The sequence below is a fragment of the Coregonus lavaretus genome, assembly GCF_964263955.1.
Source record: "Coregonus lavaretus genome assembly, chromosome: 4".
Lineage (NCBI taxonomy): Eukaryota > Metazoa > Chordata > Actinopteri > Salmoniformes > Salmonidae > Coregonus > Coregonus lavaretus.
Window position 1 is genome coordinate 18890785 of NC_139991.1, and position 288358 is coordinate 19179142.

The following is a 288358-nucleotide window of genomic DNA, read 5'->3' on the forward strand; positions in this document are numbered from 1 at the left end:
TCCTGAGTGCTCTGGAGCAGGTTTTCATCAAGGATCTCTCTGTAATTTGCTCTGTTCATCTTTCCCTCGATCCTGAGTAGTCGCCCAGTCCCTGCCGCTGAAAAACATCTCCACAGCATGATGCTGCCACCACCATGCTTCACCGCAGGGATGGTGCCAGGTTTCCTCCAGACGTGACGCTTGGCATTCAGGCCAAAGAGTTCAATCTTGGTTTCATCAGACCAGAGAATCTTGTTTCTCATGGTCTGAGAGTCCTTTAGGTGCCTTTTGGCAAACTCCAAGCAGGCTGTAATGTGCCTTTTACTGAGGAGTGGCTTCAGTCTGGCCACTCTACCATAAAGACTTGATTGGTGGAGTGCTACAGAGATGGTTGTCCTTCTGGAAGGTTCTCCCATCTCCACAGAGGTACTCTGGAGCTCTGTCAGAGTGACCATCGGGTTCTTGGTCACCTTCCTAACCAAGGCCCTTCTCCCCCGATTGCTCAGTTTGGCAGAGTCTTGGTGGAGTCTTGGTGGTTCCAAACATCTTCCATTTAAGAATAATGGAGGCCACTGTGTTCTTGGGATCCTTCAATTCTGCAGAAATGTTTTGGTACCCTTCCCCAGATCTGTGCCTCGACACAATCCTGTCTCGGAGCTCTACGGACAATTCCTTCGACCTCATGGCTTTGCTTTTGCTCTGACATGCACTGTCAACTGTGGGACCTTATATAGACAGGTGTGTGCCTTTCCAAATCATGTCCAATCAATTGAATTTACCACAGATGGACTCCAATCAAGTTGTAGAAACATATCAAGGAAATTCAATGGAAACAGGATGCACCTGAGCTCAATTTCGAGTCTCATAGCAAAGGGTCTGAATACTTATGTAAATAAGGTATTTTTTGCTTTGTCATTATGGGGGTATTGTGTGTAGATTGATGAGGGGAAAAAATAATGTAATCAATTTTAGAATAAGGCTGTAATGTCAGAACATTTTGAAAAAGTCCAGGGGTCTGAATACTTTCCGAATGCACTGTATATGTGTATTAAAGTAGTCCAAAGTTTAGTATTTGGTCCCATATTCCTAGCACGCAATGATTATATCAAGCTTGTGACTCTACAAACTTGTTGGATGCATTTGCTGTTTGTTTGGGTTGTTTTGGTTGTGAAACAATTAATGTACAAGAATTGGTGGGAGAGCTGAGTACATTCTGGAGAGCTGAGTACATTCTGGAGAGAGATGTGTCTATATCTTCACCACCCACCCATCCCCTTCTTCATGTCTCAACAATTCAAGACACATTATCTTCACACATATTTTAGATGCTTTTCACTGACATAATCAGCTAGGCCTATTGCCACATCAGCTAGGCCTATTGCCACAAAAAATTAAGAAGCTAATAATCCTCTGTGGCTGTCATGCTTTCTGTTTAAGTATTTTGAAGTATTTTATTTATTTCTGTAAAGACATAAGTAATTATATAATTTTGGCAAATGTATTTCAATTTACATTAGGGACAGATCGAAACTTACTGGGGGAGGGGTAGTCCAAAATAGGGGAGGGTTGTCAAACTTTTTTGTGTGCTTTGGGAAGGGTTGCATGGGTTTTTGGGGGGCACAGAGGAGGGTAGTGTTGTTTTTCCCTGGTTTACATTTGCTATTCTGCTTGTATTTTCCCTATAAACAATGGCTGGACTTACTTTTGATATTACCATAATAAAGTTTAGAAACGTTTGTGAAGGTTTGGTATGGTGTGGCTATTATTTAGCTACTGCAGGCCTATGATATGAAGACAGTGCACCCTGGTGCTCCAACTGACTCTGACAGTTGAACTTGAGGTGAGGAAGACTGTTTCAGGCCTACCAGAGTTACTCCTATAATCTAACACTATAATGCTTATCTTTATACAAAATATTCGGATCGAAAATTAATGAATGACCCTCCTTCTGTACGTCTATATTTGTATAGCAGACGCAGTAGCCATCTGACATAAAGAAATGCATGTCGGTGTCATAGAAAGCCACCGGCATATCTCTATCTCTCTGGGGTTAGGCCTAAGCTTCTTTTCCTTTATATTTATGTATATACAGTTGAAGTCGGAAGTTTACATACACTTAGGTTGGAGTCATTAAAATCGATTTTCAACCACTCCACAAATGTATTGTTAACAAACTATAGTTTTGGCAAGTCGGTTATGACACAAGTAATTTTTCCAACAATTGTTTACAGACAGATTATTTCACTTATAATTCACTGTATCACAATTCCAGTGGGTCAGAAGTTTACATACACTAAGTTGACTGTGCCTTTAAACAGCTTGGAAAATTCCAGAAAATGATGTCATGGCTTTAGAAGATTCTGATAGGCTAATTGACATAATTTGAGTCAATTGGAGGTGTACCTGTGGATGTATTTCAAGGCCTACCTTCAAACTCAGTGCCTCTTTGCTTGACATCATAGGAAAATCAAAAGAAATCAGCCAAGACCTCAGAAAAAAAATTGTAGACCTTCACAAGTCTGGTTCATCCTTGGGAGCAATTTCCAAACGCCTGAAGGTACAAACAATAGTACGCAAGTATAAACACCATGGGACCACGCAGCCGTCATACCGCTCAGGAAGGAGACGCGTTCTGTCTCCTAGAGATGAACGTACTTTGGTGCGAAAAGTGCAAATCAATCCCAGAACAAAAGCAAAGGACCTTGTGAAGATGCTGGAGGAAACAGGTACAAAAGTATCTATATCCACAGTAAAACGAGTCCTATATCGACATAACCTGAAAGGCTGCTCAGCAAGGAAGAAGCCACTGCTCCAAAACCGCCATAAAAAAGCCATACTACGGTTTGCAACTGCACATGGGGACAACGATCATACTTTTGGAACGCTGACTGCGTCCATTCAGCTACAAGATGCATTAGTGAGGTCGGGCACTGATGTTGGGCGATTAGGCCTGGCTCGCAGTCAGCGTTCCAAATCATCCCAAAGGTGTTCGATGGGGTTGAGGTCAGGGCTCTGTGCAGGCCAGTCAAGTTCTTCCACACCGATCTCGACAAACCATTTCTGTATGGGCCTCGCTTTGTGCACGGGGGAATTGTCATGCTGAAACAGGAAAGGTCCTTCCACAAACTGTTGCCACAAAGTTGGAAGCACAGAATAATCTAGAATCTGATTGTATGCTGTAGCATTAAGATTTCCCTTCACTGGAACTAAGGGGTCTAGCCCGACCCATTATTCCTCCTCCACCAAACTTTACAGTTGGCACTATGCATTCGGGCAGGTACCGGTCTCCTCCTATCAGCCAAAGCCAGATTCCTTCTTCGGACTGCCAGATGGTAAAGCGTGATTCATCACTCCAGAGAATGCGTTTCCACTGCTCCAGAGTCCAATGGCGGCGAGCTATACACCACTCCAGCCAACGCTTGGCAATGTACGATATTAATATTTGTATATACTGAACAAAAATATAAACGCAACATGCAACAGTTTCAACTATTTTACTGAGTTACAGTTCATATAAGAAAATCAGTAAATTGAAATAAATTCATTAGGCCCTAATCTATAGATTTCACATGACTGGGCAGGGGCACAGGGCCCACCCAATGGGGAGCCAGGCACAGCCAATCAGAATGAGTTTTCCCCACAAAAGGGCTTTATTACAGACAGAAATACTCCTCAGTTTCATCAGCTGTCCGGGTGGTTGGCCTCAGACGATTCCGAAGGTAAAAAAGTCAGATGTGGAGGTCCTGGGCTGGCGTGGTTACACGTGGTCTGCGGTTGTGAGGTCGATTGGACGTACTGACAAATTCTCTAAAACAACGTTGGAGGCGGCTTATGGTAGAGAAATTAACATAAAATTCTCTGGCAACAGCTCTGGTGGAAATTCCTGCAGTCAGCATGCCAATTGCACGCTCCCTCAAAACTTGAGACATCTGTGGCATTGTGTTGTGTGACAAAACTGCTCATTTTAGAGTGGCTGTTTTTTGTCCCCAGCACAAGGTGCACCTGTGTAATGATCATGCTGTTTAATCAGCTTCTTAATATGCCACACCTGTCAGGTGGATGGATTATCTTGGCAAAGGAGAAATAAATGCTCACTAACAGGGATGTAAACAAATTTGTGCACACATTTGAGAGAAATAAGCTTTTTGTGCGTATGGAAAATTTCTGGGATCTTTTATTTCAGCTGATGAAACATGGGACCAACACTTGATATTTTTGTTCAGTGTAATTGGCCAATTGATGAATGGAAAGAAACATCTGTTACAAAACATCAAAAAGTTTAATGACATTCTGAGATTGTCTAGCCAAGCCTTTGATACTGGGTAAGCCTACAAGGTAGGGAGGGATTTATTTTCTGTTTGTTGAGATTACATAGTCAATTTTTTGTTGTTGTTGAAAATGCAAACCATGATATTAAGTGCCCGAAGTTGATATGCTTTGTTTATTGTTTGTGTGGTGCATTGGCACAGAAACCTGTTGGTGGAATATTCATTGCAAATACTATTTAAAAAAAAAACTATAAATATGGCATCAAAATGTTGAAAATCTGATTTCCCCCTAGCTGATCATTGTCTGCAGCCGGCTCCATTTATGTTTTGACATTGGACTTTAGCACATATAGCTCGTTAGCATGTAGGGCGCACCGATTGGTGTCACCTTGTTAGTCAGTATGTGTTACACCTATGCTGGTTGCCATCTCGTTAGTGGGAAGGCGTTTCACCTGTGCTGGCCCAGAATCTATTTAAGAGTGGCTGGCCCATTGCTCCAGTTGTCTTGATAGATGCAAAGGGTTAACACTTTTAGTTGGTTCTGCCTATTTTGATTTCTAGACAAACAATCCTTAATCTGACTTCCCTGATTTTGTTTTGCTCTACCTTTTTTGGTTTTCTTCCTGTCTTTAAGTTCGGTGTGTTTTTTTTATTTTGTTTGCCTTTTAGTGGGCGCTCATGGTGTGTCTTTTAGGTCCCAGTTGTTGTTGCTATGCAACATTCAGTGGACAACCCCGTTAGTGTCTTTAGAACCCCTCCTAAAACCCTACCTGTTTCGTTTTGGTTGTTGTCAGGGACTCTTTCTTAGTTCCCCCTTCTGTTTGAGCAACATTTTTGGTTTTCTTGCTGGGGAACGTAAGTCAGCGAACCCTCAACCTTCTGGCCTGTAGCCCTGTGTGGCATTGACTGTGCCACAAAAGCATATTTATGATCATAAACATTATTTTGAGTCAAGTCTATGATGGGGGAGGGTGTTGTGAAAATATTTAGAAAGTTGGGGGGGGGCACTCTAAAATGTGCAGTTTTGTCACAGATGTCTCAAGTTCTGAGGGAGTGTGCAATTGGCATGCTGACTGCTGGAATGTCCAAAAGAGCTGTTGCCAGAGAATTGAATGTTCATTTCTCTACCATAAGCTGCCTCCAACGTCATTTTAGAGAATTTGGCAGTACATCCTACCGGCCTCACAACCGCAGACCACGTGTAACTACGCCAGCCCAGGATCTCCACGTCCGGCTTCTTCACCTGCGGGATCGTCTGAGGGGGGGTGCTGAGGAGTATTTCTGTCTGTAATAAATCCCTTTTGTAGGGAAAAACTGATTCCGATTGGGTGTGCCTGGCTCCCCGGTGGGTGGGCCTATGCCCACCCATGGCGGCGCCCCAGCCTAGTCATGAAATCCATAGATTAGGGTCCTAATGAATTTATTTCAAATGACTGATTTCCTTCTATGAACTGTAACTCAGTAAAATCTTTGAAATTGTTGCATGTTGCATTTTATTTTTGTTCAGTATAATTAGTCTAAAGTCTGTCAGGTATCAGGACTATAAAGCCAATGCAACTGCCTGTTTTACAAAAGTAGGCTACCACATGGATAGGCATTCATTAAAGTGCATTGTGGGCCGAGACTGTATTCTACTTTGTGGGGATAGGAGGGCAGATTTTTTTTGTCTTGTCTAGGCTTCATATCGGCCAGGACCGGGCCTGCAGTCAATTGAAACTGCGCTTCCTTTTAAGTGACGGAGCTGGGATGTAATTTGAGAGTTGAGAGGGGGTAGGCTATCATTAGTCAAAACCAAGCGCGGTGCTTGAGAAATCCAGATGTTGAACTTAAAATTGAGGCACAAAGCTACGTCAGGCACTTTCACATTTCTCTCAGTTGGATGCGTTTGGTAGGCTACTCCTGCGTGAAATCTTTGTGGTTTCTATGTGTAAAGCTAACGGAAAGTATTTCAAACTTTCACGTGACTGTCTGTGGCTGAACCAACAGCTACTTTCCTTTAATAGTTGGCAACACTTGCTGCATAGGCTACACGAGGGGTGACCTGAAAGAAGGCTTACAAATATCACACAGCCTGCTGGACACCTAGCTACTTTCGGTATTTTAGCTCGTGGATACCACATGCATTGCAAGTTTGGAAATGTTTGTGATTGGTGAGCGAATTAAATAATATTTTTTGCGCTCTAAAGGAAAGTCTATTCTATTGCTCACCCATTGCAAAGAAGTGGATAGGATGGCTTTTCTCCACTTACTCGCTATTGGGATGTTTTCATTGCCGCTCTGCGGTGCGTTTTTTAATGGACCTCTGTATCCCGAGATGTCTAACGGCACGTTCCATCACTACTTTGTGCCAGACGGCGCCTATGAGAATAACGATGATCCGGAAAAATGTCAAATGCTTTTTAAAATGACAGACGACCGAAAATGCAGTCTTGACGAGGACCAAGATTCGGTAATCCGAGATGATTTCACGATCATCAAGAGACTCATCGAAGACTCGGCCAGAGTGCTAGAGGGGATCGGGAAAAGCATTTCTTTTGATTTGGACGGAGAGGACAGCTATGGAAAATATTTGAGAAGGGAGACGACTCAGATTGGCGAGGCTTTTACAAACTCTGAAAAGTCTCTGTTAGAACTGGAGGTGAAATTCAAACAGAGTCAGGAGAACGAGTTGAAAGAGGAGCACCGCATAAACGACGACTTTCTGAACATGGTTGTCCACACAAGGGACGTGCTAAAGGATACACTGTACATATCTGTGGGGTTGAAGGATAAACACGAGCTTCTCTCTCTCATAATTCGAAGTCACGGGACCAGATTGAGCCGATTGAAAAATGAATACATGAAGGTTAAACTTGGGTAAATAGTTTAAGCCTAGTTATAAAAGTAGGCTATGAGGTAAATAATATAGGCGAAATCTTATCGTATTTCATTGCATATTTATATTAACGGAGAGATAAAACATGCAGAGACAGAAATTATACCAGTATTTTATTTATTCTAAAAATACTATAGGCTGTGGGGTTTCGCATGTCAGGGGTGAAATGTAATTCATTGACAATGTTGTCGTTTTTTTGGGGGGGGGGGGTAGGCCTATGCGTTTACTTGTGGCAACATTATTTGGGCATTTGCAATATGGCGTTGCGTTAAAATGTCTTTGCAATTGATAATTGTCTATGCCTTGCTCTGACGGGAGATTTCAAAGATGACTATTCATTCATAGCGATGACGTTGTCTAACAGTTGCAACAGGTGTTATTTATAAAGTATGTGACGTAGGCCTACAGAATCCACTTGGCAGCATGTATCTCTGAGATCTTGCCTTCAGTTGAGTGAATTTGGCTGGAAATTACTGAAATGTTTACAATGCATCACAATTTGCATTTTTCTTTTTACAGTAAGACCAATTAACAAGAGTTTAAAAATAATACTTTGAACAATTCTTTACTTTGTTAAACGTATAAGGTTGAGACTTATGATTTGTATATTCCTTTGCCATTTTGTGGATGCAATATAATTTGGGGGAATGTTCAGAGCATGTTATTGGAATAAATTCTGTGCGTGTCAATATCTATGTGACAGAAGAGCTTAATTGTACTCGTTATTTTTGTATAGGCTAATATGTTTCAATATCTGCTATATCTGTTGTTTTTCTTTTCGAAATGATATATGGCAACAAGTATGATAAATACTTAAGACTGCAGGCAGCACTCATGGACTTCAAACACTGATGTCTGTGGCAACATTCCTAAAAGGTTTTGTGTGTTCCGTTTTTAAATAAAGATTTTGTGTTTGACGTTCTACTCAGATGTTGGGACACCTCGTTATTATAGACAAGACTGAACTACAGCTGGTGAAACCAGTGATTTGCACAGCTTTCTAGGACAAATGGTAGTTAGCAACTTTACAAAGATTCTAAGGGCTTACTTCAAAGTGCCCCTACATGCCCACCAATAAGTGTTTTCTTACAAGGCTTTGAGTACTGCTGTGAGTAAACTGCACATGCACACACACCACTGTGTTTTCCCATGAGGAAGTAGTCTGTGTGCATTTGCAAGGAGAGCCAGGCAAGAGGGAGGAATAGCCTAGAATTGCTGGAAATGATCCCTCATAATTGTGACCTGAAGACTTGTGTTAGCTCCCAGATCAAATGCCTAGGCTTTTGCTCAGTGGACTAAAGCAGTCTTGGTCACAGACAGTCATGTGCCTTGGATTACATAGTTTGTCTGCTGTTGCATTGAGGAGTAGGTTGTTAGAGGGGAGACGAGTTAACATGTTCTCTCGCAGAACTTACACTACTCATGTGGTAACAGTATATCATCTAGCACTTTCATAAAATAATTCAACACAAATGGAAACTACCCGGCTACAAATAGTATCGGAAGATAATTAGTATTCTATTACAATGTAGTTACTATTGTTTAAAGTATTTTCTAAGTCAATACCAGGTAAGTAGCAGACAGTAACTCAGCTACTTTTAGACCAGGGGTTCCCAAACTCTTTCACTCGGCCACCCTTCTAGCATTGCAACCCCGCCATTGACACATTGTTCACATCCCTCTTGGTGGAGATAATTTTGCAGGTTTGAAGCTTAGTTCTTGCAATTCTACACATTTTGTCATGTGGTGCGAAGAAATGTATTCATTTTTAAAGCAAAATTTCTTGCAATTCTATACATTTTGCCATGTCTAATGTGTATTCATGTGATATTTGAGTGACAAAAAAATTACAACAATCTATGGGCTAAAAAACCTACAGTGCATTCGGAAAGTATTCAGACCCCTTGACTTTTTCCACATTTTGTTACAGCCTTATTCTAAAATGGATTAAATTGTATTTTTTCCTCAGTCTACACACAATACACCACAATGACAAAGCAAAACCTGTTTATTTTTAATTTTTGCAAATGTATATAAAAAAATATATCACATAAGTATTCAGACCCTTTACTCAGTACTTTATTGAAGCACATTTGGCAGTGATTACAGCCTAGAGTCTTCTTCGGTATGACGCTACATGCTTGCCACACCTGTATTTGGGGAGTTTCTCTCATTCGTCTCTGCAGATCCTCTAAGCTCTGTCAGGTTGGATGGGAGTGTTGCTGCACAGCTATTCAGTTCTCTCCAGAGATGTTAGACTGGGTTCAAGTCCGGGCTCTGGCTGGGCCACTCAAGGACATTCAGAGACTTGTCTCGAAGCCCCTCCTGTGTTGTCTTGGCTGTGTGCTTAGGGTCATTATCCTGTTGGAAGGTGAACCTTCGCCCGAGTCTGATGTCCTGAGCGCTCTGGAGCAGGTTTTCATCAAGGATCTCTCTGTACTTTGCTCTGTTCATCTTTACCTCCATCCTGACTAGTCTCCCAGTCCCTGCCGCTGAAAAACATCCCCACAGCATGATGCTGCCACCACCTTGTTTCACCATAGGGATGGTGCCAGGTTTCCTCCAGACGTGACGCCAAAGAGTTCAATCTTGGTTTCATCAGACCAGAGAATCTTGTTTCTCATGGTCTGAGAGTCTTTAGGTGCCTTTCGGCAAACTCCAAGTGGGCTGTCATGTGCCTTTTACTGAGGAGTGGCTTCCGTCTGGCCACTCTACTCTAGAGCTCTGTCAGAGTGACCATCGGGTTCTTGGTCACCTCCCTGACCAAGGCCCTTGTCCCCTGATTGCTCAGTTTGGCTGGGCGGCCAGCTCTAGGAAGAGTCTTGGTGGTTCCAAACTCCTTCGATTTAAGAATGATGGAGACCACTGTGATCTTGGGGACCTTCAATGTTGCAGACATTTTTTGGTACCCTTCCCCAAATCTGTGCCTCAATACAATCTTGTCTCTGAGCTCTACGGACAATTCCTTCGACCTCATGGCTTGGTTTTTGCTCTGACATGCACTGTCCACTGTGGGACCTTATATAGACAGGTGTGTGCGCCTTTCCAAATCATGTCCAATCAATTGAATTTACCACAGGTGGACTCCAATCAAGTTGTAGAAACATCTCAGGGATGATCAATGGAAACAGGATGCACCTGAGCTCAATTTCTATTCTCATCGCAAAGGGTTTGAATACTTATGTAAATAAGGTATTTCTGATTTTTATTTTTAATACATTTGCTAAAATGTCTAAACTGTTTTCACTTCGTCATTATGGGGTATTGTGTGTAGATTGAGGATTTGTATTTATTTTATCCATTTTAGAAGAAGGCTAACGTAACTGCCGACCCCTCGCCCCACAGTTTGGGAACCACTGCTCTAGACCTATGGTGACACAAAAAGTAGATCTGTAATGCTCAATGTGTACATACAGTAGGCTACATATAGACATCTAAATGTCACATGTCTTGATTGACAAGATTTGAAATACCCTGATTCATGGCTTGATGTGTAATAATGCGGTTGATTTTCAACTCAATACATTGCATTTTTAATTTCCTGAAATTACTGAGTTGAAATGGAATTGATCCCAACCCTGGTGGTAGCCTGACAGAAGTCTCAGGCTCTGTGCATGCAAAAGCGATATGAGCAATTGGGCCAGTGAGAACACAATGTTCATAGGTTTACTCTTGGCATTGCTCTAGTTGATTTATTAGAAACATTATGTACTTTATTGTATATTATCCTGGTATTTATAATCCCTTGGTATTCATGATCATGGAAACAGAATAAAAATATCTTGCCTACTGCTGTTTTTCCACCTTGGAAGATTCCAATGCATGGACTTCAGATGCAGGCCAGTATCCTGTAATAGGAAGGATACATTTACATTCTAGTCATTTAGCAGATGCTCTTATCCAGAGCGACTTACAGTTAGTGAGTGCATACATTTTTCATACTGGCCCCCCATGGGAATCGAACCCACAACCTTGGCATTGCAAGCACCATGCTCTACCAGCTGAGCTACAGGAGGACTTTTCAGTCATTTTCCAGTAAGGTATCTTTACTTTTACTCAAGTATGGCTTTTGGGTACTTTTTCCACCACTGCTTAATATAAGGAATTTGATGTATAACATTTACTTTTTACTTTTACTCAAGTATGACGATTGAGTACTTTTTCCACCACTGTCATAGACCAGGGTTTTTCGTTAGCCGGTAATATTTTCTCTTGTGAAAAACAAGAAATAAGACAAAAAAACTGAAAACTTAAGCGTGCATAACTATTCACCCTCCCCCAAAGTCAATACTTTGTAGAGCCACCTTTTGCAGCAATTACAGCTGCAAGTCTCTTGGGGTATGTCTCTATAAGCTTGGCAGATCTAGCCACTGGGATTTTTGCCCATTCTTCAAGGCAAAACTGCTCCAGTTCCTTCAAGTTGGATGGGTTCCGCTGGTGAACAGCAATCTTTAAGTAATTCCACAGACTCTCAATTGGATTGAGGTCTGGGCTTTGACTAGGCCATTCCAAGACATTTAAATGTTTCCCCATAAACCACTCGAGCGTTGCTTTAGCAGTATGCTTAGGGTCATTGTCCTGCTGGAAGATGAACCTCTGTCCCAGTCTCAAATCTCTGGAAGACTGAAACAGGTTCCCCCTCAAGAATTTCCCTGTATTTAGCGCCATCCATCATTCCTTCAATTCTGACCAGTCTCCCAGTCCTTGCCGATGGAAAAACATCCCCACTGCATGATGCTGCCACCCCCATGCTTCACTGTGGGGATGGTGTTCTCGGGGTGATGAGAGGTGTTGGGTTTGCGCCAGACATAGCGTTTTCCTTGATGGCCAAAAAGCTCAATTTTAGTCTCATCTGACCAGAGTACCTTCTTCCATATGTTTGGAGAGTCTCCCACATGCCTTTTGGCGAAAACCAAACGTGTTTGCTTATTTTTTTTCTTTAAGTAATGCCTTTTTTCTACATGTTATAACAGAGCAAAGACAACTTGTTTGTCATATGATTTAAAGTCTCTGATAAAGTGAATTGTTCAACATCCTGGGATTACTTACTTTCAACAATGGAACTGCACAACATTAAAACAATATTGTGGAGTTCATGTAGGCTACTGTTTATGCAGGCTCCATTAAATTGTTTGTACCTTATTAGGATATAATTTGAATACTGTAACTCTCCACTAACAGGGTTCTGAGTGGTGTGAATATAATTTTAAGCACCAAGTTCCAACCCACAGGCTAGTTTAATTCAACCTGTTACTGACCAACTACACTGGACAAGTCCAAACTGTCTCACTGACACAACTGAAGAGCTGAGAGGTAAAGGATTGCTCTGCCATATTCTGTAATATGCAATAGGAGTGGGAGAATGATGTGGAGTGTTTCTTGAAAGATTAATTAAAAGCTATTCTAATTGTGATCGACTTCCTAAATTCCCAACCTTGATATTGGGGGACTATAACCCTGGTCTGTTGGTGTCATGTCAGCAAAGTTCACTGACTCACCATCTCTGATGCCCCCACAATGACAGTGGTTATGTCATTCACCCACGTGCTAACCTAACCTTTCCCCTAGTTTGAAAGTCGGCACTGCATTTTGGATAGACGCTTCCTTGACAAAGCACATTCAAACGTTCAGAAGCCTACCAAAATAATACAGGTACATCCATTTTTCATAATACTTTTTTAGATACTACATATTGTAATGTTGCCGGTAAATATAGCATGTGTTGTCACTGGAATGTCTGGTTGCGTAGTGAAAGTTAGGTAAAGGAGTTATGTTAGCTCGCTGTCTCCACATACATGGAGTCTCCATGTATGTGGAGACAGCGATACTAGCTAGCTCGCTACAAACACGGGCTTTTCGTTAATCATTCAATTAATGTCAGAAAGCGAGTGTCTAATGTCTACTATTTTGTCATTGGAGGCTATATTAAATAGTAATAGTAGCTAACAAGGTAGCTAGTAGTAGAAAGAGAGCTAGCCTGGGCAGATAGCTACAGTATACCTAGCCTAGCAGTTCAGACTTGCACAAGTACAAATGTAAAAAATATATAGTTTGTAAGGTTTGTCAAAGTAGGGAATAACAAAATAAGGCAATCTAATATATATAAGCCTTTTTTGTAAATCTGGCGCGAGCTGCTTCCGGGACGCTTGCCCATGTCTTGACCTTTCACCTAGATTCCAAAGCGGAAACATACAATGTAATTGTATCACAGATAGAACAGTAACGTTACTATAAAAAATATTTTATTGTATCGCACAATGTTGTGGTTTCCACTAGATAGCACAGCCACAACGTCAAAATGGTCTATATCGTAAAAAAATGCATGTTTTTTTTGTTGCTTTTTGCTTAATTTAAGATTAGGGTTAGCATTGTGTTTTAAGGTTAGGGTAATGTTTAAAATCACATTTAAGAAGATCAGTGGTAGAAATAGGCGGGGTTTAGGACTTTGTGGCTGTGGTAACTAGTGACGACCCAACGTTGTCACGCTTGTAATAACAAATGAAAGTAATTTTGGATACAAAAAGTTGCAAGGTCCTATTCTCCTCGTCAGTGTGGTAGCAAGGTGCATTTAGTATTATTACACCTTTTGCCTCAAACTAGCCTATTTAAATCAAACGATTTAAATTAATTCCATTTATGGTGAAATATGCCTAGGAAATACAATACATTAAAACAATAATTCAAAATAAATTCAAAATAAAAGTAAGAAAAAACAAGTAATACAGGCCTACATGTGTCCTGACCTGTACCCTTATTAACCTTTGGAATATTTATGTTGGCTTGGAACCCAGAATGTACTGTCCTGGTGTGTGTTGTGGCATAAAAATATCCACAAAGTCTTTAGTCTTCGGAACATCAGAAAAACCTAATGATGTGTCTTAGTTTCCTTGACTGTGACTGTGTTAAGGCCCACTGGCACTTGCATGGCTGTGTTTTTTCCTCTTGTTTTATTAGGCCATTTATAAGAAGAGGTGACGCAAGGTATAATAAACCAATAATCACCTATTGACATTTTAAACCCTTATGTAACCATATTTATTTTTATTCCCCTTCCAGCTTTCCGACAACCCTTCTGCTCTGGAGACGCAGCTCATCCGGAGGTCCCGGTTCGAGGATGTGGACGACCACTATAGCACGATGCACCCTGCCGACCATGCTCAAGCGAAGCTCCGTCTTGGCCTGCCATGCCTTGACGGCTGGGGGTAGGCCTGGATGGGCAGCCGCCATCTCTCTATCTCCTTCTCTTCACCTGACCTGGAGGCAGCTCCGTGGGCACGGGACCCAGGCACCTGCCCCTCTCCCCTCCACCGCCCTGGGGGACAGCCCTGGGGTGAGGCAGGTCCGGGCCCTGGAGCAGGAAAGGCTGCTGGAGGTGGAGTGGGAGGACAGCGGGCAGAGCCTGTACCCGTACACATGGCTTAGGGACAACTGTCAATGCCCGCTGTGTACCCTGCAGTCGGCCCAGGCCCGCAGCCTGCTGCTCTCTCAGCTGGACATCCACACTGGGGTCGACCGGGTCCAGGTCACTGACAACAACAAGGTAAAATATCTTGGATGAACTTATCTTTCCCCAATTCTAAATGTAACCATAAGGAATAAAATTTAGAACTGGCCATATATCAGTGCCAATCCTTCTTGGTCAAATAGCCCTTACACAGCCTGGAGGTGTATTGGGTCATTGTCCTGTTGAAAAACAAATGATAGTCCCACTAAGCGCAAACCAGATGGGATGGCATATCACTGCAGAATTCTGTGGTAGCCATGCTGGTTAAGTGTGCCTTGAATTCTAAATAAATCACCAACAGTGTCACCAGCAAAGCACCCCCACACCATCACACCTCCTCCTCCATGCTTCACGGTGGAAACGACACATGCAGAGATCATCCGTCCACCTACTCTGCGTCTCACAAAGACACGGCGGTTGTAACCAAAAACTCTAAATTTTGGACTCCAGACCAAAGGACACATTACCTCCGGTCTAATGTCCATTGCTCGTGTTTCTTGGCCCAAGCAAGTCTCTTCTTATTATTGGTGTCCTTTAGTAGTGGTTTCTTTGCAGCAATTCAACCATGAAGGCCTGATTCATGCAGTCTCCTCTGAACAGTTGATGTTGAGATGTGTCTGTTACTTGAACTCTGTGAAGCATTTATTTGGGCTGCAATTTCTGAGGCTGGTAACTCTAATGAACTTATCCTCTGCAGCAGAGGTAATTCTGGGTCTTCCTTTCCTGTGGTGGTCCTCATGAGAGCCAGTTTCATCATAGCGCTTGATGAGTTTTGCGACTGCACTTGAAGAAACTTTCAAAGTTCTTGATATTTTCCGGATTGACTGAGCTTCATGTCTTAAAGTAATGATGGACTGTCGTTTCTCTTTGCTTATTTGAGCTGTTCTTGCCATAATATGGACTTGATCTTTTACCAAATAGGGCTATCTTCTGTATACCACCCCTACCTTGTCACAACACAACTGATTGGCTCAAACGCATTAAGAAGGAAATAAATTCCACAAATTAACTTTTAACAAGGCACACCTGTTAATTGAAATGCATTCCAGGTGACTACCTCATGAACCTGGTTGAGAGAATGACAAGAGTGTGCAAAGCTGTCATCAAGGCAAAGGGTGGTTACTTTGAAGAATCTCAAATATAAAATATATTTGTTTAACACTTTTTTGGGTACTACATGATCCCATGTGTGTTATTTCATAGTTTTGATGTCTTCACTATTATTCTACAATGTAGAAAATAGTAAAAATAAAGAAAAACCCTTGAATGAGTAGGTGTGTCCAAACTATGAACTGGTACCGTAGATATGCATCTGTTGGTGACCCGCCATCCAGAGCATCCCAAACATGTTCAATGGGTGACATGTCTGGTGAGTATGCAGGCCATGGAAGAACTGGGACATTTTCAGCTTCCAGGAATTGTGTACAGATCCTTGTGACATGGGGCTGTGTATTATCATGCTGAAACATGAGGTAATGGCAGCGGATGAATGGCACGACAATGGGCATCAGGATCTCGTCACCGTATCTCTGTGCATTCAAATAGATAAAGTGTTCGTTGTCCGTAGCTTATGCCTGCCCATACCATAACCCCACTGCCACCATGGGGCACTAGGTTCACAATGTTGACATCAGCAAACCGCTCACCCACACAGCGCCATACATCTGCGGTTGTTTGGCTGGTTGGACGTACTGCCAAATTCTGTAAAACGATGTTGGAGGTGGCTTATGATAGAGAAATTAACATTATATTCTCTGGCAACAGTTCTGGTGGACATTCCTGCAGTCAGCATGCCAATTGCACATTCCCTCAAAACATGAGAAATCTGTGGCATTGTGTTGTGTGACAAAACTGCACATTTTAGAGTGGCCTTTTTTTGTCCCCAGCACAAGCTGCACCTGTGTAATGATCATGCTGTTTAATCAGCTTCTTAATATGCCACACCTGTCAGGTGGATGGATTATCTTGGCAAAGGAGAAATGCTCACTAACAGGGATGTAAACTAATTTGTCCACAACATTTGAGAGAAATAAGATTTTTGTGCGTATGGAAAAATGTTGGGCTCTTTTTTATTTCAGCTCATGAAACGTGGGACCAACACTTTACATGTTGCATTTATATTTTTGTTCAGTGTAGATGGCAATATTGTTGCTAGTGTAAAGGCCATCACGCTGGTTGCTTAGCGAGTACCACTTTCTCCCGATTCGGCCCATACCTGGCGCGAACTCTGAACCTCTGCTCTGCTAGCACATGTGACCACCTTCCTGAAGCGTCTCATCAGTCGCCGCCACATGAAAAGCTAGCTATTCGCTGGCGCAAGTGGAGACACTTCAGGCTGAGGAGCAAGTTTCACACATCCCCATGTGCTACACTAGTGTGAGCTGCCTTTCTCACGCAAACCCTTAAACAACCTCTGTGGTTGTCCTCAGGTGTCCATAGTGTGGCCGGACCAGCACACCAGCGAGTTCGACCCAGAATGGCTGAGGAAACGGTGTTTCTCTCCTGCTGCCAGACAAGCCCTACAAGAGGAGCTCTTCCTAAACGGTAAGATTATTACGCTGAGGACTGCTATATGGCAATTTCACCACTATCGCTGAAAGTAAATATTCTGGAATAAATGAGGATAAATCCTTTATTATTGTGTTGAGCATGTGTCTCTGTTTACAGTACACACACACACACACACACACACACACACAATGCCAATTCAGTCATGCTGACAGTGTCCATTTTCTATTTTTGGCTAGTCTAGTCTAACAGTAGCTGACTGCTACAGTGCTCTGAAGACCCATGAGATAAATGCTTTTCGTAGGAAGAATTTATCTGAAAACAATGAAGGGTCTGTGCCCTCATACAGGACTTAAACCAAGCATCCTGTTGTGAAAATTCCAATGTTACTTTTTGATTGACATTTTCTTTGTGCCATACATTTTCAGTTGTTTAAAAAAACATATGCTACAGGCCACAAGAAAACTTTAGAAAAACATTATTGATATTAATAAGCGTATTTACTGTATATCAGTATTTGCTTGTTACAAGTTTTCTAAATGGTCAGCTGGGAAGCTAAGGGTTGAGCACAGACTGTGTAACAAGAATAACATCCAAGAATACATTTCATGCACCACACGCCGTGTCGTAATTGTATCAAGGCTTAAAAGTCCTTAATTAAACTGTCTCCTCCCCTTCATCTACATTGATTGAAGTGGATTTAACAAGTGACATCAATAATGGATCATAGCTTTCACCTGGTCAGTCTACTGTATGTCATGGAAAGAGCAGTGTACAAGGCTGTAGTAAAAGTGAAATGAAAGCTGTAGCTGCATTTCAACTGAGGAGAGACTAGATGGTGTTTCCACACGTGGCCCTGAAGGACCCACAGGTTTGAGTGGCTGCTGCTTTGTCTCCACTCTAGAGTGACTAAAGGCAGTGTGTTTGGATTGCAAACTCCTCACCCCCCTCCCTTCTCTCCTTTAGTACAGGTGTAAGAGGTCCCCCCCACACCCACGCACACACTTACACACATACACTTTGTCAGTGCAGGGTTTCTGTTCTTCAACTGTTGCTAGCTCAGCACCAGGAGTGCTCCTACTAGACAGTTTAGCTCATGTTCTGTCTGGCTCTGTGCACTTTTTCTCTTTCTTTCTGTCTCTCTCTCACACACACACACACACACACCAGCCCCCCTGTCTCTGTGTTTAATTATATCCTCTTGAGGTCTGGTCAGAAATTCCTCCTGCCGGAAAACCCTGGAAAAGTTTTAATTTTTAGATGGATGGATAGTGAATAATGTTCACATCTGGAAGTTTTGTTACTCAAGTTTTTTTCACATCCCTACCTAGCTCCCTATAGGCCTCTCTCTCTCTCTCTCCCCCCTCTCTCTCTCTCACTCACTCACTCACTCACTCACTCACCCACTCACCCACTCAACTCCACTCCACTCACAGACATGGGCCTAGTTTGGAATATCTGTACTTTTTCCTCTTTTCCTAAAAGACCGGGAAGATTGTGAAAGTGTAGCACACGCGGGAGATGCCGAGGTCAATATGATATGAGTTGTGGGGGTGTTACTGACGGAATCACAACTCACTTGTTTTTTGTCCTTTGGTGTTTGTAGGAATTAGGAGTTTCCCCCTAACCATTTACTTTTATTTCATGTATTTACACAGTATGGAAATGAGTGGAAGAATGGAGAGTATGTTGTAGGGGGGCACGTGTAGTCCGGAAGGCTGTGTTGACCATTAGATCAACCTCCGGGACCACATGCCCCCAATCATTTCTAATTATATGGTGTTCCCCAGACACTGCTGCTGCTGTCAAAGTGTGCAGCCTGTCAATCTCTAGCCCAGAGGATGTCGCTTTCACACATGTAGACCAGACTACATCGCTGAGGTATGCAGCGGCTGTATGTGAAATAGCTTAATAACTTGAGACCTTGGGCAAGGGGTGAAGTCTGTGTGCAGTCCTGTTTAACTCCCCTCCTCTGCCTCCACCATATGGAATACTGATTAAAGGGAACCTGAGTGGAAGTGGATGCTTAGAGACACTATTTTAAAGCCAAACTTCTGACCTCACTCAATCGGCTAGGCTTTAGGCCATAGTGTGAATAGTATACAAACAAACACAAAGACTTGTTTTTGCACAGGGAGATTGGAATCTACAAGCAGTGTTTGTCATTATATTCATCATTATATTTGTTAGTGTTTACACTTCCTGTTAATCTTACTGAGGGCCTTAGCAACCGCGAGTTGTTTTGCCTTCTTATTCCAAGGGCATTCTAGGAATTGTACTATAGTCATTTTCGGATTCCGAAACAATCTGTTTCAATCACCCCTCCAATTGAAATACCGGATAGTACTTGTTATATTGAAGTAGTTCCAACAGTAGTGTAGTTATTATTACCATTATTATTAGGCATTATCTATCTAGGCCTACATTATTAACATTATCAGTACACTTAGAAAAAAGGGTTCCAAAAGGGTTCTTCGGCTGTCCCCATAAAATAACCCGTTTTGGTTCCAGGGTGAACCCTTTTTGGTTCCACGTAGAAGCCTTTTGGGTGCCATATAAAAACCTCTGGGGAAAGGGTCCTACATGTAACCCAAAAGGATTCGACCTGGAACCTAAAATTATTATTCAAAGGGTTCTCCTATGGGGACAGCCGAATTACCCTTTTAGGTTCTAGGAAGCACCTTTTTATTCTAAGGGTGTAGTAGTCATTATCTTCTGTATGTTTATCAAATGTTCCAACTCGCCTCCTCCTGTGAACAGTAATAAAGCCTGTAAACTGGTACTATCATGTCCTTCAGCTCTCTTTGAATGCTTGAGGAGGTTAAGGATTACCCTCGGTGAGTGACGTGGTGTTTTCTCGCTTTCTGGCTCGCATACTTTTAGCCTTTTACCTACCGTGAGGTGACGAAGCAGCGTTGGCTGGCTTACTCAAGAAGCCACAGTCTTTTCTCACACATCTTCCTCTGGACTCTTCTCCACCAACTGCTGCCAGTAAATGTGTCAATGTGTCAACACCTTTACTCACTGTCTGCTTGGTCACTACCATAGTGCCTACTGAGTCACTCTCTTCCCTGCAGATTTTGGATCAGCTCACCTTGCATCAGTTTAAAGCATCCCTTCATGAGATGAACAGGCCTAATCTGACTCTTGGACAGTTGTTAGTGGGATAATGAGATAGATCCTTAAGACTGTCCTTAAAAAAAACTCCTTGTTTGGCCACCAAGGAATTGAACATTCTGCTCTGGTGTAGAGATCCAAGATGGCATAGCAGTGCGGTCGTGTTTTCTGTAGTGTCCTCATGTAAATAGCCTGTATTTAGTTTGTTTTGTCTTTTTCGTATATATTTCTCAATCTCACTTTCCATTCTTTAACTAAATATACTCTCCTGCAACCCGCCTCACCCAATGTGGAGCGGATTCTATTATTTCTTCATACATTTTTATCCAGAACCTCTGGCTGAAACTAGCCAGCTAACTATCTACTTGCTATTAGCCACCGTTAGCGGTCTTCACCATTGTCCGTGGCCGTGGCCTGCACTACCTACCAGCCAGCTCTAGTCTGGACAATTATCGGCCAGTCTGCACAGTCTGCACATCGCGCTATCGAGCCAGAGCATATAGGATTTTCTGCCGTAATCACTAAATCACTGGACCTTAACACCTGATCATCGCAACTAGCTGTTGTCGTTGTTGGCTAATCTCCACTAATCACCACTGTCCTGAAGCAAACCCCAGTTAGCCGTGAGCTAGCCTCGAGCCAGGCCCATCTCCCGGCTACCTACCTCTCTGTCACCTCTCTACCTCTCTGACGGGACCTCCTAGTGTTGACACGGAGCCCTGCCGATCCATCACGACTGGTCTGCCGACGTAATCGTCTGATGTGGTTTCAACAGGCTTCCCGTTGCGACGACCACGAAGATCCATCTGCTAGCCCCGGCCCGCTAGCACACGCAATCAACAGCCGTGCCTGTAGCGTAGCAGCCACTGAACTGCTCCCGGACTTACTTATTGCTGTTCACTGGACCTTATGATCACTCAGCTACACAGCTGATGCCTGCTGGACTGTTCCTTTATACGGTACCCCATCCTGTTGATCTGTTTAGCCTCAGCTCAAACTTTCGTCACCATTACCAGCTGTTGTCTTAGCTCTCTCGAATAACACCTGTGACTGCTTTATGCCTATCTCCCATGTCAATCTGCCTTGCCTGTTGCTGTTTCGGTTAGTTGTAACTGTACTTTTTCAATGTAGAGCCCCCAGTCCTTCTCAACCTGTCTCAGATAGATCCTTTGTCCCACCCCCCACACACGCGGAGACCGGCTCAATCGGTGCCTCCAGTGATGCTATCTCTTTCATCTTTACCCAACACTTAGGTTTACCTCCACTGTACTCATATCTTTCCATATGCTTGTCTGTACATAATGCCCTGAATCTATTCTACAATGCCCGGAAATCGGCCCCTTCTCTGTACCCAACACACTAGAAGACCAGTTCTTAAAGCCTTTAGCCGTATCCTTATTCTACTCCTCCTCTGTTCCTCTGGTGATGTAGAGGTTAACCCAGGCCCTGTATCCCCCAGTATCACTCCTGCTCCCCAGGCGCTATCATTTGTTGACTTCTGTAATCGCAAAAGCCTTGGTTTCTTGCATGTTAACATCAGAAGCCTCCTCCCTAAGTTTGAGTTATTAACTGCGTTAGCACACTCAGCCAACCCTGATGTTCTAGCAGTGTCTGAATCCTGGCTTAGGAAGGCCACCAAAGATTCTGACATTTCCATTCCCAACTACAACATTTTCCGTCTAGATAGAACTGCCAAAGGGGGCGGAGTTGCAATCTACTGTAGAGATAGCCTGCAGAGCTCTATCATACTATCCAGGTCTGTGCCCAAACATTTTGAGCTTCTACTTCTAAAAATCCACCTTTCCAGAAATAAGTCTCTCACTGTTGCTGCTTGCTACAGACCCCCCTCAGCCCCCAGCTGTGCCCTGAACACCATATGTAAATTGATTGCCCCCCATCTATCCTCAGAGTTCATATTGCTTGGTGACCTAAACTGGGATATGCTTAACACCCTGGCCGTCCTACAATCTAAACTAGATGCCCTCAATCTCACACAAATGATCAAGGAACCTACCCGGTACAACCCTAAATCCGTTAACATGGGCACCCTCATAGATATCATCCTGACTAATTTACCCTCTAAATACACCTCCGCTGTCTTCAACCAGGATCTCAGCGATCACTGCCTCATTGCCTGCGTCCGTAATGGGTCCGCGGTCAAACGACCACCCCTCATCACTGTCAAACGCTCCCTAAAACACTTCAGCAAGCAGGCCTTTCTAATTGACCTGGCCCGGGTATCCTGGATGGATATTGACCTCATTCCGTCAGTAGAGGATGCCTGGTTGTTCTTTAAAAGTGCTTTCCTCTCCATCTTAAATAAGCATGCCCCATAAAAAAAATTCAGAACTAAGAACAGATATAGCCCCTGGTTCACCCCAGACTTGACTGCCCTTGACCAGCACAAAAACATCCTGTGTCGTACGGCATTAGCATCGAACAGCCCCCGCGATATGCAACTTTTCAGGGAAGTCAGGAACCAATATACACAATCAGTTAGGAAAGCAAAGGCTAACTTTTTCAAACAGAAATTTGCATCCTGTAGCACTAACCCCAAAAAGTTTTATTTCACTGTAAAGTCCATGGAGAATAAGAGCACCTCCTCCCAGCTGCCCACTGCACTGAGGCTAGGAAACACTGTCACTACCGATAAATCTACGATAATCGAAAATTTCAACAAGCATTTTGCTACGGCTGGCCATGCTTTCCACCTGGCTACCCCTACCCCAGCCACCAGCTCTGCACCCTCCCCATGCCCCCCCCCCCACACTTCTCCTTCACCCAAATTCAGATAGCTGATGTTCTGAAAGAGCTGCAAAATCTGGACCCCTACAAATCAGCTGGGCTAGACAATCTGGACCCTTTCTTTCTAAAATTAGCCGCCGAAATTGTCGTAACCCCTATCACCAGCCTGTTCAACCTCTCTTTCGTATCGTCTGAGATCCCTAGAGATTGGAAAGCTGCCGCGGTCATCCCCCTCTTCAAAGGGGGTGACATTCTAGATCCAAAGTGTTACAGACCTATATCCATCCTGCCCTGCCTTTCGAAAGTATTTGAAAGCCAAGTTAACAAACAGATCACCGACCATTTATAATCCCACCGTACCTTCTCCGCTATGCAATCTAGTTTCCGAGCTGGTCATGGGTGTACCTCAGCCACGCTCAAGGTCCTAAACAATATAATAACCGCGATCGATAAAAGACAGTACCGTGCAGCCGTCTTCATTGACCTGGCCAAGGCTTTTGACTCTGTCAATCACCGCATTCTTATTGGCAGACTAAATAGCCTTGGTTTCTCAAATGACTGCCTCGCCTGGTTCACCAACTACTTCTCAGATAGAGTTCAATGTGTCAAATCGGAAGGCCTGTTGTCTGGACCTCTGGCAGTCTCTATGGGGGTGCCACAGGGTTCAATTCTCGGGCCGACTCTATTCTCTGTGTATATCAATGATGTCGCTCTTGCTGCTGGTGACCCTCAGATCCACCTTTACGCAGACGACACCATTTTGTATACATCTGGCCTTTCATTGGACACTGTGTTAACAAACCTCCAAACAAGCTTCAATGCCATACAACACTCCTTCCGTGGCCTCCAACTGCTCTTAAACGGTAGTAAAACTAAATGCATGCTCTTCAATCGAACGCTGCTTGCACCCGCCTGCCCGACTAGAATCACTACTCTCGGCGGCTCTGACTTAGAATATGTGGACAACTACAAATACCTAGGTGTCTGGTTAGACTGTAAACTCTCCTTCTAGACTCACCTTAAGCATCTCCAATCCAAAGTTAAATCTAGAATCGGCTTCCTATTTCGCTACAAAGCCTCCTTTACTCATGCTGCTAAACATGCCCTCGTAAAACTGACTATCCTACCGATCCTTGACTTCGGCGATGTCATTTACAAAATAGCTTCCAACACTCTACTCAGCAAATTGGATGTAGGCTATCACAGTGCCATGCATTTTGTCACCAAAGCCCCATATACTACCCACCATTGTGACCTGTACGCTCTCGTTGGCTGGCCCTCACTACATATTCTTCGCCAAACCCACTGGCTCCAGGTCATCTATAAATCCCTTCTAGGCAAATCCCCCCTTTTCTTAGCTCATTGGTCACCATAGCAACACCAACCCGTAGTATGCGTTCCAGCAGATATATCTCACTGGTCATCCCCAAAGCCAACACCTCCTTTGGTTGACATTCCTTCCAGTTCTCTGCTGCAAATGACTGGAACGAACTGCAAAAATATCTGAAGCTGGAGACACTTATCTCCCTCACTATCTTTAAGCATCAGTTGTCAGAGTAGCTTACCGATCACTGCACCTGTACACAGCCCATCTGTAATTAGCCCGCCCATCTGTAATTAGCCCACCCAACTACCTCATCCCCATATTGTTATTTACATTGTTATTTATTTTGCTCATTTGCACCCCAGTATCTCTATTTGCACATAATCTTCTGCACATCTATCACTCCAGTGTTAATACTAAATTATAATTGTAATTATTTTGCACTATGGCCTATTTATTGCCTTACCTCCATAACTTACTACATTTGCACACACTGTATATAGATTTTCTATTGTGTTATTGACTGTACGTTTTGTTTATTCCATATGTAACTCTGTGTTGTTGTTGCTTTTATCGCACTGCTTTGCTTTATCTTGGCCAGGTCGCAGTTGTAAATGAGAACTTGTTCTCAACTGGCTTACCTGGTTAAATAAAGGTGAAAATAAAATAAAATGTTTGTAAATGGTAATAAAATAGGATAGAATTGTTTATCACTTTTTAATTGATAACTAGCTTGGCTTAGAGATGAACACAAGTATTAATATTTTTTTTAATAGTTACTTAACGGCATATTGCATTCACTGGGTTCGCTGTCTAAAATACTCTCATCAGCTCAAATAGCAAACTGTGTGAATGTTATGATAATCTGCCTGACTTGGCCTCAGTTAGGCCTAATGGGACTTGATTGGTTCCTGCTCATCCATGCAGCAGCTAATGTCTTTCCTCTGACTTAGTGGGAGTCTGTGTCTTCCTTGACTCATCTGGTCTGAATTTAGACTCCCTCTGGACCTACGTGCTCTTGTGGCGATGTGTGAGAAGTCATCAATTTAAAAAAACAAGGCTCCTGAAAACATAGCTGTAGTGGTGCATCAATGGAAAAACACACGTCTTTCCCCAAACTTCACCATTTCCATGTACGCACACACTGATTATCTATCAAGAAGATGAATCTCCCCCGCTGAGCAGATGCACACACAGCCGGCACACACGCACGGACATACACAGACACACACACACACACTTGGATGCGTATGGCATGCTTCGGTGGATGTGTAACCAGGCCAGCACAGTACAGCTCATTTCAGCTTTACTGCTCAGTAGAGTGAAAAGGATATTAAAGATCTGAAAGGACTGAATAGGTGTAAGCAACATAGGAAAATTCCATCCAGCCCGTCTGAGGGCTAGGTCAAGCTATAACCAGAGGGGCAAGCTATTATTGCTGACTCCTATCCAAGTCTTCCAGATCTATAAAATGTACCATGGGGTAGAGGTAGGGATTAGGGGTCGGTTTGGAATTGGTCACCCGAGTCCTTGAGCGTTCCATTAAGAACACTGTACACACTGTCTTATTAAAGCTGAGAAGGCAGAGGTGGCTCTGTGGTGCAAGTTTCTCCATTAAACAGAGAAAGGTTTGTTGTATTGGACGGAGGGTCGGCAGCGTTCTCCAGAGAAGGACTAGCTGTGCCACGTCAGTTTGTTAAGACACAGGCTCTTTGTAAATAGGAGTACAACAGCTACAATGTGATACACCACAGGCGACGTGTGTGTGTGTCTGTAATTGTGTGTTTATGTGACTTCACTTCTCACATGATTGGATACAGGATTGTAGTTGTTTTGTGGAAACCTCCGTATTCATCTAGTTGTTAACATTCCACTGGCCGATAGAACACCCAATTCCATTCATAAAAAATGTCAGTACAGCTGCAAGCTTGTCCTGATAATTGTAGTGGGCACACTCACTGGCATCAGCCCCCTTTGCAATGAAAGCACTGATGAATGCCACCATGTTTGTGAAGGCCTTTACAACAAATACAATACGGCGCCTAATACCTCCAGTCGAAACAGAGGGGCGTCAAAAGAGCTGAACTCCACAATTGACCCTGTGAGGAAGTTGACCTAGTGGATTAAAATTGTGAAAGACCCTGCTGACACAGAGCAGCTTTTTGGAGAACTCCACGACTCAAGTAGAGTACTGGGAGTTTCCATCTCCAGAGGGGAGCAGACTGAGAGAGAGGGGGAGGGTGTGGTGGGGGGGAAGAGAGCAGGGGGGTGGGGGAGAGAGAGCGAGAGAGAGGGGGTGGGGGAGAGAGCAAGGTAAAGAGAGAGAGAGGGGGGTAGAGAGAGAGACTGCCGTCAGCTGCCTGCCAGCAACAGGAGCCGCAGCTTCAGGTTTCCTCGTCTGGAAAAGCCACAGCAGCAGACCAAGACCAACGGAAGGGAGGAAAGGGATTATGCACACACGAATACACTCACATACACGTGTGAGCATACACGCGCTTCCATCAAACAGACAGATAACGCGTACATACACAAGCATAATAGTGTCACATAAAAACTCCTGCGTTCTTCTACACATACATACTAGGACAGACACAGGCACTAGTTCTCTCAAACACACACACACACACACAGCCTGTATCTCAGTTAACCCCAGCTGGAAACTATGTAGGAGTCAGGGAGACTAATCGCTGATTGGCTTGGTGGACCAACGCTACACGTTCCAGGAAATCAGAGCAGTGATTTTGCGCTTGGTGAGAATTTGAGTGTCGAGCATTACACGCCAATAACCAAGCAGAACGTTCTGGTTCCTGCACCATCTGAACCCTCCCAGCCCGGGCCCACTGCCCAGCCAGCCGCTCTCTTACCCCATCTATCACCCACTAAAGGGTCTACCCAGGTTTAGCTGTCTCTGCTCGGACTCTCTCTATGCTCCTTTCCACTCCACTTTCTCTCATTCTCTCCTCTCTAATCGCTCTCTCCATTTGTCTCTCCCTTCCTCTCTCCTTATTCTCTCGCTCTTCATTTTTCTTGGCCCTCAAGGATTGAAATCGGTTTGTTGAGTCAATCAGGTGATAACCAGTGATGTTAGCCGAACATGACAAGTTTACCAGACAAGAAAATGTCAATTTACACGGGGGAAGGCAAGTTCAGCCAAAACACCTAATTCGATACGACATGCTCTGCTGTTATGGCTTACTCCATCATGTGTGATATCCAAAACCTCAGGGCTCTGTCCCTGAAGCACTGTTCTGCCTCTAGCCAAGAACTTTATGTCCCCCTTTGTGTGCGGATACATACCGGCTGGTCAAATGGTGTCTATGGGCTAGTCTGATTTCATGGGAGTACTTTATACTAGAATATTAGAAGGAACTAGCCTTTATTCTAGAAGTTCCTCATACTTCAACCTTCTCTTCGTCGGTGACCCTCAAGATCAGCCTGCCTTTAATAAAGATCTTATTTCCCTTCCAAAAAATTTTCAACCCTCTTCATTTACAGAGTTTGAATTGGGGGGGGGGGGACGGTTCTTCTTGACTTTTTTGACCTATCCTGACAGAGGGAGTTGTTTTGGAGATGACAGCGTGAAGGGAGATGTAAAAACCTGCTGTGGGTTAAGTCATCAGTATCAGTATCATATTAAGGGTATCATTGTATCTCGATGACTCATGTTGCAGCTGAAAAGGGTCAGGATCATTCCCCAGAGTGAAAATCAAGCTGCAGCATCTTCCTGCATAAGCCCCTAGACACACAGAGACTCCATGTGTTACCATAGATGTACTCACAGAGAAAAATCCATTGATTACGCCACACAAATAATTACGTCAACTGAGTTAATGCAAAGTCAAGCTTTCTGACATGGATTTTCTCTCCACTTAATCCTGATGAATTGCCACTGAAGAGGTTTGTTTGACCCCCTCAGTTTGTTTTTGATAATTCATTAGTACTAGCTTTGTACCTACACACACCCACACACACTAAATGTGCTTGGCAGCTGTGTCTGCAATGCAGGAGACACTGGAGAGAGCCTCTATGGAAAAAGGGCTGAAGCCAGCTGGATGCGAAGCAAAGCAGTGGAAAGCTTTTTCCACTGCTGTCAGTCGAAAAATGCAGACTCTTCTCACCCCTCTCTCTCCCTCCCCCTTCCTCCTCACAGAGTATTCCAACCATAGCGAGCTGGCCTCCCTCTTATCCCTTGGAGGAAACGTTTCATGGACACACTGACATATTATGTACAGACAGTACAGACTGTGTCCGGGAGCATTACACATATTGCTGTTAGAGTCCATTGTCCACTGACAGGCTGTGGTGTCTGTCCATGTGTCCAAACAAGCCAGGACATTCTATTCTGTCCCTGACCTGCACCCCAGGCAGTTCAATCACTGCACAGAGCAGAAACTGTCAGTTGTCAATATTGGTAGAAAATGGCCTGAAATGTGTATCTCTATAGTTAAGTCACACTCTCTATGCATTGCAAAATTCTGACGTTGCAAAATTCCGGAAATTTACCAGGTTTTTCAAAAATCCTGCTTCAAGGATTTTCAGTTGAAGGATTCCCTCCCAGCTTATTCCCTCCTGATTCTGGGGAACCTCCAACTGGAATTTCTGAAAAACCTGGGAACTTTGACAAACAATGATACGATACAGGACGGTATGATAGACTATACAGGATGATACAATACTTTAATGAAGTGCATCTATCTCCTTGGCTCTCTCAGAGCGTGTGTACTGGAACTCAGAGCTGCGGATCCCCACGGCCAGCTTCGAGGAGGTCCTTCACGACGACAAGGCCGCCCTAGCCTGGCTGCTGGCTCTACGCCGCGTGGGCATCGTCTACCTGAAGGGGGCGCCGGTGGAGCAGGGTCAGGTGGCCCGCCTCAGCCAGAGGATCGGATACCTCCGACTGACGTTCTATGGGTGAGAAACCATGCCCTCTGACTGTATTAGCGTCATACACTCTTAAGCCAAACCACAGTGATATAATTTCATATGAATCTATAAGCTCTGCATTTCCCACACAGCTTTATATTCCCACCGCAGTAGATTCACTAGGGTGCGTTTGTTGAACTTTGCCGTCATGTCCGATTTTCCTAAATATGATAATTATAGAAACCATTGCTACTCTCAACTATCCGCTCCTTTGTATACTGAGGATAACATGGACAGCCTGGTTAAACCAGACTGAATGCTACACTCACTATTATTGCCTGGATTAACCAGAAGTTTAATGGACATGCAACCGAATTGAGTTTTGGTAGGTAGGCCTCAGTCCATCTTAACTCGGACTGATCTAGTTCAGTAATGCTTGCACAGGGACAAAGACTGGGAGGCCAGTCCAAAATGTATCCAGGGGACGTTAAGCCAGAGGTATTACCCGATACACTCAATCAAAGCTGAGGTTGGAACAACAAGCATCCCACAGCCAGCAGTTTAGCCCAGGTCGGTGGAAGCTAACAGCTGCGAACCAAAGTAAGAGAAATGTCATTCAAGAAGCTGCAGTTTTTGTTTATTGTAAAAAATAAAACAAAAAGACAAAAAGAAGCTGCAGTATTTGTCTTCCACAATCAACAACCCAAGAGACAACAAAATACCAGGGCACATATTTGCATATATTTGAGCACAGAGACTCCATGCCAAGAGCAAAGAAGACACCTAGTATAATTGACATACTATTTAATCAGCATCCATTTAACAAACGCTATAAATGTAGGACGATGAGTAACTTTTTCCATGTCCTGTTGCTCTTGAACCTTTTTAATCTTTCCAAAGACAATGCCTTGGTCATTAGTGCTCAACACCTTTGTGATTACATAATTTGTCAATAATCATTAATAATGGACCTTTCTCAACTTTTCTCATTCCTTCCTCAGGCACACATGGCAGGTGCAGGACAAACCCCAGGCTAACAACGTGGCCTACACCTCTGGCAAACTCTGTCTCCACACTGACTATCCAGCACTGCACTACCCACCTGGAGTGAGTAGACAGGATCCACCGTCATCTTCATGAAATCTACATTAATCCTCTCCTTTCCCACTATCAGTCAGACACCTGAGTCACATCTGGATAAAACACTCTTTCACACACACACACACACAAACATACAGTGAGGGGAAAAAAGTATTTGATCCCCTGCTGATTTTGTATGTTTGCCCACTGACAAAGACATGATCAGTCTATAATTTGAATTGTAGGTTTATTTGAACAGTGAGGGACAGAATAACAACAAAAAAATCCAGAAAAACGCATGTCAAAAATGTTATAAATTGATTTGCATTTTAATGAGGGAAATAAGTATTTGACCCCTCTGCAAAACATGACTTAGTACTTGGTGGCAAAACCCTTGTTGGCAATCACAGAGGTCAGACGTTTCTTGTAGTTGGCCACCAGGTTTGCACACATCTCAGGAGGGATTTTGTTCCACTCCTCTTTGCAGATCTTCTCCAAGTCATTAAGGTTTTGAGGCTAACGTTTGGCAACTAGAACCTTCAGCTCCCTCCACAGATTTTCTATGGGATTAATGTCTGGAGACTGGCTAGGCCACTCCAGGACCTTAATGTGCTTCTTCTTGAGCCTCTCCTTTGTTGCCTTGGCCGTGTGTTTTGGGTCATTGTCATGCTGGAATACCCATCCACGACCCATTTTCAATGCCCTGGCTGAGGGAAGGAGGTTCTCACCCAAGATTTGACGGTACATGGCCCCGTCCATCATCCCTTTGATGCGGTGAAGTTGCCCTGTCCCCTTAGCAGAAAAACACCCCCAAAGCATAATGTTTCCACCTCCATGGTTGACGGTGGGGATGGTGTTCTTGGGGTCATAGGCAGCATTCCTCCTCCTCCAAACACAGCGAGTTGAGTTGAGTCCACAACACTTTCACCCAGTTCTTCTCTGAATCATTCAGATGTTCATTGGCAAACTTCAGACGGCCCTGTATATGTGCTTTCTTGAGCAGGGGGACCTTGCGGGCGCTGCAGGATTTCAGTCCTTCACGGCGTAGTGTGTTACCAATTGTTTTCTTGGCGACTATGGTCCCAGCTGCCTTGAGATCATTGACAAGATCCTCCTGTGTAGTTCTGGGCTGATTCCTCACCGTTCTCATGATCATTGCAACTCCACGAGGTGAGATCTTACATGGAGCCCCAGGCCGAGGGAGATTGACAGTTATTTTGTGTTTCTTCCATTTGCAAATAATCGCACCAACTGTTGTCACCTTCTCACCAAGCTGCTTGGCGATGGTCTTGTAGCCCATTCCAGCCTTGTGTAGGTCTACAATCTTGTCCCTGACATCCTTGGAGAGCTCTTTGGTCTTGGCCATGGTGGAGAGTTTGGAATCTGATTGATTGATTGCTTCTGTGGACAGGTGTCTTTTATACAGGTAACAAACTGTGATTAGGAGCACTCCCTTTAAGAGTGTGCTCCTAATCTCAGCTCATTACCTGTATAAAAACCACCTGAGAGCCAGAAATCTTTCTGATTGAGAGGGGGTCAAATACTTATTTCCCTCATTAAAATGCAAATCAATTTATAACATTTTTGACATGCGTTTTTCTGGATTTTTTTGTTGTTATTCTGTCTCTCACTGTTCAAATAAACCTACCATTAAAATTATAGACTGATCATTTCTTTGTCAGTGGGCAAACGTACAAAATCAGCAGGGGATCAAATACTTTTTTCCCTCACTGTACATACACACATACATACACAAACACTACCAGTCAAAGGTTTGGATACACCTACTCAAGGGTTTTTCTTTATTTTTACAGTTCTTTACATTGTAGAATAATAGTGAAGACATCAAAACTATGAAATAACACATATGGAATCATGTAGTAACCAAAAAAGTGTTAAACAAATGTATTTTATATTTGAGATTCTTCAAATAGCCACCCTTTGCCTTGATGACAGCTTTGCACACTCTTGGCATTCTCTCAACCGGCTTCATGAGGTAGTCACATTTAACAGGTGTGCCTTCTTAAAAGTTAATTTGTGGAATTTCTTTCCTTCTGAAAGTGTTTGAGCCAATCAGTTGTGTTGTGACAAGGTATGTTGGGTAAACAGAAGATAGCCCTATTTGGTAAAATACCAAGTCCATTTTATGGCAAGAACAGCTCAAATAAGCAAAGAGAAACAACAGTCCATCATTACTTTAAGAGATGAAGGTCAATACGGAAAATTTCAAGAACTTTTAAAGTTTCTTCAAGTGCAGTTGCAAAAACCATCAAGCGCTATGATGAAACTGCCTCTCATGAGGACCGCCACAGGAATGGAAGACCCAGAGTTACCTCTGCTGCAGAGGATAAGTTCATTAGAGTTACCAGCCTCAGAAATTGCAGCCCAAATAAATGCTTCACATCAACCGTTCAGAGGGGACTGTGTGAATCAGGCCTTCATGGTCGATTGCTGCAAAGAAACCACTATAAAGGACACAAATAATAAGAAGAGACCTGCTTGGGCCAAGAAACACGAGCAATGGACATTAGACCGGTGGAAATTTGTCTGGATTGGAGATTTTTGGTTCCAACCGCTGTGTCTTTGTGAGATGCGGTGTGGGTGAACGGATGATCTCCGCATGTGTAGTTCCCACCCTAAAGCATGGAGGAGGAGGTGATATTGTGTGGGGGTGCTTTGCTGGTGACACTGTCTGTGATTTATTTAGAATTCAAGGCACTCTTAACCAGCATGGCTACCACAGCATTCTGCAGCGATATGCCATCCCATCTAGGGACTATCATTTGTTTTTCAACAGGACTATGACCCAACACACCTCCAGGCTGTGTAAGGGCTATTTGACCAAGAAGGAGAGTGATGGAGTGCTGCATCAGATAACCTGGCCTCCACAATCCCCCGACCTCAACCCAATTGAGATAGTTTGGGATGAGTCGGACGGCAGAGTGAAGGAAAAGCAGCCAACAAGTGCTCAGCATATGTGGGAACTCCTTCAAGACTGTTGGAAAAGCATTCCAGGTGAAGCTGGTTTGGAGAATGCCAAGAGTGTGCAAAGCTGTCATCAAGACAAAGGGTGGCTACTTTGAAGAATCTCAAATCTATTTGTTTAACACTTTTTTGGTTACTACAATGAACTTTTTTGGTTACTACAATGAACTTATCCTCTGCAGGGAGGTAACTCTGGGTATTCATTTCCTGTGGCGGTCCTCATGAGAGCAAGTTTCATGTTTTGCGACTTCACTTGAAGAAACTTTCGAATTTCTTGAAATGTTCTACATTGACTGACCTTCATGTCTTAAAGTAATGATGGACTGGCATTTATCTTTGCTTATTTGAGCTGTTCTTGCCATAATATGGACTTGATCTTCTGTATACCTGCCCTACCTTGTCACAACACAACTGATTGGCTCAAACGCATTAAGGAAGGAAATTCCACAAATTAACTTTTAAGAAGGCACACCTGTTAATTGAAATGCATTCCAGGTGACTACCTCATTAAGCTGATTGAGAGAATGCCAAGAGTGTGCAAAGCTGTCATCAAGGCAAAGGGTGGCTACTTTGAAGAATCTCAAATATAAAATATATTTAGATTTGTTTAACACTTTTTTGGTTACTACATGATTCCATATGTGTTATTTCATAGTTTTGATGTCTTCACTATTATTCTACAATGTAGAAAATAGTAAAACTAAAGAAAAACCCTGGAATTAGTAGGTGTCCAGACTTTTGACAGGTACTGTGTATATATCTATATATACACTGCTCAAAAAAATAAAGGGAACACTTAAACAACACAATGTAACTCCAAGTCAATCACACTTCTGTGAAATCAAACTGTCCACTTAGGAAGCAACACTGATTGACAATAGATTTCACATGCTGTTGTGCAAATGGAATAGACAACAGGTGGAAATTATAGGCAATTAGCAAGACACCCTCAATAAAGAAGTGGTTCTGCAGGTGGTGACCACAGACCACTTCTCAGTTCCTATGCTTCCTGGCTGATGTTTTGGTCACTTTTGAATGCTGGCGGTGCTTTCACTCTAGTGGTAGCATGAGACAGAGTCTACAACCCACACAAGTGGCTCAGGTAGTGCAGCTCATCCAGGATGGCACATCAATGCGAGCTGTGGCAAGAAGGTTTGCTGTGTCTGTCAGCGTAGTGTCCAGAGCATGGAGGCGCTACCAGGAGACAGGCCAGTACATCAGGAGATGTGGAGGAGGCCGTAGGAGGGCAACAACCCAGCAGCAGGACCGCTACCTCCGCCTTTGTGCAAGGAGGAGCAGGAGGAGCACTGCCAGATCCCTGCAAAATGACCTCCAGCAGGCCACAAATGTGCATGTGTCTGCTCAAACGGTCAGAAACAGACTCCATGAGGGTGGTATGAGGGCCCGACGTCCACAGGTGGGGGTTGTGCTTACAGCCCAACACCGTGCAGGACATTTGGCATTTGCCAGAGAACACCAAGATTGGCAAATTCGCCACTGGCGCCCTGTGCTCTTCACAGATGAAAGCAGGTTCACACTGAGCACATGTGACAGACGTGACAGAGTCTGGAGACGCCGTGGAGAACGTTCTGCTGCCTGCAACATCCTCCAGCATGACCGGTTTGGCGGTGGGTCAGTCATGGTGTGGGGTGGCATTTCTTTGGGGGGCCGCACAGCCCTCCATGTGCTCGCCAGAGGTAGCCTGACTGCCATTAGGTACCGAGATGAGATCCTCAGACCCCTTGTGAGACCATATGCTGGTGCGTTTGGCCCTGGGTTCCTCCTAATGCAAGACAATGCTAGACCTCATGTGGCTGGAGTGTGTCAGCAGTTCCTGCAAGAGGAAGGCATTGATGCTATGGACTGGCCCGCCCGTTCCCCAGACCTGAATCCAATTGAGCACATCTGGGACATCATGTCTCGCTCCATCCACCAACGCCACGTTGCACCATAGACTGTCCAGGAGTTGGCGGATGCTTTAGTCCAGGTCTGGGAGGAGATCATCAGGAGCATGCCCAGGCGTTGTAGGGAGGTCATACAGGCACGTGGAGGCCACACACACTACTGAGCCTCATTTTGACTTGTTTTAAGGACATTACATCAAAGTTGGATCAGCCTGTAGTGTGGTTTTCCACTTTAATTTTGAGGGTGACTCCAAATCCAGACCTCCATGGGTTGATAAATTTGATTTCCATTGATAATCTTTGTGTGATTTTGTTGTCAGCACATTCAACTATGTAAAGAAAAAAGTATTTAATAAGATTATTTCATTCATTCAGATCTAGGATGTGTTGTTTAAGTGTTCCCTTTATTTTTTTGAGCAGTGTATATAAGCAGTTTACTGCACAAAGTCCCCACCCCCTACGTATTGTAAGACGTATGTATCCTGTATGGGATGGCTGTTAGCAACAGTACTAATATCCTGTATGGCTGTTTGCAGGTGCAGTTCCTGCATTGCCTGTGCCAGGCTGGCGAGGGCAAACCAGATGGGATGGCGTATCGCTGCAGAATGCTGTGGTAGCCATGCTGGTTAAGTGTGCCTTGAATTCTACATAAATCACAGACAGTGTCACCAGCAAAGCACCATCACACCACCTGCTCCATGCTTCACTGTGGGAACCACACTTGTGGAGATCATCCGTTCACCTACTCTGCATCTGACAAAGACACGACGGCTGGAACCAAAAATCTCAAGTTTGGACTCATCAGACCAAAGGACAGATTTCCATCGGCCTAATGTCCATTGCTCGTGTTTCTTGGCCCAAGCAAGTCTCTTCTTCTTATTGGTGTCCTTTAGTAGTGGTTTCTTTGCAGCAATTTGACCATGAAGGCCTGATTCACGCAGTCTCCTCTGAACAGTTGATGTTGAGATGTCTGTTACTTGAACTCTGTGAAGCATTTATTTGGGCTGCAATTTCTGAGGCTGGTAACTCTAATGAACTTATCCTCTGCAGGGAGGTAACTCTGGGTATTCATTTCCTGTGGCGGTCCTCATGAGAGCAAGTTTCATGTTTTGCGACTTCACTTGAAGAAACTTTCGAAGTTCTTGAAATGTTCTACATTGACTGACCTTCATGTCTTAAAGTAATGATGGACTGGCATTTATCTTTGCTTATTTGAGCTGTTCTTGCCATAATATGGACTTGATCTTCTGTATACCTGCCCTACCTTGTCACAACACAACTGATTGGCTCAAACGCATTAAGGAAGGAAATTCCACAAATTAACTTTTAAGAAGGCACACCTGTTAATTGAAATGCATTCCAGGTGACTACCTCATTAAGCTGATTGAGAGAATGCCAAGAGTGTGCAAAGCTGTCATCAAGGCAAAGGGTGGCTACTTTGAAGAATCTCAAATATAAAATATATTTAGATTTGTTTAACACTTTTTTGGTTACTACATGATTCCATATGTGTTATTTCATAGTTTTGATGTCTTCACTATTATTCTACAATGTAGAAAATAGTAAAACTAAAGAAAAACCCTGGAATTAGTAGGTGTCCAGACTTTTGACAGGTACTGTGTATATATCTATATATACACTGCTCAAAAAAATAAAGGGAACACTTAAACAACACAATGTAACTCCAAGTCAATCACACTTCTGTGAAATCAAACTGTCCACTTAGGAAGCAACACTGATTGACAATAGATTTCACATGCTGTTGTGCAAATGGAATAGACAACAGGTGGAAATTATAGGCAATTAGCAAGACACCCTCAATAAAGAAGTGGTTCTGCAGGTGGTGACCACAGACCACTTCTCAGTTCCTATGCTTCCTGGCTGATGTTTTGGTCACTTTTGAATGCTGGCGGTGCTTTCACTCTAGTGGTAGCATGAGACAGAGTCTACAACCCACACAAGTGGCTCAGGTAGTGCAGCTCATCCAGGATGGCACATCAATGCGAGCTGTGGCAAGAAGGTTTGCTGTGTCTGTCAGCGTAGTGTCCAGAGCATGGAGGCGCTACCAGGAGACAGGCCAGTACATCAGGAGATGTGGAGGAGGCCGTAGGAGGGCAACAACCCAGCAGCAGGACCGCTACCTCCGCCTTTGTGCAAGGAGGAGCAGGAGGAGCACTGCCAGATCCCTGCAAAATGACCTCCAGCAGGCCACAAATGTGCATGTGTCTGCTCAAACGGTCAGAAACAGACTCCATGAGGGTGGTATGAGGGCCCGACGTCCACAGGTGGGGGTTGTGCTTACAGCCCAACACCGTGCAGGACATTTGGCATTTGCCAGAGAACACCAAGATTGGCAAATTCGCCACTGGCGCCCTGTGCTCTTCACAGATGAAAGCAGGTTCACACTGAGCACATGTGACAGACGTGACAGAGTCTGGAGACGCCGTGGAGAACGTTCTGCTGCCTGCAACATCCTCCAGCATGACCGGTTTGGCGGTGGGTCAGTCATGGTGTGGGGTGGCATTTCTTTGGGGGGCCGCACAGCCCTCCATGTGCTCGCCAGAGGTAGCCTGACTGCCATTAGGTACCGAGATGAGATCCTCAGACCCCTTGTGAGACCATATGCTGGTGCGTTTGGCCCTGGGTTCCTCCTAATGCAAGACAATGCTAGACCTCATGTGGCTGGAGTGTGTCAGCAGTTCCTGCAAGAGGAAGGCATTGATGCTATGGACTGGCCCGCCCGTTCCCCAGACCTGAATCCAATTGAGCACATCTGGGACATCATGTCTCGCTCCATCCACCAACGCCACGTTGCACCACAGACTGTCCAGGAGTTGGCGGATGCTTTAGTCCAGGTCTGGGAGGAGATCATCAGGAGCATGCCCAGGCGTTGTAGGGAGGTCATACAGGCACGTGGAGGCCACACACACTACTGAGCCTCATTTTGACTTGTTTTAAGGACATTACATCAAAGTTGGATCAGCCTGTAGTGTGGTTTTCCACTTTAATTTTGAGGGTGACTCCAAATCCAGACCTCCATGGGTTGATAAATTTGATTTCCATTGATAATCTTTGTGTGATTTTGTTGTCAGCACATTCAACTATGTAAAGAAAAAAGTATTTAATAAGATTATTTCATTCATTCAGATCTAGGATGTGTTGTTTAAGTGTTCCCTTTATTTTTTTGAGCAGTGTATATAAGCAGTTTACTGCACAAAGTCCCCACCCCCTACGTATTGTAAGACGTATGTATCCTGTATGGGATGGCTGTTAGCAACAGTACTAATATCCTGTATGGCTGTTTGCAGGTGCAGTTCCTGCATTGCCTGTGCCAGGCTGGCGAGGGCGGGGAGAGTGAAGCGGTGGATGGCTTCCACATGGCAGATCAACTGAGGAGAGAAGACCCCGAGGCCTTCAGGACCCTCACCTCCCTGCGGGTGGACTTCACAGACACAGGGTCCGACTACTGCGACTTCATAGTGCAGTCCAAGAACCACATCATAGAGTGAGTGAGTGCCGCACCATTAAAATACATAAGACATGGATGCATTAGTCTGTTTTTCGCACACATAAGAGCCATCACTCAGCTTACATATTAATATGACCTGACAGGAGGTCAGTCTAGAACTGCTCCAGGTAGCACATGGACCAAAATACACACACACACACACACACACACACGGACACACACTCACTCACACTTACATTCTCAGGATGATCTTAAAGCTACATGGATGTGATTTAGGAGCTTGATGGATATGTGTCGCCATCTGCTGCTCAGAATGTAAACCGCAGTATCAATGTATAATACACAACCTGCAACCAATGTTCCCTCTAAGCTGTGTGCAGGCGCGCAGATCCCATCGGACTGCTGCGCACAATAAATATCAGCCCGCGCAGAGAAGCACGAGATTGAACTTCACACAACTTTCTAGAGTTTTCCCCTTTAGTTAACACACAATGTAACATACAGAAACAAAACAAACTATGCAAGACTTTAGTATGCAAAACTAACTGTACAAGAGGATTTTCTTGTAGGAAGAGCGCATTGGTGTAGGATTCAATTGCGTTGACAGGCACGACTCAGGACAATACTCTACACCAGGGTTCTTCAATTCCGGTCCTGGAGGGCCGAAACACCTCTGTTTTTCATCCTCTCCTTCTAATCAGGGGCTAATTCAGACCTGGGACACCAGGTGAGTGCAATTAACTACCAGGTAGAAATAAAAAACAGAAGTGTTTCGGCCCTCTAGGACCGGAATTGAAGAACCCTGCTCTACACAGACCGGTGCGCCATGAACAATCAGAGCTGCAGTAGGCCTATATGCAAATAGCCATTGCCATATATGGATCTGTGCCATTCACTTTGAACTGGACTGTGTTTACAGCATGAGCGGTCGTGAGTAGATGCGCTTGTTTTGAGATCAAAGCGAGAGCTGCATGTAGCCACCTGTGCACATTTGTTCATACTCTTTGCTAGTTAGTGAGTTATTAGCCCAGTTATAGCAATTTTTTGGTCAACAGTGCTTCCTACAAGAGCACAAAATGTGTGCATTTCTAGCCATCTTTGAAAAGCTAGTCAGGTAAAGAGCTATTTTTTTATGTCTTAAAGGGGCAGTGTTGTATTTTGAGACGGTCTTGAATAAGCTAAGTAGCCAATAGGCAGAGGGTAACATAATTTGTCTGGTACTCTGTAATAATGGTATGGGAATAATAATGCATTTATTTGGTGGTTTCTTGCATCAAACCACACAACATTTTCAATCACCTCCTTGTCTGAAGGACAAGTGGATAAACAGGTTAATGTCAAGCTCTGCATGTTTTTTTCAAAAGTCTCATGGAATGTAGACCTACTTTGTACACCACACATTTGCTGCTACTGTAGGCTGAATGATAGAACAGCTATTTCCATGTTAAAATGTTATGGGATGCATTTTTCTCCATGGTTTTGATGGTAGGCCACTCTAGTAGGCCTACATTATGATCAAGTAGCCTACTTGGCCATTGTTAAAACTGTAACTTAAAGCGGGAACAGCCTCAGTGTTCACAGTAAACACGTCCCGGAAGTTGCACAGAATGTTGCTCAGTGAAATTTGGTCAGTGCCCAGAAAATGTTGATGGAACATTGCCTGCAACTGATGGTTGAGAAGATTATTTTAAGTGAGCAAGCAAGGTCACTGTGGGAATTTCTATTTACTGATCTTATACGATTGTACCAGATATGAGCATCGGACACTTGACAACTGCTGAGTCTTATTATGCAACAAGACCTAGATGTCCATCATGCAGTCATTTTCATAGTTTCTAAAGGTTGACACACACACACTCACTAACAGTGGCACCCCTCCTCTCTCTGTGCAGTGTTGACAGTGATGGGCGGGTGGTCCGGATCAACTACAACAATGCCACCAGGGACTCTGTGCTGGACCTCCCCCTGCACCAGGTCCAGGCCTTCTACAGCTCCCTCAAGGCCTATGTCCAGCTGATGACGCGACCAGAAAACGTGCTCACCTACAAGATGGAGCCTGGTTAGTGTGTGTGCGTGAGTGTGCCCCTTCAAGATTAGCAGTTAAAGTGACGCTTCCCTGGATAAAAGTTGGCAATATGAGTAGGATTGCATTGTAAAATATTGCATTCATTGTAGTTACAAATGTTGTAGAGGTGGTAGACTTACCTACCGTCTATGACTATTGGTTATCTTTTATGTGTCAAACTGTAGTAGCACATGAGAGGTAGCCTATACGTTTGAACTTTCATCTTGAAATATCTGTATAACATGGGTGAGTACTGAGTCGGCATATCCCTCCACCACCTCCTGCAGGCGACCTGGTTACCTTTGACAACTGGCGCCTGCTCCATGGGCGGAAGAGCTATCTGAGCCACCCAGACCGGGTGAGACACCTGGAGGGAGCCTACCTGGACTGGGACGAAGTCATGTCTCGCCTGCGGATACTCTGCAAGTCTGTCAATGGAGAGAGCTAGGCCCGCCAAGCCCCCAGATCGAAGCCTCCTCCAACTATATAGAACAGCATCTATCAATAGCAGGGCTTCTCCAACCCTGTTCCTGGAGGTTTTCACTCCAACCCTAATCTAGTGCACCTGATTCTAATAATTAGTTTAGTTACAACTGGGGTTGGAGTGAAAACCTACAGGAGGGTATCTCTCCAGGAACAGGGTTGGAGAGTCCTGATCTACAGAATTTCGGAGCGGGGAAAAGAGGCAGAGGCTAATTGTCTAGTGGGCTACAGCTACCCCTGTGTGGGTCAAGATGGCTGCCGGTCTTTTGAACAGAGTGACAAGTGGGCAAAGTGCAAGAAGATGTGGGAAAATTTGATGGAAAAGGGTTGAGCACTTCCCTAAATGATAAACACCCCTTCATAAGTGCTAACAGAGGCATATAAACTGTATATGAGAAGCATAACCTATGAAGAATCTGTCATTTACTGTATGAAGCAGGAAGACTATAGTGCCTTTGTTCCTAGGGTTGTGTAAGCGAAAATATTGAGCTATCTTTCGCTTTGCTCTAATCTATTTTTCTATTAGCCTGTGTTCTACTGGTCAAAATTTGGTAGCACTTTACTACATCTACTTCTCAATGTCTTAAGGGTGTCACATCAATAAGAGGTGATGAAGTTTGTGACATATTTTCTACCTCTGTCATATTGAATCCAGTAGTATAGTTCAGTTTCAGCCATCTAGTGTATAGCACTAGTATCGGCCCCCCCAAATCAAAACTTTTTTAATAACTCTCATTACAATAACTCTCCATATGTAAAATGTATGCACATGCAAGTTTGGATAAAAGCATCTGCTAAGGGATTAATTGAAATTTACATAATGGTTACCTGGGGGTAATTGGGGGAGGGTCATGCTTTTTCAATTTCAGTCAAGGAGAGGGTTTAGTATATATATATTTTTTATCTAGTCCAGGGGAGGGTCATGTAATTTGTCAGTTGATGACATTTCAATATTTATCAATGTTAGTTGCTTATTAGGCTATATATCGATGTGTGCCCGATGCCACCCCTCATCTCTGATTCTCCGCTGGGTGCGCAAATAGACTATTTAGTGTGGTCTCAATCAATTGATCCATAGCCTATAGGCTACGAAGTGCATGCTCGGAAAAGCACAGAGCAAAGTTATATTTCTAAGATAGCTGCTGATGGTGTAAAAACATCTAGGCTGCATTACACATTGCAATGGATATTCCAACCCTGAGCCCCGGCCTGCTCTGCTCTTGCGGATCAAAAACGTTTTTGTGTGCTGCCTAACCAATGGCTGTGCTGTGTAGGCCTACAGTGGCAGTTCAGGAGGAGAGTCAAAGGCTTCTACAATTTTATTTATTTATTAAGCCTAGTCCAAAAAATATTGCGCATGGACTAGCCTATGTTCTGTTCAGTTTGAGAAGGAGAGCGCGACGACGATGAGGAGGACCTGAGGTAAACTTTGATAGCTTGCTACTGATATAATTTATTTTATTAAAAACAATATGTTTCTTGCCCATTTATGTATTTATCAGAGTTATTGACCTCACAAGAAGCCAGATTCGAGTAACTTGCATTGTGTTGCTGAAACTTGAAGCAGCAGTCCGCGGCACAATCAATCGGAAATGGACAGCTCATGGTGCTGAAAGTAGGCATTATTCATTTCAAGTCTTCATTTGAATGAGACTTTGCTAACAACAAGAGGGCTTTGTGTTGGAACCTATTTCTTCCTATTTAAGAAATAAGAGATAGGCCTACCTGTTTGTCAGATGAAATTAGGCTATAGAATGCTATTTCCATAGACTTGTCGCTCATTTCCTCCACCCGCTCTTTAAATAGCCTACCTCCATGTCAATGAAGGGCTGTTAAGTTAAAACCAAGACTTGAATTGAGGGGGTGTGAAAGGGGATGCCTAGATTCCTAATGACGTCTCAGATTTAATTATTTGCAAACAGGGACAGTTTCGTTGCAAATAAGACACTGGTTTGGCATTGGAGAAATATAAGATGAACACATAGGCAAACTCTGTCAATGTTTAGAATGTAATTTTGGTCATTTGTGTGGTATTCAAAAATATTAATATGTGAAATGACGTAGAATTTAATGACATTTTTATAAAAGGCTTTTTTGGGGGGGGACCTGCAAATACGATGATAGATTAATGCAATGCTTTAACAATAAAGGAGATATTTCCACCCCTAGGCTACTCTTGTCCATGGTGGTCTGCAAACCTACAAGCTTCTGGCCCGCAGCCCAGTGCGATATCAAAATTCTGGCGTTGCCATGTAATGCATAGATCTGCCGTTTGTTTTCAATGGAGAACAACTTGTCCTCTACAGTACATGGGCATGTTGAAAGCCACAAATATAGTGCAACTTGGCATTTAGTTCCAGGACAAACAAATATTTGCTATTGTTCGGTTACAATCGTAGATGTCAATTGTCTATTCTATATTACATATATAGTTCATGCTAACAGCGCTCATTGTAATAATTTGTGGTGATATGTGAATCAGTGCCTTGACAAATGTGTTCATCTAAGGGTATTGTCTTAAACCATGCTAGTATTGCATTAAATCTTCACAAATGTTACTCTAGATTTCATTCTTGATATGTTTTCCAAATATATGTATGCACATTGGATATGTGCTAAATCATTTTGGTATTCATCCAAACTTTGTGGCAAAATAATGACTTGAGACAAAATGGAGGGCTTCAGTTTTGACAACTTTAATTTTGATATTGCCAAAGCTGTACATGTTCTATAAATACTTTTTTCAAACACTGAAATATTTACACCCATTTCAATTATTCCATCACTTTCTCTCTCAGCAGCAGGCTAGCTAGCACAATAATAGGGTTGGTTGGTTTCAAATACTCCTGTTTCTTAATGTTCTCATATGTAACTAGTCTAACAAACTATACCTTATGTTCTGTTACCGTCTTCAAACTGTTTTGAGGCACTCCTCATCCAATTACTCTCATATTTACACCAGTGTTTTTATTGTCAAGAATGAAATTCCTTAAATAATTGCCTGATGGAAGTTGTAACAATATGTTCCTTACACACGCATTTCATCTCTAAAAAATAAAAGCCACATAAACATTAAAAACTATATCCTGATCATATAGCTGAATTATTCATATATTGCTGATCTGGCAAAACAATACACTGCATGTATACACACACTCAAACTGTGGGACTTACAGTTGGGCTGAAATGGGGCTAGATAGGATTTATTTATCTTACTACAATACAGACACAACATGAAGACTTAACACACCTCCCTAACGGACAAAACCATAACAGCAGGGCTCGACAGCACAGCAGTAGGTTTACACATCTCTAGAATCTCCAAATACTGATTTCAGACTTATAAACAATAGATCATCATATTTATTTACTTCAATAAATATGTAAGACAATGAAGTCCTTTTTTTTTTTTTTTACATTCTTTGCTCTTTGAAAGCCAGAATAGCCAAGATTTTTTATCAGAACAATGATCTGGCTCTGGCTAACTACGTAAAGTATTGCACATCTAGTGAATAAACCACACTTTGTAAAACATTTTCTTATGGTCAAATAAATGTACAGCATTCTGCTTCTCTTAAAATATTTTGCAATATTTGTAACATGCAATTCAATAAAGAGGACCACAGACAAAAAAATTGACAGAACTACTACAGTAGTTTAGCCTCACAGGGGAAGCTAAAGAGATACAAGCATCTTGGACCACACAAGCTATTTTGGGATCAAAGGGAATGAAACCTTTAAAAAGCTTTTACATGCAGTGTTTGATGCACCATACAGTACTAGCATTTAACAAAGTGACACCCGTCAGTACTAGAGTGCTTTTTAAAAGTTTCACCGGTTTGGACTTGGACAGACTGGAGTTTTACAGTAGTACCACGTAGCACATAGAATATTCATCACACAGTCATAGGGAGTGGAGCAGAGAGTGGACAGGGAGGTTGGTTGCTTTCTTATCGACTTGCAGGGCTGTGCCTCACATATCCCTCCCCGTCGCTGTCTCCATCCCATTAAAAACAACCAATGAGACCTTGGCAGCAGGCCAGGATGAGAGAAGGACAGTCACAAAGAGGGGACAGAGAAGGGGGACGGACGGACCCAGTCTCCCCTTGAAGAACAAGCAAGCTTACGGCCAAGGCCTCAGGCTGGGCCTGTATGGGAGGAGCTTAGAGGACGTGACCAAGGTTGAAGGGTGTACGCACGATGCCACAGACCAGGGTTCACGTGTGTGTGTGTGTGTATATATCTATATCATAGGGATTTTACTTACAAGGCAGGGCGCAAAGAGTAGAGGGTATTTCTTGGGAATGTACTTATAGGGCGCAAAGAGGTGTGTGCTTAAGTAGGTCAGGGATTGTCAGAACTCAATGTCATAGTAGGACCGAGATTCCACGTTGTTGCAGAGTGAGAGGCACAGAGGAGGTTTTCTTTTTTTTTGGGGGGGGGGGGGGGGGTGTAGATTGGAGGGGTCGTAGACTAGCTGGGCAGGGATCTTGGAGATAGGAGCTTGGGCTTGCCTTCTGCTTCCTTCCCCTTCACCGCAGCCACGTAAGAGAAAAGGCAGAGGACGGAGTAACAGATCTGGTGTGCCTGTTTGAGAGAGAAAAAAAATTAAGAGAACATGAGGGAAGTGTAGCTCTGACCAAGCTACTTGTGGCGTAGTCATACTACTTCTGCTGCCTCTCACTTTATTATTTGGTGTCATGGCTCTGTAGAACTTACACTAATCATGTTATGAATAAAAAGGGGATTACATTATTTGAAAATACTTAAGAGAGATTAAGTAAAAAGGCTACTTGAAAAAAACAAATTACATGCATTTTAGCAGTTATGTCAAAGGGATTACTCTTCAAAATCGTGTCAGGATATATATGCAATGCAGCACTGTTAAAACAGATCTGGTGGCTATTGAATGCCAAGAGCATGGCGTTCACTACAAGAGCGGAAGAGTTCAACTCACCATGGGTGTCTTGTACTTGTGGATCACCACTTCTTTAGTTTCAGGAACTACAAGTGCAGGTGCAAGAGACAAAACAAAGGATTCAAGAGGTTGAAACCCCCCTTTAAGAAAGAGTGTGAGAGCTGGGGGTTGCAGGGGGTGTAGCATGTGATCAGAGTTTTCAGACTATGAGAGGGTGCACAAAAGAGGCTGTGGGCTGAGAGAGTCCACACAAGTACTGACCTGGTTCAGAGCTCACACTTGTCTCGAAAATGATGCTACCTGATTTGCTTTGGGCATATGAATCAAAACACTGACATGCTTTACTTGGGCATGATGAAAACCTGAAGTCTAAGATGGTGGATACTCTCATATACTATCTGAAGAAATTGTGGCATTTTCAACATTACATTTCTGCCACTGCTAGGTCTAGCAAATATATTTGATATTTAAGGGGGAGGGACAGTAGAATCTAAGTGCAACTTTGGGTGGTTCTTGCAGACATAAAATACGTTATTCGTAAACCCTCTCGAATTATAGTCTTTGCGAAGCGAAGTTAAGTAATGCGCTAAGAAAGCTACTGTAGGTTGCTAGCCAGCTAATAAGCTAGCTGAAGAATCCCCTTCTCCCTCAGTCACGAGCAGGGTTGGGTAGGTTACTTTCTCAATGTAATCCGTTAGTTACTACCTGTCCAAAATTACCCAAACTCAGTTACTTTTGGATTACTTACCCCTTATGAGGCATTAGAAGCAGTGGTGTGTATTCATGGATGCCAAGGGAAGCCAGACTTCCCCGAAAAATTGATATATTTAGTCTCTTTGTGTTTTCATAATTTCCTTTCAATTCACAAGAGGCTGAATGCATCTCATGGAGAAAGCATCCGAGAGAGCAACACAGCTCCCCTCTGTCTCTGTATGTGTAGGCCATCTATCTGATGCTGTCGGTCTTAAAGAGTATGACATTGTTGCCAACCATAGCATTGAATGAAAGGAAGGCAAGTGAGCATTTGGCCTCCCTTGATAAAAAAAAAAGCATAAAATAATAGCCAATCAGCATTGAGCTGAACTGAGTGAGCTCAACTGTGAATGGTCCTTGCACACAAAAAAAAACTGTCAAGAAAGCCAGTTTGTATTTGGCTTCACTCCTTTCACATCGCTTCAAGAAAAATAAGTAATTGACAGAAACGACTTGAATTGTTGCATCTCGTGTTGTTGGCCTCCGGTGGTTAGCTAGCTACCTAAAATTCGCCCTTTCCTTGTCATGGATGGAGATAGGGATTTGGATTTATGGGTTTTACTTAATTCTCTGTACTGGCCAATGATTATAACAGCGATTCTGATCCAACCCTAAATTCATACATTGTGCCCCTGGACTGAGAGGATGGAAGTTCAATAACTATGTAGCTACATGTAGAAGGATAATGTTAACTAGCTAATGTTGCCCACGAAAGGAAGTTAGGCTAGCGAGCAAGCATTTTAGCCAGGTAGCCTAGGACAACAAAAAAATTAAAGCGTATATTGTATGACAGTCATATACCGTTTCGTCAACATGAAAGAGAAGAGGATGGCATTGCCGTTATTTTACAAGTCAAATCAAATCTTAATTGGTCACATAAACATATTTAGCAGATGTTATTGCGGGTGTAGCGAAATGCTTGTAGTAGGGTGAGTCAACATGTTTTTTTTCTGCATGCACACACACACCAGAACCATGGACAGCCACATCATATTTAGCTTACGTTGATTGGACTAAACTGTTTTTGGTATCTTTTAGTTGTCACTGTATTAGACTAAGCATAGATGATTTGATGATGTTGAAATGTTGAAGTTGAAATGGTGCTGGAATAGTGGAGGCAGCTCCTGTTTTCTTTGCGACTTGCGGTAACTCTCTGTGGTTCAAAATCAATAGTTGTTTAGTAGTCCGAAAATGTCATAAACATTAACTTGCTTGACCATGCTGTAGGTCATGTAACGGTTTGTTACATGCAATATGCTTTGTGGACTTCAACTGACAGCGGTTGCTCTCTGGTTTTGTGATGAAACAAAGGTGTGGTTGAATTCAGGGGCGCAACTTTGGTTTTAGAAGTAGGTGGGACACTTTTTTTTATCCAGTCGGATAAACACTCCAAACAGCCTACCCGACTGCTCGGAGGCGTCCGCATGGTCCTAAAGCACACCGTTGCCCTGTTTTGTATGCAAAAATGCAATGTCAGAATTACACCCCCCCCCACCCCCCCCCCCCCAGTGAAAGTTGCACCCCTGGTTGAATTTATTCTGCCACTGTCTTTTTATTTTCTCGGCCTTAGTTCATTTGCCTTGCAACCGTGATATATAGGCCTAACAGGTTATAGAGCAAACAATGCAATTATTTACATTTTACATTTTAGTCATTTAGCAGACGCTCTTATCCAGAACGACTTACAGTTACACAAAGGTTGTAATATGGCTTTTTCTCTGGCTTGGCTTCCCAAGTGATTTTACCCATGCACCGCTACTGAGTAGAAGACAAAAAGTATCCAAACACATTTGGTGCATCATCATAGTGGTCTCTGATTTGTGGTCAGACTCACTCAGGTGGAAGAAACTTAAACGTGTCTTTTTTCCAATGCTGAATTGAATTGAGAAAACAGAAAGTGGTGTCATTATTCAAAAATAAAAATAATAATCCTTACAAGTAATCCAAGAAGTAATCATCTAAAGTATCTAATCTGATTACAATATTTTTGCTATGCCTGTTGTATATCGCCACAGATAAACCAAGTTATAGCTCCTGTAACTTTCTACTGCGTCATTGCTATCTTGCCTTGCTAACTTATCCCGGTTAGCCTATGCTAGTTCCCAGTTAATGTAGCCTTATATATAGTATATTACAAATTAATATATCAGTATTGGGTTACAACATATAGTTCACGTTCCTTGTTTAGCTGCATATTATGTAGGCTTCCATTATTGTTCCTCTGACTGGTCTATTCACTGTTGCGGTAAGCCGTGGTCAGAACAGTATTTTGTAATATCCATTACAGCCATGTACAGGTTTATATTCCATATAATCTTACTTCTATCCCTTTTTTTTTTTACTTCTATCCCTTTTGTTACCATGTATGCTTACACCCTGCATGTTATATGGCCTTTACATTCCTATTCTACAGTGTTGTATGTAACTGTAGGCCATTTAGGCAGTTCGGCATTTATGCCTGTTATTCTCTATGGGGAAATACGGCACCCACTAGGCTGCAGTCCAAACACATTATTTTTACCCCCTCCGCCCTTGGTCTAGCAACTTTCCCTCGGGGGAATCTCAGTTGAAACCGGATGCAGTTTGATGCCATCTTAAGTGGAGGTCCAATTTACAAACGTTGCCCCCTCGGCCCTCGTTTTAGCTCGACAGAGCGAGTGAAGAACTTTGGTCACTTGCAGGGTTGATATGACCCACAATTCAATGCAAACTGTAGTCACGTCAAACTCTGGTGGCCACAAAGTTTTACATTTAATTAATAAGGCTGCATTTTCGGCATGTCAGAAAAAAATATGAAGCTAGCTTGCTAAAAAAATATATAGACATTGATTTTAGCTTTAGAAAATTGGCTTAGTCTCGTAGTGAGGAGCCTATAAAACGCAGCTAGATTCATAAAACATATTTTTGGGAATTCTGAAATGTATTGGAATAAACTACCAAACAATAAACTAGATACAGTGAGGGGAAAAAGTATTTGATCCCCTGCTGATTTTGTACGTTTGCCCACTGACAAAGAAATTATCAGTCTATAATTTTAATGGTAGGTTTATTTGAACAGTGAGAGACAGAATAACAACAAAAAAATCCAGAAAAACGCATGTCAAAAATGTTATAAATTGATTTCATTTTAATGAGGGAAATAAGTATTTGACCCCCTCTCAATCAGAAAGATTTCTGGCTCCCAGGTGTCTTTTATACAGGTAACGAGCTGAGATTAGGAGCACACTCTTAAAGGGAGTGCTCCTAATCTCAGCTTGTTACCTGTATAAAAGACACCTGTCCACAGAAGCAATCAATCAATCAGATTCCAAACTCTCCACCATGGCCAAGACCAAAGAGCTCTCCAAGGATGTCAGGGACAAGATTGTAGACCTACACAAGGCTGGAATGGGCTACAAGACCATCGCCAAGCAGCTTGGTGAGAAGGTGACAGTAGTTGGTGCGATTATTCGCAAATGGAAGAAACACAAAAGAACTGTCACTCTCCCTCGGCCTGGGGCTCCATGCAAGATCTCACCTCGTGGAGTTGCAATGATCATGAGAACGGTGAGGAATCAGCCCAGAACTACACGGGAGGATCTTGTCAATGATCTCAAGGCAGCTGGGACCATAGTCACCAAGAAAACAATTGGTAACACACTACGCCGTGAAGGACTGAAATCCTGCAGCGCCCGCAAGGTCCCCCTGCTCAAGAAAGCACATATACAGGCCCGTCTGAAGTATGCCAATGAACATCTGAATGATTCAGAGGAGAACTGGGTTAAAGTGTTGTGGTCAGATGAGACCAGAATCGAGCTCTTTGGCATCAACTCAACTCGCTGTGTTTGGAGGAGGAGGAATGCTGCCTATGACCCCAAGAACACCATACCCACCGTCAAACATGGAGGTGGAAACATTATGCTTTGGAGACAGGACATCTTCACCGCATCAAAGGGACGAAGGACGGGGCAAGGCAACAAAGGAGTGGCTCAAGAAGAAGCACATTAAGGTCCTGGAGTGGCCTAGCCAGTCTCCAGACCTTAATCCCATTGAAAATCTGTGGAGGGAGCTGAAGGTTAGAGTTGCCAAACGTCAGGCTCGAAACCTTAATGACTTGGAGAAGATCTGCAAAGAGGAGTGGGACAAAATCCCTCCTGAGATGTGTGCAAACCTGGTGGCCAACTACAAGAAACGTCTGACCTCTGTGATTGCCAACAAGGGTTTTGCCACCAAGTACTAAGTCATGTTTTGCAGAGGGGTCAAATACTTATTTCCCTCATTAAAATGCTAATCAATTTATAAAATTTTTGACATGCGTTTTTCTAGATTTTTTTATTTTGTTATTCTGTCTCTCACTGTTCAAATAAACCTACCATTAAAATTATAGACTGATCATGTCTTTGTCAATGGGCAAACGTACAAAATCAGCAGGGGATCAAATACTTTTTTCCCTCACTGTATATTTAAAAAATTTACAGGGCTCGCCTGCAGCCAAGTGGCACAGTTTATTATTGCAACCAATATATGCATATTGTTTACATGTGTAACACCTATTAGGTATATATCCCAGCCACGTATTATGTATGCATATTCTTAGGTATTCTTGCCATTATGTTTATGTATACATTCCTTATTACTATTTATGCATATTATTTTCTGTATGTTTATGCATATTTCCCCTGCTTATTTACTATTGTATACCTATGTCATAATATTTTATCTAGTGAATCCTTATATATTACTAATATTGTATTATCATTCCCTTTCTCTAGTAGAAACCACACACACATCTTTAGTACTACATATACACCATTATTCTGGTTACTGTGGAATTAAAGTGTTCAGTGAATCAACGGGCTTGCATTGTCTTTTTGACCGAAGACACATGGCTAGGGTCGCACTCCCAGCGCATTATGCATAGTATTCTACAAGCTATGCTGACTGGCAAACATCCACAGCTAAGTTAGTTAGCTATCAATCATCTTTCAAGCTAACTATGGAAAACTGCTCATGCGAATATAAATCGGGGACAGTTTGGTTGTTTCCACCATGTCTGCATACCGGACTACCATCTTGATGACTGTCTGCATAGTTCACCAGAGATGAGTTCGCAAAGTTAAAGAATTACATCTGCCCAGTCCACAGCGAGCGGCCAACTGCGAACAGCTCTGACAAACAGCTGGCTAGTTCGTTTATTTTGCGAGAACCACCCAAACTTCGACCTCGCTTCTAGCTTGCCGCCAGCTTTATCCTTGTGGTACATGTTAAACAGTATACCTGTATGAGCTGGCTCAATTTCTCACCTGATAAAAAATACATAGTTCTGTTGTTTCCTAAAAAGTGCTTTTTCCTGCCCCCATTACTTACTGTTCCTAGATTTGTTTTGGTGAATAGATTCAACTGTTTGTAGCCGTGGCCCACGGAAAAGGAAAGCACTCACACGAATGGCTTGAAAATACAAAAAATCTGAGACTGTGCATGAGTCACACAGTGCGAGCAAATGTGTACAGCAACAACAATTACAATGTAAAACAATGTGGAGAATGGGAAAGAAACGAAGCAGGACATTATAGGGAAAAAACAAAGTGTGTTAACCAAGAAACTGAACGCTTAAAGACATCACAAATACATAAGCTGTTAAAGGGATACTTCGGGGTTTTGGCATTGAGGCCCTTTATCTACTCCCCCATGGATACCATTTTTATGTCTCTGCGTGCAATTTGAATGAAGAACTGCCAACTAGCGTTGGAGCAATGACTGGAAATGTATGGGCTCACGAAACTACCTCTAACTTCCTTCATACTGGACACAGAGACATAAACATGGTATCCACAAATTAATCTGACTCTGGGGAAGTAGATTGCCAAAATCCCTAAGTGTCCTTTTAATGAGGCCTAACTCCCTAGACCAAGTTCAAAGCCAGTGTCGGAGGACAGACTTTTCATTAGTAACTGTGAACCTACAAAAGAGGGGACAGAGATAGGTAGGGGTCGGAAAGAAGGGGGAGGGGATGGGGGCAGTTCAAAACCCTCTGCTCCCCACATTGTCAAGTCAAGTAGCCACGTTTCTTGGTCTCAAAACCCCAAAGCAAAACCAACGCTAGAGGGGTTTGCTTTTTTGAAGTGATGGAGAGGAGCAGAAAGTTTCAGTTTTCATAAACGGTCAGGACAGGCAGAAACTCAGCCAAGGGTACAAGAAAGGAACGAGGGGGATTCTGCATAAAGAATGAGGGGCATGAGAGAAGGTGGGAACGGAGAGGAGGAATGCTCTTAAGTGAGGAAAGGAGAAGAGAAAGGTGACAGCACTTTACCTGCTGGAGAATGAAGGTTTTCATAGCGGCAAGGATGAGGGTAACGTATTACAAAAGCAGCACAGAGACACGGCAGTAACCCAGTCCAGCGCTGATATAGATGGGGCTATCCCCTCACAGATCTAGGCCTCTCCTAACAATCTCATTAGTCACTGGTTATCTGTTTCAAATATGGCCGTATATTAAGCCATGATAAACCATCTACTGTACACATCTTTAAGGAAATGCTCTAAATATCTAAATACTAGCTCTGGTCTCAGGAAAGGAATCACTAATCGCATTTAGTAGGCACCATTGAGCGAAAACGTTTTGAAATGGCTGAGATACTACCTGAACGTGCCTACTCAACACAACCCAGATGTGGCCATTTCCAACAAGTTAGCATCCTTCTATCCTGAGGATCGAGCAAGTAGATGAAGTCCCCTCTAGGAATCTAAATTGAAACAATTTTTCAAGATAATTCAGCTTCAACTGAGAGCTGAGAACATAATCAACGTATGTGTCCTTTATTCTTAATGAGCGTTGAAAACAGTTAAAATAAGATCTGTGGCTCCGCTTCCCTCTGCTCTGGGCTTTGATGAATTTCCCTCTCATGCACATACCATCTTATTTGGTCGAGTGAACCCTAAAACAATTTCCTACTCTAAAGCTCTAATTTCCAACATTTGATCCTTACGAAAGTCTGAAACAGAAACAAGCTGTGCATCAAGTCTTCTATCATAACACGGCAGATCTGACTCCTAAGACCACATGGTTAAAAACTAAAAACACTTTTGGACAAAATGAAATGACAGCAAATAAAGACAGAAATCTCACAAATAGGACTGTTTTGTCTTATTTTATAAATCAGCAATAAATATGAAATTAAACAAACATTCATATTTGTGAGGGCTGGACTTCTCAATTGCCAAATGAAACTAGCTAACTCAAGCACTGACTATATTTGCCCCGAGGTAAGCAAGAGCTGTTGTGAATCCACTGAACCCCAAGTCGTTACAGTTGCTATTTCTGTGTGTCAGCGTTGCGTTTGTCGTGAAGCTGAGTTACTGCCGTGTCGAGTACAGACCTAGAATCAATAGATGGGGTAATTACCAAATTCCTCCAGGACAAAGACTCCCTTCACAGTATTGCACTTTTTAATGTGATTCAGCTCTATGAAAACCTAAAACAAAAAAACAAACAAAAACAACAAGACAGAACATTAGCAACTCAATGACAGGCTGAAATTAAACATTTCAGATAGAAAATGAACAACATTAAATTCTCATCTAGTCAATACTAAAAGGGAAAAAGACAGAAGATGGTATGCAAGCTTTTAAACGCTACCAAAAATAAATATGAAGAAAAACAGAAGTTTCCATGTTTGAATGCTTACATGGGCTGGGGTTTGGTGAGTAGAACTGCATTGTGGAAAGGTCTATGATGAAGTGAGTGCTATTAATGATTACTTGCTGAATGAAACTATAATATGGCAATTTGTTCGCACTATAGTGGCTTAACTAGTGTGCATCAGCAAAGCTATTGTGGCCATTTGTTGTCAACAGTGAAGCAATGGTGACTGCTAATTAATTTCTGTTTTCCCTACTAATGCAAATGCACTGTGGCCCATGTAATGCTTAGCATACATGGAAATTCCATATGAAAACAGAGATGAGGACACATAAAATAAAGTTTGCCACACACAGCTAATAGAATTGAGGAAAAAGAACCCAACCAAAAAATGTCATAATCGCTAACAAGCAAACACAGCAGAGGTTGTATACCTTCCGCTCCTTGCAGGTGGAGAGAGCATGGAAGAGAAACGGTTTGGATTATTATCGGACAGAACAGCACAAACACTGGACGGCGCTCAAAGAGGGCGCTGCACTATCCCCCTAAAACGATCAACCTAATGGACCGGACTTGACGTATTAACAGCTATCAATGCCAATACAATATCCCCATCACAGAAAATTCTACTGGAAGTGCTAAACTAAACTACGAAAGGTGGAAAGATAACTACTGAAAGTTGGTCTAGTCTATACTTTTAACAGCTGGACTTGTTTTGGTTTGATCCTGGGCCTAACCCAGAAAATGACATAATTACTACCAGTTTACCAAGAGTATGGTTGTAATTACATAATGTCAACCAGTTTTGACCGCTGGGAACCCACTCCCGCCCCCAATGCCCTCCATGCCCCTTCCTCCTGCAACGAGGGCTGGCACCAACAGCTCAGTAGTACAGGTACAAGAGGGCAGTCCGCCACATCGCCTCCCCAACAAAACAGGCTGCCACCTATAACAACCTCACCACTCTAACATCTAACATGCCCACGTATTTAACCCTACGGTGACCCATGTCTGACACTGGAAGCATGGGTGGGCCTGCACTGGCAAAATGTAATGGGTTGGCATTAACTATTATATGAAAAAGTTATTTACAACAAGACAGTTAAGTGTTTTTTATTTTTATTGCATGAATGAAGTCTATGAATATGACATCTACTACTGGTGCATACGCTCCTGTAGAGCTGACGGTGGAAAACTAGGTGGTTTGAATTTGCCAAGCAGCATCTCAATGAGAGCTATGACCATTATCGTACAAACGTATGTGTTGTTCCTAAAAGGTAAGTTAGGCTAAGTGTCTGTAGTAGGGAAAGGGTTTTACAACCTTATGACTCTTGTACCCTTGTTCAATTCTATATGATGATGATGATGATGATGTAACTGTTCTTCAACCATAGCAATGTGTTCTAACCTGTTAGGTGGCTCAAATTAGACCAATGTGTTGAGGTATTGCATCAAAAAGAAGGCACAATCAAATACACTCTCGATTGGCCACTGCAACGTCTAGCCTTAATTCCTTTCAACTAGGTGCGCTGTGTGATCTATAGAAATCAAGAAAGCAGTTCAAAGAGCTAGGACCTTTCATAAAGAATGTAGTGGTCAAAAACATTGTTTTCAATTCTACTACAATTTAGTATTACCTTATGAGTAGGCATTCCGCTGTGTTGATTCAATGCGTTTTTGCCCCAATCCTACAGTGTGATATGTCCAGTGTGTTTCTTCACTTTGCTTATATTAAATGAGTGCCACTCCTATGACCCTCAATCATTGGCGGAGCAATTGTATACTATTTATTTCAGATCCAAGCATTTCCTTTGGGTCCAAAAATATCTACTTGTGACAGTGGTAAGGACTGAGGTCAATTATATTCTTACTCAAGTTGATTCAGGAAATGGAATTGCCCCAACCCCAAAAGTTGTGAATACTTGAAGAGGTATTTTTCATCTAACTTTAATATGCAGGAAAAAGGGATTTTAAGGGGACAAAAATTTAAAGAACTGTAAAATAAAATGACAATTATTAATGAAAAGTCTTTGCAAAAGGTAATCTGTCTTACCTCAGATGCACAAATCTCTCTTACACAAACAGAACATTCACCTTCCCCCACACACACACAAACAGACGACAAGGTTTGGGCAACACAATTAAGAATGCTAAGTATTAACAGAAATATTTAAGTGGATATGTGTTTTCATCTTGAAACACACATCTTAGTGACTGCACAAATAAAACATAACATCTTCTAAATCATAGAAAGACAAAGCACAAAAATGTGTTCTTCCTCTAGGGTCCTGATCAAAACAGTGACTGAAGTAACTTCAAAATGTACTCTGCTTTTGCACTCAATTCAGTAGGCTATAAAATATTTATCAATGTCAAAGATAAACAACCCTAAATGCCTTCGATTCTCTTTTTTTTAAAGGGACCTTAGAGGAAGTCAGCCACAGTTGTGTGAGAGAGAAAGAAAACAGAAGAAGAATTGAGGTGGGTGGAACGAGGTTAAGAGGTTTTGCGTGTGTGTGTGTGTATATACAGTGAGGGAAAAAAGTATTTGATCCCCTGCTGATTTTGTACGTTTGCCCACTGACAAAGACATGATCAGTCTATAATTTTAATGGTAGGTTTATTTGAACAGTGAGAGACAGAATAACAACAAAAAAATCCATAAAAACACATGTCAAAAATGTTATAAATTGATTTGCATTTTAATGAGGAAAATAAGTATTTGACCCCTCTGCAAAACATGACTTAGTACTTGGTGGCAAAACCCTTGCTGGCAATCACAGAGGTCAGACGTTTCTTGTAGTTGGCCACCAGGTTTACACACATCTCAGGAGGGATTTTGTTCCACTCCTCTATGCAGATCTTCTCCAAGTCATTAAGGTTTCGAGGCTGACGTTTGGCAACTCGAACCTTCAGCTCCCTCCACAGATTTTCTATGGGATTAAGGTCTGGAGACTGGCTAGGCCACTCCAGGACCTTAATGTGCTTCTTCTTGAGCCACTCCTTTGTTGCCTTGGCCGTGTGTTTTGGGTCATTGTCATGCTGGAATACCCATCCATGACCCATTTTCAATGCCCTGGCTGAGGGAAGGAGGTTCTCACCCAAGATTTGACAGTACATGGCCCCGTCCATCGTCCCTTTGGAGCGGTGAAGTTGTCCTGTCCCCTTAGCAGAAAAACACCCCCAAAGCATAATGTTTCCAACTCCATGTTTGACGGTGGGGATGGTGTTCTTGGGGTCATAGGCAGCATTCCTCCTCCTCCAAACACAGCAAGTTGAGTTGATGGCAAAAAGCTCCATTTTGGTCTCATCTGACCACAACACTTTCACCCAGTTATCCTCTGAATCATTCAGATGTTCATTGGCAAACTTCAGACGGGCCTGTATATGTGCTTTCTTGAGCAGGGGGACCTTGCGGGCGCTGCAGGATTTCAGTCCTTCACAACGTAGTGGGTTACCAATTGTTTTCTTGGTGACTAAGGTCCCAGCTGCCTTGAGATAATTGACAAGATCCTCCTGTGTAGTTCTGGGCTGATTCCTCACCGTTCTCATGATCATTGCAACTCCACAAGGTGAGATCTTGCATGGAGCCCCAGGCCGAGGGAGATTGACAGTGTTTTTGTGTTTCTTCCATTTGCGAATAATCGCACCAACTGTTTTCACCTTCTCACCAAGCTGCTTGGCGATGGTCTTGTAGCCCATTCCAGCCTTGTGTAGGTCTACAATCTTGTCCCTGACATCCTTGGAGAGCTCTTTGGTCTTGGCCATGGTGAAGAGTTTGGAATCTGATTGATTGGTTGCTTCTGTGGACAGGTGTCTTTTATACAGGTAACAAACTGAGATTAGGAGCACTCCCTTTAAGAGTGTGCTCCTAATCTCAGCTCATTACCTGTATAAAAGACACCTGGGAGCCAGAAATCTTTCTGATTGAGAGGGGGTCAAATACTTATTTCCCTCATTAAAATGCAAATCAATTTATAACATTTTTGACATGCGTTTTTCTGGATTTTGTTGTTGTTATTCTGTCTCTCATTGTTCAAATAAACCTACCATTAAAATTATAGACCGATCATTTCTTTGTCAGTGGGCAAACATACAAAATCAGCAGGGGATCAAATACTTTTTTCCCTCACTGTATATATATATGTATATGTATATGTATATGTGTGTATATGGTAATACAGGCCTCCTACCTGGCTGTGCATGAATTTGAGGTTGATGCCTTCCAGGGTAACTTGCAGCAGTCCTCCCTCGCCTGTCTTCATGTCCTGCACAGGGAACTCTCCACCCAGCTCTGGACCTATGGAGAGAGGGGCAGATCACTTAAACCAAAGGATCCCTCTCCTATCCATTCCGCTGTACATCTCTTTCGAAAAGTGTTAGTAATGACAGATAGAAAAGTCTTTACTTGGCCAACTGAGCTGATTGACTCAAATGGTTAAAGAATTTATTGGACAATAAAGCAGTAGTCTAGAGCTCACCTTCACTCAGTTATTCCAACACCCAAAAGTTATACTTTTCCATAGACTATGAACTATTACTAACTGCTATTAGCCCCTAGGGCAGTGGTATTCAAACTTCTTCATCGGGGACCCCATTTTTTTTGCCAAATGTGACGACGCAACCTTAAAATCGGTACATTTCCATTTTCACATGAACAAATAACCTTCAATTCATTACATTTTCATTTATCTTATCAAAATGAAAAGAAACCAATAAATACATTTACACAATAACATTTATTTTCCAAATTATCTTTCTCAAAAACGTTTGTATATTGTCCCATACAATAATCTGTACTCTTAATTTTTTATATTTGTATTTGTTTTATTTTTTGCCAACACCCCTGCAATTCCTCCACACCCCCACTAGGGGTCAGGACCCAGAATACCACTGCCCTAGGGCTATACATTTTCAAAAAAGCAGGGCAAGAATACATTGGTGCTGCCTCAAAGAAAGAGAGTCCAGCCAATGTGCACACACACATACCTGGTTTAATGCTCTGCTGTCGTGCAGCAGCCCTTTCCATGCTGTCCTTCACACAGTAATACAATTCGCGACACTAGACAACAAAACATTTGAATTCAGATTATGGACTATGGAATACGAAAAGTGGCTATAGAAAGTCTGACACGAAAGTCACAACACGGATATCATGGTGTTCATAATTGCTAGTCGCATTCCAGTACTCAAAGCGTGGACGATAGCGGCTCACCTTCTTGGTGTAGAACTTGTTGAGTTGGGTCTCCTGGCCATTGCGTCTCCACAGACACAGCACCTTGGTCTTGGGGCAATAGGTCATGTTAATGAGCTTCTCGTACCACCAGCGCTCATACACTGTGCCGATGTTGCTGCGCAGGACTATGCAGTCGTCACACACCTGAATGGGGTTTATGGACAGAGGCAAAAGATGTAATTACTTGACATCCACATCTACTGAAACTACAAATTGCAGAGTTTTGACAGTTCTTGACAATGATCAGCAAATGTAATCTATTCAGATACTATTGTCAGGCCTTCATACATCTCTGGGGCACAATAAAACAAATATGAACAAGGCCTATGTACAAGGAAGGTCCGGGAAAGTGAATGCTGAAAGTGTCTTTCTCATACCTCCATGAAGAAGATGTCCCCTGTGGTATCTGTCCCAGCATGCACCACGAAGGTCTGCTTCTTGATGTGACGGCTTCCGCTAGGTCTGATGGACAGCTCGCGGCCATTCTGAAATTTAAGTGAACAAGACTTTAACCCTTCTCCTACAATTTCTGCGTCCCCATGGAAATCTAATTAACATAATAAATACATCCCCATCAAAATGCGTCTGTTTAAGCTAGAGTTTTTTTTTGCATGGGCTGCGTCTCAATCCACCACATCCACGAGATCACTCTTCCACATCTGTGGTGAAAGGTGGCAGAATTAGAAGAACGGTGTTTGTCAGACCATGAGACATCTCGAAAATCGGTCTGGCCTATAAAACTATTATGACTCCTCTGGGGAAAGAAGACTCTCACGATGGTGTTCTCCGTTTTGCTCTACGAAGTTGGTACAGCCTCTTCTGCCAACTTCTGTCTGTAGCCTCCGAACAGTTTTGGCTACACAGTAATATGACCCCTCTGTGGAAATCTCTCACGAACACGTACATGTCGGTTGTTTTGCTCTAGGATGCCCACAAGCCTCACAACACTCATCTGAAGGTCCCCGGTACCAGTTTAAAAAATCAATGGAAGTATATATGGAGACTGTTTAGTGCCTAAAATAAGGGGTTAAATACATGTAAAAAACTTTTTAAAAAAGATCTTTCTTATATCTCTCAGATATAGGACAGAACTTCATTTTGATTTTTTGGGGGGGATTGTTGTTCCATGTAAATAATAAAAAATAATAATATGCCATTTAGCAGACGCTTTTATCCAAAGCGACTTACAGTCATGCGTGCATACATTTTTGTGTATGGGTGGTCCCGGGGATCGAACCCACTACCTTGGCGTTACAAGCGCCGTGCTCTACCAGCTGTTATTCAGTGCTTTTCTATGGGCTAAAAGCAGTAATGCCAAATCAAATGTTTCATCCCTGGCTTAGACTCTAGATGGTTAAACAGAGATACTGTATCAGCAACACTGATATTCTCACACACACTAAAAACATGTGTTGCATAAAAGGATCTGGCTCGAAGGACCACATAAAACGTTGCCTCTTTATGCCACTTGGTAGAACAGTTGACCGCCTTAGTGGCTCCTATTTTATTGAAGAGAGAGAATCCTTGGTTCTTTCTTACCAAATTAGCCAGTTTGTCCAGACACTCGTTGATCTCCTGGCTGTGGCTGAGGCCGATGTGGGACTTCCCCATCAGACGCCTCACCTTCTTCCTGATGTCATTCTTGTTCAACTGGACAGACAGAGACAGACAGAGACAGACAGACAATCTTAGCAAGAGACATTGGAAGATATGCAATGCCTACTTATCTGAACATTTGTAGTTGCTGCAGTTGACATACAGGGGTTACGGAGTGAAACGTGCGTGTGTGTGTGTGCTTGTGTGATAGGCCCACCTTAACCATTAGCATGTAGGCGATCATATTGTGCAGTAGAGTAGCTAGCAGCCTGTCCTCATCGTCCTCCAGGCGCTTACGGTCGTGGTCCCCGAGTGACAGGTATCTGTGTAAACAGTGGTAACCATCAGCCTCTAAACAGGAAACACAGCTATACAAGGATGGCTGTCAATGGGCATTTCAAAATACAGATCCACTCTAATAGGCAACCAGTACCTGTCAATCATCTCCTGAGGTCCCTGGTCCATGCCCATCCCCTCCCTCTCCAACATGACAGCATCCAAGTAAGCATCCTCCCAGAACTGGACCTGGTCCCACAGTGTAGAGCGCTCCTTACCTACACAAATACAACACACACTGCTTATCTGTGTCCAAAGGACACACACTTACACAAACACATCATGACCACAATCACAAGGGCACACAAAAACACAAAACTAGTGTTCAAAATCCTCAATAGGTCAAAATCACCTTCACACTGACAACTACATGTCACCCCACATTCACCAGTAACTATGCATAAACATACAAACACATGATCCCACAGAACCTTACATAACTGCACACACACAAACACCCACAAACGAACGAACACACATCTATACGAACACACACAAACACACCCACACACCTGACCATATGATTGTTGAAACATATTTTGTAAACCAAGAACCAAGAGACATGTTCTCTTGTTAACTTGAAGATAGGAGTGTTGCTACATTGTTTACAATACAAACCACTCAGTGAGATGGGAAATCCAGTGGCGGTAAAGATCAAAGCAGCACATCAAAAGCACCAGACAATACACAAGTGAGCAACAGAGCCCAGGTCTGCATTGCATCCAAGCACAAACATAGAAGGTCAAAAGGTGAAAGAGGTCAGCCCTACTCAGAGAGAAGGTTTCCATGGCAGCATCCTCCAGCTGGTCCCACATGGAGCTCTTGTCGCGCCCTGCATGGCGTTCCCGGGACACGCAGCAGGGAGGAAGAGGAGCAGCAGAGCAAAGAGGGTTAAGCTCAGAGCTGAGTGGGTTAATGGCAAGCCAAGAGCAGAGAGAGAGAGAGAGAGAGAGAGAGAGAGACCACAGGAAGCGTGAAAGGACAAATAAAATCGACCCAACCTCACTCACTTCAGACCTACCTTCACGCTTTATACTACAGTTCATGCAGTGTTAGTTAGTCAAATAGTGAAAAAGAGTTTTAGAGAAAGAGTTTGACGAATGAGAGAGATATATACACTGGGAAGGGAACACTTAAACAACACATCCTAGATCTGAATGAATGAAATAATCTTATTAAATACTTTTTTCTTTACATAGTTGAATGTGCTGACAACAAAATCACACAAAAATTATCAATGGAAATCAAATTTATCAACCCATGGAGGTCTGGATTTGGAGTCACCCTCAAAATTAAAGTGGAAAACCACACTACAGGCTGATCCAACTTTGATGTAATGTCCTTAAAACAAGTCAAAATGAGGCTCAGTAGTGTGTGTGTGGCCTGCACGTGCCTGTATGTCCTCCCTACAACGCCTGGGCATGCTCCTGATGAGGTAGCGGATGGTCTCCTGAGGGATCTCCTCCCAGACCTGGACTAAAGCATCCGCCAACTCCTGGACAGTCTGTGGTGCAACGTGGTGTTGGTGGATGGAGCGAGACATGATGTCCCAGATGTGCTCAATTGGATTCAGGTCTGGGGAACAGGCGGGCCAGTCCATAGCATCAATGCCTTCCTCTTGCAGGAACTGCTGACACACTCCAGCCACATGAGGTCTAGCATTGTCTTGCATTAGGAGGAACCCAGGGCCAACCGCACCAGCATATGGTCTCACAAGGGGTCTGAGGATCTCATCTCGGTACCTAATGGCAGTCAGGCTACCTCTGGCGAGCACATGGAGGGCTGTGCGGCCCCCCAAATAAATGCCACCCCACACCATGACTGACCCACGCCAAACCGGTCATGCTGGAGGATGTTGCAGGCAGCAGAACGTTCTCCACGGCGTCTCCAGACTCTGTCACGTCTGTCACATGTGCTCAGTGTGAACATGCTTTCATCTGTGAAGAGCACAGGGCGCCAGTGGCGAATTTGCCAATCTTGGTGTTCTCTGGCAAATGCCAAACGTCCTGCACGGTGTTGGGCTGTAAGCACAACCCCCACCTGTGGACGTCGGGCCCTCATACCACCCTCATGGAGTCTGTTTCTGACCGTTTGAGCAGACACATGCACATTTGTGGCCTGCTGGAGGTCATTTTGCAGGGCTCTGGCAGTGCTCCTCCTGCTCCTCCTTGCACAAAGGCGGAGGTAGCGGTCCTGCTGCTGGGTTGTTGCCCTCCTATGGCCTCCTCCACGTCTCCTGATGTACTGGCCTGTCTCCTGGTAGCGCCTCCATGCACTGGACACTACGCTGACAGACACAGCAAACCTTCTTGCAACAGCTCGCATTGATGTGCCATCCTGGATGAGCTGCACTATCTGAGCCACTTGTGTCGGTTGTAGACTCCGTCTCATGCTACCACTAGAGTGAAAGCACCGCCAGCATTCAAAAGTGACCAAAACATCAGCCAGGAAGCATAGGAACTGAGAAGTGGTCTGTGGTCACCACCTGCAGAACCACTTCTTTATTGGGGGTGTCTTGCTACTTGCCTATAATTTCCACCTGTTGTCTATTCCATTTGCACAACAGCATGTGAAATTTATTGTCAATCAGTGTTGCTTCTTAAGTGGACAGTTTGATTTCACAGAAGTGTGATTGACTTGGAGTTACATTGTGTTGTTTAAGTGTTCCCTTTATTTTTTTGAGCAGTGTATATATAGATATATACACAGTACCTGTCAAAAGTCTGGACACCTACTAATTCCAGGGTTTTTCTTTAGTTTTACTATTTTCTACATTGTAGAATAATAGTGAAGACATCAAAACTATGAAATAACACATATGGAATCATGTAGTAACCAAAAAAGTGTTAAACAAATCTAAATATATTTTATATTTGAGATTCTTCAAAGTAGCCACCCTTTGCCTTGATGACAGCTTTGCACACTCTTGGCATTCTCTCAATCAGCTTAATGAGGTAGTCACCTGGAATGCATTTCAATTAACAGGTGTGCCTTCTTAAAAGTTAATTTGTGGAATTTCCTTCCTTAATGCGTTTGAGCCAATCAGTTGTGTTGTGACAAGGTAGGGCAGGTATACAGAAGATCAAGTCCATATTATGGCAAGAACAGCTCAAATAAGCAAAGATAAATGCCAGTCCATCATTACTTTAAGACATGAAGGTCAGTCAATGTAGAACATTTCAAGAACTTCGAAAGTTTCTTCAAGTGAAGTCGCAAAACATGAAACTTGCTCTCATGAGGACCGCCACAGGAAATGAATACCCAGAGTTACCTCCCTGCAGAGGATAAGTTCATTAGAGTTACCAGCCTCAGAAATTGCAGCCCAAATAAATGCTTCACAGAGTTCAAGTAACAGACATCTCAACATCAACTGTTCAGAGGAGACTGCGTGAATCAGGCCTTCATGGTCAAATTGCTGCAAAGAAACCACTACTAAAGGACACCAATAAGAAGAAGAGACTTGCTTGGGCCAAGAAACACGAGCAATGGACATTAGACCGATGGAAATCTGTCCTTTGGTGTGATGAGTCCAAACTTGAGATTTTTGGTTCCAACCGTCGTGTCTTTGTCAGATGCAGAGTAGGTGAACGGATGATCTCCACAAGTGTGGTTCCCACAGTGAAGCATGGAGCAGGAGGTGTGATGGTGCTTTGCTGGTGACACTGTCTGTGATTTATGTAGAATTCAAGGCACACTTAACCAGCATGGCTACCACAGCATTCTGCAGCGATACGCCATCCCATCTGGTTTGCGCTTAGTGGAACTGTCATTTGTTTTTCAACAGGACAATGACCCAACACACCTACAGGCTGTGTAAGGGCTATTTGACCAAGAAGGAGAGTGATGGAGTTCTGTATCCACAGTCAACCCAATTGAGATGGTTTGGGATGAGTTGGACCGCAGAGTGAAGGAAAAGCAGCCAACAAGTGCTCAGCATATGTGGGAACTCTTTCAAGACTGTTGGAAAAGCATTCCAGGTAAAGCTGATTGAGAGAATGCCAAGAGTGTGCAAAGCTGTCATCAAGGCAAAGGGTGGCAACTTTGAAGAATTTGTTTAACACTTTTTTGGTTACTACATGATTCCATATGTGTTATTTCATAGTTTTGATGTCTTCACTATTATTCTACAATGTAGAAAATTGTAAAAATAAAGAAAAGCCCTTGAATGAGTAGGTGTGTCCAAACTTTTGACTGGTACTGTATATCTGTGTTTTGCCTTATAAGAAGGATTCACTTTAAAGGTAGACTCAGCGAGACAACGTTACAACGAGCAGCATCGCAGATATGAGATGAGCACGATGCAAGACAGCGGAGACGTTTAGCCTCGCACTTCAACGCTCTTAGATGTTGCTGAAATTTACCTGATATTGTGTTTACTTTGTGCATGCAACATCTCGCTGAGTCTGCTAGATATTTACTGTTGCTTTTTACCACAAAGTTGAACAGAGGGAGACTAAAGAAGACACTGTAGAAGATATTAAACCACAGCCTTTCTAAAACATCAGTCATCTGGAACGTACCCAGCAGGCCATCACATAGGTAAATCCTCATGCTGATGTCCTCCAAGGGCTGGGCGGGAGGCCCCTTAGCCACGACAGGCACAAGTTTAGACTTCGTCTCCTTCACACCAGGCTTCATCTTTTGGGTCTTACCCTGGGCAAACACAACAAAACATTAATCATGGGGTAATTTCATCTTGCCAAAGATTTTCGAAAATTGGATTCGTCCCTGCATTTACAAGATTGACATCCATGGGCAGACTTCATGTCCCGCAGGGAATGCATTTGTGCATCTAGAAAACGCCCCAAAAAAATCAAGCAGTGTGATCAGCCAGGCAGGATTTTCTACTCACAAACACTGAGCTGGTGGCCGGGTTGGTCTCAATCTCGCTGTCGGACAGTGTTCCCCTGGAGAGGTTGAGGTGGGGGGCTTGCCTGCCACCCAAGCCCTCCCCAGCGGTGCTACTCAAGTCACTGTCAGCTCCCAGCGTCTCCCCTGAGCTGTTACTTATCTGGAGGGGTCAGGGGTCAAAGTGTCAGGAGACTAGTGAATATCAGGCATACTAAGACACAGAGAACTCACACTAAAAGACACACAGGATGCATTAGACCAAGGCCAAAAGAGACGAGTTAGATCAGTAATCCTCAACCCTGCCCTTGGAGAGCTGCCACACTACAGGTTGTTTTGAGGATCACTGAGTTACACTAAGGCTAAGAGACACTGGGGATGAGGTAGATTAGTATGACACGTACGGTTTTGGCAAGAGCCATTGTGCCAGGCTGAGACAAAGCAAGACAAGAGATGAGTAGGACTAGTTAGCAAATACTAGAAATTAATCAAGCTCGGAATATAGTAAGATTGGGAAGCAACCTGGTTTGGGATAAGTGTTACTGGGGATGTATGGCTTGAGCTTAAGTGAGTCTGTGGAACCTTGAGTGTAAACCTTGTAAGACTAGACTAAGGATAAAAATTGCGCTTTGGGAGTAGGCGGGCCTTGGGATGAGCCACACTGAGGTAAGGTTGAGAAGGGTTTAGGATTGGGGTGAGATTGTTTCTCTGTGTTGGCCGTGCCCTACCACTGTGCTGGCCTCTGAGTCCTGGCTGGTGCTTCTGGTAAGGACTGGCGGTTCAGTGCTGGTCACGGACTCGGTGTCACTCTTCTGCAAAGCAAGACCGAGAAAGACTGAGAAAGAGAAAGGTGAGCAGACAGAGGCATATAGAAACAGTGGAAATGAACTTCTTCTCAAGGGCCGTAGTGACTCCAGTGTTTTGTAATCTCCTTAATACTAACTCACAAGTCCATGCCATCAATATCCAAACACTCAGTCTACAACCCTGGTTTCCCAGGTCTATATCAGACTCAGATTAAAATGCAAGAATGAGAACCAGCAGACATTGTGACTCTCAAGCGCCAGAGTTGGGGGATAACCGATGTGAAACAAGTGTCAGATTCCACGTGTGCATTCTTTGCTTAGTTACAAGAGCTGGCTTTGGAAAAGAACAGACCTGGGATCCGGAGTTGACGCCGAGGCCACTGTCAGCACTGATCTGGGACTTCTTCTCCTCCGTGTCAGTCAGCTCAGGGTGCTGTTTCTTAGCCCCCTCCGCTCCTGCAGGATACATGTTGTTGTCAGCACGGGTGCCATGCGCACTTCCACACTGCCCCCTTACTGAGTGTCACATGATTGGCAACTGGCAGAGAGGGGGGGTGGGGGGGTGGTGACCTAACTTGAAAGGCTTGCACACGTCGCACTGAATGTGGATTTAGCATTCTTTTTCCGATCTGACTGACGACACTTTTCACACGATTCTCCATGTAAAATTGGTGCGCACTCGGTTCGCAAATTACGTTCAGAGGTGCAAGGTACTCTAGGCCAGCAAACACTATTGGTGTGTTTGACCTCTAACACCATAACTTTGGGATTGACCGGAAATACTGGCCCTACAACAGGGACACTTCCATTCAGCCGGAGGATCTTGTTTTTTTATATTCAGGAAGCAAAAAATAATAATCAGTCATGTTCAGTAGGCCAAAACAGAAGAAAATGGCCCAAAACAGAGAGATACTATCTCAATTGTTTTCTGTTGCAAAACATTGCTACTTGTGCCCTAATGAACATGACCCAGCTGTCAGCTTTCAAAAGACCAAGCATGTGACTATTTAGAGGCCACTGGAGAGTGCAAAATCAGTAGGAATATTGATGGATGTAGATCAAACTGTAATTGACAAAGGCAGATACCAATATAAAAGAGGTCAAAGTTACAAAAATTGACACACAGACTCAGGCAGTTAGGCATGCAGACAAACTGAGGGACAGTCAAAATAGGAGACCATTTTCTGCACAAGTTTGCTTTTAGACAAGAATTGACCAACAGCGCTGTTGTTAATATACCAGTCAGTTGTTGCAGAAACACCTTGTTATGACTCACATAATGCACCTCTAGGAAAGTGTAACTACAATTAAACAAATGCTGGCCTGCAATCTGTACATTTTGAAGAGTCCGGGATATCAAACCTTTACATCGGAAGAAAGTACAGTCAATTATAATGGTTAAATTTGCATTTAACTAAGACTTCTGTGATACATTTGGTGATGCAGCCAACAAACCTGCAATGGATGTTTGTACTCATACTATTGTGTATTCATTCATGGCTCAGGTATCTTTATTTTTTTTATTTTTTTTGGGTACTATGTACAATTTACCTTCTTGCCATGTAGTGATTTTCCAGAAACGCACATTTGCTAAATGAAATGCCACAACTGTAACCTTGATAGAACCTCAAGAGCCCAGGAAAAAAGGGAACGTTTGGGATTGGGTAAGGGCCTGACAGACTACGGTTCCAATGACTATTTCACAACTTAGGGAATAGGAATGGAACAAGTTGACAGCAAACATAATGTCAGAGTATCTATATGGAGAATAAGAGGAACTCACTATGTTATGACTCCTGATTTGAGATATGCAAGCATAACTCAGTTACTCAGAACGTTACGCACACACCTCAAATCAAGATTATGGATCTATAGTCCTAGAATAATTATCCATGTCAACATGATCACTTATATTAACTTTTTAAATCATTAGTGACTAATAAACATAGGTAGGTTGGGGAAAGGTGGAGAGAAGGGCGTGGAAATGTTAAGAGCTGGCAGTTATGCAATACCCCAGTCTTTTTTTGTGTGTGAGAAATATCTTACTCTGTTGTTTTTCCATAGCTTTTTGCTTATCCTTTTCATGGTGCCTGCTCCACAATTCTACCCAAGATGCATTGCAAGCAAGGAGAGAAAGACAGAGAGAGTGTCAGAGAGCTGGTTGAGTAGGCAGGTATGGAGGATGAGCATTAGATAAACCATAACATAAAACAAAATTAAGCATTAAAAAAATCTGTTATTTTAACAATTGAGGATGTTTTGTAACGTCTGAGAGTAGTCACATGTCAGCTTGGCAATATGGAACACTATGACATAAATTCTCTGTACGCAGAGTTCCATTGCCATTTACTGCTACTGAGGTGTAACATTACAACACACCCAACACTCCTGGACCATGGTCCTGGAGAACCACACAAGGGGGAATACTGGGGTTCCTTTAAAAATGTATGTGACCGAGAAGTTAAGTTATTGGCTAGCAGTGTGTGGCTCTCCAGAACCAGGGTGACAGAGGCAGCAGGGCTTGGTGAAGGGCATGGAATGGGGGTGGAGTGGCCAGCCAGCTAGCCAGCAGGTGGAATGGAGCTGTTGCAGAAGCAGGGGTGCAAGTCTCAAAAAGACATTCCGTAGAATTGAAGCTGCATCTTCCCAAAGAGAGAAAAGGGGCTGGTGAAGTGAGGGTAGGTTGGTAGGTAGGGAGATTGAGGGAGTTGGGTGAATCTGTCCCCTGTATACAGACCCAAAGTAACATTTGAGATAGTAGAATGGTGGTCGAAAGGAGAAGCAATGCTTCGCTCCTTTTCCACAATGTTCAGTGTTAATTAACCCTATCCCCAAGCTAAACGGCAACCGTGGCTTGCTAACAGTGAGCATGAAATTTGTCTCTTCCTTGGGCCTGTTTACTGGGGAGTGACGCTCCACCCTCCATGCTAGAGTTGAGAGAGTTGCTACTTGTACAGCACGCTTTAAGGAAACCTGCAGTAAAGGCAGAGACAGGTCTTCAGACTCCTTAGCACAATACTGCAGATTTGGAGTTTCGAGAAGACAACGGAAAACGAAGACATGCACAGTCAAGGTGCTAGAAGGCAAACAAAGGAGGACTCCACAAGAGGTGGCAAACAGGGGCGCTCAACATTCAGAGAAGGGTGGGGAGGGATACAACACATCCAGGCTGGTGGGGGTGGGCTCAATGCAATATTTCACACACGCCTACACCGCTCAAGGCCAGATCTGGAATTCAAATGTGGTCATTTGTCAAATTTGGTTGGAGTTGCATGATGTGCAAATATTATGGCAAACCAACATAATGTATTTTCTAAATATATTTCAGAGTTTTACAGCTTTAAATGCTGACCATTGGCATCACTGGTGTGGGTCAAAGTGAATGGAATATCATAAGGGGGTCTTTTTCTAAGGAAGGGGAAAGCACTCCCCTTGTTGCCTGGTTGGAAAGAGGTGGGTCAAGGGGTAGGGCAGGGTTTAGACTGGTGAGCAAGGGGGGCAAGGGGTGCTCTCAGAGCGCATGCAAGGGGGGATGGGGTGGGGTACACACCAATGGAGGCAATAAAATTCTCCTCGTTCAGACTCCGGGTGTCAAAGTGGCGGGTGCCTTTGCCCCCCGAGGTGGGGTGCGGCAGTTGGAGACGGGGCACCAGGAGGAGCCCCGGGGGCCTGGTGCCCTCCATGCGGGCAGACGGGCTCTCCTTGCTGCCCGGGCTGCTTGCAGCGTCACTGGGGCTCCGCTTGCGCTTCTCTGGGTCTACTGGGGCCACCAAGGAGGAAAAAGGGAGAAGAATAGGGAAGAAGGGAAAGAGATGGTAGCGAGAGAAGAAAGAAACAGTGTAGAGTTGCAGTGGGAGGTTTGAAAGTTAGAATAGATGGTTGTTTGTAGGGGTGTGAACGTTTAAAATGCTAAAACGAAATCGGGATCCTTAACATTAAGAAAAATCCCAACCTGAAAAAAACATGTTTTGATGTTTTCCCCCCCACAAAATTAAAATAGCGGTGCAGTTATCACAAAACATACTATTTTCCGTGTTATAGCCTAACTAGAAAAATTATGTAATTTAATTTAAATAGAACTTTAGGCTACTTTGGTGAATTTGCGAGGCATGCAAGACAGATTACTAAGACATATAGATGGGTTAGCTGACAATGTCACAAAAACGATGCGCATACGTCAGAAGTCCGTGAGTTGTGATTCTGGATAGCCAGATAGCTACCAACACTGACAAGAAACTGCCATGTGGGGAATCGTAAGTGACTCATTTCAGCTAGTTTAATCTTGTTCTTGATACCATGTCTTGTTTTGAGTTATTTTGACTGATTTCATGTCAATGCTAATATGGCAAAAATTCACTAGCTAGCTAATCAACAACTGTAAAGATGTATTTGAGAGACAACAAGTGCTCGTTGTGCAAATGTACTTATGTTTTCAATAAACATTGGAGACGAAATATAGTTTACATGTCAACAATGTAAGCCAACCCAGTCTGTTTTGCCCCATAGTTGCACACGCATCGGTGTTGTTGCTAAACAACCAATCCGTCTATGCACACGTTTTTTTCTGCCTGCCCCCTCCTCGCTCTCCATCACGCTGGCTCGCCTGGGGTGTATTCATTACGTCGATTCTGTTGCAAAACTGTTCTTAAACGGAACGAAACAGGGAGGGAACTACTTGCATTTGTCCAATAGAAACTTGTTTTAGTTGCAAAAAGTTTTACAACTATTTGGACTAATTAGTACACACACCCCTGCTCTTTCTCTTCGCTAATGATGCGAGTGTGTGTTCAGTCTTCGGTCTGTTGTGTGTAGAATATCCTAGCTTATTCATTGATGATAGGCCCTGCTTTACTGAAGTTGCGAGACATTGTAAGCCAAGACATTTGGAGATACAGCTTTTGATTGCCGATAGATAGGCCTAGTGCACGGTTCTGACTGTCTGCCTGGTGACAGACCTGTCTATACTATGACCCTCCCCTCTCTCTCCGTCTCTCGCTAGCTAGCTATGAAAGATGCGAGTGTTTGTATTCTCAGAAGTAGGGTAACCAGAAGTGGTCTAGTGCTAATTGTTTGTGTTTCTGTTGGGCAGAGGGAGAAGGCGCTCAGAGTTAAACAAACGGGGGAAAGAATTGTGAATTGTTTCGCTCTCAAGAAAAGGGCGCCATTGAAAGGAGTGATTACTGGGGTAGCGGTAAATGTGAAAGCTGACCAACTGAAGGGGAAGATTCCCGGTGTTTGTGATGCTCGTCGTTTGGTGCGATGTAAACAGGGTGGCGAGAGTGGGGAAACAGAAGAGTCATTGTCTGTTCTTTTGAGTTTTGATGTTGAGTCTTTGCCTGACAAAGTGAAGTTAGGATATATAAATTATCCTGTACGAACTTATGTGCCGAATACATTACGATGTTACAGGTGTCAAACTTATGGGCATGTGGCAGCAGTATGTAGGAGGGAGGTTCCAAGGTGTGAGAAGTGTGCAGAAGGGCATGAAACAAAGGAATGTAGCATTGGGGAAAGTAGTGGTATGTGCTAATTGTAGGGGTGGCCATGGGGCTGGGGATCAGAAATGTCCCGTGCGAGAGAAGCAGGTTGAGGCTTCCAGGGTAAAAGTAGTGAAGAAGTTGTCATATGCTGAGGCAGTGAAGAAAGTAGAGAAAGAGGAGTTAAGGGGGGGGGGAGTGGTGAGAGTAGTAGATTTGTACCAGTACCGAGGGATAGGCCAACAAGTGATATATGTTTCAGTAAGATTGGATTTTTAGCATTTATAGCAATGGTTATTAATTGTACTGCAGGGATGGAACGTAAGTCGAAGAAAATTGAGGTTGTGGTGGCAGCTGCAGAGAGGTATTTGGGTGTGCAAGACTTGACATCAGAAGAGTTACAGGGAGTGTTAAGTGGTGATGTCCCATCATTTCAGGTTGAGGGCATGAGGTAGGAATGAATATATTTAAATAGTGGAGTAGGGTGGTGTTCATTATTAATAATAATTTTGAATTTGTGAGTGTAGTGTTAGTAGATGGTAGGGTATTTCTTTATTTTATTTTTCAAGCAAAATATAAGGGAGTTGTACTCCAGTCTAGTAGGTGGCGGTAATGCAACAAATTGGATGCCAACCGCCGTTAAACCTCATTGAAGAAGATGATTATTCTCGGAAGTACGGCAACTAATCAGTCTCTTCCGTTCCAAAAATACTGAATCTTAGGAGTCGATTCCTAGCGGAATTTAATCTTAACATTTAGAAATGGGAGTCGACATGCAAGGAGTCGAGGAATCAATTATTTTGGAGTCGACTCTCCACCACTACGACATCGTCGTTAACAGTTGGAAAAATGGCAGAAAAAGGCAAGCAACAGCAGCAAAGTCCTGTATTGCAATACTTTAAGAAGTTAAATGAGAAGGAAATGTAAACTTTGCAAGGTGGAATTGAGGTACAGTAATGGTAGTAGAGGCGCAATGCTTAAAGATCTGAAAGGGACGCACCGAGACCCAACCCGTTGCTGGCAGCAGCGAAACTGCATTGTGAATTTGAGTGGAATTGTTTTAAATGTTCTTATCGTTTGTCACATCCCTAGTTGTTTCTCTTCTGCTCTTATGACCCAAATTCGCTCGGTGAATGCTTAATTAAACTGCAAAGTTACCTAAAAATGAGGCATGCGTTGGTGGTACTGACTCAGAGATTGAACCAGAACTCACTGCTGTAAAAACATATTGCTTACTTTTCAAATGAGTTGATAAAAATAAAAGTGACCCAGAAATTATCCAGATTGCACTCCTTTTCCTATCCAATACTTATGTTGCCTTTAAATAAGTGGAGTATATGAAACGCTGTTAAGCACTTCTTTGTTTTCAAACAAGAATCAAGCATCAGTACCTTTCATTTTTTCAGAGGAAATAGTTAAGTCATAGTTTTGGGAGGGGGCATGACATGCTGAATTGAATGTGTCCTTTGAGAGAAAATGTTGACACTTTCAGTGGAGTATAGGTTTTCTGAACGTTACCTTTGGTTTGGTAGTGGGTGCGTGCTATTTCCAGCAGAACGAAGACGCTGGCCATGCCTCCAAGCCCGGCATTGGTGTACGAGTGTTCCAGACTAGAAACGGTGCACTTCAGTATGTCTAACATGCCCTTGTACACCTTCCTGCTAATCTCCTGAAGAGTACACCACACACACACACAGTTTAATTGTAAGCTGTTATTCAGCTTTAATTCAAAACCAAGGTTAAAAACGCATAATTAAATGTTATTTCTCCCCCTCGCTTGCCCCGTTCCTTTCTCCCCACCTGGGTGGGTGGAGCCACTCACCACATCACGGATGACCTCCTGCCTGATATCCTCCTCTGACTGGACGGTCCGGTTCAGCTTGCTCAGCACGAAGACGCGCAGCTGCTCGTTCTCCAGCAGGCGGCGCACCTTCTTCATGTTGAGCCAGCCCACGCCTTGGCCCTCCAGCACACTCTGCACCACCTCCTTCAGGAACTGCTGGTTCTCACTGGGACAGACACAGCTCTGGTTCAGTCACTCCGATCACACTCCCCTTTTTGTATATGTCACCATTGGCTCTTAAGTTAGACAACCCTTCTCCTAAAGGGGATTGATATATCACCTATCCAGGTCTGTCATTTGACATTATATTGGCAAGAAAGTTTATGACAACCAGCTTTTGTTTTTGATGGCCAACATTATACCATGAAGACATTATGCCATGAAGGTGGTAAACTAATTCAAATATGTCAGTCAGCATGAGTTGTCAAAGAATGCCATGACAGCAATGTCCTGGTAATACAGTCTCATAGGGGTCTGTTACCTGGTGTTGTTGGCACGACCCTGGGGCGAGGGGGACTCTCTCTTGACCGTGGGACTGTGCTTAATGACTGACGACTTCTGGTCAACGAGGGCCCTGGGGGGACCGCGGGCTCCTCCTGCAGGAGCCATATAGAACAGTGAGGTCTCTACAGTAAATACCATGGAAACACAGAAAGCCATAACCAACGACAAGTCAGAGACATACAAACAGAAATACCAGTTGACTTGATACAGGAGGAGCTTATACATTTCACTACAAAGCCACCAATTAACATAGTCTACGATGTACTAATTAGATAACTACATCAAAGACCAATAGACAAAGAAGATGGCACACATCCTGCATACATGAAAAGACACACACACACATCAATTTTCGGTGGCAGGGACACTAGCTAATGAACTAGCTGAGCTACAGGTTTCATATTCAGACACTAAAAGGTGAGGGACAGATCAAATGGGACGTCACACAGAAGGAGTCAACATGGCGCTGTGTTTTTGGCATCACACATTAGCAGAGAACAGAGGTGAGGTCAGATTGGAGCGGGATCTGCATGGCAACAAGACAGACAAGTTATGTGTCATGCAGAAAAAGAACGAAAAATTAAGATGGGTCGACAATCACACACACACGGCTAACGGAAAGATACACACTGTAGTGTTCATACTGTTAGTCACCTTGTACAGTTAGACAGACACTCATAAACACACAGTGCAATGGAATACAAAAGTGTGGTGGATCACTTGCAGGGTTTGGGCCTGTGAACAATATTATTATCAAACTGATTATAATATTGTTGCGCCTACATAGCTTACCCACTGGGCAGACCTCTCAGTTCAACATCTATTTTTGATTTACATTTGGTTTAGTTGTCAACTAACGTGAATTAAACGTGAAATCAACAGAACATTTTGATTCCCTTACGTTGATGACTTTTTGCAAATCCAATCAGTTTTCCACATCACACCTTTTAATGACGTGGAAACAATGTTGATTCAACCAGTTTTTGCCCAGTGGGTAGCCAGTGGGTAGCCTGTTTGACACTTTGAACATTTAGGCTAAAGGTAATGTCTTGAAAGTGAGGATACAAATAAATACATCCACCAAAAATGTATTGGGTCCTTGTCATAAACAAATCGGCTGTTACCGGTATATCCGATTTTGTCATGGCATTGCGTAGGCTCTATGACCGCATGTTACCAAAGACCTCACCTGACAACGATGCCATTTTACCCCACATTTTCCAAAATATCATCCATTAGTTGTACAACATGCATCACAGCACTTCAAATAATTCCCTTCCATTCGATCACTGTGGTACTGGTACATATGCTCAGTAACCACAAAGCCAACTAAGTGTCCAATGACAACTCCAATCAAAACCGGTGACTATGAGTTTAGGAATTAAGACAGAACAGCACTCTTGGTGCTGCGAGACTGCTCTCCTTAATTCAATTATCAATGAAACAGTGTTTAAAACTCTAACTCACAGCACTGGAAGAATGATGTCATGCCTTACCTACAGGGTAGCAGTTTTGATTGGCTAAGGCATGCCTCCACTGGCAAGGTGATGGGAGGTCTAGGTGTGTATGTGTGAGACCAAAGAGGTGGCCAAACAAGCAAATATAGCTTCTTGCTTGGCTTGGACAATAATGGGAAAGCTGATGTTGACCAACTCGAATCAACATCTTGTCAGGTCCCATACAATACTGTGGAATGCAGAGACTTAGGTTCGCACCAAAAAAAATGAATGGCATCACCTTGGCAATTGTTAATATGGGTTGCACAGCTTCTAACAAGCTAAGCTTGTGAGGGCCCAACCCAAACTAATACAAAGATGTGTGGATGGGTGGAGTGACTCTGCAAAGGTTAGTGAATGGGGCAACAGTCACTGTGGATGGTGAAAGACAACAGGACAGACTCGATGTATGACGATGAATGATCTCTCGATGGTGCATGTCAGGTGACAGAGGAGGGTGAGCGAGGAGGATCCTGGGAGATGTAGTTGACTGGCTAGGAGAAGCATGCAGCCCACACAGTTTAAAAGGGCGGAACCCACCTTCTCCGCTCCCCGGGCCGGCCTCTGTAATTATCTCCATTAGAGAATTTAGTCCAAATACTGGACACAAAACCCAGAATTAGTGCAGAGAAGTGGAAAGAGGGACAGAGAGGGACACCGGCCCAGACCGAACCAGTCTGAACATCAACCCACAACACACATGCACAGCAACACACTGACCGAGTGCACAAAGAGAGCAGAAAATAGAGAGCGGGAGAAAAGGAAAGAGTGAGGGAGACAGACCAAGGAAGGGGGCAGCACATTTTTGTTGTGACTTAACCTCAAAAGGTTATAGCCATGAAATGTCATGACCAATCTTACATGTGGTGATTTAGGCTACTTTTGTTAGGATCCCAATATATTTTAATACCATCTAGGGGTGGGAGAAAGCATTTGCCAATTTTAAGTGTCTATGTCCAGAAGAGCACAAGTTTATGGGCCCTCTGACCACAGAGACCTCAGCCGGAGAACACACAAAAACGATGGAGAGCCACCGAACAAGCGAGCAAGCAAGGCAACAGACTGCACAGAGCAAGGAGATCAGGTGTCATGTCAGTTTCATTTAAATTCCAGTTCACTTGGGTAATCAATTGTACTTCAATCGATAAAATGAAAAATCCTCATAGAAAGCGATGGGTAATTTGCCATTCAGGAACTGAAAGTCAATTCATCCTCAAATATTGAGTGGAATTGAAAACGGACTTGACCCCAACTCTGCCGGGAAACCATGAGAAAAACACCAAATTCCTGTGAAAATGCCACATAAAAAGGGGATAATATGTATGCAAATTAAGAGATCTGTCGTCTATAAATGTGTGCATCATAGCGCATCACTCCCACCAAACAGAGCAGAATAACAAGGAAACAAAGGGAAGGATATGGATATACATGAATGAAAATACAGATATATCTCCTAGTATGCAACCTGAGTAATATGGACTCAGATAGGTAGGGTCGAATAGGAGTCAAAGATGGAGCTAGTTGTAGGGTAAAACAAACTACCACACCAGACAATAACATACCCGGACTGTCTGGACCCGGGCTACCCGGACTAGCCGGGCTGTCATCTGAACAGTCAAGACAAAACAAATCATCATCAAAGGAAAAAAGAAACAAACGTTGGTTTGCTATGGCAGCTGTCCCAAACAGCGTGGGGCTATTGAGTTTAACACATGCATTTCTTATTTTCTCTCACAAATGTTCCCATAACATTCAGGCAACCATGTGGGATTGGGAACATTGAAAACAGGGTACTTGAGAGAAAATGCTAACTTTTGTCAGGTCCTCAATATCCACCTAATGCCATACATCAACATGGCAGTCCAGAGGGGGACAAATACAACATTTAGAATGAAAGTCTATTCATTCTAAAAAATATTATAAAAATAAAGAATTCTACAAACCTTCCTCAATTTCCTCCTCTACGTCAAAATTAAAATATTCTATATTTTTGTAAAATAAAAATAAAATAATTAAGAGGGGAAAAGGCAAAAGGAAAGAAGGTAAAAATATACAATATAAAGTTGAATAAATGCTATACTGTGTAGCCTAAACTGGCTTGCCAGACATTTCAGCATGACATACCGTCAATACTACTCCTGGCTACTCTACTTAGTGCAAACAAAGCAACAGCCTCTGAGGAAGAAATATGCTGACGTTAAAGAAGTTCAACATGTCAGTCAGAGTCACACATCATTATGTCATCTACTCTCCTTCCTTCTCCACATCAGGTTAAAGTAGGCCTAACTTTCCAGTGAAAATCTTACTTTTAAAAGTAAATATTCTGTTAACTCATACCCAAATAATGTTGTTAACAAAGCATAAATTGGAGAAAAAACACTTCAAAAACCCCACCTCAAAGTCAAACATTTTCATAAATGCTTGCCGTTTCAAATAATGCTTTCTATTTCCTCATAGAACATGACATGTTGGCTCATTGGCTGAGCTGGCCAATCAGCGGTCTAAAGCGGTTTTAATGACTGGTATACACCGACACCATTCTGTTGTTGGGGTATGCCCACATAATTCAAACATAGAAAAGCTGCTTTTGAACATACTTAAAAAAAAAAAATGGAATTAAAGCTATTTCACTCATATTGTAATTAATTATAGGTCATATTTAAAATAAATCTGCAAACACTGGACAGTTACTTTAAATGATTAAGATGACTTCATATGGGAATAGCTTATGCTCAATGTGTCTTATCAAGATAAATAGCATAGTCATGATACGGTGTATAAAATATTGTAGAAATTTGCACTCTGGTGATTTTTGCACACGAAATATTATAATTGTTTATGCCCATGACAAAACAAAAACATGTATACTTTATAACCACTGCAAGAGCTGTATGACAACCCTTTGTACTTTGAAAGGGCATTGTTTTAGTAGACAGCCTGCCCCTACTGCCTTCAACTGACAAACCTGACTGCAATCTGCTGTAGGGCACAAAAATTGAATACAGCCACAGCGAGTGAAATGGAGAAGGAGATGAGATGGATAAAGGTCAGAGAAAAAAAGAGAAATGAAGGATGAGTGAAGATAACGTGAAAGGTGGACAAAACAGGGCAAAGGGCTGCATTAGTACTGTACCTTTTAGATTGGGGAAGGGCCCAGTCCCAGCGGCCTTCTCCCTCAGGCCACCCTTGTTGGGTACAGACAGGTTGGAGAGGCTGAAGCTGGTGCCGTGGTTCTTGTATAGATTGCCTGCAGTGATTGTGAGAGAGTCGCTGATGACCGATGAAGTCTCGCAAAGAAACCAACATTTGACCATCCTATAGTATACCCATGATGATTTGCAGCCCAACGTCAACTTCCATTTCAATCTGTACATAGCTGGCAAATATTGTCAATTTCTGGTTGTAAACTGTACATTTCTGGTTGTCTTCCTGATTGAGAAGACCAGCAACTAGTATTGCCTGCTGGGTAACCCTTTCACATTCCCCCTTCAGTGTTCAAAGATCTCGTAGGACAGGATAGATGAACAGAAGGGCAAAAAAGCTCAGCTTTGGAGGACAAGGTGTAACTGTCACCTATCCAGCCCTTTCAGATCTGTGATTATCATACAACTGAAATAGACCCTGGTTGAGAAGACTCACTAGCAAAGGACATGAGGCCCCCAAAGCCATCGCTGCTGTTGTTGGAGATTGGAGAACTGTTGCGGGAGTCGCCCTCTCCGTCCGACTCTCCAGGCAGCTTTAGGCTGCTGGGCCTCAGGGGGCGTTGGGCTCTGTGGAGCAGAAAAGGTGTTAGAGGTCTGGGGGAGTGTCACGTTCTGTTAGCGTAGTTTTCTGACTGCTACACCAGAGGCATATCACAGATGCAGAATTCAGAAGCTGAGAGACTTAATTGGGTGTGTATGTTTAAGAGATGTACAGTGAGGGAAAAAAGTATTTGATCCCCTGCTGATTTTGTACGTTTGCCCACTGACAAAGACATGATCAGTCTATAATTTTTATGGTAGGTTTATTTGAACAGTGAGAGACAGAATAACAACAACAAAATCTAGAAAAACGCATATCAAAAATGTTATAAATTGATTTGCATTTTAATGAGGGAAATAAGTATTTGACCCCTCTGCAAAACATGACGTAGTACTTGGTGGCAAAACCCTTGTTGGCAATCACAGAGGTCAGACGTTTCTTGTAGTTGGCCACCAGGTTTGCACACATCTCAGGAGGGAGTTTGTCCCACTCCTCTTTGCAGATCTTCTCCAAGTCATTAAGGTTTCGAGGCTGACGTTTGGCAACTCGAACCTTCAGATCCCTCCACAGATTTTCTATGGGATTAAGGTCTGGAGACTGGCTAGGCCACTCCAGGACCTTAATGTGCTTCTTCTTGAGCCACTCCTTTGTTGCCTTGGCCATGTGTTTTGGGTCATTGTCATGCTGGAATACCCATCCATGACCCATTTTCAATGCCCTGGCTGAGGGAAGGAGGTTCTCACCCAAGCTTTGATGGTACATGGCCCCGTCCATCGTCCCTTTGATGCCGTGAAGTTGTCCTGTCCCCTTAGCAGAAAAACACCCCCAAAGCATAATGTTTCCACCTCCATGTTTGACGGTGGGGATGGTGTTCTTGGGGTCATAGGCAACACGGCGAGTTGAGTTGATGCCAAAGAGCTTGATTTTGGTCTCATCTGACCACAACACTTTCACCCAGTTCTCCTCTGAATCATTCAGATGTTCATTGGCAAACTTCAGACGGGCCTGTATATGTGCTTTCTTGAGCAGGGGGACCTTGCGGGCGCTGCAGGATTTCAGTCCTTCACGGCGTAGTGTGTTACCAATTGTTTTCTTGGTGACTATGTTCCCAGCTGCCTTGAGATCATTGACAAGATCCTCCTGTGTAGTTCTGGGCTGATTCCTCACCGTTCTCATGATCATTGCAACTCCACAAGGTGAGATCTTGTATGGAGCCCCAGGCCGAGGGAGATTGACAGTCTTTTGTGTTTCTTCCATTTGCGAATAATCGCACCAACTGTTGTCACCTTCTCACCAAGCTGCTTGGCGATGGTCTTGTAGCCCATTCCAGCCTTGTGTAGGTCTACAATCTTGTCCCTGACATCCTTGGAGAGCTCTTTGGTCTTGGCCATGGTGGAGAGTTTGGAATCTGATTGATTGATTGCTTCTGTGGACAGGTGTCTTTTATACAGGTAACAAACTGAGATTAGGAGCACTCCCTTTAAGAGTGTGCTCCTAATCTCAGCTCGTTACCTGTATAAAAGACCTGGGAGCCAGAAATCTTTCTGAATGAGAGGGGGTCAAATACTTATTTCCCTCATTAAAATGCAAATCAATTTATACAATTTTTGACATGCGTTTTTCTGGATTTTGTTGTTGTTATTCTGTCTCTCATTGTTCAAATAAACCTACCATTAAAATTATAGACTGATAATTTCTTTGTCAGTGGCCAAACGTACAAAATCAGCAGGGGATCAAATACTTTTTTCCCTCACTGTATACATCACTTTTTTTTGTACGACGTTTTCAGAATGTGTGGTTTATGATGCTTGTTTGTGTGTACAATGTTATGGCGTAGGTGTGTTGTAACATACTTCTTGCCATTGAGGTTCTGGTTGAACCGGGGCGTGTACGTCTCCTCTTGGTCTTCTGCCTCAGTGTCCTCCTCAGCAGGGAAGCCATACTGAGGCTCAAAGTAGGGGTTGTCGTACTCGCCCTTCTTATTGGCTTGTCCCACCGGGTCGGCGTCTGGGGGAAGTCTGGAGAAGGGCGGCGCACCCAATCCCGGGACAGAGTTCTGTAGAGCTGCACTGGCCAACGCCTCCATTTCCACTGGTTCTGCCTGCTCCTGGACACAATTAACATCAATCAGTGGTCACTAATGGTTGATACTAAATACACAAGATTGCCACTTTATGAGGAGGAAGAAGAAAGGAAAATCTCAAGCAAATATATAATTATTGCCATTATGTTCTCATGGTTAAGAGTTATGAACAAATTCAAACGTCAGTTGCCAAAAATGTCAGTTGCTAACTTGTGTTAACTGCATAATTTTATACTCGTGTAAAATGAGCAGTTCACTGACATTGTTGACTCCCTGGATGATTGTGCTTGGGCTGGAGCTGGCGGTTGTGCTGGAGCTCGAGCGAAGGGCTTGTCCATCAAGAGGTTCAGGAGCTCCGTCGCCCCCCTCGGGCAGTGCCTTCTCTTCGGGGAGGGGACCCTCTCCTCCCTTGAACTCCTGGAAGTCCTGGAACTCCACCTCGCTGGCGTCTCCCAGTGCAGCGTGGGTAGGGGGATCCAGGTCTACAACACCAGAAGACAGATATTAGTTGGTATTGATGACCAAAGGGTCACAAAACAAAATGTTTAGCTAGTGGCTGTTTCTGAAAGGAATTGGTCATTTTTTGTTACCATTTGACAAGATAAACAATTGTCAGTTATTATAATACGGGGGAACTGACAGTTTTTTGTCATAACAATAAGTATGTGTAAGCTGGGTGGTTCTTGGGTTGCAATTACACAGGCAGCCCAATTAGTTTGTGTTTTTTTTTTGCAAATTGGTCAAATCAGCTCTTTTGCCAATAATTGGGCAACATATTATAATTGGTTTCCTGTGTAAATGCAGCCCTGGTGAAATGGCACAGATACTTACTTGGCGTGTCCCCTTGGATGTCACATTTGATCATTTCGCTCACCAAGTCTCCAAGTGACGAGTAGGATGAGCTGGAGTCATCGTAGCCAGCCTCGCTGTCACTGCCACAGAGACAAAACAGAGTGGCATTACCCTGGACGCCATCTTGGTGACACCTTACACGTCTACAGAAGGCTAACTGAAAAAAGCTAAGTAAACCTTTATCTCAGACTCAAATTAACCTCAACTGATACATCATTTCTAGCAAGACTAGCAAGCTAACTATTGAGCTAACTAGCAAATATACTAGTTAATGTTTAGAGTTCGCCATCTAGTGGCTAATGTGTTGTCTATCTACATTCTATAGCCTACCATGCTGCTGCTTCTGCTGCAATGTCTCCGTCGGCCGCACTTGCACACACACAAACACACATGATGCACACATACACAGAGAACTCACAGATCAGACACTGGAAAGGACCTCCCTTCAGATCTAGTTTTTATATGCAGCTAAATGGCGCACTAACATGTTTTCAACATTGCAAAAGTGCTTTTAGACGTTTGACAGTACCTGGCACTGAAAAAAATCTTTAACTTAACATTTTGCCAATTATGTTATAGCAGTAGTATCAAAGAACCGTTATACCTTCCAACTGTGGAAGGGTCTGTGTTTTTTACCTGTCGTCTGTGGGGTCCGAGTCGTTGGCCTCATCCTCTAGGGGTCCGCTCATAGCCTCGGCCAGCTGGGAGCTGCCGTCATACACGCGGTAGAACACTGGCTGCAGCTGGTGGGCGTACCACTTGCCCTTGTCTCCGATCAAAGATGGGTCATACACGTCTGCAGAACACAGAGGTACGCTCAGAAACACAACAAAACCTTCAAACTGCCTGTATCGCTCATAGAAATATACCAGCGTGCACAAAACATTAGGAACACCTGTTCTTTCCATGACAGGCTGACCAGTTGAATCCAGGTGAAAGCTATGATCCCTTATTGATGTCACCTGTTAAATCCACTTCAAGTCAGTGTAGATGAAGGGAAGGATAAAGGTTAAAGAAGGATTTTTAAGCCTTGAGACAATTGAGACAATTGAGACATGGATTGTGTATGTGTGCCATTCAGAGAGTGAATGGGCAAGACAAAATATTTAAGTGCCTTTGAACGGGGTATGGTAGTAGGTGCCAGGCACACCGGTTTGTGTCAAGAACTGCAACGCTGCTGGATTTTCCACACTCAATAGTTTGCTGTGTGTATCAAGAATGGTCCACCACCCAAAGGACATCCAGCCAACTGTGGGGAGCATTTGAATCAACATGGGCCAGCATCCCTGTGGAACTCTTTGAATACTTTGTAGAGTCCATGCCCCGACGAATTGAGGCTGTTCTGAGGGCAAAAGGGGGTGCAACTCAATATTAGGAAGGTGTTCCTAATGTTTTGTACACTGAGTGTATATTCACATTTGACCTAAAGAAAGTGCATTAATTGATAGCATAAATCACTTTTTACTTATCCCTTTACACACGTGGAAATTGGCCTATATGGATAGGGATAAATTGAAATGTTTCTCACAGAACAAATTGAAAAGCATATACGTAACAATGGTAGCAATTGAAAGAGAACAGTTTGGAGATAATTGGAAGATTATTAGACCAAAGGTGATTACACAACAGTTCACCTGACACAAGACTGAATCCAAACACTACACTGTTGATTTCATGTGCATTTTACATTTACTGTACTTTTGCCGCATTTGTAAATACTCTGGATACATTCAATAACATGATAAGACTATTCCTGGAAAATGTGGGGTGGGTGCAACATAACACAAAACATTACAAGGGTTTGAGTGAGAGGACACCTTTCTAAAGTTTGCACAGTTCCTAAGCAATTTCAATGCACTTTTATGACTCAAAAGAAGAGTCTTCAACTATAAAGGTACTTTTGAGCTCTCCTGCTGTGCCGTTGAGGAACTGTAGCAACAACACTTGTAGTCGTTTTGCTTGGAACACAACCCTGCAATTACACAATTACTGTTGCTGTTTACGCAATCCAAAAACGGTCCATTATAAATCGCAATCTGGGTCAGATGGGCATGATTTGAAAGCTGGTTCTATTGCCAACATGACTAGTTAAGTTATAAAATACAAATCTTACAGTGTTAGGCTTTCACAAGTCAATTCCGAGAAACAGATCATAATTTTGGTGGGCATAGAAAGGAGGCATTAGTGCATTCAGCTGCGTGTCCTGCGGCAAATTTTCTTCACAATAAACAAACATATGCTCATTCTGATCAGAACAACCCAGGGTATGACGCCATGTTATCTTGTAACTGTACATCAAACAGTGACCATAAACATTGACACCCTATATGAGTTTTATGATTTAGAAATGTGAAGTACACATTTGGACTTGCTTTTATGACATCAAAGCGGTATTTATTATAATCCTCAACGTCACATCTTTCAAAATACATTGAGTGATCTTAATTTACAGCATTTCCGTCAGACAACCAAAAATGTGCTAAAGTTGCCTAATTACCAGGAGGGATGGGGGCAACTTCTAGTCGCATGGTGCTCAAGTTCAGAACGTCTGTCAGTCAAAACCCATACAGTGCTGTGAAGTGCAGAGCCAGAGCTTTAACGTCATGTACAGCATGTTACTGTACAGCCACTACGTTCCAATTTAGACAATTAGTGCACAAATCTGCCATTTTCAACCCGTATACAGGTACGAGTGTAAAGGGCTACACTTTACTTCACCCTATAAATATCCAAGCTAGCACAGTATGGTTCGGGTCTAAACAGAAATACACCAATTGTCAGTCAGTGCATGGTATATGCAGTACAGCAGGTGTGTAGGCTAGGGTAAGGGACTTACTGTTGTGGATCCTCTGAAAGGCCAGGTTGGTGGGGTTGAGGGCCCACTCGCCATAGTACTCCACGGCCTGGGTGTGCGACAGCTTCTCAGCGAAGCCTGAGCGGCGGGGCCGCGAGGCCAGGAAGGACGTGGCCTGAAATGCCACCACAGGCCGGGGGAAGAGGCGCAGCGTGCGTGTGTGCATCTGGAAACCCTGGAGCACGTTGGGGGAGTTGAAGAACCGAACCATGGCAACCCTGTTGGAGAAAGAAGGAAAGGTGAGTGTGTTAACGCTTCAATTAGTCATTAAATTCAAAAAGCTTTCTTGTTTATCAGATGTACATACGAGATACATTTGTATTTGATATGAGGCTCAAATGAAACATTGTTTCACATGACATTTTGACTTTGTTGAGTCATATTCAATTCAGATTTTAGGAATTTCAAGTGGAAACGGGGGTCAATCCATAAATTGTGCATATGTAAATAGCCCTTCATATCTATAAAATATCTAAAATATTCACAGACTAAATCAAATGGAGGAGTGTATAGGTCCTGACTGGATTATTCTGCTAGGCTCAAAGTTAAAAAATGTAACCAACCTCACAAATTGCCTTGCATGGATAATATGAGATCTACTTAAAAGGGACAGAGAAACATTGTCAAGCCTTGCCTGGTGGCCACATCCACAGAGTCCACATCGTTGCCGTAGATGAGGGGGTTGAACTCGGTGGAGGAGGGCGACGCCTTGTTCTGGCCGGGGGGGAGCAGAGGTAACTCCTGGCCCTCCTGGAACTTCTCCAGGTTCAGAATGGGCTGGGTGTTGAGACTCATGCTGGCCAGGGCCTGGAGCAGGTAGAGGTGACGAAGGTTTTAATCAACACACTGTCGTGGAGATGAGATGAGGGGTCACTCGGCCCCACTAGGGGGCACTCTCACCTCAGGCATCAGCTGAAGGGTAGTGCAACAGAATGGTCTCACTAGGACCAGTGTGGAACTGTCTGTTTGGGGTTCAAAACGGTGCAAGATACTATTACAGGGGTTCGGAGACCTCAAAATTTGGTTAACCCTTTATTTGTTAATACTTTTTATTTTTATATTTTATGTATTTTTTTATTGCTTTAATATTTTTTGTCTGTATGATATAAGTTCTCATTTGAGAATAATAATTAATAAAACACAAGGACTAAGCTAAGAGGACTCACAATGTGATTATGTTATTAGCTGACAGGTGAGAGTGTGGGACAAAATGAAGAAGCCTGTTTCCCAGCAAATTAATCTGAGGAGTGCATGTTTTTGCAGATGCCTGAAATGGGAGCGTCATTTGGGAGAGGTTGAGGGAAGAAGTAACAGCAGAGGGAATTCACTAGCACTCTGGGATTGCTGCTGACTCATTCAGGGTTTTGCACAATGTTAGCACAGTGGATCGTTTGATGGCCAGGTCAGTCAGCAAAAATCTGCATATCCACTGTGTTTGCTTACAAGGACACTCACTGATGACAAGATAGATGTGCATACATTCAGGCATGCTCAAGCCAGAACTAAGCAGCCAGTGGTGGGTCTGCAAAAATGACCTATTACGAGATATCTCTCTATGCCACCAGTCTGTTACAACATCTCAACAATAGTGTATGACACTTGAGAAAACTGAAAAAATAACAAGCAACAACAACAAAAATATTTAAGTTTGGTGAGGAAGAATATCCGTGCAAGGAGCATGGCACATTCCGCAGAAGGAGAAATTAGAAACCTTATTGTCAGAGGAGAAGATCTGCTTTTGGGTGATCACGGTCAACCTAACCAGACACTAGGGAAGGGGAGGAGGACAAGAGAGATGCCAGGAAGAGGATCACATGAAAAGGCTGAGCTGACCAATTGCTGAGCAGAATTGAAACCACACATGACAAAAAGGGTCAAGATAGGAGGCTATGTGTCCAATTCCCTTGAAATGGATTCCTTTCCTAATCTCCTCTCAATCCTGACTACTAAACTGCTGAAAGGACAGGATGCTTGAAAGCAACGTGGGAACCTTGACTAGCCAATAAGTGGGCTAGTGGGGAGATGTAGATGCCTCCATGTTGCTTTCACATACAGCCCTTTCAGCTAAGTGAAAGGTGCAGTTTCAGAGAATTGGGACATAGCCAGAGAACAAGAGAGAGAGAGAGAGAGAGAGAGAATGAAGTAGAGAGGACGAGAGAGAAGAGGAGGTGCAAGAGAGGAAGAAAAACAAACACATTTACAGAGATCAAACCATGACAGAGACAAGTGAGAGCGAGAGAGACACACAAACACACACAAAACAACACACAAAAAGGAACAGTAATGCACCACACCACACCCAACACAAGTTAGCCACTGAAGAGACGATCAATGGTTACCAACTGGGAGGATAACCAGTGGCTACGATGGAGAGGTGATACTGAGACACAGAAGGGAGCAGATCTCTTGACAATAACGAAAAATAATGTAAAATACTTTTGGCTTTTTGTTTACACTGTCCGTACACCCCCCAACTCAAATTCTCCCATCTCTTAACCTGTTAGATGCTGACATACACGGAGTGTACAAAACATTACAAACACCTGCTCTTTCCATGACAGACTGGCCAGGTGAATCCAGGTGAAAACTATGATCCCTTATTGATGTCACTTATTAAATCCACTTCAAATCAGTGTAGATGAAGGGGAGGAGACAGGGTAAAGAAGGTTCTTTAAGCATTGAGACAATTGAGAAATGGATTGTGCATGTGTGCCAATCAGAGGGTAAATGGGCAAGATAAAATATTTAAGTGCCTTTGAACGGGGTATGGTAGTAGGTGCCAGGCACACAGGTTTGAGTGTGTCAAGAACTGCAACGCTGCTGGGTTTTTCACGAATGGTCCACCACCCAAAAGATATCCAGCCAACTTGACACAACTGTGGGAAGCATTGGAGTCAACATGGCCCAGCATCCCTGTGGAACGCTTTCGACACCTTGTAGAGTCCATGCCCCGATGAATTGAGGCTGTTCTGAGGGCAAAAGGGGGTGCAACTCAATATTAGGAAGGTGTACCTAATGTTTTGTACACTAACCCATTCTCTGTGCAGGACTGCAAGGACCTACCAGCTACCACTTGTTTGTTACTTTTTTGGAGAGCTGAGGACTGCTTTAACCCTTAAAACAATAGAACCTATGAAAACTCACCTTTACCCATATCTTTTCACTCAAATGGCTTGTTACCACAACAGATTTTTGGCTCTGCCAACACACAGGTCTATCTTAATCAATCGCATGCACACTCTGGGATAGGGCCAAGTGTATCACACACAAATACTGCACTGGTTCTGATTCAAAGCATATCAACAACTATGATATGCAGGGATTTTCAACATGATGAGGTATGATTGGGGATTCAAATTGGGGTTACTAGGTTTGGATTTGGTGACGAGTTGAGATGCATTTTAATGTTGATGATGAATTACGCCTAGCATGTTCAAATGTGGTGGATGTATATGTTTTGTTGTTCTTGTCATTTAACTTTTCTTCATAAAGCGTCTTGTGCTTAATATGCACTATAAAAATCAAATAAATTCAAAACTTAGATGATGACAATGTTGGGTAGGAATAGTTAATGGCAAAATGTACTAATGATAGCTTGATGTCAAGATGGTGGATGGGGGTTACTAGATGTTCACTGATAATTCAAGGTGGTAAACTGTGATGTGGTACTACAGCGGAATTTTTGATTGGCATTTCACAACATGAGAAAGAGGTTTATGAATCAGAATCAGCTTCTAATCTACGTATTGTTATTTGAGGTTCTGGGTTTAGAGGATTTGGATAGTTCTACTGCTACAGCTGTTACTGAGGTCCCAGGGAGTAAGACCTAGTATCTGCTTTCACCTCCAAGAGCTAGCGCATGCAAAGAAAAGACAGAAAAAAAAGAAGAAAAAAAAAACTTTTTTCATTAGGACATTACAATGCTTAACTCAACAATGCTCCCACACTATATACATAGTTAGTACATACAACACGGGAAGAGAACAAGGACACTGATGTGCCTGGCGCAATTCATCAAACCTCTCTTGAAACATATCTAAAGCTGATAGAAGGTGTTCACTTGAAAACAAATAGTTAATAACACATACGGTAATTTTGCTGGTTTGTTTATGTAATAAAGCAATACAAGAGGTAGAAATAAACGGAGTTTAACTGTTGGCAGTGCTAACATACATGCTTAGTGAACAACAACTGAAAATAGTGCTATCGGGTATGTTGCGACAGGCTATATTTACCTGTTTCAGGTGTTTCTTGAGTTCTGTGGATTCTGGCTCGGGAAGAGGGGGTAGGTGCTCTGCATTGGTGGGTGCTTTGACCTGTGGAGCAACAAAGCATGCTTAAATTGTAAAATTGTAGCAAAACAACCATGTACACTTCACACTCACAAGAGCACACAAATACCCCTTCAAATGATGAAAGCATACATCAGTCACCATTTTTTTTTTGGTCATTTAGCAAACGCTCTTATCCAGAGCGACTTACAGTTAGTGAGTGCATACATTTTTCATACTGGCCCCCCGTGAGAATCGAACCCACAACCCTGGCGTTGCAAGCGCCATGCTCTACCAACTGAGCTACAGGAGGCTATATGAGACGGAAGGTGTTTTCCCCTAGAAAGACAGACTGGGATGTGGGTGGGTGTTTTAGCACTGAAAACACTGACGCTCTCTCTGTCTCATAGAGTGGGAGAACTTTTATGTTGAAGTCAGTTTCTGCACAAGTCTGAAATGAGGATGACAAGAGATAGGTTTTTTCCTCCTGCATAAAGTCGATATCTAGCCTAACACAATATCTGTCACAATGAGAGAACTGAACCCCAAAAGGGATTTAGCAGTGAAAATAAAGACATCTCAAGCAAGTGTCTAGACTATGTCTCCCAATCAGAGAGAATGCTGTATGGAACTCAAATGGAGTAGGGAACAGCATTGATCAGCAGATGAATAGCATAGATCTGCAGAGGAATAGCATAGATCTGCGAAGGAATAGCATAGATATGCGAAGGAATAGCATAGATCAGCGAAAGAATAGCATAGATCTGTGAAGGAATAGCATAGATCTGCAGAGACCGTGGCAGGGACGCTGAAGCGCACCTCCATTTTGGGGCACTTACCTTGTTACAGTCCAGGTCCACGAGCCACACGTCGTCAGGCATTTTGAAATCTGATTTGTAGAGGAAGAAGCTGGCAGGCACACCTATGATGTAAGGGGTGGGGGCGAGGAGAAGCTACAAAAGGAGAATGATGTCACAATCAGACAAAATCAAACCAGCACACAAGCAAGAACAGCTCCAATAGGAGGAGCTAGAACTTCACTAGGCATGGATTCAACTCCCAGGTAAAACTCCCAACATAATACAGGGACTAATCTCTTCTTCTACAACTACAATCACAAATGCCCTGACAATGGCCAATAACATTTGCTAAATGAATCAAATAAAAAATAGTGAAACTTTCAAAGGCAATCAATTAGGGTGCAGGAATTCCTTAATATATATATATATATATATATATATATATATATATATATATTTTTTTTTTAAGTGTGTAGAAGTGCATCCCTTTAAAAGAAATCCATCCACAACCTCTGGTTCCAGCCCTCTATTTGTTATCCTAATAGTACTACAACTACCAGTACTGCAGTCATTGGTTTGATTGACATACCTGTTCAGCGGAGGCCATGCAGGTGGGCAGTAGGGGAATGACCGGGAACATGTACTCCAGGGGGTAGATCATGGCTACAAACGCCATGACACTCATGGTCAGGGCATTGTAGTCCCGCGACTGGAGGACTACCTGGAAGACACAAATCAAAACAAAAAATGTGAAGTGCATTTAAACATCTCAATTGTAAATGGACAATAAATACATTAGAAGACTGTTAGGCACATGCCATTTATTCCATACAAGATAGATTAAATTACATTCAATTACTTCACCATCCTAGAAAGTATCTTAAGATTTCTTCATTTTTCTCCCAAAGAGTTTTATTCCTTCACAATAACAGATGTAGCATTGACTAGTTGTGTGGTTGTTTCAACAGCCACATACACCCTAAAATATGGTGCTGTTTTCAGTGTACAACAGGGGCATGTTTCCAAGCTTGAACAGCGAAACAAGGTCCTTCAAGGGTAACCTGACACATTGTCCTTACAGTAAAAGGGAAGGGGGTAGACTAGAGTGTAGTCACTGCAGGTGTTCAGACAGGGGACTGAATAAGGGAGCGTGATGATTAGAGTGGTGACTTTAACCCAAGGAGGGCTACAGCAGTGACTGTATGAGTGGGTGGGTGGGTTAAGAACCGTGACTGGATGAGAGTTGGGTTTAAAATAAGTTTACAGCACAGGATGTTAGTTTAGGAGTATAGAGTAGTATACTATATATCCCTCAAACTCAACTCTGGACCTCGAAGCAAGTTCCACACTAATCAGGCACTGATTTAGATCTGGGACACCAGGTGGGTGCAATTAATTATCAGGTAGAACAGAAAAAATAGCAGGCTCCGGACCTGGTAGGGAGTTGAATATCCCTGCTATATATAAAAATCAGTGTTTGGGTAGTGTGGGACTTGGTCTTCAATAATCCAGTGAGATTGTGAACAAAACTTTTGAGTTGGCCATTTGATTAAATATCAAGAGTTGGACATATAGTAGGGGTGAAAACGTTTAAAACGATATTGGGTTCCTTAATGTTAAGAAAAAACACTAACGGGAAACGTTTTTTATTTATTTATTTCACAAAAATGTAATCACAGTGCAGCTGGCTTGCCTAATATTTCTCTTCGCTAATGATGCGAGCAGGGACGGCCTGTTCAATAGGGCGATGCACTGCCAAACGGGAAAAGGAAGGGATTTTTTTTCTAATCAATTATATCACGGCAACAGTAGTTATCAGTGTTGTAATCTGATCTGACTGCCACTAAATGTCAAATCAGGCTAAAGTCGTGCTTCAAATGGCCCCGCCCGTTTTTGGGGCGATTTCAGTCAGGTTGAAAATCGCCCAGAAGTCTCTCATAGCCTGTCATGTAAAATCTATTTTTTTCAAATTTCAAAGCTTTCAATACATTCTCTATGGGTGTCTGTGGGCTTGCACTTACGCGCTTTCGTCATACGTGACGTAACCATGAACGTAACTAAGAAAATAGCGGCTAGCAGCGTCTCTGTTGCGACCTGCAGTGTGGCGTTATCTTATGTTTTTAATTTGTACACTTAGTGGCGTTATTTTATGTTTTTAATTTGTACACTTAGTTTACAAACATTCTGCCAACCATGGATTTCCAGTGGTGGGTTTTGGACTGATCTTGTTGATCGTGTACATACCCGCTACGAACGGACTAAATAATGAAAACGTTGCTGGCAGCGGAATCCAATACAGCTGGGAGACTTGGCTGGATGACAGAGTCCCGGACAGAGAAGTGGAGCCGGCCGGCTTCACCCTGGTCAGAGCGGACCGCGATCTGACAGTCACAGGGAAAATCGATCCTGGTAAGAGAGCGACTCTGTACCCCCGAGCCCCGACATTGAACTGCTTTCTGTGTCACTGCGACCTTACTATCTGCCCCGTGAGTTCCCCCAATTGTTTGTTACCGTTGTGTACTGTTGATAATCACAAGTTTACTGGAGAACTGAGACCAAGTAGAGACTTTGGACAGGGTGGATATGGTATAATAAAGGCAGTTTATTCAGAGGTAAAGATATCTGGAATCGCGTGCACGGACTCGTTCGTCAAACTCTTAGGGAGCTATCTGAAGAGAGCCCCGAAAACATTGTGTGCAGACATTTTATACAATAAATGATGTAGGTTGAATCTAGTAGTTCTGATCTTCTGATTGGTCCTGATGAGTTGGGCGAGGTCCCCTCCACTGTTGCATTGGCTCTGAGTCGGGTTCTCTGTCTTCAAATGTTCAGCCTAAAGAGAGGGGATTTTTGTGTGTGTGTGTGTTTAACAGTGATGATGTGTGTGTGTGTGTGTGTTATCAGTGATGATGTGTGTGTGTGTGTGTGTGTGTGTGTGTGTGTGTGTGTGTGTGTGTGTGTGTGTCCTCAGAGCAAGAACTCGTGAGTTGGAAGAACTGAGAGACCTATGGCGTGGGTGTTGTCCTTGGCCACCTGCTGACAAGGCTGACAAGATAGGACTCTTTTGTCCATTGTTATAGGATAGGAACAGCATTGATTGAAAACAAACGCCCAACACAAAATGGGTCATGCACAAGATTTTAGTCAGACCAAGCTATAACATTATATATTTACTACGACAGTACATTCAACCAAAAGCTAATATAACAATAACAATATAAATATAATATAACAAAGGCATCCTCTGGAACTGCCGTTCTGCTGCCAACAAAGCTGACTTCATCCCAGCCTATGCCAACCTCCAGTCCCTCGACTTCCTGGCGCTGACGGAAACATGGATCACCACTGAAAACACCGCTACTCCTACTGCTCTCTCCTCGTCTGACCATGTGTTCTCGCATACCCCGAGAGCATCTGGTCAGAGGGGTGGTGGTACAGGAATCCTCATCTCTCCCAAGTGGACATTCTCAATTTTTCCCCTAACCCATCTGTCTATCTCCTCATTTGAATTCCATGCTGTCACAGTCACTAGCCCATTTAAGCTTAATATCCTTGTCATCTATCGCCCTCCAGGTTCCCTTGGAGAGTTCATCAATGAGCTTGACGCCTTGATAAGTTCCTTCCCTGAGGATGGCTCACCCCTCACAGTTTTGGGGGATTTCAACCTCCCTATGTCCACATTTGACTCATTTCTCTCTGCCTCCTTCTTTCCACTCCTCTCCTCTTTTGACCTCACCCTCTCACCGTCCCCCCCTACTCACAAGGCAGGCAATACGCTTGACCTCATCTTCACTAGATGCTGCTCCTCTACTAATCTCACTGCAACTCCCCTCCATGTCTCCGACCACTACTTTGTTTCCTTTTCTCTCTCACTCTCCTCCCACACTACTCACTCTGCCCCTACACAGATGGTAATGCGCCGCCGCAACCTTCGCTCTCTCTCTCCCACTACTCTCTCCTCTTCCATCCTATCATCTCTTCCCTCTGCTCAATCCTTCTCCCTCCAATCTCCTGATTCTGCCTCCTCAACCCTCCTCTCCTCCCTTTCTGCATCCTTTGACTCTCTGTGTCCCCTATCCTCCCGGCCGGCTCGGTCCTCCCCTCCAGCTCCGTGGCTTGATGACTCATTGCGAGCTCACAGAACAGAGCTCCGGGCAGCGGAGCGGAAATGGAAGAAAACTAAACTCCCTGCCGACCTGGCATCTTTTCACTCCCTCCTCTCTACATTTTCTTCATCTGTTTCTGCTGCTAAGGCCACCTTCTACCACTCTAAATTTCCCCCCCCCCCCCCCCCCCTCCTCCTCCTCCCTCCTCCTCTCTCTCTGTGGATGACTTCGTCAACCACTTTGAAAAGAAGGTTGACGACATCCGATCCTCGTTTGTTAAGTCTAATGACACTGCTGGTCCTGCTCACACTGCCCTACCCTATGCTTTGACTTCTTTCTCCCCTCTCTCTCCAGATAAAATCCTGCGACTTGTGACTGCAGGCCGCCCAACAACCTGCCCGCTTGACCCCATCCCCTCCTCCCTTCTCCAGACCATCTCCGGTGACCTTCTCCCCTACCTCACCTCGCTGATCAACTCATCCTTGACCGCTGGCCATGTCCCTTCCGTCTTCAAGAGAGCGAGAGTTACTCCCCTTCTCAAAAAACCAACACTCGACCCCACTGATGTCAACAACTACAGACCAGTATCCCTTCTTTCTTTTCTTTCCAAAACTATTGAGCGTGCCGTCTTTAGCCAACTCTCTTGCTATCTCTCTCAGAATGACCTTCTTGATCCAAACCAATCAGGTTTCAGGACTGGTCATTCAACTGAGACTGCTCTTCTCTGTGTCACGGAGACTCTCCGCACTGCTAAAGCTAACTCTCTCTCCTCTGCTCTTGTCCTTCTAGACCTGTCTGCTGCCTTTGATACTGTGAACCATCAGATCCTCCTCTCCACCCTCTCCGAGATGGGCATCTCCGGCGCGGCTCACTCCTGGATTGCGTCCTACCTGACCAGTCGCTCCTACCAAGTGGCGTGGCGGGAAGCTGTCTCCGCACCACGTGCTCTCACCACTGGTGTCCCCCAGGGATCGGTTCTGGGCCCTCTCCTTTTCTCCCTATACACCAAGTCACTTGGCTCTGTCATATCCTCACATGGCCTTTCCTATCATTGCTACGCTGACGATACACAACTAATCTTCTCCTTTCCCCCTTCTGATAACCAGGTGGCGAATCGCATCTCTGCATGTCTGGCAGACATATCAGTATGGATGACGGATCACCACCTCAAGCTGAACCCTGGCAAGACGGAGCTGCTCTTCCTCCCGGGAAAGAACTGCCCATTCCATGATCTCGCCATCACGGTTGACAACTCCGCTGTGTCCTCCTCCCAGAGTGCGAAGAGCCTAGGCATGACCCTGGACAACACCCTGTCGTTCTCCGCCAACATCAAGGCGGTGACCCGCTCCTGCAGGTTCATGCTCTACAACATTCGGAGAGTGCGACCCTGCCTTACACAGGAAGCGGCGCAGGTCCTGGTCCAGGCACTTGTCATCTCCCGTCTGGACTACTGCAACTCGCTGTTGGCTGGGCTCCCTGCCTGTGCCATTAAACCCCTACAACTCATCCAGAATGCCGCAGCCCGTCTGGTGTTCAACCTTCCCAAGTTCTCTCACGTCACCCCCCTCCTCCGCACACTCCACTGGCTTCCAGTTGAAGCTCGCATCCGCTACAAGACCATGGTGCTTGCCTATGGAGCAGTGAGGGGAACGGCACCTCTGTACCTTCAGGCTCTGATCAGTCCCTACACCCAAACGAGGACATTGCGTTCATCCACCTCTGGCCTGCTGGCTCCCCTTCCTCTGCGGAAGCATAGCTCCCGCTCAGCCCAGTCAAAACTGTTCGCTGCTCTGGCACCCCAATGGTGGAACAAGCTCCCTCACGACGCCAGGACAGCGGAGTCACTCACCACCTTCCGGAGACATTTGAAACCCCACCTCTTTAAGGAATACCTGGGATAGGATAAAGTATTCCTTCTAACCCCCCCCCCCCCCCCAAATTGTAAAGTGGTTATCCCACTGGCTATAGGGTGAACGCACCAATTTGTGAGTCGCTCTGGCTAAGAGCGTCTGCTAAATGACGTTAATGTGCCCTTGAGCAAGGCACTTAACCCTAATTGCTCCTGTAAGTCGCTCTGGTTAAGAGCGTCTGCTAAATGACTAAAATGTAAATGTAAATGATCAGAGATTATTTATAATCTGTCACAGAAACTGGAATCCATCTCCCCAGATCAGTCAATAAATGCTTCTGGTATTGACTTATATGCTGCCCCTGTCTTCATGTTGTTGCTGGACATATCTTTTTTAAAATGTGTGTAGGTCACCTAAATCATCAGAAAAATTGCCCCTCCTGAGAATTTTTTCAGGAGCCGCCACTGGATGCGAGTGTGTGTTCAGTCTTCAGTCTGTTGTGTGTACAATATCCTAGCCTATTCATTGATGATAGGCCCTGCTTTACTGAAGTTGCGCGACATTACAAGCCAAGAAAATACAAAATACAGCATTCCATAGCTTTGATTGCCGATAGATAGGCCTAGTGCACGGTTCTGACTCAGTCTGCCTGGTAGCCGACCTGCCTATACGGTGTCCCTCCCCTCTCTTTCCGTCCCTCGCTAGCTACAATAGTTATGAAAGATGCGAGTGTTTGTGTCCTCGGAAATATGCCAACTAAATCAGTCTCCTTCGTTCCAACGATACTTGATTTTAGGAGTCGATTCCTAGATGAAAATGTGTTTTCTTTCTACTAAATGTCTCAGTAAGTCACGGTATTTAACAAACTTTAAAGTAATTTTTTAGGAGAGAGTGGTTTGTGCGCAGGCAGGCTGCACACAGGCAGCTCGAGATTATTTGATTGACAGTTCTAGTTGCCTAGTGATGGATGTTAGTCCCGTTTAAAAAACTGCATTACTTTACAGAGCAGTAAAATGCCCGTTCAGTGGCGCTTCGAAACTACCTTCAGCGAAGGTAGTGTCGCCATTCAAAAATCCCTAGTGTACCCTTACAGACAAACAAATATGCTGTAGCCGAGGCGCTTTCAAGGGTATTTGACTGCGGTAGATCCGGGTTTCCGTTGGGAAAATTTGGCGCCGGACAAGTGACCGTGAAGATAGAAATGTGAACACTAAATGCATCAGGCTTAGGCGTCAACTGTATGATATTTAAATGTAAAAATATATACACTACCAGTCAAAAATGTGGACACACCTACTAATTCAAGGGTTTTTCTTTAGTTTTACTATTTTTTACATTGTATAATAATAGTGAAGACATCAAAACAATGTTATTATGTAGTAACCAAAAAAGTGAGATTTGAGTAGACACCCTTCAAAGTAGACACCCTTTGCCTTGATGACAGCTTTGCACACTATTGGCATTCTCTCAACCAGCTTCATGAGGTAGTCACCTGGAATGCATTTCAATGCCTTCTTAAAAGTTAATTTGTAGAATTTCTTTCCTTCTTTATGCGTTTGAGCCAATCAGTTGTGTTGTGACAAATTAGGGGGGTATACAGAAGATAACCCTATTTGGTAAAAGACCAAGTCCATATTATGGCAACAACAGCTCAAATAATCAAAGAGAAACGACAGTCCATCATTAATTACTTTAAGACATGAAGGTCAGTCAATACGGAACATTAAGAACTTTGAAAGTTTCTTCAAGTGCAGTTGCAAAAATCATCAAGCGCTATGATGAAACTGGCTCTCACGAGGACCGCCACAGGAATGGAAGACCCAGAGTTACCAAATTTGAGATTTTTGGTTCCAACCGCCGTGTCTTTGTGAGACGCGCTGTGGGTGAACGGATGATCTCTGCATGTGTAGTTCCCACCGTAAAGCATGGAGGAGGAGGTGTTATGGTGTGGGGGTGCTTTGCTGGTGACACTGTCAGTGATTTATTTAGAATTCAAGGCACACTTAACCACATGGCTACCACAGCATTCTGCAGCGATATGCCATCCCATCTGGTTTGGGCTTAGTGGGACTATCATTTGTTTTTCAACAGGACTATGACCCAACACACCTCCAGGCTGTGTAAGGGCTATTTGACCAAGAAGGAGAGTGATGGAGTGCTGCATCAGATGACCTGGCCTCCACAATCCCCCGAACTCAACCCAATTGATATGGTTTGGGATGAGTCGGACGGCACAGTGAAGGAAAAGCAGCCAACAAGTGCTAAGCATATGTGGGAACTCCTTCAAGACTGTTGGAAAAGCATTCCAGGTGAAACTGGTTGAGAGAATGCCAAGAGTGTGCAAAGCTGTCATCAAGGCAAAGGGTGGCTATTTGAAGAATCTCAAATATAAAATATATTTTGATTTGTTTAACACTTTTTTGGTTACTACATAATTCCATATGTGTTATTTCATAGTTTTGATGTCCTCACTATTATTCTACAATGTAGAAAATAGTAAAAATAAAGAAAAATCCTTGAATGAGTAGGTGTGTCCAAACTTTTGACTGGTCCTGTATATAAAAAGGAAGAGAAGCTTCGGGTTAGCCCCAGAGAGAGAGAGAAATTAAAGCAATTGTACACGAGAGGGCGTGCTAAACAAAAATGTTTACCACGGCTGTGCTGCAGTCATAGGTACGAGGAGGATCCAAGTACCGTAGATCACCACAGCTGTGCTAAAATAGTCGTTTTGCACAACCTCGAGTGTACAATTGCCTCTCTACAATGGGTTACCAATTCAATAAAAAAAACATTATTTTGATAAATGTATTCATAGGCTACTATTTCATCCCTCAGCGAAAATATAGGCCTAGTCCCGACACATCTATGGATGCTAGCCAAGCCAAGCCAGCTGGCCGTTCATTCTATCGGTTAGGTTGCCAGAGACGCGATCCAGTCGTTAAGTATTTTTGTTCTATATCTATGGACGAAACCCAGTCGTTCATTCTAAATGTTCCGTGGCAACGCTCTTATTCCTTGCTTGTAGCTGCATTTGCCGTTGGTTTTAAGATGATTGGGATACATCCATAACAATGAGCTAATGATGCGCGATTTTGCCTGGCATAGAACATGTGCTCTCTCGCCAGGACACTGTTCAGAGGAGCTAGCTAACTACACAACTAACGCAATCACTTCAAACTGAAGCTGGTAAGACAGCAAACTAGCTGCATTTCATGTCATTTGACCTGTTTTTCTATTGACATTTCTGTGTATATCCATAAGACTTTTGCTGATTCATGATTTTGACTGGCTGAGAAAAGATGTCCGTCTCGTCCTGACACGTTCATTCTCAATAGGACAGTGGAGATCGAATTTCAATATTGAAACTATGTTGCAAATGTCAAGAGACAGACAGCAACTTTTGTACAAAAACCCCCGTTGTTGCAAACCAAATGTTAGGCTAGAAGCAAGGGGAAATAATGTCTAGATGCCTTTTACAGTGGAGATCAAGCTAATTAATTGGCTGGCTGGGCTGATGGGACAGAGAATGAGCAGGGATCTCTCAGATGTAACAAAAAACAAGTTTCCTATTTTTGCATCATAGGCTTATACCCTTACTAAACAGGTTTTTTAGTATGGCTTAGAACGCGTATCAACCAATCACAATGCTTGTTTTGACCAACCCATTGTAGAAAAATGCCGGCGGCATGCTAAGACACTGACATGCATTTCATTATCCTTGTCAGATAGGATAGCCTACTGCGTCTGCTATATACTTTTCTGTAAAAATATTTTTTAGAAAGAAAAGCATTATATTGTAAGATTATAGGAGTAACTTTGGTAGGCCTAAAACATTCTTCCTCACCTCAAGTTCAACTGTCGGAGTCAGTTGGAGCATCGGTGCGCACTGCCTTCAAATCATAGGCCTGCAGTATAACAGGCTAATAGCCACACGAAACAGTCACAAAAGTTTCTAAACTTTATTAGTGTAATACTGTAACAAAAGTAAGTCAAACTTTTATATGGAAAATACGAGCAGGATATTATATTGCAGCAAACAACATTTGTTGGAATTTAGTTTGGCCAAAGAAAATGACTCAGAATGAAACAAATCTCATAAAAGTTTAAAACAGCCTGTATTTCTGCAATTACCAAGAAAGGCTAGTGCCTACTGTACCCTAATTATATTTATTTTACAACAGGCCTAGTTATAACCTATCTTAAACTAAATACAGAGCACACAATTAAAAAGACAGATCAAACTTAATTTAGCCAACAAATGTCTCAACAGAATTAAACAAAACACGTTTTGCATATTTAAAGTACCGGTTTAGATTAATAAATATGCATTACAAAAACAACAATGATATACAGTAATAATAATGATAAGTATTATAAAAAATAAAAATTTAATCATAATGCAAGCACAGTAGCTTGCATTTGGCCGCGCTAACGTTCTTCCCATCTTTGTCCATATGGAGGACATTCCCCTTGTAGGCTTTCATTATAGGCATAATCTCTATTACTTAAATGAAAAATGATTCCATCTTCGCAGGCTCCTTTCTCGCTATTTCTCTCTCCTCAGTAGCATGCACATAAGGCAACACGCAAGGAGTGAGAGAATGGTGCTGAATTGTAAAATCGGGATGTACGATGTGCAGCTCCGGACAATCTGGCCAGCTACGATCGGCTTCTAATACATTTGAACGGAAACCCTGCTGTAGATATAACTTCATTGCCCTGCCCTAGCGGTCATACATGCGTAATCTGAATATTATTCTGCATTGTGAATTGACGTGGAATTTTATGATTTGTAAAAATCATTTTAACGGAAAACTGATTTTAAAAATGACAGTATAAATGTTAAGCAAAATTGTCCATTGTTCACATCCCTAACATATAGCTGTTGAGGGCAGGGACACACACAACAGTACTCATTCCACTGACACACCTAGGAGGCAATGGGTTGATTTGTGACTGGGCAATAGCCTTATTCAAGGCAGAGGCTGTGTTCGAGAGCATCAAAACCTTGATGTATCATGGGTTAATTGTGACTGACTGATCTACAAATAATATTTTATGTAGTTATTTATTTATGATGCAAGGTGATTTGTAGATCAGTCAGTCTAGACTTGCCTTTAAAGTCGGCTGTAACGTCGAACACGCCCAGAGTTGTTTGAGAGCATAAATTCTGCTGAGTCGCTGATCACCGACTGCACCAACTGACTGATTTACAAATCACTTTGCATCCTAAATAACTACTTATTATGATTTGTAGATCAGTCTGCTCAGTCACAGATTTAAAGCTCTCAAACACGGCCATAAAGTAGATCACAGGGTAAACTCTATTCAAAACGTCAGCCCTTTCCCCTCACCTTGTGCTCCAGCAGGATGCAGCTGAGCACCATGAGGCAGGCGTCCACACCCAGCAACTCCAGGGGCAGGTGCAGGGGGAAGTCCACCATGGAGAAGCGAGAGTTGTCGGGCAGGGCGAAGGTGAGTGCCGGCTGCATCTCGTGGGGCAGCACCTCCACATCTACGCGCCGTTGGCCCGCCACGGGCACCGGGGAGCGCAGGAGGCGGTAGACCCAGGACTCGATCTCCCGCAGGTCAGCCAGCAGCTGGCTGCCCTTCTCCTCCACCAACAGGGCCCCCGTGAACACGCGCCACATGGTGTCCCTGATGGGAGAATGACAAGTCAGTCAACAAACAGACAGTTTAGATACACATGGAGAGGCCTCTGTGACATGCAGAGGGAAATGGTGTCCCTGACAGGAGACAGTCAACAAATCCTATTACAATCATATTTCTCAACAGGCGATAAAAGCAAGCATATCCTGCAAGAAAATCCACCCAAACAAACCGTACCGCAACTTCACCTGTTCACATAAATTATTAGAATATTAGGCGAGCGCTACATCATCAAAACCTTATAACTATATTTACACAGACAAAGCACCCTTCCTTCTGCATTCTACTGTACGTTGTGATTGTGCAATGAGCAAACAAGATGTAAGCAAAGGAGGTCCCTTGAGCCGCCGACATGTCGACAGCCCTCCACTCTGAACGTACACACCCTTACACACACGGTGGCATTAAACCCTCTTTTCAGTTGCCTGCCGTCTGTTGGCAAGGGAGGGAGGGAGATTAATCATTAGCTCGTCAGAGCTCGCCCTGGGCCACCGCCCACTGCAGCTGCTCCCTGAAGGCAGTCAGAAACCTCAATCTGTCAGCCAAGCGCTGTGTGTGTGTGTGTGTGTCATAGACTTATAGGCAGCGTGTAAGTGTGACTGTGTGCGTTTGTCTGTGCATGTGTGTGTGTCTGTCTGTATATGTGCGTGGTGTGTTTGTGTGTGCCGCAGCAGCCCGCAACGCAGTAGCCCCTCACAGTGTTATGTAAACCAGCACGGCCAGGGCTCTAAAGTGCGACCAATTTGGACGCATATACACCTAAATATTTTGCTGTACGACCTGAAGTTTTATTTTGGGAGCACCAGTGCGACTAAAATGAAATAAAAAATGAATAAATGTGTAACAGTATTTCACCGCAACACTCTTCTCTACACTGCTCAAACAAGACAGGCTGCCTCCCACGTCTGCTTGCTTCCAGTTCCCGGACCACACACACCAAGCCCCGGCCCCTGTCAATCAAGCAGAGAGCGCACAGTTCCTCCACAGAGTTACTGTCTTTGGTTCCTCCACAGCCGTTTATTCTCTCAGCATGGTGTCAATTCATACCCTCAACATATTCTCCTAAAACAAGAATGATGCTGCTTTCCAGGTTGTTTCTAAATATGAATTCACAGGTCTTCTCTATTATACTATTACTTTGTGTATCTTGCTCTCTGCAAAACGCAAGTTAGTCTAAGGAAGCTGGCATATGCCTAAAATAATGCTAATGCTGATCACTAACTAGCTAGCTAAATGCACAAGCTAGGGCAAAGCAAATGTTAGCTCTCATACAGGTTGTTACCAGTGGTGGTGTAGATCAGCATGTTGTTTGTACAACGGCATGTTCTGAATCAGATAGGCTATTTTAAAATCTTTGTCCAAATGCAGCATCTATTCAAATGTGATTAGGGTCCCCTAGAAAACACTGACCAACACGTTGGTTCCCACCCTGTCAAAACTCCTAGCTTACTTTTTAATTTGTTGTCATGCCAAACACCAACCATAGAATTTTTATAGTAATTATATTTCTATGAATCCAACAGTTCACCCAAGTGTGTTGATCTATATCACAAGTCAAATTGCAAGATTTGGTTGAAAATAACAATTTTATTTATTTTCCATATGGTGCAGCCCTACCTTAACAATATATGCAACTATTTGGTGGCACAGAAAGAAAGGAAAAGTGATATCTTTTTCAGGAGCTGTGCTTCAAATGTAAGTAGGATTCATATAGGCCCAATGCAGGCTATATCAATCAATTTACAAATCAAATTTTCTGGTGCTCCTAAATTGTATGTGGTGCACAAGTGCTACCAACAAACATTTTTAAATTTAGAGCCCTGAGCACGACCCTTGGGTCTCTGTCTCTCGGTCTTCGTCACCGCGCCACACACAGACCAGGGAAAATGTCAGGACAGTGAGTGAGGTCTTCATTAACCCGAGGCAGAAGCATCTTACAGCTCCATCTGTGCTTCATTCCCCTCTGCTTCTGATAGGGTATTGTTGTTTACCGACATCTGCTACTACTACACACAGGGATTGGCTATGCTGTGCTTTTCATGGAGCTGAGGGACAATTGTTATGATTGTCTCGGCAGACAATTTATGGATCCATTGTGGTGTTGATTGTTATAGAGGAAAGGAGACAGGATTGTTTATTGAGGGACGAAAACTTCAATTGAAGCAAATAAATAAGTTACTTTAATAAGTTACAATTGCAGCCTTATTTTCAATATATAGTACCAGTCAAAAGTTTGGACACACCTACTCATTCCAGGGGTTCTTTATTTTTACTATTTTCTACAATTGTAGAATAATAGTGAAGACATCAAAACTATGAAATAACACATATGGAATCAAGTAGTAACCAAAAAAAGTGTTAAACAAATCAAAATATATTTTATATTTGAGATTCTTCAAATAGCCACCCTTTGCCTTGATGACAGCTTTGCACACTCTTGGCATTCTCTCAACCAGCTTCATGAGGTAGTCACCTGGAATGCATTTCAATTAACAGGTGTGCTTTGTAAAAAGTTAAATTTGTGGAATTTCTTTCCTTCTTAATGCCTTTGAGCCAATCAGTTGTGTTGTGACAAGGTAGGGGTGGTATACAGAAGATAGCCCTATTTGGTAAAAGACCAAGTCCATATTATGGCAAGAACAGCTCAAATAAGCAAAGAGAAACGACAGCCCATCATTACTTTAAGACATGAAGGTCAGTCAATATGGAACATTTCAATAACTTTTCAAGTTTCTTCAAGTGCAGTCGCAAAAACCATCAAGCACTATGATGAAACTGGCTCTCATGAGGACCGCCACAGGAATGGAAGACCTAGAGCTACCCAGAGGATAAGTTCATTAGAGTTACCAGCCTCAGAAATTGCAGACCAATTAAATGCTTCAGAGTTCAAGTAACAGACACATCTCAATATCAACCACTACTAAAGGACACCAATAAGAATAAGTGACCTGCTCGGGCCAAGAAACATGAGCAATGGACATTAGACTGGTGGAAATTTGTTTTTCAACAGGACAATGACCCAACACAGCTCCAGGCTGTGTAAGGGCTATTTGACCAAGAAGGAGTGATGGAGTGCTGCATCAGATGACCTGGCCTCCACAATCCCCCGACCTCAACCCAATTGAGATGGTTTGGGATGAGTCGGACCGCAGAGTGAAGGAAAAGCAGCCAACAAGTGCTCAGCATATGTGGGAACTCCTTCATGACTGTTGGAAAAGTGTGCAAAGCTGTCATCAAGGCAAAGGGTGGCTATTTGAAGAATCTCAAATATAAAATGTATTTTGATTTGTTTAACACTTTTTTGTTTACTACATTCCATATGTGTTATTTAATAGTTGATGTCTTCACAATTATTCTACAATGTCAAAAATAGTAAAAAAATAATAATAAAAAAATTGAATGAGTCGGTGTGTCTAAAATTGACAGATAGTGTATCTCTAATAGTGTATCTCTGAGTGCGTAAAGGTGCATGCACACAATGTTCTCGGATCTTCATCAATTGCCTTGCATGAACACCAGCCGACAGCAGCATGATAGGCCATGTTCCGGTGTGTAGACACGAGAGCAGGGGAACCACGCATTTCCTGCAGCATTTGTTAGGAGACTCCACAATAGGGGACAAGGCAAGGCCATGCTGACTCACTGATGACACTACACTACCCACAAGGTTCTCATTGTCCAGTGTCCATATCACCTCCAAGAATTGAAGGTCAAATTCTCTGGCCTTTCAGACCAGTGTTGTTTAAAAATGTAATGAGTGGGGCAATTCCATCTAGTCTATTAAATATCACGAGTGGGTTTAAAAGGCCATAAGAAATTGGTACATTGCCCATTACTGTATTTTCAATACGTTTTTATTCCCAATTCCTGGATTTCAAAAAGAGTATTCAGATCACCTTTATTTGAAAAAACAAGTAGTTGAATATTGGATTCTATTTGAAAAAACTCAAATACATTCCCATGCATAATAATTGTTTTAATTAATACTTTCAAATACAATTTGGTAGACTATTTTTTATTTTTTTTATTTTTTACAAATAATCATTCAAATACTCAAATAAAAATACTTGTTTTGGGCTGTGTATATTACAACCAGATCAGACTGAATCTGTTCTGGACGTTGATTTGGATTTAAAATGTATCATACTGTGACCAGATCCCGAATATCAGCTCTGGATTTATAAACATAGGAATTTAGAACATTTTGCAAAATGATCTTCCAAGATAAGTGCTTACGACTAATACTAACCTCATTGTATGTCACTACCTCAACTTTTCTTGCTTTCAGATAGAGCTGGTCAATCACTTGTGGTTGCAACTGAGCTGGGTGGTTTCAAATAAAAACAGCCTAAATAAATGACCATTGACCACATACCTTTGAATCACATTTTTGGTAGGGATAGGCCTGCGGTTGGAAGTATTCTGGCCTGGGTAGTTTTAGGATAGTTTTAGCAACGCTGTGATTTTACTCAACTGAATATCCTGAAATAAATTATGGAAACCAGGGGGCTCCATCGTTTGATAAGCCTGGCACTTTGCATACCTCTGAGTTCCGCGGGGCAGGCCGGCACGCTGGGTCAACCTGTGGCTGCAGCAGTCCACCATTCTCTTGAGGATGTACAGGCACTCCCTGAAGGTGGAGAAGAAGGGGTAGTGGCTGATCATGCACAGCGAGGTCAGCGTGCTGTCGCGGTTCCGATTGACCATCTTGGCAGTGCTGCGTTTGTGCCGAGGGGACCTGCCAGCATTTGGCTCGCCACCGGGCGGTCCCGGCTCCATGCTTGGCGCAGATATGGCTGTTGTGTCGGCACTGGCAGGTGTCGGCAACGTGGAGGCAGTGGGGCAGCCACCGCTGCCATCGGAACTCTCGCTGGTCGCTTCCGCTGTCTGCGCCGCCGTTTCACCGCTACCCACCTTGTCGCGGCGGTGCCCCCCTCGCTGGAAGGAGCGGTAGAAGTTGACGCAGATACCGTAGCGCGTGATGCCCGAGTCTTTGTCAGTGAGTGCGAAGACGAAGGAGGCGTCGTCTCGCAGGCTGACCCGGCGCTGCCGGATGCTCTGGCATCCCTCAGGCTGACAGAAGAAGACCACGTCCGGGGACAGAGGGAAGTCCGGGTGGTCCTCGAGCGGGTAGCGGCGGAGGAGCTGGGGGGTCTGGGACCCGCTGTCAGTGCTGGGCTGCCTGGAAGGTAGGATGGAGGGAGAATGGGCATCAGAAACAGCATTGTATTTTTTTTAAATCACAAAAACAAAGGCCTAACGATATAATGTGAGGTAGTAGGACTCAGTTTGGGATTGGACTGTTATCTCCCAACCAACCCTATGAAGTCCTCACCTGGCTCCGACCACCACCAGGTAGTCCAGTAGACGGGGGCACATTTTCTTTTTCTCCATCTTTGATTGATGATCTCTTTAGGTCATGGCAACACAGACATATATCACCTCTCTGGTCAGTCAGCAGCTGTTCAATCACGAAGAGGCAGGGCTAGGTGTGGGAGGAGCATGCAGGACCTTAGTGGTCATTGTGGACATCTGAGAAAATAATGGGGAAACCTGTAAAACAAGAAAATGTAGCATGTTATGTCTACAGAGGTTTTCAGCTTTATTCGTTCACTAAAGTCTTGTTCACACTGGCAGTTTGAAGTGACTCAAATCAGTCTGTACTGCCAAAAAGCACATGGAATGGGATATTTCAAGCCGCATACAAATCTGATTCCTGCCCATGCGATTTATTTGCCCTCAAGTGGGTTTTAGACTTATTTGGCATATGTTGTTGCTTTCTAGCTACTCTGTTGACAGTTTGACAAGAACATGTGGTAGCTAACTAGCTTGTTAATTGTTTACAAACAAAGTAGTGAATGTGCTAGGAAGCTGAACAGCTACCTAGCTAGCTAGTTGACTGCTGTGGTTAGCCAAAAAGGACTCGTTTTGAAAGTTAGCTTAGTTTGCTACATAACGTCTGAGTGGTAGGAAGCACAAGCACCACCACCAATCAACCTACACCACTGCGCACACACCCGTCATTACTATGACAACTAGCATAGTCAGCAAATGCCTGCGTCTGAATACACACACAAATGCGATTTGGTCACTTGTAACTTACTGTTTGAACAGTCAGTATTCCAAAACGGATTTGAGCATTAAGGCCTGCAGTGTGAACAAGGCTTAAGTAGCTAGGCTAATTGTACATTTATATTGCCTAAAAATGTCAGATTGAAAATGCAGCTAACCACACAAGGCTTATTTGTTTAACCATTTTTTGTAACTCAAGCTTGTCTAGCTAATACTGCTATGACAATTTGAACAAGTTAGTTAAAAATTCCTCATTTGAGGTAGCGTGTGCCGTACACATGCACAGTTTCACGGACTCCACAGAAAGGAGAGTTCCCACCCCACCTCAGACAGTGCGGACAATTACTATTGGTAATATGTCCACTCCGGGCACATATCTTAAGAATCTATGATCAGTTGTCTCTTTTTTGTGACCAACTTTTTAGTTAGTTAGCCTTTATGCATCATTATAATTACACCTTTAGTTTTGTTTGGGGCTGATGAAAAAGCAGCCAGTTTGTACAAATGGTTCTCTATTCATTGTGAGTCCTTTTGAACCAGGTGTGTTTCTTGGAGCATTGCTATATCAAACACGGTTTCTTACTAGGATATCAAGACAGCTGGAACATTTCATAGGACGGTTTAGGCCTTTCAAATTCCAAGAGAGAATAGCTAGCATTGCCATTAGTTTAAAAAAAAGAATGTATTATTAATGATGTAATTGTTATCTTTAGTGGTAATAAGTGTTGAATCTCCACCTCCACAACTACTGCAAAATGTGACAATAAGCTCTCCTACAGGAAATGTCTATACTGAGCCTCCTTTCTGTTGGAGGCACTTGTAGGGCTTAGGGAAACTTTTCAATAGCAGCTCTCTGATGAAGTAAGCAGCTTAGGGGGTAAAGGGTCCCTGTGTGAGAGGTCTTCCGGGAATGTAAGCTCCCTCAGAGCTTGCGCTATGGCCCAGCCATCCCTCTAATTCTAACAGGTACTGGCAGCAGGCTCAACAAACAGGGGTAACCATCCCCCACTGCTGAACCACTTAGAGTCCAGTGGATAAGAACCAAATACACCCAATATTGTGTATTTTATGATAATATTATGAGATGTATGGGACACAATACTAAGGCTACCATTACATATTATGCAAGCACTGTTTTGGAACATGTTATATATCATTCTAATCCACAGATAAAGTATCACACAATATTTTGAAATCATTAGGAGCATGCTGAAATGTGATCCTGTCAATCGAGGGATCAAAATATGAAAGTGTAGATGAAGTGGAGGAGACAGGTTAAAGAAGGATTTTTAAGCCTTGAGACAATCGCGACATGGATTGTGTATTTGTGCCATTCAGAGGGTGAATGGGCAAGACAAAATATTTAAGTGCCTTTGAACATGGTATGGTAGTAGGTGCCAAGCACACCGGTTTTTCACACTCAACAGTTTCCCGTGTGTATCAAGAATGGCCCACCACCCAAAGGACATCCAGCCAACTTGACAACTGTGGGAAGCATTGAGTCAACATGGGCCAGCATCAATGTGGAATGCGTCACTGTGGAATGCGTTCGACACCTTGTAGGACATTGTGGGTGCTCTATTCAACATGCAGTTCCAGATACAGCCTTTCCATTAGTTGAAGGCAGCCAATCCAATACTTCATGAAAAAGTAGTCACTTCCTGAGATCTGTATAAAAATATATATTTTTTAAAGTATTCACTTTCTGACATCTGTAACTATTTGTCCAAACCATGTAAAAAAAATATATAATAATAATAATAATGATGATGATGATGATGATGATGATGATAATAATTTCCGGGATGGAAAAGTGCTTTCAGTGTAAACTTAAATGACTAAAACCAGATAGATATGTACAATAATGTACCTATATATTTTCAAATGATATAATCTTTGAGAACAAACAATGGTGACTGTTAGAGGCAAACTAACCAATAAAAAGGCAAGATTCTGTGGCTGTGTAATATCCTTGTATGACAGACCTGCACTGCTGTGTGTGTATGTCCTGAAGTTGCCCCAAAGGTACACCACTGTTGGATAATCACCTCAGGAGTGCACAGCCAGTGCATCTGGCAAGACCCTTCAGAAGTGGATGAGGCATCAGCATTAGCCACTCAGTCGAAAAACATCAACTGGGCGGGTGCAATCAAGCCTGCAGGGATTAGCCTTGCTCTAGAAACAAAGCAAGAGCACCAATATTCTATACTACCCTCAAAGTAAATTTCAGTTTCAAAACTATAATTCCTACAAACACCTGCCTAGTACATTTAGAAAGGGAAGAACTTTTAAATAAAATATGTCACCAATTATTGTTCCAAAATGATTTTTTTTTAAATGATTTTGTTGTTGATCTTTTACCTAATGGTGGCGGTCTAAACATGCGCAAATTCACATAGCAACACAGCCATTTTTTATATACAGTGCTTTCAGAAAGTATTCACACCCCTTGACTTTTTCCACATTTTGTTGTTACAGCCTGAATTTAAAACGGATTAAATTGAGATTTGATGTCACTGGCCTACACACAATACCCTATAACGTCAAAGTGGAATTATGTTTTCAAACACAGATTCAACCACAAAGACCAGGGAGGTTTTCCAATGCCTCGCAAAGAAGGGCACCTATTGCTAGATGGGTAAAACATTTAAAAAGCAGACACTGAATATCCCTTTGAGCATTTTGAAGTTATTAATTACACTGTGGATGGTATATCAATACACCCAGTCACTACAAACATACAGGCATCCTTCCTAACTCAGTTGCCGGAGAGGAAGGAAACCGCTCAGGGATTTCACCATGAGGCAATGTTGACTTTAAAACAGTTAGAGTTTAATGGCTGTGATAGAATCAAACTGCGGATTGATCAACAACATTGAAGTTACTCCACAATCCTAACCTAAATAACAGAGTGAAAAGAAGGAAGCCTGTACATAATACAAATATTCCAAAACATGCATCCTATTTGCAATAAGGAACTAAATTAAAACTGCAAAGAATGTGACAAAGAAATTAACTTTATGTCCTCAATACAAAGCGTTATATTTGGGGCAAATCCAACAACACATCACTGAGTACCAGTCTTCATATTTTCAAGCATGGTGGTGGCTGCATCATGTTATGAGTATGCTTGTCATCGACAAGGACTAGGAAGTTTTTTAGGATAAAAAAAAAAACAGAACAGAGCTAAGCACAAGCAAAATCCTAGAGGAAAACCTGGTTCAGTCTGCTTTCCAACAGACACTGGGAGACAAATTCACCTTTCAGCAGGACAATAACCTAAAACACAAGGCCAAAAATACACCCTGGTTGCTTACCAAGACGACATTGAATGTTCCTGAGTGGCCTAGTTACAGTTTTGACTTAAATTGGCTTGAAAATCTATGGCAAGACTTGAAAAAGGTTGTCTAGCAATGATCAACAACCAACTTGACAGAGCTTGAAGAATTACAAAAATAATACATGTGCAAATATTGTGCAATACAGGTGTCCTTGAGTGGCCCAGAAAGACTCACAGCTGTAATCGCTGCCAAAGGTGATTCTAACATGTATTGACTCAGGGGTGTGAATTCTTATGTAAATAAGATATCTGTATTTCATTTTCAATACATTTGCAAACATTTTTTCACTTTCTCATTATGGGGTATTGTATGTAGATGGGTGAGACAAATCTATTTAATCAATTCTGAATTCAGGCTGTAACTCAACAAAATGTGGAATAAGTCAAGGGGTATACATTTACATTTATGTCATTTAGCAGACGCTCTTATCCAGAGTGACTTACAGTTAGTGAGTGCATAAATTAATTTTTTTCATACTAGCCCCCCGTGGGAATCGAACCCAACAACCCTGGCGTTACAAACGCCATGCTCTACCAACTGAGCTACATCCCTGCCAGCCATTCCCTCTCCTACCCTGGATGACGCTGGGCCAATTGTGCGCCGCCCCATGGGTCTCCCGGTCGCGGCCGCCTACGACAGAGCCTGGATTCTAACCAGGATCTCTAGTGACACAGCTAGCACTGCGATGCAGTGCCTTAGACCACTGCGCCACTCGGGAGATGTATGAATACTTTCTGTACATATGAAGAGAAAGCTGAAGTCTACCTATCCATTGATGTAAATATAGTGGGGAAACAATTACGCAACAATTTCAAAGATTACAGTTCATATAAAGAATGTCGGTCAATTGAAATAAATTCATTATGCCCTAATCTATGGACTTCACATGACTGGGAATGACTGGGAATACAGATATGCATCTGTTGGTCACAGATACTGTACCGTGGAATGTTGTCCCACTCCTCTTCAATGGCTGTGCGAAGTTGCTGAACACTTCTTTCAGAACGACTGGCTAAAACGTATACAAAAGTACCAGAGAATCTCTTTAACTAATAATGTTGTTGACTCATCCTATACTTGTATGTGGGCAAATCATAAATTGGAGATAATATATATTATTTTATTAACGCCACACAAACTTGCATCTCAAACAGACAGTTTCAAACATTCTTGCCATTTCCTCATAGAGGATGATGTCATCCTCCTGAAATTGCTTCTTCCAATTATTGATAAACATGCACCTGTTAGGAAACTATTATAGATTATTCAAAGTAGCCACCCTTTGCCTTGATGACAGCTTTGCACACTCTTGGCATTCTCTCAACCAGCTTCATGAGGTAGTCACCTGGAATGCATTTCAATTAACAGGTGTTTCTTGTTAAATTGTGGATTTGTATATACACACTGTATATATACACACACACACACACACACACACACACAGTGCCTGCGGAAAGTATTCAGACCCCTTGCCTTTTCCCACATTTTGTTACGTTACAGCCTTATTCAAAAATGGATTAAAAAATAAAATAAAAACTCCGCAATCTACACACAATACCCCATAATGACAAAGCGAAAACAGGTTTTTAGAAATTTTTGCAAATGTAAAAAAATGTTTAAAAAATACCTTATTTACATAAGTATTCAGAACCTTTGCTATGAGACTCGAAATTGAGCTCAGGTGTATCCTGTTTCCATTGATCATCCTTGATATGTTTCTACAGTGAGGGAAAAAAGTATTTGATCCCCTGCTGATTTTGTACATTTGCCCACTGACAAAGACATGATCAGTCTAAAATTTTAATGGTAAGTTTATTTGAACAGTGAGAGACAGAATAACAACACAAAAATCCAGAAAAACGCATGTCAAAAATGTTATAATTGATTTGCATTTTAATGAGGGAAATAAGTATTTGACCCCTCTGCAAAACATGACTTAGTACTTGGTGGCAAAAACCTTGTTGGCAATCAGAGGTCAGACGTTTCTTGTAGTTGGCCACCAGGTTTGCACACATCTCAGGAGGGATTTTGTCCTACTCCTCTTTGCAGATCTTCTCCAAGTCCACGTTTGGCAACTCGAACCTTCAGCTCCCTCCACAGATGTTCTATGGGATTAAGGTCTGGAGACTGGCTAGGCCACTCCAGGACCTTAATGTGCTTCTTCTTGAGCCACTCCTTTGTTGCCTTGGCCGTGTGTTTTGGGTCATTGTCATGCTGGAATACCCATCCACGACCCATTTTCAATGCCCTGGCTGAGGGAAGGAGGTTCTCACCCAATATTTGACGGTACATGGCCCCGTCCATCGTCCCTTTGATGCGGTGAAGTTGTCCTGTCTCCTTAGCAGAAAAACACCCCCAAAGCATAATGTTTCCACCTCCAGGTTTGGCGGTGGGGATGGTGTTCTTGGGGTCATAGGCAGCATTCCTCCTCCTCCAAACACGGCGAGTTGAGTTGATGCCAAAGAGCTCCATTTTGGTCTCATCTGACCACAACACTTTCACCCAGTTCTCCTCTGAATCATTCAGATGTTCATTGGCAAACTTCAAACAGGCATGTATATGTGCTTTCTTGAGCAGGGGGACCTTGCGGGCGCTGCAGGATTTCAGTCCTTCGCGGCCTAGTGTGTTACCAATTGTTTTCTTGGTGACTATGGTCCCAGCTGCCTTGAGATCATTGACAAGATCCTCCCGTGTAGTTCTGGGCTGATTCCTCACCGTTCTCATGATCATTGCAACTCCACGAGGTGAGATCTTGCATGGAGCCCCAGGCCGAGGGAGATTGACAGGTCTTTTGTGTTTCTTCCATTTGCGAATAATCGCACCAACTGTTGTCACCTTCTCACCAAGCTGCTTGACGATGGTCTTGTAGCCCATTCCAGCCTTGTGTAGGTCTACAATCTTGTCCCTGACATCCTTGGAGAGCTCTTTGGTCTTGGCCATGGTGGAGAGTTTGGAATCTGATTGATTGATTGCTTCTGTGGACAGGTGTCTTTTATACAGGTAACAAGCTGCGATTAGGAGCACTCCCTTTAAGAGTGTGCTCCTAATCTCAGCTCGTTACCTGTATAAAAGACACCTGGGAGCCAGAAATATTTCTGATTGAGAGGGGGTCAAATACTTATTTCCCTCATTAAAATGCAAATCAATTTATAACATTTTTGACATGCGTTTCTCTGGATTTTTTTGTTGTTATTCGGTCTCTCACTGTTCAAATAAACCTACCATTAAAATTATAGACTGTTCATTTCTTTGTCAGTGGGAAAACGTACAAAATCAGCAGGGGATCAAATACTTTTTTCCCCTCACTGTACAACTTGGAGTCCACCTGTGGTAAATTAAATTGATTGGACATGATTTGGAAAGGCACACCTGTCTATATAAGGTCCCACAGTTGACAGTGCATGTCAGAGCAAAAACCAAGCCATGAGGTCGAAGGAATTGTCCGCAGAGCTCCGAGACAGGATTGTGTCAAGGCACAGATCTGGGGAAGGGTACCAAAAATTTCTGCAGCATTGAAAGTCCCTAAGAACACAGTGGCTTCCATCATTCTTAAATGGAAGAAGTTTGGAACCAGAAGGGCCTTGGTCTGGGAGGTGACAAAGAACCCGATGGTCACTCTGACAAAGCTCTAGAGTTCCTCTGTGGAGATGGGTGAACCTACCAGAAGGACAACCATCTCTGCAGCACTCCACCAATCAGGCCTTTATGGTACAGTGGCCAGACGGAAGCCACTCCTCAGTAAAAGGCACATGACAGGACGCTTGGAGTTTGCCAAAAGGCACCTAAAGACTCTCAGACCATGAGAAACAAGATTGAAAACAAGATTGAACTCTTTGGCCTGAATGCTAAGCGTCACATCTGGATTAAAAAAGCTGGCACCATCCCTACGGTGAAGCATAGTGGTGGCAGCATCATGTGGGGATGTTTTTCAGCGGCAGGGACTGGGAGACTAGTCAGGTTTTAGGTAAAGATTAATGGAGCAAAGTACAGAGAGATCCTTGATGAAAACCTGCTCCAGAGTACTCAGGACCTCAGACTGGGGCAAAGGTTCACCTTCCAACAGGACAACGACCCTAAGAACACAGCCAAGACAATGCAGGAGTGACTTCAGGACCAGTCTCTGAATGTCCTTGAGTGGCCCAGCCAGAGCCCGGACTTGAACCCAATCGAACATCTCTGGAGAGACCTGAAAATAGCTGTGCAGCAACTCTCCCCATCCAACCTGACAGAGCTTGAGAGGATCTGCAGAGAAGAATGGGAGAAATTCCCCAAATACAGGTGTGCCAAGCTTGTAGTGTCATACCCAAGAAGACTCAAGGCTGTAATCACTGCCAAAGGTGCTTCAACAAAGTACTGAGTAAAGGGTCTGAACACTTATGTAAATGTGATAGTTTATTTTATTTTATAAATTAGCTAACTGTTTTTGCTGTGTCATTATGGGGTATTGTGGGTAGATTGAGGGGCAAAAAACTATTTAATCAATTTTAGAATAAGTCTGTAACCTAACAAAATGTTGAAAAAGTCAAGGGGTCTGAATACTTTCCGAAGGCACTGTATATAAAATGCTGTATAAGACACCTGTCTGATTCGCGCCTGTCTGAGTGGACTGATCCATTGTGGAGGACGTGGGGATGGCACAGTCCATCAGTCTAAGACATGTGCTACTGAAATTGTATATGGTTATATTACATAAGAACAATGGTGCAACACTAATAAAAATAATATTATTTTATTACAAATGCGCTTTCTCCAGCATTGGATAGTGGTCGCTGTCCACAGTTCAGAAACACATCAGTGCGCTGTTGAATTGGTGCCTTTTCCTAGACCATGTTGCTATGTGCATAATAGGAAAGTTAACCAGCATATTGGTGTTGAGAACAATGCGGCGGAGGCAGCAGCAGAATGAGGAGATGAGAAAACAGCGCATGCCTTATTGTCTAAGACATTTTACATTTTAGTAATTTAGCAGACGCTCTTATCCAGAGCGACTTACATGAGCAATAACCAGAAAATTTATATTTATAATAATGCTCCTTTTTCTTGATCTCCTTCTTATTTTTTATTATTACTATTATTATGATCACAAGTAATGTCATTATCATTAGTAGGCTTAGTATAGCAGCCTTGTATAACCACCATTGAGCTGTAGGCCTAAGAGCGCATCCTGTTTAGTCTAAATACCGTAACTTACTTAGGCCTATCAATCAATCAAATGTATTTATAAAGCCCTTTTTACATCAGCAGATGTCACAAAATGCTATACAGAAACCCAGCCTAAAACCCCAAACAGCAAGCAATGCAGATGTAGAAGCGCGGTGGCTAGGAAAAACTCCCTACATTTAAAAACTTACAGTATATACACACTATAGGCTACTGCATCAATCATTCATTCTTTCGTTCATGTCATCACACAGCATACGAGTCATTCATGATTTGAAATGCAATCAAGCATTTTCGTTTTAAAATAAAATAAAGCCAGCCTTCAATAATTCGCTTAAACAATAAATAAACCGTTCCATTTCGGAAATTGCATTCACAAATTAATGCTACTGTTTTCAGTCCTTGCTGTAATAAAGGCTTAACAAAAAAACGTTACAACAGACTCTCTGGTATGCTTATAATTTATTTAGTGTAGTTTACAATATAATTTTTCGGACCGTTTGGAACAATGTAATCTATACAGCACCTGTTGGCACACATAAAATGCATGCAGCACTTGCTCCTTACCTTCTTTTTCATGATCTCCAGTATTTTCCACAACTAGTCAAATTTATTCCACCCATCTGACTTTCCCTTTAACTCCTGAGCAACCAGTAAACATTCCCCAGTTGCCAGTTTATTTTTCACGTCCTCTGCATCTATTTTGCTGTCACATGTGTTACGGTGTTCAGAGTTTGATATAACCAATTTATTGATGTGATTATGATATGCTATACGTCAGGGATTAGTTTTACTAGGGGAGGTCGGGTAATGTAATTATGTGCACAAGCACAAAACATCTGTCATTTTATTCCCTTCCGAATAATATGCCATTATAATATAATATGCCATTTAGCAGACGCTTTTATCCAAAGCGACTTACAGTCATGTGTGCATACATTTTTACGTATGGGTGGTCCCGGGGATCGAACCCACTACCCTGGCGTTACAAGCGCCATGCTCTACTAATTTTTACATGGCAGGAGTGTAACAACTCCAGCCAAAATAACCTACTGTTTTTTGGCGAACTCCAAGGTCCTCTGAAAATACTAGTCCCGTGTGAATCGACATCCCTGTGTTTTGAGAGAAATGTCTGAGTTTGACAGGTGTTGCTCGCGGTTTGCGCAAGAAAACAATGATTGATTTGGAACTAAGTGCAGCGCATAAGCTATATATGAACAGCCTAAATGTTGCCTATCAACTTTCACGTTGAATGGTTTTGTCTATATGTTTTGTGCGTATGAATTGAATATTGCCAAATGCATCAGTAAAAAATATTGAGCCTATTTAATGCAACACTTGCTGTTAACAGATCGCAAAGCAGCATACAACTGAACTAAATGTTTGGAAATGATAAGTTAACTTCCATGCTTAATTTGTAAATTGGGAGGTGCCGGAACAAAAAAGTGAGCGTGAGAGGGGGGTGACCTGGGGAGTTCTGAGGTAACGGAACGCATGAAAAAAATGAACAACTTTATAATAAAGCACTGCATGCATATCATTGCATTTGCGTAGTAGCATAGAGCAGTAGAGTAGAGGCAATTACAGAAGTTGCACACACAGGAAAACATTTTTGTAGCCAAGGGTCTGGGAAAATGTTGGCCTTTTATAAATGCATTTTATTAAATTCTACATCATTTTACATGACTGGAGACTTTGGCAGAATATTTTTTAATACCGCACAAATGATCGAAATGGCAGGCTACTTTGACACTGACAAACAGAACATTTGAGGTCAATATAAATGACCTTGTCTTGAATCCATCAATAGCCTAGGCCTAGATGTGTGGAGACATATTGTAGGATACAATATGAGGAGGAAATTATAGTCCTAAAAATGCTTTCCAGATTCACTGACTCACCCAATGATGCGCAGCTCACTCACTGGTGATGGCGATGCGCTTGTGCCAAAAGCCTCTCTCTTTTGTGAAACAAAAGAAGTTGATAAAATATTTTGGTAGCCTACAGTATAATCTTCTCTTTTCAGCAGGAGCCATTTGCTTTCCAACCTGTGTTTTCCCTCGATTGTATTTGAAATATTGCAAAAGGCCTGTTTTGTCTGATTGCTGTTTTTTCACTGACAGATTTGCCGCGTTCCCGACTGTAGGCTATTCCTTGTTATTGGGCTACAATCCACAGCTAGGCTATTTAAAAAAAGAAGCTATTGATCCTTTGTGGCTAAATTATAGGCCTTTTCATTGTGTAGTAGGCTATTCTGAATTATTTCATTTATTTGAGCTCCTGAGTGGCGCAGTGGTCTAAGGCACTGCATCGCAGTGCTAACTGTGCCACTAGAGATCCTGGTTCGAATCCAGGCTCTGTCGCAGCAGGCCGCGACCGGGAGACTCATGGGCGGCGCACAATTGGCCCAGCGTCGTCCAGGGTAGGGGAGGGAATGGCCGGCAGGGTTGTAGCTCAGTTGATAGAGCATGGCGTTTGCAACGCCAGGGTTGTGGGTTCGATTCCCACGGGGGGCCAGTATAAAAATATATGTATTCACTAACTGAACTGTAAGTCGCTCTGGATAAGAGCGTCTGCTAAATGACTAAAATGTAAATGTAAATGTATTTCGGAACAGACAGCAGTAATTCTATAACTTTGGCAAATGTATTTCAATTTGCTATGATTCTATAAGGAAATAAATGATGAAGTGCAGCGCTGGAGAGATGAGAGTTGCAGGCTCATGTCTATCAGAGCAGAGAGGGAGAGAGATAGAAAGTGAATCTCATTCTAGGTATGTGAGAGATACTGGCGCGCTTCTCACACAGCCACGGCCATGCGTTGGTCTCAAACATAGGTTACAATGTTGCGCAAACCATAAACCTGGGCCGGCCCAACCCAAATCAATTAGAATATTAGGCCCAGGCTGAAAATCAACTTTTTCACATTACTTTTTTTGTAGGGTCAGGAGAATTAACGAAGAGGCAACTCAAATTAACTTGGATTGCTTTTATTATAATTTTTACATTGCTAAAAGTGAAAATAATTTTTCATGCCAGGAGAGGTACCGGATCCGGCCAAATAGGTTCATGACAAAACAGTCCAAAAAGGAGAGGTGCCGCATCCTGTTCCGGTAGGATCAGGCTCAAATGAAGCACTGGTTAACTTTCTCATCCATAGCTTTAAAATGAATCTCAAGTGCAATTGCACTGTTTAGCTCACATCTGAAGGTTGGGGGGCATTTAGGACCTACTGCGGATCGCTAACATATCCTAATGATTATGATCACACTTCCTCAATTCAAATATTATGGCGACACTATACCAAAGACGGTTTGGTATGGTTTAGAAACTTTGGAACCAAGCTTGAGGTATCAGTGTGGCCCCATCACCTGGACCTATATTGTAATTCTGTATTTTCACGCCTAAAATAAAAACCTCCAGGCTTCCGTCATAACTGTCAATTTATTGAAAATATATATATAAGAATTACAGAGGTTTGAAAAAAACTAATCCCATCCGAATCGTCCTCTGGAATAACGGACATTCTGTAGTAATAATTACATAACCAACGTTCTCTAGTAATCCTAGACCCGTGTGAATAGGTCTTTGTGCGATGCATACATGTGTCACGTAAAGAGAGCAAGGGTTGAGGGAATAGGGAATGTTTTTCCTAAACAAACATATTGTACATTTCATAGAACACTGGACAGTTACTTTAAGGGAGCTAAATTCATTAATTCATGACACCACAAAGTAATGCTTGCAAGGCCTGTGGCATTCTGGTATGCCTGACAGGTATCTGATATTCCCAGAAAAACTGTGCCGATGTTGAATTATAAGCCCATCTGATGAGGTACTTATCTAACCCTAGAGAGAGGGCATTTTCTGAGCTATAGTACTGCATTATCTCACAGAAGACAGATCAGATCTGTCAAATAATCTGTAGTGAGGACTGCAAACTCAAGTGTTTGAGAACATGAGAAGTAATCCAACTAAGGATTTATGGAGATGTAGCCCAAAGGACAGGGGATATGAAATGTGGAAATAAGCTTTCTCCACATCCACCTTTACAACTTCACCAACCCATGACTAAGATGTTGGAATTCAAAATACACGTTGCAATTCAACATAACCAGGAAATGGACCAGTGAGTTTATTGTGCATCATAGGCTATAGGTCTCATTGTGCCACATTCAAACACCTAGTACTCCTCTTCCAATACAACACATTTTGATAAGATGAATACTACTATCATATAATGAAATACTCTGATTAGGTACTGTTTGTGGAGAATCGATTGGGCTGCAAGTCTCTCGCCGCTCTCGACCCAGCAAAACTATAAATCTGCCTCGTTGGCAATGGGGTGGAAATGAAGGCATGATTCAGTGATTAGAGCAGACACTTCTGCTCGAAAAGCAGTTTTTGCTAAGTGTCAAAATATCTCACAAATCAACCTGTGGACAGAGATTTGAGATTGATAGCTGGACTGACATAGCAAATTATGTCTCCAAGTACCGTTTAGGCTACAGGACAGATTTTAACATACTAAAAGAGACTGAAGCGACTTAATGGAGGTGTCTGACATGTGGAATCAAGGATTGTAGTCTAAAACCAGTGCTACGGCACCCGTCAGAGGAGTAATTGGAGAGCAGGAGACAATACAAACACAAAGGTAAAATATAGCCTATAGCCTATTTGACAGACAACCCATCCACATCTAGTAGTGTGCTCTCTCAAAGTGGACACTTATCACTGCTCTGTATTATTATATATTCAACTTCAGTATTTGTCCTTCATAGCTTGTTCTCCATATTCTTTTTAAATAGGGAGCCAATTTGTTTTCAGCACTTTTATTTCCACCATGACAGATCAAAACTAGTTTTCTCATGGCTCTCTCGTCCCTCTGCAGCAGACATATTGTGAGCAATATGTTTGGAACATCGAATCGCAATAAAATCACAGTATCGAATCACAATACATATAGAATCGTGAAAATCATAAGAATCGCAATACATATAGTATCAGCACCTAAGTATCGTGATAATATTGTATCGTGAGGTCCCTGGCAATTCCCAGCTCTAGTGTTTTTCCTGTAATGTTTTAGAAAGCCTACATTAAATTCCCAATTACTATTCTCGTCTCACCAGAAGGTGAACTAGTGGCTCAACTGAAGATGCACCAAAGTATTTCAAATATTTTCTGGTAAAAAATACTCAATAACAAAGAGGTCAGATACACTGAGAAAACGGACTGCCGGTAGGTAGACCTACAGAGCACAGTAAGAGGCCGTTTCTTCTCTTGCTAGAACAAAAGACACCGCCTGCTGCGTACCGGCCTGGTACCGACAAACCGGACATTTCTACATGTAGAATCGCCTGCCAGTCGGTAGCCGACAACTTGACTTTGAGCAAATCAGAGAGCGCGGACCTCCGCGTGACAACAAAAGGGAAAGAAAATAGGGCACTTCTCGGTGTAATCCACCTCCTTTTCATCAGAATTGTTCTAACTAAAACAATAAAGCTACATAGTAAATTCATCTCCCAGTGTCTGTTGGAAAGCAGACTAAACCAGGTTTTCCCTCAAGGATTTTGCATGTGCTTAGCTCTATTCCATTTCTTTTTATCCTAAAAAAAAAAATCTAGTCCTTGCCGATGACAAGCATACCCATTACATGATGCATCCACCACCATGTTTGAAAATATGAAGAGTGGTACTCAATGATGTGTTGTTGGATTTGCCCCAAACATAACACTTTGTATTGAGGACATAAAGTTCATTTCTTTGACAATTGTTTTGCAGTTTTACTTTAGTGCCTTATTGCAAACAGGATGCATGTTTTGCCAAATGTTTGTTCTGTACAAGCTTCCTTCTTTTCTTTTCACTCAGTGTTCTCCTACACAGCCATTAAACTGTTTTAAAGTCACCATTGGCCTCATTGTGAAATCCCTGAGCGGTTTCCTTCCTCTCTGGCAACTGAGTTAGGAAGGACGCCTGTATCTTTGTAGTGACTGGGTGTTACAAAGTGTAATTAATAGTTTCACCATGCTCAAAGGGATATTCATTGTCTGCTTTTTTTTTTACCCATCTACCAATAGGAGCCCTTCTTTGCGAGGCATTGGAAAACCTTCCTGGTCTTTGTGGTTGAATCTGGGTTTGAAATTCACTGCTCAACTGAGAGAACTTACAGATAATTGTATGGGGTACAGAGATGATGTAGTCATTCAAAAATCATGTTAAACACTATTATTGTAAACAGAGTGCGTCCATGCAACTTATTATGTGACTTGTTAAGCACATTTTTACTCCTTAACTTATTTAGGCTTGCCATACCAAAGGTGTTGAATACTTATTGGCATTTCAGCTTTCATTTTTTATTAATTTGTAAAAATTCCGACAAACATAATTCTACTTTGACATTATGGGGTATTGTGTGTAGGCCAGTGACAAAAAAATCTGTCACTGTGACACAACAAAATGTGGAAAAAGTCAAGCGGTGTGAATACTTTCTGAAGGCATTGCCCACCCTAAACAACATTGTTTTAGGCCTAAGCTTTCTCTTCAAAATCACTGTCTAAACATGTTGGTAAATTTTACTGGTGAATGTCGGCATGAGATATAAAAAGCGTTTGGATACCTAGTGAGAATAAGGTCTATGACACACTCATCCACACATCTTTGATAGCAGTCTTGCTTTCCCATCTAAAACAATTAAAGCTGGGTTATACCTTACGTACGCAACACAAAAACAGTACGCAAAATGGAGAGCCTGCGTTCTTGTTTCAAATTATGAATTGTGGGCCTGCACGTCTGTAGGTTTGCTACGCACACCATTTTGCGTAGCTACTTGTAGTTCTTTCATGCGTCTGTACATAGGGTATAAACTAGGCTTAAGGCGTAATTCATAGAGGAAATATTAGCCTACTGAGTGTGTGCAAAGCATGCTGGATCTGAAAGAAAAATCTCTAGAAAGATAGAAGAGAATGGAAGTCTAACATCCTCGCTCAACTGGTCATGTGACCTGCTTGCTTCCCAGTCGATCATCTTTTATTACGCCTACAGCCATAGCATCGGCCCTGAGGTAATAACATTCATCATAGTCGTCATAGCAACCCAACCCTGCTTTCTTCTTGCTCAGCTGTGTGTCGGCTATTCTTAAATCAGAGAATGTTAGTGGGCAGGGCACCATGTTATCAGTGGCACCAAAAGTTTTATTATCTAGGCTAATGGGTCGTTTTCCAAAATATGATGATGTCAAATTAGGAAATTAACCATGACAGCTACAAAGCAAAAACCAGGAAGATTGTAGCCTATATACGGCTCTGGACTAGGCCTGACCAAATGGCGAGCCTGAACAAAAAACCTGACAGGCAAACAAACTTAGCACAGAACGGGAGGAGGACAAGTACCTCGAGTAAACTCAAAGAATAATATGTGGTGGTTCTCTGTAGCTCAGCTGGTAGAGCACGGCGCTTGTAACGCCAAGGTAGTGGGTTCGATCCCCGGGACCACCCATACACAAAAATGTATGCACGCATGACTGTAAGTCGCTTTGGATAAAAGCGTCTGCTAAATGGCATATTATTATTATTATAATATGAATTGGTTCATAAAAAGTGAGGCTGTGATCTAAAATAGGCATGAATCCTGTTGAGAGTTTCTCTGGCAGAATCTGTACATAACTGGCCTTTCACTGAAAGGTAGCCGAATGTTTGATTACAGCAGCTCTAGTTCATGCAATTTCCTCAATGACGCCTGTGGCTCATTTGTTTAGTTGCTCCTTTCACAATAAAGCCTAATTACCTGTCCACAGGCCTCGGATGTGGATAAAGCTTAATTGTGTGCTCAACTTCAGGTCATGCCCTTACAATATTATGCAGACGTCAAAGGCTGGTACAAACGTCCATGGAAGGTTATTCTCAGTTGTCAAACAAGGCACACTAGGCTTACTACTATGAATGGTCAACAAAGCAACTAGGCCTATAACGGTCTAGAATCTTAATATAAGGTGACACTGCATGTATGTAGGTCTAGCTTTTTCTTCTTCTATCATTAACACAAAGGAAATATTGCCTGAGCCTTCTTCATTGGTTTGTTTACCTTCCTTCTCGGAGTAGCATAATTCACTTACAAATGTGTGGGCGCTAATGCACTAGGGACCTCAGCAGTGAAGTGGCAGCAAATAACAAATCTATGTGGCCATGTAAAAACTGTGCACGCTTGTATCTTGTTCCCAGTAGCCTTCTTAATGGTGATAAAATGTTGGCTCCACCTAGTATCTACAATTCAGAAACTAGGCTTAGGCTACATCTAGAGCCAGACCACGTGATCATTTAACAAAGTAGTCCAGCGCCTACATCTGGACTACTCAGTCAGTGCATTCTGCACTAGAAACTAGATACATTTGCAAGTGGTGCCTTTGAAACTCCACCCAGAAAGACAAACACTCCACAACCAGATCAGCTTACCAGTAGCCTATCTGTTAAAGATGGTTGTGTTTGAGCTGATGGGTCATGGCATCCTCAAATATTAGCCTACTAGGCCTAAGTCCTCCGCAAAAAGAAATAGCCACGCAGAACGCAGTGAAAGCACCAGACCGTCTGGATAGTATGTGTGCCCGGAGATGGAGACATGAAATACAGGCTGTACGTGCCATTCATTTGCTGATGGTGTGCCATTTGGAGTGGCTATGACTGAAACAGCCTGCAGCACACAACAGACTGCAAAATACTCATTGTGTGTTATTCAGCTGCTGAATTTCAATGCCTCAGGGGCCTGAACAACAATTACAAAATAATTCAAACCTGTCCAAGAAACAAGCTACCATTAGGCTGCCTTCCGCCAATTGGATTCAACTCTAATGAATAAGATGTCATGAGGCTGAGATGGAATCTATGGGCAAAAACTAGGGCTGGGAATTGCCAGGGACCTCACGATACAATATTACCACAATACTTAGGTGCCGATAAGAGATGTATTGCGATTCTAGATGTATTGCGATTCGATACTGCCAATGTATTGCTCAATATACACTATATATACAAAAGTATGTGGACACCTGTTCAAATTAGTGGATTCGGCTATTTCAACCACACCCGTTGCTGACAAGTGTATAAAATTGAGCACACAGCCATGCAATCTCCATACACAAACATTGGCAGTAGAATGGCCTTACTGAAGAGCTCAGTGACATTCAACGTGGCACCGTCATAGGATGCCACCTTTCCAACAAGTCAGGTCAAATGTCTGCCCTGCTAGAGCTGCCCCGGTCAACTGTAAGTGCTGTTATTGTGAAGTGGAAAGGTCTAGGAGCAACAACGGCTCAGTCGCGAAGTGGTAGGCCACACAAGCTCACAGAACGGGACCGCCGAGTGCTGAAGCGCGTAAAACTCGTCTGTCCTTGGTTGCAACACTCACTACAGAGTTCCAAACTGCCTCTGGAAGCAACGTCAGCACAAGAACTGTTCGTCGGGAGCTTCATGAAATGGGTTTCCATGGCCGAGCAGCCGCACACAAGCCTAAGATCACCATGTGCAATGCCAAGCGTCGGTTGGAGTGGTGTAAAGCTCACTGCCATCGGAGTCTGGAGTAGTGGAAACGCGTTCTCTGGAGTGATGAATAACACTTCACAATTTGGCAGTGCGACAAACAAATCTGGGTTTGGCGGATGCCAGGAGAATGCTACCTGCCCCAATGCATAGTACCATCTGTAAAGTTTGGTGAAAGAAGAATAATGGTCTGGGGCGGTTTTTCATGGTTCAGGCTAGGCTCCTTAGTTCCAGTGAAGGGAAATCTTAATGCTACAGCATACAATGACATTCTAGACGATTCTGTGCTTCCAACTTTGTGGCAACAGTTTGGGGAAGCACTTTCCTGTTTCAGCATGACAATGCCCCTGTGCACAAAGCGAGGTCCATACAGAAATGGTTTGTCGAGATAGGTGTGGAAGAACTTGACTGGCCTGCACAGAGCCATGACCTCAACTCCATCGAACACCTTTGGGGTGAATTGGAACGCCGACTGCTAGCCTTACCTAATCGTCCAACATCAGTGTCCGACCTCACTACTGCTCTTGTGGCTGAATGGAAGCAAGTCCCCGCAGCAATGTTCCAACATTTACATTTACATTCTACATTTAGTGGAAAGCCTTCCCAGAAGAGTGGAGGCTGTTATAGCAGCAAAGGGGGGACCAACTCCATATCAGTGCCCATGATTTTGGAATGAGATGTTTGACGAGCAGGTGTCCACATACTTTTGGTCATGTAGTGTATGTCTGCTGCAGAGAGAGAGAGCATGACAAAATGAGTTTTGATCAGTCATGAAAACATGTTGGCTAACCATTTAAAAAGAACATGAATAACAAGCTATAAGATGAAAAATAGTTTGAGCAGGTACAGCTGACTAGTGCTAGCTAACGCTCCCTAGCAAATAAATAAATAAATAAATATATATATATATATACACATACACACACACTGAACAAAAATAAACGCAACATGGAACAATGTCTAAGACTTTACTGAGTTACAGTTCCTATAAGGAAATCAGTCAATTGAAATAAATTCATTAGGCCCTAATCTATGGATTTCATATGACTGGGCAGGGTCGCAGCCATGGATGGGCCTGGGAGGGCATAGCCCCACCCACTTGTGAGCCAGGCAGCCCCTCTGGGGAGCCAGACCCAGCCAATCATAATGAGTTTTTCCTCACAAAAGGGGTTCATTACAGACAGAAATAATCCTCAGCACTCCCCCCTCAGATGATCCTGCAGGTGAAGAAGCCGGATGTGGAGGTCCTGGGCTGGCGTAATTACACGTGGTCTGCGGTTGTGAGGCTGGTTGGACATACTGACAAATTATCTAAAATGACGTTGAAGGCGGCTTATGGTAGAGAAATGAACATTCAATTCTCTGGCAACAGCTCTGGTGAACATTCCGGCAGTCAGAATGCCAATTGCACGCTCCCTCAAAACTTGAGGTATATGTGGCATTGTGATGTGTGACAAAACCACACATTTTAGAGTGGCCTTTTATTGTCCCCAGCACAAGGTGCACCTGTGTAATGATCATTTGTTTAATCAGCTTCTTGATATGCCACACCTGTCAGGTGGATGGATTATCTTGGCAAATGAGAAATGCTCACTAACAGGGATGTAAACAAATTTGTGCATTACATTTAAGAGAAATATGTTCTTTGTGCATATGGAACATTTCAGGGATCTTTATTTCAGCTCATGAAACATGAGACCAACACTTTCCATGTTGCATTTTGATTTTTGTTCAGTGTATATCAAAATAAAATCGATACTTGGAAGTCAAAGTATCAATATAAATTAGTCCAAAATAATATTGCGATATGTAACTATCGATTTTTTCCCCAATCACTAGCAAATACTGTTTGAAATGCCACATAGCCAAACTGATTAAGCAATTTCCTTTTTGGTTGGGCAATTTACTGTTTTATGATTACAGTTGGGCCTAGCTAAGCAGGTCATTTCTGTCCAATATATAACAAAACATTTGTAACTGCCACCTTCATTATGCCACATTAATGACAACACATTTTTAACACTGTGACATAATACTGAAATAGGGTTATTGAAAATACAAATTTTAGGGTAGGGGTAACAGAGCTAGCGCTCCTGGTCAAAGTTTACCAATGAAACAGCAACACTGGCAAAATACAAGATACACTGTAAACCTCTCAGCTCCCTCATCTGACAAGAGGTGAGCTCTGGGTCGAGCAATCAAAGCCTTACTTTATCTGAGAGCAGGAAATCAGAGAAGGCTAGCGTAATGACTGAGCCATGTGAGAGAAAGCAGGCCCCCGCAAATCGAATCATCTTCACAGGCTAATAATGGCACAGGTTAAGGCAACAGTTGAATCTGGTCAGAGTGGTCTACTCTGCAGGCGACACTGACTGGTTATGTAAGCATTGAGGGGAGATATGATTCACACAACATGCAAACCAACTCTTACCAGTAACACTGAATTGCAACCAATATGGAAAGGATGTAGCCTATTGCAGTGGCCTCACATTTTTAAATAGCCAGATTGTTCCAATTATTGTACAAGACAATGTCTTGTTAGTTTTGCTGCGAGCAAAACTAAAACTGCAGAAAGACTCCTATAAACATTAAACATAGGTACACAAAAGTGCTGTACAGTCAGGAATATTCTGAAATACTGCAGTTTAAAATACTGCATTTTCACGATTAATTGGAAGATGGTGTTTCAAAACATGAAAATGACTCCATCACACCTGCTGGCTGGCCAAGGTCTCATAGTAAATAAACAAATGTGGCTATTTCTTCACATTTCTCTTGGGCTGCCTAAAGGGACGGATCTTGATGTTGTGGCTAGTGTGTCATCATTCAGACATAAGCCTGATATAATAGATCATTTCTGCCTAGGTGTTATGCTTTCTATCAAATGAAGACGACACTGACTAGTACAAGCAAAACTGCTTGATTCGTACTCACGCAAGTATTTAAGCTATAGGCTTGAGATTCTCTCCCATTCTTGCAATGTCATCATAATTTGCCTGACGTGCAACTGCAGCGAGACAGTGCAAAACTCTTCTGCATGGGTGACAATATACATAATTGGTGACAATGGGTCAAAACGCCCTTGACCCCAAGTTCCAAGGTAGCCTTTACCTGGCTTACTTAACTCAGAGAAAGCGGGACATCAGAAACGTTGTCCCTCAATGGGTGAGGGGGAGCAACCTCTGCATAGCATCCACGTTGTGTATAGCTAGAAGCAGGCTAGCTCAGTGTGTGATTGCGGCCTGCATGAACGCCCCCCCCCCCCCCCCCCCCCCCCCCCCCCCCCAAGCACGCCATCTTCATGCTTGAGTGACACTTTTGATATTCTGGATTTCCTCTGATTGTCTATGCGATTAAAATGTGGGTCAAAAGGGAAATAAAAGTTTTAGCTAGTTAGCTACCTATCCCGCCAGCTAGCTAGCACCCAGTGTCCTTCACTAACCTGCCCTCACCTACGTTAACAGAACTGCGGGAAAACAGTGCCCGACAGGCGGGAGCGAAGTACAGTCTACCGGTGTGATAGCTAGCTACCTATCCCGCCTGTTGTGTACTGGAGTCCTAGCTAGCTAGCACAGTGTGCTTTGCTCCCGCCTGCCGAACACCTGCCCTCGCCATCGTTAACAGAACTGCGGGAAAGCAGTGCCCGATAGGCGGGGGCGAAGGATACTGTCTACCTAGTGATGCTATGTTTGATACCGGAGCTCTGAGGCACGCAATGAAATCGCTAAGCAGTGTACTTCAAAGCAGTGTGCCGATGCCTGTATCAATTTATCAGAAGCATGTGATCAATGACGTCCGAAGCTTCGTTTCGTTGAACAGCCACCTGATTGGTTTGGTATTAGTTTGGTAGTGGTTTGGTAGAAGACAAAAACGCTATGTTGCGCACGCGCTACGGGATGTGGGACTTCATGTATAATAATTTGCCTGCTCTAAATTATTTTTGACCAGCAGGTGCCAATAGTAACTGTGTTGGTCAAAGCCTTGAGTAATGAACCTATTTTCGTCAGAATTGGGTGGAAAACCTCAACGCTTCAGGAAGCTTAGTTTCCCCATCACTAGCTACAGGTTGTTGCCCCGTCACTTCTTCTGTGGGGTTTACAAGCAGTTGGCATCCAATGTTATGGTGCATTACAGCCCCCTACTGTACTGGAGCGCCCCCCGCTCCCGACTTTGTACCAGAGTCCTAACTTAAAAATGGACCAATAGAAGTATTGTGGTCCTCTGTAGCTCAATTGGTAGAGCATGGCGCTTGTAATGCCAGGGTAGTGGGTTCAATCCCCGGGACCACCCATACGTAAAAATGTATGCACACATGACTGTAAGTGGCTTTGGATAAAAGCGTCTGCTAAATGGCATATTAAGTATAAAGAGGGGTTCGGAACGCCCCGAACTGCGGGCCGCAATGGCACCCTTCTCGGCTAGCTACATAGCCTGGTTTGCTGGCTAGATAGAGTTGAGGTATGATACTACCTCGCGTTGTCTTGACGTAAAAATGTATCCACACATGACTGTAAGTCGCTTTGGATAAAAGCGTCTGCTAAATGGCATATTAAGTATAAAGAGGGGTTCGGAACGCCCCAAACTACGGGCCGCAATGGCACCCTTCTCGGCTAGCTACATAGCCTGGTTTGCTGGCTAGATAGAGTTGAGGTATGATACTACCTCGCGTTGTCTTGACGGAATAATGACGAAACAGTGGTGAAGGTGACTTAATTATGTGAAACGGCAAAGCTACCTCCAAAGTCCCATGTTTAATTAAAATTTCAATAAGGACGTGGATATTGTATCTACAACGACCTGCATTTAATTGTTGTTCCAGTATTTAGCTGATTGTTACCATCTATAAATAATCAGCATCCTCTAGGACACAGAGCAAACCAACTCCATCACTGATACGTACGTCACGAGTGCATTAGCTAACTTACTAGCTATCATAAGTAGCTGGCTATCTATCTTTAAGTTTGTTTACCATGGCAAGTAACATTATAATATATCTGATCGAGCTGTACTCTGACATTGTCACACTTGTGATAGTTGTGAAATTAGCTACAAAGAAAGATACGAATTGAAAATGCAAGAACATCTTACCAGTAGCTAGCAGTATGTTAGCTAGGTGGCTAGCAATACCCGCTAGCTAGCTGTCGTCGGCCTGGTATGTTGCTGGTGGTATAAAGAAAGCCAGTGAGGAGATGAATTGACACGTATTTCAAATAGCGAGATGTAATTAGTATCCTGGATCCATTTTCCAGAGATGGTGATTCAGCAGCTCTTCAATGTGTGCTTTAAATCCACACGTTCTAATTTTTACCTGTGAAATGCTAGCTAGTTGCTTGCTAACGTATGATTATTGGCTTAAAACCTGTCTTCATAACATTTCCTCCAGATCATCTGCAGGGACTGGAGTTCCGCGGGTGGGGGCAGACTGTACCGTTGTGAGACCTATGTGAAGCTAGCCACAATAGTGGAATTTGCGGTTCGTCTTCAAAATAAAAGTCCCTAATTGAAAGTGATGCAAACGGATACAAATAGTGGAATCATGTCATATTTGGACTATTTAATGTTAAACAAGGTGGGAATGTTATATACATTTAACAATCAGTTGAAATCGCACTTTGGATGTATAAGACTTCAGAATTGCATTGGTGGCATACCTATTTCACTGTAAAGCCTTACCTGTGGCTTGTGGATCAATGAAATGGGGTATCAGTCTACTCAATGACACCCACAGAACAACTATGAATAGTTTACACAAATATTAGCATCATAGCTCTTATTGTAGGACTTAGACTGTGGGCTTAGTCAGCCTACTGTGCATATTTATATTGCACTGTACAGCCTTACTTATGGATTGTGGATCAATGAAATGGGGTATCAGTCTACTCAGTGACACCCAGGGTCACAGATATTAGCGGTGTAGCTCTTATTGCAGGACATTGACTGTGGGAAATCACTTGTACAGTACAATATGAATGTCAATACTCACAATAGGCTGACAGGGGAGGTGATTTCCCACAGTCAAAGTCCCGCAATATGAGCTACGACACTAATATTTGTGTAATCCTTCACAGTTGTGTTCTGTGGGTGTCACTGAGTAAACTGATACCCCAGTTCATTGATCCACAATCCATAGGTAAGGCTGTACAGTGCAATATGAATGTCCAATACACATAGTGGCTTGACTGGTAAGCTTAATGTGGCTAATTTCACAGTGGTTTCAGATTCATGCAATAAGAGGGTCCGCTAAATGGCCAGAAATATTGTCAAGAAATTCTAAGGATTGTATAGTTTAAGGAGAAAACATAGTCAACACTGAATTCATTAGCAACTAAAACTTGCTTAGTGTACCTTTAGTCATCGTTACAATATATACTGAACAAAAATATAAACGCAACATGCAACAATTTCTAAGATTTTACTGAGTTACAGTTCATATAAGGAAATCAGTCGATTGAAATAAATAAATTAGGCCCTAATCTATGGATTTCATATGACTGGGCAGGGGCGCAGCCTGGGAGGGCATAGGCCCACCCACTGGGCCTATGTCCTCCTTTTCTTCCCCCACAAAAGGGCTTTATTATAGAGAGAAATACTCCAGTTTCTTCAGCGGTCCGGGCGGCTAGTCTCAGACGATCCCACAGGTGAAGAAGCCGGATGTGGAGGTCCTGGGATGGCAGGGTTACACGTGGACTGCGGTTGTGAGGCTGGTTGGACTACTGCCAAATTCTCTAAAATGACGTTGGAGGCAGCTTATGGTAGAGAAATTAACATTCAGTTCTGGTGGACATTCCTGCAGTCAGCATGCCAATTGCACGCTCCCTCAAAACTTGAGACATCTGTGGCATTGTGTTGTGACAAAACTGCACATTTTAGTGGCCTTTTGTCCCCAGCACAAGGTGCACCTGTGTAATGATCATGCTATTTAATCAGCTTCTTGATTTGCTACACCGGTCAGGTGGATGGATTATCTTGGCAAAGGAGAAATGGTCAAGAACAGGGATGAAAACAAATTTGTGCACAACGAGCTAAATAAGCTTTTTGTGCTTATGGAAAATTTTTGGGATTGTTTATTTCACCTCATGAAACATGGAAGCAACACTTTACATGTTGCATTTATATTTTTGTTCAGTATATTTGGGAGCTGTCACTAAGTATATAATTTAAATGACAAGAAAATAATAGACCCCGAAAGGACTAGAACTATAATTGCATGAAGCCTGCTGTGTAATACAGTAAATACTTGTCAATTCAGTAAAATGCCAAGGTAGCGTTTCCAACTTTCCCAAATTCATTCTGTATTTTACAAGCTCTTCTGATAAAAATTAAATAATAGAGCAGTCCACAGTTCTGTGGCTATTTGACCACAGAACACCCAACAAATAAGTGTGGGTAAACAAATTCCCAATACCTGTTTACTGGCCATGATACATTTAACTAGTGTTGAAATAAAAAGATACAAATAAAAAAAGCAGCATATTGAAAAAAACTAGGAGAGAATTACACCATTTATTGATGTTGTATAAGCTTAACTCAAATCACTTTGAAATTGTAATAAAACAAATCGGGAAAATTAGTGGTTTTGTTTCAGTTCGGACACAAATATATAATCTGGCAATAGGCTACAATATTTTTGTCAGGTTTTAATTTATACATATAAAGCAGAATATACAAGGTCTTAAAGTGTTTAAAAAAATAATCAAATAAGTTTGCATTTCTATGTAAATACTGTTTACAGCTTCACCCTTTAAGATGTAGAGAAGGGAATTAAATGAGTTCTGCACACCAGACTGTTACAATCAACTTTCAGTTACCTACAGTATTAACAATCATTTCAAGGAACATTGTGTTTTCCAAACAACTGAAAACATAATTTAGACCTAAGACCTCATACCATTAATCGCATACCTTGTATTAATGCTTAGTTTTCTATTCATATTGAAAATACTGAAATAATGTAATTTTAATGCAGACAATCATTCGCTGGTATGAGTTACATATTGAAGGGAAAAATAGAAAAAAACTGGGATTGTATAGTTTAGCCATTTGGGTCTCAAGAGTAATTGAAAATAGATGGCTCCACACACGCATGCCCAGGGAAGAGCAAACCCTTTGAATAGTGTAGAAGAACCATATTCGGGTTGAGTCAGCTCCATCAAAGACAATCACAGTCTCAATATCAACCCAACTAAATAAAACAAATAGCCATAATAACCTGATGGTTGACATCGAACTACAAATAGGAGACCGCCAACCCTAATATTACACATGATCGTATTTGTTACATAATTGCATTGCTTTTCTTCTCTTAACTGAAAGCTCCATCTAGTAATTGTTCCATATAGCGTACTCCCTTGTCTCTGTGCTACTTTGACATATTGTGCAACTGTTATGATAATCTCCCCATTTTGTCTTGAAGAGTCCTCAACTCTCCTCTCTATTTCACACTGATTTGAGTTGTAAAGTGGGGTCAGGAATGGACAAAACTGTCTGTCAATCAGAAATAAAAAAAGCACTTTCCTTCTCTAATTCCTTCTGAACGTTTGTTTAATAAAAGTGCCACATTAGCGAAGTCATCATCATACAAAGGACTGTGATAGAAACAGCATCATGAAAAAAAGATTAACAGAGCTTAGTCGAGTGAAATCTTAATGGCCTTATCATTACTAATCAGAAATGGGTAATACTATTATAACATTCACAAATAAACATTAAACCATTTATAAATAGTGTAATACTATTGAGTATTTCATTATTATTATTTGTAAACATTCATAGATGTATATAAGCAGTTATAAACATTTACAATGGTTTATTCATGAAAGTTGTTAAAGTGTAACCCAGAAATGTTACCGTTGAAGTACTGCAGTGCCCGCACAAGGAGCGCAATTTTACTTATTTTGCTATTCCAACGATTGTGGGATGCAAAGCACATTTTAGACGTTTAGATGAAGATGCCACTCAGATATCTGGAATCATGCTGATTTGGGGGAGGGGGGGGGACAGTACATATGACTAGACCAGGGATGGGCAACTGGTAGGCCCACGGACTAGTTTCAGTCGGGGTCTCAACTTACTGTTGAGAGTTAGAATAATAGAATACACTAGGTGCAATTTGGGGGGGGATTGTGGGTACGCAGACCCACGAGCCACTGCATGATGAGTTCTGTTTTTCTGTGCCTCCACCCGCATCAAAGTTGCCCATCCCTGGCCTAAGCTTACTACTCCCTAGTGTAGCGTTGAAGTTGTTCCAGTGTAGAAGAGCTCAGCTTGTCTGTCATATATCCAGTGATGCTTAAAAAAAAAAAATGCTTGCTTGTGCGTTAGTGAGTGTTGATTGTACAGTCGTTTTGTATGGATGTCTTCACTTGTGGGCATACTATATATATATATATATTTTGTCATCTTAATATATACTTTGTACATGTAAATCAATGTTTGAGTGCATTTACAAATGGTTGGTGGGGGCCCTGCGCTTGAAAGTGGTGGACTACGCATCTCTATACCAACACTTCCAATCACTTTACCTTAAACAATTCAGAATTGCTTTCCTATTACTTCCCCGAGAGGAGAACAAATAAAATGGCTGACTACTAAACTGCTCTATCGCAACAATATCAAGCAGGTGACCTACCATTCTAACATACATCTGGACAGTGGACACCAATAAGACACATTTCTTAACATTGGGCAGCAGTTAGGATACCTCTGTATCCTATCCCATTGCAACACAGGGCTATAACATGTATTTTTCTCTTAATTTTCACTATGGGGTTATCATCCATGATGTGGATCTGAGAGGAGGGTGCCATTGCCAAAACCTTCTCGAAGCTTCATGGCAATTGTCGTTATAGATAGGCCTATCACGAGACTGACTATCAACAGATATCAATAGATTTAATGGTCAACACTGGCTAGCAAGTCTGAGCCAAACTGACCATGGCAGCACAATCTCACCACAAGCCCGTCTCACCTTTAAGACAACGGAATGGGCGAGGGAGAGAAACCAGGTATGCACAATCCTCAACCCATAGAAATAGAATTACCAATTATATTCCATTTCTATGCCCCAACATCCCCCATGAGATTAGTGTCCCAGTCTGCAGGACAGAGGGCCATCACTATCCTGCCAAACTGCACAGAAGATATAGAAAAAAAATGAAAAAAGTTCCTCCAATCTGGCAACCAATCTGTAGGTTTGATCCGCCGTGTTTGGGTAGCCTGGGAGGCTTCACTTCATTCTCAAGTCTTTTTTTCGACACTCGAAAGACGGCCCTAATGTTTCTGTCCATCCCAGTACGCAGGTTTGCAAAGCGCGGCAGAGTTCCGCGAGGGCGTCGGCGGAGTCACTCGTGGACATCCCAGATTTCAGAGAGCAGCGGCGGGAGCTTCTTGTCCTGGAGGCGCAGGGCGAAGACCTGCTCAGAGTGGACGCTGCTGAGGGTGCGGAGGCTGACCAGCTTCATGAGCATGCGTGGAAACATCAGGTGATCCTAGAAGGAAGAGAGAGGTTAATTTAACCCCGCTCATCATTTAGGGTTGGGGGACCATTACATTTTGTATTTTTAAACCTAACATTTTCCTTTTACTTTCAATTATGATTTTCCCACCCATGACCTGAATTTCAATACATTTCCTGTACTGACTGGAATTGAAAATGGAATTCAACTCAACACGGACTAAAGTGTGTATGTGACAACCGAAACATCCTCAAAACCTACACATGGCGGCTTGTGCAAGTTAAATCATATATAACTAGGGCACTCACGTTTGGTCTCTTTATCATGATGTAAGAACGTAGTGCGTCCACGTACGGCTGCTGCAGTCGCTCCACCAGTTCATGGTCTTGCACATTGGGCCGGTCTGGGGAACATACAAAAACAGCTTAACGTTTTATACTCAATACAATAGAATGCATTTATCTGTTGAATGTTACTTCCTACATATGGGCAAGGTCTCTGTAGTACCCAGATCAAGACGTTAATATTTTGATATCCCATAACTCTTTGCATAAATGCGGAAGAATTCTAAACAAAGGGACCAGCGAGGCGAGTGAAAATAACTTGGAGTGAATGGTAGCGGCACGGAAAGTTCACCAAAGTGGAAAATAAACATTCGTAGTGAATTCCTCAGCAAACACATGCAGTGCCTTCAGAAGGTATTCACACCCTTTTACTTTTTCCACATTTTGTTGTGTTACAGCCTGAATTTAAAATGGATTTCAATTTAGATTTATGTTTTGTGGAATTATGTTTTTCAAAATTCTTACAAATTAATTGAAAATGAAAAGCTGAAATGTCTTGTCAATAAGTATTCAACCCCTTTATGGCAAGCCTAAATAAGTTCAGGAGTAAAAATGTTTTGCTTAATTCACATAATAAGTTGCATGGTGTTTAACATGATTTTTTAATGACTACCTCGTCTCTGTACCACACACATACAGATACTATCTGTAAGGTCCCTCAGTCGAGCAGTGAATTTCAAACACAGATTCAACCACAAAGAATGGCACCTATTGGTAGATGGGTAAAAATTAAAAAGCAGACATTGAATATCCCTTTGAGCATGGTGAAGTTATTAATTACACTTTGGATGGTGTAGCAATATCCCCAGCCACTACAAAGATACAGGCGTCCTTCTTAACTCAGTTGCCGGAGGGGAAGGAAACCGCTCAGGGAATTCACCATGAGGCCAATGGGGTCTTGTTTTATTTTAGCGTTTAAATTTTTTTTTTAACCAATTTTTCTCCCCAATTTCATGATATCCAAATTGGTAGTTAGTCTTGTCCCATCGCTGCAACTCCCGTACGGACTCGGGAGAGGCGAAGGTCGAGAGCCATGTGTCCTCTGAAACACGACCCTGCCAAGCCGCACTGCTTCTTGACACACTGCTCACTTAACCCACTGCTCACTTAACCCGGTAGCCAGCTGCACCAAATTTGGCAAAGAAATGAACTTTTTATCCTGAATACAAAGTTATGTTTGGGGCAAATACAACACAACACATCACTGAGTACCACTCTTCATATTTTCAAGCATGGTGATGCCTGCATCATGTTATGGGTATGCTCGTCATCGGCAAGGGAGTTTTTTTAGGATAAAAAGAAACCGAGCTAAGCATAGGCAAAATCCTAGAAGAAAACCTGGTTCAGTCTGCTTTCCAACAGACACTGGATGACAAATACACCTTTCAGCAGGACAATAACCTAAAACACAAGGCCAAATATACACTGGAGTTTCTTACCAATATGACTGAATATTCCTGAGTGGCCTAGTTACAGTTTTGACTTAAATAGGCTTGAAAATCTATGGCAAAACTTGAAAATGGCTGTCTAGCCATGATCAACCACCAACTTGACAGAGCTTGAATAATTTTAAAAAGAATGTGCAAATATTGTACAATCCAGGTGTGCAAAGCTCTTACAGACTTACCCAGAAACACTCACAGCTGTAATCGCTGCCGAAGGTGATTCTAACATATATTGACTCAGGAGTGTGAATCCTTATGTAAATATTTTAAATTTTTCAATAAATGTGCAACAATTTCAATAAACTTGTTTTCACTTTGTCATTATGTGGGTATTATGTGTAGATGGGTGAGAAAAATAATCTATTCAGTCCATTCTGAATTCAGGCTGTAACAACATTTGAAATAGGTCAAAGGGTATGAATACTTTCTGAAGGCATATCATTAACTTTTTTACTGTCATTCTATTTATTAAGAAGTTTTTCAAAACATCTACAGCCACCGTTTCACTTAATTTCCTGACCCCGGTCATATTCTCACTGCAAACCCTGTAGAATCTTTAAAACAGCGCTGTTCTCATGAAATGGTTTGTTTTTTGGAAGCTTCCGCATATGATTACTAGAAATCGATATTGCAAAGACAATATTAAATATCAGTATCGGCCCAGAATATCCACGTCAATGAATCCCTAATGATTACGTCGATGTCCAGACCTTTGTAATAAAGGGACCTTGCATATGGGCTCTGTTCCACACTAGCATACCACTTGACCTCTGACCTGCAGAGAAGATGTTGATGGCGATGAGCAGAGCGTACTCCGCCTCGTCCAGGTGCAGGTCGTTCATGCCCTTGGAGAACTCAAAGATGGGGTTGATAAACTCCAACTGCAGCCCTGAGGGGGATGAGAGAGAAGGAGAGGGAGAGGGAAATACAGACCGAGATGGATACAAATATGGGTTAAAGGTAAGAGGTCAATGTCTCTACAGAGTATGGCAGGGGTTCCCAACCTAGGGGTTGCGCCAAAGTTTCCTGGAGGGGGCGCAGGACCTTCCTTGATTTGAGGAGTAAAAAAATATATATGTAAAATGTCAGAGGAAGACACGACTGATGCACATGGTGATATCTTTGGTTTGTCTCCATGACATTCAGAAGCTGAGCTACGACCTTCTAAAGTCGAGTCAAAGAAATTGAAGTAATCTTATGTGTGTGACTGTCGCTTTCAATTGATCTATTCACTTTTTGTAAAAGAGAACATGTATAATTATATTGAGTGTTCATATAAATTATAATAATAAAACATTTGGTAGCGGAATAACATTTGGTGTAATCGGGTAGACTTAATTTTCCTTATCCATTATTATTTTTATTAATAATAATAATAATAATAATATCATCATCAAATAGCCTACCTAAAAGATGTCATGAATCTTGTTAAACTACATAGAATTGCAGGAAATGTGCTTCAAAACAACATAATGTATGTTAAAAAGGGGGCCCTGAGGAAAAAAGGTTGGGAGCCCCTGGAGTGCGGAAACAGAACAAGAGGGAGTTGAAGGCGAGTAGCTTGTTTTTGACTGATTGCAGCTTGAATGTGGATCATGAACATCTCAGACAAACAAAAGATGATATTGTACCTGCTTTGGCAAAATCCTCCTTGTTATAACTGAAGTCCTTCAGGAACGTGATGCTCTCAATGGCAGGGTTATATCGCCGCGATGTCTCCAGCAGCATGATCTGCAGAAAAACAAGGCACATCTCAGTGACATCCTGCAAAGTAGATAATCTACTTGACATATTGAGACATGTGTTCCTGAAAACCAACATAATGATACCTAATGATATAGAGCCAGATGATTCCCCCCCTCCCAGTGGTCTTGACTATAAGTGTATATATTTTTTTTTAATAGGCGAAAGACAACATCAAGCCGGCATTTGTTATTACTGTAGTTACCACTTTAACAAACCTGTATGAGAATATGAGGGGAAAGAAGGTAAACGGTGAGGAGAAAACGATGACTCACCTCAATAGTTGAGGTCTTCAGCAGGGCAATCTGGTCCTCTCTGGTGAGCTCCAGGAAGCCAGGCAGCTGCTTGGCAAAGTCTACTATCTCCTGGACCGACATGATGGCCAGCTCGGTGAAGTGGGCAAAGCGCTGCTGTCTCACCTCCCTGTTCTGAGGGTCCTGACTCTGGGGCCACGGCTAGAAATTAAATGGAGACAAAGACATCAATAGATTAATTAATGAACAAATTATTCAATTCATCAATAAAAAAATAAAAACACCTAATGCAATGCAGAGATTTCACCATGTACTCAGAGCTGCTAAACTACCAAAAATTATCTGGATGACAAACAGTTCATTTGGCCAAAATTCAACAGTAACAATATTTTGTGCAGTATTCTTGGCTAACATGTCTTTGAACATGCACAATTTTTACAAAACCCCTCCACAATGCAGAAATGTTGTATTCCACCTCCATATCAAGATGACGATTTCATACCCATCCTTACATTAGTGCAACTGTCAATAAATCCAAACTGTTTAAGATATCTAAACATGGCATATATGTTAGTAGGGTTGGGACATTCAGAGACAATCACCGTGACTTTGGGCCGGTCGATGAACGAGCGCTTGTTGCACTGCTTCTGCATGGACACCAGCTTCTCGATCATCTCCAGCTGCTCGGGCGCCAGCGGGACCACCTCCGGCACCAGGGTGGGGGTCACCACGGCAGACGTGCGCGCATTCTCTTCCTCGTTCTTCTTCATCTTCTTCCCTCGGATCTGCTCCTCTGAGAGAACACCTGGGAACGCCGGGAACACAATCAGCACAGTAATGAAAAGTTGGAAAAAGACAGATACTCCCATAGTTTGGGAGGTCAATTTAAATTATGTACGTCAGCTTTTTAGAGATCTTGCCAAGCCATCTCCAATCAGTATCTCTACATTTAAAATGTGTGTATCTTTTACTGATTTTTAGCACAACCCCTACATTTCCCGACAGATCTAAGGAAAAGGTCCAAAAAAGCACAGGTACTTTTGAAGATAAAGGTGTATATAAAAAAAAAACAAGATGGCTGCCACAGGGAACTGTAGCTCAACCATAAAGAGACAACTCACATTGCTCCAGCATGCCCGCCTCACGGCATTTGCGCAGCCGGCACTGCTGGCACTTGCGGCGCATGTACATATCCATCTCACAGCGGCCGTTGTTCTTGCACGAGTACTGGGCGCTCTTTATGACACTGCGGCGGAAGAAGCCCTTGCAGCCCTCGCAGCTCAGCACGTTGTAGTGGAAGCCCGAAGCCTTGTCCCCGCACACGCTGCACACCTCGTTCCCCAGCATCTTGGGGGCTGGACCCTTCTTCCTCTTCACCGGCTTGCCCTCTGTGGAAATATATAAAATGTATGTACTGGCAATATATGATATGCAAATATCAGAGAAAACAGTAACAAGATTCAACAACAGACATAAACTGAACAGGTTCCACAGACATGTGACTAACATAAATTGAATAATGTGTCCCTGAACAAAGGGGGGGGGGGGGCACCAGCTGCATTAAGTACTGCAGTGCATCTCCTCCTCTTGGACTGCACCAGATTTGCCAGTTCTTGATGTGAGATGTTACCCCACTCTTCTACCAAGGCACCTGCAAGTTCCCGGACATTTCTGGGGGGAATGGCCCTAGCCCTCACCCTCCGATCCAACAGGTCCCAGACGTGATCAATGGGATTGAGATCTGGGCTCTTCGCTGGCCATGGCAGAACACTGACATTCCTGTCTTGCAGGAAATCACGCACAGAACGAGCAGTATGGCTGGTGGCATTGTCATGCTGGAGGGTCATGTCAGGATAAGCCTGCAGGAAGGGTACCACATGAGGGAGGAGGATGTCTTCCCTGTAACGCACAGCGTTGAGATTGCCTGCAATGACAACAAGCTCAGTCCGATGATGCTGTGACACACCGCCCCAGACCATGACGGACCCTCCACCTCGATCCAGAGTACAGGCCTCGGTGTAATGCTCATTCCTTCGACGATAAACGCAAATCCGACCATTACCCCTGGTGAGACAAAACCGCGACTCATCAGTGAAGACCACTTTTTGCCAGTCCTGTCTGGTCCAGCGATGGTAGGTTTGTGCCCATAGGCGACGTTGTTGCCGGTGATGTCTGGTGAGGACCTGCCTTACAACAGGCCTACAAGCCCTCAGTCCAGCCTCTCTCAGCCTATTGCGGACAGTCTGATGGAGGGATTGTGCGTTCCTGGTGTAACTCGGGCAGTTGTTGTTGCCATCCTGTACCTGTCCCGCCGGTGTGATGTTCGGATGTACCGATCCTGTGCAGGTGTCTCCCTGTAGCGCTGTCTTAGGCGTCTCACAGTACGGACATTTCAATTTATTGCCCTGGCCACATCTGCAGTCCTCATGCCTCCTTGCAGCATGCCTAAAGCACGTTCACGCAGATGAGCAGGGACCCCGGGCATCTTTCTTTTGGTGTTTTTCAGAGTCAGTAGAAAGGCCTCTTTAGTGTCCTAAGTTTTCATAATTGTGACCTTAATTGCCTACTACAGTGGGGAAAAAAAGTATTTAGTCAGCCACCAATTGTGCAAGTTCTCCCACTTAAAAAGAGGAGAGAGGCCTGTAATTTTCATCATAGGTACACGTCAACTATGACAGACAAAATGAGGAAAAAAAATCCAGAAAATCACATTGTAGGATTTTTAATGAATTTATTTGCAAATTATGGTGGAAAATAAGTATTTGGTCAATAACAAAAGTTTCTCAATCCTTTGTTATATACCCTTTGTTGGCAATGACACAGGTCAAACGTTTTCTGTAAGTCTTCACAAGGTTTTCACACACTGTTGCTGGTATTTTGGCCCATTCCTCCATGCAGATCTCCTCTAGAGCAGTGATGTTTTGGGGCTGTCGCTGGGCAACACAGACTTTCAACTCCCTCCAAAGATTTTCTATGGGGTTGAGATCTGGAGACTGGCGAGGCCACTCCAGGACCTTGAAATGCTTCTTACGAAGCCACTCCTTCGTTGCCCGGGTGGTGTGTTTGGGATCATTGTCATGCTGAAAGACCCAGCCACGTTTCATCTTCAATGCCCTTGCTGATGGAAGGAGGTTTTCACTCAAAATCTCAGGATACATGGCCCCATTCATTATTTCCTTTACACGGATCACTCGTCCTGGTCCCTTTGCAGAAAAACAGCCCCAAAGCATGATGTTTCCACCCCCATGCTTCACAGTAGGTATGGTGTTCTTTGGATGCAACTCAGCATTCTTTGTCCTCCAAACACGACGAGTTGAGTTTTTACCAAAAAGTTATATTTTGGTTTCATCTGACCATATGACATTCTCCCAATCCTCTTCTGGATCATCCAAATGCACTCTAGCAAACTTCAGACGGGCCTGGACATGTACTGGCTTAAGCAGGGGGACACGTCTGGCACTGCAGGATTTGAGTCCCTGGCGGCGTAGTGTGTTACTGATGGTAGGCTTTGTTACTTTGGTCCCAGCTCTCTGCAGGTCATTCACTAGGTCCCCCCGTGTGGTTCTGGGATTTTTGCTCACCGTTCTTGTGATCATTTTGACCCCACGGGGTGAGATCTTGCGTGGAGCCCCAGATCGAGGGAGATTATCAGTGGTCTTGTATGTCTTCCATTTCCTAATAATTGCTCCCACAGTTGATTTCTTCAAACCAAGCTGCTTACCTATTGCAGATTCAGTCTTCCCAGCCTGGTGCAGGTCTACAATTTTGATTCTGGTGTCCTTTGGCAGCTCTTTGGTCTTGGCCATTGTGGAGTTTGGAGTGTGACTGTTTGAGGTTGTGGACAGGTGTCTTTTATACTGATAACAAGTTCAAACAGGTGCCATTAATACAGGTAACGAGTGGAGGACAGAGGAGCCTCTTAAAGAAGAAGTTACAGGTCTGTGAGAGCCAGAAATCTTGCTTGTTTGTAGGTGACCAAATACTTATTTTCCACCATAATTTGCAAATAAATTCATAAAAAATCCTACAATGTGATTTTCTGGAAAAAAAATTCTCAATTTGTCTGTCATAGTTGACGTGTACCTATGATGAAAATTACAGGCCTCTCTCATCTTTTTAAGTGGGAGAACTTGCACAATTGGTGGCTGACTAAATACTTTTTTCCCCCACTGTATCTGTAAGCTGTTAGTGTCTTAACGACCGTTCCACAGGTGCATGTTCATTAATTGTTTCTGGTTCATTGAACAAGCATGGGAAACAGTGTTTAAACCCTTTACAATGAAAATCTGTGAAGTTATTTGGATTTTTACGAATCATCTTTGAAAGACAGGGTCATGAAAAAGGGACATTTCTTTTTCTGCTGAGTTTATATGGAACTATCTGGGAAAATATAGGCATGAACACTAAAATATATAAGATGAGACTCTTTGTCGAAAATAAACAACGGAATAGCCTGACGCTTGGACCAGTCTGACTGGTTTGATGACATCACTGAACACACAGATGCCAGGTCTCCCTCACAAAATAGGTCTCTTGACCTCAATGGAACTTTCTGGATAAATAAAGGTTAAATCAATCTGAAATACAAAAACATGCGCACCTGTGTTGGCAGGCATGTCGCCGGCGGAGTCGGCCTTGATGTCGCTGGGCTCCATGGGCAGCGGGCTGCTCTTCTCAGCTAGTGAGGAAGGCCCTTTCTGGGGGGGGCTGGAAAACCCTGCATGGTGGGGCGGTTCCAGGGGGAGGAGGTTGCCCTCATGCTTCATTTCTGCACTGCTGCGGTCGTTACCACTGCCGAGGCAGTCCAGCTGCAGCTCTGGGGCCCCGTCGAACACCTCACCTGCGATACAGAAACACACATTGTAGGGTGTCCAATCAAAAATGGATATTTTGACCAATGGGTAAAATAATATGTTCATTGTGTAGATCAGTGGTTCTCAACTGGTTTTGCCTCAGGACTACAATTTAACCAGGTTGTCTCAGTCATGACCCAATACTCACATCAGAAAAAATATTTGCCAAAATACAATCTGGAATCTATTTTTTTTATGCTATATTGATATTAAATGTAGCAATTATATGACAAGGGAACAACCTTCCCACCTCTTTCATTGTCAATAATAAAATTGCCCATATTCTTGATGAATGTTAATAAACTCACTGGTTTGAGACCACAAAAATCTACCAAATATAGCACTGCTAATAGCTCTATATTGAAAATACTGTGATTGAAAAATTGTTCAGAGATTAAAAATTAAAACATTTACATTTAAATGTGTCATTCATCTTATCCAGAGCGATTTACAGTAGTGAGTTAATAAATTTTCATACTTTCTTTTCTAATGTAAATTCATTATTCTACATACCTGGTTTAAGTCGTTTAAGTTCAGACTGGAGTATTATTTTATTTTACCCGCGACCCCATCAAAACCTCCAGTTGAGAATCGCTGGTGTAGATAATCCTCTAAGAAAATAAAATCATGTCCCTATCATAATCTGTTCAAAATGTACTCAAGTTGGGCACAAACCCCGACAGCTAGGCTGGATTCTGTGCAAGAATTAAGGCTACTGGCTACCTGACAGGCTCACTTTCCTGTTGAACGTGTTATCTTTCTTCTCAATTCCACAGGACATAAAACAATATAGCGGTAAGATGGATATCAATTTTGAGGCATGTCATGTAGTATTTTCATATTTTAGTATACGCTTTTCATATTAATTCAAAATTCCTGTTATTTTTCAAATATTTCTTAGAAAAACACACATGTCTGAAATGTCAACCGAGCACTGAGCGTATACCAAGCTTTTTATTTTCAAATCCTTTTACATTTAATTCTGCTCGTGTCATGCCAATTTAGCTTTTTGCGACCCACGGAAACAACTTTGAACACAACCACAAAATGTTAAATCCTTAAAAGTTGTTACGGGAAACCTGCACAGCTATGTCAACAGAGCCCGGTGCTTATTATCGGATGTATTACGTTACGAAATCTGACTTTTTGGATATTATGTTAAAATGTATTTTATAACACAAGAAAACATTTCGCCCACTATGGTCAGAATGGGTAGACAACCTACACATTGAGACGTTAGACCACTTCACTGTCACTTGCTGTGGCTTTACTTTTGAAATCATACATGGCCACATCACCTTTCACATAGGACACTCAGTTCTAATATTAAAGTCACAAGATTGTGAGACGTTCACTTTTAGGCCTAAATGTGCCCTGACTACATGCAACAATTCCACCTGAAAACAGTCCTAAATGTCAATGATATAGGCCTATCTGTAGTAGTAAAGGAATACAATTATAATTTTTTAACACAACTTGAAGCTATGAAGTAGTTGTTTTACTGTGGATCGGCTGGTAACGCTATGTTCTGCAACGGATGGGTTTTGGATTATGACAAGGTAAGAAAGTAATAATACTAAGCTATTTCATTTCTTGAAACATTTAATATTTTCAATACATGACTAAGCCAGTTCAAGTTCTTAAATCTGTATTCTTAGAAAAATGTATCTAAAATTGTCGCTTAAATTATTGAACTCTGTAGTGTATTATGTGGCGTGACCTACAATGTCAGTGCTCCCAATCAGTGTAATGACAAGTGGGGTGGACTGAGACCCCAGTTGATGAATGGGAGTTAATGTCAATCCACATCAACAGTACAAGGACAAGTACCCAGTCAGATCATGACTAAAACATGGGGCTCTTACCATGACCAACATCTGTGATATCAGTCGCAGACAGTGTGGACATCTTCTGCACAGCAGCTTGTCATTACGAAATCAATTTGCACCTGGGGGTAATAAAATAATAATATAACTATAATATGAGAGCCAGTAGAGCATACTTGAAATAAAGGAAAATGTCATAAAGAAGTGAAAAAGTAGAAAGCGTGCGAGATCAAGTGCGCCTATACGTGTGGTCTCAATTAAATAGCCTGTAGACTAGGCTATATGGGCGGAGAAGCACAGTGCACTTGTCTTTAACTTCCTAAATATGATAGGCTATAGTTTAGACTCCAACACCGACTGGAAATACATTTTACTCTGCTTGAAAATCATCCAGTTCACATTTTAGTCATTTAAGCAGATGCTATTATCAAAGGCTCAGAGAGGTTCACCTTGTAGGCTCTGGGATTTGAACCAGCAACTTTTCAGTTACTGTCCCAACTCTAACCGCTAGGCTACCTGCCACCACCAGTTATGCAAAACGTAGCTCAAGTCAAGTAAGTGTCCACTCTCCTATATTTCGCCCCAACTCCACTCTCTTTCAAACTATATCTACCCTACTGGCTGATATAGCCCAATAATACCGCTAGTCTAATATAAAAATGGGCCACGTAAGAATCTCTGGTATTTTAACCTAATATATCTATGGCTATTTTTGCTTAATTTAAATTTTGACTAGGGTGGCAAAATTGCTGGGACCGGGGCGGCAAACCGAGCTGCGTCACATACACCAACAAAAAAATGAATTGCGGTCGGGTTTTCACCCTTTATTCGGTACAGGCTTCCTTCTTTTCACGCGGTCATTTAGGTTAGTATTGTGGTGTAAGTACAATGCTGTCGATCAGTTTTCTCCTATCGCAGCCATTAAACTCTGTAATGTTTAAAGTCACCATTGGCCTCGTGGTGAAATCCCTGAGCGGTTTCCTTCCTCTCCAGTGGTGTAAAGTACTTAAGTAAAAATACTTTAAAGTACTACTTAAGTCATTTTGGGGGCATCTGTACTTTACTATTTATATTTGTTAACTTTTACTTCACTACATTCCTAAAGAAAATAATGTACTTTTTACTCTATACATTTTCCCTGACACCCAAAAGTACTCTTCACATTTTGAATGCTTAGCAAGACAGAAAAATGGTCTAATTCACACTTATCAAGAGAACATCCCTGGTCATCCCTACTGCCTCTGATCTGACTGACTCACTAAACACATGCTTCATTTGTAAATTATGTCTGAGTGTTGGAGCGTGCCCCTGGCTATCCGTATTTTATTTATTTTTTTACTAGAAAATGGTGCCGTCTAGTTTGCTTACTAAGGAATTTGAAATGATTTATACTTTTACTTTTGATACTTAAGTATATTTAAAATCAAATACTTTAAGACTTTTACTCAAGTAGTATTTTACTGGTTGACTCACTTTTACTTGAGTAATTTTCTATTAAAAGGTATCTTTACTTTTACTCAAGTATGACAATTGGGTACTTTTTCCACCACTGTTCCTCTCCGACATCTGAGTTAGGAAGTATCTTTATAGTGACAGGGTGTATTGATATACCATCCAAAGTGGAATTAATAACTTCACCATGCTCAAAGGGATATTCTTACATTTTTACCCATCTACCAATAGGTACCCTCCATTGTGAGGCATTAGAAAACCTTCCTGGTCTTTGTGGTTGAAATTCACTGCTCGACTGAAGGACCTTATAGACAATTGTATGTCTTTAAAAAATCATAGCACACAGAGTGAGTCCATGCGACTTAATATAACAAAAGAGTTGAATACTGGACTCAAGACATTTCAGCTTTTCATTTATTTGTAAGAATGTCTAAAAACATAATTCCACATTATGGGTTATTGGGTGTAGGCCAGTGACAAACTCTCAACTTAATCCATTTTAAATTCAGGCTGTAACAACATTTGGAAAAGGTCTAGGGGTATGAATACCTTCTGAAGGCACTGTAGTTGAAATTGTCGGCCCGTCCCCTGGCATTAATTTCCATGTCCACAAACGTTTTTTTGGTCCTTAAATTAGCCTTAATTTGGCCCAAACCTAGACGTCCATTAATTGGTTCAGATTTGGTCCGGTCCAAATCTGAACCAATCATGGACGTCTAGGTTTCAAAAGTTTGGACAGTACAGTAAGAGTATAGTACAGTTAAGAAAAGTAGAGTACTTCACAGTACTACAATACTTTCCTTTACGATAGAGTATAGTTCAGAACAGTACAGTAGAATAGAGTGGAGTAGAGTTTAGTACACAGTAGATCACAATAGAGTTGAGCAGGGGTCGCGTTAGAGTTCAGAAATCTACATTTTGAAACACAGACCTTCAAAACAAATATGCGTTTTAAACCATTTCACCTGCATTTATATTGAAAGTCAATGTTTTTCTGCTTCAATAGAGTGATCAGGGGCGTGCAACTATAGTTTTCCTTCACAGAAAATACATTAGTGCAACACATTCGGCAGAAAATAGCTTCATTTTCATCAGAAGACAACAGAAGTGCAACGCTATTTATAGCAGCCACACAAGTAAATGAGCTTACAATGAAAAAGCAAGGTATTTTTTGCAAAAACTATGCATTGTCTTCAGATTTCTAATGTTTATCATAGAAAGAATGTAGCCAGCTACATTAACAAATGTTTTGCTTGAAGTTAATCTTGCATATTCCCGGAGAAAAGTAGGCTACACTGAGAAAAGTAGCTACACATCATTCAGAGTGTTGTCTGCTGATATAATGCCCATTTGTGAATCCTCATCCGAGTGGAGAAGTGCAACTTTAATACAAAATTAGTGCTTACAATATGTAGCATTTTAGATCTGCCTTTACAAAATCCAGCAAGATATTTCCTATGCGGTAAGAGAAATTGTGTGAAAAATGCATTAACGTGACCCGTTGAGTACACAATAATGTACTGTACTATACTTTACTGTACTTGACTATACTCTGAGCTATAGTGTGCTGTACTTTGATGTCCAAACTTCTGCAATAGACGTCTATGATTGGTTCAGATTTGGTCCGGTCCAAAACAACCAAATTTGGTCTTGTTTGGTGGCGGAGTTTAGAATAATAACCAAATCTGATGTATTGAATTGTCCATGTGGTCTATATTAAAGGGCAGTTACTTTAATATAACAGGCTTTAAAATATCAAAGGGATGTGAAATGTACTCTGTGGAACGATTGATTGATACCCATTGATTCTTGAAGAACATAACTTATAAATGCCTCATGAGCTTAGTTCAACTGTCCCCATCAGGACCCCAAATAAGCTTGCTTTACTCCAATGTTTGTAAACAACGTAAGTGTAAACAAACCGTATTTTTTTGGGGGGGGGGGAACAATAGTTACTTATCAGGATATTATTTGAGATATATCGGATAATTCTGACAATATTATTTTTCCACTAGTTGGCTGTACCTGCAACAAAACGCCAGTATATTTCCTACATCAGCTTTGTTAAAACGTGATCAACTAAGAAAACAGCAGGGCGGCAGGTGGCCTAGATTAAGAGCGTTGGGCAAGTAACCGAAAGGTCGCTGGTTTGAATCCCCGAGCAGATAAGGTCCAAAATCTGTCTATGTGCCCTTGAACAAGGCACTTAACCCTAATTGCTCCAGTAAATCGCTCTGGATAAGAGCGTCTGCTAAATTACTATAATGTAAAACACTTTTAGCTGATTGCCGTCTGCCCCATCTTCAGGTATTGACATTGATTCAACTAAACCATTTTGGCAAATGTAGGAATAATAAAACATTTACTAAATTAAACAGGCTTACTTAGCATAGACCTGTTATTCGTTTGAGCGGCACAAGTGTATTGCATGTCAGTAACTTGTCAGTGTGTTTAGGAGATTGACCAGCGAGACAGTTGAACTGGGCATCTGGGGTTCAACATACCTTTGAAGTAATGTCTTGTTATGATCTATCCATCTTGTCCATGTGAGACTGAAACCTCATTCAATGTGGCTGCTACCCTGACATTGACAGACAAACAGCTTTAAGGACAGGCCTGTTTGTGTTCCACTCAAAAGAAAAATACTCAATCCCTCTGTCCTCGGTCTCGTGGAAGTTTTACGACTCAATAATATCTTGAGAGAGAGAAGCAAACCCTTCTGCTAGCAAATATCCTGTGGGAGACAGAGAGAAAGAGAGAGGGAGGAAAGGGAGGGAGGCAGGCAGGGTCAAAACGGGAACACAGGCGAGGTAACTATCGGTCATTTGCATGGCTCTGAAATCCCCATAGGGCCTTGTGCTGCTCAAGTCTTTTCCTCTTGGAGTGTGTGTCTAACCAGCCACTTCTCACAACACACAACAAAAGGGGCCTTCTCAAAGTCTACAACATAAAGTAGGCTAGGTAACAGAGAACTAACAAATCACAAGTTAAGGTGTAACAGTACACTATTTGTACCGAACCATTCGGTACGGGGACCTCAGGTCTGTCCACACTGTGAACCCGAATTAATACAGAACAAAAAGATGTACAAAATTAAAACACTAGTAGGCCTATAGGCTATGCCTCCAGTAAATCTGGTGAAAATAAAAAAATTCAGGCTATTCCGTTAAAACAACACACGTTGTAATAACAATTCTACTCTTAATTGGCGCATTTGAAACTGTGCTTTTGTGAGGCGCAGCAAGGAACTAGTTTAAATCTCCAGTTTGGGAATATTAGGTCTTCCCAGATTACAACAGCGATGGACAGAGTGGATAAAAGGTTAACAGTATGTTGCCACGCTCAATGAGAATAGCCTATGCAGCTGACAACTCAAATATGTTGACACATTTCAGGGCTCTACAGTGCGACCATTTTACTCACATTTCAAGTCAATAAAAATGTTCAATGGTCTACCAGCTAAATTGCAGTGGTCTAAATGGATAGGTCAAGGAGTATACCTGGCGCTGACGAAGATGGCGGCCTCGTGACTAGCTCTACAAGCATTTCGCTACACCCTGCTAAACACGTGTATGTGACAAATAAAATTTGATTTATATTTCTATAATTGAAATGACACCCACCTTGAATTCAAGAGCATGTCTCAACCAATGGCAGGCACAACACAAAAACCTCAGATGTAAAGTAGAGTCTAAGCTTCAACATAAGTGAATATATTTACGCGTTTTTAGATCATTGAAAAATTTCAATTTGAACAATTATAAGCAGGTTTCAGAGATGAGCATGCATGTTTCAGTAATGAGTGTTGCATAGTTTGCCATTGAAAAACTGTACTGAGCTCTACTAGAGATTCAGCAACCCAATAAACTGTGTCATGACTTGCATAATACTAAAATCCCTGATCTTAACGCAATTTACTAAAACATCCCTTATTTTAGCATAGGTACTGTAATTCTGTTTATGTATTTTCAAAAGTGACTTTAAAAAACTATTTCTCCAAGCTCTTAACAGAAGGGTAATATTGGTGTATTAGTAAGTGGATGTGTGTGGTTCTAAGGTATTTTAAATGTATTTCTAAATTGAATGTGTTCCTATGGGCAAATGGCATAACATGATATGCCTATAAAGTATCTAAATATGCAGGATATGGACCAAAAACTGTCTTGGTATATCAAACAGTATAGGTAAGTGCTAAAACAGGTACAAATGTCAAAATGGGAGAAATACTCCTTTAAGTTGCGGCGTTGCTCTTTGCTGAAACAAACTCCAGATTGTGGCTTTAGGTAAATTAAAATGGGGTTTATACACCCATATTTCTTGACAACCCCTACTTAAATAAAATAACTAAAGTTTTGCACAAAAATATTAATACATAAAAAATAAATAAAGATACAATAGGTGTAAGCAGTGTCCCTAGTAAATAGTTAAAAGTTAACAGCACAGCACACCCATTGACTGTACATTATAATTATCTTATTATCATTACCGAAATTAAAGTTCTCATTACCAAAACGGACCTAAAAATTATGTAGTAATGAGACATTTGTGTTTGGGTAATGAAAGGCCCTTAGCTCAATCTACAAGTAATAGGAGACCGGCATTATGAGTAAGCAAACAATTGACCACATCACTAAAGTTTCATGCCTCCATGTTGGTAAGGTGCTTCTAAGTTTTTCCCCAATTTGAGCTTTTTAGTCATTTCGGTAATGGTCAAGTGTCGTAAAGTTTTTTTTTGTTTGTTTTTTTACGATATCCTCATTTTGAAGGCATATAATTGAAGAAATTAAATGAATTTGTGCTCAACTAAAGGACTACTCTTCTGGATGATGCATCATTGGTGAATAAAAATGTATATAAAAGTAAGTTTCTACAGGAACTTCTAAAAGTGTTATGTTAATGAGAAACATGTCTACAGTGTTCACGTCATAAATATTATAGTTTCATTTAAACTTCAACTAGTATACAATTATGATTTATGGCCAAACTACAGCAACAGTGTTTTATTCAAATAAAAGTTAGGTTTTTCTAAATTAACATTTTATAAAATGACCTGAGAATTTAATACAGACGCACTTTGGTAATGAGACTTTGGGGTGAAATTTAAAAAAATTTTTATAATAAAGACACTGTGCCATAAACTAGACATCTTAGTTTTCATTTACATTAGTCATTTAGCAGACGCTCTTATCCAGAGCGACTTACAGTTAGTGAGTGCATACATTTTCATACTGGCCCCCCGTGAGAATCGAACCCACACCCCTGGCGTTGCAAGCGCCATGCTCTACCAACAAGAGAATGATAGTTGACTGTTGCAGATGCATCATGGTTTTCTAACTCAATTTGCTATGCCATGGTTAAAGCTGGTTTCATGAGAATCACCCAGTTGTTCAAAATTCTTGAAGAACCACAGCTATGCTAGATGCCGCATGAGCTTAGTACAACCGTCTTACCATGATAACTAGGGCTAGGAATTGCCAGGGACCTAACGTTATGATATTAACAAGAACCGTCGGTGCCGATGCGATATGTATTGCTATTCTCACAATTCTAGATGCATTGTGATTAGATACTACGATTTAATGTTCCAAACATATTGCTCACTATATGTCTGCTGCTGAGAGACCGAGCATGAGAAAATTCATTTAGATCAGTCATGGAAGTAAAAGTCCTGAAAACATGTTGGCTCACCGTTTAAAAAGATGGAGAACAAGCTATAGGATGAAAAATACGAGAGTTTTGACGCAAGTACAGCCGACTAGCGCTAGCTAACGTTACCTAGCAAAAACTAAAAACACATTTTTACAACTCGATTCTTGGGAGTCAAATTATCAATATAATATTGTCCAAAATAATAGTGATATGTAACTATCTATTTTTTTTCCCCCATCACTATTGACAACCCCAAATAAATAGGCTTTAGTTGTTTTACTCCATTGTTTGTAAACAAGCTTCAAAATAAATTTAAAACTAGCTTTTTGATATCATGGAGTGTCAGTCGTATCCATAGCACCATCTATGAATGTGAGAGAGATTAGGCCTACATTTCTCCAGGCCCATTTCTAAGTTATGGCAAAACAAGTGGCTGGGCTGCCGTTTCGATGAAAAACTAAGGAAGGATTGTTCCTTTAAAATACTTTTTGCCTATTCAAATGTACTGGTCAATGTACTGTGTCCTAGGCTAACAATAATTTCCACTTTAGAGGACAGGAAAGCTGCAGCTGGTTTGAAAGCTTGAGTTGACTGGGTGAATGAGGATCTTTGGGCTGTGGGCCACTGACCTAAAGTAACCTCACTCCCTCGCTCATTCCAAGTCCAATGTTCTGTAGAGCTTATCAGGTACCTTTGTCCAGGGAATGGGTGCCACTGTTCTCAAAGACTGGTGGAATTTAAATCATAGGAGGCATTCACAATAAATACATAAAATTTAAAGGGGATATCTGCGTTTTCTACATCAATTTTTTTACTTTTAAATTCATGATATACACCCATTGATTCCTGAAGAGGCCTAATTCAAAAACCTTACTTAAAAATATAATTTTGGTCATAAATAGATTTCATGAATTTCTTTCCATGGCTAGAGGGACATTCAGGAAATTAGGAATATGCCCTTTAACCTATTTTGTTCTGTACTGGGCGGCAGGTAGCTTAGTGGGTAAGAGCGTTGTGCCAGTAACCGAAAGGTCGCTGGTTCTAATCCCCGAGCAGACTAGGTGAAAAATCTGTCGATGTGCCCTTAAGCAAGGCACTTAACCCTAATTGCTCCTGTAAGTCGCTCTGGATAAGAGCGTCTGCTAAATGACTAAAATGTAAATGTAAATGTCATGAGAGCTATAGGGAAGGATCCCCTCATTTGTAAACATAGAATTGTTACTCAACAATGGTGAAGATACCATACAAAGCTTTAAGAAAAAAACAAATGTTGCTTATGCCCAAGTTTCAGTACCTCCTTTGATGGTGAGCATGCATGTGAGAATTTGTGTGTGTACGTACAATCTCACAGTGAAAGGCAGCAGAAGACTGAGTTCCATCACAGTAGAACATCTTGTGCCAGTAAGCAAATTGGGTGTCAATTGATTTTTCTCCTGAATGTCACAACATCAGCGGATGTAACTCTACTGGTTAAGCAAAAAGTCTTCCATACTCAGCACCAAAAACAGTGTGTGAAATGAAGATACAGTAACATTAGCAGATTGACCATCCAGAATCACACTTCAGGGAATTGTGGGTGCAGTACTAGTATGAGTTCTAGTCATTCTATTTCTATGAGTTTGGCCTCTATTGACACACTAAGGAAAGAAAAGTCACCTCAAACTAATTTCCCACACACAGGTAGAATTGGACATGGACACAATTACTAGCTATGCTATCTAGTAACGGGCTAATGTGATGCTCCATTAGTCATTACAGGATAGGTACTGTTTGGCATAACACCGCACATTTTTACCAACCACAACGATGCCATCTTCATTCGAGTTGGCCAAACATGTACAGTGCATTTGGAAAATATTCAGACTCCTTCCCTTTTCCCACTTTGTTACATTACAGCCTTATTCTAAAACAGATTTTTTTTTTTAAAGCAATCTACACATAATGATAATGATTTGGAAAGGCACACACCTGTCTATATAAGGTCCCACAGTTGACAGTGCATGTCAGAGCAAAAATCAAGCCATAAGGTTGAAGGAATTGTCCGTAGAGCTCTGAGACAGGATTGTGTCGAGGCACCAAAACATTTCTGCAGCATTGAAGGTCCCCAAGAACACAGTGGCCTCCATCATTCTTAAATGGAAGAAGTTTGGAACCACCAAGACTCTTCCTAGAGGTGGCCGCCCGGCCAAACTGAGCAACCGGGGAAGAAGTGCCTTGGTCAGGGAAGTGACCAAGAACCCGATGGTCACTGACAGAGCTCCAGAGTTCCTCTGTGGAGATGGCAGAACCTTCCAGAAGGACAACCATCTCTGCAGCACTCCACCAATCAGGCCTTTATGGTAGAGTGGCCAGACGGAAGCCACTCCTCAGTAAAAGGCACATGACAGCCCGCTTGGAGTTTGCCAAAAGGCACGTAAAGGACTCTAAGATCATGAGAAACAAGATTCTCTGGTCTGATGAAACCAAGATTTAACTCTTTGGCCTTTCTCCCGAGTGGCGCAGTGGTCTAAGGTACTGCATTGCAGTGCTAGCTGTGCCACTAGAGATCCTGGTTCGAATCCAGGCTCTGTCGTAGCCGGCCGCGACCGGGAGACCCATGGGGCGGCGCACAATTGGCCCAGCGTCGTCCAGGGTAGGGGAGGGAATGGCCGGCAGGGATGTAGCTCAGTAGAGCATGGCGTTTGCAACGCCAGGGTTGTGGGTTCGATTCCCACAGGGGGCCAGTATAAAAAAGAATGTATGCACTCACTAACTGTAAGTCGCTCTGGATAAGAGCGTCTGCTAAATGACTTAAATGTCAAATGTAAATGAATGCCAAGCGTCACGTCTGGAGGAAACCTAGCATCATACTGTGGGGATGTTTTTCAGTGGCAGGGACTGGGAGACTAGTCAGGATTGAGGGAAAGATGAACGGAGCAAAGTACAGAGAGATCGTTGATGAAAATCTGCTCAGGACCTCAGACTGGGGGCGAAGGTTCACCTTCCAACAGGACAACGACCCTAAACACACAGCCAAGACAACACAGGAGTGGCTTCGGGACAAGTCTCAATGTCCTTGAGTGGCCCAGCCAGAGCCCGGACTTGAACCCGATCTAACATCTCTGGAGAGACCTGAAAATAGCTGTGCAGCGACGCTTCCCATCCAACCTGACAGAGATTGAGAGAATCTGCAGAGAAGAATGGGAGAAACTCCCCAAAGCTTCATACTCAAGAAGACTCAAGGCTGTAATCGCTGCCAAAGGTGCTTCAACAAAGTACTGAGCAAAGGGTCTGAATACTTAAAATGTGATCCTTTTTTTTTTTTTTTTTTTATCCATTTGCAACATTTTCTAAAAAACCTGTTTTGATTTGTCATTATGGGGTATTGTGTGTAGATTGATGAGGGGGGGGGGGGGAAATGTAATCCATTTTAGAATAAGGCTGTAACTTCAATTGTGGAAAAAGTCAAGGGGTCTGAATACTTTTCTAAAATCTCAGTGTCCATTTGCAGGTTATTGGTTTGAATTTAGAAAATGCTCCGTTATTTTAAAAAATCTGTTTTCCTTCATGAAGTAATCCAACAATGTGTACGCCACCATCTTGTCTTTTCAAATATTCTCACATGATCGAGACAGGTGAGTGTCATAATGACATACTGCACTTTGGGGTGGACCCACTGGAGTGTATGGTTGATGAAACAGTGAAGCATGTGTTGATGTATTGTTCTAAGTACCGGTATGTGGAAGAGAGGGAAAGATTGACGTGTAGGGTTATTGAGGTTGGACAGGGATGGAAGGGATTTGGGGAATGGGGGAGGCTTTGTTAGAAGTTAGTAGGGCTCTTATTTTCTTAGTAATACAGGATTAGATAAGAGGGTTTAGTTTCTCTTAATGTTTCTTTATTCATTTAGTCTGTAAACTGTGATTGACTACACACTCAAGTACAGTAGGTGGCGGCATGCACCTCTAACATTTGTTTGCGGACCACCATAATCTTATAGAAGAAGGGGTGGACACCTGTCTCAATCAACGAGAGAAAATGTGAAATAGACAAGATGGCAGCGTACACATTGTTGGATTACTTCATGGAGCAAAATATTTATTTTAATAACAGAGCATTTTCTAAATTCAAACGAACCACCTGCAACTAGACAGACATTTTAGAAGATACATGTTTGGCCGAATCGAGAACGAAGATAGTGTCGCCAAGTTAAGGTTGATAGAAAATTCTCTGTGCTACGCCAAACAGTACCTATCCTGTAACGGCTAATGGAACATCACAACATTGTTAGGCCGTTACAATCTGCTAGCTATGTATCACAATCACATTGAACAGCCATGATCAAAAACACACCTAATGTCATAAGTAAAAATTCTGAGGAGTCTGAGTTGAGCACGGGCTTCATTAGTCACCATCATCTTGAGTTCCAATTTAGCACGGGGCTGCAGGGTAGACCAGCGGTTAAGAGCATTGGGCCAGAGATTCGAAAGATTGCTTGTTTGAATCCCTGAGCCGACTAGGTGAAAAATCAGCCAATGTGCCCTTGAGCAAGGCACTTAACCCCAATTGCTCCTGTAAATCGCTCTGGATAAGATTGTCTACTAAAATGTACATATATAATTGTGCCTAGTTAGTTAACTTGTTACGTGACAACACTGTCACTGTCCAGCTATTTAAGTTATGTTGCAATCTTATCTATGGCAAGATCCCAACTTGTTATTTCGCAATCAAGTCATCATGGCCATTGGGGTAGCTAACTGCTAGCAAACTAGATAGTTTTCTGATGACATCACTGATGTTGACATTAGTTAGCTAGCTTACTACGTAGCGTTATCTAGGTAACTACTAACGTAGTAGCTAGCTAAATTGTTAGCAAGTTGTTTAACGCAACAAGCTAGGCACATAACTTTATAAACACTTCACATTTTAGCTGTTAGGCATCGCTTTAGCTATGGTCTTCTGTGCCTCGTAAGCCGTTTTTCTATAGCTAGTTAACGTTAATTAGAAAAGAGCTAACTAGCTAACGTTAGCTCTACCTGTAAACTTATACAGGCAGGCTTAGCACGCTAACGTTAGCTAAGGCTCAAGGGCTAACTCTGGCTGGTGGTGGATTCTAGCTGCCAGGTTCGTCAGCTAGCTATTCCAGTAGACAGAAGAAGAAAAAGACAACTGTATAATGTCCAAACTGGCATCTCAAGAAGACAAACTATCCCACGCAACACAAAAAGTCAGATTTGATGGCTTGCCTGAGTTTGTAACCGATAGTTACCCCGTTTCGTAGCGACTAGCCAGACAGAGCCCACGAAGTCCTCCTGCTGCACGGTCGGTGTAGTCAATCATGTGACTTGAGCAGGAAAAGGTAGAGCTAGGCCTAAATAAATTTCAGCCGAAGCCACAAAGATTTGTCAGTGTTAACATACATAGCTAGACACAACTAAAAGGGATACATTATTGCAAAAGCCACATATTTAACTGCACCACCCCCGGCCTTGTCCAAAACTGATCTGATCGATTGCACATGACGTCACGGCGACAATTAGTAAACTCGCTCCATTTTGATGAAGGGTGCAATGTATGCTGCGTTCAAAACAACTGTGAATTCGGAAAAATACGAGGTCAAATCATGACCTCAGTGATCTTCAAGTTTTGAACGCGGCAGTATTTCCGGAAAATGTGGGCACTTCAGCAAACGATTTCAGCCATTTTTTATTTTATTTATTTAACCTTTATTTAATCAGGGAGTCATACTGAGACCAATGTCTATTTTACAGATGAGCCCTGTATTACAGAAAATACACATCAAAATATAAATACGAAATGCAAGCAGAAAGAAAACACAGTCATAAAGAATGTATTTCCATGTTTTCTCTTGCTGCTTTTGGCATAAAGAAAACACGGTCATAAAGAATGTATTTCCATGTTTTCTCTTGCTGCTTTTGATTTGGAATGGAAGTTAGAATAGATTTTGGAAGGTGGCTTGGAACCATGCTCATCCTCCAGGCAGCGATAAGGAGCATTGCTTTGGCTACCGAAAGCCATAGAATAAGAATAAACTATATCATTTCCGGTAGGTGGTGCACAGGAAAGGAAACAAAGATAATTTATTATATTGACAAGATAGTCGAGTGACCGGTCTAACAATGGAAATACATGACCTCAAACATGGAAGGCAGAAGGGAGGAGGAGCGTGTGAACAACAGGCACAACTCCAATATAAAGTCGGTTTGGCGAAATGCCACGTGCGTCCACCTAGATCAGTGCAATCGTAACAACCTAACCATTACGAAACTTATATTTGAACAAATTGGCAATTACATTTTTTGTTGACCAAATTGGACACTCTAATGGCCCTTTCTTCGCTGCCTGGTCTTATTTTCGTAGACAGATTTTGGACAGAGTAAACCTTCTTGCTTCTCCTCTTCCTGTCTGAAGAAAAACAAACAGGAGTAAAAGGGAAGGTGGTTCCTTGGTGGACTGAAGGAAGATTGATGCGCGTCACATGAAAACAAACAAGTCTGACTTCAGTGTTTGAGGGTCTACATAACAAAGAAATCAGTACAATTGATCATATTGGACGTGGGGGAAATTGGAAGTGTAGGGGGAGTCGGAGGAGAAATGTCGTCCCTAGACAAGGCAAGAACTAGATGTATGTCAGGAGAAGTGCAGTACTACCATAAGGAGAGTTATACTTGGAATACGGAGGAGGAATGGAGGGGAAAATAGAGGCAGAAGAGGTCTAAGAGAGAGTGTCACGATGTCCACCGAGGCTGCCCCTCCTCCTTGTTCGGGCAGGCTTCGGCGTTCGTCGTCACCGGAGTACTAGCTACTGCCGATCTCATTGTCATCACTCCACTTGTCATGTCTTGTCAATCACACACACCTGGTGCTCATTCCCCTAATTAGTATGTGTATAAGTGTTCCCTCTGTTCCCATTGTCTTTGTAAGTGAGTGTTTATTGTGAGAGTATGTTAGCGCTGTTGAGCTACGCAACATTGTATTTATACCAAGGTGGATGTTTTCCCCTTGAGCTTGTTCCTTTTGACGTGTTTGATATATGTGAACGCATTAAACTCTGGACTTCGGTATTTTACCTCCTGCGCCTGACTCCTTCATTTCACCTCGTCACAGAGAGAGGGAGGAAGAGGGGGAGCTTGAGTCAGTTAAAAATGTCAGAAAAAAGGGAGATGGTTTGTTAAAGAAGAATGGTAGGAAGTGTAAACGGAGTGAGTTGAAGACAGGAGGAGAAATGGAAGTGAATGAGGGCGAAGTATCGGAGGTGGTAGGTGTGGTGAAGTTCTCATAGACCGAGGTTTGCACAGAGGGTCAGGATAAAGATGAGTCTGTGACATTAGGAGTGTAGTTTTTTGAAAAAGTGGACCCTTGCCTTTTGGCTGATCCATTTGTGGTTTCAGGGTGGGTGAAAACAGAGTTGGGGTGCTGTGAAATCAGTGAGGGTAACCAGAAATGGTCTAGTGATAATTGTTTGTTTCTGCTGGTCAGAGGGAGCAGGTGCTCCGTGTTAAACTAATGGGGGCAAGAAATGTGAATTGTTTTGCTCTCAAGAAAAGGGTGCCATTGAAAGGTGTTACTGGGGTAGCGGTAAATGCGAAAGCTGACCAACTGAAGGGGAGGATTCCCGGTGTTTGTGATGCTCGTCATTTGATGCGACGCAGACAGGGTGGCGTGAGTGGAGAAACAGAAGAGTCTGTTCTTTTGAGTTCTGATGTTGAGTCTTTGCCTGACAAAATGATGTTAGGATATAAGTTATCCGGTACGAGCTTTTGTGCCGAATACATTACGTTGTTACAGGTGTCAAGCTTATGGGCATGTGGCAGCAGTATGTAGGAGGGAAGTTCCTAGTTGGGAGAAGTGTGCAGAAGGGCATGAGACAAAGGAATGTGTAGCATTGAGGAAAGTAGTGGTATGTGTTAATTGTAGGGGTGCCCATGGGGCTGGGGATCAGAAATGTCTGGTGTGAGAGAGGTAGGTTGAGGCTTCCAGGGATAGAGTAGTGCAGAAGTTGCCATATGCTGAGGCAGTGAAGAAAGTAGAGGAAGATGGGTCAAGGGGGAGGGATCCTGAGAGGAATGGTGTGAGTAGTAGAGATGTACCAGTACCGAGGGATAAACCAACAAGTGAAATATAGTACCAGTCAAAAGTTTGGACACATTGTGGTCCTCTGTAGCTCAGCTGGTAGAGCACGGCGCTTGTAACGCCAAGGTAGTGGGTTCGATCCCCGGGACCACCCATACACAAAAATGTATGCACGCATGACGGTAAGTCGCTTTGGATAAAAGCGTCTGCTAAATGGCATATTATTATTATTATTACATACTAATTCCAGGGCTTTTCTTTATTTTTACTATTTTTTACATTGTAGAATAATAGTGAAGACATCAAAACTATGAAATAACACATATGGAATCATGTAGTAATCAAACAAGTGTTAAACAAATATATATTTTATATTTGAAATTCTTCAAATAGCCACCCTTTGCCTTGATGACAGCTTTACACTCTCTTGGCATTCTCAGCCAGCTTCACCTGGAATGCTTTTCCAACTGTCTTGAAGGAGTTTCCACATAAGCTGAGCACTTTTTGGATGCTTTTCCTTCACTCTGCAATCCGACTCATCCCAAACCATCTCAATTGGGTTGAGGTCTGGGGATTGTGGAGGCCAGGTCATCTGATGCAGCACTCCATCACTCTCCTTCTTGGTTAAATAGCCCTTACACAGCCTGGAGGTGTCATTGTCCTGTTGAAAAACTAATTATAGTCCCACTGATCGCAAACCAGATGAGATGGCGTATCGCTGCAGAATGCTGTGGTAGCCATGATAGTTAAGTGTGCCTTGAATTCTAAATAAATCACAGACAGTGTCACCAGCAAAACACCCCCATACCATAACACCACCTCCTCCATGCTTTATGGTGGGAACTACACATGTGGAGATTATCCGTTCACCCACACCGCCTCTCACAAAGACACGGCAGTTGGAACCAAAAATCTCCAATTTGGACTCAAGACCAAAGGATAAATTTCCACCGGTCTAATGTCCATTGCTTGTGTTTCTTGGCTCAAGCAGGTCTCTTCTTATTATTAGTGTCCTTTAGTAGTGGTTTCTTTGCAGCAATAATGAACTTATCCTCTGCAGCAGAGGTAACTCTGGTTCTTCCATTCCAGTGGCGGTCCTCATGAGAGCCAGTTTCATCATAGCGCTTGATGTTTTTTGCGACTGCACTTGAAGAAACGTTCAAAGTTCTTGAAATGTTTCGTATTGACTGACCTTCATGTCTTAAAGTAATGATGGACTGTCGTTTCTCTTGCTTATTTGAGCTGTTCTTGCCATAATATGGACTTGGTCTTTTACCAAATAGGGCTATCTTCGGTATACCCCTCCCACCTTGTCACAACACAACTGATTGGCTCAAACGCATTAAGAAGGAAATAAATTAAGAAGGAAATAAAGAAAATTAACTTTTAAGAAGGCACCTGTTAATTGAAATGCATTCCAGGTGACTACCTCATGAAGCTGGTTGAGAGAATGCCAAGAGTGTACAAAGCTGTCATCAAGGCAAAGGGTGGCTTTTTGAAGGATCTCAAATATAAAGATGAGATGGCGTATCGCTGCAGAATGCTGTGGTAGCCATGATAGTTAAGTGTGCCTTGAATTCTAAATAAATCACAGACAGTGTCACCAGCAAAACACCCCCATACCATAACACCACCTCCTCCATGCTTTATGGTGGGAACTACACATGCAGAGATTATCCGTTCACCCACACCGCCTCTCACAAGGACACGGCAGTTGGAACCAAAAATCTCCAATTTGGACTCAAGACCAAAGGATAAATTTCCACCGGTCTAATGTCCATTGCTTGTGTTTCTTGGCTCAAGCAGGTCTCTTCTTATTATTAGTGTCCTTTAGTAGTGGTTTCTTTGCAGCAATAATGAACTTATCCTCTGCAGCAGAGGTAACTCTGGTTCTTCCATTCCAGTGGCGGTCCTCATGAGAGCCAGTTTCATCATAGCGCTTGATGTTTTTTGCGACTGCACTTGAAGAAACGTTCAAAGTTCTTGAAATGTTTCGTATTGACTGACCTTCATGTCTTAAAGTAATGATGGACTGTCGTTTCTCTTGCTTATTTGAGCTGTTCTTGCCATAATATGGACTTGGTCTTTTACCAAATAGGGCTATCTTCGGTATACCCCTCCCACCTTGTCACAACACAACTGATTGGCTCAAACGCATTAAGAAGGAAATAAATTAAGAAGGAAATAAAGAAAATTAACTTTTAAGAAGGCACCTGTTAATTGAAATGCATTCCAGGTGACTACCTCATGAAGCTGGTTGAGAGAATGCCAAGAGTGTACAAAGCTGTCATCAAGGCAAAGGGTGGCTTTTTGAAGGATCTCAAATATAAAATATATTTTGATTTGTTTGACACTTTTTTGACTACTACATGATTCCATAGGTGTTATTTCATAGTTTTGATGTCTTCACTATTATTCTACAATGTAAAAAATAGTAAAAATAAAGAAAAACCCTTGAATGAGTAGGTGTGTCCAAACTTTTGACTGGTAGTGTATGTTTCAGTGAGATTGGATTTTTGGCATTTATAGCAATGGTTATCAACTGTACTGCAGGCATGGAACGTAAGTCGCAGAAAATAGAGGTTGTGGTGGCAGCTGCAGAGAGGTATTTGGGTGTGCGAGACTTGACATCAGAAGAGTTACAGGGTGTGTTAAGTGGTGGTGTCCCATCCCTTCAGGCTGTTGGCCTGAAGTAGGAATAAATATATTTAAATAGTGGAGTATGGTAGTTATAATTATTATAATGTTGTTGTTGTTTTTTTGTTTTTTTGTGAGTGTAGTATTAGATGTTAGGGTATATGTTGAATTTTTTTTATCAAAGTATAAGGGCGTTATACTCCAGTCTAGTAGGTGGCGGTAATGCAACATGTATTGGATGCCAACTGCCGTTAAACCTCATTGAAGAAGAAGAAGATGGTGGCCTGAAGAGTGCACTGCTGCTATTCGAGAAAGAAATAGGGCTTACAAGAGTGTTGCGTAGGAGACTCCAGAGAGTCTACTTGATTTCCAAAGGAAGACAGCTTTAGTACGTAGGATCATTAAGTCTGTCAAGAGAAATGCATGGAGACCGTTTTGCTCTACAATATGCAGGGGTACTGAGCTGGGGTATGTATGGTCTTTGTTATAGAAGATGATTGGAAGAAGCAAGTCCACTCGAATTCCAGTTTTGGTTGTGGGTCAGAAAATGTCCGTAACTGATAAAGTTGGGGAAGACATTCGCTAGAGCATATAGTGGGGTTACTTTGGATGAAGTATATAAGCAAGGTGTGAGATTTTTTAAATGCTCATGTTAATGTGTATAAGAAAAGGGATACTGTTGACTCTTCTTTGGATGCTGTTTTTACCATACATGAGATGCATTCAGCCTTAATAGGCTGTGGATATACAGGCCCAGGTCATGATCTGTTGTTCTATGTAATGTTTAAGCATCTACCTGATGAGGTCATTCATGTTCTCCTGGGATTATTTAATATGATTTGGAGTGAGGGGGTTATACCTTCTGGTTGGAAACGTGCAGTAATATTACCTTTTGTAAAGCCCGGTAAGAACCATTCATGTGCTGATAGTTATAGACCAATAGCACTGACCTCGAACTTGTGTAAACTGATGGAAAAGATGATAGTCAACAGATTGTCATATTTCCTGGAACATAGAGGTTTATTGAGTCAATGTCAAAGTGGATTCCTTAAAGGTAGATCTACTTTGGATTCATTAGTAAAGGTGAGCAACGAAGTTGAAAAAACTCTGGTTATGAAAGAAGTAATGGCTACTGTCTTTTTTGACATTGAAAAGGTATATGACACTATGTGGAGAGCAGGACTAATGATTATGTCACGTCTCCTCCCGTTGCTCCCCTCCAGCGCTCTGATTCGCCAGTCTACTGAGCAACCGGTCTGAGCGCACCACCTCGGCAAACACAAGAATGGAAACCCAACGCACCCTAATCACCTCCAGCGCACCTGCACCTCATTAGCTCATCACCACCACTATATAGCCCTGGACTGTTCATTCATTGTTGTGTGTAATTGTTAGCGTCGTGTTGTTTACGCTGTATTTGTTATTCTCTTTCTCATTGTTAAGTAAACCTTTAACTTGTTAATTATTGCGTCTGCCTCTTTGTATACTCAGTACTCGTCACAGATTAAGATAGAAAGACTTGGTATTGGTGGGAGATTATATAACTGGGTTTTGGCCTTATTTAATCACTCTTTTAGAGTTAAAATAGGATCCATTTTATCTGATGCTTATGGAGTTGACAATGGTATTCTTCAAGGCAGTGCTATCAGTCCTATTTTGTTTAACATTCAACATGTAGGTAGGGGTATTGGGGCTTCCCTATATGCTGATGATGGAGCTATTTGGAAGAGGGGAAGGAATATCTCTCGTGACCAAATCTATTCAACAAGATATAATGGATGTTGAAAGATGGTCGATTGATTGGGGTTTTAAATCGTCATTGGTGAAATCTTGCTGTATGTTCTCGAAGAAGAAGAAAGTTGCTGATAAGTTGTTTCTGTATGGACAGCCTATGGGGAGGGGTGTTTTTAAGTACAAATGTTTGGGTCTATGATTCAATGAGCGATATACAGTTGTAGTCAGAAGTTTACATACACTTAGGTTGGAGTCATTAAAACTTGTTTTTCAACCACTCCACAAATGTCTTGTTAACAAACTATAGTTTTGGCAAGTCGGTTAGGACATTTACTTTGTGCATGACGCAAGTAATTTTTCCAACAATTGTTTACAGGCAGATTATTTCACTTATAATTCACTGTATCACAATTCCAATGGGTCAGAAGTTGACATACACTAAGTTGACTGTGCCTGTAAACAGCTTGGAAAATTCCAGAAAATGATGTCATGGCTTTCGAAGCTTCTGATAGGCTAATTTACATCATTTAAGTCAATTGGAGGTGTACCTGTGGATGTATTTCAAGGCCTACCTTCAAACTCAGTGCCTCTTTGCTTGACATCATGGGAAAATCCAAAGAAATCAGCCAAGACCTCAGAAAAATAATTGTAGACCTCCACAAGTCTGGTTCATTCTTGGGAGCAATTTCCAAACACCTGAAGGTACCACGTTCATCTGTACAAACAATAGTACACAAGTATAAACACCATGGGACCACGCAGCCGTCAAACCGCTCAAGATTAGGCTGTGAGGTTGACCATCTCACTGCTACTGTTCTAGATTACTTTTGGGGATATACTAGTAGACAAGGCAGTGGTTTTGGTTGGACAGTTGGAAAGCTTACTGATGAGAGTGGTTTGAGGGAGTTGGAGGTTGGGGAGGTTGGCCCTTCTGTGGTGATCGGGAATGTTCCTCCATGGTTACTCCCAGATCCTGTTGTTGATCTAACCTTGGTAGAGAAATGGAAAGATTGGTCAGAAGTCAGTGATATAGTGAAACTGGTTGACAATTACATTGGTAGACATTTTTATGCATTTTTACCGCTTTTCACAGATATATCCAAGGACCCCGATAGTGAGCGCGCAGGAGCAGGTGTTTACGTTCCTGAATTTGATGTGCAGATATGTAGAAGACTAACAGTCGAACTGTCAGTATACTCAGTTGAACTGTTGGTGATAGTAGTTGCCCTCCAGTGGGTGGAGGACATACAACCTGTCAGAATTATGGTAGGTTCAGATTCCCTGTCTGTATTGAATAGTTTATCATCTGGGAAATCTAATAGGAGTGACCTACAATTGGCGGTATTAAGGTTATTATGCAGAATTGAGAGACTGGCTGTAGTAATGAGATTCTGCTGGGTCCCAGCCCATTCGGGTGTGGAAGGGAATTAAATTGTAGACCAGTTATCCAAAAGAGCTTTAAAACAAGATATAATTGATATTAATGTTCCACTGGTTAGAGATGAAGCTAAATGTAAGATCAGAGCCATTTTGATAGATGTGTGGCAGAAGAGATGGGACTCTGAGCCCAAGGGCTGGCATTTACAGTATATGTCCTCCAAAGAAAGGTCGGTGGACCAAGATTCAAAGGTCAGATTAGGAAGGAAGAGGTGGTGTTTGCTCCATTGCGCCTAGGACATTGTACATTGAACTCCTCATTACAGCTGGTTGGAAAGCATGTGAATGGTTTGTGTCTGGAGTGTATGGTCAATGAAGCGGTGGAGCATGTGTTGTTATATTGTTGTAAGTATGTTGAAGAGAGGGAAAGATTGAAGTGTAGGGTAATTGAGGTTGGTGGGATTTGGAAGGGATTTTGGTGATGGGGAGGGTCTATTGGAAGTTGGTAGGGCTCTTTTTTATTTTCTCAGAAGTACTGAGTTAGGTAAGAGGATTTAGAAAGGTGGAGCTAATGTTGTAAACCGTGATTGACTACAGACTCCAGCACAGTAGGTGGCGGCATTCACCTTTAACGTTTGTTTGCGGACCGACATTATATAATTGAAGAAGAAGAAACATAGGATTTGGACTGGAAGCGGTGCTTCTGATAGTTTGTATTGCTACTAAATAAATTGGCATCAGACCATACAAGCAGGAGGAGGTTCATCATGCCTGTCACCTGTGCAGTAAACGGCTGCACCAACAAGTTTATTAAAGGGTCAGAAATAAGATTTTACAGGTAAGGACCAAGCTATCGTGAGCTAGCTTGCTAACGTCAGATAACTCGTTCTTCAAATGTTGTTAGTTGTTGTCGCTAGCAGGAGCAGAGCGGGTGATAACCAAGGACACAACAGCGACTAGGTAATGTATAGCTAGCTAGCTAGTCGCTGTTGTTGAGTCTAGTTAGCAAGCTAGCTAAATTAGGTGTGTGTTTATGTGTGTGTGTGTGTGTGCGCGCGAGAGAGAATGACTGAATGCATGCATGCATGCGGCAGCTGCGCCTGCTTGTGTTAAGCAGTGTTTCCTGTCCTATTCTTCTCAGGTTCCCCATCAGTAAGCCTCAACTTGCCAACCAATGGGTACAAAGTTTGGGGATGAAAAACTTCATCCCTACACCTAACACTTGCCTCTGCTCAGAGCATTTTAACCCAGATTGTTTCCGAGACTACAATGGCAAACAGTTTCTTAGGGAAGATGCAGTGCCCACTATTTTCGGTGCTGATTCATCGAAGGTAATGTATGGTTTCTTAGCCTACTGTCTTTATTTTTTTGATTCAACTAGACTATATGATGTTAAAAGATGTATGTTAAAAACATTGCAGCCTGAATTACGGAAAAGGGGGATGATGACCAAGGACACAAATGCGGCTAATCGCTTCGGGGCACCGTCAGACCGGGAGAGGGCTAAGGCGCTGGAGAAGATAAAGGCCAAGGAGAAACGACAGAGTACCCGGGAAACTGGCAAGGTGTGTCACAAAGGTTTTCTCAGCTCTCAAACATTTCATGCTTTTAAAATTTTTTTTTAAATCACCCCTCTCACAGATGGTTCAATTAATGTTAGTGTAAATCCTGTTGCAGAGTATAGCGAGTTCTGGTGAGTTTTTGCACTGCTAAGTGCTGTTTTCAGAGCCTTTTGTTTTTATGTGCACGAGCATACTTCCCCTGTTTTCAAATCAAATCATATTTTATTTCCCTGACACCGCCTGGTATAGAGGAACTGGATGGCAGGAAGCTTGGCCCCAGTGATGTACTGGGCCGTACACACTATGCTCTGTAGTGCCTTGCGGTCGGAGGCCGAGCAGTTGCCATACCAGGCAGTGATGCAACCAATCGGGATGCTCTCGATGGTGCAGCTGTATAACTTTTTGAGGATCTGAGGACCCATGCCAAATCTTTTCAGTCTACTGAGGGGGAATAGGCTTTGTCGTGCTCTCCTCACACACTGTCTTGGTGTGTTTGGACCATGATAGTTCGTTGGTGATGTGGACACCAAAGAACTTGAAGCTCTCAACCTGTTCCACTACAGCCCGTCGATGAGAATGTGGGTGTGCTCAGTCCTCTTTTTTCTTTTCTTCCTGTAGGCCACAATCCTCTCCTTTGTCTTGATCACGTTGAGGGAGAGGTTGTTATCCTGGCACCACACGGCCAGGTCTCTGACCTCCTCCCTGTAGGCTGTCTCATCATTGTCGGTGATCAGGCCTACCACTGTTGTGTCGTCGGCAAACTTAATGATGGTGTTGGAGTCGTGCCTGGCCATGCTGTCATGGGTGAACAGGGAGTACAGGAGGGGACTGAGCACGCACCCCTGAGGGGCCCTTGTATTGAGGATCAACGTGGCAGATGTGTTGTTACCTACCCTTACCACCTGGGGGCGGACTGTCAGAAAGTCCAGGATCCAGTTGCAGAGGGAGGTGTTTAGTCCCAGGGTCCTTAGCTTAGTGATGAGCTTTGAGGGCACTATGGTATTGAACGCTGAGCTGTAGTCAATGAATAGTATTCTCACGTAGGTGTTCCTCTTGTCCAGGTGGGAAAGGGCAGTGTGGAGTGCAATAGAGATTGCATCATCTGTGGATCTGTTGGGGCGGTATGCAAATTGGAGTGGGTCTAGGGTTCCTGAGATAATGGTGTTGTTGTGAGCCATGACCAGCCTTTCAAAGCACTTCATGGCTACAGATGTGAGTGCTACGGGTCGGTAGTCATTTAGGCAGGTTAACTTAGTGTTCTTGGGCATAGGACTATGGTGGTCTGCTTGAAACATGTTGGTATTACAGACTCAGTCAGTGACATGTTGAAAATGTCAGTGAATACTCTTGCCAGTTGGTCAGCGCATGCTCGGAGTATACGTCCTGGTAGTCCTTCTGGCCCTGCGGCCTTGTGAATGTTGACCTGCTTAAAAGTTTTACTCACATCGGCTATGGAGAGTGTGATCACATAGTCATCCGGAACAGCTGATGCTCTCATGCATGCTTCAGTGTTGCTTGCCTCAAAGCGAGCATAGAAGTGATTTGGCTTGTTTGGTAGGGTTGTGTTACTAGGCAGCTCGCGGCTGTGCTTCCCTTTGTAGTCTAATAGTTTTCAAGCCCTGCCACATCCGACGAGTGTCGGAGCCGGTGTAGTACGATTCAATCTTAGTCCTGTATTGACTCTGCCTGTTTGATGGTTCGTCGGAGGGCTTAGTGGGATTTCTTATACAGTGGCTTGCGAAAGTATTCACCCCCCTTGGCATTTTTCCCGTTTTGTTGCCTTACAACCTGGAATTAAAATAGATTTTATGGGGGGGTTTGTATCATTTGATTTACACAACATGCCTACCACTTTGAAGATGCAAAATATTTTGTTTTGTGAAACAAACAAGAAATAAGAAACAGAACATGAGTGTGCGTAACTATTCACCCCCCCCCCCCCCCAAGTCAATACTTTGTAGAGCCACCTTTTGCAGCAATTACAGATGCAAGTCTCTTGGTATGTCTCTCTAAGTTTGGCGCATCTAGCCACTGGGATTTTTGCCCGTTCTTCAAGGCAAAACTGCTCCAGCTACTTAAAGTTGGATGGGTTCTGCTGGTGTACAGCAATCTTTAAGTCATATCACAGATTCTCAATTGGATTGAGGTCTGTGCTTTGACCAGGCCATTCCAATACATTTAAATGTTTCCCCTTAAACCACTTGAGTGTTGCCTTAGCAGTATGCATAGGGTCATTGTCCTGCTGGAAGGTGAACCTCCGTCCCAGTCTCAAATCTCTGGAAGACTGAAACAGGTTTCCCCTCAAGAATTTCCCTGTATTTAGCGCCATCCATCATTCCTTCAATTCTGACCAGTTTCCCAGTCCCTGCCGATGGAAAAACATCCCCACAGCATGATACTGCCACCACCATGCTTCACTGTGGGGATGGTGTTCTCGGGGTGATGAGAGGTGTTGGGTTTGCGCCAGACATAGCGTTTACCTTGATGGCCAAAAAGCTCAATTTTAGTCTCATCTGACCAGAGTACCTTCTTCCATATGTTTGGGGAGTCTCCCACATGGCTTTTGTCAAACACCAAACGTGTTTGCTTATTTTTTTTCTCTAAGCAATGGCATTTTTCTGGCCACTCTTCCGTAAAGCCCAGCTCTGTGGAGTGTATGGCTTAAAGTGGTCCTATGGACAGATACACCAATCTCTGCTGTGGAGCTTTGCAGCTCCTTCAGGGTTATCTTTGGTCTCTTTGTTGCCTCTCTGATTAATGCCCTCCTTGCCTGGTCCGTGAGTTTTGGTGGGCGGCCCTCTTGGCAGGTTTGTTGTGGTGCCATATTCTTTCAATAAAAAAAAATGGATTTAATGGTGCTCTGTGGGATGTTCAAAGTTTCTGATATAAAAAAAAAAAAATAACCCTGATCTGTACTTCTCCACAACTTTGTCCCTGACCTGTTTGGAGAGCTCCTTGGTCTTCATGGTGCCGCTTGCTTGGTGGTGCCCCTTGCTTAGTGGTGTTGCAGACTCTGGGGCCTTTCAGAACAGGTGTGTGTATGTGTATATATATATATGCTGAGATCATGTGACACTTAAAGTCCACCTGTGTGCAATCTAACTAATTATGTGACTTCTGGAGGTAATTGGTTGCACCAGATCTTATTTAGGGGCTTCATAGCAAAGGTGGTGAATACATTTTTTGAAACTTTTTTTTTTTTTTTTCACTTCACCAATTTGGACTTTGTGTATATCCATTACATGAAATCCAAATGAAAATCAATTTAAATTACAGGTTGTAATGCAACAAAATAGGAAAACTGCCAAGGGGGATGAATACTTTTTAAAGGCACTGTAAGCGTCCGGGTTAGAGTCCTGCTCCTTGAAAGCGGCAGCTCTATTTTTTTTTTTTTTTTTTTTTTTTTTTTTTTACTACTCTTTAGCTCAGTGCGGATGTTGCCTGTAATCCATAGCTTCTGGTTGGGGTATGTACGTACGGTCACTGTGGGGACGACGTCATCGATGCACTTATTGATAAAGCCAGTGACTGATGTGGTGTACTCCTCAATGCTATCGGAAGAATCCCGGAACATATTCCAGTCTGTGCTAGCAAAACAGTCCTGTAGCTTACCATCTGCGTCATCTGACCACTTTTCTATTAACTGTGTCACTGGTGCTTCCTGCTTTTAGTTTTTGCTTATAAGCAGGAATCAGGAGGATAGAGTTATGGTCAGATTTGCCAAATGGAGGGAGAGCTTTGTATGTGTCTCTGTGTGTGGAGTAAAGGTGGTCTTGGGTTATTTATTATTTTTTTCTCTGGTTGCACATGCTGGTAGAAGGGATTTAAGTTTCCCTGCATTAAAGTCCCCGGCCACTAGGAGCACTGCCTTTTGATGAGCGTTTTCCTGTTTGCACTCAATGAGCTGTATAAGGCCATAAGCAATCTTAGTGCCAGCATCGGTTTGTGGTGGTAAATGGACAGCTACGAGAAATATAGATAAACTCTCTTGGTAAATAGTGTGGTCTTAAGCTTATGAGATACTCTACCTTAGGCGAGCAAAACCTTGAGACTTCCTTAGTATTAGATTTTATGCACCAGCTGTTGTTTACAAATATACACAGACCGCCACCCCTTGTCTTACCGGAGTCAGCCGCTCTATCCTGCCGATGTAGCGTATATCCTGCCTGCTGTATGTTATCCATGTCGTCGTTCAGCCACGACTCGGTAAAACATAAGATATTACAGTTTTTAATGTCCCGTTGGTAGGATAATCTTGCTCTGAGGTCGTCCCAATTTATTTCCAAATGATTGAACATTGGCTAATAGGATTGATGGAAGAGGCAGTCTACTCGCTCGCCGTCGGATCCTTACAAGGCACCCTGACCTATGTCCACAATATCTGTCTCTTTCTCATGCAAATGACTGGGATTTGGACCTTGTCGGGTGTCTGTAGAATATCCTTCGCGTCCAACTCATTGAACAAAAAATGTTCGGCCAATATGAGGTGTCCTGATATCCAGAAGCTCTTTTTGGTCATATGAGACATTGGCAGAAACATTATGTACAGAATCAATTACAAATAACGTGACAAAACACACATAATAATACAATTGGTTAGAGGGCTGTAAAACGGCAGCCATCTTCTCCGGCGCCAATGTTGTGAACATTCATCTATCAACATTCACTCAAAGTTCTTATGTTTTTGCAGGGAAGAGGTGATGGCAGAAGACGAGGAGGGGGAGGAGGACGAGGAGGAGTCTCCTCCAACACTGACCGGTAAGAGTGGACACATGTTTCCAAAATCCATCACTGCATGGGTGCACTACTGCGCTACCTTCCTCGAAGGCTGCAACGTCTGCTTGTTTTCATTATTGCATTTCAAATTGTCTAGTCAGTGAAAATTAGTATCAGGGAGAAGGTAAACCAGCAGAAAAGTGTCATTACGTAAATGATGCACAACCAAGTAAGCAAGACGCAGACGATAGTCACATTCAGGAGGCTGGTCAGAGAAAACGGACAGGGCTGTCATACGTTCCCGTTGTTTTTGTGTATTTGCAGACAGACTGTGGGGGCGAAGAGCAAAGTGTATGACAGCAAAGGCCGCCTGCTCTCCTGCGGGAAGGACATGTGTGACTGCCTGGACGTGGACTGTATGGGCTGCTTCTACCCCTGCCCCGAGTGCAGCTCCCGCAGGTGTGGTGTGGAGTGCCGCTGTGACCGCAAGTGGCTCTACGAGCAGGTTGAGGTGGAGGGGGGAGAGATCATCCGCAACAAGTATGCTGGCTAGTCTCCCCCACCCTGAGGCCTTGAACTATGACTTGTTGAGATGATCAATTGTTTTTCTTTTTTCTGTAGAGAGAGGGACAGAATAAGAAATGGTCTGAAGTTGCCAAAAGAGAACTTGATTTGATTATGTATCACAAGATAATGTGTCAAGAGTAAATGAATAAGAAATAAAACTCCCACAATGGTTTCAACCAAGTGTTATAGACATTGCGTATTTAGTTTAGTTCCTGTACAGAGAGGATCGATTCAAGAAAGTGTATGCACATACACTTCACCAGTGCCTCGCTACAAGAACTCTTGCAAGGAAAAAGAGGTATATGACGAAGATTTGTTTCAACCTTTTTTGAAAGTATGCATGCCTGAAGAATTTTCCATGTTTCATTTTCTGCCTTTCCTCATTATGGTTTTTGAAATTCTCCACTTGTTTTGATTAGTGATTACATATATATTGTTTGTGCCCACAGCTGTCAATTACATTGGTCTTAATTCATATTAAAATATGTGAGTATCGAGAATCCAACCCTTGTGGTCAGCCCTTCAAAAAGTTAATAATTATCTGTGATGTGACTGGTGGCTTCTTCAGTATTGTTTGTGTGGTTTTGTATACATTTCCTACATATGTCCACGAGGTGTTAAGCGGCCAAAACAAGTGTGCTGCTTTACCAGTGATGAGCTCCAATATAGGGTGTTTTGTGCCATTTCACAACTGTTTTGTGACCTATTTTTGGGTAGTGATAAATCACCCATAGTTAGTGGTGTAAAAATACAACTACTTAAGTCGTTTTTTTGGGGTATCTTTACTATTTATATTTTTGACTACTTTTACTTCACTACATTCCTAAAGAAAATAATGTACTTTTTACTCCATACATTTTTCCCTGATACCCAAAAGTACTTGTTACATTTTGAATGCTTAACAGGACAGGAAAATTGTTTAATTCGCACACTTATCAAGAGAACATCGCTACTGCCTCTGATCTGGCGGACTCACTAAGGACATGCTTAGTTTGTAAATTATATCTTAGTGTTGGACTGTGCCCCTGGCTATCTGAAAATTTAAAAAACAAGAAAATGAGGCTGTCTGGTTTGTTTGTTTATAAGAATTGTTTAATTAATAATACTTTTGATACTTAAGTATATTTAAAAGCAAATACTTTTACTCAAGTAGTGTTTTAGTGGATAGCTTTTACTTGAGTCATTTTCTATTAAGGTATCTTTACGTTTACTCAAGTATGACAATTGGGTACTTTTTCCACCACTGCATAGTCAGATGTGGTGGTTATCTTAACAAATATAATCTGTTTACTTTTCTACCGGAGGCCACAATACCATATCTCACGACATTGCCCTCTTAGCCATCAAACACATGCCAGCCAGCCCTGTAGCACCAACCTCTGGTTAAAATAGATTGGCCAGTTTTAACCTGACATGCAATTAACTACACAAACAAGTTAGTCCATAGTTAGTCACTATGAAAAATCTGAGAAACCAGGCCTACTATTCATAGCAGACTTCGAAAAGGCAATTGATAAAGTACGACTGGGGTTTATATATAAATGCCTGGAGCATTTCAATTTTGGACAATCTCTTATAAATTGGGTTAAAATCATGTATAGTAACCCTAGGTGTAAAACAGTAAATAATGGCTATTTCTCAGAAAGTTCTAAACTGTCAAGAGTGAAACAAGGTTGTCCACTATCGGCATATCTATTTATTATTGCCATCGAGATGTTAGCTATTAAAATCAGATCCAACAATAATATCAATGGATTAGAAATCCAGGGCTTAAAAACAAAGGTGTCATTGTACGCTGATGATTCATGTTTTCTTTTAAATCCACAAGTTGAATCCCTCCACAGCCTCATAGACGATCTAGATACATTTTCTAACCCCTCTGGATTACAACCAAATGATGATACATGTACTATATTACGTATTGGAACACTAAAAAATAAAAAATTTACATTACCATGTAGTTTACCAATAAAATGGTCTGATGGTCATGTGGATATACTCGGAATACATATCCCAAATGAAATAAGTGATCTCAATCCAATACATTTTAATAGAAAGTTAGCAAAAATAGATAAGATCTTGCTACCATGAAAAGGTAAATTTCTGTCAATTTTTGGAAAAATCACCCTGATTAACTCTTTAGTATTATCCCAGTTTACCTATTTGCTTATGGTCTTGCCTACACCTAGCGAATAGTTTTTAAAAATTATATGAGAAAATAATATTCAATTTTATTTGGAACGGCAAGCCAGACAAAATTAAACGGGCCTATTTATATAATGAATAATAATTTGGAGGACAGAAATGATTGAATATTAAAGCATTAGACCTATCACTAAAAGCTTCAGTCATACAAAAGTTATACTTAAATCCAAACTGGTTCTCTAGCAAATTAGTAAGATTGTCTCACCCAATGTTTAAGAATGGCCTTTTTCCCTTTATTCAGATTACAACCTCTCACTTTAAATTATTTGAAAAGAAAATAATCTCCCAAATATCACTATTTCTAAAACAAGCCATAGAAAGTTGGTTGCAATTTCAATTTAATCCTCCAGAAATGACAGAACAAATAATGCAACAAATATTGTGGTTAAACTCAAATATACTAATTGATAAAAAAAAACTTTATTTTTTGACAAAATGTTTAAAAAAGGTATAATCTTCGTAAATGATATTATCGGTAGGACTGGTGGAGTTATGTCGCACATGCAGCTAACAAAAACATATGGAAATGTCTGCTCTACCCAAAATTACAACCAAATAATTGCAGCATTACCGCAAAAATGGAAAAGGAAAGTGGAAGGGGGAAAAAGTAAGGAACTTGTCTGTCGGTCTTGCATTAAATAATATAATTGGTTAAAGAAAATTGTGATAAATAAAAAAGTATACCAGTTTCATTTAAGGACCAAAGGATTGACAGCCGTCCCATATGACAGCCGTCCCGAGTGGCGCAGTGGTCTAAGGCGCAGTGCAGGCTGTGCCACTAGAGATCCTGGTTCGAATCCAGGCTCTGTTGTAGCCGGCTGCGACCGGGAGACCCATGGGGCGGCGCGCAATTGGCCCAGTGTCGTCCAGGGTAGGGGAGGGAATGGCCGGCAGGGATGTAGCTCAGTTGATAGAGCATGGCGTTTGCAACGCCAGGGTTGTGGGTTTGATTCCCACAGGGGTATGAAAAAAAAATAATGTAAGTCGCTCTGGATAAGAGCGTCTGCTAAATGACGCAAATGTAATGTAAATGTAATTGCAAAATAGTTGGGAAGAGATCTTTGATGTACCGATTCCATGGCATAGTGTTTATGAATTTATACGCAAAACAACGCCAGATTCAAAACTTAGAAATGTTCTATTTAAATTATTATCTAAAATTCTTGCTACCAATATAATGTTATTTATATGGGGGATACAATCTTCCCAGCTCTGCAGATTTTGCTGCGAAGAGACAGAATCATTAGATCATTTGTTTTGGTACTGTCCATTTGTAGCTTGTTTTTGGACACAGGTCCAGGAATGGCTAAAGGATTGCAATATTTACCTGGAGCTAACTCTGCAGATAGCACTGCTGGGTGATCTGAAAAGTCATAGTCAATCGATCAATAATATAATAATACTTTTAGCAAAAATGTTTATTTTCAATTTACGATCTGTAGAAACAATGAGAATAGAAAGGTTCAGAACTTTTGTAAAACATCACAGTACAGTTGAAAAATATATGGCAAATAGAAATCCAATATGGATGGTGTTAAGAGATAGATGGGAGGTGTTGAATGGAGCTGAAGGATGGGACTAATAACAACTAACAACAACAAGATAACTAATGGAAAGCATACTGTGTCCATAATAAGTATATAGGTTATAGGTTGAGAGCTTTTGTGAAAGAGCACAGTTAGAAAAATATGGCATATAGAAGCAAACCAGATGGACATTATGAAAATGATCGGAGGAAGTTCAGGAGCAAAAACAAACAAAATATAATTATTGTAGAATTTGACTGTGTCCATAAAATGTATATAGTATGTATGGGCTGGAAGTAGAGGCCTAAGCGTTGTTGTTCACTAGTTTACTCCAATTGGGGAAGGGGTGGTGGGGTTGGAAAATAATGAAGGGAAATATAATTTAAAAAAGGATATGTGTGTGTGTGTATGGATGTATGTATATATGTATATGTGTGTATGTATATATGTGTGTTTATTTATATATATATATATATATCTATATACATACAGTGGGGAGAACAAGTATTTGATACACTGCCGATTTTGCAGGTTTTCCTACTTACACAGCATGTAGAGGTCTGTCATTTTATCATAGGTACACTTCAACTGTGAGAGATGGAATCTAAAACAAAAATCCAGAAAATCACATTGTATGATTAAGTAAATAATTTGTATTTTATTGCATGACATAAGTATTTGATCACCTACCAACCAGTAAGAACCACAACCTCACAGACCTGTCAGTAGAGGTCTGATAATTACAGACCTCTACATGCTTTGTAAGTAGGAAAACCTGCAAAATCCCCAAACCATCACACCACCACCACCATGCTTGACCTTTGGTATGATGTTCTAACTGTGGAATGCAGAGTTTGGTTTTCGCCAGGCAATACTGGAACCATGTCGTCCAAAAAGTTACAGTGGGGAAAAAAGGATTTAGTCAGCCACCAACTGTGCATGTTCTCCCACTTAAAAAGATTCGAGAGGCCTGTAATTTTCATCATAGGTACACGTCAACTATGACAGACAAATTGAGAAAAAAATATCCATGTAGAGGTCTGTAAATTCATTTTTAATGAATTTATTTGCAAATTATGGTGGAAAATAAGTATTTGGTCACCTACAAACAAGCAAGATTTCTGGCTTTCACAGACATGTAACTTCTTCTTTAAGAGGCTCCTCTGTCCTCCACTCGTTACCTGTATTAATGGCACCTGTTTGAACTTGTTATCAGTATAAAAAACACCTGTCCACAACCTTAAACAGTCACACTCCAAACTCCACTATGGCCAAGACCAAAGAGCTGTCAAAGGACACCAGAAACAAAGTTGTAGACCTGCACCAGGCTGGGAAGACTGAATCTGCAATAGGTAAGCAGCTTGGTTTGAAGAAATCAACTGTGGGAGCAATTATTAGGAAATGGAAGACATACAAGACCACTGATAATCTCCCTCGATCTGGGGCTCCACGCAAGATCTCACCCCGTGGGGTCAAAATGATCACAAGAACGGTGAGCAAAAATCCCAGAACCACACGGGGGGACCTAGTGAATGACCTGCAGAGAGCTGGGACCAAAGTAACAAAGCCTACCATCAGTAACACACTACGCCGCCAGGGACTCAAATCCTGCAGTGCGAGACGTGTCCCCCTGCTTAAGCCAGTACATGTCCAGGCCCGTCTGAAGTTTGCTAGAGTGCATTTGCATGATCCAGAAGAGGATTGGGAGAATGTCATATGGTCAGATGAAACCAAAATAGAACTTTTTGGTAAAAACTCAACTCGTCGTGTTTGGAGGACAAAGAATGCTGAGTTGCATCCAAAGAACACCATACCTACTGTGAAGCATGGGGGTGGAAACATCATGCTTTGGGGCTGTTTTTCTGCAAAGGGACCAGGACGACTGATCCGTGTAAAGGAAAGAATGAATGGGGCCATGTATCGTGAGATTTTGAGTGAAATCCTCCTTCCATCAGCAATGGCATTGAAGATGAAACGTGGCTGGGTCTTTCAGCATGACAATGATCCCAAACACACCGCCCGGGTAACGAAGGAGTGGCTTCGTAAGAAGCATTTCAAGGTTCTGGAGTGACCTAGCCAGTCTCCAGATCTCAACCCCATAGAAAATCTTTGGAGGGAGTTGAAAGTCCATGTTGCCCAGCGACAGCCCCAAAACATCACTGCTCTAGAGGAGATCTGCATGGAGGAATGGGCCAAAATACCAGCAACAGTGTGTGAAAACCTTGTGAAGACATACAGAAAACATTTGACCTGTGTCATTGCCAACAAAGGGTATATAATAGGGGTGTAACGATTCGTTTTAACAACGATTCGATTTGTATCACGATTCGTGGTTGTCGATACGATTCAAGGACGATATTGGTTCATTTAGAACGATACGTTCCGAAACGATTCAGTGACTTGAAATCGATTCAGTAACCTTTTAGCCAAAAATTCAACCAGTGTGACTGAAATAAATACCTGCATACTGGACAGTGCAGGTGAAGTTTCCTAGATTCCTGTTTCTTGTAAGGACCGCAATGGTGGCTTGATAATTTCTCGCTCGTCGGCTTCTCCTCTGTCATCCGCCATGCTATGCTTTGTTGTCTTGGCGCCTTTGCGCTGCTGCTGGCGCGATGACGTCACGGATAGGCAGACTGAATCGAGTAATGTTTAAAGCCTTTATCATTAAAAGTGCTAAGAAAAAACATCCATATAAAGTCTGACGTGCTTAAATCCAATGGGTTATTTCCTAGTATCGATACAATCGATTTATTACATTTTAAAACGATGTTAGATCGATATATGTTGTCCAAAAGGCCAACTCGCCGAGCACAGATCGATGTAGTTGGATCATAGGAATATAAATCGATACATCGATGTAGTAGATGGATCGTTACACCCCTAGTAAAAACACTCCAGTGCGCAAAACAGGGGCACTGGAAAATACAAGGCACACAGGGAATATTCCCGGCGATACAAAATACATGGAGCTCCACCGAGCTTCTCTCTCCTCCACAATAAACAATCACACACAAAGACAAGGGGGCAGAGGGAACACTTATACAGGTACTAATGAGGGGATATGAACCAGGTGTGTGTAATAAACAAGACAAAACAAATGGAATGAGGAGCGGCAGTGGCTAGAAGGCCGGTGACGACAAACGCCGAAGCCTGCCCGAACAAGGAGAGGGGCAGCCTCGGAGGAAGTCGTGACAGATACTGTATATTTTTGAAAGAATACTATATTTCCCTTGACAGAGTAATGCTGAATGTAAAAAATGGCTCAACTTACCCCACTCTCCCCTAAACATGATGTAACATTTGTTTACGATTGACAGATAATGTTTAAATGCAAAACACTTTATTTTGTGATGGGGCCCTCAGCTCAGTTTGGGAACCTTAATCCAGGCTGGACAGCAGGAACTCAACCTGTATTTCTAGATTCCGCATCACCTCCCCCGAGAGCCTCTCTGGGCTTTCATAGATTGACTCATTGAGGTTGAAGATGGATTGTAGCCATGCCTTCATCTGGCCCTGTTGACAGACACATCATCAACTATTATTGAGAGAGAGAGAGAGAGAGAGAGAGAGAGAGAGAGAGAGAGAGAGAGAGAGAGAGAGAGAGAGAGAGAGAGAGAGAGAGAGAGAGAGAGAGAGAGAGAGAGAGAGAGAGAGAGAGAGAGAGAGAGAGAGAGAGAGAGAGAGAGAGAGAGAGAGAGAGAGAGAGAGAGAGAGAGAGAGAGAGAGAGAGAGAGAGAGAGAGAGAAAAATGTACCTTAACGAGGAGGTAGAAGTTCTCAGCAGCCTCTGTCCAGGCTCCTCCAGGAGGGTCAATCCTCATTATGACTTGCAGGAGCAGATAAAGGAAGCTACCAGGCTCCTGGAGAAGGAACAGGGGACATGAGTGAGTGTCTACAGATCTGATATGACAACAGTGTGTATAGCATAGATAAACAACAGGATGTTCCATTCTTAGGGCCACTTACAGATATAGGAAGAGATGTCTTTCCTTCTAGAAGGCTTAGTAGAACGAATTCATAAAAAACATCTGCGAAGTTGATGCGGTCGATCTGAAGTCAAACAAATAGGATAATTACATAATCTTCATTGACAAGCACTTTAGAAAGTCTCATTGAGTAGATGTTAGATGAGAAGACGGTGCCTGCAGCTAACGCTCAAGCTTGCATGTAGACCTACTCCTACGAGAGCCATCTCCTGCTCTAGTCGCTCCCTGTTTGCTGGCTCATTAATGAAGTTCACCAGTAGGTCGTAGGCCTGCTGAAACTGCCTCACATCCTCAAAACAAAACAATCATAAAATTCCTTAAAACTTAGATCATAAACTCAAAGATTCAGGTCTGTAATTCAAAGGGCCTCCGATTGTTTGGCTAGTATGACGTTGAAACTTTTCAACTAAACCCTATGAATCACTGTTGCCTAAAGGTAACCCACTGTGCAAGAACTGGTTGAATCAATGTTGTATCAATAAAAAATGTCAATGTGATGATGTTGAATCAAAGTGGGAAACTGATTGGATTTGAAAGAAGTCATCAACGTAAGGGAATTTAGTCTTTTAACCTAAATCCAATTACGTTAATTTTGGGGGGGATTTCACATTGAATTCACATTAGTTGACAACTCAACCAAATGTAAATCAAAACGAGACGTTGAAATGACATCTGTGCCCAGTGGGAACTATATATCTGGTCTGATGAACGTTGCACAATTATGTAATTGGTTACCTGCTGGTTGAGCTCGGATAGTCCACTCAACACCATCCTCCCAGCGTGGGTGAGGTAATTGAGGGAGGTACTGTCTGAGGATGTCAGAGCCTGTGAGAACAAGACAGTACATTTACAAATAGTCCAGAAATTTTCATGAAGTGAAATACAAAAGGTGCTAAATTCACATTTTCTCACCTCCATAGCACGTCTGATAGCGGCCAGCCTCAGAGAGAAGTTGGTTGTCCCTTGGTTTTCAAAGTAACGCCTGTAAATAGAAATGTTCAATAACAAATGTTCAACCTAAGAAGCTAAAACATCAGTGCCATGAAATTAAAAAATCATTTTATGTTAGCCTATATTATAACTGCAGGATTCAGAAAGACCATACAAATGTAGGATCTTAATTTGATCACTCTTTTGTTGCTGAGAATTTTCCTGCACGGCAGGAAATGCAAACTTGTAGCGTATTTGGAATTTTCAAGTTTGTAATTTCCACTTTGAAATTTTAGACTCGATTTGCCCTAACGAAAAATGTATCCTGTTGCTGCAGGATTATTTTCCTGCTGTAGCAAACTGTCTCAAATTAAGATCCTACATCTGTATAACTACAATATTGGGCAGATTATTTCAAAGCAAAGGTTTTTACTATAGATGAACACATGAAAGCGAACCCACCGCAACTGGGGCACATCTGCAGCATTATTTTGCTCCTCCACAAACTCCTCCTCAAACTCCTAAAACAGACATCACATTAACTTAAACTCTACTAAACTGCATTTCACCTGCAACATCAACTGAAGCAGACAAAACATTCAGTGACATCATAACAATACTTTCATCTTGACCTAACAACTTGACCCTTGACAGACAACACAAACCTATCGATACCAAAACAATGACACACACCTGTACACACAAGTACAAATGAAATAAGAATTATTGACTGTAGAAAGAGTTTTACCTGAGGAGTGCTGTCAGGGGTCTGGTCCTGGTCCTGGGTGGAGTGGTAAGGTGGAGGGGGACTGGGAGGGGAATCGGAAGGGAAAGGGGGAGGCGGAGAATTCTGGGGGAACTGGTGAGAGGAGCCAGAGGACGGCTCATGAGGGGTGGTGATGATGTCAGAGGTGGAGAACTGATATGCCATCATCTCATCCCCCCTCTCCTGGTACCCCTCCACTGTGGTGGAGATATCCACCTGCTGTTTAACACACAACATGTGACACTGTCAGCCCAACACTGAAAACCACCATATTGAAAACCCCTCAACCAAACACTGAAATAAATCATAACACAGAGAAACAACGGGGTGTACCTGGGCATCCTCATAACAGGTGAACTCAGACCTCCTCTTGACGAGGCAGGACATGAGTCCATAGATCCTTCTACCAAGGAACTAAAAATGAGGCAAGAGATTAGAACGTGTAATTTCATTTTCTGTCAACATGTATTTATTCAAATAGGTAAATGGACATTTGCCACTTTAAATTTTTTCTGTGAAAAATTGCCTGACTGTACCTTAATACCAGTCACCTTGTTGTTGGTGAGGACCACCTGGACGAGACCCTTTAAAAGAGACAGAGAAACATTACATTTCATCCAGGAAATATAAGTAGACCTATAGCATGTGCGTCATTTGACACAAATCAGGTGCATTTGAGACGAAAGACCAGTTGAGAATCTCTCACCCATGGGTCCAGGATTCTTTCCTGGATGACTCTGCTCCACCACAGCTGCTTCTCCACTCCCCTCACAATGCACAGGTGATGCATGTCCTCTTCATTTTGCTATAAAGAAAAAACTCCTTCAGTCTCCAGACCTCTCTCTATATGTTAGCTGTAGATGTCTATAACATTTGGCAGGCGATTTCAGTTCTGAGTATAATCCCTGGCAGTGATATAGAGCCCACATGATGTTCGTACGACAAGTTTCCCCTAGGTTTCAATTAGGGACAGACATACAAAAGAAAACCCAGAGACAATTGGGAGTTCAAATACACAGGTGTGTTCATAAATGTTAAGAATATGTCTGAAGTACCTGCACTCGTCCATAATGGATCTTCCAGTAATGGAAATGAAACGAACCCCAGTTCCCAACCAGCTGCAACTTCTCATAGGGAAAACCAGAGTCTTCCCTATTTGGCTGAAAAACAAAGACATCCCCTAATTATAGAGATTGCTCTGTGATGAATAAGACACACAATTGTGGAGATAGAGGACATGGTAATGTGTACTATTACTAATCAGCTATGACTGTCTAATAATGTGATTGACTACCTGTGAATGGCTATCTGAAGGTGCTGACAGTTCGTCAAGCACTAGCCTCCCAGCTTCAGTGAGGTGAATGGTAGGCTCCTCAATAACCAATTTGGAAGTCTGTGAAAAAAAAGGGAACAGGGTAAAGTAAATTCTCCCTATAAGATCAGATGAGCTTTGGTTAACAATGTGTTTGGTTACCTGTGTGTTTAACACTGCAAGCTCTGTTACCAGCATTCTCCCAGCACAAGTGAGGTAGTAGACTGGTTTGGCCTTGGAGAAGACAGGCTATGAAGACAAGGGAATATGTTTTTTCATTATGTGGTTTTATAGAAAACTAGTGACTTGATGTTAATCTTTAATATCCTCTAAAGACCAGAGAGTATCAGAATGGATAGACTCACAAAGATAGGAACACACAAGGGTCCAGACCAAGGGATTAAAGCCAGACAGGACCGGTGCCCAACCTCCTCATCCACATACTAAGGAACAAGACAGGATTAAATTAAGAGTCAGTTTGAATGATAGACAGGTAGCCTATAGGACTGACAGACTGGAATAGGGAGGATCGCAAGAGGAGGCCACTGCATGATAGATTCTAAGACAATTGGCAGTTGAAATACACATGTCTGTGTTCAAAGGTTAAGGAAACATCTGAGGTACCTGCCTATGAATGGTTACCTGTTCATTTTGAGAGGACAGTTCCTCCCATACCATCCTCCTAGCAGGAGTGAAACTGATGATAATGGGCTGCTCCATTGTGAAAATCTGAGAAAATGAGGGAACAGCTTTAAAGATATCAAAGTATTCTACTAGTGGATACTGAAGGTAATTATCCCTATTAGATCAGATGAGTAATGGTTAATAATCTGAATGGTTACCTGTGTGTTTAACATTGCCATCTCTCTCACCAGCATCCTCCCAGCGTGGGTAAGATAATAAATTGGCTGCAGTTTGACAGGCTATAAAAAAAGGGAATATGTTTACAGAAATGTATTTCCAGAAGTTTCTTTTAGAAAAAGTTATGTTTATGTTTAAGCCCCCCTAAAGACCAGAGAGTATCAGAATGGATGGACTTACAGAGTTTGAAACCCACAGAGGTCCAGACCAAGGGATTAAAGCCAGACAGGGCTGCTGCCGAACCTCCTCATCCACGTACTAAGGAACAAGACAGGATCAATTTAAGAGTCAGTTTGAATGATAGACTGGTACTGTATAGGAGTAAAATATTGGCATAGGGAAGATTGCAAGAGGAGGCCACTGCAATGATAATAGTTGAAATACACAGGTCTGAGATATAAATGTTAAGAACATGTCTGAAGTACCTGCAGATGAATGGCTACCTCTTCAAGCTGAGAGGACAGTTCATCCAATACCATCATGCCAGCACGAGAGATGGAAATGTGCTGCTCAATCTTGCAAATCTGTAAGAAAATGAGGGAACAGTTTTAAGGGCATCAAAGTATCCCACTACCATAGTAGATACTGAAGGTAATCCTGCCAATTAGATAAAATGAGCTTTGTCCAATAATCTGCATGGTTACCTGTGTGTTTAACACTGCCAGCTCTCTCACCAGCATCCGTCCAGCATGGGTAAGATAATAAGTTGGCTGCAGTGTTACAGACTATTACAAAAATAGGGAATATGTTTACAGAAATGTATTTTCATATTGTTCTACAGAAAGCATCATGTTTATGTTTAAGTTACATAAACCAGTCTAAAGACCAAAGAGTATCAGAATGGATGGACTTACAGAGCTGGGAACCCACAGAGGACCAGACCAAGGGATTAAAGCCAGACAGGTCCGCTGCCCAACCTCCTCATCCACATACTAAGGAACAAGACAGGATCAAATTAAAAGTCAGTTTGAATGATAGACAGGTAGCCTATAGGTCTGACAGACTGCTATAGGGAGGATCACAAGAGGAGGCTACTGCATGATAGATTCTGAGACACTACACAGGTCTGTGTTGAAAGGTTAAGGAAACATCTGAGGTACCTGCATATATATGAATGGCTACCTGTTCATTTTGAGAGGACAGTTCATTCCATACCATCCTCCTAGCTATCTGTGAGAAAATGAGGGAACGAACATCAAAGTATTTCACTACCGTAGTGGATACTGAAGGTAATCCTGCCTATTAGATCAGATGAGCTTTGTCCAATAATCTGCATGGTTACCTGCGTGTTTAACACTGCCAGCTCTCTCACCAGCATCCTCCCAGCATGGGTAAGGTAATATGTTGGCTGCAGTTATAAAAAATAGGGAATATGTTTACAGAAATGTATTTCCATATTGTTCTTCAGAAAACGTCATGTTTATGTTTAAAGTACATAAACCAGTTTTAAGACCAGAGAGAAGACCAAAGAGTATCAGAATGGATGGACTTACAGAGCTGGGAACCCACAGAGGTCCAGACCAAGGGATTAAAGCCAGACAGGGCCGGTGCCCAACCTCCTCAACCACATACTAAGGAAGAAAATCAGGATCAATTTATGAGTCAGTAAAATGACAGTTTGAATGACAGATTGTTATTGAACCAATCCTGCTAATGAAGCAGTATTGTTATAGCCTGGGTGCCAGTCTGTTTCAGCTCTCTGTCCACTCCTTATGGGATTGTGATGCCAATATCATATTGCCACGATGGAATTGGCAAGAGAGCAGAAAGACTGGCACCCAAGCTATTGATAGGCCTGCAGCATTCTTACCTGAACAAGGACTGGGTCCTCCTGGTCCAGGGTGGGCTCATTATCTTTATGAAAAACAATAAAGGATTGTTTTCTCTAAGTTTAAGAAATACTAGCTACAAGACACCAGACATCTGTCCATGTAGTTAGGCTGATCATATATTTACTTGTGTTTTATATTGTATGACATCAAATGTATTTATGTGTCTGCATAATGTACCAACATGTTCAATTAAACCTAAAGCAAAGGTTTGGTTTCAAAGGAGCAAGTTTGTTTGTTGTTGTTAATCTAGGGCTACACTGTAAAAAATGTCATCACCATGATTGCTACCTAAATGACACCCTATTCCCTATTTAGTGCACTACTTTTGACCAGCGCCTTTTAACCATAGAACTATGGGTCCTGGTCAAAATAAGAAATAGGGTATTGGGTGGCATTTGGGACTATTACTATTTAGACATTGTCAAATATGTAAACTTACCCTCCTCAACTGTGACAACACGGTCCACGCTCTCCACGGTGGCCAGTGCATCCTCACCGATACCGTAATATTTGCTATAAAAGTAGACTGCCGAACCGGACGCAAACAACAGGCCAGCTGCACTCAGAAGCGGCCTCTCGCGGAGGAATCTCAGCGGGGTCGCTGTCAACAAACGACTGAACATAGACCTACTCATTATCGCTCTACATACTGCAGTGATTTTGACTGAGTTCAAAACCATCTGACAATTCTTTCTTAGAATTACAGGGTTTTATAGGGACCATTAATACGTCAAATTCTTCCATAAGTCATGGTTGGCTATGTCACAATGGGACAAACATGTTTATCAAACTGATTAAAAAACACTCAACAGTGACATCAATTAAATTGAATTTTGAGCATGATTTGGGAGTTTATACAATTGTAAACTATGAAACCATTGTTTAGAGAACAGTAGGAGTATAACCATTTAGAAAATACTGTATCAATGGCTCTGAGTAGGAGTAGAAGGGACAGCGTCACAATGCGCTCGCCATGGTTCTGAAAAAGAACGTTGCTGCGTTCATCAGCTCTGTGATGTTCTAGGCGGAGACACTCACTGAACCACTCACTTTCACGTTCAAGGTGTCAAAGCGTTCAACCAACATGCATTGGACTAAAACATCATTCAAATAGTTACTAAAAAGCCTACAGATATGTTTTACATTATTATTTTAAATCTCCTGCATAAATCAGCTGAGATAGCCTACTCTTCTCATCTCTTCGCCCTCCTGCCCTGGTGGTTATATCTGAGCGTTTTGATAACTGATTGATAATTTGGATTATTCATATCCAAAGTGAAATGCTGATTGTGTCATATTTATAATGTAGGCCTAGTAGCCCACGTTTCATGACATAACCCTAATCCTAAAATAGACTAAAATTGAAACCCTGGGCGAGCACACAAGCTCTGGCTGTACAACCGGCAACAATAATACATCCAAAGAGGGTGGCTGTTGAGGAAAACCAGTACACCAACACAAATCTTCATTAGGAGATAAAAGTAATCAGAGGCTAAAATAAAATGGCAGACAATAGAAATCGAATGCGTATGTTACGGCTGGTTAGTGTTTTAATTACGAAGGACTCCCACAAATCTATTGTCTCTCTAAAAAACTGTAGGCTGCATATTGGTGGTCAAAGTGGTCGAAACGGTGTAGTGATCCTCGCTAATACAGTGAGCCACATTACAATTCTGACCAAGTGGGTTAAATCTGTTGGAGCGATGCGTAGGGTGTGTGCCTTTCACGCATGTAACCTGGGTTCGCTTCCCCGCCCCTTGTTTGCTACACTATTTTAGGAAAGGGACATCTTCATGACCAACAATCTTACTCTAAAAACGTTTGTGAAAAAAGTTTGGTCAGTCTGTGAAAGTTAGAAAAGGTTGGTTAGTCTGTGAAAGTTAGAAACTTCCAGCAGGAATTGACAGTCATCAGTCAAGGTGGTTGGATTATATAGCTACAGTGGTGCTATGGTTCCAAAAGTGCTGGTGATAAAATTAACATTACTGGCATACACATTTCAAAACAAAAGCCTATGATCAGGTATGGAGTTTTGGAAATGTTGTTAAACCCAACAGTCTATACTCTATAGCACAAAGTGTGATGTCCCCAATGATAAAATTGCATGTTACTCTAATTGTGAGATGTGTTAAAGTTTACAATAGGCTACTTGGGTCTACTATACCTTCATCCTTTATTAAAGCATTCGGTTGCTAGCATTATCTCCACAAGCAAGGGTATCCTGGGGAAAGACAAATCTTCTCCTCCCAGTAGACTAACTGAATCAAAGCCAGTAGCCTTTAACATTACTGCTAGATAGCCATGTAAACACGAACCTCAGTGGCAGAGCTAAAGCTCATCTGAGATCTTGCATAGGCTGCTGTTTACCATAATCAGGATATTTTTTTTACAAACCTTGGCGATACTTTCTTTGTTCTCGATTCGGAAGAAACTTGTATCTTATGAACATCTGTGTGCAGTTGCAGGTGGAACTCCAAAAAACAGAGAATATTCAGAAAAATATTAAATCCACTTTTTGTATTGAGCGATAAATACCGCTTTCATATGTGTCGATCTTTCTTTTGGTCGCACTGTGGGAAGTGCTGTCATTAAGGCTACTTCTACAAGCCGCCGCAGCCGCTTCGCATAGAAACGACTAGTTACTGCAACGGTGTTGGGAAATGTGAGATGTGCACAGCTAAAATGCCGAGGACTGTGCAAAAGGTGGATTTAATACATTTTTTGTCGAATTTTCTCTAGTTTTTGGAGTATGCTACCTGTAACTGCACACATACGTTTATAAGAGACACATTTCTTCCTAGGTTAGGGGTCTATAATTGTAAAATACATGTGTTTGATTGAATAACTAGCCTAATCTAACTATCGTGGTCATACATCTGGACTCTTCATCATCATCATCAACACTTTGAATTACCGTACTAAGGAATATTCCTATAGCAACGAGACACTAGCATTATCCTCTTGTTGTGAGACTGAGAGGGAGGATTGGAGAAGTGCACGAGGAGGGGTGGGAAGCAGAGAAGACGGAGCATGGTTGAAATTCCACCAAATGGATAAGAAGAGGCAGACAAAGTTTGACACATTTATGTTTTCAGTGGTTGACCGACACGAATGAACGAGTAAACCTTGTTTTAGCCTAGTGAAGTATCACAAATTAATACCTCAGTATTAATTATCCACTGCACGGAATCTCCATGAGGGCACAAGTCTGCATGACGATTTTCGCGTAAAGAGAGGCAGCGCGGGAGAGCTGACTTGTCGCCTGGCAGGTATGTTCTGCTATTTTGAATAAAGCTAGCCATACAGCTAATATAAGTTTTAGGCTATTATTAATTTCGTATAGCTAACTAAATAAATGAAGCTATCTAACAGCAATGCTGTTGTGGGCTTACACATGTAATAATTACAACCAGGAGCCTATAATGGAGGAAGTCAGCTTTTCAGTCAGTCCTATCATTTATATTGAAAATAGGTTATTATAACACAAGGTAAACACACATTTACAATAATTGTTAGGTCTATGTTATTAGCCAACAATTGACTGATACAAGTACAGAAACATTCATAGCCAGAGGCAACCTAGGCTACACTGCAATTAACACTATACTTATTATACACGCTATGTTCTACAGTGCTGATTCTAAGAACAGGGTTAATTCCCATAAAGTATTAGGATCTCTGTCTCTATCACATACATGCATGGCCAAGGAAGATAGGTTGCATAAACAGATACAAATATAGAGCGATAAGGCGCAAGGGGGACAGGGGAAGAGAATAAACAGTGAGAGGGAAAGAATTGGTGAGTACGCTCTGTCCTGGAAATGCCAGAGCACATCAGCGCCGGAGCTACATCTAGTTTGATGTAAGGAAGTAGCCTACTCGATTGCCTATCCAGGGGCCTTGTATGTGATCAGACCTGTTGAAGGTGGGGTTCGTGTGTGAATGTGAGTATGAAAGTGTGAGTATGTATAGCTGTAAGTATGAGAACGTATCAGTGTAAACTAGGGGTGTAACGATTCGTTTTAACAACGATTGGATTTGTATCACGATTCGTGGTTGTCGATACGATTCAAGGACGATATTGGTTCATTTAGAACGATACGATCCGAAACGATTCAGTGACTTGAAATCGATTCAGTAACCTTTTAGCCAAAAATTCAACCAGTGTGACTGAAATAAATACCTGGATACTGGACAGTGCAGGTGAAGTTTCCTAGATTCCTGTTTCTTGTAATGGAATCAGGTATCAATTAATTATGAATATAAATAAACAAGTAAACAACAATGAATGGCAAATGCATTCACATTTTATTTGAATAAAGTGCAAACAACACTTTAGGTTGAATTAACAGGAAGTTAAAATTGTCTGATCTCATTTTCAATATTCAATACATTTTCAATAAAAGTACAGTAAGTGCAACCAACATTTCAACAGTAGGTTTACCTGCTACTTCTGCTTTTGTTTTTCAACATAAAAATATTACAATATTAATATCAAAAATAAAGTGCAACCAACATCTCTTCAGGTTGAATTAACAGTAGGTTTACCTGCTACTTCTGCTTTTGTTTTTCAACATAAAAATATTACAATATTAATATCAAAAATAAAGTGCAACCAACATCTCTTCAGGTTGAATAAAGAGTAGGTTTACCTGCTACTTCTGCTTTTGTTTTTCAACATTACAATACAAATACAGTATTAATATCAAAAATAAAGTGCAACCAACATCTCTTCAGGTTGAATTAACAGTAGGTTTACCTGCTACTTCTGCTTTTGTTTTTCAACATTACAATACAAATACAGTATTAATATCAAAAATAAAGTGCAACCAACATCTCTTCAGGTTGAATTAACAGTAGGTTTACCTGCTACTTCTGCTTTTGTTTTTCAACATTACAATACAAATACAGTATTAATATCAAAAATAAAGTGCAACCAACATTTCTTCAGGTTGAATGAGCAGTGGATGAACCTGCTACTACTCTCATTTTAATAAACAAACAATATTCAACAAACTATCAAGTGTAACCTACTAGGCTACACTTCAATGACCACAGATTTTTTTTCAAAAATATCAACTGATCAACATGATCTGGCTGCAGAACACTTCTCTGTGCGTTCACTATGTTGCCAGCAGTACTAAAAACTCGTTCTGCTGGCACACTGGTGCCTGGAATGCACAGGTACCGTTTAGCAAGGGTGGAAAGTACAGGTAGCTCTTTCTCCTGAGATCTCCACCACTTCATGGCATTTTCAGTCAAAGGCAACGCATCCTTTGCTCGGTACTTTAACACCTCTGCTCTGGCTGTCTCGCTTGTGGATTTTCTTTCTCTTTGGGTGAAGGAATCGCCAAACAGCGCATCTAAGGCTTTCTTCTTACAAGGAGGTGACTCATTTGGAGCTACAATATAAGAAATATATTTCAAAATATAGTCATGTTTTTCATTAATACAAAACAACAACAATCTTTTATTGGTATCACATGAAACACACCTGTGGTCTCTTCATTGAATCCTGACAGCTTTGTGCTTGAGCTTCCCTCGTCTTCCTCCTGATTTCCCATTGCTTGCATCTATTGATGTAAGAATGTGTGAACTGTTCAAATTTCTGCTCTGTAATACTGCACACATAAATTTAGAGGAAGATAAAGAACAGATGAGATTTGAGAGAGGACAAATGAAAGGGGAGAAGAGAAAAGAGCAGAGGAAAGAGGAGAGAAGAGTTACCTGGTGGGACACTTCTGCCTCAAAAACCAGTTTTGTGTAGACCTGTTCTCTGTCCTCTTTTTCCAGGTAGGGCAGTTCTTTAAATCGCGGGTCCAACGCTGATGCTGTTTAAAGAACAAGAATATTGCATTCATTGCATTATTAAATTAAGTTGACCTGAAATTGCAAGTGATGACCACCTCCTCATACACAAAATAATCAGAAGATTAAACTTTAGTATGTTTAAAAGAAATGTGGCACAGTGATGATGTAAAGCCACCATGAACTAAGAATTGTATTGCAGATATCTTGTTTACTTTTCCATATGAAAAAACAACTCAAATTCAAACTTGAAAACGCAAAGGTGTGGCATTTTACAAATTAATACAGTCTAATAACCTACAATATTAACCAAGTTGATTTTAATTAAGACTCCAAATTAATTACCTATGTTGAGAGCATCTTGGGTGCCTCTGTAGCGTGTGGAGAGGTCACTGGCCATCACCCTCTTAATCTCTGCAACCAGGGTTGAGTCGTCTTCGCATGGCTGTAGGTGTTTCAGCAGTTTTGCTTGAAGAGGAGCAATTACAGAGAGAGTTGGCTGGTCTTCTTCACACATCACAGTGGTTGCCATTTTGACAGGACCCATCAACTGAACAATGTCATCCATGTTGGCAATATCACTCTCACTCAGCGTGCCTACATCTGTGACCCCCTTTCGTAGATCCTTGGACATCAGAGTTGCCATTATAGCTGGCTGTTGTTCCAAAAAACGTTCAAGCATTTCGAATGAACTGTTCCATCTGGTGATTATGTCTTGGATCAGTTTATGTTTTGGTAAATCCATCAGAGTTTGTTTTTCCTGTAGGGCGTGACATGCAATCGGGCTGCGGTGAAAATATCCAACAATTTTTCGCACTTTCCCCAACAACCTGGAAGCACGGTCCACCCCAAACCCTTCTGCGAGGCAAGGTTGAGTGTATGTGCGAAGCAGGTAATGTGTGGACTGAACTGGGCTTCTGCACCGGCCACAATCATATTCCTGGCGTTATCTGTGACGATGGCAGGATTCTTGTCGTAGATTTTCCACTCCATGCAGGCTTCACGCAGTAACGCGCCAATATTTTTACCAGTATGGGCTTCATTTAAAACTCTGGTTAGCAGAACAAAGGTCTTCATTTTCCACTCCGGATCAATGTGATGAGAGGTAATTGTCACATACCCTTGATTTGAGCATGACGTCCAGCCATCTGTCGTTATCGCTACTCGTTCAGCTTGAGAAAGCGACAGCTTCACATCATTCTTAGTACTTTCATACAATGCAGGAATAACCTTTTCTGAGAAGTGTGGTCGGCTTGGTATTGTGTACCTTGGCTCCAATGTTTGAATCATTTCACGGAATCCCGGATTTTCAACCACACTGTAGGGTCGCATGTCTTTGCAGATAAACTTGGCAATTGTTGCCGTGATGTTTTTCGCCCGAGCTGAGTTTTGGCCTAGTCTCTGACTAAACATGCAGGCGAGACCTGAGGCTTCTGCAGAGTTGACTTTACCTTTCGCTGCTGTAGCAGCGGGAACGCTGCAAGAGGTGCCTGGACGGTCGGTGTTGTGTGAAATCCCATGGCGCCTTAGTAGGTGGTTGGAGAGATTTGTCGTGTTGCCGTTGTACTTTACTTGACCTTTACATATCCTACAAACAGCGAGCGACTTATTTAGAACATCTCCGTCTTTGCCAAAGTGTTTCCACACACTGGACCGCAATGGTGGCTTGATAATTTCTCGCTCGTCGGCTTCTCCTCTGTAGTCCGCCATGCTATGTTTGGTTGCCTTTGCGCTGCTGTTGGCGCGATGACGTCACGGATAGGCAGACTGAATCGAGTAAAGCCTTTATCATTAAAAGTGCTAAGAAAAAACATCCATATAAAGTCTGACGTGCTTAAATCCAATGGGTTATTTCCTAGTATCGATACAATCGATTTATTACATTTTAAAACGATGTTAGATCGATATATGTTGTCCAAAAGGCCAACTCGCCGAGCACAGATTGATGTAGTTGGATCATAGGAATATAAATCGATACATCGATGTAGTAGATGGATCGTTACACCCCTAGTATATAACAAAGTATTGAGAAACTTTTGTTATTGACCAAATACTTATTTTCCACCATAATTTGCTAATAAATTCATTAAAAATCCTACAATGTGATTTTCGGGAAAATAAATTTCTCATTTTGTCTGTCATAGTTGACGTGTACCTATGATGAAAATTACAGGCCTCTCTCATCTTTTTAAGTGGGAGAACTTGCACAATTGGTGGCTGACTAAATACTTTTTTTCCCCCCACTGTATATTTTTGAATCATCTGTCCATAGAACGTTCTTCCAAGAGTCTTGATGATCATCCAGGTGCTTTTTGGCAAACTTGAGTCAACTTTTTGGACGAGATGGGTCCCATTATGCCCGGCGAAAACCAAACACTGCATTCCACAGTAAGAACATCACACCAAAAAGGTCAAGCGTGGTGGTGTGATGGTTTGGGGATGCTTTGCTGCCTCAGGACCTGGACGACTTGCCTTAATAGAAGGAACCATGAATTCTGCTCTGTATCAGAGAATTCTACAGGAGAATGTCAGACCTTCCGTCTGTAAGCTGAAGCTGAAGCGCAGCTGGGTCATGCAGTAAGACAATGATCCAAAACACACAATCAAGTCTACATGAAAATTGCTAAAAAGCAACAAATTTGAAGTTTTGGAATGGCCTAGTCAAAGTCGAGACCTAATCCCAATTGAGATGTTGTGGCAGGACTTGAAATGAGCAGTTCATGCTTGAAAACCCACACGTCACTGAGTTAAAGCAGTTCTGCATGGAAGAGTGGGCCGAAATTCGTCCACAGTGACGTGAGAGACTGATCAACAACTACAGGAAGCATTTGGTTGGAGTCATTGCAGCTAAAGGTGGCACAACCGGTGATTGAGTGTAAGGGGGCAATTACTTTTTCACACAGGGGAATTGGGTGTTGCATAACTTTGTTTATGAAATAAATATGTAATTTTTGTGTTATTTGTTCACTTATGTTCCCTTTATCTAATATGAGGTTTTGGTTGAAGATCTGATAACATTCAGTATCACAAATATGCAAAAATAGAGAAAATTAGAAAGGGGGCAAATACTTTTTCATAGCACTGTATATACAGCTCTGGAAAATATTAAGAGACCACTGCAAATTGTTCTTAAATCAGCATCTCTACATGTATGACAGCCATTCCATTTCAGTGTCTGTTGAATTCCAACACTGCCACACCTCATTCTACTGAATTAGGTACTGATTAGGTGATCACCTGAACCAAATCTTATTTAACGAGGAAAAGTATAAAAACCACTGCTGTGGTCATCACTATCCTCTTGCAATAGGACCAGCTGGATGGCAAAAACAGTGCTAATAGTACCTCAAAAGTAATATTAATCAAAAAATAACTATTGACCATGCCAAAAGAGTTGAAAAGGAAAGTTGTGAGTGAGGAAAAGAAGTGTTCAATTCTGGCTTTACTGGCAGAGTGATACAGTGAGCGTCAGGTTGCTTCCATCCTTAAAATGTCAATGACGGAGGTTCATAAGAACAAGTTCAAGCAGCAGACATTGGGGACAACAAAGCTACAGACCGGCAGAGGGCGAAAACGACTCTACTGACCGGGATGACCGCCAACTCATTCGAATGTCACTCAACAACCGTAGGATGACATAAAGTGACCTACAAAAAGAATGGCAAACGGCAGCTGGGGTGAAGTGCACGGCGAGGACGGTTCGAAAAACAGGCTCCTAGGGGCAGGGCTGAAGTCGTGCAAAGCTAGAAAAAAGCCCTTAATCAATGAGAAGCAAAGAAGAGCTAGGCTGAGGTTTGCAAAAGACCATAAGAATTGGACCATAGAGGACTGGAGTAAGGTCATCTTCTCTGATGAGTCCAATTTTCAGCTTTGCCCAACATCTGGTCATCTAATGGTTAGCCAGAGACCTGGAGAGGCCTACAAGCCACAGTGTCTCGCACCCACTGTGAAATTTGGTGGCGGATCGGTGATGATCTGTGGGTGCTTTAGCAAGGCTGGAATCGGGCAGATTTGTCTTTGTGAAGGACGCATGAATCAAGCCACGTACAAGGTTGTCCTGGAAGAAAACTTGCTTCCTTTTGCTCTGACATTGTTCCCCAGCTCTGAGGATTGGTTTTTCCAGCAGGACAATGCACCATGCCACACAGCCAGGTCAATCAAGGTGTGGATGGAGGACCACCAGATCAAGACCCTGTCATGGCCAGCCAAATCTCCAGACCTGAACCCCATTGAAAATGTCTGGAATGTGATCAAGAGGAAGATGGATGGTCACAAGCCATCAAACAAAGCCAAGCTGCTTGAATTTTTGCGCCAGGAGTGGCATAAAGTCATCCAACATCAATGTGAAAGACTGGTGGAGAGCATGCCAAGACGCATGGAAGCTGTGATTGAAAATCAGGGTTATTCCACCAAATATTGATTTCTGAACTCTTCCTAAGTTAAAACATTAGTATTGTGTTGTTTAAAAATGAACATGAACTTATTTTCTTTGCATTATTCGATGTCTGACAACACTGCATCTTTTTTGTTATTTTGACCAGTTGTCATTTTCTGCAAGTAAATGCTCTAAAGGACAATATTTGTATTTGGAATTTAGGAGAAATGTTGTCAGTAGTTTATATAATAAAACAAAAATGTTATTTTTACCCAAACACATACCTATAAATAGTAAAACCAGAGAAACTGATAATTTTGCAGTGGTCTCTTAATTTTTTCCAGAGCTGTATATGTATGTATGTATGTATGTGTGTATATATATATATATATATGTGTGTGTGTGTGTGTGTGTATAAATATATACAGTGGGGGAAAAAAGTATTTAGTCAGCCACCAATTGTGCAAGTTCTCCCACTTAAAAAGATGAGAGAGGCCTGTAATTTTCATCATCGGTACATGTCAACTATGACAGACAAAATGAGAAAAATCCAGAAAATCACATTGTAGGACTTTTAATGAATTTATTTGCAAATTATGGTGGAAAATAAGTATTTGGTCAATAACAAAAGTCTCTCAATACTTTGTTACAGTGGGGAGAACAAGTATTTGATACACTGCCGATTTTGCAGGTTTTCCTACTTACAAAGCATGTAGAGGTCTGTAATTTTTATCATAGGTACACTTCAACTGTGAGAGACGGAATCTAAAACAAAAATCCAGAAAATCACATTGTATGATTTTTAAGTAATTCATTTGCATTTTATTGCATGACATAAGTATTTGATACATCAGAAAAGCAGAACTTAATATTTGGTACAGAAACCTTTGTTTGCAATTACAGAGATCATACGTTTCCTGTAGGTCTTGACCAGGTTTACACACACTGCAGCAGGGATTTTGTCCCACTCCTCCATACAGACCTTCTCCAGATCCTTCAGGTTTCGGGGCTGTCGCTGGGCAATACGGACTTTCAGCTCCCTCCAAAGATTTTCTATTGGGTTCAGGTCTGGAGACTGGCTAGGCCACTCCAGGACCTTGAGATGCTTCTTACGGAGCCACTCCTTAGTTGCCCTGGCTGTGTGTTTCGGGTCGTTGTCATGCTGGAAGACCCAGCCACGACCCATATTCAATGCTCTTACTGAGGGAAGGAGGTTGTTGGCCAAGATCTCGCAATACATGGCCCCATCCATCCTCCCCTCAATACGGTGCAGTCGTCCTGTCCCCTTTGCAGAAAAGCATCCCCAAAGAATGATGTTTCCACCTCCATGCTTCACAGTTGGGATGGTGTTCTTGGGGTTGTACTCATCCTTCTTCTTCCTCCAAACACGGCGAGTGGAGTTTAGACCAAAAAGCTCTATTTTTGTCTCATCAGACCACATGACCTTCTCCCATTCCTCCTCTGGATCATCCAGATGGTCATTGGCAAACTTCAGATGGGCCTGGACATGCGCTGGCTTGAGCAGGGGGACCTTGCGTGCGCTGCAGGATTTTAATCCATGACGACGTAGTGTGTTACTAATGGTTTTCTTTGAGACTGTGGTCCCAGCTCTCTGCAGGTCATTGACCAGGTCCTGCCGTGTAGTTCTGGGCTGAACCCTCACCTTCCTCATGATCATTGATGAACACGGACTTTCAACTCCCTCCAAAGATTTTCTATGGGGTTGAGATCTGGAGACTGGCTAGGCTACTCCAGGACCTTGAAATGCTTCTTACGAAGCCACTCTTTCGTTGCCCGGGTGGTGTGTTTGGGATCATTGTCATGCTGAAAGACACAGCTATGTTTCATCTTCAATGCCCTTGCTGATGGAAGGAGGTTTTCACTCAAAATCTCACGATACATGGCCCCTTTCTTTCCTTTACACGGATCAGTCGTCCTGGTCCCTTTGCAGAAAAACAGCCCCAAAGCATGATGTTTCCACCCCCATGCTTCACAGTAGGTATGGTGTTCTTTGGATGCAACTCAGCATTCTTTGTCCTCCAAACACGACGAGTTCAGTTTTTACCAAAAAGTTCTATTTTGGTTTCATCTGACCATATGACATTCTCCCAATCCTCTTCTGGATCATCCAAATGCACTCTAGCAAACTTCAGACGGGCCTGGACATGTACTGGCTTAAGCAGGGGGACACGTCTGGCACTGCAGGATTTGAGTCCCTGGCAGCGTAGTGTGTTACTGATGGTAGGCTTTGTTACTTTGGTCCCAGCTCTCTGCAGGTCATTCACTAGGTCCCCCCGTGTGGTTCTGGGATTTTTGCTCACCGTTCTTGTGATCATTTTGACCCCACGGGGTGAGATCTTGCGTGGAGCCCCAGATCGAGGGAGATTATCAGTGGTCTTGTATGTCTTCCATTTCCTAATAATTGCTCCCACAGTTGATTTCTTCAAACCAAGCTGCTTACCTATTGCAGATTCAGTCTTCCCAGCCTGGTGCAGGTCTACAATTTTGTTTCTGGTGTCCTTTGACAGCTCTTTGGTCTTGGCCATAGTGGAGTTTGGAGTGTGACTGTTTGAGGTTGTGGAAAGGTGTCTTTTATACTGATAACAAGTTCAAACAGGTGCCGTTAATACAGGTAACAAGTGAAGGACAGAGGAGCCTCTTAAAGAAGAAGTTACAGGTCTGTGAGAGCCAGAAATCTTGCTTGTTTGTAGGTGACCAAATACTTATTTTCCACCATAATTTGCAAATAAATTCATTAAAAATCCTACAATGTGATTTTCTGGATTTTTTTTTCTCAATTTGTCTGTCATAGTTGACGTGTACCTATGATGAAAATTACAGGCCTCTCTCATATTTTTAAGTGGGAGAACTTGCACAATTGGTGGCTGACTAAATACTTTTTTCCCCCACTGTATTTACGAGAAAAACAATATATGGGGGATTGGAAGTGATGCAGGCAATTACATTGATGGAAGTTACAATCTATCTGAAATATTAAAGCTGATCTACCTCCTAAAAAAAAAAAGTTAGCCCTGTGTCCTTTAGACGTGTGTAGAGGAAGTGACAAAGGGCAACTGGTGTGGGTAACCGTGAAGGGAATTTTCCATATTGATCAGGAAATCTTGTTTTTCTGTCAATCCTTTATTGTTGTCATTGAAATTGACCTAACAACAAACCAATATCCCTTTTTCCCTGTTTGTGTATGTCAGTCTTCTCTTTGTGTAACCTATTGCAAAACATGATTTGGACAAACTGTAATGAAGACTGTGAGAGCGGCAAAATTGCTGTGGTAGAACTTTATTTTATGGTGCAGAAATGAGCAGTTATGTACTCATAAATTACACTGTGACATTGTACTTACACAATAGCGTATGTTTATTTGAGATTCCTTGTTAAAACAAGCACCACTAGGCACCATGTAGTTATCAAATGTGTTTCATTATTTTAAGTGAATACCAGAAAGTACCGATTGATAGCACATCAACAATAGAAACAGTACCATAAAATTGTCAAACCGCTGCTTAACATAGGCTGTTGCAGCAGCCACAGTTAAACTCTACAGTATTACATTTCTAGTGGGTTTACTACACAGCTGGGTGTTGCCATGCTTATGCGATCACAATCGGTGTTGTCCGTCTTGCATTTGATGCAATCACAGCTCTTGGCAACAGGTATGAAGAAGGGGTTGGCCCCGGGTGGACAGCCTTCCAGGTAGACCTCCTCGTAGGACCACTCCTTGAAGTTACACGCCCCCTGGGAGCGAGGCAGCCATGTGCTCTGATAGTTCAGATCCTGCCAACGACAGCATTCATACCGGTAAATTGAAATAATCTGAACACTGGCCTGGTCCCAGATATGTTGTGCTGTAAACTTGTGGCATGACAATAACCATAGGACTTGGCAAGACAGCTCAAACCAATCCGGGATTCGGCTAATGGAAACCATATTTTTTAATTATTGCATGATTCATTGTGTTAATCTTCTGCTGCCATTGTGATCTACACAGAACAAAAATATAAACGCAACATGTAAAGTGTTGGTCCCATGTTTCATGAGCTGAAATAAAAAATCCCACAAATGTTCCATACGCACAAAAAGCTTATTTATCTCATGTTGGGCACAAATTTGTTTACATCCCTGTTATTGAGCATTTCTCCTTTGCCAAGATAATCCATCCACCTGACAGGTGTGGCATATTAAGAAGCTGATTAAACTGCATGATCATTACACACAATGCCACAGATGTCTCAAGTTTTGAGGGAGTGTGCAATTGGCATGCTGACTGCAGGAATGTCCACCAGAGCTGTTGCCAGAGAACTGAATGTTAATTTCTCGACCATAAACTGCCTCCAACGTCGTTTTAGAGAATTTGGCAGTACGTCCAAACGGCCTCACAACCGCAGACCATGTGTAACCACGCCAGCCCAGGACCTCCACATCCTGCTTCTTCACCTGCGGGATTGTCTGAGGGTGGGTGCTAAGGAGTATTTCTGTCTGTAATAAAGCCCTTTTGTGGGGAAAAACTCATTCTGATTGGCTGGGCCTGGCTCCCCAGTGGGTGGGCCTATGCCCTCCCAGGCCCACCCATGGCTGCACCTCTGCCCAGTCATGTGAAATCCATAGATTAGGGCCTATTTAATTTATTTAAATTGACTGATTTCCTTATATGAACTGTAACTCAGTAAAATCTTAGAAATTGTTGCATGTTGTGTATATATTTTTGTTCAGTATATATCAAAGGGCTGCTGATGCAACCTGGTGCAACATCAAATAGTAGAATTAATGATTTAGCTCAATTAGCACATAGTCCTAGTCAATTAAATTAAACAGCAGAAACTGTAGCATGGCTGCACTACAATATATTACACAACAGCTCACATGCAACAGAATATAACTCAATGTAATGAAAAACAATTGTAACCTTCTTTGATAAACAACAGGGTTGTGTTCATTAGGGCACTCAATATAACTTTTTGCATCAGAAATGAAAAATATGTTTCCTATCCCGGTAGGCCCTCCCTGTTTCGGTCAGTCTTATCCTGTTTGGTACCTAATAAACCCACAACCCTAAATAAGTACTGTCTTTCCCTATTTAGCTACCGTTGTTTCGCACAGGCCGGCGCAGGTGGTGATGGTGATGCTTCCGTGACAGTCCTCTCTCTCCACGGGGATGGTCATGTTGTTTAGTCGGCAGCCATACCTGCAGTGTGTCCCCGCCCTCACTGGTGTCACCCACAGTGTTGCCATGACGACCAGCTGCAGCATCCTTAAGTGGGTGCAGTACATAATGCTTCCACAAGGAGAACAGGTCCCTTCAGGTATCTGCTATACAGCAGGGAAACACTTAGGTCACACTTTAAACAAAGTATATCTTATAAGGCCTTCAGACTCCCTTTATACGGCACCCCAAGTCATTAAGGAAATGTATCCTATATGAAGGGTGGCATATAGGGTTATGCGTGCCACATTTGCCAAAGCACCAGACAAAAGTACCTCACCTGTTGTTATCACTTCTATTATATTATACATTTTATTTATTTATTTACAACCTGAATATGATTATGGTCATAATGTCAGGTTTCCTTACTGAGATTTTCTCATACCACATAACGTTCCCTCTTTGTCTCACAATGGACATTTTATCTACCATTTCAATCAGTGATTCACAACCACTCGGAGGACATTGCTGTGGATCTGTTAAAGATGTTTGTCAGAGATAATGCCATCAAAATCTGAGATATGCTGAAGTGCAAAGAGAGATTCTAATCAAATCACATAAAGAATACAGACAAGGTCAGATGAGTCATTTTCTATTTGGTCACGAGCCAAAACCAATAGTAGATTTGGGAGGAAAAAGATAGTATGGCGTTCGCTCATTGAGAAAGAGAATAGATGTTATTCTACATCAACATAGCCCTCTTAGATCTTTGTGGCCAGGATGAATGGCGCAAAGAGTGAGAGCTTAAGGCTATTGTTACTCTGCCGTGGACAAGATAAGATCATCTATAAAATTTTATTTGATGTAATTTAATGCAGGCGTCCAGGGGAGGGAAGAAGGGAGGACAAATGTATCACCAAAATGATGTTGAATTAGATTACATGAAATGTTCCGATTTAAATCGTCAATTAGTTTATCAAATAATCTGTAACGACCTAAAATAATGTGCTACACTGAGTCTTTTGAAATTAGGATAAATGTATTGTTATTATTGTATTATTATGTATGGATTAGAAACAGCTACAGCCCAGGTACCAAAGCAAATTAGAAGGTGAAAAGGGGAGACAATTAAGAGATTACATTTGTACATCTCAGAATCTTTGTTTAAATATCAAATCTCATGAAAGGCTTTCAACTTTTCAATAATAGTAACAATTGAACATTCACACAATATAAAACCATTAGAATTCAAATGAGCCTTACAATATCAATTTATCAATGGCAGTTTTTGTATATTTTTCTTCTATTCAGATTAGTCACATTGAAAAGATCTCAGTGAGTGATGAAAATGTTTTCTAACTATTCTAAGTGCATACTGCCTTGGAACCCTTCCAGATCAAGTTCTTCATCTCTCCACAAGCTGTATCATCTATTTTGAGCATGACAAATACAAACATTACAGTCAAACATAAAGATTCAGGGATAACATGCACACCATTCAGATACATAGTAGGCTACACACACACACACTAAGAAATGAAATGTAGAGGCAGAGATAGTCAATGAATTCAGCAATGAACACAAGAGTCTGCAAAGTCAACATGCTCACCTGTTGGGTTCTCCCTTTTGATTTAGTGACTAAGAAGGGTTGCCCCAGCTCTTTTATCCTTTCTTCACGCATAAATATTATCACAAGGGTATTGCTCCATCTATGATTGCTTTCATCCAACAAGGACCTTTCTTATACCTTGCATGGGGGTGGACTCAAATCTCTTAAGCTCTGTTGCCTTGGAATAGTGATATTTTTCCTACCTGTCTGTCTAAGTGTAAATATAGGGGTTTAGCTCTTTTGGTACGTGGATAGGCTCAGGTCTGTAACTCAAGGTCAATACACCCACACAAGGGGAGCAAGCTCATGTCTTTAGATTATCTGTATCAAAACACAAGGCAGAATGGCTTAAATGGATCAGCAATGTGTGTGCACCCACTAGAACCAACATGTAACTCTGCCAACGCATGGAAAATCCGTGTAATGCCTCCATGTTCCATACTGTAGGTGCCTGTCAGCCCCCTCTCAGAAAGAGGACAGCACACCAAATCCTCAGTGTCATTTCAAAGACTCGAACAGTGTTGTCCGCACTATAGATATTCCTTGGATACATTCATATGTAACAGAGATGGTTGTGTGACTACACTTGTAAAAGTCCCGGGTTCTAACCCTGTCGGTCACAAATACAGTAATTGACCAATGCCTCCAATGGTTGACAATAACACTTCTGGTTTATTTGACCAATGCATATGAAGGCACTTGGTTGGACATCCCATTCTGTGGTGTATCATCATTATTGCATTCCCCTCTGAACCATTGACTCCCTTTATACAGTGAGGAAAAAAGTATTTGATCCCCTGCTGATTTTGTACGTTTGCCCACTGACAAAGACATGATCAGGCTATAATTTTAATGGTAGGTTTATGTGAATGTCACGATCGTTTACAGACGGGATGGACCAAGGCGCAGCGTGATATGCGTACATGTTTATTTTAACTTAATAAACAACACGACAAAACAACAAACTAAACTAAACGTGAAGTCCAAGGTAGACAAACAACATACCTCACACGGAACAAGATCCCACAACCCACTAGTGCCAATAGGCTGCCTAAGTATGGTCCCCAATCAGAGACAACGAGCTACAGCTGCCTCTGATTGGGAACCACACCGGCCAACATAGATCTACACATAATAGAACCTATAACATAGAACAACACAACATAGAATATACACACCCTGACTCAACAAATACGTGACAGTACCCCCCACCAAAGGTGCAGACTCCGACCGCACAACATAAACATAACAGGGTAGGGGCCGGGTGGGCATTCCGCCTCGGAGGCGGATCCGGCTCAGGGCGTGACGACCACTTACTCTCCGCCTCCCTGTTGCGCCCCTGGTCTGGTCTGGACCTCAGCGCGCTGCTTCCCCTCTCCTTCCTCCCACGAAGTACCAAGCCCTGTCTGGACCCTGGTGTGGGAGACCCCGAACCTGGGTTTGGACTGGAGCCGCTGACCGGAGCTGGACCAGGCACCGGTGGAGCGGACTGCACAGGCTCCGGACTGGAGCCGCTGACCGGATCTGGACTGGACCCCGGTGGAGCGGACTGCTCTGGCTCCGGAGTGGAGCAGCTGACCGGAGCTGGATCAGGCACCGGTGGAGCGGACTGCTCTGGCTCCGGAGTGGAGCCGCTGACCGGAGCTGGACTGGACCCCGGTGAAGCGGATTGCTCTGGCTCCGGAGTGGAGCAGCTGACCGGAGCTGAACTGGGCACCGGTGGAGCGGACTGCTCTGGCTCCGGAGTGGAACAGCTGACCGGTGCCGGACCAGACAGCGCTGGAACAGGCACCGCCGTGCCGGACTGGACACACGCACCACTGTCTTGGAGCGAGGAGCAATAACGGGCCAGACCGGAATGGCGACGCGCACCACTGGCTTGGTGCGGGGAGCAGGAACGGGCCGGGCCGGGCTGGCGACGCGCACCACTGGCTTGGTGCGAGGGGAAGGAACAGGCCGGGCCGGGCCGGGCTGGCGACGCGCACCACTGGCTTGGTGCGAGGGTAAGGAACAGGCCGGGTCGGGCTGGCAACGCGCACCACTGGCTTGGTGCGAGGGACAGGAACAGGCCGGACCGGGCTGGCGACGCGCACCACTGGCTTGGTGCGAGGGGCAGGAACAGGCCGGGCCGGGCTGGCGACGCGCACCACTGGCTTGGTGTGAGGAGCAGGAACCGGCCGGGCCGTACTGGGAACACGCACCACTGGCTTAGTGCGGGGAGCAGGAACGGGCCGGACCGGACTAGCGAAACGCACCACTTGCATGGTGCGAGGGAATGGAACATGCCGGACCGGGCTGGTAACGCACACCACTGGCTTGGTGCGAGGGGCAGGAACAGGCCGGGCCGGGCTGGCAACGCGCACCACTGGCTTGGTGCGAGGGGCAGGAACAGGCCGGGCCGGGCTGGCGACGCGCACCACTGGCTTGGTGCGGGGAGCAGGAACGGGCCGGGCCGGGCCGGGCCGGGCTGGCGACGCGCACCACTGGCTTAGTGCGAGGAGCAGGAACAGGCCGGGCCGGGCTGGCGACGCGCACCACTGGCTTGGTGCGAGGAGCAGGAACAGGCCGGGCCGGGCTGGGCTGGCGACGCGCACCACTGGCTTGGTGCGAGGGAAAGGAACAGGCCGGACCGGGCTGGCGACGCGCACCACTGGCTTGGTGCGAGGGACAGGCACAGGCCGGACCGGGCCTGCGACGCGCACCACTGGCTTGGTGCGAGGGGCAGGAACAGGCCGGACTGGGCTGGCGACGCGCACCACTGGCTTAGTGCGAGGAGCAGGAACAGGCCGGGCCGGGCTGGCGATGCACACCACTGTCTTGGTGCGAGGGGAAGGAACAGGCCGGGCCGGGCTGGCGACGCGCACCACTGGCTTGGTGCGAGGGGCAGGAACAGGCCGGGCCGGGCTGGCGACGCGCACCACTGGCTTGGTGCGAGGGACAGGTACAGGCCGGGCCGGGCTGGCAACGCGCACCACTGGCTTGGTGCGAGGGGAAGGAACAGGCCGGACAGGGCTGGCGACGTGCACCACTGGCTTGGTGCGAGGGGCAGGAACAGGCCGGGCCGGGCTGGCGACGCGCACCACTGGCTTGGTGTGAGGAGCAGGAACGGGTCGGGCTGGACTGGCGACACGCACCACTTGCTTGGTGCGAGGAGTGGGACTGGGTTCCTTTATTAATCCCCGCTCCTTCTGCTGCCTAACCAGCTCCTCTCGCCGTGCCTCTACACTTTCCTTCTCCCTTTTAGCCTCCTGTAGCGCCTCCCTCTGACCGAATAACTCCTGCTCCCTCTGAACCAATAGCCCCCGTAACATGGTGGCCCCCTCTCCTAACCTGCAGACCCGCCCTTTAACGGCCTCCTGCTGCCTCGTAGTCCACACCGTGTGCCCCCCCAAAAAATATTTTCTTGGGGTTGCCTCTCGGGTCTCCGTCGTCGGCACTGTTGGCGCCGTTTCTTCTCTCCTACCTGGGCATCCTCCTTCATCGCCTTCCGGTAACGGACGGCCTCCTCCTCCGTAATTCTCCCCCAACCGAGGAGGACATCTACTAATGTAACCTCCTGTTGAATTCCCGGCGTTTGCTCCTGAACACGCTGCTTGGTCCTCGTTTGGTGGGATCTTCTGTCACGGTCGTTTACAGACGGGACGGACCAAGGCTCAGCGTGATATGCGTACATGTTTATTTTAACTTAATAAACAACACGACAAAACAACAAACTAAACGAAACGTGAAGTCCAAGGTAGACAAACAACATACCTCACACGGAACAAGATCCCTCAACCCACTAGTGCCAATAGGCTGCCTAAGTATGGTCACCAATCAGAGACAACGAGCTACAGCTGCCTCTGATTGGGAACCACACCGGCCAACATAGATCTACACATAATAGAACCTATAACATAGAACAACACAACATAGAATATACACACCCTGACTCAACAAATACGAGTCCCCAGAGTCAGGACGTGACAGTGAACAGTGAGAGACAGAATAACAACAACAAAATCCAGAAAAACACATGTCAAAAATATTATAAATTGATTTGCATTTTAATGAGGGAAATAAGTATTTGACCCCTCTGCAAAACATGACTTAGTACTTACATTTACATTTTAGTCATTTAGCAGACGCGTTTATCCAGAGCGACTTACAGTTCGTGAGTGCATACATTTTTCATACTTGGTGGCAAAACCCTTGTTGGCAATCACAGAGGTCAGACATTTCTTGTAGTTGGCCACCAGGTTTGCACACATCTCAGGAGGGATTTTGTCCCACTCCTCTTTGCAGATCTTCTCCAAGTCATTAAGGTTTCGAGGCTGACGTTTGGCAACTCGAACCTTCAACTCCCTCCACAGATTTTCTATGGGATTAAGGTCTGGAGACTGGCTAGGCCACTCCAGGACCTTAATGTGCTTCTTCTTGAGCCACTCCTTTGTTGCCTTGGCCGTGTGTTTTGGGTCATTGTCATGCTGGAATACCTATCCACGACCTATTTTCAATGCCCTGGCCGAGGGAAGGAGGTTCTCACCCAAGATTTGATGGTACATGGCCCGTCCATCGTCCCTTTGATGCGGTGAAGTTGTCCTGTCCCCTTAGCAGAAAAACACCCCCAAAGCATAATGTTTCCACCTCCATGTTTGACGGTGGGGGTGGTGTTCTTGGGGTCATAGGCAGCATTCCTCCTCCTCCAAACACGGCGAGTTGAGTTGATGCCAAAGAGCTCGATTTTGGTCTCATCTGACCACAACACTTTCACCCAGTTCTCCTCGGAATCATTCAGATGTTCATTTGCAAACTTCAGACGGCCCTGTATATGTGCTTTCTTGAGCAGCGGGACCTTGCGGGCGCTGCAGGATTTCAGTCCTTCACGGCCTAGTGTGTTACCAATTGTTTTCTTGATGACTATGGTCCCAGCTGCCTTGAGATCATTGACAAGATCCTCCCGTGTAGTTCTGGGCTGATTCCTCACCGTTCTCATGATCGTTGCAACTCCACGAGGTGAGATCTTGCATGGAGCCCCAGGCCGAGGGAGATTGACAGTTATTTTGTGTTTCTTCCATTTGCGAATAATCGCACCAACTGTTGTCACCTTCTCACCAAGCTGCTTGGCGATGGTCTTGTAGCCCATTCCAGCCTTGTGTAGATCTACAATCTTGTCGCTGACATCCTTGGAGAGCTCTTTGGTCTTGGCCATGGTGGAGAGTTTGGAATCGGATTGATTGATTGCTTCTGTGGACAGGTGTCTTTTATACAGGTAACAAGCTGAGATTAGGAGCACTCCCTTTAAGAGTGTGCTCCTAATCTCAGCTCGTTAGCTGTATAAAAGACACCTGGGAGCCAGAAATCTTTCTGATTGAGAGGGGGTCAAATACTTATTTCCCTAATTAAAATGCAAATCAATTTATAACAGTTTTGACATGCGTTTTTCTGGATTTTGTTGTTGTTATTCTGTCTCTCACTGTTCAAACCTACCATTAAAATTATAGAATGATCATTTCTTTGTCAGTGGGCAAACGTACAAAATCAGCAGGGGATCAAATACTTTTTTCCCTCACTGTAAGTTCTCAATGCATAAGATGGCTAAATCGAGGCATATCTCTGAAGAATCTTATTTGGCATAGGTTATTTTTCATGAGAAAGTGCAATAATTTGACAAAGCCATTCTTCAGTTCAACATTAATCCTTTGCTAGGGGAATATGCTTAGTGAGTGACTCTAGTATTTTATAATTTCTGCCACCTTCACCAACCATGCTCACACTTGAAGATAAACCCGGTGGTAGGAAAAGTACCTAATTGTCATACTTGAGTAAAAGGAAAGACAACCTTAATAGAAAATGACTCAAGTAAAAGTGAAAGTCACCCAGCAAAATACTACTTGAGTAAAAGTATAGAAGTATTTGGTTTGAAATATACTTAACTATCAAAAGTAAATGTAATTGCTAAAACAGATAGCCAGGTCCAGGGGCACACTCCAACACTCAGACATGATTTACAAAATAAGTATTTGTGTTTAGTGAGTCCGCCAGATCAGAGGCAGTAGGGATGACCAGGGATGTTCTCCTTATAAGTCCGTGAATTGGAGCATTTTCCTGTCCTGCTAAGCATTTGAAATGTAACGAGTACTTTTGGGTGTCAGGAAAAATGTAAAACGTACATTATTTTCTTTAGCAATGTAGTGGAGTAAAAGTTGTCAAAAATATGAATGAGTAAAGTACAGATACCCCAAATAACTACTTAAGTAGTACTTTCAAGTCCTTTTACGTAAGTGCTTTACCCCACTGGATGGACCAAACTTAGAAGGGTGGTGTCTAGTGTCCGTAGGTCTGCTGATGGACAATAATTAAACACTTTGTCAACCAGATAGTCAAATAAATTGTTACCAAAATGTACACTTTGCACTGGTGCAAAGAGATCTGGAGCTTATGTTGCCAATGAAGCAATGGTAGGGAAAGTTAGCCATGTCCCTAGCTGGCCAGGCTGTGTTGCATTCAGTAAAGTCAGTCCTGCATGTTTCAATATGAAAAATGCACCACAGCCTAGTGACCCTGCGGTGACAGTAACTATTTGGGCGGCAGCCATGGTTTGTCAAACTGCTGGTCAGTCTGCCCCCCCACCACGGGAGAGGCCACTTCCGATGGAGGGGGCTGCCTTAATCGACGTCTGGGGAAGAGTTGTTGTTGGGGGTTAACTGCCTAGCTCAAAAGTTCGAAGTTTTTCCACCTTGCCGGCTCAGTGATTCAAACCAGCGACCTTTCGGTTACTGGCCCAACGTGCTTAACAGCTAGGCTACCTGCCGCCCTCTATGCTACCTGCCGCCCTCTATGCTACCTGCCGCCCTCTAGGCTACCTGCCTCCCTCTATGCTACCTGCCGCCCTCTAGGCTACCTGCCGCCCTCTAGGCTACCTGCCGCCCTCTAGGCTACCTGCCGCCCTCTAGGCTACCTGCCGCCCTCTATGCTACCTGCCGCCCTCTAGGCTACCTGCCGCCCTCTATGCTACCTGCCTCCCTCTATGCTACCTGCCGCCCTCTAGGCTACCTGCCTCCCTCTATGCTACCTGCCGCCCTCTAGGCTACCTGCCGCCCTCTATGCTACCTGCCGCCCTCTAGGCTACCTGCCACCCTCTAGGCTACCTGCCGCCCTCTATGCTACCTGCCTCCCTCTATGCTACCTGCCGCCCTCTATGCTACCTGCCACCCTCTATGCTACCTGCCTCCCTCTATGCTACCTGCCGCCCTCTAGGCTACCTGCCTCCCTCTATGCTACCTGCCGCCCTCTAGGCTACCTGCCGCCCTCTATGCTACCTGCCGCCCTCTAGGCTACCTGCCGCCCTCTAGGCTACCTGCCGCCCTCTAGGCTACCTGCCTCCCTCTATGCTACCTGCCGCCCTCTATGCTACCTGCCGCCCTCTATGCTACCTGCCTCCCTCTATGCTACCTGCCGCCCTCTAGGCTACCTGCCGCCCTCTATGCTACCTGCCGCCCTCTAGGCTACCTGCCGCCCTCTATGCTACCTGCCTCCCTCTATGCTACCTGCCGCCCTCTATGCTACCTGCCACCCTCTATGCTACCTGCCTCCCTCTATGCTACCTGCCGCCCTCTAGGCTACCTGCCGCCCTCTATGCTACCTGCCGCCCTCTAGGCTACCTGCCGCCCTCTAGGCTACCTGCCGCCTTCTAGGCTACCTGCCGACCTCTATGCTACCTGCCGCCCTCTAGGCTACCTACCACCCTCTAGGCTACCTGTCGACCCTTGACACAGTAGCTGACAACTGGTGAGCCAAGCAAGTCTCTCATGCCTGATATTCAGTAGTAGAAATGATTGTGCGTGTTGCCTTTGGCAAATGGCCATCGAAGGGGCAAATGGAGGTGAGCCTTTATATCCTAATGCTTTTCGTAGGACCATTTCAGCATTAGACCCTTATAATATTTACAGTCATGCCTGAAATTATTGGCACCCTTGATAAAGATGAGCAAAAAATACTGAGCTACACGTAACTGCCAAAATAAAGGAAACACTTGAGTAAATGAGAGATACAAAGTATATTGAAAGCAGGCGCTTCCACACAGGTATGGTTTCTGAGTTAATTAAGCAATTAACATCCCATTATGGTTAGGGTCATGTATAGAAATGCCCAGTTGCCCATTATTTTGGCTACCGTGGCTAGAATAAGAGATCTGTGATCTTGAAAGAGGGGTTTCAAGGAACATTGTGTTGTGTGTGTGTGTGTGTGTGTGTGTGTGTGTGTGTGTGTGTGTGTGTGTATGTGTGTATGTGTGTGTGTGTGTGTGTGTGTGTGTGTGTGTGTGTGTGTGTGTCAGTCCCCAGATATCAATCCATTTGAACACTTATGGGAGATTCTGGAGCGGCGCCTGAGACAGCGCTTTCCACCACCATCAACAAAACACCAAATGATGGAATTTCTCGTGGAAGAATGGTGTCACATCCCTCCAATAGAGTTCCAGACACTTGTAGAGTCTATGCCAAGGCTCATTGAAGATATTTTGGCGGCTTGTGGTGGCCCAATGCCCTATTAAGACACTATGTTGCCGTTTCCTTTATTTTGTCAGTTACCTGTATATTCTATGCTAAAAAAAATGGGTTCCATATTTTTTCATTTCCCAATGATGGAGACCACTGTGCTCTTGGAAACTTTCAACACTCTAGAATTGTTTTATACCATTCCCCAGATATACTGTATGCCTCATCACAATTATATCTCAGAGATCTACAGACAGTTCCTTGGACTTCAAGGTATAGTTTCTGCTCTGACATGCACTGTCAACTATGGGACCTTATATAGACAGGTGTGTTTCTTTCTAAATAATGTCCAAACAATTGAATTGGCCATAGGTGGACTCCAATCAAGTTGTAGCGACTGTGGTGGAAATTCTACACAGGGACACTCGAATTCAATCTTAAATTAATCATTGTTTATTAACAGTTAACTGGAGAGGTCACAGTCAAACTTAGATGCATAAAGTACCGGTCGGAAGTGAGCTCCACCGGGGCAGTCCCGTTAGTTCTCTTATATACTTACACAGACAAGTTATATTTGCATGATTTAGCTTATTCATCATTCATAATTAATTAATCGTTAACGTTTGGTTCATTCATGTGACTGACCAATACTGGTTAATGCATGTGATAGACCAATACCTCACAAGGCTTCTTCTCTCCAAGCTGAGACCTTGAAACTGAGATATCCTTTCGTTCTCAAAACAAGGTTCTGGGTGTACAGCCAAATTGCAGATTCTGATAGTGAGGATTCGTTCAATCAGTCACTTGCATGAACACAGAAATTGGTTATTAGAAAAGCACAAACATAGAACACAGACATTGGTTATTAGAAAAGCACAAACCATAACATCTTCCATCACATTCCCTCCTCTTATCACTCAATCTGTGATAATTATCATTACATTGTAAGGTAAGCATTAGACTATAGCTTCTTTCAAAAGGTCCTATACTTCTATTAAAGTAAGGGAAATCAACACATAAAACCAGACACTTCATCATTTCAAACCCTTCATTCTGGGTTATACAATCTAAATAGTATGGTAATACTATCATCATAATAAAGGTTATACTTCTATTAATGGGAGTGAATTCATAAAAAATACACACACATACACAGCATGTTAAATAACACAATTAGGCAAACTAAGAAAAAAACACACGCTGCAGCCCATTTGGCAATTTGGGATCCCCAACTTCCAAACAGGGATTCCAACCAAGTTGCAGGCATCCACTCTGGTTGTGGGAAATTATTCTTAGCAACAGTGGTAATGTATTCAGCGAGATCAGTCATATTAGAAGAGAGATCTGGGACAAAAGTACAACATTCATCGCCAATGATTGAACAAGTGCCCCCTTGACCTACCAAAAGATAGTCAAGAGCCTCTCTGTTTTGCAGAGCCAATTTACGCAATTCTTTTAGAATTGTCAATTTTCTCTACGTCTCTAGAGAGCTCCCGAATTTGGTCTAGGGCACATTGTTGGTCATAGTCGTAAAAGGCATTTTTCTTATCAATGCTATAGTGAAGTTCACCACTTAACCGGACCCAACCCAGGACCCAGCAGGGTGCTCCATCCACGATGACCATCTACTTCTGGGCCTCTACTCCGGGCCGGCGTTGGTCCCTTTCGCTCAGGACTCCTTCTATTTGCCTCCGGCCACAAATACATTTGCACATAAATCATTCCATCTAACCCATAACACATTAATTGCTCCACTTATATAGTTATAAACATACAAAAAACTTGCTCAAGTCAATTAGTCAGTTACAAAAAATCAGTCAATTTCCAACAATCCCTCATCTGGAACATTGATCACTCACATGTTCCACACGACCTAGAAACCATATTGACTTTCACAGGGAAGAGAGAGAACATGTTATAACAGTTTCACACCCACCTTAATAAGAATGAGATTGGGGCAAGGTTAGCCCATTTTCTTCTTCAGATAGTGTTTCAGTTCGTCCTCCCAATGGCACATGTTTAAAGTGGATGGCCCTTGATAATGTCCCGATTTCAAAGCACACAAATCTCTCATCATCCTTTACGGTCCATTATGTCTTGTCCATTTCCCTAACAGTACACCAGCAGCATGAGAGAAGTTTGGACGGGATCTCTCTCCATGCTCACTCCATGTGGACCATGTCGCAGTTGATAGCTTCGACTGGATGCTGTGTACAGGTTGCTGGCTTGGACTCAGGTCTCACGGTAGAAGTGGTGAAGGACAGGGCCATAGTGAACGCCATTGTCACCATTACTTCCGCTGGTTAGAGGGGGTGAGGTTCACACTGTTCTCGGTCAAATGTTCCCTTCCATGCAGCTAGATACCATCTGTGGTCACCTTTGCCATAACCTCGAGAGAGGACAGACCAGAACAACAGTTTAGTTTAGGGCATTTCTGATTCAGGAAATCCAGACAAACTATTCACTGTATGACAAATGACAGATTATTCACTGTATGGCAAATTATTACTACTAACAATATTCTTAATACAATGTCTAAGACAAATGTCAAAGAGAATAACAACACACAGTTGAAACCATTTTTCTTTTTCCAAATTAGCTTATACTCCCCTATCATCTTGGCGATCTCACTGCAGAGTTACAGGGTCAGGGAGTCAGAGGGCTAATCCTTAGGGAGACATCCCGACCATGCTGCAGACCCAATCTGGTGAGATTTGTATTGAAGCAAGACAAAAGAAAACACACAAAAAACACCAACAGCAATACACTTCTTCATATATCACTCGAGGTGGGGAAAACTTCAATCCATTTGGACTGACTGTCAACCATTACCAACATACCTTTTTTCCTTTTACAGGCAGGCATGTGAAGAAAATCAATTTCCATATTTACCAAAAGGCCCCAGGGGACTGGTAATTCCCCCTTTGGACACATGACTCACATCGTGATTCATGCGTCCAAAAAAACCAACAACACTGCCTGTTAAATCAAAATAACAAATACTATTTTAATTACAACCCTTGATAACTCCATCTTAACTTAATTGTATCCCATAAGGTAATTCAAATAGTAAAATAGACTAGAGACAGGTGTCCCTCATTCAGGAGCAGCGCTCTATCTCTGTCCTTCTCATGGTCTTAATCACACACAGGACTATTGCTAAATTATAAACTTCTTCCTAATTATTAGTGTTTACACAGCCCATTTAAATGTCACCCAATGTCTCTAGTCTTTCTAGTGAGGGTGATCAGGCCTCACCAGAAAGTCAGAACAGAGGTCAGAGGTCAGTCAACCCTATTAAGTGAGTGTTCCTGGTTCGAATCCAGGCTCTGTCGCAGCCGGCCGCGACCGGGAGACTCATGGGCGGCGCACAATTGGCCCAGCGTCGTCCAGGGTAGGGGAGGGAATGGCCAGCAGGGATGTAGCTCAGTTGATAGAGCATGGCGTTTGCAATGCCAGGGTTGTGGGTTCGATTCCCACGGGGGGCCAATATAAAAAAAAAATGTATTCACTAACTATAAGTCGCTCTGGATAAGAGCGTCTGCTAAATGACTAAAATTTAAAATGTCTTGGCTGTGTGCTTAGGGTTGTTGTCCTGTTGGATGGTGAACCTTCATCCCAGTCTGAGGTCCTGAGCGCTCTGGAGCAGATTTTCATCAAGGATCTCTCTGTTCATCTTTGCCTCGATCCTGACTAGTCTCCCAGTTCCTGCCGCTGAAAAACATCCCCACAGCATGATGCTGCCACCACCATGCTTCACCATAGGGATGGTGCCAGGTTTCCTCCAGACGTGAGGCTTGGTATTCAGGCCAAAGAGTTCAATCTTAGTTTCATCAGACCAGAGAATCTTGTTTGTCATGGTCTGAGTCCTTTAGGTGCCTTTTGGCAAACTCCAAGTGGGCTGTAATGTGCCTTTTACTGAGGAGTGGCTTCCGTCTTGCCACTCTACCATAAAGGCCTGATTGGTGGAGTGCTGCAGAGATGGTTGTCCTTCTGGAAGGTTCTCCCATCTCCACAGAGGAACTCTGGAGCTCTGTCAGCATGACCATCGGGTTCTTGGTCACCTCCCTGACCAAGGCCCTTCTCCGCCAATTTCTCAGTTTAGCCGGGTGGCCAGTTCTAGGAAGAGTCTTGGTGGTTCGAAACTTCTTCGATTTAAGAATGATGGAGGCCACTGTGTTCTTCGGGACCTTCAATGCTGCAGAAATGTTTTGGTGTAGTCCCGTGTAGCCCAGTTGGTAGAGCATGGCGCTTGCAACGCCAGGGTTGTGGGTTCGTTTCTCACGGGGGACCAGTATGAAAATGTATGCACTCACTAACTGTAAGTCGCTCTGGATAAGAGTGTCTGCTAAATGACTAAAATGTAAAATGTAAATGGTACCCTACCCCAGATCTGTGCCTCGACACAATCCTGTCTCGGAACTCTACGGACAATTCCTTCGACCTCATGGCTTGGTTTTTGCTCTGACATGCACTGTCAACGGTGGGACCTTATATAGACAGGTGTTCGCCTTTCCAAATCAGGTCCAATCAATTGAATTTACCACAGGTGGACTCCATTCAAGTTGTAGAAACATCTCAAGGATGATCAATGGAAACAGGGTGCACATGAGCTCAATTTCGTGTCTCATAGCAAATGGTCTGAATACTTATGTAAATAAGTTATTTCTGTTTTTTATTTGTAATAAATGAGACAAAATGCCTAAAAACCAGTTTTTGCTTTGTCATTATGGGGTATTGTGTGTAAATGTAAATGTAAAATGTAGATTGATGAGGAAAAAAATTATTTAATCAATTTTAGAATAAGGCTGTAATGTAACAGAATGTGGAAAAATTCAAGGGGTCTCAATACTTTCCAAGTGCCTTCAGAAAGTATTCACACCCCTTGACTTTTTCCACATTTTGTTGTGTTACAGCCTGAATTAAAAATGTCTTAAATTGAGATTCGTTTTTCACTGGCCTCTACACACAATACCCTATAATGTCACAATGGAATTATGTTTTTCGAAATGTCTACAAATTTGTTTAAAATGAAAAGTTGAAATGTCTTGAGTCAATAAGTATTCAACCCCTTTGTTATGGCAAGTCTCAATAAGTACAGGAGTAAACATTTGCTTAACAAGTCACATAAAGTTGCATGGACTCATGCTGTGTGCAATAACAGTGTTAAACACAGGGTTTCCAAAACTCGGTCCTTCAGGATCCCACGTTTTGGTTTTTGCCCTTGCACTACACAGCTGATTCAAATAATCAACTAATCATCAAGCTTTGATAATTTGAATAAGCTGTGTAGTGTTAGGGCAAAAAACTAAACGTGCACCCCTTGGGGTCCCGAGTACTGAGTTTAGGAAATGCTGGTTTAACAATATTTTTTTTATGACTACCTCATCTCTGTACCCTACAAATACAATTATGTGTAAGGTCCTCAGTCGTCCAATGTCAGTCGTCCTCAGGTCCAATGTCTCGCAAAGGGCACCTATTGGTAGATAGATAAGCAGACATTGAATATCCCTTTGAGCATGGTGAAGCTATGAATTACACTTTGGATGGTGTATCAATACACCCAGCCACTACAAAGATACAAGTGTCCTTCCTAATTCAGTTGCCGGAGAGGAATGAAACTGCTCAGGGATTTCATAATGAGGCCAATGGTGACTTTAAAACAGTTACAGAGTTTAATGGCTGTGATAGGAGAAAACTGAGGATGGATCAACAACATTGTATTTACTCCAAAATACTAACCTAATTGATCGTGTGAAAAGAAGCAAGCCTGTACAGAATATGCATCCTGTTTCGAACAAGGCACTAAAGTAATAATGCAAAGAAATGTGGCAAAGCAATTTACTTTTTGTCCTGAATACTAAGTTTTATGTTTGGGGCAAATCCAATAAGACACATTACTGAGTACCACTCTCCATATTTTCAAGCATAGTGGTGGCTGCATCTTGTTATGGGTATGCTTGTAATCGAGTATTTCAGGATAAAAAAATAACGGAATGGAGCTAAGCACAGGCAAAAACTTTGAGGAAAACCTGGTTCACTCTGCTTTCCACTAGACACTGGGAAATGAATTCACCTTCAGCAGGACAATAACCTAAAACACAAGGCCAAATCTACACTGCAGTTGCTTACCAAGAAGACAGTAAATGTTCCTGAGTGGTCAAGTTACAGTTTTGACTTAAATCTACTTTAAAATCTATGGCAAGACCTGATAATGGTTGTCTAGCGATGATCAACAACCAATTTGAAAGACCTTGAATAATTTTTTTAAGAATATTGGGCAAATGTTGAAGCTCTTAGAGACTTACCCAAAAATACTCACTGCTGTAATCACTGCCAAAGGTGCTTCTACAAAGTATTGACTCAGGGGTGTGAATCCTTATGAAAATAAAATATTTCATTTTCAATAAATTTACAAAAATGTCTAAAAACATGTTTTCACTTTGTCATTATGGGGTATTGTCTGTAGATGGGTGAGAAAACAAATCTAATTAATCCATTTTTAATTCAGGCTGTAACACAACAAAATGTGGAATAAGTCAAATGGTATGAACACTTTCTGAAAGCACTGTATGTATATATATATAAATAATAGCACATTAGAATATCAGTATACAGTTACCATAACATCAGGTTGACTTTGGCCTTAGAGAATGCTGGCATAACATAAATTTGCTCCAGTGGCGGTCAGTGCTGTTTAAGATTAGGGCGGACCATTTTTTTTCATGAGCATGGCCTTATTTCTATTACAGCATATTGGATGACTGTTATTCATATTCCGTTCACCCAGTTCAATGTAACAGCGATAGGTTTAGGCTACTACATGATACTCAAATTTTCCCTATACCCATCTTGAGGTTGCTACAACCTAGCCTATGAATGAAAGTTTACAACGTAGGTGCACACAGGTCGAGAGACAAATTTGAGGTGACAGACAATGACATTCAATATCGCCTTGCACACTCTTGCCTGCATCTAGCTGATATAGGATGTAATCATTAGTCCAACAGTTGCAAACTAGCATTTCTATTGGACAAATTCAAGTATATTTATCCCTGTTTTGTACCGTTTGCTTCCGTTTAAGATACATTTTTCAACAGAATCGGCAGAATGAATACACCCCTGATCACGCATAAACACACAGCCACAATGTATTCCTTCTCGCATCCATGCGCTCTCCTCCTCTCACCTCTTCACTTCAATGCACAACACATCAGCTGTATGTGACCAGGCTAAAAAACTTTCCAAGCCAAACCGCTACATCGTTGTCACCATATTAGCCAAAGTAAAGTCATAGTCAGCATAGCTAATAGAACTAACGCGTTAGTAAACCCACTACAATCATGCAGTAACGTTACAGTGTACAGTCAGTAAGCAGTTACAACGGTGGGCCATGGTGGCAATAAATTAGTAAAAACAAAAGCTTAACTTGACTTGGAAGAGCTCCAGTGTTGTGTTGGATAGTCATAGCTAGCTAGCTAACATAGCATCCCTCTGTTTGAGCAAGGTGTTTCGGTAGGCTAAACTAGCTAGCTGCATTTGCTAGCTAAGTAAGTGAAACTGAAAGTGAAAATAATTACAATCTATCTCTATATACAGTACCAGTTAAAAGTTTGGACACACCTACTCATTCCAGGGTTTTTCTTTATTTTTACTATTTTCTACATTGTAGAAAATAGTGAAGACAAAACTAAGAAATAACACATATAGAATCCTGTAGTAACCAAAAAAGTGTTAAACAAATCAAAATATATTTTATATGGGAGATTCTTCAAAGTAGCCACCCTTTGCCTTGATGACAGCTTTGCACACTCTTGGCATTCTCTCAGCCAGCTTCATGAGGTAGTCACCTGGAATGCATTTCAATTAACAGGTGTGCCATGTTAAAAGTTAATTTGTGGAATTTCTTTATTTCTTAATGCATTTGAGCATATCAGTTGTGTTGTGACATGGTAGGGGTGGTATACAGAAGATAGCCCTATTTGGTAAAAGACCAAGTCCATATTATGGCAAGAACAGCTCAAATAAGCAAAGAGAAACGACAGTCCATCATTAATTTAAGACATGAAGGTCAGTCAATACGGAACATTTCAAGAACTTTGAACGTTTCTTCAAGTGCAGACGCAAAAACCATCAAGCTCTATGATGAAAGTGGCTCTCATGAGGACCGCCACAGGAAAGGAAGACCCAGAGTTAACTCTGCTGCAGAGGATAAGTTCATTAGAGTTAACTGCACCTCAGATTGCAGCCCAAATAAATGCTTCACAGAGTTCAAGTAAGAGACACATCTCAACATCAACTGTTCAGAGGAGACTGCGTGAATCAGGCCTTCATGGTCGAATTGCTGCAAAGAAACCACTCCTAAATGACACCAATAAGAAGAAGTGACTTGCTTGGGCCAAGAAACACGAGCAATGGACATTAGACTGGTGGAAATCTGTCCTTTGGTCTGATGAGTCATAATTTTTGGTTCCAACCGCCATGTCTTTGTGAGACGAAGAGTAGGTGAACGGATGATCTCCGCATGTGTGGTTCCCACCGTGAAGCATGGAGGAGGAGGTGTGATGTGTGGGGGTGCTTTGCTGGTGACACTGTCTGTGATTTATTTAGAATTCAAGGCACACTTAACCAGCATGGCTACCACAGCATTCTGCAGCGATACGCCATCCCATCTGGTTTGCGCTTAGTGGGACCATCATTTGTTTTTCAACAGGACAATGACCCAAAACACACCTCCAGGCTGTGTAAGGGCTATTTGACCAAGAAGGAGAGTGATGGAGTGCTGCATCAGATGACCTGGCATCCACAATCACCCGACCTCAACCCAATTGAGATGGTTTGGGATGAGTTTGACCGCAGAGTGAAGGAAAAGCAGCCAACAAGTGCTCAGCATATGTGGGAACTCTTCAACACTGTTGGAAAAGCATTCCTCATGAAGCTGGTTGACAGAATGCCAAGAGTGTGCAAAGCTGTCATCAAGGCAAAGGGTGGCTACTTTGAAGAATCTAAAATATAAAATATATTCTGATTTGTTTAACACTTTTTTGGTTACTACATGATTCCATATGTGTTATTTCATAGTTTTGATGTCTTCACTGTTATTCTACAATGTAGAAAATATTAAAAATAAAGACAAACCCTTGAATGAGTAGGTGTGTCCAACCTTTTGACTGGTACTGTATATTTCTCTCTTGCTTATCCTTCATTTTGGAATAAATTAATTTGTTCAAAACTGTTCAACTATTGTCTTTCACTCTCTTTGAGTCAACTACTCACCACATGTTATGCACTGCAGTGCTAGCTAGCTGTAGCTTATGCTTTCAGTACTAGATTCATTCTCTGATCTTTTGATTGGGTGGACAACATGTCAGTTCATGCTGCAAGAGCTCTGATTGGAGGACATCATCCGGAAGTTGTCATAATTACTGTGTATGTCTATGGAAGTGGGTGAGAACCATGAGCCTCCTAGGTTTTGTATTGAAGTCAATGTACCCAGAGGAGGATGGAAGCTAACTGTCCTCCGGCTACTCCATGGTGCTACCCTACAGAGTGCTGTTGAGGCTACTGTAGATGTTCTTTGCAAAATAGTGTGTTTTAATCAATTATTTGGTGACGTGATTATATTTAGTATCGTTTTATCTAAAAATGATAACTTTTTTAATGTTTTACCATTTTTATTTTTATGAAATTCACTGAGGAGGATCGTCCTCCCCTTCCTCCTCTGAGGAGCCTCCACTGATTTGCACACTGCAAAAAGGCTGACCCCTTGCCTCTCTAGCATGTTTCTGGGTGTGTTGGGAAAAAGGCAGACATTTCCGTTCTAACCAAATTAACAATAAAGTATCTATTCTATACTATTCTACTCAATGAATAAATTATCTAAATGTAGGCCTAAGTTAATTGCAACTGTCCTTAAGTCCATTAGGTCAATACTTTGAAGACAGGTCAAAAACTGCCTCTACTTCTATCTGAAGCAGATTTGCTTTCTATTTTATTTTTATTTTTTGTGTCTGTTTTATTCGTTTTTTTATTTGCATTCGCTTTGAGATGTAATTAGGTGAGGTGCTCATCAGGTGCAGGATGCCTGTGCCCCATGTGTCTTTCGATCTGGTTGCATAATAGACGGTCAAATGACATCAATGGCATTTTGGAGGGTTACCTTTGATAGGTGGCAACAGTTGCATTTGACCATCCCAGTGTTAGAAGTGGTCGTGGCTGAGGTGCGTAGTGACCCGCTCTATCCACTGGGGGATGATCGAGCTCTGCCTGCGCTGCGGCACATGCTCGATTGGACGAGGCACAACTCCTCAATAACACTCACAATGGGAAATAGGGGAGGTAGAGGCAACGGACAGATGTGTGATGCGCTGACTTAGCCGTGGGCTATTTCACATATCAACATAAACTTTTATTTGTCCTCTCTCCGACGCAGCTTCATTGACCAGGCTGAGCTATTGATACTTGCTGGACCTGCGATTTATGTTTTTTTGCTGCCAGCACCGATGCAGCGCTGGATATTTTTTCGGGAATGGGGGTGATACTCAATAGATAGATCCTGTTGAATTGAGACAAGACAACGTCGAGACGCGTCCAAAAAGTGTTATCCCTCGAGTGCAATCGAACACAGATGTATAGGTGATATGTTCGCCGGTTGGATACGTCGAGGGATTTTAATATCCCAAAACAAGACGCGAAATTGGGCAAACCAAGGAATTGCATCCTCACCTAAGGTGCTGAGACGATTTCGTTCGGCCTTTATCAAATGTAAGTATATTGTCTAAATGAATGAAGGTGGGGTATTTTTTTTAACAGAGTGAACACAATTTCGTGCGTAATTGAAGGAATGTTTATGATTAACTACACAGACTAATGTTGCAGTTATCATGCGTTGTCTCCTGTTGCCATGTTAGTTATTATTATTATGATTAATTATTAATTGGTGTTATAAATATTGTCATTATAATTATTGTTATTATTAGACTTGTTGTCGTGTTTGCTGGTCTTAAGTTGGTGATGCGTAGGCTATAGTGCATGCATCGCAGGTGACATGCATTTGAATACATACATTTGTAGGTTGTCTAATCGAACTGCTGTTTCTCCCTTGCAGCTGCTGAAGACGTCAGAGGAATAAAGTCATTCAGAATCACTGAAGGTGTACAGGATAAAAGGGTGGGTTTTCTCATCACCTAAGATGGCAACCAGGAGGGACCACGAAAAGGCAAAAATGCCGTATTTCTGCAAGTACTCACACTGGAGTTAACCACCTGAGGGACACATGAGGTGGTTTTGTGAATATATTGTCCAATATCTGGTGATTTAATAGGCTATACATTTGAAAAGTATAAAAGGCCTACACATCCACAGCCTATATTCAATTGGCTGTAATAATGATGTCATAAAATATATGAGGAGTCCGTTTACAAAAATATATTAATGTGTTTTATGTCAAAGACAACGTGAACTATATTCCAAAATGGACCTTTAATTATGCATTCTTAACTCACCTACGCCTCGCTGAATAACAGGTGCCTGCTATCTGTCAAAGCCGGATCAACCAACCTGTGCACCCTTTGCTACAACTTGTTACTTTCCATTGGCCTACACGAGTCGTCGCTAAAGGGATTATATCATTCACTGGCAACTGAATTTACACCCTCCTCAAAATGGAGTTTGCCATGATAGGTGCAGATAATGGGTGCAAAACTCGACTGCCTTACGGGTATGCTCGCGCACGAGAAAGGGAGCACGAACGGGAGAGACAGGTACAGCAGGCAACAGCCGCTGCTGAAGGTGCAGCAAGTGGAGAGGGAGGGGAGTCCTCTGGCCATCTCCTTAACAACCACCAGCAGCATCAGTCTCGCACCGCCTCCTCATCAAATGCCAACAACAGTAGTGGCAGTACCGCCTTGCGCCCCTCCTCCTCGCAACAGCAACAGCAGCAGCACCACCATGAGTCTGAGCAGCAGGTTCTCAGAGATAGGAAAAAGCAACGCGGCGTAGGACGTTGGAGAAGGAGTCGTCAGACTCTCGGTGGGGACTTGCGCCACTCGGAGTTGGCGCTACTTGGATCTGAGGAGGATATGATAGAGGAGGACGAGGCGGAAGGTGGAGAAGAGGAGGACGGGGGAAGCAAGAGTTCCAATTTTCTCTGTAATATGGATGATGAAGAGACTGTCTCACTCACAGATAGACGTCCCCAATCAGGATACGAAAATGTTTACAGTGAGTATGGGTGCTGCGAAAGAGTTGTTATTAATGTGTCCGGACTAAAGTTTGAAACTCAACTTAAGACTCTCACGCAGTTTCCTGACACTCTTTTGGGAGACCCGGACAAACGAATCAGGTACTTCGACCCTCTAAGGAACGAATATTTTTTTGACAGGAACCGACCAAGCTTCGACGCCATTCTTTATTATTACCAGTCAGGGGGGCGATTGAAGAGACCCCAAAATGTACCTTTTGACATCTTCTCTGAGGAGGTGAAATTCTATGAACTCGGGGAGGAGGCAATGCTGAAGTTTCGGGAGGATGAGGGTTTTGTCAAAGAGGAAGAGAAACCCTTACCAGAGGACGAGTTCAAACGCCAAGTTTGGCTTCTTTTTGAATACCCAGAGAGCTCACAACCTGCGAGAGGGATTGCAGTCGTATCCGTTTTAGTCATCGTTATATCAATAGTCATTTTCTGTATGGAAACGTTGCCAGAGTTCAGGGACGAAAAAGAATACCTTAAACCACGAGACAATTCGACAGAACCCCATGGACAGACCCCTTTTAACGACCCATTTTTCATTGTGGAGACGGTATGCATAATTTGGTTTTCATTTGAGATTATAGTGCGCTTCTTTGCAAGTCCAAGTAAAACTGATTTCTTTAAAAACATTATGAATACTATAGATATTGTATCCATTTTGCCTTATTTCATCACGCTCGGCACAGATCTTGCTCAACAGCAAGGCAAAGGGGACCAGGCAATGAGTTTTGCAATTTTGAGAATAATCCGCCTTGTCAGAGTCTTTCGCATATTTAAACTCTCCAGGCACTCCAAAGGACTGCAGATCCTCGGACATACCCTCCGCGCCAGTATGAGGGAACTAGCGCTTCTGATTTTCTTCCTCGTTATTGGTGTGATTTTGTTCTCAAGTGCAGTGTACTTCGCTGAGGCAGACGAACCTGCGTCTCAATTCACAAGTATTCCGGACGCTTTTTGGTGGGCTGTCGTCACTATGACCACGGTCGGATATGGAGACATGAAACCAATAACTGTCGGTGGCAAGATAGTGGGCTCGCTCTGTGCCATAGCGGGTGTGTTAACCATAGCTCTTCCAGTGCCCGTCATTGTATCCAACTTCAATTACTTCTACCACAGGGAGACTGATAATGAAGCAGACTCGCCACCGGTTGTTGAAACCCCACCACCTGCCTGCCCCTATTTCCCCAACTTTCTAAAAAAATTCAAAGGGTCCCCCTCAGGCTCTTCGCTGGGTGATAAAGCGGAGTACATGGAGATGGAAGACGGGGTAACGGAGTCGCTGTGTGGGGTGGACAAAAGCCCTAGTAAAGGAAATGGGACAAACATTGGCAGGAAAAACAGTACAAGTTCAAAGTCACAACAGACTGACGTGTGATGACAAAAAATGATTCTTCTCGTGAAGAAAGATATGCTGTCAAATCACACACACATAGGTGGTCTGACTCACACAAGTGCGCACTTGCGCGCATACACGCACACACACACAGACAGACGCACACACATACTTCATATTTAGCTAGATCTTGGGAAGCTCAAATATGGTGTTTTATTTTGACATGTGGCTGCTTAGAGGAATATAAGCATCGGAAAATAGACGCCCAAATCAAAAGCTTTGTAACTATTATGACCGATGATATCAGATATAGGCTACCTATCTGGGCCTCGTAAACCTACAAATGAAATCGAAAATATTGAAGAGACATGCTAATGCATACGCACTTTATGAGTTTCATTTGTCAATAATGGAAGGGGAGATATAGATATTGTTTTGCTGTTATGCGATAAAGTAAAAGTTTACAGTAGGCCTAGTTTGCACTATTGTAAAAGCTTGTTTGAGTCGCTGACTTTCAAGAGCGATAGACTTGGAAGTTATATTGAGAGACAGAAACTGTAGGCCATATGGCAACCTAGACACCCTTCGTTTGACTAAAGAGTATTGAGATATTTATATTATGAACAATAATCAATTCTTATGGCGTTTCCGTGTAGGTCTAACCCCTCTGTGTACACAATAAAATAATCATTCAATATCGATCGGAAACATTGAAAAAGCTAAATCATGAGATTCTTGAGTAAATGGCCATGATACCTATTTTCTTTCCAAATGCTCGGCAATGGCAGTACACTGAGGTCAACAAGTGAGACGCTTGGCAAACAACATTCTTTGTAACGCTTAGGCCAAAATAAAGCCTTGTATTGACCGACCACCGAGGTGAAGCACAGGAATTACACTAGCGACTGTGCAGAATGACATTAGAAATTGCTCCACACTGGCTGTCACGGGAGGTCCTGCACGGATATCTAACCCCGTCCCTTTAAAACCACCTCAAACTAACTGACAATATCCCTTTACATAGACGTTGACGGAAACCTATATGGGAAAAAAATGACTGTCATTGTGGAAACTTTGGGTTTGTGAACTTAATCTCTTGTTCGCTGGACCTATTGCACATTTCTCTAATATGAGAAAGGAAGGTCTGTTGGTCATCCCAGAAAGCACCAAGATATCCAGCAGGCTGTTGTTTTCCAAGGTATGTTCACCTTTTAAATACAATCACCATTCACAGATACACATTTTTGTGATGTGGTTTTCTATATGTGAGCATGACACACTGACACCCCCCCCCCCCCCCCCCCCCCCCCCCCCCCCCCCCCCCCCCCCCAAAAAAAAATAAAACACACACACACACATACACACACACACTGATGTCACCATACACATTATGTGATGCACTCTGGAACCATTTTGAGAAGTTCCAAAGTAATTGATGAAAAACTTAGTTGCTTGCTGCATGTTTTTGAATCAGGTCAGGTACTTCCATACTACACCCACATTTTATAGTAGGATATACATACATTTCTAACTATATTCAATGATATAACATTCTAAAAAGTAAGATATGTGCATGTGTAAAGGGATAACTTTACGCACTTATTCCATTGACAATAGTAATCCCATTAAATATGAATAGACTAGGCCAACTGTATCAAAACAAACAATAATGTGCTGCACAGGCCACTACTACCCTGCTGATTGCATTAATTTAGTTAGTCACCAGAAACTACTTGGTTGTACAGCCCCAATACACACACACACAAACACACAAACACACACTCTTGATGTTGACAGCATCTATGCTTTTGGGGCGCTGACATTCTGCCTAATATAATAATGAAATATTTAAAACGGAGTTGTACAAAGCAATGTTTGTATACTCTTTGCACTCAGAGCTCTGGGTCTTTATCCAGAAAACCTGTCAACACCTGTCAGACAAATACATTCACTGGCATTCATTGTTCTTTTGAAACGGTACATCCAGACTCACAAAGCAGCTAGCTGGCTCAATGTGTTTTGTTACTGCATCAATACACTGTAATTAGTTATGTTAAAAAGTTGATGTGTAGCAAATACTCATCGAAAAGGTTACTCAACATCCGCTTGCCATTTCCCCAGCATGGCATCAATGCCTTCAATTTAAACTTAAAACATTATACTTGACACCTGCAGTCATAATGGTTATGCTAGCCGGCTTATGACAACGAAACGGGAAGCCTGCCATCAAGCTTGGTTAAAAAGAGGTTGGGACATCACATGGCAATGTTAAGTCAGATGTCTTAAGTTTACATTATTATGAGTGTGTTTGACCTCTGATGTCATGTGCATGACAGTCTTTGCAGTGTCAATTGTTACCATACACTCACCTCATATGATGAGTAGGATAAATTAGTGTAACATTTTCAGATTTTCATGGGGTTTCCTCATCTCCAGGCATCAATTCAAAGGATACAGTGTTCATTTGGATGGCTGTTGCTATAGGTGAACTTTGGTGACCCGGTCAAGTCAATTTGTGTACACTGTATTTGGTCTAGTGCATTTTCCCATTGAGGTTGTATGTACAACCAGTCTAACTGAAGCTATGTACTGTATGTGTGGAATACTCTGTGAATCTACAGAGTGGGTCAGATCTGATTGAAAATTTAAAAACACTTCACTTTGCACAAAGTTATCTCTCCCTTTTATGTTTTATTCCCTTTGCTCTGATGCAAAAACATAGTACATTTGTGTTTTGGGCCTTCTCTAGTACAGTTTATATTATACAGTATAATTATATAATTATAGGCAATTAGCAAGACACCCCCAATAAAGGACTGGTTTTGCAGGTGGTGACCACAGACCACTTCTCAGTTCCTATGCTTCCTGGCTGATGTTTTGGTCACTTTTGAATGTTGGCGGTGCTTTCACTCTAGTGGTAGCATGAGACGGAGTCTACAACCCACACAAGTGGCTCAGGTAGTGCAGCTCATCCAGGATGGCACATCAATGCGAGCTGTGGCAAGAAGGTTTGCTGTGTCTGTCAGCGTAGTGTCCAGAGCATGGAGGCGCTACCAGGAGACAGGCCAGTACATCAGGAGACGTGGAGGAGGCCGTAGGAGGGCAACAACCCAGCAGCAGGACTGCTACCTCCGCCTTTGTGCAAGGAGGAGCAGGAGGAGCACTGCCAGAGCCCTGCAAAATGACCTCCAGCAGGCCACAAATGTGCACGTGTCTGCTCAAACGGTCAGAAACAGACTCCATGAGGGTGGTATGAGGGTCCGACGTCCACAGGTGGGGGTTGTGCTTACAGCCCAACACCGTGCAGGACATTTGGCATTTGCCAGAGAACACCAAGATTGGCAAATTCGCCACTGGCGCCCTGTGCTCTTCACAGATGAAAGCAGGTTCACACTGAGCACATGTGACAGACGTGACAGAGTCTGGAGACGCCGTGGAGAACGTCCTGCTGCCTGCAACATCCTCCAGCATGACCGGTTTGGCGGTGGGTCAGTTATGGTGTGGGGTGGCATTTCTTTGGGGGGCCGCACAGCCCTCCATGTGCTCGCCAGAGGTAGCCTGACTGCCATTAGGGACCGAGATGAGATCCTCAGACCCCTTGTGAGACCATATGCTGGTGCGGTTGGCCCTGGGTTCCTCCTAATGCAAGACAATGCTAGACCTCATGTGGCTGGAGTGTGTCAGCAGTTCCTGCAAGAGGAAGGCATTGATGCTATGGACTGGCCCGCCCGTTCCCCAGACCTGAATCCAATTGAGCACATCTGGGACATCATGTCTCGCTCCATCCACCCACGCCACGTTGCACCACAGACTGTCCAGGAGTTGGCGGATGCTTAGTCCAGGTCTGGGAGGAGATCCCTCAGGAGACCATCCGCCACCTCATCAGGAGCATGCCCAGGCGTTGTAGGGAGGTCATACAGGCACGTGGAGGCCACACACACTACTGAGCCTCATTTTGAGTTGTTTTAAGGACATTACATCAAAGTTGGATCAGCCTGTAGTGTGGTTTTCCACTTTAATTTTGAGGGTGACTCCAAATCCAGACCTCCATGGGTTGATAAATTTGATTTCCATTGATAATTTTTGTGTGATTTTGTTGTCAGCACATTCAACTATGTAAAGAAAAAGTATTTAATAAGATTATTTCATTCATTCAGATCTAGGATGTGTTATTTTAGTGTTCCCTTTATTTTTTTGAGCAGTATAATATAATATATGCCATTTAGCAGATGCTTTTATCCAAAGCAACTTACAGTGCCTTGCAAAAGTATTCAGATTCATTCGATTTCATTGTGTTACAAAGTGGGATTCAAATGGATTTAATTTACATTTTCTGTCAACAATCTACACAAAATACGCTGGAATGTCAAAGTGGAAGAAAAATTCTAACATTTTTTAAAAGATGAATGAAAAATTATAAGTACAATATAGTCATTGCATAAGTATTCAGCTCCCTGAGTCCATACTGTACATGTTAGAAACACCTTTGGTAGCAATTACAGCTGTGAGCCTTCTTGGGTAAGTCTCTAAGAGTTTTACACACCTGGATTGTGCAATATTGGCCTATTATTCTTTTCAAAATTCTTCAAGCTCTCTCAAAATGTTGGGGATCATGGCTAGACAGCCATTTTCAAGACTTGCCATAGTATTTCAAGCAGATTTAGGTCAAAACTGTAACTTGGCCACTAAGGAACATTAACTGTCTTCTTGGTAAGCAACTCCAGTTTAGATTTGGCTTTGTGTTGTAGGTTATTGTCCTGCTGAAAGGTGCCTGGTGTAAAGCAGACTGAAGGATTTTGCCTGTGCTTAGCACTGTTTTTTTACTCCCCAGCATTTGCCAATGTAAAGCATACCCATACCATGATGCAGCCACCACCATGCTTGAAAATAAGGAGACAGTTACTCTGTGATTTGTTGTGTTGGATTTGCCCCAAACATAGGGCTTTACATACTTACGGCCTTGTTGCATACAAGATACATGTTTTGGAATATTTGTATTTTATATATTTGTGTTCTTCTTTTCACTCTGTTGATCCATCCTCAGTTCTCTCCCATCACAGCCATTGAATTCTGTAGCTGTTTTAAAATCACCAATGGCCTCATGATAACATCCCTGAGAAGTTTTATTCCTGTCCTGCAGCTCAGTTCAGAAGGATGACTGTATCTTTGAGGGGTTTGGGTGGTTTAGTACATAATGCACAGCACAATTATTAACTAGACCATGCTTAAAAATATATTCAATATCTGATTTGTTATTGTTAACCATCTACCAATACCTGCCATTTTTTATGAGGGGTCTGAATACTTTTATTTGTGCATACATTTTACGTACGGGTGGTACCAGGAATCAAACCCCCTATGCTGGCGTTTTAAGCATCATGCTCTACCAGCTGAGCTACAGAGGGCTCTTTGGACATGTGCAGTGTGTCTGGGCCTCCCTCTGACATATTTATAGCCTATGTTATGTAGTATTGCATTGCAATTCCAAGTTACACAAATATTGCGTGCGCATGGAAACTGAAAGGCTGATCTGTATGGAAACAGTCCTACTGTAGTTCTCAATTGCGGAAGAGATTGACTAATGTACACAAGGGAGCTTTAGGAGACTAACCTCTGTGTAAATGGAACCCCCCCTTGAGGTTTCAATGTTGAAGTTACATAATATGCCTCCATTGAAAGATAGCAACCCGAGTCTTTGTTAACAAAACAAAATCTCAAAGCGGATCTTTCCAATGAGCTGAATTAATCTGACACTGCGCGCAGGAGTCGATTATATTACCTCATTCTAGACACGTAGATAATGTTGCTAGTTACACATATGCTTTAGTGTAGGGTTTCAGGGTTTCCTGACTCACATGTATGGAGATAATGGTTGTTGCGTGATGTTACAGTGTAATGACAGTAGTTACACTCTTATTACAGAGTAATGAAAAAGCATGACTTATGGTAAAGTGACGTAAATTGGCACAACAATGCTACCAAGTCTTTGTAGAGTATGAGTCTTTGTCTTTATGAGTCTTTGTAGAGTTAATGAGTGGAGCTAGGAAGTGTGTATATAGTCCATAGAATAGACTCAAGTTTGGAGTCACACATGTAACTGGGGCAGGAGGAAATTAAATCCTGGCACACCGCTGGACAGGTAAGCACTTCCCAGAGTTGTCACATGGAGTCTTACTCAGACTTGGTTGTCCCTAGGGGTGCAAGCGAAGGTCCTGCAGAGATGCAGTGGTAGTGTATTAACAAGCTCGAGATTTAATGCAGTGCAACAGCTGCTCAACCGTAAAACGAAACGGGCTGGTGGCTGGAAGGCTAGCGGCCTGCTGGTAAACTTTAGTGGCTCCAGATGTGTCATCAGCTGTTGGAGTCTTGAACGGAGCGTTGAGATAAGGAAGGAATGAGTAAGCAGGGTCTCGCTGGTTGTCATAAACACCTAACGAACAACGTCACATGAGCTGTACAGTGTAAACTATTCATGTAGTGTTCAAATACGAGATTGATTGCGCAGGTCGAACAATCAGGTAAAGTAACAAGGTAAAAAGGTAAAGTAGATGGAGTTTTGAATAGTAGTTGATATAATGAAGGCCTATAGTGTAAATGTTACACATTACAAATGTGGGTTACTTCAAAATAGATCCTAGACCTAGATAATGCAACAATGTTATTTGTGTAATCCAACCACGAAATGAAAATATATGTGAAGAAGGTAAACCACTTAATTAGTTTGTTTTTCCATGATTTGATCCTAAGTAAAATCATGGTTTACAATTCGATTACGGTAACAAGCACACGTTTTTACATTGGATACCATATGAAATTAAATGTAATGAGCAACATGATTATGTTCCTAGTCAGGGATATATGTAATCAAGCATACACATTTCTCATTCATGACTAATCAAGGCCACTCGCAATAGACGTTGAAATCATCAAACCTGGATGAGCCGTGATACGTGATCAGAGCCTCCCTCTGTATTGATCAGCTTATGTAAACGTAAGCCTTTATTCCCAAAATCAAAGCAGTGGCATCTTTAGTCCAGGTGGAGCCAAAATGGCTGCCATAAATCGAGACCCCGTAGACCTAGTCTCCCACTCGCGCTCTGTGCTCTCCTGCTTTGGAGTGACTGGAAGCTTTTATGTGGAGTGACTAATGCTAGCGCTCCAGGGCCCGGGGTGTATTGGTGCATGTGTGCGTGCATGTGTGAGTGCGTGTGAGTGTGCTGTACACAAGGAGCCAGCCTACAGGAGCCTCCACTCGCTGTTGATGACTCATAAGGCAGCCCGGAGGACTACAAAGACCAGTATCCCCCGCATAAAGTGCATGGGAGTTGCTGTTTAGTAAAAATTATGAACATTCTGATAAATGAAAGAGTACCCTTATTGTTATGGTGCTTGACATGCCACGTGGTTTTGTTCAAAGATATGGTTAGGGCAAAGGAAGCAAGCAGAATCATATTTTCTCAAAGTGAAATGATTCAAACCAGGTAACACTTTACATCATCAAGGTATGCTTTGTAAAGGGTTTGTAAGTGGTTTACAAACTATGTATTATACGTTTATAGGTGGTTTATAATAAACAGCTATACTCATTCTTTCAAATTGTGATTGACAAATTGTGAGACTAATAGTAGTTATAACTGCTTATTATTATCTATTAATAATGAACAGTCCATCAGCTACTTACAATCCCTTTAAAAACCCTTTATAAAGTATGCTTAAATGTAGTGTTACCCAAAATCAATTAAAGATTTCCGTTTTAAAGAAAAAGTTGAAACTCATGGTTGTAATTGGTCTAGTACAGAGTCAAAGGGAGCTGTTTTTAAATCAACCACGGTACGTAGTTACATAAATACTGCTGAGGGGTGGAGAATGCTGTTGTTTACTTTATATTGCTGACGTCATAACATCCATGATTTAATTATTTATTTACTTCTTGAGTCTCTCATGGCTTCGTCTGATAACATAGACATGTCATTACCCCAACCATAAATGTTTGGGATATATTTTCCTAAGGAGCCGTTGTGGAACCTTTGCTTTACTATGATCCTTGCCTTTGATTTTATAAAAACTAATGTTACAAAAAATGTACCAGTAAGCCCTTGAATGGTAAAATATTATTGGTTTTGGCTCCCTCACAGAGGTTTTGATGGAGACTTGCAGATATGCCCCCTGGCAAAAACATGCTACTTCTCTTAAAAAGTAACAGTCAGTGCTCAAGGGCTTTGTATGTCTTTTAATTTTATTTGGACCAGATCCACATAATTATTTTGGGAAGGCTTTCACTTTTTTGGTGGATTACGCAGGAAACGACAAAGTTCTCTTTTAGGATTTTGTTTACTTCTCAAGCCCCTAACAGTAAGTCCTTTCTCCCTCAAGCCAAGTCTTGGTTTTTATACAGTCATGGTTTTCTGCTCTTTCGTCAGAGGTATTCTACAGCTGGCACGTTAAAACACTGCTCGGGCAGTGATGGAAAATTCCCTCTCCATTTTTATAAATAACAAATGGTTTACTTCTTATTTTCTTCTATAATCCTTTTACCCTTTTTTTATACTTGAGAAACAACTCTGCTGCACCTGCAGGTGGAAAGATAATGATTAAAGATTGATCTCTAGAGTAAATGATTATACAGCAATTACGTTTATCTAGCAATTACTAGATAAACATACACATGATGTGAGACAAAGTATTATTTGTTTCTTCTTTATTGTTGATTTATAAAGGGATCTTCAAGCCTTAATTCCAGATAACGTAGCAGCTTTTTATTGTATACTTGGTAGCTGGTTGTACTATAGTTAGTTGCAGTGTATTGATGTTAATGGTTTTATCAATACGTTCTAACCATTTGACATCGATTAACAGATCACATAGCCAGTCTACTGTACTTTTCACTGCATTTCAAGAAATACTGAAGATGCACACAATACTCTTTGGGTTGGTTTCCTGGACACAGATTTTTAGCTTAATCTGTGTTCGGGAAACCGCCTTCTATGTCCTATGTAGAATTAGGCCTACTCGTTCAATGTTCCAAAAGTAACAAAACAACTGCATTTAACAAAATGACTGAGCTGTAAAGAAATGATAAAATGTGCAATATCCTGAACGAAGTGGCTTAAGTGCTGTTCATTAACAATTATCCAACTCTAAAAGGTCAAATAAAATACAATAAAATTGTATTTGTCACATGCGCCAAATACAACAGGTGTAGACGTTACAGTGAAATCCTTACTAACAAGCCCTTAACCAACAATGCAGTTTTAAGAAAAATAAGTGTTAAGTAAAAAATAGATAAGTAAAAATAAAAAAGAAGAAAAATAGAAAAACAACAAATAATTAAAGAGCAGCAGTAAAATAACAGTAGTGAGGCTATATACAGGGGGTACCGGTACAGAGTCAATGTGCGGGGGCACAGGTTAGTCGAGGTAATTGAGGTAATATGTACATGTGTACATTGAGGTAATATGTACAAATAGTCTGGGTAGCCATTTCATTAGCTGTTCAGGAGTCTTATGGCTTGGGGGTAGAAGCTGTTAAGAAGTCTTTTGGACCTAGAATTGGCACTCCGGTACCGCTTGCCATGCAGTAGCAGAGAGAACAGTTTATGACTAGGGTGGCTGGAATCTTTGGCAACCTTTCTCTGACACCGCCTGGTATAGAGGTCCTGGATGGCATGAAGCTTGGCCCCAGTGATGTACTGGGCCGTACGCACTTCCCTCTGTAGTGCCTTGCAGTCGGAGGCCGAAGAGTTGCCATACCAGGCGGTATGGATTCTCCATTCTCCACATTATCCACTTAAAAACTGTCTAATTTCCTCCCCGCAGCCTATTACGCATAGTATACTCAACAACGCTAATTTGTTGTTTACTGCTATTGTTTAGGAGACTAATAATAGTAAGGCCAAACACCTTTGTTGTACGGCACACCTGCGAGGCTGTGATATTGGCAGCCTTGTGAGATAAAATAAAATATTCTAGCTTGTATTTGAGCATCTGCTTTATCATTAGTAATCTCACTGTTTGCCTTGGTGAGTTTCCGGTGAGTTAATTGGGACTTTGTGCCCTCCCTTGAGTGCCGGCTGAAAAATTGCACGTTTGAGGCTATAAATAGCTGATAGCATTTCCTGCTGTGCTGGGGAGAGATTTTGTATTTTGAAAATAACCTGTCTTGATGCCATTTGTTGTTGCATTGCCAGCTATCTTTATTCTGTATAGACACACCAAGAGGTGTCATGACAGAGAACAGAGAGAACCTTGTGGCACGAGATTACCTTTGTCTTAATTTAAGTTAAAAAGAGAAGGATAAAGATCTGTAATACACTGTAAGAGCTCCTATTCAATTCAATGACAGTTCTGGTTTTCTCTCAATACATATGCCAACAAAAGCTCAAACATCTGGAAAGTTTAACTGTATACCAGGCTCTCCGGTGTAGCTTTGGAACCCAGATTGGGCACTCAGAGTTGATCAATCAGTTGAGGCTTATGCTTTTCCACTGTTGCGTTCCCAGGCATAAAGTTAAAAACAACTTTCCCAAGGGTGCTGGGGGCCACAATAAGCTGCAGAGGAGAACGTTTGTGGTAAATGTAAGCATTGTCATAGCAACCGTGACTGGAATTTTCTGATGTATAGTGTGTCAGAGTAAAGTTTGTTCGTGTGTGTGTGTGTGTGTGTGTGTATTTTTAAGTGTTTGAGAGTCTGTTTTTCCAACTCTCACCCTCTGTTTGGAAAATATGTGTCAGGGTTGTACACAGTGCAGTTTTCCCCCAAACAAACCACTGGCAGACTACAACGCTTAACATACGAGAGATTTATTTTGTGACTCCATCTGGCATTTACAGCACCTGTGGGTTGGAGTCTGAAATCCAACTGCAAGTCAGCAATAGCGGGGAAACTCGTAATATCACTTTTCTGGTCCTTTTTTGATGTGCTACATGTTGTGCCCTTAAGTGGTTTCTGTGCTCTGACTGGGGAGCGTGGTTTAACTCTCAGTGTGGGGTTGTATTATTCATCACACTTTCAGAGTTGCAATGCCACGTGTTCAAATGTGGCACTTTGCTATCATTTCAATGTAGCGCAGCAACATTTCACACAGTTATGGACGCAAAGGAAGTGGGTGTTTGTTATTGTTTGGGTGTGTACCTGCATTTCTTTGAGTTTGTTTTGTTTTTGAGATGTATCCCCCACAACTTTTGTGAATTGGAAGGTTAGAGTAACGGTGTAATAACAGTGGAATAATAACCGTATTACCCTAGGCCTAGTGAGACAGTATATCAGTGTAGTGTGTGTTTTGCACTCTGGCTGATGGAACTAACCTATCCTAACTATCCCAAAGCTCCTGAACATGGCACTGTCAGCACCTATTGACCTCCTCCTTATACATGTCTGTCTGTATTTTAGCTCCTGACTGGGATATCATAAATACTATTATCACCCACATTGAAATTTGTATTGGTTTTCAAAACGTCTTTGCTCACTCCTTTATCGACTTTCCTTACTGCCCATCAATCAAGTAATGCTGCTCAGATTGGTTCCTTGGCAATAGGATAGCCACAGGACACCTGTGGTTCTGACTAATATGATCACTTCTAGGAAGTTCTAGAGTATTACAGCAAAAGCATTTGGTTGTTAAAAAGGGCTACATCTGTTAGATGCTATTATTGAGGGAAGGGTACTTATTCTGCAGCGGATTCATTTTACATTGGAGTCATTTAGCAGACGCTCTAAGCGACTTACAATTAGTGCATTCGTCTTAAGATAGTTAGGTGAGACCACATCATTCAAACAGAAAATTCCAGAAAGTTATTGTGTGAACAATCATTGTGTAATCAATCACACTGGCTAATCACGCACACCCGCTCCCAGCCCCTTTGCAGTTAACCCAAACGACCTAATCAATGGAATAAGCCAAGAAAGAGAGCAAACCAACAATTTATGTGTTTTTCTCAGCTGTTCGCATTCACAGCACGCCCTTATTCATCCCCCCGCAGCCACCGTCTCCCTCTCATTAATGAAGTCCAAATGTTTCAGTCAGGTCCAGAAGCCTGGGCAGCGTTCCCTGGCTTACTGGATTTCTGGCCCAAGATAATTATGAGATGCGTTTTTTCACTATTGCGCCAAATGGACTGTACAAGGCACTTTTCATTTGCATTTGACTTTATTTATGTGTGTCATGTCTTATGAGTTGCTTGCTTGACCTGAACTCTTTACTTAATGTGTGTAGGTGGGTCATCCATAAATTTCTTGAAGCGGCATCCATGCTTTATTTACTATAAGTTATGCTTAATGTACAGTGTGACCAGCTGGCGTCGCTAACTCAAATGGTTGTTAATTACATTGGCCTTCAGTGGCTGGAAATTATGGTAAGGAAAGACGATTAAGTTTTCTCAGGTGTTATGGTAAGATTAGGCAAAGGAGCTTCAGCAGTGCCGTGTGGTCAGGAAAGGCACTTGTGGCCAAAGGTTTTACAAAAAAAGCTGTGTCTAGTGACCACAGCGTAATAGGATCCAATAGGCAGACAGAGTTGTGGTAATGAAGAGGAATGGAAAAGCAATAACGATCATGCCACTCGTGTGAGCCAGGTTCGATCTAAGGACTTCAGTAAGGTCATGGCCTAATTGGTCATATAACATTCATGTAAAATATCTGACCACGGCCATCCATCCCACTTCTGACAACATTATAGCATATTTGGGGGTTTGCTGCCTAACTGTAACTGGAATAAAACCAGGGACCTACTGCACGCTAACCCAATACTTTACTGACACACACACACACACATACAGTTGAAGTCGGAAGTTTACATACACTTTGGTTGGAGTCATTAAAACTCGTTTTTCAACTACTACACACATTTCTTATTAACAAATTATAGTTTTGGCAAGTCGGTTAGGACATCTACTTTGTGCATGACACAAGTCATTTTTCCAACAATTGTTTACAGACAGATTATTTCACTTATAATTCACTGTATCACAATTCCAGTGGGTCAGAAGTTTACATACACAAAGTTGACTGTGCCTTTAAACAGCTTGGAAAATTTCAGAAAATGATGTCATGGCTTTAGAAGCTTCTGATATGCTAATTGACATAATTTGAGTCAACTGGAGGTGTACCTGTGGATGTATTTCAAGGCCTACCTTCAACCTCAGTGCCTCTTTGCTTGACATCAAGGGAAACTAAAAAGAAATCAGCCAAGACCTCAGAAAAAAAATTGTAGACCTCCACAAGTCTGGTTCATCCTTGGGAGCAATTTCCAAACGCCTGAAGGTACCATGTTCATCTGTACAAACAATAGTATGCAAGTATAAACACCATGGGACCACGCAGCCGTCATACCGCTCAGGAAGGAGACGCGTTCTGTCTCCTAGAGATGAATGTACTTTGGTGCGAAAAGTGCAAATCAATCCCAGAACAACAGCAAAGGACCTTGTGAAGATGCTGGAGGAAACAGGTACAAAAGTATCTATATCCACAGTAAAACGAGTCCTGTATCGACATAGCCTGAAAGGCCGCTCAGCAAGGAAGAAGCCACTGCTCCAAAACCGCCATAAGAAAGCCAGACTACGGTTTGCAACTGCACATGGGGACAAAGATCGTACCTTTTGGAGAAATGTCCTCTGGTCTGATGAAACAAAAATAGAACTGTTTGGCCATAATGACCATCGTTATGTTTGGAGGAAAAAGGGGGTTGCTTGCAAGCCGAAGAACACCATCCCAACCGTGAAGGACGGGGGTGGCAGCATCATGCTGTGGGGGTGCTTTGCTGCAGGAGGGACTGGTGCACTTCACAAAATAGATGGCATCATGAGGAAGGAAAATTATTTGGATATATTGAAGCAACATCTCAAGACATCAGTCAGGAAGGTAAAGCTTGGTCGCAAATGGGTCTTCCAAATGGACAATGGCCCCAAGCTTAAGGACAACAAAGTCAAGGTATTGGAGTGGCCATCACAAAGCCCTGACCTCAATCCTATAGAAAATGTGTGGGCAGAACTGAAAAAGTGTGTGCGAGCAAGGGGGCCTACAAACCTGACTCAGTTACACCAGCTCTGTCAGGAGGAATGGGCCAAAATTCACCCAACTTATTGTGGGAAGATTGTGGAAGGCTCCCTGAAACGTTTGACCCAAGTTAAACAATTTAAAGGCAATGCTACCAAATACTAATTGAGTGTATGTAAACTTCTGACCCACTGAGAATGTGATGAAAGAAATAAAAGCTGAAATTCTAATTCTCTCTACTATTATTATGACATTTCACATTCTTAAAATAAAGTGGTGATCCTAACTGACCTAAGACAGGGAATCTTTACTAGGATTAAATGTCAGGAATTGTGGAAAAACTGAGTTTAAATGTATTTGGCTAAGGTGTATGTAAACTTCTGACTTCAACTGTACATAAACAACGGCATTCATGGACAGATCATTTGCATGAGCTGCAATCCATTGGAAACAAATGGCTTTATCGTTCTCATATGGATGAAGGTCATTGACAATATAAATTCATTCGGAGAAGAGGGATGGAAGTCTGGGTAGAGATGGCTGCTGTTATCATTTTTGTTTCAGATGCATCTGTGTGATTTATTATGTGGGAAGTGAGGCTATAAATCAACCACTCTGGCATTTCTCCTCTGCTAGGGAGTCACAGACACGTTACTAGTTCTGCTTATGGCTGTAGAGGCTTGAGAATCAGACATGCTAGCTGGACTTTCCCATTTCGGCTGTAGTTTCACACGATGCAGGGTGTCCTGCTAGTGCATTCGCAATCCTCACATTTTGATGTTTTGTAAGTAGTTTTTAGGGAGGTGTTTTAACCCCAACTGAGCAAATAGTTGTAAACCTTGTACTTGGTTGTCAACACTTTATAAATATGGCCCTTTATAGTAGTATATCCTTCCTAAGCTTACAAGGTAGACATGCAAAGTAATTCTACTGTTTGCCCTTGTGAGTTGGTGCATAAATAATTATTAGTTATTCATGGTTGAACCTCTCACTCTGTGCCAGTAATGATGCCCTGGTCCTTTAAAAAGTTGTCTGCGACTTGTACAATGTGGCAAAATCATGGTAGAATTGCACATGTATGACTGTGTATAGCTGTCATTATTTGTTATTATTTCAATATCTTTGGCATATATTTGCTATGGACTTCTATTATACCAGCAATGATCTCCCTACATCCCATAAACACACATTTGGAGGCGTTTCTCACTACCTAGCAACCTGACACAAGTGTAGCCAGCTTTACTTTCCACTTGTAAGCCAGTAGAATAGTGTCTAAACATAGGTTCTTCAACCTCACAGCAATGTTCCAACAAAAAAGCGTTTGTGGAACTGAAGTGATTTGAGTTGCGGATCTATAAGCTCCCTCAGTCAGCTTGTAGTGAATTCACTCATTAACACTGTATTTGGTAGATCTGCTCTTGCCAGTTCTGCCATCCATGTGCACAGAGCTTGTTTAGAGGGGACGAGGGCGTCTTTGCATTAATGATGTTTTCTGACCGCCGCCACCCCGCCAGCGCCATGCCTTTAATTCGCCGTGATGGTCTGTCATGGTGTAATATGACTCACAGTGCATTGCACATGTGCTTTCCGAGTGGTGCCCCCCTTTGTCGCTTTGAATCAACTTGAGGCCCACAACCGTCACATACGCCACGCTTGTTTGCATGGGCTGCCTTGGCCAGCACAGCTGACCAGCACAGCACAGCCAATGAGAAAAAGAAACAACAGCATCTGTGTAGTCAACCGTGCCAGTAAAGAGTACATTGCTGATAAATCTGCATAGATGAACCGTAGCAAAACGACGTATGAATATTTTCAGCTGACAATTGGCGGCTGTGGGCTTAAAATTTGCTTGAGAATGGTGAACCGAATTTTGATTATTTGTGTGTGCGTGTGTGGCCTGCATATTTATAGTCTGCTTTGTGTGACTGTGAATGTCAGGACTGATCTAAGAGCAGTGCCTGCAGGGGAGTGAGGCAAGAATCCTCCAGCCTTTGGATTAGTGTCAGTGTGCAGGAAGCGAAGGCTGCACTTCCCCCCCTGAGCTACGTGTGTCTGTTGGGTCTCTAAAGCTGTCTGTTTGAATTCTCTCCATACTACAGTACATAGCATTTCCATTATAGTCTCTCGATTGTCTTGAAGCCCTTCATGACAGCCAGCATCCTCTCCATTAGTTCAGGTTTTCAATCCTCTCCATATCGGTTTGTATCCACTTGAAATGCAAGCCACTTGAACATCAATAGAGATCTAATTCAAAGAATCTGAATGCGGCTGTTGAGAATTCTTAGCGGTCCAATATAATTCTACATTTCATGAGACAGTCTCTGTGTCACTGGCTGAAGGGATTTGGTCCCTACGTTGGTCTATCAAATTATATCTGTGAAAGATGTGCCTTGGTGTTGGTCATTATTCATCTTTGCCTATGAGGTTGTTGTATCTATGAGTATTGGTACCAACAAATCTGCATTTTTAAGGCAGGGTAGGCAGCTTCTTCACAGGTAATTTAGATCAGTAAGGTTATGGTGAAACACACTGTATAGGCCTACCTCTTGTTCACTGCTTTGATCTGTCTGTACTTGGCAAGGCCTAGATTCAATCAGATCAAGCGTTAACCGGCGATAACCAACACCTGCATAGCTGATGTTCAAATTCAAGTTTTTACTGATATCCTCATGGCAAAGATACTGAAATACATGAATATTACAATACATACACAATAACACATTCAAGTCGAAATCACAAGTAGAATTCATGACAATATGTACATTACCAGTCAAAAGTTTGGACACACCAACTCATTCAAGGGTTTTTCTTTATTTTTACTATTTTCTACATTGTAGAATAATAGTGAAGACATGAAAACTATGAAATAACACATATGGAATCATGTAGTAACCAAAAAAGTGTTAAACAAATCAAAATACACTGCTCAAAAACATAAAAGGAACACTTAAACAACACAATGTAACTCCAAGTCAATCACACTTCTGTGAAATCAAACTGTCCACTTAGGAAGCAACACTGATTGACAATACATTTCACATGCTGTTGTGCAAATGGAATAGACAACAAGTGGAAATTATAGGCAATTAGCAAGACACCCCCAATAAAGGAATGGTTCTGCAGGTGGTGACCACAGACCACTTCTCAGTTCCTATGCTTCCTGGCTGATGTTTTGGTCACTTTTGAATGCTGGCGGTGCTTTCACTCTAGTGGTAGCATGAGACGGAGTCTACAACCCACACAAGTGGCTCAGGTAGTGCAGCTCATCCAGGATGGCACATCAATGCGAGCTGTGGCAAGAAGGTTTGCTGTGTCTGTCAGCGTAGTGTCCAGAGCATGGAGGCGCTACCAGGAGACAGGCCAGTACATCAGGAGACGTGGAGGAGGCCGTAGGAGGGCAACAACCCAGCAGCAGGACCGCTACCTCCGCCTTTGTGCAAGGAGGAGCAGGAGGAGCACTGCCAGAGCCCTGCAAAATGACCTCCAGCAGGCCACAAATGTGCATGTGTCTGCTCAAATGGTCAGAAACAGACTCCATGAGGGTGGTATGAGGGCCCGACGTCCACAGGTGGGGGTTGTGCTTACAGCCCAACACCGTGCAGGATGTTTGGCATTTGCCAGAGAACACCAAGATTGGCAAATTCGACACTGGCGCCCTGTGCTCTTCACAGATGAAAGCAGGTTCACACTGAGCACATGTGACAGACGTGACAGAGTCTGGAGACGCCGTGTAGAACGTTCTGCTGCCTGCAACATCCTCCAGCATGACCGGTTTGGCGGTGGGTCAGTCATGGTATGGGGTGGCATTTCTTTGGGGGGCCGCACAGCCCTCCATGTGCTCGCCAGAGGTAGCCTGACTGCCATTAGGTACCGAGATGAGATCCTCAGACCCCTTGTGAGACCATATGCTGGTGAGGTTGGCCCTGGGTTCCTCCTAATGCAAGACAATGCTAGACCTCATGTGGCTGGAGTGTGTCAGCAGTTCCTGCAAGAGGAAGGCATTGATGCTATGGACTGGCCTGCCCGTTCCCCAGACCTGAATCCAATTGAGCACATCTGGGACATCATGTCTCGCTCCATCCACCAACGCCACGTTGCACCACAGACTGTCCAGGAGTTGGCGGATGCTTTAGTCCAGGTCTGGGAGGAGATCCCTCAGGAGACCATCCGCCACCTCATCAGGAGCATGCCCAGGCGTTGTAGGGAGGTCATACAGGCACGTGGAGGCCACACACACTACTGAGCCTCATTTTGACTTGTTTTAAGGACATTACATCAAAGTTGGATCAGCCTGTAGTGTGGTTTTCCACTTTAATTTTGAGGGTGACCCCAAATCCAAATGGGTTGATACATTTGATTTCCATTGATAATTTTTGTGTGATTTTGTTGTCAGCACATTCAACTATGTAAAGAAAAAAGTATTTAATAAGATTATTTCATTCATTCAGATCTAGGATGTGTTGTTTAAGTGTTCCCTTTATTTTTTTGAGCAGTGTATATTTTATATTTGAGATTCTTCAAATAGCCACCCTTTGCCTTGATGACAGCGTTGCACACTCTTGGCATTCTCTCAACCAGCTTCACCTGGAATGCAGTCTTGAAGGAGTTCCCACATATGCTGAGCACTTGTTGGATGCGTTTCCTTCACTTTGCGGTCCGACTCATCCCAAACCATCTCAATTGGGTTGAGGTCGGGGGATTGTGGAGGCCAGGTCATCTGATGCAGCACTCCATCACTCTCCTTCTTGGTCAAATAGCCCTTACACAGCCTGGAGGTGTGTTGGATCATTGTCCTGTTGAAAAACAAATGATAGTCCCACTAAGCCCAAACCAGATGGGATGGCGTATCGCTGCAGAATGCTGTAGTAGCCATGCTGGTTAAGTGTGCCTTGAATTCTAAATAAATCACAGACAGTGTCACCAGCAAAGCACCCCCACACCATAACACCTCCTCCTCCATGCTTTACGGTGGGAAATACACATGCAGAGATCATCCGTTCACCCACACGGCGTCTCACAAAGGCACGGCGGTTGGAACCAAAAATCTCAAATTTGGACTCAAGACCAAACGACACATTTCCACTGGTCTAATGTCCATTACCCGTGTTTCTTGGCCCAAGCAAGTCTCTTCTTCTTATTGGTGTCCTTTAGTAGTGGTTTCTTTGCAGCAATTCGACCATAAAGGCCTGATTCACACAGTCTCCTCTAAACAATTGATGTTGAGATGTGTATGTTACTTGAACTCTGTGAAGCATTTATTTGGGCTGCAATTTCTGAGGCTGGTAACTCTAATGAACTTCTGCAGCAGAGGTAAATCCTCATGAGAACCAGTTTAATCATAGCTCTTTGCTTATTTGAGCTGTTCTTGCCATAATATGGACTTGGTCTTTTACCAAATAGGGCTATCTTCTGTATACCCCCACTACCTTGTCACAACACAACTGATTGTCTCAAACGCATTAAGAAGGAAAGAAATTCCACAAATTAACTTTTAAGAAGGCACACCTGTTAATTGAATTGCATTCCAGGTGACTACCTCATGAAGCTGGTTGAGAGAATGCCAAGAGTGTGCAAAGCTGTCATCAAGGCAAAGGGTGGCTATTTGAAGAATCTAAGTATATAAAATATATTTTGATTTGTTTAACACTTTTTTGGTTACTACATGATTCCATGTGTTATTTCTTAGTTTTGATGTCTTCACTATTTTTCTACAATGTATAAAATAGTAAAAATAAAGAAAAACCCTTGAATGAGGAGGTGTGTCCAAACTTTTGACTGGTAGTGTACATTAAGGAGACTCACAGGATCCATCCTTGTGAAAATTAGAAAAAGTTTAAGTTTAACCTGGAACTCCATCTCAAAATGCGCATCAGCCAATTAAAATCGTTGACGTAGTTGCACGTGATCAAACGCTACATGTTAGCTGTTCCAATTACACAACTTGACACATTTACCCCTATGCTAACCTGAGCAGGTGGCAGTGATTATTTCCTGTAACAAATTCTTCATCAGCCTATCAAATATCTTAGACTTTATATCCACCAACCAATGGCATTTCTTAAAATAGGTCAACTTGGCCACCAGAGGGATATTTTACACCTCCAAATTCAAGGTTTAGGTTTAGTTTTGTTCCGCTTGGTCTGTAGAGTGCCAATATTGCATGATGCATCCTTGACTAGGCTGCTAGCTACTAACGTTAGACAAAATTCAAAAGGTACGTTTTCGTATACATACAGTGGGGAAAAAAAGTATTTAGTCAGCCACCAATTGTGCAAGTTCTCCCACTTAAAAAGATGAGAGAGGCCTGTAATTTTCATCATAGGTACACGTCAACTATGACAGACAAAATGAGAAAAAAAATTCCAGAAAATCACATTGTAGGATTTTTAATGAATTTATTTGCAAATTATGGTGGAAAATAAGTATTTGGTCAATAACAAAAGTTTCTCAATACTTTGTTATATACCCTTTGTTGGCAATGACACAGGTCAAACGTTTTCTGTAAGTCTTCACAAGGTTTTCACACACTGTTGCTGGTATTTTGGCCCATTCCTCCATGCAGATCTCCTCTAGAGCAGTGATGTTTTGGGGCTGTCGCTGGGCAACACGGACTTTCAACTCCCTCCAAAGATTTTCTATGGGGTTGAGATCTGGAGACTGGCTAGGCCACTCCAGGACCTTGAAATGCTTCTTACGAAGCCACTCCTTCATTGCCCGGGCGGTGTGTTTGGGATCATTGTCATGCTGAAAGACCCAGCCACGTTTCATCTTCAATGCCCTTGCTGATGGAAGGAGGTTTTCACTCAAAATCTCATGATACATGGCCCCATTCATTCTTTCCTTTACACAGATCAGTCGTCCTGGTCCCTTTGCAGAAAAACAGCCCCAAAGCATGATGTTTCCACCCCCATGCTTCACAGTAGGTATGTTGTTCTTTGGATGCAACTCAGCATTCTTTGTCCTCCAAACACGACGAGTTGAGTTTTTACCAAAAAGTTCTATTTTGGTTTCATCTGACCATATGACATTCTCCCAATCCTCTTCTGGATCATCCAAATGCACTCTAGCAAACTTCAGACGGACCTGGACATGTACTGGCTTAAGCAGGGGGACACGTCTGGCACTGCAGGATTTGAGTCCCAGGCGGCGTAGTGTGTTACTGATGGTAGGCTTTGTTACTTTGGTCCCAGCTCTCTGCAGGTCATTCACTAGGTCCCCCCGTGTGGTTCTGGGATTTTTGCTCACTGTTCTTGTGATCATTTTGACCCCACGGGGTGAGATCTTGCGTGGAGCCCCAGATCGAAGGAGATTATCAGTGGTCTTGTATGTCTTCCATTTCCTAATAATTGCTCCCACAGTTGATTTCTTCAAACCAAGCTGCTTACCTATTGCAGATGCAGTCTTCCCAGCCTGGTGCAGGTCTACAATTTTGTTTCTGGTGTCCTTTGACAGCTCTTTGGTCTTGGCCATAGTGGAGTTTGGAGTGTGACTGTTTGAGGTTGTGGACAGGTGTCTTTTATACTGATAACAAGTTCAAACAGGTGCCATTAATACAGGTAATGAGTGGAGGACAGAGGAGCCTCTTAAAGAAGAAGTTACAGGTCTGTGAGAGCCAGAAATCTTGCTTGTTTGTAGGTGACCAAATACTTATTTTCCACAATAATTTGCTAATAAATTCATAAAAAATCCTACAATGTAATTTTCTGGATTTTTTTCCCTCAATTTGTCTGTCATAGTTGACGTGTACCTATGATGAAAATTACAGGCCTCTCTCATCTTTTTAAGTGGGAGAACTTGCACAATTGGTGGCTGACTAAATACTTTTTTCCCCACTGTAACCACGTTTCCATCCACATATTTCATGCGAGTAAAGTATTTAATTATGCTAGAAATGGTGGTAGAAATGCTTTATGCGCAAATATTGATATAATAACCATCATATCGAGGTAAACTTGGAGTCACTTGATGATATGGTGTGTGGTCTTCCCACTACGACTTGGGAAACCATGCAGTTTATTAGGCTACAGATTAAATAAATTACGATAACATTTACAGGGTGGTGAAAGTGCACAGTGATCTTGATGTTCCTTTCCAATAAATACTGAGGGTCTTATTCTGGTGACATGATCGATGCTTGACTGCCGTTTTACAAATACAAATATTCTCACTTTTATCCATAATAATCTCATCATTTAGACTAGCCTACCTGTACTGTATCTGCGAGCTGTTGGCTAGAGCACACATACCGAAACCAGAGTAGGCACATTTGCTATTTCTCGCAACAGTTTTTGTGACAAAACTATCGGTAGAATTGTAAATGCGATGGAAATACATTTAACTTTTATTTGGTACATTAAAACTTAAGTGAAAAATAAAAACATTTGTGCACTAAGTCATCACACACAGTTTTTTTTATCCGCAACAAGTCAGTTTGGTGGAAACACACCACTGGTGGGAAATGCAGATTTTCTTTATGCAGATTTTAGAATATTCGCATTGAATATTTTAATTGGCTGATGCGCATTTTGAGATGGATAAAAGGTTTAAATGTAAACTATTTCTAATGTTCGCAATTGCAATTCTTAGTGCAAATCTAGACAAAATAAAAAGACCTAGCTAGCAAAAACAGTTTTGTTGATTAATTTGATGTTTTGGCGGTGTCGAAGGTGTTACTACGTTGGAGCTGTTAAATCGGTGAGCAGCTGCTCTTGTAATCATTGTCACGAAGCCACACCCGTCCCACTCGCATTAGATGTTCAGAACGAGAAAGTGTAGGCTATATAGAAATAATGATGCTCAAATTAAAAATAATTAAATAAAACAATTTGGATTTCTATCAGCCTAATCGAGGTGTAGATTACATCTCAAGTTACAGTGTTCGAACTTGTAAACAAGGTTGCATGGGATTTCTCTTAATGTGACTCAGTGTAGCCAATGGCAATGTCCGCTTTAGGTATAATGCCGGGAGCCGCTTGTGGTTCTCTTTCAGTCAACTCGGTTCGACATCTCACTATGGGACACACGCTTGTGCGTGTCATTCGCTGAAGCCTTATTTGCGGGTGCAGGCCTCGCTTTATAACCACCGCAATGCACTGGTTTCTCTTATGTCTATTTGCTTATGAGCCCATTTAACAGCTTTCTTCAGAAATGTATCTCTCAGCTTTACTGTTCCATTTGGTGTGGGCTACCACCCTACCACGAGCGTTGAGTGGCTTCTTTTCTATTTAAGCAATTCTGTTAATTTCGGCTTCACTTTACTGAGTGAAGTTACATCAGTTAGCTTGTTAGCAGTGCTGTTTGACGTCAGCTAGCTGTGTGGTTCCACAAAATGAGTGCCTTTTGAGTGCCCTTTGATATTTTAAGTAGAAATTGTTCACCAATATTGAATTTTAAAAGCCTGTTATAATAATTGATAATAACCACACGTGTCAAAGCTAGCAACCTTTCGTGCTAAATTCGTTTTGTTTGGCTGACCGGAGCGGGGCTGTTTCTTCAAAGTGTGTTACCCCACCATTGAAGCACCACCCCCCTTTACATTCTTTGTAAAAAATAAGCCTAGTAGTGCATTTTACCTCAAGTTACTTGGTTTAAACACAGAGTCGGCACATGGTATTAACACGCGCTGGCTTGGTTAACCACCTATCGTCACTCAGGAGGTTATAGCCAGCTAATTAGCTAGCATCACTCATAGAGCTACTTTCACTAACCTGAAAGTATATAGAATGACTTTATTTCCCACTCCCCTGGTGAATAAAGCTTTCTTTTTCACTGGTACTTCCTGTTTGAGATTTTGCTTGCAAGCAGGAATCAGGAGGATAGAGTTATGGTCAGATTTGCCAAAGGGAGGGCGAGGGAGAGTCTTGTATGCTTTTATGTGTGTGGAGTAAAGGTGATCTAGAGTTTTGTCACCTGGTAAACATTCGGTAAAACTAATTTTAGTTTCCATGCATTAAAATCACCGGCCACGAGAAGCGCCGCCTCTGTATGTCCATTTTCTTGTTTGCTTACGGCCCTATACAGCTCATTGAGTGTGGTCTTAGTGCCAGCATTGGTTTGTCACATAAACACTTAAAGAGCACAGAGAAAAAGACAACTCTAGACAAAAGTAGTCGGTGATGTCACAGGTTTACATTCCCTCTCCTCTACCTATTCAGGGGAATAGTTTTAAGGGTTGTCATCAACAATGATGGTATATTATGGCAGGGGATACAGTAGCTGTATGATAGTATTGTGGCAGCACAATTAGCTCAATTGAGACTGGGATTTCCACTTTGAATTTACGCGGACTCCTGTGGCAGTATTGAAGAATTGAGACACATAAACAATAGTGATTACACTCATAAAACTCATTATAATTACATGTTTAACCATTGCATACATTTGAAAGTAGTGCCTTCTTAGGTATAGACTGGGGAGCTACTGTAATCCATTGTATAATTGTATTATTTACACTAGCTATTGTGAAACCTATGAAAAGCTAACCCTTTTGCTACTCCTAGACCTATGTTCTGGGCTTTGCTACTAGTGTGTCAGTTGTTTGTCGAAGAATGTTTACACACTTGGTATGTTTACCCATGAGTGGTTTAGGATAAACATAAGTAGCATAAATCAGTCATAAAATAGCCATAAAGTCATCAGAAGAAACTCTCTACAACACTCTCTATAGCTAACTGTATGTCTCACTTATTAAAAGATAACAAATGTTGATTGTTGCCATCTTAATTAAACAAAATGTAGCAGGAGAATGGGAAGGAGTTTAGTGGTTCTGACTTCAGTGCATGGAAACAATGTACAGTTTGTGTTGTAAAATGAGACAGCAGTCACATAGATGCAATGCTAATTCAGTTATTTCAGATAGCAGCCTAAGGACAGACATGACTGTCCTTGAACCTGACCATTCACAACACAACCACTCAGTAAGAAAGTTGTTGTTGTCTAGTGTCGTATATGATGAATGGTGGCCATTATCGCTGTCAACAAAAAGTCCGTTATGCTGCATCGTGTCAGAAGTTTTTATTCATACCACGAGGTTACAGCATAAATTACAGACACGCGTTGCCTGGAGAACGACTCCCCAGATTGATATGGTCGTTCTGCCGTCTAATCGTTTACCCCCTATTTATAAACAATGCAAAGGGAGGGGCTACTCCCTTCTTCTGGCCAATCACCAGTCTCCCCTCGGCCGTCACCCTCCAAGCGGCACATTTCAAATAACATCATAAAACCTCCCCCCTCTGGCCTGAACAACCAACATTCCATTCCGTCATGAAAAACATTTAACAAAGACATAATCTTCAGATACGATATTCCCCCCTTTCGAGACGAAATAAACGTCTCGAAAACAAACAGAATAAGATTATGACTATTAACCATTTATCTCATTGAATATTCTTAACCTTAAACCCAAAAACATTCTCCTCTAGAGTGTAAATACCTTTCTATGAAATACCTGTTTATGAAGTGTGAATACATTACTATGACCTATGAAGAAATCTCTATGGAGTGTAAATACATTACTATGACATATGAACAACTGTTTATGAAGTATGAACACATTACTATGAATTATGAATAAATCTCTATGGAGTGTGAGAGCGAAAAACTGTCCAGCAGCCATCCATCCATATCAATCAAGACAGTAAAATTCTCTCACGGTCCCTCTGCCCCCGGCAACCACCGTCGGTACTCCAGATAACCTCATAACTCATGTAAATGCATTTGAAACTATGATGCCATTAAATACACATGTAAACAAAATCCTATCCATAAATATCCACTCTCAGGCTGGTCAACCCATAGGACCTGAAAGGGAATCTCTCCCTGCTTAAACCTTCTGTCCCTAACCCCATCGAAATAAACAAAAGCATCTACGATCCTCATCTGCATTCAATAACATCAAACATCATTCTACTAAAATCAATACCTAAGAATATGACACAATTATGTATTACACATCAAATATGTCTATATTTCATTGCAGACACTGGAATGTAGTCCACTACACTTCCTCTTCCTGTAGTGTCCTCTTCCAATGGACTTGTTGATGATGGAATCAGCCACACCCTCCTTGTTTCATCTCCTCCAGTCATATTGTCTTTGTTTGAGTATTCCAATCTCCACATGTTCTCCCACATGCTTCTGGAATGACAAGAAAATAAACGACCAAACAGTATCCTTTGCAAAACAACCACTTTCAAATTAAACCTCCATTTCACCTAAGAATTTAAAAAATGATACATAAATGATGCATGAATCACATTATCCATTCCCCCCTTTGATTCATAAATCACACTAAAAATCATACTAATATTGAAAAACCAATTTGAAAAATCATAAAATAATCCAAAATGATATTTATCCCTCAGTTCCACTTGTCCATCTTTATCCAGATCAGGAACAGTCCACACCGGCATCTGAGTGTTGTCTCCAGGCACCACTTCTCCAACCTATCTCAATCTCATAACTTTCTCAAAAGTCAGTACAAACATCACACAGTGTTATCAAAGCTTAAACTAGAATCTGACCCATCACTGCCCCTACTGGCCTAATTGATCTTGCAACCAAATCCTTTCAAATGCATCCCTTATAATGCCTCTATAACCCCAGTGATATTATCTGAACTATCTGGACTCACAGTAATACACTAATATTTATCAATATTATCTTCCCAAATGTTACACCATACCATGAATGAAGTCCCCCCTTCTCCCTTAAACTTATTCTTCAATGATAGACTTGAAGTCTATGACATGTCGCCATGTGTCTGCTAAATGACTGAAATGTAAATGTAATGTCACCCTTTTAACCCTAGATTTAGCTGTGTCCAATGCTATCCCTCTTATAATGGTAAAACCTCATATGGAAGCTTCAACGTTGACCTGTAACAACATCCTATCCCCCATAGGGTAAGAATATACTCTATCATAATTTCCCCTTATCCTCTAAAATTCACATAGTCACATTGTCAGTCAAAAGCTAATCTTTTAACCATCAAAGTCCTGCTCTTCTTACTACCTGATATATAAAAAGTAACCTATTATTTGTCATTACTACCCTTAAGGTCATACTTATCCAAAGTTATCATCTAACATCCCAATCTGATCTTTCCATAAACATACCCCTTACCTCATATGTTTTATTAGAACAAACACAACTTTTAGCCCTCAATATTTCACCTGAATACTTCAGAGTTTGCAATTACCTGATTTTACTTTCCCTCTAACCAATGCTCATAGGGTAATCCCTTCACCCAAGAACACTTAAACCCTACTGGTCTGACAACTACATTATTTTATCGGTCAATGACTGTTGCCGATACCACAGTCATGACAAAGCATAACATTTACCCACACCTGCCAGAGGCCGCGCGACCGTCTAACACGTCTTGGGCTGGCATCCCCAACAGACATCAACCCTCAAGATTCCTCACTGACCCTACAGAATGAGTTAATCTATCTCTAATCTTCACAACAGAGGAACGAGCAGCACTGATCAGATGCCCCCCCCCTCTGTCATCAAAATCAAAAGACCCCATACTGCAGCTTCCATGATGAATCTCTATTCTCCATTTCAGATTAATCTATATTGTTTCTATCTGCTCTATTTTAACCCCATTCGTACCATAACCTCCTGAGTCCCTCTTGCTACCTCTTTAATTTCAGAACAATTGTTGTCAGTATCATACTCCTATATTTGCTATTGCCATAGTATCATTAATCCCTTCCAAAGTTACCCTTAAAGTAGTTGATTTAGCTGCTGTATCAACCCTAATTACTTCTAGTGCAAAATTTCCCATTATCCTCTGTGTATTATCTACTGTTGGAGTGACTACTGTCCATTCAGTTCTACTCCTCCTGAACTCCCTCAATGACTGTGAAAACTTCTACAGACTTCAAATCTTCCATTATAAGCGTTACTTTATGAATTACATTGCCCTTTAACCAATAATTCCTAACCGAAACAAATTCTAATGCTTGCCCTAAATAAGTACACATATATTCTCCCTAACCTTTCTCTATAATATTACGCAACATAAGTGAACAGTCACTCCTAACCCTATTCCAAACTATACCTCCTTCTACTCCTGGTCCTGATAACAATACTTATTCTCCATAATTATCTCTCCATATGAGAGAAACGTCCCCATCTTAAACCCTAATAAGTATTTTTCCCCCTAAAATTGGTGCTGTATTGGTTCCCTTATAATCAAATGCAATATGTTTATGACTTTAATACCTATCAATGTTGAAAGAGTTAAATTGCTTCTCCCTGTTGTTCTAATAGACTGAAGTGTTAATGTCCTTATTTACTCCTAGTTTTCCCCCAAGACTTTGAACTCCTTCCTTGTACTTCCATCCATCCCCACTAGTGTCACTTTTTCCCCTTTCAGTTCTACCTCTAAACTTTAAACTTTTGATTACACAAAATACACCTATAATGACTTTGATCTCCCTACTGTACAGTGTCATTCATTACTGTTCTCTCTCACTACTAACTTTAAAACTTAGCTTACTGTCTCAGAGTTCCTTCACCCCTAGTTCTCCTAACCTATTTTAATCTAATCTTTTCTCTCATAACATTTAAAACCTTTTCCCCTGATTTATTGACAAAATCTCTTACCACCAAATTTTTAGAATATGTGATTGGGAAAGTTCCCCACCTGCTTCTGACTCATTACACACAGACTTGGCAAAACACCTTTTAGCCTAACCTCAAATCTCTTAGTGTAAGAATGTAACCCAAAATAACAGTCACCCCTATTAAGTTTTTTCCCAGACAGATTGTCTAACAGGCAATCTAGTGTACATCTTATTGTACAATTCAATTCTCTTCCCAACACTACAATAACAGTATCTTCTAATATTAGTACTTTAAGAGTAAGTACTACCTCAAATCCCTATCCTAATTCGTTATCAATTAGTGATATGTTTAACCTCTTTAGGCCTAAACCCAGATAAGTTTTCCCCTATTCACTATCCCTTCTAATGGTCGGTTGTTTCAACTGTTAGCTATTTTCTCTTCTTCTCTAATCGATGCTCTCAGCAATGCACCCCTTCCGGATATTCTCGGCACTCTAGAATATTTAGTGTTCACCTGAAGCACAGGTGATCTTCACTTGCTCGTTGATCTTCCTCTGTTTCTTCTTCTCCAATTCTGTGTCTGTCCAGAAACTGACAGTCGATATGGAACATCTGGTCCCCCCTTGGCTGGTACAATTGCCTTTGATATTGTTCAGTTAAAGCTGTAACAGTGATTGTTGATTTGATTCACTCTGATTCTTCATAACCAACACTTCTTTTCTTCTTCTCCACCACCAGTTATAAGTTGTATTTGATAGAGTTTTCTTCGTCCGGTTCTTCTCGTTGTGGACCTATCAGTATTCTTCAAAAGGTTATCTTCTAAGTTCTGTTCTTGAAATATCATCTTCTTACCAGTGGCCTTTCCTTTGGCCTCACTGTATTATTCTTCTCCTTCAATTCTTGAGGTCTTCATCCAGTCGTGTTATCTTCATCTTTCCGAACCTCCTTCTCTTCGTTTCCAGACATGTCGGTTCTTCTTACTTCTGGAGTTTTGAATTCATCTTCATCGTTGTTTCTGCTGGTACCCTATCTATTATTACTCTATATTTCTGATGCAATAATCACTCCTGGATAATCATTGTAAGCTGAGAATAAACATCCCTAAGCTCTACTTTCTAAACCTATTTTATCAATTTCTGTTTGAGAATGAAGGGCAACTTTTGTTTCACTTGCCGGATACCCTAGCAACACTTTAGTTAAAGGATTACCACTATGCACTATATCAACCGGTGTACTGACTTTCCTAGTCCTGATATTTTTTCCCATTGTAACACCCTTTTATATTCCTTTATTGTGAACTATCTTATTCTAGACTGTATAGGTTATATAGACTTCCCCCCTGTAATTATTAATATAACCCTAACAACTCCAAATAAATCCTGAATAATTAAACCCAATTTTTATTCCTATATCCTATGTCACCAACTTATCCATTAGTGTTGAGTATATTACCACAACCCATCAAATGCAAGTAAATTAGTCAACTTCAAAGCAATCCCAAAAACAAAGCCTCTAACCCTTCAATACTACAATCCCCATAAACCCTTGCTCTATTAGCTCTAATTATCATAAATTTACAGAAGAATCCTCAATCCATCCTGGATTCCCAACACATCTGTAATTAAACCCCAGTGATACACAGCTTCCAAAATGCAATTTTTAATGAATCAGTTTGCCACGCCTATGCGAAATGGTCATAACATCACATATCTTGTTAGGATGATTTTGTGTACTAGCCTGATCTGATCCTCTCGTCTGCCTCGTCACACCTTGTCACGTGACGCACACGTCAGCCCCTTCTCTCTCTCTCGTCTCGCCGTTCCATGTTCCTCTCATATTTCACAAAAACATAGACACCCACACGATTTCAGCAGTTAATGCAATCACTGAGTATTTCCAACCATCCAATATTCGTTCGTTCTACATTCTTCACTCTAAGACTAAACTCAGAATTAAATAGATCGCTCAAAAACCTTTTTTTTTATTTTAATCCGTTATTTAATTATTTAATTAAATGTATTATAATCCGCTACCATATATCTAATTTATAAATTCAATAGGCTACAAAACAAGTTTCATCTTTAACCAATCGCAGTTTAAACTAGAATCATCGTGTTAAAATTCATCCTCTGTCTGTCTTCTCTTGCAGGGTAACGCCAAATGGGACCTATGACCTTAAGCCACCATTTTGTTTTGTAGGCTTAGCCCAACCTCATTTCGTAGTTTTTAGCCCCGTAAAATCAACACGTGTCCTAATCTCGTGTCATAAACTCCCCCTTTCTGTAGTGTAGTGTCGCAAAATTAAACGCATGCGCATACCCATTCCTCAATACAATTTCACCGTGGAAGGAAGATTCTCTACTCTCTCTCCCCAAACATAATAACAGTCCAGCTGTAATTCCCCATTTCCCCCTTATAATCAAACAACATTTACCAGCGCTCACAAAACATATAACCTGACTTACAAACACATAAACAAGTTTAAGAGACTTTCACCCGTCGCAACGGAATCTCTAAGGATACGTTAGCATGTAGCACGCAACACAATTAGCCTGTAGCATAGCCTAAGGTACACCGTGGCACAAAACACAATTAGCACTAGCATCCACCTCAGCCACCATGATGTAGCATGATTCACACTTTAGCCTTACAAAAATTAGCCTGAGCAACGATGTACCACGTGGCCTGAAACCCACTCCCATTTAGCCTTGTAGCCTTAGCCTCTAGCTAACGGCAGCCTACAACATGTAACAAACCCTGCACTGCCCTATCAATTTTAACATATTTATCCTACCGTTTTTGCTACCGGGACTAATGACCATTACACCGAGAAATCAGACCCAATCAAACACCCCGTCGGACGAGAGTCAAATCATAATTACAATCAGATAAACCCCATGAATCCGAGCTCTCTTTAAGAAAAGAAACCCACCGTCCACCCATTCTATCGTGTAAACGGATTTGTCGGCCCGACATCTAAAATGGCCCCCCCTGGAGGTCTTAAGTGGTACAGTGCCCTAAAGAATGCGCATATCTGAATTTACCAACCATTGACCATAGTTACCAATGAAATAATTTACCAATCATTGTCACCCGTTACCAATGAAATAATCTCAATTATACCGTTCCTTTTGCTCTAAATTTGTCATTGCCCATAGTTACCAATGAAATATAAATTTATGCTCTAAATCCTCATTGCCATCCGTTACCAATGAAATATAAACTTATCACTCTAAATTATCATTGTCTATAGTTACCAATGACATAACATTTTAGCAGACTCCAGTCGACCAGCAAAAACGCCACCGAGGCCGGGTCATAATGGAACATCTCCTCAATGTACACAAGTCATATCCAATCTAACAAACTCCGAAGCGATAAGGACACTCACCCTTTTTCGGCCATGCTTCAGAGAGAGTTAGGCCGGCGGTTGACTGAAACAAGGAGGAGACGCAAACCCAGGCCCCACGTTGGGCGCCATTATGTCGTATATGATGAATGGTGGCCATTATCGCTGTCAACAAAAAGTCCGTTATGCTGCATCGTGTCAGAAGTTTTTATTCATACCACGAGGTTACAGCATAAATTACAGACACGCGTTGCCTGGAGAACGACTCCCCAGATTGATATGGTCGTTCTGCCGTCTAATCGTTTACCCCCTATTTATAAACAATGCAAAGGGAGGGGCTACTCCCTTCTTCTGGCCAATCACCAGTCTCCCCTCGGCCGTCACCCTCCAAGCGGCACATTTCAAATAACATCATAAAACCTCCCCCCTCTGGCCTGAACAACCAACATTCCATTCCGTCATGAAAAACATTTAACAAAGACATAATCTTCAGATACGATACTAGTCTCTGGCATAGCTTGGAGTTAACACACAATGTCTGGGTCTAGGCCTAGACAGTGTAAGAAATCTGGGAATCCTGCAATTACTGATATACTGAAACACGAGCTGTTCCATTCAAAGAAGAGGGGTGTCTTGATTCAATTGATCATGTCTTTACTATTAAATAAATACACATGAAATTAGGTACATTTACATTACACAGAAAAGGAAGAGAAATGCTAAGGAATTGTATTGCTAATTCAATCAATGTCTCATATATAGATAATACAAGACGTGTCCATTTTCACAATATGCTCTGGGCAATAAAAAATATCTTTAATACGTTTAATCTATCCAAATGTTTAAATCTGGGTTAATTTTCCCAATGAGGCCCTAGGCTCAGAGGGAGCATGCAGTTCACCAGTAGTGGAACTGTCGGCAGTAGGATGTCACGACGCACCCCTCCATGTTGGCCTCCAGTTCCCACCCCTGGCACTGGCAGTCCCGGTTAATGCTTTGGAACTACATGAAGCGTTTGGCTCCGAGCTGAACGGCGGACAAAAGGGTGTCAGGGACCCAATAACTCAGACTTAATGGCCGGACTAGGGCGATTGTTATCTGTTATGGTATGCTGCAGATATTCCACTGGGCCGTAATAAAAAAAAGAGACTGCAGTGTATTGGTACCCATGACATTCTAATATGGGAATGGTTTCATGTTCATAAACGCTGACACCAGTTGCTAACCTGATAGATATTGTATATACTGTATTGATAACCTGCTATTAGATAACCTGGAATGATAAGCTGGTATTTGTAGATAACATGGAATGATAACCTGGTATTAGATAACCTGGAATGATAACCTGGTACCCATAAATAACCTGTAAGGATAACCTGTAATGATAACTTGGTCTTTGTAGATAACCTGGAATGATAACCTGGTATTTATTGATAACCTGGAATGGTCTTTGATTACCTGGTATCTGTAGATAACCTTGAATGATAACTTGGAACGATAACCTGGCATTTGTAGATAACCTGGAATGATAACGTGGTATTCATGTCCTGTTTATCTTTTGTTACAGTGCAATCAGTTGATGGCTTAGGAGAGGATGTGCTGGCTGGTACTCTTTGAATTGGCAGAGAAAGAGCAAATATTATGACTGGTCATATGGGGTGAGACAACGGACATCGATAACCACAGATCTACTGCAAGAGTGAACCCAGCGATCGGACATCGGAAGTTTGAATGGACAAATTGGACATTGGGACATTATACGGAGCACACAAGGAGCGGAAATCTTTTCTAGTAAGCCTGGAGGCAGGGAAATTAGTAAGTCATGGCCCAAATGATTGCCTTAATTATTACATATATACCTATATATGAAGTGATGAAACTAGAGACTTATCCGAGTTCAAATATGTTTTCTTTATCTGTGAAACAGTGTCTTGTAAGGAACAAATGTGAATATTTTAATAAGAGAAAAATTGTTTGGTTGTAATGTTGACAATGTTTTAGTTGGGTCTGCTTTGTAGGTGTCATTGATAACCAAATGGTGGAGTTGCTCTCTGCTTATGTGCAGCCAGCAGAATGAGTTGATCTATTTTTATCTCGTTTCATATTGTCAACCAAAATAAGGCTGGCTTGAGGCGGAGCTGCTCGCTCAGCTAGCAGCTACAATGTCTTTCAATTCACAACATCATGTAATGATAACAATATTCCAATTCAGAAAGGAGTAGGGAGTCAAAACTGAGACAAAATGACTCTACTATATACATGAAACACATCTGATTATTTTGTCCTCTTTTTTTCACATACTGTAAGCATCTGTTCACACACTCTCACACACAAAAGATGTCAGGTGCGCGCACACACACACAGACACAGAGAATGACCTACCGAAGGGACACAAAGGGTTTTCCCTAAGATGCAAATTGTATTTCATTGACAACTACCGGTATGTTAGTGATAGAATTGACCAGCTGCTTTGTTGACACAAACCTCGATCCATTTAAAGTTAACTGTATGCAAAGTAACATGGAAGTGTGTTATATATTTTTTTAAACCTAGCCTTGACTATTACTTAACCAAAGTTGAAACCCTGATTTTATTGTACGTGGTGGACACTTCCTCTGGAGATGTTGTGAAAATAGATAAAGATTGAATAGAACATATGTACATATGCTGATGTTTATATTTCTGTGTCCTACAATGTGTCGCAAATCATGACATTTGAGACAATTCTACTTAGTTTGACTGTTAACAATGTTCCGATCTTCAGAAGTCATGTTCCGTTTTTATTTACATGAACATTGAACATGTTGTGGATGCTGCTCCAACAAGATCTATGATTTTCCACTTCAATTTTGTTTTTTGGCAAGTGGCTGTTTCTTATTGTGCTGTTCTCATATAATTACTCATAGAACATCTGCCCACTCTCTTTTGGCCTGCTTTCAAAGACACAAAGTTGTATGCACTGCTTGCTTGTTGCAGCTTTATCAGACAAATCAAGTGTTTGCTTTTTTAAAACATAAATGCCATCTTGTGTTTAACCCCATCCTTCTTACATTCAGTCAACAGCCAAGAACTTAGTAATGCTCGCTCCTGGGCGTGCTGTCTATTATTGTGATGTCGGCCCATGATGACTGTGCTTCAGTGCATCAACAACACAGAGTTCTTTATTCTTTTTATGTTATTGAAAGGGGTGGAACATAATACTATATACAGTATTATTTGCATAGACAATGGACTGGATATCTATTCTCTTCCATAAAAAGAAAACATACATATTTAATTGTACTGTCTGAAAATACACAGAACACTTGAACTCATATCAGTGTCTGTTCTTCATCCCCCCCCCCCCCCACAAAATAGTTAGAGGTCTGTAGTCAAGATTTTCCTCAATGTTCAGAAAACCCTATCAAACTTACCATGCTACCCTCTGCTAAAAATGACTTTGTTATCAAATTCTTATGCATCATTAGTTATTTAACCATGATTGCAGAAAAAGTAAGTGCTGTTTATTCCCTGATCCCATAGTCCCATTGTTTTACATTTTGAAGCAAACACAAAACCCATGCACGTTCTGATAATTTATGTCTGTCAGTCAAAGTGTAATAGTTTAAAGCTAAATCCCTCAGCAGTTAATGGTATAATTTAGTGTGCCTAGCAAGAAGTTGTTGTGTCTTGCCATAGTTAAGCTAAAATACTCTGGATTCCCAAATTGTAGTAGAATAAGCAGTAACTTAAGGGAAAACAAAGAGAAAGATGTATCAAGTTTTTCTACTATATTACGATGTTACTATACTGTTAGATACTGTATACTGTTAGCCAAGCTGACCTGCTTCCTAGTTATCTACCCAATCCATAGTATATGTGACGGTTTCTTTTGAAAATATCAATCAGTGTTATGTTCCGGCCTAAAGCACTTCACATAATGATAAGAATGTAAAAAAAAAAAAAAAAAGCCATTCTAAGTAATTGGTATAGCCTGTGTAGCCTGAAGACCACAACAATGATATTTGACTACATTATGGTAACATATTATGGTAATTACCTAACTATGATTGGACTGAACTGAAAAGACAAAGTCAAAGAAAAGGCTTTTTACAATGCTCTAATATCAAATATTTGGCTTAGCCCTGCCTACAGTATCTAGATGTATCCTTAGTATAGATATGAGGCCTGTTTCAAGGTGTGACTAGTTACAGTGAAAAGGTCCAGAAAATGGACAACTAGCTGGTCTGTCTTTGAACACTAACCTGGGTCCGTATTCACACAAAGTGTCTCAGAGTGCTGATCTAGGATCAGGTCCCCTGTCCAGGTTATCTTATTCATTGTGATCTAAAAGGTAAAACTGATCCTTTATCAGCACTCCTACTCTGACATGCTTGATACATACTGCCCCAAATATAACAAACATATACAAATCAAATCAAGTTTTATTTGTTACACACTTCGTAGACAACAGGTGTAGACTAACAGTGAAATGCTTAATTACAGGTTCATTTCCAACAATGCAAAGTTAAAGGTAAAAAAATTAATACAATATTTAAATAGTGACACGAGGAAAAAATACACAGTGAATAACAAATAAAAATAATGAGTAAAAATAACATGGCTATATACAGGAACTACAAGTACCGAGTCGATGTGCAGGGGTACGTGGTAATTGAGGCAGCTATGTGCTGTACGTATAGGTAGGGGTAAAGTGACTAGGCAACAGGATAGATAATAGACAGTAGCAGCAGCGTATGTGGTGAGTGTGAAAGTGTGTATGAATGTGTGTGCATGTTATGTGTGTGTGGGCGTATGTAGTGTCTGTGTGTGTTGGTTTCAGTAATATGTTTCAGCCATGGAATCATTGTACCATCACTAAGTACGTTTACCATGAACATCCACATGGAAATGACATGGGTTATTTTTCTGTTAAAATATAACTCAATGTTAATGCTGTCCGAGTATGTGTGTGTATGTATGAACCATTCATTTTCATGAACACTGGAGGGTCATTAAGGGGGTGAAATCAAAATGGAACTGTCTCTAAAAGTTGTGTATTTCAGGATGTGTATAATATTTCTACAGTCCAAATGTGATAAAGTACCCATGTTTTGGTCAGCCTTGCTTTTTTCTGCATGATGCTTTGTTTTTGAAAAGTGCATCCTAATCTGAGATGTGTGTATTCTAGGAGCTTGTTAATTTCCTACACTTATTATTATTTAAAAAAAAAAAATTTTGGGGGGGGGGGGGTAAATCTTCAGACTTTTGGATTTTCTACATGAATATCATTTTTGTAGGCAGCAATATGAGATGTGATTGAACGGAGTATGTGCAATGTTGAATAAAGACAAATATAATATATTAAATAAAAACAAGCGCGAGAGTGACTTGAAGGTATTGCAACAACGTGATCTATGAGTGGTATTCATATGTCACCTCATAATTTACTGTCCTTACGCAAGAAGCACCTGTTGGACATGTTTTGCCTTATTTTCTCCCCCATAGCCATTGCTATACAGTGCATTCGGAAAGAATTCAGACCCCTTGACTTTTTCCACATTTTGTTACGTTACAACCTTATTCTAAAATGTATTAAATATATATTTTTCTCATTCAGCTACACACAATACCCCATAATGACAAAGCAAAAACAGGTTTTTAGAGATTTTAGCAATTTTTACATAAGTATTCAGACACTTTACTCAGTACTTTGTTGAAGCACCTTTGGCAGTGATTACAGCCTCTAGTCTTCTTGGGTATGACACTACAAGCTTGGCACACCTGTATTTGTGGAGTTTCTCCCATTCTTCTCTGCAGATCCTCTCAAGCTCTGTCAGGTTGGATGGGGAGCGTCGCTGCACAGCTATTTTCAGGTCTCTCCAGAGATGTTCAATCGGGTTCAAGTCCTGACTCTGGCTGGGCCACTCAAGGTCATTCAGTGACTTGTCCCAAAGCCACTCTTGCGTTGTCTTGGCTGTGTGCTTAGGGTCATTGTCCTGTTGGAAGGTGAACCTTCGCCCCAGTCTGAGGTCCTGAGCGCTCTGGAGCAGGTTTTCATCAAGGATCTCTCTGTACTTTGCTCCGTTCATCTTTCCTTCGATACTGACTAGTCTCCCAGTCCCTGCCGCTGAAAATCATCTCCACAGCATGATGCTGCCACCACCATGCTTCACCATCGGGATGGTGCCAGGTTTCCGCCAGACCTGACACTTGGCCAAAGAGTTCAATCTTGGATTCATCAGACCAGAGAATCTTGTTTCTCATGGTCTGAGATTCCTTTAGGCCTTTTGGCAAACTCCAAGCGGGCTGTCATGTGCCTTTTACTGAGGAGTAGCTTCCGTCTGGCCACCCTACCATAAAGGCCTGATTGGTGGAGTGCTGCAGAGATGGTTGTCCTTCTGGAAGGTTCTCCACAGAGGAACTCTGGAGCTCTGCCAGAGTGACCATCGGGTTCTTGGTCACCTCCCTGACCAAGGCCCTTCTCCCCCGATTGCTCAGTTTGGCCGGGCGGCCAGCTCTAGGAAGAGTCTTGGTGGTTCCAAACTTCTTCCATTTAAGAATGATGGAGGCCACTGTGTTCTTGGGGACCCAGAAATATTTTGGTACTCTTCCGCAGATCTGTGCCTCGAAACAATTCTGCCTCGGCGCTCTATGGACAATTCCTTCGACCTCATGGCTTGGTTTTTGCTCTGACATGCACTGTCAACTGAGGGACCTTTATAGACAGGTGTGTGCCTTTCCAAATAATGTCCAATCAATTGAATTTACCACAGGTGGACTCCAATCAAGTTGTAGAAACATCTCAAGGATGATCAATGGAAACAGGATGCACCTAAGCTCAAAATCGTCAACTACTTCAGCAAGTAAGCCATCAATTCTTGCTGGTTGGAATGAATGTGAAGTGCCCCTTTGGTTACATAATGATTTATTTATTATAAAGAGCAGAATGTTAATGTCATGTAACATTTGACGCTAAAATGTAAAATGGAGGCAGTGGTTCGCTGGCTCTGAGTCTCTCCCTCAGTTACTGTTCAGTTAGGTAAAATGATCTAGCATGTTTTTTAAGACTGGCCCCTTTTGTCTCTCACTCAGTGTCAGCTAACCTCCGTCACTAGAGACTGAGGATCACAATGACAGGACGTTTTCTTCCAAACGGGTCTTTAGGTTGTTGTTTTTGAAACCTGATGCTCGAGTCATTCATGTTTGGCACTGTTTAAATATTTTAAATGGGTCCGTCGTGCTGCAATTACTTGACTCTTGGACAAGCGCCAGCCGCATGAGTCAAGCCCTCGACAAAGGCATTGCGCTGTACCTGCTCTCTGTGCTTCTCACAATTAGCTGATCAGGGACACGTCCACAGCAGCAGCCACTGTTCGCAGCAGCCAAACCACAAGCTTCACCACAGGGACATTTTACCCAGCTGTTTTTAGACAAATACCACCTAAAGTATTTGAAAATGTTGAAGGAAACATATGAAATAAGTGCTAAGTGCATTATTACTTCATTACCTTTTTTAAAGGGGACACAACATTTGAAATACACCTGAAGCAAGGGTAACAAAATAATTGGCTCCTTGATGATTCTGGATTCTTATCATAATGATCATCAAGGAGACATAATTATTTTGTTACCCTTGCTTCAGGTGTATTTAAAATGTCCACTCCCCTTTAAGAAAGGCAATGAGGTAATAATGCACTTGTCATTGTGTGTGATAGTGTTCTCTCTCAAAGGTCAATGTGTGACACTGGGGCCAGACCACGGGGGCGTAAATTAGACATGTGTGGAGTTATATATAGCCGGGCGCCCATCACAGCTGTCCTCTGAAACTGGGTGAACCTGCAGAGGGGGATACAAAAGGTTCTGTCCACATATACTTGCTGCGCACACACACACATGCACACAAACACATGCCGGGACACACATGCGCGCACACACAATTACTCGCACACACACGCAAACGCAAACGCACACACGCACACACACACACACACATACATACATACATACATACACACACACACAGAAACACATCCAGACCGAATATAGAGTAATGTTTGTTGTTGGTTCCATAGCTTTTGTTAGCGCCTGCCACTGTCTTCCAGGAATAGGCTCCATCACTCAAAGGCGTAACACAAGACTTGACAGGGAGAAATATCCCTGCACATGGTAGGCCCAGCGCTACGCTCTCATGCCAGCAAATTTGGCGTTCATCTTTTCTGCTGCCTTCAATTCGGAGCACTGGAAACATAATGCCTCTGTACAGTACTGGCCCCTGAAATGGGACACCCCAAATCCCCAACGGTACCTGTATACTACTCTACACTGTTCCTTCCTATCCCTCCCTCCTACGAGCTAGCTTACCATTTGTGGCAATAGTGGTGTGTACAATAGGACTGCAGGTTGTCAAAGACATGAAGATAACGTACATATATGTCCTACAAAATCACCCCTAATGTCAACAGGTGACAAAAAACATGTCATGTTGATAGATAAGATGTTCTTATGCTTTTTGAAAACGATAATAGTCAAAGACAACAGTGTTATGACTCAAGCACCAACCTTCCCTAAGGGTGTGTTTACAAAGCGTTGCTGACAGTGTGACTGACCTTGGATGTCGAGCCATAGCATTTTTCTTGCTCTCTTACTCATCAAATATTGCTTTCATAGTGATTTAATAAATGTAAAACTGCTAAGGTGAGCACATTAAAGGCATTCATCTGAATAATGTAAACGTTTTGAGATACAGTAGTGTTTGCTGAGGTGTTTTTTCTGCAAAGACTAAATAGAAGTTTGTTTACCTGACCTAAGGGTGAATTTAAATCACACCTGCTTCATCAATGTTCATGCATTATCTTTGTTAACACGACTGCTAACCCTGCACGTGTCTAATTCTGAGAACTGGAAGTATTCCCCATGTTTACATACTGTACTGTGAATACTGAAATGCAAACTTGAGCAGTGATGAGAAGTGTCACAAAATGTAATAGAAGACTTGAATCTGAGTGGGAAAAAGTATATGAAAATACAAATAGGCTCTTTCAGTGCCTACACTCATTGTTCAGTTGTCAACTGGTCATCATCTCACAAAACAAATCAAATCTAAATGTAAGCAGAAATTGCTATATGCTGGGACTGCCTAACTTGGAAGAGGTGGTACCCAAGATAACAGAAAATAATGTGCTCCCACCTTGTGGTACTAAAATCATGCATTTACAGGGTAGTTATATAAACAAGTACATTGCAATTACATTGTAAGTATACATTGTTAATTGGTATTTTGTTAGTACTTACAAATTGTGATTAATTCATATAAAGTTGGAACAAACTGGTACTATGTGGTGAACAGGCAGACAGTTAAGCCCATAAATGTACAATATGTACAATATCTGTGGTTGAACCCCTGACACTGAATTCATAACATCTGTAATCAACTCACAACAGTACATTCATCACAGCACCTATGTGTGGTTGGGATTAGGTGGTCACAGGTCAACTGCCAAAGGAAGGTCAAGGTCCAGTGTGGAGGTCTTGGCTTATTGCATTGATATGCCTGCCAGAGCTTTGGAGCATGTCTTTACTGTCCTATAATCCCACCAGATCCAAGATAACCACAAGGTTGGGGAGAATTCTATTCTTGGATGGATTAAAAACATGTTTTGTTAGGTCATGTGAGGAGTGCTTATGATGAGGTAGCTTTACTCCCTTAGCCCCCTGTCTACCATTGCAAAAGAAAAGAGGGAGAAAAGAAGGATGTTGGGGAAGATCATTTTCTTCAAAATGGCGGCTTGAATAAGGCAAATAAATGAACTTTGCTGAACTATATACCAGCCTTTTTACAAAAGCAAATCGTTAAAGGTCTACTGTATGTTAAAGACAAGCATATTCAATACACACATCATGATACATTACACTGTAATGCCAATTCATCTAGGTCATCTCTGATCACCTTGTCATTCTAATGTGCTGAGCTAGAAATATGTTTAGCAGTTACCTACAGAATGAGTCTGTGTACTGTAATGTTAAAAAAAAGGAAAAAAAAATGTTTAGCCATTTATGTGTGCACTTTTCCATGACTATGGAATATTCTGGTTATCATCATAGCCTATCAATGAAATGGCTGCAAATAATACATCAGTTTGATAGTAGGCGTTATGTAACACGTGATGTTTTGCTCCAATTGTCTGCAGGAGCTCTGTCTGAGCTTATTCCCTTGTCTCTAGAGGACACTGCCAGGAGTGAAACGGTTTGTACGTAGAGAGAGGGCGCTGTGCTGCTCTGGCAACAAAATGCATTTGGGTGACGTGTGAAGGGAAAATTATGTTTGTTGTCATGGTAACTGCCAGTATGGTTTGTCTGGAGCAAAAAACATACCCTGGCAAGGGGCTAGTCTGATTCCAGCACTCATTCAGAGAAGAGCTCTCCTCCATATCTTCTCCATTTTGAAAGAGACGTTCATCTTATTGAAAAGGCTAAACGTTCTGTCGTGCACAAAATTTGAAGAACTAAAGGCTAAGACCATGTTCAATCAAAACCTGGGACTGGATTTCCGGGTAAAGTGCATTCCCAGCAAACAGGAGATGTCCTGAGGACATTCGGTGACGTTCCCATTAGGTCCCTTAAAGGTTTCGGCGTGACGTTATCTCTCTGACATTCTAAGAACATTGCGTGATGGTCCCAAGGGAACGTTCTCTGGGGGACCTTTGTCTAGGTCCCAGTAAGTTCCCAGGACGTCACTGAGGACCATGTCAGGACCTTTTTATGACGTTCATTTTTACTAGTCTTTAGGACGTCGCGCGATGGTCCCAAGGGAATGTTCTCTGGGGGACCTTTGTCTAGTGCCCTGTAAGTTCCCTGGACGTCACTGAGGACCATGTCAGGACCTTTTTAGAACATTATCAGGACGTTCATTTTACTAGTCCTTAGGACGTCTCTTGATGGTCCCAAGGGAAAGTTCTCTGGGGGACCTTTGTCTAGTTCCCTGTAAGTTCCCGGGGACGTCACTGAGGACCATGTCGGGACCTTTTTAGAACGTTCTCAGGAGGTTCATTTGACTAGTCCTTAGGACGTTGTGTGATGGTCACAAGGGAACGTTCTCTGGGGGGCCTTCTTCTAGTTCGCGGTTTGTTCTCTGGGACGTCCCCGGGACAAACCGGGAACTAGACAAAACCTCCAGGGGAACATGACACAATGTCCCAAGAATGTCCTAAAAACATCCTCAAAACGTCCCCGGGACCAACCAGGAACTAGACAAAACCTCCACGGGTTCATGACAAAACGTCCTGACGACTTTTGGCAAACATGACGTGACGTCCTAACAACTCATTATTGTTAGCAGGGCAAAAATAAAAATCCTCCTGTGTAGCAAGTTGTCACCGTCTATGGCAGGGTTCCCCAACTAACGGCCCGCAGGTGAAGCAAATCAGCTCCAAGTTATTTTAATTTTGGAAATCTGTTCCAAAGTAATTCCACGCATAATAGAGAGATGATGTATATGTGATCGTATACAAATGTAAGCAAGGTTTGAAATTATTAGGTTTTAGTCAAATGTTATATCTGTTTGGGCTTCTTATGGTCAAGTCTACAAATTATTTGTAATTATGTTCTGGCCCCCTGACCATCCGCTGAAGAAAAAAATCGGCCCGCGGCTGAATCTAGTTGATGATCCCTGGCCTATGGTTACAAATTACGCTTTTAAACTGCCCTAAATGGTAAAGAACTACATGTTTTGAATGATGGGAATACAGTATGTGCCCTCACATTTATGTCAGAGCATGTCAACTCACCTTGTCAACTCACCATTCTAGTGGTATGCTTTTGAAGATGTCTCTCAGTCCATGGCATGAGCCCGACAAAAAAGAGCGGTATCTGGACATTGATCACCTGCTAATTCCCTGTACAGGGGAACAGGACAGTAAAATAATCATCAGCTAAGTCTTTCTAAGTAGATACAGTATCTGTGGAAAATGACCATGGAAAAGCAACAAATGGCACAACGTTATTCACAAAAATATATCAATAAATATATGCCCTTATTGTGGATAACTTGGGAATTATAATTGACAATCTGTCAAAAAGAGAGAGTTGAATGGCCGTTGAGTGGCACACTGAAGGCACACCTGAAAGAGTGATAGCAGTCTTCGCTAGTCTTGGCTAAGCTGAGGCACAGTTGTGTGCTGCCACTGCTTTTTTGATACATGACTTCTGACATCTTCCAGACTTCACTGGCGAGGAGGAGAGGTGGAGCGAAAGAGAGGAGAGGGATGCTAACAGCTTCCTGCAGAATCAAAGCACTTCTCCTTCAAGTCACACACATTAGTGGAATATAAATGCATTCATCAAATACCTCACACACACACACACACACACACACACACACACACACACACACACAACTGAGGCATGCAGCATGTGCAGATGTAACATTCACTCATATTCGACCGTAATCTGCTGTAACATGATTGACGTCTGCTTTGATTGTTTGCACGAGTGTGAACCGAAAGCCATACATATTTCTCCTCCAAGAACCCGCACTAAAATTAGCATGACCTTTTTAAATCTTGTTTTTCTCACAGACCAAAATAGAAACTAAATGGCTCGAAGGGAAACAAATGGCATCCTCCGGTTCTGAGCAAGTATCACACACATACAGGCTGCGCCGGGGAGCTCAGGCTTTACATAAAATGAGTGTTGATAAATTTAGCTTGGGCTTATGTAACCACGCTCGGTTTGAATCATACTGATGAAGCAGAAAAAAACTTGAAACGTATTTAATTTCTCAGAGTTGCTCGGCTAATGAATTTGCAGTAAAGCTGCAGACGTGACACACAGCGTTGACAGCGATGCACTTGACAGGGAGCTGGTATTGGGGTGCAGCTAAGCTGATAGACTCATGCTGTTATGGTAATGTTGCCTTCGACGTTGTTGGCCTCCTCAGCGTCTGTTCTGAAAGCTCCCAAATCTGGGGAGAAGGTGCCTACATAAACAGGTACGTACGCACGTAGCACTGTGATAGGATCTGCGTTTGCGCACCTGGGCCTAACTTTTACCACAGGAAGTTACCAGACAAATAAACTGATCCGGCGCCAGTTTCTGAGGACAGATTTACATCCAGAGGCTATATAGGCTCCAAATCACTGGTGCATGATGGGAAGAATACGTGCATCCAAGACTAAATTAACCCAGGGGGCCCAAAAACTGTCTTCAGCAACTCAGTCAGTTATTCATCCCAAAAACGATGTCCAAACTTCGTCTTAACCTTTAACAGAGGTTTGATGATTAATACAGACATAGACATTCTATTTTTGTAGACCTCTCATATTAGCAGTGGCATCCTGTCATTTAGGGCAGGTAGGGCAGAGCCACCTGTTTAAAATAAATACAAGTTGGCCTGTTTAGCATGTAATTCTGGCATTAATTCATGTCACATTTTAGCAAACAATGTAAAGAAAGAAATCCTTGAGTAAATAAAGCAGCATACAAACTTGGTCTCTTTAGCCCTCCGCACCTCTCTGATTCAGAGGCGTTGGGTTAAATGCGGAAGACACATTTCGGTTGAATGCATTAAGTTGTTCAACTTACTAGGTAGGACCTTTTCCTTTCCCTTTCTTTCTTGAGTAAGGCAGCTCCAAAATGCAGCTGTTTCAAACTATCTCACTACTTTCTGTGGTGGAGGGGCAGCCAGCGAAAGCACGGAGTGTTGTTAATCTTCTCTGGTTGCGCTGTGATTGGCTCATGGCTCTGTCACTCATGGGGACACTACATCACCACGGAATCTACGGGAGAGCTAGGCAGTTCAAGACCCCCTTGGGTGCTGCCATAGATTTACAGTAGAAGTGCCCGTCCAAGAAAGCTCAAGGTCATTGGCCACAGACAAAATGACGTCAAATGACGTTATATCTCCTTGTAGCTTTGATTGGACTGATCATGTCAACATCATACTTTCTAAATCTTAGCTAGCAAGCTAGCTAGCTAGATAAGCAGTCATCATCATGAATCATGTTGACAATCTACTAGCAAATCCTTTTCAATCCTTGTAATATGAAGAGAAATTACAGATAAAATGTATCGGTGCACATCGGCCATTGGACATAAACATTACACAACAAGTCGGAAATGTCAAATTCAACAATGAGTGGTTTGGAAGGAAGCAGTGCTTTTGGGCTCCCGAGTGGTGCAGCGGTCTAAGGCACTGCATCTCAGTGCTAGAGGGGTCACTACAGACCCTGGTTCGATTCCAGTCCCATAGGGCGGCGCACAATTGGCCCAGCGTCATCCGGGTTTGGCCGGGGTAGGCCGTCATTGTAAATAAGAATTTGTTCTTAACTGACTTGCCTAGTTAAAAATAAAAAATAAAAAGTGCGTCGCAAAGCAATCACTATTTTGCTTCCCCTGCCAGCTATTCGGTGGAGAGGGTGTGTGATCCAAGTGGGTTTAAGGATTTAAAACGTGTTTCTGAATGGGTCTCAAAACATGAGAATTGTGCATCACATGTAGACAACGCTGTTAAACTTAGATTACTGGGGAAATCAAACATTGTGGCTCAGCTAGACACCTCATATAGACGAGCCATGACCTTCACAACCAACGAATGGAGGAGAATTGGTACGTGCTTGCCAGAATTATAGCATGCATTAAATTGTGTGGCAATTGTGAGACAGCACTGCGGGGCAATGAAAAGTCGGCCGACTCCTGCCCAGGCATTTTCAGGTGTATTTTTTAGACCATGCGTGAAGGTGATTACAGGCTACAAAGGCATTATGACGACCAACCCCTTTTTAAGGGTACATCAAGCACGATCCAAAACAAACACCCTTAAAAGGATAAAAACCTTCACACGCAACACCATAGGCCAGAAAAGATTGAATGTATTGGCCATGCTGTCAAACCAGCATGACTTCACCCAGAGAATGCCAGACTTTGATGACCAAGTAATTGAGAAGGTTGCCCACAAGAAGGACTGCCGCGCCACCTTCCTGTTCAAGTGAGCACAGCACAACAACGGTGAGTCCAAAAATATGTCTCATATGCTGCTGCAGAAGTGATGTAATATGCCAGGGAGATACATATGTATAGTGCAGATAAGAAAGTAACACTAAGTGTACAGTGCATTTGGAAAGTATTCAGACCGCTTGACTTTTTCTACATTTTGTTACATTACAGCCTTGTTCTAAAATGGATTAAATTGTTTTTTCCCTCATCAATCTACACACAATACCCCATAATGACAAAGCAAAAACGTTTTTTTGTGTGTGTGTGTGTGCAAAATAGGATTTACATAAGTATTCAGACACTTTATTCAGTACTTTGTTGAAGCACCTTTGGCAGCGATTACAGCCTCGAGTCTTCTTCAATATGACGCTACAAGCTTGGCACACCTGTATTTGGGGAGTTTCTCCCATTCTTCCCTGCAGATCCTCTCAAGCTCTGTCAGGTTGGATGGTGAGTGTCGCTGCACAGCTATTTTTTCGATAGGGTTCAAATCCGGGCTCTGGGTGGGCCACTCAAGGACATTCAGAGACTTGTCCCGAAGCCACTCCTGCGTTGTCTTGACTGTGTGCTTAGGGTTGTGAACCTTCGCCCCAGTCTGAGGTCCTGAGCGCTCTGGAGCAGGTTTTCATCAAGGATCTCTCTGCACTTTGCTCCGTTCATCTTTCCCTCGATCCTGACTAGTCTCTCAGTCCCTGCCGCTGAAAAACATCCCAGCAGCATGATGCTGCCACCACCATGCTTTACCGTAGGGATGGTATTGGCCAGGTGATGAGCCTGGAGTTCAATCTTGGTTTCATCAGACCAGAGAATCTTGTTTCTCATGGTCTGAGAGTCCTTTAAGTGCCTTTTGGCAAACTCAATATGGGCTGTCATGTGCCTTTTACTGAGGGATGACTTCCATCTGGCCACTCTACCATAAAGGCCTGATTGGTGGAGTGCTGCAGAGATGGTTGTCCTTCTGGAAGGTTCTCCCGTCTCCACAGAGGAACTCTGGAGCTCTGTCAGAGTGACCATCGGATTCTTGGTCACCTCCCTGACCAAGGCCCTTCTCCCCCGATTTCTCAGTTTGGCCAGGCGGCCAGTTCTAGGAAGAGTCTTGGTGGTTCCAACCTTCTTCCATTTAAGAATGATGGAGGCCACTGTGTTCTTGGGGACCTTCAATGCTGCAGAAATGTTTTGGTACCATTCCCCAGATCTGTGCCTCGACACAATCCTGTCTCTGAGCTCTACAGACAATTCCTTCGACCTCATGGCTTGGTTTCTGTTCTGACATGCACTGTCAACTGTGGGACCTTATATAGACAGGTGTGTGCCTTTCCAAATCATGTCCAATCAATTGAATTTACCACAGGTGGACTCCAATCAAGTTGTAGAAACATCTCAAGGATGATAAATGGAAACAGGATGCACCTGAGCTCAATTCCGAGTCTCATAGCAAAGGGTCTGAGTACTTATGTACATTTTATACATTTGCAAACATTTTTAAAAACCTGTTTTCACTTTGTCATTATGGGGTATTGTGTGTAGATTGATCAGAATTTGTATATTTAATCTATTTTAGAATAAGGCTGTAACGTAACAAAATGAGGAAGAAGTGAAGGGGTCTGAATATTTTTCCGAATGTTGTGTAGTAAGCTGTTAGTAGCCTGTGTGTCTTCCTCAAATAATTTGGTCCCTCTCCCCCTCAGAACTTAGCCTATTGTTCTGACTTGGTGGTGCACATGTAGCCTTTTTAAAAATGTTTGCAAATGTATAAAATGTACATAAGTACTCAGACCCTTTGCTATGAGACTCGGAATTGAGCTCAGGTGCATCCTGTTTCCATTGATCATCCTTGAGATGTTTCTACAACTTGATTGGAGTCCACCTGTGGTAAATTCAATTGATTGGACATGATTTGGAAAGGCACACACCTGTCTATATAAGGTCCCACAGTTGACAGTGCATGTTTTAGAGAAATGTCCCACAGTTGACAGTGCATGTTTTAGAGAAATGTCATCATCGAATATTGTAAGAGATTTCATTGTCTGCTTATGTGTACCCGTTATTTAGCCTACTGTTCTGACTTGGTGTACAGGGAGAATACTATAAGAACGGCCCATGTTCAGAATTCTGCCGCTGTCCATTTCAAAAGTGTTGAACGAATAGTCATATAGGCTACATCCGTCTCAGCTACAGTGGGGAAAAAAAGTATTTAGTCAGCCACCAACTGTGCAAGTTCTCCCACTTAAAAAGATGAGAGAGGCCTGTAATTTTCATCATAGGTACACGTCAACTATGACAGACAAAATGAGAAAAAAAAATCCAGAAAATCACATTGTAGGATTTTTAATGAATTTATTTGCAAATTATGGTGGAAAATAAGTATTTGGTCACCTACAAACAAGCAATATTTCTGGCTCTCACAGACCTGTAACTTCTTCTTTAAGAGGCTCCTCTGTCCTCCACTCGTTACCTGTATTAATGGTACCTGTTTGAACTTGTTATCAGTATAAAAGACACCTGTCCACAACCTCAAACAGTCATACTCCAAACTCCACTACGGCCAAGACCAAAGAGCTGTCAAAGGACACCAGAAACAAAATTGTAGACCTGCACCAGGCTGGGAAGACTGAATCTGCAATAGGTAAGCAGCTTGGTTTGAAGAAATCAACTGTGGGAGCAATTATTAGGAAATGGAAGACATACAAGACCACTGATAATCTCCCTCAATCTGGGGCTCCACGCAAGATCTCACCCCGTGGGGTCAAAATGATCACAAGAACGGTGAGCAAAAATCCCAGAACCACACGGGGGGACCTAGTGAATGACCTGCAGAGAGCTGGGACCAAAGTAACAAAGCCTACCATCAGTAACACACTACGCCGCCAGGGACTCAAATCCTGCAGTGCCAGACGTGTCCCCCTGCTTAAGCCAGGCCCGTCTGAAGTTTGCTAGAGTGCATTTGGATGATCCAGAAGAGGATTGGGAGAATGTCATATGGTCAGATGAAACCAAAATATAACTTTTTGGTAAAAACTCAACTCGTCGTGTTTGGAGGACAAAGAATGCTGAGTTGCATCCAAAGAACACCATACCTACTGTGAAGCATTGGGGTGGAAACATCATGCTTTGGGGCTGTTTTTCTGCAAAGGGACCAGGTCGACTGATCCGTGTAAAGGAAAGAATGAATGGGGCCATGTATCGTGAGATTTTGAGTGAAAACCTCCTTCCATCAGCAAGGGCATTGAAGATGAAACGTGGCTGGGTCTTTCAGCATGACAATGATCCCAAACACACCGCCGGGCAACGAAGGAGTGGCTTCGTAAGAAGCATTTCAAGGTCCTGGAGTGGCCTAGCCAGTCTCCAGATCTCAACCTCATAGAAAATCTTTGGAGGGAGCTGAAAGTCCATGTTGCCCAGCGACAGCCCCAAAACATCACTGCTCTAGAGGAGATCTGCATGGAGGAATGGGCCAAAATACCAGCAACAGTGTGTGAAAACCTTGTGAAGACTTACAGAAAACGTTTGACCTGTGTCATTGCCAACAAAGGTATATAACAAAGTATTGAGAAACTTTTTTTATTGACCAAATACTTATTTTCCACCATAATTTGCAAATAAATTCATTAAAAATCCTACAATGTGATTTTCTGGAATTTCTTTTCTCAATTTGTCTGTTATAGTTGACGTGTACCTATGATGAAAAGTACAGGCCTCTCTCATCTTTTTAAGTGGGAGAACTTGCACAATTGGTGGCTGACTAAATACTTTTTTTCCCCACTGTAACTCATATCTTAATCGAAATTACAGTTTGCCTCTTATCCGCTCATCGTTCCCTTATGCCATAGTTTGTACATCTCCATTGAATCCCTGCTCTTTCCATGACATAGATTGACCAGGTGAATCCATGTGAAAGCTATGATCCCTTATTGATGTCACCTGTGAAATCCACTTCAATCAGTGTAGATGAAAGGGAAGAGACAGGTTAAATAAGGATTTTTAAGCCTTGAGGCAATTGAGACATTGATCGTGAATGTGTGCCATTCAGAGGGTGAATGGACAAGACAAAAGATACAAGTGCCTTTGAATGGAGAATGGTCCTAGGTGCCAGGCGCACTGGTTTGAGTGTGTCAAGAACTGCAACGCTGCTGTTTTTTTCTCGCTCAACAGTTTCCCGTGTGTGTCAACAATCGTCCACCACCCAAAGGACATCCAGCCAACTGGACACAACTGTGGGAAGCATTGGAGTCGACATGGGCCAGCATCCCTGTAGAACACTTTGGACACCTTGTAGAGTCCATGCCCCTTACTTTGTGTATTATATTTAGCTCATGTGCTTTTCTCCACTAGGAGGGGATACTATATAATGTTGTTGGGTATGTAACCACGTTTGCCAGTGACAGTCTCTTCCCATTCAAATATTTGTGTTCAACAAAAAGTTCAGTAATAGACCCATGTAATTCCAGTTCATATTGTGAGGGTTGTTTTTTTCTTTGCAGAATGCGCTGTCTGTGTGTCAGTATTTATAAAAGTGGATCCTCTTGATTGTATTTTCCTGCCTTTCAAATCGTAGATTAACCGCTGAGTCCGCATCTCTCTTTGTCTCTCGTCGCAGTTCGTTTGCTTGCACTTGCTTATAATTAGAGCTAAGTGTTAATGATATAAGAACAAACATTATGAATTTACTGAACATAAATGTAATAATGTTTGTGTATGGTTCTAAACAAGTCAAAACTCATGTCAACATTCGTTATTATTGAAGGAGAATGCGGTTCTTATCGAGTTACACAAATCCACAATGAGTCAGTAGAAACCATATTTATTTAAGCAAGTCAGCCATATCAGCTATGATTTTTTTAAAGGCAGTAAATCAGGCTGAATGAACTGTTTCGCTGCCAGACGAGGCTCCGCTGATAGCCAGGTGTAGCGGTGGTAAGGATTCACCCCATGGTGCTGAAAGGAAAGCACCGCTGTCGGAACAGCTTTATGAAAGGCCCTAACAGTTTGTGGACACTGTTTGTCACCGTTATAGTGGATTTAATGTATTGTTAATTGTTGTGTTGTGTAGTGGCTTCGCTGGCATGCATCTACAAAAAAATGGTTGAGTTTGCACCTTCAAGATATACATGCTAAAATCGCCACTGCATATTAGATCAAAGGAAGAATGGAGACAATGTCAATAGAAGAGTGGACAGTTGCTTTGTGTCTGTGTTTGCTGGAAAATGACCAGAAGGGGAAAAACAGAATGGCCGCCAAGTAAATGTCAGTCTTCCTCATTATCACCCAGGATCCAATAAACATATTCAAATGAGTGCTTGCATGTCACCTTACTGTTCTACTGATCCTCCCTCCCTACCATCACCAACTTGAGTAAGAAACATGCCGCAGGTTCTTCCAATGTTCCCCTGGCAAAATGACCACCCATCCTTATCAAATCTGGACCGGGGCAGGGGGAGGAGGAATGCGTACAGCAGAAGTCAAATGAGTTGTGGATTATACAGCGCTACTTATGAGGCAGGAACTGAATGGAAATAGAAACAAAGGATGCTTGTTTTTGTACGAGTCTCTCGATAGATATTTCTATTACAAATGGAAAGTGATCTGAGTGTGTGTTTGTGTTTAGGGATATTCGATTGTGAACCCCCTATATTGAGTACTGAGCGGTGATACCGAGAGGCTGTGGCTCGAAGTCTTGGCAAGACTTAACGAGGCTCATGTGAGGTTTGGCGTTATGCAGCAGATGGCGAGTCGTCTCATACCCAGTGGCCCAGCCCTGGGCCTCTGCCAGGAAATGGAGGAGCAGGGGCTTCCTTAACGATTCTCTCAGAGATGCCAACTGCTCCACTGTGGCCGCAGCAACTTGGGATTCATCAGACATTTAAAGCTATGAACCAATGTCTGACCAGAGCCAGCGTTAAAGAATGGGAGTAGTAACTGGGACAATGCATAGGCATTTGGACATATGGGACTTCCATAGCCAAGGCCCTTATCATCGCCTATGGTTCAGCAATTCTATAGCCCTTTAAGAATATTGTAGAGAATGGAGATAAGATTCAAGCAAGGGTGAATCAACCAAGCATGATGTCTTATGTTGGAGTCACTTGTACGTGGTTTGACATATGCCATATGTTACCACACCTGGCTGCACATTTGAATTATTTCGTTTCTTAGAATTTCCACAAGTTTGAAGCTTGTAGAATGCTACTGTGAGTCATTAAAGCACATCTCAGTTGGTAGAGCATGGTGTTTGCAACGCCAGGGTTGTGGGTTCGATTCCCACGGGGGGTATGAAAAAAAATACAAATAATGTATGCACTCACTAACTGTAAGTCGCTCTGGATAAGAGCGTCTACTAAATGACTAAAATGTAAATGTAAATGTAAAAACACAAACACTTCTCTTTGCACATAATATCTCAAAACAAAAACAGCTTGAACTGGTATTCCAGGCTTTCCCACATGCAAGAACAGGCTAAAATGTTGGGGTTAATTAAGCAAAAAGAAAGATATAAACCGAAAAATTCAAACAATTCCACCGAACATTCACATTCCTGTCATTAAATTCACTTCCATCCTGTTGGCCAAGATAATTTTAATAGTAGAAGGATGGAAGACGAAAGAAAACCTTTTGGCAACAACAAAGTCAAAATGGTGTCAAAAAAACAATGTCGCTTTAGAATGTCCACTGCTCAAATGAATATCCACAAAATCAAATGACACTCAGACCAAAATGATGACACCACCATGTCCTAACTCACCTTTAAGTTTTTCCAACACAGTCCGAGTGCCAGATGAACTCGACTCAAACGTTAGTACAGCACTGCAGCGGCAGCCCGTGTCTTTGCCACTCCAAATGGTCTGATGCATTTTCAAGGACACGGCATGTCAAATTCATTCAAACAGATGGAAATGTTTTCCCAAAAGCCACACTTTCATAATGAGTTTCTAATGACATGATGGGGAAAAGTCTTTCCTTTCAATTTTTCACCACGTTTGGGTACATAAGCCTCATGACCTCTGGCTTCAGCAGATGCTGCTTCCAAATGACATTAAGTGGGCCTGTCGCATACTGTTTACGATTAAGGTTGAAATAGTCAAATGCAAGTTAACACTTTATATTAACTGCCATGCGTGTAATGCAATATGAATTCACTATGTAAGGGATAATCAACGAGGGTCTACGCATTCTATGGAACATAATGAACAACATTAATTTCCAGAAAACGCATAGAGCCCCGAGTTGAACCCTTTCATACCGTGGCTATAATTTAACACATTTGCCACAAAAACATTTGCAGGTAGAAATGTGCTCAACATCCACTGAAGTAGGTAGCAAGTTTACTAGATAGCGACAGTAGTTGCCTTGGTAACCAAACAAACAGACTTGCTAGTTTAGCTAACCAGACCATCAGTCCTAGCTTGCTATTATGAAAAACAAATTCAACAATTCAATTCGACTTTTGCTTTCAAAAGCAGCTCAAGTAAGAATTAACTATAGTAATTGAATTACACTGTGCTGATATACCTTGCGTTATAGGGAATTATACAACAGGTGGGTCAAATCCTGGATGCTGATGGGTAAAAAACGCATTCCAGCCCGTGTCATTTCCACAAATTACCACCAGCTAAAGCTATGACGTTGAAATACCTATTTACTCTGTTTAATCTCACTGCGCAATCCACTGTCTCATCAGCCCAGCCAGACAATTTATAAACTTGATCTCCACTGTAAAAAGCATCTAGACATGATCTCCCATTTCTTTTAGACTAGCAATTGGTTTTCAATAGCGGATATTTGTATAAAGCTTGCCATCTGTCTCATTGCAACATTATTTCAGTATTGAAATTCAATCTACAGCTGTCCCATAGTAATGAACGTGTAGGGGTCGGGAGTTGGGATGAGACAGACAGGTAGGCAGCTTTTCAGCATCATTTTTATGGATATATACAAAGAAATGTCAATTGAAAACAGGTAAAAATGAAACGAAGTGCAGCTAGTTTGCAGTCTTTCCAGCTTCAGTTCGAAGTGATTGTGTTAGCTGTGTCCTTGGCTAGCTCCTCTGAACAACAGTGTCCTGACGAGATAGCACATTTTCTATGCCAGGTGAAATCTCGCATCATTAGCTCATTGTTATGGATGTATCCAAATAAATGTCACTAGAAAACAGCTTAAGCAAATGCAAATGCGCTACTTTGTTGTTATTTTGGCTGCACAGGTTGACGTGACTGTAAGTGAGCTGTAGTTGGCTAGCTAGCAAGCAAGGGAATAACAGCAAAGTAGCTGCATTTGCATTTGTTTAAGCTGTTTTCTAGTGACATTTATTTGGATACATCCATAACAATGAGCTAATGAGGCACGATTTAGCCTGGCATAGAAAATGTGCTCACTCATCAGGACACTGTTGTTCAGAGGAGCTAGCCAACAACATAGCTAACACAATCGCTTCAAACTGAAGCTGGAAAGACTGCAAACTAGCTGCACTTCGTTTCGTTTGACCTTTTTTCAATTGACATTTCTTTGTATATATCGATAAAAATTATGCCAGCTGAGAAACGCTGCCTGCCTGTCTGTCTGTCTCGTTCCAACATTCATTACTATGGGACAGCTGGAGATCGAATTTGAATATTGAAACAATGTTGCAAATGTTGGCGAGACAGACAGCAAGTTTTATACAAATCTCCACTGTTGAAAACGAAATGTTAGTCTAAAAGAAATGTGAGATAATGTCTAGATGCTGTTTATAATGGAGATCAAGTTTATAAATTGCTTGGCTGGGCTGATGAGACAGTGGATTGTGCAATCAGTTGGAACAGAGTAAATGGGCATTTTAACATCATGTGGTTTTAACCAATCAGCATTCAGGATTAGACCCACCCGTTGTATAACCATAGATAGAACAATGAGACAGATATTACACCGGATGTATAAATGTGAAGCATCCGCTTGGCATTTCCACTCACTACCTAATACGGTGGTGAGAGGAAGCCCAGTGGCCGGAAGTGGGAGAAGATGGAACGAGATGATTTTGGCCGACCTTCTGCAAATGTTCTCATCGATGAAACATTTGATCTCAATACAGTTTTCTGTTCCCAAATCTAGAATCTGTTATGAACAGAGTGGACTAAGTTTTGTATTCTTTCCCTTTGCCAAAGTTTCAAAAAATTGCGTTGTTTAGAAGGAGTGCAAGGGCGAAGTGAGTTATTCCACACTCACAGAGTAGGCGTTCCCTAACGGAAAAATGCAAATACATGCTAGAATGCGCCAATAAGATCTTACTACCTGATGCTTGGCTCTGCCCCCATCCTTTCTTGTTCTGCCCACTATGACTAATTTGTTCCCCTTGGAAACGACAGGGTGTGGTCTATCTTGGGTTAGTTATAAACATCTTTGGTACAAGGAAAGGATAAACAATGTTCTTTGGAAAATAATGAACGATTTGGAAGCTGTGTGTTCTTTTGTATGGAACAGTAGGCCTATGTAAAGACAAAGCAAGGATAAGCTTTTAGTGCTCTCATTTCTTTTTTATGTGAAGTCACTTATACTCTTTCTTGTCAAGATATTCAAAGCTAAAGCCATTTGTGCTTTTATGCACCCCTACAGTTATTCCATATTTGTTTCAACATATGCTACTTTCTCTCAATGCAAATGCATGCAAATATTCATGAAGACATACAGGCAATGAGGAAGCCGAAGTTCTGAGCGTTTAATGTTTATAAATTATCTGCGGCAAACTGAATAACTAATTCAAAAGGAATAGAAGAGACTTGGTAGACAATGTGAAGTGGAGAACACTGTAAGCCTAAGGGTGAACATAACACTCATCAAATGACAAGTAACCTTACCTAGAAAACCTGGGCTCAATAGCCAGTCGGTCACACATATAAATGGGTAAGATTACAAAAAGACACTTGAAACCTCCATGGGGATTACAAAATGTGATCTGTGAGACTTCTGATGAACTCTCAGTCACTAGATGTGATCTGTGATAGTCTAAAAATGTTATCTGGGGGGTCCAAGAAAGTTATCTGGTCATTCCCCCTGATGGTCCAAAAAAACGTATCCTGAGTTCAAGTAAATGATCTGGATACTCTGTTCCCTAAACCAATAATTGTTATTGGACACTGCAACCTGCTACGTTAACTTCAGTGTTGATTCTATCATCAAAATGAAGGATGTTAGAATTTTCCACAACAGCAAAACATGGGATGCAAGATAAGAACTGCTTAAATTTACTTCAAAAACAAGGTTGAGGAGAAATTCAGTGCTGGCAATGCAAGAGAGGCTTGGAGAGGACTGAATTCGATGATGGGCAGGCCACAGAAAACATTTATTGTGAAGACCCCCTTAACTTTGCAAATGAACGGAACATTTTATTTCAGATTTGACAAGCACGATTACAGTGAGGAGTGCCACACTATCTGTGAAGGAATGGTCCCAGGCAATGTGACAATAGAGGAGAGACATTTTACCTCTGAGTTCCGACAGGTCAACCCACTCAAAGCTCCAGGACCAGACGGCCTAAAGCGGAAGCTCCTGAAGGAATGTGATTCACAGGTGGGACATGTTTTTACCCAAATGTTCCAGCTCTTCCTGAACACAAGCTTTGTCTCGGAGGCCTGGACGGTGTCTACTATAATTCCTCTAAGATAACACATGCCAAATCCCTCAATGACTTTTGACCAGTGGCGACCCGTCATTCATGGCAGGTAGGGCAGAGCCCCACATTTTTTGGCTTGCCTGTTTTGCATGTTATTTTGGCATTAAAACGTGTCACATATCAGTTTGCAAACAGTGTAAAAATAAAATAAAATCATTGAGTTAATAAAGCCGCAGTACAAACATGGTCTCTTTTTTGCTTTCTTGAGTAAGGCGGCTCCAAAATGCAGGTGTTTCAGCCTAGGTCAGTGCTTTCTATGGTGGTGGGGCAGCCAGCGGAAAATACGGCGCATAGGGGTTGGTAATGTTCTCTAGTTGCGCCGTGATTGGCTCAGTGTTCTGTCACTCATGGGGACACTACGTCACCGCCAAGTCTAAGGGTAGAGCTAGAAAATTCAAGCCCCTTGGGTGCTACCATAGAGTTACATTACAAGTGCCCATTCAAGAAGGCTCAAGGTCATTGGCCACAGATAAAATCATACGTCAAATCATGTTATATCTACTGTAGCTTTGATTGGACTGATCATGTCAACATCATACTTTCAAAATCTTAGCTAGCAGTCATCATCATGAATCAAGTCGACAATCTACTGGCAAATCCTTTTTAATCCTTGTCATATGAAGATAAATAATAAAGAGAAATTATAGATAAAACATATCGGTGCTCATCGGCCATTGGACATAAACATTACACAACAAGTTGGAAATCGCAAATTCAACAATGACTGGTTTGGAAGGAATCAGTGGCTAACTGCAAGCATTGCAAAGCAATCACTAGCCTGCTATTCAGTGGAGTGGCTGTGGTGCCAAGTCTGGGATTAAGGGTCTCTTTTCTAAGCTTAAAATTATAAACATTCAACATTGGCCATGCTGTCAACATTGACCTTGTTGTTTTCAGAGTTCCCAGTTGTCTTGAAAGCACCATAAATGCCAGACTTTGATGACAAAGTTTGATGACAAAATTTGCCCACAAAGGACCGCCACACCACCTTCCTGTTCAAGTGAGCACAGCACAACAAGGTGAGTCCAAAAATGTATTGTATGCTGCTGCATAAATTATGTAATATGCCAGGGAGATATGTATACTGTAACTAAGAAAGTAATACTAAGTGTATGTTGTATAGTAAGCTGTTAGTAGCCCTAATAATTGGGTCTATTTTCCCCTTATTTTCGCATACTGTTCTGACATGGTGGTGCACATGTAGCCTATAGCCAAATATTGTAAGAGCTTTCATTGTCTTTCTATATGCCCCCCTTTATTTATCCTACGGTTCTGACTTGGTGTACAGGGAGAACACTGTAAGAACGGCCAATTTTCTGAATTCTGTCGCTGTACATTTTTTTAAATGTCTTGAGTCAATAAGTATTCAACCGCTTTGTAATGGCAAGCCTAAATAGGTTCAGGAGTAAACATTTGCTTAACGAGTCACATAATAAGTTGCATGGATTCACTCTGTGTGCAATAATAGTGTTTAATAAGATTTTTGAACGACTACCTCATCTCTGTACCCTACACATGCAGATAATTGTAAGGTCCCTGAGTTGAGCAGTGAATTTCAAACACAGATTCAGCCACAAAGACCAGGGAGGTTTTCCAATGCCTCGTAAAAGAAGGGCACCTATTGGTAGTAGGGTAAAAAAAAAGCAGACATTGAATATCCCTTTGAGCATGGTGAAGTTATTAATTACACTTTGGATGGTGTATTAATACACCCAGTCATTACAAAGATACAGGCGTCCTTCCTAACTCAGTTTCCGGAGAGGAAGGAAACCGCTCAGGGATTTCACTATGAGGCCAATGGTGACTTTAAAACAGTTACAAAATCCTTAAGGAAACCTGGTTCAGTCTGCTTTCCAACAGACACTTGTAGACAAATTCACCTTTCAGCAGGACAATAGCCTAAAACACAAGACCAAATATACAATGGAGTTGCTTACCAAGACGACATAGAATGTTCCTGAGTGGCCTAGTTACAGTTTTGACTTAAATCGGCTTGTAATCTATGGCAAGACTTGAAAATGGCTGTCTTGCGATGATCAACAGCCAACTTGACAGAGCTTGAAGAATGTTTTTAAGAATATTGTGCAAATATTGTACAATCCAGGTATGCAAAGCTGTTAGAGACGTACCCAGAAAGACTCACAGCTGTAATTGCTGACAAAGGTGATTCTAACATGTATTGACTCAGGGGTGTGAATACTTATGTAAATGACTTTTTTTGTATTTCATTTTCAATACATTTGCAAAACAATTATGTCATCCATTTTGAATTCAGGCTGTAACACAACAAAATGTGGAATAAGTCAAAGGGTACGAATACTTTAAATGTCAACTAGGGGCTGGTGCTGTGGATCCGGGAGTTCCTGATGGAGCAACCCCAGAAGTTCAGTGTTAAAGGCACCCTACCTGACCACCTTGTCCTAAACACAGGATATACTGTATACACAAATGAAATTGCATGCAACAACAGTGACCTCACCCTCATCAAATATGCGAACGACATGGCTCTGGTTGCTTGCCTGGTGGGCAAATCCAGCTTAAGCTACTCCCAGTTCATTGACAGCCTCATAACATGGTTTGACAATAGCTTCCTTTACCTCAATGTCACCAAGGCTTAAGAACTATGCCTTGTAGTAAAGCTGGGGAATAACGGAAGCCCCTCTCTCTTTTACAATGAAAGGACAGTTTTAGACCACAAACCTAACTTCCAGGAAAACACTGACCTCCTCTTCAAGAAGGCAAGGCAGCATATCTTCCTACTTAGGAAGCTTAGGAGTTTTAATGCAA

The 288358-nt window shown here is 42.3% G+C and overlaps 9 protein-coding genes across 20 annotated transcripts; 4 read left to right on the forward strand and 5 right to left on the reverse strand.

Annotated features, from left to right (window-relative positions):
• The first annotated feature begins 6091 nt into the window (after window positions 1-6091).
• LOC311127245 (fin bud initiation factor-like) lies at window positions 6092-7275 on the forward strand. Its single transcript, XM_084159046.1, has one exon. The coding sequence runs from the start codon at window positions 6478-6480 to the stop codon at window positions 7105-7107; it is 630 nt and encodes a 209-aa protein (XP_084015172.1). The 5' UTR covers window positions 6092-6477; the 3' UTR covers window positions 7108-7275.
• A 5416-nt stretch (window positions 7276-12691) lies between these two features.
• On the forward strand, window positions 12692-43727 carry LOC311128063 (gamma-butyrobetaine dioxygenase-like). Of its 2 annotated transcripts, none has more exons than XM_084160018.1 (8): window positions 12692-12774; window positions 14179-14662; window positions 17056-17170; window positions 29033-29231; window positions 30185-30290; window positions 38461-38657; window positions 40514-40680; window positions 40974-43727. In XM_084160018.1, the coding sequence occupies exons 2-8, from the start codon at window positions 14237-14239 to the stop codon at window positions 41132-41134; spliced, it is 1371 nt and encodes a 456-aa protein (XP_084016144.1). In that variant the 5' UTR covers window positions 12692-12774; window positions 14179-14236; the 3' UTR covers window positions 41135-43727. The 2 variants fall into 2 exon arrangements, with proteins under 2 accessions (XP_084016144.1, XP_084016145.1); XM_084160019.1 differs by having other exon boundaries at window positions 40514-40694; window positions 40974-41056.
• A 114-nt stretch (window positions 43728-43841) lies between these two features.
• On the reverse strand, window positions 43842-132301 carry LOC311128062 (MAP kinase-activating death domain protein-like). Its single transcript, XM_084160017.1, has 33 exons — window positions 132018-132301; window positions 108166-108383; window positions 107374-108012; window positions 102515-102818; window positions 91794-91925; window positions 91244-91357; window positions 90369-90449; window positions 86768-86940; window positions 86116-86351; window positions 83916-84075; window positions 83259-83359; window positions 82689-82909; window positions 82198-82451; window positions 80240-80370; window positions 79734-79847; window positions 75082-75196; window positions 74580-74766; window positions 74276-74426; window positions 70831-71040; window positions 67633-67736; window positions 67203-67286; window positions 66479-66637; window positions 66147-66279; window positions 61724-61844; window positions 61508-61613; window positions 61234-61344; window positions 60072-60179; window positions 59674-59838; window positions 59448-59520; window positions 58652-58758; window positions 54222-54291; window positions 46127-46173; window positions 43842-45756 (listed from the first exon to the last, which is right to left on the reverse strand). The coding sequence occupies exons 2-33, from the start codon at window positions 108222-108224 to the stop codon at window positions 45643-45645; spliced, it is 4884 nt and encodes a 1627-aa protein (XP_084016143.1). The 5' UTR covers window positions 108225-108383; window positions 132018-132301; the 3' UTR covers window positions 43842-45642.
• Window positions 132302-134413: 2112 nt separating this feature from the next.
• On the reverse strand, window positions 134414-160433 carry LOC311128283 (oxysterols receptor LXR-alpha-like). 11 transcript variants are annotated; one of them, XM_084160350.1, is made up of 11 exons: window positions 160198-160433; window positions 151805-151881; window positions 147888-147970; window positions 145770-146009; window positions 142291-142557; window positions 141766-141974; window positions 141191-141370; window positions 140804-140903; window positions 139933-140061; window positions 137692-137786; window positions 134414-137416 (listed from the first exon to the last, which is right to left on the reverse strand). In XM_084160350.1, the coding sequence occupies exons 3-11, from the start codon at window positions 147928-147930 to the stop codon at window positions 137270-137272; spliced, it is 1410 nt and encodes a 469-aa protein (XP_084016476.1). In that variant the 5' UTR covers window positions 147931-147970; window positions 151805-151881; window positions 160198-160433; the 3' UTR covers window positions 134414-137269. The 11 variants fall into 11 exon arrangements, with proteins under 11 accessions (XP_084016476.1, XP_084016475.1, XP_084016472.1 ...); XM_084160349.1 differs by having other exon boundaries at window positions 151805-152034; XM_084160346.1 differs by having other exon boundaries at window positions 151805-152034; window positions 160175-160433.
• Window positions 160434-169424: 8991 nt separating this feature from the next.
• On the forward strand, window positions 169425-176120 carry LOC311127916 (uncharacterized protein). Its single transcript, XM_084159815.1, has 5 exons — window positions 169425-169608; window positions 169912-170101; window positions 170192-170335; window positions 175023-175090; window positions 175373-176120. Exons 1-5 carry the CDS (start codon window positions 169538-169540, stop codon window positions 175599-175601), a joined length of 702 nt encoding a protein of 233 aa, XP_084015941.1. The 5' UTR covers window positions 169425-169537; the 3' UTR covers window positions 175602-176120.
• Window positions 176121-182727: 6607 nt separating this feature from the next.
• Window positions 182728-185647, reverse strand: LOC311128585 (uncharacterized protein; the record flags this gene model as incomplete). Its single annotated transcript, XM_084160773.1, has 8 exons — window positions 182728-182862; window positions 183104-183208; window positions 183315-183398; window positions 184070-184159; window positions 184247-184316; window positions 184727-184785; window positions 185364-185444; window positions 185567-185647. The coding sequence occupies 8 exons, from the start codon at window positions 185645-185647 to the stop codon at window positions 182728-182730; spliced, it is 705 nt and encodes a 234-aa protein (XP_084016899.1).
• Window positions 185648-187607: 1960 nt separating this feature from the next.
• LOC311128586 (E3 SUMO-protein ligase ZBED1-like) lies at window positions 187608-196036 on the reverse strand (the record flags this gene model as incomplete). The annotated part of the gene is made up of 7 exons (XM_084160774.1): window positions 195189-196036; window positions 194763-194866; window positions 194530-194608; window positions 194177-194437; window positions 189475-189636; window positions 189014-189057; window positions 187608-187727 (listed from the first exon to the last, which is right to left on the reverse strand). The coding sequence occupies exons 1-7, from the start codon at window positions 195586-195588 to the stop codon at window positions 187608-187610; spliced, it is 1170 nt and encodes a 389-aa protein (XP_084016900.1). The 5' UTR covers window positions 195589-196036.
• A 6746-nt stretch (window positions 196037-202782) lies between these two features.
• LOC311127805 (gonadotropin subunit beta-1) lies at window positions 202783-206042 on the reverse strand (the record flags this gene model as incomplete). The annotated part of the gene is made up of 3 exons (XM_084159686.1): window positions 205986-206042; window positions 204319-204540; window positions 202783-203010 (listed from the first exon to the last, which is right to left on the reverse strand). The coding sequence occupies exons 2-3, from the start codon at window positions 204502-204504 to the stop codon at window positions 202783-202785; spliced, it is 414 nt and encodes a 137-aa protein (XP_084015812.1). The 5' UTR covers window positions 204505-204540; window positions 205986-206042.
• A 20083-nt stretch (window positions 206043-226125) lies between these two features.
• LOC311128218 (potassium voltage-gated channel subfamily A member 1-like) lies at window positions 226126-228087 on the forward strand (the record flags this gene model as incomplete). The annotated part of the gene is made up of 1 exon (XM_084160252.1): window positions 226126-228087. One exon carries the CDS (start codon window positions 226126-226128, stop codon window positions 228085-228087), a length of 1962 nt encoding a protein of 653 aa, XP_084016378.1.
• Window positions 228088-288358: the final 60271 nt, after the last annotated feature.

Bases quoted from the DNA above. Each gene is read 5' to 3' on its own strand.
- LOC311127916 (XM_084159815.1), top strand. From the start codon at position 169,538: ATGCCTGTCACCTGTGCAGTAAACGGCTGCACCAACAAGTTTATTAAA. The intron at 170,336-175,022 runs GTGTGTCACAAA...ATGTTTTTGCAG, and splicing joins GTACCCGGGAAACTGGCAAG to GGAAGAGGTGATGGCAGAAG. The intron at 175,091-175,372 runs GTAAGAGTGGAC...GTGTATTTGCAG, and splicing joins GTCTCCTCCAACACTGACCG to ACAGACTGTGGGGGCGAAGA.
- LOC311128063 (XM_084160018.1), top strand. From the start codon at position 14,237: ATGTGGACGACCACTATAGCACGATGCACCCTGCCGACCATGCTCAAG. The intron at 29,232-30,184 runs GTGAGAAACCAT...TTCCTTCCTCAG, and splicing joins CTCCGACTGACGTTCTATGG to GCACACATGGCAGGTGCAGG. The intron at 40,681-40,973 runs GTTAGTGTGTGT...CACCTCCTGCAG, and splicing joins CACCTACAAGATGGAGCCTG to GCGACCTGGTTACCTTTGAC.
- LOC311128283 (XM_084160352.1), bottom strand. From the start codon at position 147,930: ATGTCCACACTGTCTGCGACTGATATCACAGATGTTGGTCATG. The intron at 140,904-141,190 runs GTGAGTCATCGT...GTTTTTCTGCAG, and splicing joins TGAAGACCTCAACTATTGAG to ATCATGCTGCTGGAGACATC. The intron at 137,417-137,691 runs GTGAGTGCCCTA...TCTTCCTTCTAG, and splicing joins TCATGATAAAGAGACCAAAC to GATCACCTGATGTTTCCACG.
- LOC311127245 (XM_084159046.1), top strand. From the start codon at position 6,478: ATGGCTTTTCTCCACTTACTCGCTATTGGGATGTTTTCATTGCCGCTC.
- LOC311128062 (XM_084160017.1), bottom strand. From the start codon at position 108,224: ATGGAGAAAAAGAAAATGTGCCCCCGTCTACTGGACTACCTGGTGGTG. The intron at 74,427-74,579 runs GTGAGTGGCTCC...TGTACTCTTCAG, and splicing joins AGGAGGTCATCCGTGATGTG to GAGATTAGCAGGAAGGTGTA. The intron at 61,614-61,723 runs GTACTGGTTGCC...CTGTTTACACAG, and splicing joins CCTCAGGAGATGATTGACAG to ATACCTGTCACTCGGGGACC.